The sequence below is a fragment of the Grus americana genome, chromosome 20, assembly GCF_028858705.1.
Source record: "Grus americana isolate bGruAme1 chromosome 20, bGruAme1.mat, whole genome shotgun sequence".
Classification (NCBI taxonomy): Eukaryota; Metazoa; Chordata; class Aves; order Gruiformes; family Gruidae; genus Grus; species Grus americana.
In genome coordinates, this window is record NC_072871.1 from 7,456,639 (window position 1) to 7,722,500 (window position 265,862).

Here is a 265,862-nt window from a genome sequence, read left to right on the forward strand (position 1 = left end):
CATGTTGTTTTCTGATGTTTGAACAAGAGCCAGGCTTCCCTGTATTTTCTTTGATGTGTTAGAGCTTTGATACCCACATCAACATGAAATCAAATTACAAGAAAAAATTTAGAGATTCATATCAGCTTATTATGGCAGCTATTCATAAAAATCTCTGATAGAAAGGACTGCATATGTGATGCTTATATACATTCTTAGAAGCAGAAGCCAGGGGACAAAGGTCTGATGCAAAATTGAGGTGCTAATGACAAAAAACAAAGCACTGCCATACTTGGAAGTAGGAATGCTAGAAACCATGACACTTGCGAATCCCTGTTCCAGACCAGACTGCTGGTCTGGGAGTTGCCATGTCCTTTACTTGCCACCACAGATGACAACGTGAGTCTTTTTAACAAAGAGGCAAGAAATGCCAGCTGGTTTCCTGACAGAGCATCAGCAGCATTGATTGTGAGCTTGGGACCTGTTCAATAATGGCTGCTGATTCCTTAGAGAAGGACGAGATCTTTGGTACAGATTTACTTCCTGAGTGTAGGTATGCTGAGGGAACACTCAAGTCCAAACTCTTTGGTTTCTTCATAATACTGAGAAGAGGCAAGAATTACTGTCTGAAATTACCAGCAAAAAGCATTTGCCTGAGTTTGAGTTTTCCAGCATCAGTAAGGATGACAGAGCCATTAGGCCAAGAACTGCAGACTGCAACGGAGCAGAAGAGCAGGTCAGTAATACCCCCTTCTCCCAGGAGACGCATAGAAGGAAAGCTCAAGACTAGTGTGAGAGGGAAGGGGAAAGAGCCACTGAAAAAGGCAAAGGATGTTTGCAGGCTAAAAAGAGTAACACTAGAAGTCACCACATGAAAGTCCAGCAGTGGGGTCTCTAGTACCAACCTGGCTCTCCAAATTTTGTTTTCCATGTTGAACAAAACCTTTCCTACAAATTCACCCATCATTTCACCTCCTGTGGTTACTTTGGTAAGTGGGTCTTGACTGGTGGGACCATGCTTGCTGGAGACGGACCCTGCTTGCTGCCATGAATAATCTTTCTTACTCCTGCATCAGGAAGCAAAGGACTTGCCCTGAGTTCTTCCAAGCTAGTTATCTGGAGAATAAACTCACACAAAAGCCAAGCCATGCAAGAACAGGAACGTGCCAATGATTTTTACTTTGCAGGACCGAAGTGCTGGAGAGAAGGCTGCCCCATGGAACAGAGTCCTGCCTTACATCAGCACCCGTAGGATTGACCGCAGGGTCATTGAAGGCATTTTCCATAACTGGAGGGCAAGATTTTCCTTTTGCTGGCCACAGTGTTTGTACAAGAAAGACCTGCACGTCTGATTGGGAAGAAAAGAATATTTGTACCTCATATATTGGAGAAATTGTTCAAGAACAGTTAATCCTTGTGAAAATCTTGCTCTGAAATGCTGCCGAGAGCAGCGGCTGTGGTGTTATCTGCCATGTCAATGCCAATCTGTGAGCAACAGCTTCTTGCCATATCGTGTGTAACTTGGGCATCTGACAAAAATAGTAGGAAGTTTTTCTCCCAGAGAGACACAGTAAATTTTGTTGTTAATGCTGCCGGCCTTTCCTCCACCACAGGCATTTTCTCCTATGTGCTGCATAACTGTGGAAATGCTGGTTTCGTGATGTCCTACAGGTGGAGCACATGGGGCACTTTTTGCAAGTATGCCTCACCTGGAAAATCGCTTCACACTCTATGAACATGTGCATACACTGTGCATCTATTTTATCGCACTCATCTTTTCATTGATCGCAGTGTGTACCCTAAATTCCTAATCGACTATATTCTGCATTGTCTGGAGCCAGGTTCTTCTCAGCATGCTGCCGTCGGACGGGATGTGCTAGTAAACTCTGCACACCAGTGACGATGCTCGTCACTTAATATAACCTTGTGCTTTCCTTCATGTTTCATTTTTCTTGCTGTTAGCCACCATAACAAGTCTGAAGGGTAAATGACGTGAAGACTCAAGTATAGAGGGGAAGATTGATTGATTCTCCTGCAAAATTGGAAAAGAAATGCCACAAACATGTTTTGATTTTCACATCTATGACGCTGTTCGTGTTACAGCCATGCCAGGCTCAGAAAGATAAAACATGCCGTTTTCTTTTTAAATTGGCGCTTCCATTTTTTTCTCCTCCTAGCCACCCATACAGTCCTTACATATAAACTTCTTTTCAACAGAAGATTATTTTTAATTCATTAAACATTTCCCTGCTCTTTCTATCTGATTGGAATAACCATCTATGCTCCTTGGCAGCCTTTCTGAAAATAAATGCTGTTCCCTGAATCGCAGTGCCTGTAAATGCTTTCTCTGATGGGAACCCATCATGCGGTGGGCAGACTCTCTGAAAGTTGCTGCAGGACTTAACTCCTTACAGAATCTTTAGGGGAATGTATTAAAGGTATTTTTCTCTAATTCTTTCTATACCTAATATACAATGGCACTCTAAATACGTGCATGTTACTCTCAGATTGGTGTGTAGTGTTCATAGCTCCTGTTTTTAGGGCCCGTTTGAGGGTGCTGTCCTGTTTGCTTGGGGCTCTGTCACTCTGCTCCACTCCTCTCCCAGTCCTGGGCTGGCTTTGACTCCAGGACGGGCACAGGGAGGGTGCCCCCCCCCGCCCCAACCCCGCGCTCTGCTCTGCTCCCACCGCACCTGGGTGTCACTGTCTAAACCACCCGGGACCGTGCGCCTGGCGCCAAGGGGACGCCCGGGTACGGATGCCACCGGGGCATCACGTTAGAGACCATCGCCACGGTACCAGCGTGTCACAAGCGGGGCCTGAACAGCCAAACGGATGGGGGAATCTGCCTCTTCCCATTTCCTGGGAAGCTCCAGCCTCTGTTCTGCCCAAGATAAGGATCTAGGTCAGACTTTGATTTGGCAAAATAAGAGATGGATATCTTTTATTTTGGAGGAAATAAAGTGTAAGAAATCCTCAGGTTGTCAGAGTGAAACAAGGAGACTGCTTTTTATATGGCTGCGAGGCAGAAAAGAGACAGGAAAATCAGGACAGGTATCTGGAACATACCGTAGTTTCGCGAGAGTAGTTTTGGGGAAAAAGTGAACATATTCAGATATTCTTAATTATATTTCAGAAATAATAATAATGATTACATAGAAATGTCAAGTCAAGTAAACTTTTTATTTATTTTTTCAATTATATTAAAATATTAATGTTACCATTATATTTTCATTAGTAAAAGCTTTAATCACGCACATATGCATTTGGTTCAAAACTAACCATTTAAGACTTCTTTCCCAACCTTTGGAAAGTTAGCTTTTCATTCCAGTCTGTCAGATTTTTCACTAGAATAAAAAAAAGTCCATTTTTTCCTCCAGTGTCATAAGGTAAAGTTTGGCAAAGCAAAATAATGATGATTGATAAAATATTATTCCATTGCTTTGATTAAACCTGTTCATTTTTATCTACTTAGTCTGTGGAGGTTTGTTTTTCTTCCTGTGGTGTAATTGTTGTTTTTGGTACAGAAACACAAATATTCCAGACTTGCAGATACCAGCTCCAGCTTTCAGAAACTCCTATCTGACAGCTAATTGAGGCGTTGCTTCATTAGTAGTACTAGGAGGAGCAGCAGAGTCTTCCTTACCCCTGTGAAATGGTTCCTTTTGGGGCGGGTAAGTAGAATAATGTAAGGAAAAGCAGTATCTGGTAAAAGCAAGGACTGGCGAAACTGGATGGGTTTGTCGCAGGGCATAACAGTTCCGAACTGTTAAGTCCTGGCTGTCTGGAGGTGGGTTTTGATGGCCTGGCTCTTCAGGGTGCCCCTTCAAACATCTGAATGCTGCTGCACGTTTTGAGCAGATTAGAAAAGAAAAAGGTACAGCATTCTTTAATGGAAGCTGAAAATTGCCGAAAGCGGTAATAGGTTTGGTGCGCAAGTTTGAATAATAGTTTGAACATGTGAATTAAGGTCCAGAAATTTACTGTGATGCCCTCAGGGGCATGTCTTTGCAGTAGTTCTATGTAGAGATAAGCAAGGTACCATGAGAATGAATTCGTGCTTTTTGTAGGTACAGTAATTTGGGCTAATTAGGGCAGGCTCAGCACCACCCTGGTGCAGAACAGAGAGCTGTACAGAAATTCAAAGCAACTAAGCTGTCAACTTCAGCGAGTTCCTCATCCAAAAGACCTCACTCGCAATCACCCATGGAAAAAAAAAGATACTTGCACAGGCAGGCCATCCCGAAAGCATCCAGATCCACGAAAAAGTGTTTCAGTTCTGAAGAAGATGAGATGTTTAGAGCTTCCTGCCAAAACTCCCTAGTGATGCTTCCAGGGTACGTAGGCTGCTGACGAGCCCGGCTGTAGAGAACTGCTGCCCAGTGGACAACCAAGAGCCTTGCGAACCCTGGGATGGCTGTCGTGTCTCTGTGGAGGCAGAGACAAACCGAGTTCACTTCTCATCTCTTCTGCCCAGCACCCAAGCCCAGCAGTGCTTGGCCATGCTTCCAGCAGTATGAGGGAGATGAAAGGCTGAGATCTGCCCTTGGTTACGACACTTTCCTCCAACCCAGCCCAGCACAGACATCAGTAATGCCCCCTGGGGCTGCCTGAATCATCGCTGCAGCACCAGTATCTGACACTTTGCTTTGCAAAGCATTCGCTGTTTAAAGCCTGTCTCTGCTCCAGTTCCCACTTTGTTGAAATGATGAAACCCTGCACAACATCAGCCTGACACTGCTCCTTTCTCCTGGATTCATTTGCTGTATTGACAAAGTTGCCAGGTATGTGGAAGGGGAAGGGCTAGGGCTGTGCTCACATGCTCCAAAAGCAGTTGAGAAATCTGAAAACACAGCACAATCTGATGTAAACAAACAAGTTCTGCATATTCTCCTTTCCCAAATATTCAGAAGTCTTAAAAGAATTGGGCGTGTAATTGAAAGTAGCCAAAGGCAGCTTTATCCTGTGCTACCAGCACTTACACAGCCGATCACCCAAAGTTTCACTTGGCAGGTTGACAGGGTTATGCATTTTCACATGGGTGAACAGTTCTCTAACAAAGCATTGCAGCCCGAACAACACAAAACCCCACATCATTTTGTTCCACTGATTCTTATTTCAACAGGCTGGAAGAGAAATTTTCATTCTTTCTTTGCCCCGGTCTTACCGTCAAGCCCCTTGCCTGATATAACAGCTTTCCAGCACCAGAAGCCTATTTTCTTTTACCTCGTGAATCTCGTTTACAGTTGCTTTGAGAGGCGATAGGAATGATCTTTCCCGTGTAAAGTCCCTTGTGCTCTTCTCCGTGTTCTCAGTAAGCACTTTTGAAGACGTCGTTCTTGATGTCATGGGATCCCACTGTCAGGAAGGGATCCTGGACCAGCAGCACTTTGGAGTGTCAGAAAATTTGGCACTCGGAGGCGATGCAATGGTTCTGAGAAATGAGGAGCATTTCCCTGTAAACCCGAGCGCTCTCAGAGCTACTGCTCCAGGGAATGGTGCTGGCGCTGGTGCCAGAATACCAGGTCGGCTTCCTTGCATGCTAAGACCTGCACTTTTTTCTCTTATGGGCCAGAGAAGAAAATCATTCCATGAAAGGAAAACTCGGTAGGCAACACATTGCTGAACAAACCATTGAAGAAGGGGGGGAAGATAAGCCTCTTATGGTTCTGCATTTGAGGGAACAGAGCAACTTGTCCTGTCTACCACAGAAATTCAATTGCTCTCTTAAAAATACTGAATTTCCCATCTTTTTAGAAAAATTCTCACTTCTGATGACTTTGTTCCTGGCTAAAAATAGTTTGGGGTTTTTTTTTTACTGAAATAAGACAAGATGAACAGAAAACCTCATAACATGGGCAGAAACTACACAATACTAAAACCTGACGCTTTTTTCCACCAGTATCACCATTTAATTCATGTATTTGCTGTGTCCTTCCTACTCTGCCCAACTTAGAAATACATGAGAGCAGAAGAGTTCCATCCTAGAGAAACCATGTGAGGTGCTGAGCTCAGACAGAAAGACTGATTCTCCTGGCTGAATTCATAACGAGCAATCATTTAAAAAAAAAAAAACAAGGAAAAAAAGAAGGAAAAAAGAAAAAGGCTCTTCACAGGATTGATTTCTGTTATTTAGGCACACAGCTGTTTTCTGGTATTTAGGAAAAAGAAATGCTTTTCTCAGTCGTGGCACTTGTGAGAGACAGAAAAGTCTACCTACAATACAAATCGTATCATTTACCAAAACCACAAATGAGTGCATTTCTGGTTCCTTCTGCGGCAAGCTTTGACGTCGAGTGGCATTCCCAGCATGGAGACAAATTTATTTATTCATTAATTTAATATATTCAATAAACCAACCAGCACACAGACTTATTCTTTACAAGTAATTAGAATGTATTACAAGCATACAAATGTGCCTAAGATTGAGAACTTGGGTTATAATCTAATGAAAATATTGTCGCTGAATTAATTTCCTATGTGGTGCCAGAGCCATGGAATAAAAAGTGTATTGAAAGTCTTCAGAGACCTACTGTCAACAGCCTAGCACTACCTCTATTTTAAGCTGGAGAAGATTAGATTTCAAAAGCCTGTTCTTTTTCATGCATGTCCTAGTTGTCTTACAGGAATCTTCCGTGCTTGAAAGGCCTCGCAAAAGTTTCAGAGATTAAGAAAGTGAAGAAACAGGCAATTTCTGCTACAAATGCCATTAAAATGCATTAATCTCGCAGAAATGCAGTGCAAATGCAGATTTACCAGGGACTTGAGGCAGTCGGTCCTCTCTGTGCCAAGTTGCAGTCTCACGAGCTGCTGATTGCATCATTGCCGCGATTGAAAATTACGCTGCGTCTGGCTGTTCTTGGCTGCAGATGCGGTCTCTTTCTGTCAGAACTGCAGCAGCAGAGTGTCCCAGCAGCATACGGGAGGTCACCGCTGCTCCAGTCCTTCTAAAAATGATCAGATTTCATACTTGCCTAGCATTTTCATTTCCTAGGCATTTTGCAAACTAATGATGTATCAGCGAGAAAAGGAATATTTTTAAGAATGGGACACGTAATTGCGATGACTCAACACATACAAAAACGTTTGAAGTGAACCGGGACCCAGACATGGGCTATGCTTGCTGGTGTTCTCAGGAGAATAGTTGCAAACTGAAGGAAGAAGCGTTCATGAAGTACAGCTGTTGAGACTCATTCTTTGACCTGCCATTGGAAGTTAGACAGGCGGATGAACTACGACTGGGATATTGGTTCCAGCTTTCTGTTCCAATCAGCGAGAGAACCAAGCAGAAACGGCCCTGGTTCAGGGGTTTCAGGCTGCACCACGGTGTGAAGCTGCATCTCGGGTGCATCCCTGGAGCTGCCAGCCTATTAGCAACCTGCCTTCGAACACACTTCTGTTTCTTTCTACCTAGAGTACGGATCATGGGGCTTTTCCCTCTGTACAGTAATGAAAAAAAGAGATGAGGTTATGCAGGTCTTTGTGATTAATTTTTTTTTTTTAGTCACATATTTTTTGCCTGCTTCAGTAATCAGCAGGTTCCCATTACTGTGTCCTGCATGAAAGACTATTGCCACTGGGAGTATAATTAACCGGTTCCTCCCCTCAGTCCTAAAGCAAAAGGTTTTCGCACAGTGCTGAGGTGTAAAGAAAGATCAAGGGAATGCAGGCAGTTCACTGGGAGCACTTCTGTGCAATGCTTATCAGCAGCTCCTTATCGACGTTAATCTGACAACACAGGTGTGAGGGAATGCCGCAGCTGGGACGGACCACTGGTAATCTGATCAGGAGCCACTCATTGTGTTCTGCTGGACACCAGTTTACTTGTTACCAGTTGAACAAAGGAACAAATTAAGCAAGCCTGATTAAGTTGTGTTGGTAACGAGGGAGGTGTGGTGGTGAGAGCAGCATGTCTTGGCTGTCTGTGGGTGTGCAGCTAATAACCATTACACAACACCCACAGACACGCTCCCTCGGGGGGAGAGGGCATGGTAATTATAGAATGGGTGTTTAGAAGGAAAAGGCATTTCATATCCCATGTTCCTCATTTTAATAATACAGACTGCTGCGTTGTGAAACACCTTCCTTAGAAAAGCATTAAGTGCTGTGACCCATGGCCTCACGGAGCCAGCGCAGCAGCGTGCATGCTCACACCGTACCTGGGGAATGGGCCCCGTCCCACCTGGTGAGCAGGGCTCGTCCTCACGGCTGGGTCAGGGACGTTCATGGCTAAAAGGGTCAGTAGCTGCCTGGAGCAGAGGGGTGTTCTTCCCAAGGCACTCCCCGAAAAGCCTTGTACGGAGACAGACATCAATGTGGTGTAGAGTCTGCTCCTCTGCAGGCCCTGTCTCCATCACCCTCCTCGTCCTCATCCCACCTCCCACGGGGGTCCTGCACGTGCACCCGGGCCCCACCGCCTGAGAGGAGGAGGCAGAACACTGGGCCTGCAAGAGGTGCAAGCTCTGTCCTCCTCCTGCCCTGGTCCTGCCTTCTGCGGGCAGCTGCCCGGGCTCTCCTCCATCCGCTGCTTTTCTCCAGAGCGGCCACTGCCAGCACGTCTGGGTCTCTGCTGGAGCCTGGAGGAATGCTGCTGCTGCACCAAGACCTGGCTGGATGCAGAAAGGGGTGAACGGACTGCACGCACGGTCTCTCCAGCAATTGCACAAAGCTAATGTGCATTTCTGACTGTGGGGAGGAGGCAGCACAAGGTCCCTGAAGCCACTCTCTCCTCAGTCTTGTCTCAAAGGACCAGAAGGCATCCCCATTGCGTGAGGAAAATAACTTCAGATCTCCGTCGTCCTGGGCACCGTCATCTTCCTTATGACTCCATGTCTTTCATCCACTACCATTACCTCGTTTCTCAACTTCATTTTGTCACCTCTGCCTCTTCACGGTTCCCAAAACAAAGTCTTCAGCACTGAACTGAAGAGGCAGCAGAGCAAAAGTATTTTTAGAAAGGACCATAGCCCTGCTACTCCAAAAGGAGGTTGATTGTTTATGCAGGAAGTAATATTTCAGGTAGAAAGCTGTAAGAAATCCTTCAGCACTTTCCCTTTTCTACAGTAATTTGTATGGAAAAATGGCTCAACTCTGACAAAACCACTTGAATTCTGAATAAGCCTTTTTAGAAGTAACATATCGCAGCATACGGAAAGATTTTTTTTGGAAGAGGAGGAACACACAAGCACAAGACAATGAGAAAAATCTGTGTGTCGTTGACAGACGACGTGAGTGGTTTGAGCACTGGAGCCAGGCTTCTGGGCTCTGCTTGCAGCTCCAGCCTCTCACTCGTGGTGTCAGCTATCAAATGCTTGTCATAAAAGCATCGCTTGTATCTGCCTGTCTTCCAAAATCCCTTTTCCTTCGGACATCATCTGACTATGCCAGGGTCTAATCAAACCCTCATTATCTGCTGCTGCTTGGAATGGATCTCGTGGTCGCAACCAGTTAATCGGTGACTAGCTGGCAGAAGTGGTGAGCAGGAAGATTTCTGAGCGAGATGTTGTGTTAGTCCCCTGCGTAGTTCGTCGTGGACACACCATCCCAAAGGCATACAAAAATATCACTCCATTTCCTCTTTTTGGCTAAAGAAGAGAAAATGCGATGCCCTCTTATTAACTAAAGGCCACAAGATTATCAGTTAATGTAAATCTAGAGGGTAGAGAAGAGCAAAAGGGTAAATCCAGAGGGTAGAGAAGAACAAATACTCTATCTATGTGCATTGCTCTACTTCATGTTGTGTTTTACGTAATTCTCCGCTCAGTATTATTTTCTTTTCTCTGCAGTTTGGGGCGCAACTCTGGTCATGTCTAATATCATGTCTTGCGCACCGTGTGATATCCAAAGAGCCTGTGATCTGCAGAAGCCAAAACCTGGGGCTCTGCGCAGAGTGCTGACGAGCTGGCGATGACGAGCGAGTCCAAGCCCAGCCACCATCGGTGGGAGCCGTCAGACCCAAGTGAGGACCTGCGGGGCCACGGAGATGGGTATGTGCAGATCATTTCTGAATTTAAGGTCTTCCACAGGCACAACCGATGGTGTGCTTTCACTTCATCCGAGTAATTCATACTTAGTTCTCAAAGGACGAGAAAAAGCAGTTTGAGAATGCAAATGGTGGCTGTTGCTTTGATAAATACTACAAGCCAAATTCATTAGTGGGCTTTCAAAGAGAATTGTTTTGTTTTCCCATCACAAGTAAACACAGGAATAGCATTCTCTATCATCACTCTCATTTCAGAATGTACCTGCTGGTTCTAGCGCTAATTACCATGGTCCTTCTATGATGGAAAATAGCCCCACAGCATCTTAACTGCAAAATTTTGTTTTCAGGAAAGAATGGTTTTCTGAGAATGTAAAAATGTGTTTCATTTTTACTGAGGAGTAATTGGTATATATTTGAATATAAATAAATGAGAAGCAAGTATGCTCTTTATTTAATAGCATTTAATGTACAATCATTTTATACAGTGGGGCTATACTCATAATGTTTCTTTTATGTTATTGAAAATATTGATAAAACACTAGATATTCATTAATTGCACCATTTCCAAGTGCACAGAAGGATGAACAAATGTGTTTTCATTATAAGAGGTAATAATAATTAAGAGTGACAGCACCTTATCCTCAGGATCTGCCTCCCAGCAGCAGTTTGGCTGATAAAAAAACAGAAGTTAAGATAAGGCAGCAATTATTAAGACAAATCTTTTGAAGGGCTGTTTGAACTCCTGTGTCCAGCAGATAATCTGATTTTACAAGGTGCTCCAAGGAGGGGTAGACTGCATGGGAAGCAGTACCCAGGTGCAGGCCTTTAGCCCTTTGCACTGGCATTTTTACCTCTAGCCATTTCCCCGGCCGCTTCTTCTTTTGTTTGCTACAGCTGTGGCATATAAATCAGTCTTCATTCTGTCTCACTGACACCAAAGAGAAACACAGCACAAACAATGCAGAACACCAAGCCCCAAATGTATTAATCATCTTTTTTTTTTTTTTTCTTTTTTGCTGGTCCCTTTCACCTATCTTTTTTGGGAGATTCAGAAATGGCTATGGGCAACTCAGTAATTCTTCCTTCATAAATATTAGATGCACGCAGAGCATGAATATTTGAGTAGCTAACTCTGACTTAGCTGAAACCGATTGCTAATGGCAATTCATTTTTCCTTAGTGACATTCCACCAATAATAAGCGTGAGGGGGACAGGATGATGCAATTTGGAACTGAACAGCAAAAGGGAAGGAAGGTGCTGACTGGGAACAAAGATGCTTTATTGATCAGGCCTCCAGGTCGAACTCAGGGCTATGTATCCTCCCTTACCTTGGAGAGAGTTTTAGCAGAGACACTTGTGCTCAGCACTCATGTGTGTATCCTTAGGAACTAAATATTGAAAAAAAAAAGTTTTGAACACTTATGACTGATTTTTATCATGTCATTGAGCCACCGCCTCTTGACGCGTTGTGCCCTGCACGATGCTGCACACACGATGTGCAAACTGCAGTGGGAAAGACCCGGCAGTTCTCTGACATCCTCCACCTGGGGTGCACCACATCCCCACTGGGAAAACTGTGGCTTGTCGTTGGGGGGGTGTCCTTCAGCCCAGCCCCGGTTCCCCGGTGCGTTCCCTTTCTCTCACTGACTCTTGCAGCCCCGTGCTTATAGTGCAAGTCAGATTAAGCAGCTGTTCCAGCGGAAAGCGCTGTCATTTTGGTCCTTAATGGACTGTTTTCCAAGCCAGATGGACTCACCCTGCTGCACAAGGGCTGCAAAGGACGTGCTGAGATGGTGTGACTGGCAGCGGGGGTGGAAACGGGGCTGCCCCTTTTGGTGATATCAGGTTAGCTGTAAACCTGTATGTTTTGATTTTTTAATAAAAAATCGAAATTGTGACTTTATGCCTGAGGCACAGAGAAGAAATGTAGTGTCTCTGGACCTGGGGAATGACAATGAGTAATCAGATGTGACCAGATCAAACCTCAGCTGAAGTTCATGTTCATGTTTACATGGCCCAAGAGACACTAGCATGTATCTATCATTTTATATTGGTCTCAAATTTGCCATTACTAGATGAATACTTTATAATCCATTGGTAATACTTACACACATTAGTCTATTTTAGCGTGAGGCTCCCCTTGCACGCATTTTGCCCGGGGATAAGATCCTGTTCGGTCTCTCTGAAATCACCATCGCCACCACATGCCATTTTGCCAGGGCTTCTGCCACCTCAGCTGTGCCAGGGCAGCACTGGTGGTGGTTCGGGCAGAGCAGATGCTCTGGGGTGGCACCAGGGCCCAACAGCCGTCTGTACCCTACGGATGGTGTCCCGCACGCGGCTGGGCTGTCCTGCCTGCGTCTGCCGCCCACAACCCTCGCCTGGCCGGACAGGCAGACGAGCCAGCCATCTCCGCTCCGGCACAGGGCCCTGCTTCTCACTCCAGACGGATCTGCTGTGGTTCAGTCGCTGGAAATACCAAATGCATCTTCAGCAGGAGCCTGCACAGCAGCATGTGAAGAGAGGCTGATTTCTGAGGCGTGCAAATACAACGTGCCTCTTTGGGCAACGGAAACGACTCTTGGGGGCTGCTGGCTGCGCTCCTGCCGTCCGTCCTGGCGAGCCCCCCGACCACACAGACCTGCCGCCCATGCAGGGCAACCCGGGACGCTCGGGGACCCGCAAGGACGTGGTCCTTGGACAGGGCTGTAACGTCAGCTTGGTCCCTGAGTGCTGCCTGTGCGTACCAGAGGCAGCAGAGAGGACTTCCCGAGCCCAAACACCGAGGATACTAGCACTCTGTTTGTGAACCCTCTGCGGCCGGCACCAGCAGAGCAGCGCGGTTCCTCTGCCAAGGCAGGCTGTTTGGGTTGGCTCCCTGTCCCCGGCACCGCCAGCCTGAGGAGCAGCCCCTGCTCAGGAGAGGCAGCAGCGAGATGGACAGTCGGGCTTTCCTCGTTCCCCGGCAGCTCTGCATCTCTCTTGTGCTGCTCTCCAAGTCAGCAATGCCACTGGCTTTTCAGTTAAGGATAAATGGCATTGGTTAAAAAAAAATAATAACCGTACGGCCACTTCTGTGTCACTTAAGCAGAGAAGAAGTTAAAAACCTTGGCCCAGCTTATCTGGCTGCCTAGTTCTGGAGCTGGTTCACTTCCCACACCTGCATTTGCTCTGCTTTGCTTCCCTTTAAAGAATATCTCTTTCAGACAATGTTCTTTTCTCACAGTGTCTGTTGAAAACCTAGCAGGTTTTGGTCAGAAATTTTCCATTTGGGACATTTTATTTCTACAGAAGAATCAAAATTTTCTCTGGAATACTAAGCATATGCTTTCTGTAGGTGAAAAACACCTTTTAGCTGGAAATCGTGATTCTCAGCTTAAAAATAGTTTCAGTGGCAAACTTTCAAGGCAGCCTATTAACAGTGTCTGACTTGCCTCACAACGGAACCGGACCGACAGGACCAGACCACGTCTCACCGGGTGAGGACCCCATCGCTGGCTGTCGCCGAGCCAGCCGTTCCTCGCCAGACCACCGAGCCCTGGCAAAGAGCGGGACGCTGGCAGCTGCACGCAGAGCACTGCTGTTATGTCTGGAAAGAGCCCTGACCTCCGCAAGCTCATCTGGCTCTTGGACATCGCCACAGCAGACGGTGGCAGCGAGTACTGACGTCTTCCCCTGAAGCAGTTCACGCACCATCCGAAGCACTGCTCATCCTCCAGACCGGCACGGATGAAGCGGAGCGCCAGTGACTTGCTGTGATCGTGGGGTGAGCTGTTTGCTGTAACGAATAGATATTTCCCCGGTTTCTTCTATAGCTGTGCCTGTGGCCAGTGGCAGAGGAGTGGTGCACCCAGGCTTGTGATAACACCGGGTACGCCCACAATGCTACTGGGCTTCTTCCAGTTGACTCGTCCTATCCATGTGCTCAGAGTAAGCCGTCCTGGCGCTGCCAGGAGCAAGAACTGCCTGCCCCCCACATATCTGGGTCCTGACAGAGCTCCGTCTGAGTGGCTGGTCTGGTCACACCATCTTTAACTGCTACGGACTTCTCCTGCCCTAAACTAGTCCACGGCAAAAAGGCCGAGGGCCGCGACGATGTGTGAAAGACCATCCCCATCCCTGCAGAGGAGCTGTCAACGTGCAGAGGCCAAAGAACAGCGTGAGAGGAGACGCTGCCGTTGCCCTTGCCGTGTCTCCCCCTGGAAGAAAGAAGGGCACCCGCTGAGCAGCCACTGTTCCAACCACGACAAATATTAATGCAGTGCTCAGCTATCACAGCCCCTGGTTTTCCTGCCTGAGAGAACAGCGGTGCCATCCCCAGTACAGAGCCCACGCTTTCAGTCTGCGAAAGCGAAGAAAGAACTGCACACTGAAAGAAAATCCTGCTTTGTTTACAGGTTGCTTTTATTTACAAATATACTGAAGTGTAATCTCTCTCTTTTTTTTTTTTTTCTGGTTTTGTTTTGTGTGTGTGTGTGTGTGCGTGCACGTGCACGCATGTGCACATGGTTAGGAGCATAATGTATGAGAAACTCATCTATCTTAGCTGCCAGGCAATGGTGGCAGGAAAAAAAATGCAGTGAAATGAAATTTAAAAACACTAATAAATAATTTAACAATGACAAGTAATTAAATTAAAAAAAAAAAAATCCGATCTACATACATTATGGTGGTTTGTTACCAACACAGAGGGAAAGGAGCAGAGAATCTACGGTGAGAGGCAGCTGGTTAGGTATGAGAGAGCATAGTCATATTTTTTACAAGTTAAACAAATTGTAACAGACAGCTACAAAATACTACATTTCGATAACATAAATACAGAATATATAAATATACAAGTAATACAGCCATACACAGCTAAAAAATAGGGTGTTCACTTAAAAACAGAGTTCCCAATGCAAAGTATCTGGCAGTCCCTTCACAGTCACTGCTGAGCAGAAACAGGGTGTGCAGCACCAAGGGGACCCGGGCTGCAGCCTTGAGGCGAGCAAGGGGTTGTCCGTTTAGTCAGATAGGCCTCGAATGAGCAAGACCGTGCTTAAATCCCACCAAAGCCAAAAGACTTTAGGTACCTGCCAAGAGGTAAGCAAGTACCCAAGCACCCTCCTAACAGGAGAGAACAGACGCCTGAAGCCCTGGCCATGCCGCTGTGGGTGCAGCGGTCGGCCGTCCCGTGCCACCGGGGCGAGGAGGGTGGGCTGGAGATGGACCCAGGCAGCATCTGCTGGTCAGAAATGCCTGCCGTGGTTTGGGCATGGGACTGTGTAAAGCACCACCCTGAGCACTTGAGACTTTGGGTGCTGCGGCTCCAGCTCCCATGGCTTTGATGTGCTTCAGTCGCCTCTCTGTCCTTTCACTGCTGTGACCAAGCTCTGGGCTTGTGAGAACCCTTCCCTTCCTCCCGGATTCTGCTGTTAATTTCTTGTGACTTTTGGGGACAACCAGAATTATTACGAAACGGTTCAAAGAGGTGCTCTCGCAAACCCCAGCTTGCAGCATCCCTAGCAGCATCACAGAGCCGGGTTCCCTGGGGCACTGGGGCGGTGGCTTGGGACATACTTCTGATCCTTAAGGGAAATGGAAGGGAGTCCTGAGCACAGTAGGAAGAGGTAAGTGGGTTCACATCATCCCTGGAAGGTTTGCCGGCATGAAGGACCTTCCCCATGCAATGATGGCGCAGCGGGGTGGCTGAGTTGCTGCTGACAGAGCGGCAATGACCCCTCCGAAGGACCTGGTAGTATTCATCCGACATGTGCGGGGTGGGTCTGGAAAATCCACTCAGCAGCCGTCGTGAGACTAACGTGAGTCACATCTCAGGCATGGTTAGCAGCAACTGAGCCAAGTGATCTGGATGTTTTTGATGGCAGAGTTTAAAGAAGAAAAAGAGAACAAAATGCCTAGGATGGTGTTTCAGTCTTAGTGATTGCAACCACCACACTTAGAAGCAACATAATTGTCTTCCATGTCACGACTGTGAAACACATTTACCCCCAGCCCCTAACTGCTTACGATACAGGGGTTAATCCATAGTGCCGTGGTAAACGGGGACTGAGAACAGCAGTGCATGGCAGGCATTGTCCCCTCAATGGTCAACCATGCAAGGGAAACGTGCTGCTGCCCGGCAGTGGGATCGAGGGCCACACTGCTCAGTAACCATTTCTGAATGCCAGGGAATCTCTACGTGCCACCACTGCAGACCTGGTAGCTGCACAATAAAGACCTCTGAGGAAGCTAGTACTGAGCATGCTCGTTCTGATCTCACAATCATCTTTTTTAAACATTATTGAGCAAACACTGAAACCTAATCAATCATCTTTTACTTAATTGCATCTTGTCACCACTTTAGCTTAACACGTATTCCTTGCTTAGCCAAAACAACATGATTGAAACACCACGAAGAGCTCACTTGATGCATTTATGTTAGAGAGGGGTTAATTTCCTAGGGAAAATGATCACTGTAAGGTGCATGTAATAAACTGCTGTCATGACCTCTAGCCTTCAAGCTCCCATATGTGCAATCATTGTTTGTGGTTTCCGTGGAAGTGCCAGATGCTAAGAATTTTTGGCAAGAGTTTATCAATTTGACTCAGTGTAAGATATTACTGTGATACGGCCCATTAAACATTTTACTTTCACCTGATCGGTGACATTTCCCTTGACAATAGAAGAGCAAAGCAGAAATCAAAAAGGTCAGAGGTTGCTATATAATCTTTTACTGCAGGTCCCAGGTTAAAACCACAATGATCACACTCCAGTAGGATAATTCATTCCACAAAAAAAAAAAGTGACATTTATTTTTCTTTAATGAACTTTGGCCTTTGCCAGATATAACGGGTTCGCTGGAAATCATTGGCTATGCATTCCTTCCCTTGACCAGCAGCAACCCACAGTGGCACGAGAAACGTTACGCGTGCCAGAGGGCTCGACTGCGTCGTGCCCATGGCACCAGAGGTGGTGGAATATGGGGGAACAAACAGCTAAGGCATCATCATACAACACACCACGGGAAGAGGAGATGGTATGTACAAGCAATGAAAAGGAAGGAAGGAAGGAAGGAAGGAAGGAAGGAAGGAAGGAAGGAAGGAAGGAAGGAAGGAAGGAAGGAAGGAAAAGAAAAGAAAAGGGTGGCAAACAGTCATCCAAAAAATCGGCAAAAGATTATGGTTACTTCAGATATAAAATGGGATATCTGATACTTTCCTTGGAAATGGATTGTTTTTTCAACATCCAGCCCAGAAGCAGAGGTAGAGTTGGGACAAGGCAGTTCTCCAACCTGTAGGTCACATTATAGTTCTCATATAAGTCCCTGTAAACACTAAAAATGCCATTTTGATCCTGCCAGTAATGAGGGATGAAGCAAGGTTGTGCCTCTCTGTAGAGGCTATAAAGCTGGTATGTTTGAGATGGTTTTCTATGACTCTAAAGTAGCACAGCAGAAGGGTGGGGAGGAAAACTTGATGAATCCATTGAGATTGGAGGTGACAAATGTTTATAATGTGCCATATGAAATCTGCTTGCCTTCTGCCCTGCAAGCAGTGAGGATCACCTGAGTTCTTTATAGATGTTTGCTATCATGCAGAGAGAAAGGAAATTGTTATTTATTTTGATACACAAGGAAAGGGAAAAATAATTGAAGGGGATGGATAAGAAAAGAAAATTCTTCCAGGGGCTCACAACCTTCAACTGAAAATCCACATCCCTGTCAGAAAGCAAGAGAATGGTCGCTAGCAAAAGCGTATGGGACCCATCGCCCTGGGCATGGCAGCCTGCAGTTCGGGCTGCCGCCGCCGCGGAGGGAGGAGATGGGAACCTGCAGGGAGGGGAGCGTCACCGGGCATCCTCGCAGAGACATCGTCGGAGGGCTGTGTGTGCGGCAGACGGCGGGTCTGCCACCGCGCCGCAGCGGGAAGGGTTTGCCTTGGGTCTGCGCTTTGCTCTCCTGCACTGCACACACAGTCTTCTCCCCCCGTGCTTTCCTCGCCTCCACAGAGCGAAAATGCACGCGCTTATCTTGCAGATAAAACTCTGCTTTCTCAAGAAACTTCTAACACATGTGGTCCACATTTCCACACTGGGGAGGAATATGATCTTATTTTTTCCCTTGGACCTATCATCTGATCCTTGCCATCCACCCCTCCGGGACACAGGGAGGACCTTTCTTGGTCAGCGAAGGGGTGGGCAGCTGTCCGCGGGTCTCCCCAGCGGGACCCCCCTCTGCCGAGGCCGTGGTGCCCTCGGTGCTCGACGGGGCTGCTCCCTCCCCAGCGCTGAGGCCGCGGGCACCCCGCTCTGGCCTCCCCCCACCGCGATGGGAGTCCCGCACTTGTGCTGAGCCCCACGGGAGCCTCTGCAGCGCTGGCCTGGTACCAGTCCTCAGCCTGGAGGAGTCAGATTAACCAACGCTTTGGACTTGTTTTCGGCTATTATGGTCAATATATTAAAGGTATTTATTTAAGAAAGTGCCTATCCTGCCAATCTTTCCCCATGAGCTCTATTTTGAACACACCCTATAATTACTGATATTACCCTGGCAAATTTTCCCCATGAAGTTTTCTCCACTAAGAGCCATGACCGTACTTGTCTGCCTCTCCACATTATAATTATCACCAGGCAATATTTATAACTATACTATTATTATTTATGATATTTTATGCCCTACGAAAACCTATATGACATATGCTCAAACTTCAGCATCTCAGACATTCAGACTTCAGCTGGGACATTCCCTTCAATTTGTGTACTTGTTCTTCTTACATTTGCACTAATAGGTTAGTTGGAGAATTTATTGCAAGTACAGGAGTCCCGTCCACGTGAAACCCGCAGGACTTGGGTTAGACTCTTGCTAAACATATCTAAACCTCCCATTGTGATCTCTCTCATACTTTTTTCCCTCCAGTTGGTGCACATTTCAGGACTTCTGATAGTTCAGGCTAGAACTGTCTATCATAGATTCTTGCTGAGGCAAGATAATTAACTAAAGGAGTGCTTAATTATTCCAGATGGACAATGGAGCATAGCACATTTATGCCTCATGCAAAACATAAACAAACAGAACAGAATGAACAACACATGTTTGCCAATCATGGTCTAGACTTGAAATTTGGCACTGCAATACTTACAAATGTAAATGTTTTATTCTCACACTTCAAAAAAATTAAATAAAACTCTGTCTTGTAAGCACCTTTAGTTTTAATTATTTAAGATCAATACTAACCTAAATGCCTCTGTCCCTAACATGCATCTCCTCTCCAGGGTCATAGACCTTTCTTCTTATGAAATCACTGTCTTTCTCCACAAATATTACTGTTAACCAGTTTCCTCAGTATCATATGCATAAGGGCTATAAACTAATGAGCAGATCTAGGTTATGTAGAAAAAGTGTAGAAAGGAAACAAATGTTGAACGTCACATTTACATTAACTTCTCACAGTTCAAATGGCAATTTATCCACAACATAGTATGACTCATGCAGTAAGAAAAGGGAGGAATCTCCAGTTTCTTTGATTTATTTGTCATATGGTCGACTGATGTCAGTATCAGTGGCTTTAAAAAAAAAAAAAAAAAGTTTAAACATCCAAAAGAAAGGAAGAGAGAAAGGAGGAAAAGGTCTAGCTTTCCGCAAAATCCATTTCCTTTACGACAATGAGCTCAAACCAAACCAAACCAAAGGCTGCTGAAGAGCAGGGTCTTCTGTTCCTTCCGCGCTTGTCTCGTGGTCTGGTGCAAGCTGGGGATCAAGGGTATGGGACTGGTGGATGTGTTTTGTTTATATATGTATGTATGTATGTAGGTAGGTATTAATATGCGTATACATACATACACATATATGCACACAGATACAGTCTTCCTAAAAATGCTCTTTGCAGTCCAGAGGCAGCAGGAGTCACTGTGAAGGAAGAGCTGGGCAACATATGGCTGTAGAGTCTGCACTGGAAAAAGTCACTGGCTAAATATACGCCGGCTGTTTGTTTTCTTTTATTTTCATGAGGCGAAATACGAGCTCTGCATAGAGTACAGCCTGTCAATGGGGTTTCCTACTCTAGCCTGCATGGAGTTAACTTCGGAAGAGGCAAGAAAACAGTCGCTCAAGCTAGTTAAAGAGGTATCACTGTCGATATCATGAAAAATGGAGTCGTTTCCTGCAAATGAAACGCATATGTTAAGCTGGATTCTGTGCAGCCAGAGGACACAGTACACATGGATGCTCATATGTTGCACACTGCAGCAAAAGGGAATGCTCCTGGTTTTGTTTTTACATGTTAACATAATTTCGCTCTAAGGGTCTGACCTACAAAGAGGAAGGCTAGCAACCAATTTGCAGAGTTCAACTGGCAGCAGTGCCACTCAAATCTGCCAGGATTTAATTTATACTTCAGTCAGCAGCACAAAAGAGAGTCTTGGCTGACGATGAGAGCAAATGGTGCCAGGAAGGAGCAGATCCCCGGCTCTCCGTGAGCTGGGATCTGGCATTCGCGGGGCCACCGGGGCCACCGAGGAAGGTGGGACCAGACACCCGGGGAAAAGCGGTCTGAGAGGCGTACCCAGTAATGGTCTTCATTTACATGCAAGGTAAAAGACAGAGCTACAAATGCAATGGGACCCAAGAGACTCAGCTTCCCTGGCCTCAAGTGAGCTACAGTTGTAAACATGCTTTCATTTCAGAAAATTCCACTCTTTTGGGGTTGGTTTGGAACTGCACCTTTTATTTCCCTTAGCAACTAAGGTTTCAGCTTACTTCAACTCTTACGGTACCAGAAAGAGCTCTAGCTCAAGTCCTGTGAGCACTAAGAAAGTGGCAGTCCATCTGTTTTTCTTTATGCACTCATTTGAGACGGCTTTGTGCCATCTCCTGCGCTGGTTTTGGGGCACAGAACCTGCCTCTCGAGCAGTTTTGCTTAGAAAGCCAAGCAACAAAATCACAAGCCATCTAATGCTCATTTGCACTTCAGATGTCCTCAGGTCCCTACAGGATTTACCAAATTGCCTGGGGTGTACCGTGGACTTGTCTCAGTGGGAAAAGTAATAACAGAGACCCAAAGCGGATTTCTTGTTGGCCTGTGCCTGCCATGCTCATGAAAGTGAAATGCACGGGGACCTCTACAATGAAGTGCTCCTGGTCAGCAAAAACGAGTCTGACATAACAGGCCCCTGTGGGCTACAGCAAGGCCAATAATCACAGTCTGAGAAATCCTCTTAAATTTTATTTAAATGCCACACTGCAATTGTCCAGAGTCCATTATTAGGCATTTGATGCTTGTGATGCGTTTGGTGTACCTATCCACATGATGGCGTGTGGTCAGGAAATCGTGAAAGCAAACCATCATCTTGATTTTGGGCAGAGAATAAAATTATGCAGGAGAAATGTCCTGTGGTGACACATCTCTTAGTAGCTCAAGAACTGTTCTTTAGCAAATTCAGGCATCCAATCTGAGGGATCTTAGAGGGGTGCTTATTCATTTTGGAATGAATAGCTTACTTTCCTTTATTGGACCACTTTTCAAGGCACTTTTTTCCCCAAGCTTCTAAGAAAAACAAAAAACTTGTGAGGGAGCTAGAATTTGGTACTGTTTATTTTTCAATGTCTTGGACAGTGGTTTAAAAAAGTGGAGCTGGAGAGGTGATGTTGCTTGGTTTATCATTTATCAGAATTATACTGTGAAATAGTTCTGAAAGGTGTCCAGAGCCTGGGATGAGCTCTCTTCTACCCCCTTACGTGTACATGAAAATATACACATAAAACTGACTGCTACAAATTCCCTGGTACAGATCCCAGAAAAAATATTATAAAAGCAAGTAACTCTACTGAACCTGTGGCGTGTGAACCAGCATACGAACCCTGCTATTTCTGATGCGGCAGAATGAGGCATGCCTTACCATAAGGGTTCATGTGGTCGCCTGGCATTTGTGGAGGGGTAAGACCCTGCTGAAACGGGTCTGTGCCATAACTGCTTTGATCCATTGCTACAATCTGCTGCTGTGGTGGTGCAAGTGGTGTGTAAGACGTCATCATCCCTTCCATTCGGTTGGACATTACTTCTGCAAAGCAAACAGGAGGGCACAGTCACCGCTCAGGAACAAAGAGGCAGCAGACACTAGCATCAGTGACAATCCTGAACCCGAGCACAGAGCGAACACGGCTAGGTGTGTCCTGTCATTCAGAGGAGCCTTCCAAATTTTGTCTGAGAGTACGGCCCTGAGCGATAAGTTGGAAGACTTGTAATTTCTGACTATATCATTTCTGGAGCTCCTGGGTGCTGGACCATATCTTCCCAAAGTCTGTCCTGTGCGTGACACAGCCCTTTTATTCTCTAACTTCTGTCGGTACCAGTTTTTCTGGCTGTGCTTAAAGAGGAAGATTTGAGGCTGCAAGGCCTTGGGAGTTGGAGAACCTCAAAAGGATCCACAAAGCAGCAGGGCAAGCCCTGGTGCCTCTGTGCAGCTCCTGCCCCAGGGTCCAGCCAGCGGCCGGGGCACAGGAGGGGTTCCCTGTGCTCAGCTGTGGCAGCGATGCAGCAGCCTGCAGATGCCCAGCTGAGCACGGTCCCCCTTTCTTCAGGAGAAAACAAGCTGGAGGATCTACCTGGAGTGAGCCTCATGGAGATTTCCTCCAGTCAAAGTGCCTCTGTACTGCGCATTTCTTCTAAAAGGGAGGTAACAGCTTCTGTGTAAGCACCTCCAGGGTTTGGCCCCATGGGAGAACTGTGGGATAACCTGGGGTGGCCGCTCAGACACAGCTCCTCTGTGTGTTTCCACTGGTGATGGCACACATTATCCACGGACTTGTGCATGCCCTGTACGGCTGTACTTCAGACATTATATGGGAATGGCACTTCAAGAAATCTTGCAGATTTTTTTCCCCTTGCTTTGCCTTCATCATAAATCCCCTACCTTGCCCTAGTCGCTGTGAGTTTTGTTGCTCTTGCTGCTGCTGATGCCTTCGTGCTAGTTTTTTCATCTGAATAAAAGAGGAAGAACAGAACAATCTCATGGTTCTGAATGCAACAATTTTGTTTCCTTACAAAACTCTCTGCAAACATCAAATCAATTAATACAGACCATTTATGTTCACGCACACACCACTGTGGGCTCAGTTTTATTTCTAACACTTCCGTTTCCAGTTTGTATTTGCATGCAAAATTTACTTCCAACCTCATGTTGCTTTGAGCACACAAACTTAATGTCTGTGTTTGAAAGCTGCCTTTCTTGTATGGATGTAGACAGCAGCACATGCAAAATATGTACAGTTCAGTCCCTCGGATCTCTGTGGTACGTACTACATCTAGGGAGAAATCTGTGTTGGAGGACAATTTGTGTTTTACTTTTGAGAACTTGACAAACAACCTACCTTTGCTCTTTGGTTTTGAAACCAGACCTGGACAACTCGCACACTGAGTCCTGTTTCAGCTGCTAGTGTTTCTCTGACCTACAGGAGAAAATGTTTAATCATGTAATTTTTAATATTTAAAAAAAAAACCAAACCAACCTAATCAGTTATGTTAGGAGGAATATGCCTGAACTTACAATAAAAACTGCATGTACAGAATTCCTTTTAAAAATTCCTCATATTTTTGCATAGTTCGTTCAAGTTCTGCCCTTCGTGTTGCTACCAGTTTCATACGTGCTGAACAAAAAGTCTGAGCTGTGCAAAATGACATTAAGTCATCTGATGACTTTTACCCATAAAACAGTTCCATGCAAAAAGATACAAATTTGGTTATCAACTTTTTTTGTATTGTTGAGGTACAACTTCGTATTTTAAAACGGCAAAAAGGCACAGCGCACCGTCCCAAAAGACATACTTTGTATGTCAGCAGAAGAATGTCACTTTTTGCAAAAATGCCGGCTTTCAGGATGCACCTCCATTTTTTTCCAATCAAACTTAGGAGGAAACAGTTACCTGGGTTGCTTTTGGCAAAGATTTGATTTTCACCAGCTTCATCAGTGAAGCAATACGTTATACCTTGCCCTAGCTGCTATACACAAGATCAACAGCAGGGTTAAGTTTCATAAAAAAAATCAAGACTGGATGAACAAGTAGTGGGACCAAAGCCGAGCACCTGTCTCACTAGATAGTGACTCCCTCTGTGGTGGGAAGGAGAAGGGCAAAAGCCACTTGTTTACCTGGGCTCTGATAGTCAAGGATACTTCATGGCTTTTAAGAACCAAATATTGTTGTTCAGCAGGAATCAGTCACGCAGCTGCTCTGCATACTGGGTGAATATCCAGAAATAACAACGAGCTGGTCCTAAGCTGCTGATCGCTCCAGGCTGAAATGGTATTTGGGTGAGCATCGCCACACACTGGCCTGGTCTCTGCGTTCACCCCAAGACACCTGGTGCTGTCCCGGGAAGGGGCAGGGGGCTATCTGGAGCTGTGGCCTGACGCCACCAACCCCACGGCCTGGTGCCAGAACTGACCTCAGATCCCTGAGGAAGCACCTACCTTCCTACAGGGCTTGGAAGACACTTCGAAGGACGCTTTGAATGCTCGTCTCTGCTGCGTAGTAAGTATTGTCCTTGGTCGTTTAGGTCGTCTTGGGTCCTTCCCATCATCGCTTCCTTTTCCTTGGGTTACTTGTCCTTTGGTGGGCTTCACATCTCCATCTTCATCATCACTTTTAACTGGTGAAAAATAAACAGGATATAAAATTGTCCTTGTTCCACCAAGGGTGTTTGGAAACTGCTCTTCAGCTGCCAATCTCGTCAACAGGTTCAACTATTAACCCACGTTCATCTGAATACCTAAAGCAACTGCGAGCAGGAAGAGACTATCTTAGATTTGTGTGCGCTGCCTAAATCAAATACCACAAACATAAAAACGTGTTGAATTTTTAATTGAGAGCATGGGACTGATCGGGGATGAAAATTCAGAATATGCTTCAATATTTCCAGGAACTGGGCACAGAGAGACTTTGTGCCCTTCCAGCATCGCTTGGTCCCCTGCGTGCTCACCTGCTGCAGCCACACCAACTGACACACACCGTTCCTTTCACAGCAGAGCCGCATCTTCTCCCGAAGCATTAGCTGCAGACAGGTAGTGCTGCCTGCACCGCTATGGCAGCAAAACAACGTAAATGCAAATATCACAAAAATATGTCAAAGTCTGTTTAGCTAAATATAGCGTAGATTCCAGTTACTGGTCTGAGTATTTTGAAGCTCTAGAGATAATATTAAATATAATCTTTGCCAGCTCACTTCTGCATCCCACAGAAAACATCAGTATTCTTTCTCTGTGTATTTTGATGCGTCTACATGTGCATACACAACTTTTTCTTGGTAAATACATACAAATATCTATGTGCTTCTGTAGACCAAATAGATTATTTGCATTTTTTATAGTTAAATTCTAAATATTTGTACAATCTGGTGATATTACGTGTGTCAGTATATTGTACTTGGAAATCTCAATCGCAGTGGCAAAGGTTGAAGAGTAAGTACGAATCTTGTTGTGAAAAACAACTTTTCAACTCAGCATATTTTATTTGACCAGACTACTGATTTTTACTTCCAGAAAACATTAATACACTGTTATAGGGACTTCAAGATGAAGAAACACACTGCAATTTTTATATACTCAAAGATTACGTTTGGGGAATTAACAAATTAGACTTTAATTCATTTTAGGGTCTGATTATTATGCACCTAGCAATCTAATCACCTTTTACTTTAATAAGCATCTTTTGCCTAATGATTAAAGAGAAGTTCAGTCATTTTAATAACCATGACATTATTAACTTTCCAGCATGCCATTTCTAAGGAAAGGTTTGTGAGGATTGATATTGCTCATTGGAGAGTTACTTTTGTGTCCAGTGGATAAATATTTGATTGGAGAAGGACACATACTCAGCCAGGGCTATGTGAAATCATTTGCTCTCACACAGGCATCTGGGAGCTCTGTGTTTTCAATGTATTAGACAATGGGAGACAAAACATCCCGTTTAATTTGTCAACTTGTTTTTCAGGTTTGGGTTTGGCTGAGAGAGAATAACGAGGGCAAAAAAAACGCATCTCCAGGAGTAAGAAACTACCCCTCGTGCCAAAGGGAAATGAAATTGAAACTAAAGTTGGTTTGTGCTGCTGCGGTACCTTACTGCTGATCACAAAATACAAAATCTGGTCCTGCAGGAGAGCCCACTGGTGCCTAAAGCAGAGCTCAAACGCAGCCAGCTGGCAAACAGCAGCCACCCGTGCCCGCACGGCGAGTGAGGACGGCAGGGGAGGAGGATCCCCGTGCCCGTCGCTGCAGCGTGGGGACAGCCCCGCACACACAGCTTTTGCACGGGGGTTTGTCTGGGCACTGACAGACGGACAGCGGGATGCTGAAGTTGGTGATGGGAATGACGCGCTGAAGGGCGAGTAGGAAAGTCACATGCCTCGGGCAAATTCACAAAGAGCCCAAACCCTGTGACGTGAGATTTACAGAGCAGAGCACTCAGGGTCCTGCAAATACAGTATGGCAATAAATAACCTGCTGCTGCAAGAAAGGCCCCGGTCCCGCATGTCCTGCTGAGTCAGCAGTGACCTTTGTCTTGCAGCATTCCTGACATGAAAATATAAATTTCAGCAATGTGGAGAATATGGCTCTCAGATTAGAGATTAAAGATAATTACTGCTCCTAGCTAAATTGGAATAATGCATTTTCTCATAAACCAGAGGCAAACATTCATGTCATTTGTACGCTTAATGGAACGGTAATTGTTCATTTTCTTAGACAATTTTGGGAAACAAGTGCGCGATTTTGATGGCTGGCAGCAATTTGTGCACACGCTGTCTCCAGTCGGGATCAGCCAGGCCACACCAGCAGCAGGAGGTTTCCAGTCTCCCCGAGCGCACAGGGCACAGGCAGGAGGCATCCGTCTCGCCCAGAACTGCCCGCGAGCCTGAAAGCCAGTCCTCACTGTCACCACAAAGTACCTGGGCCTGAAAGCATCCGGAGACAGACTCCCCAAAACTCCTCATTCAAGTTACTGCTTTTTCTTTTTGCGTGAGCCCCCTTGCCTGCCTTAGCAGGAGTGGATAAGCAGGCAGCCTCGCCGAGCGGGCGGCTGCCCTGGCTTCCCGCACCCCAATTGCTGCAGCACAGACACATTTCTCAGCTTCTTTCAGATTCTCCTCAGCACTTCTGCGTTGTACTTGTAGTTTTTCTTACAGTTACCATTTCTGATTGGCAGAGAGAATACTCTTGAAAATTGTAATTACCACTTTGTCCGTTTTCCTAGCTCAGTGCTGAAAATGTACGTGCAGAAGATCCCCTGAAAAATATGTTAAGTGGATGGAAGAATGTCTATGGAAAATGGCACACTTTGAATGAGGCCGCTGAATAAGGTAACTGAAGTCAGTCTGATTCATGTTTTGTGATCTTATAGAAAAATACTTTGACAAAAACAAAACGTTTTTGTCCTTTACTAAGCAGCAAGTTAAGGAAGGGAATCAGGGAGAACAAACTGCAAGTAGGGATTTTTTTAGCTGGGCCTGCTAATTTGCATGGGTGGCATGTGCGTATGAATAAAGTGGATGTGTAAATGGATATACTTTTCTATAAGAAAGCTCTACAAACCATTGCGGCTTTTCCAGTTGGAGCAGGTGTGGGAAAAGCTCACCTGAGTCTGAGTCGTCTGGGCTGACCGAGCTCAACAAGTCTTTCTCTTTTTCATAGTCACTTTTGCAGAGCAATTGCCCTTCCTTAAGAACAAACTCGTCCCCTTTCCTCAGCTGTCGTTCGCAAACGCAGCAGCAGAAACAGCTTAAGTGGTAAACGCACTCCAGGGCTCTCATCACGAATTCTGTTGGGGCGATCTTTTCCATGCAGCCACTGCACTTAGCAGCAAATAGCCTGAAAGAGAGAGAGGCAGTAAAGTCAAAGGGAATGTCAGAACATACAGTGCATGAATTTAAATACAGCAAATTCTTTAATTTAACTACAGATCAGCTTGGCTCATACTTTTGCACACTGGGAGACTTGCATCCTTAGTCTTGGAAACGTCACAGGCATGCGATTTATTCAAATCTCAATCCCTTTGGTCTAGAGAGTCCCAAATCACCTTTGCTGGATAAAAACCACTAAGATTTGTCCTTATCTCACTGTTTTGTTCCTCTTCAGAAAGAGAAACAAAAAGGAGCTCTCAGAGTTTGGATAACTTGTTTGAAACCAAATTTATTTTAAGTCACCTTTTAGAGGAAGGGCCAGTTTATGCTTTGTTTTATACAGGCGCTCTGGTTCCAGCACTTAAACCCTATTCTGAATATATTTCATGACTTTCCATTTTTGGTATTGTCTGTCTGTGAGGAGGCTGATAAATGAACACAGAAACAAGCATGAAAACTTAGTGCTACTGCTGAGAAGACGACACACATGCACACACAATCGCACACATGCAATTGATAAAGAGAGGAGTGAAATAACACGGCTTTTCTTTGGATGTTGAGTTATTCCAGAACAACCTGTCTCTGAAGGGAGTACTGTGCATTTTAAATGGTGTGAAACATCCTTTGGCAGAGATAGGCAGTGATACAATCTGCTAAATTACCACTATAATCACAGGCTCTAGAATATACACTGTATTCCAGACTAGTTTTTATTAAACCTTTATAAACCCCCTCTTTCATCCATCATTAATTTTCCAAGATAAAGTTAGAATGATTTAGATTAATTTTATTTTGCTTTTCTAATGGCAACTGGGAATCTCCCTGAGCGAGCTTTTAGGAAGAGGGCTGCTTCAAATAAAGACGAATAGCTAAGTTACATCCCTGTATCACACAGTGGGCTTGGTGATTTGAAATTCAGTGTCTTTTACAGCAATACATCAAAGTGCAAGGTGCATTAAAATTTACATTTCGGCAACAAAATTAACACAACTGCACCCATACGTTCACAGGAAAAAAAAGAGATTCTGCCTCTTAGGATGGGGTACGCTGATTATTTTTTTCATCCTCAAAATTATCTCCTTTTTTAGAAAAGGCAGTCTTCGATTTTAGAAGAGACAGGCTGTGGTAGTTACTGATTCCTCCAAAGCCTCCATTTTGTCTGAGCTGAGAAGTACAGCAAAATGGCAGTCATAGCTCCTCAGCAAAATGATGGAGCCACAGAAAGGGCAGGAGAGAAAGAAAACGTAAATACACATGCATACGGCATCCAAAGAAAGGCTGAGTGCCCAAGAACTTGTGCATTTTCCCCATCTGTATCTTTTGCTCTAATAAAAGAGATCTACACTATTAACCTCGCTGGCTCGGTGCGTACCTTTGCACGACCACGGCCACAAGGTGCACTGTACAAGCCAGGCAAGGCAGACTGAGTGGCTCTTTCTTGGGTACGTAATGAATTAAATCTACTAAAGGGAAACTGATGCCACGCAGGACCCACGGGCTCTGCTAGTAAATAGGCCATCTGATTTCATACAGTCTATTGGGTTTGTCTGCAAGGTTTTTCTTCTGTTAGATGCAAACTTTAACAGAACGAGAGAAATGTGATTTTATGTTCTGACTAGTAAACATCACAAAAATCTGTCAATGCTTTAGCTAGCAAATTCCTAAGCAGGAAATATTTTTATTTATACACAATAACATATCTGAAAGGATTAAAACACAAAAGGGAAAAAAGAGCAAACAGATTTTAAGCACTTAAAAAAGTTGTTGCTATTTAACTGCTTAAACCTATTTGACTCAGTTTAATTAAGCTTGTAGCTTTTGTCTGAAGACTGTTGTTATGATGGAGCACGCTTAAAGACTCCGAAGATTAGCAAATCTGGTGTGAAGGCATCCGGCTCCCCTAACTGGCATCAGTTCATTTGTACCACTGTGACAGTTAACCTGTGTACGCTTCAGTAAAATTCAATCGATGGCTATCAGGAGGGATGGGACGGACCCTACGCCTGGTACCCGCTCTGACGGCTGCAGAGGTAACAGCCAGACCGGGAAACGCGGCTGCTGTTGCTGTTTCTGCAGTCTCCAGGTTCCTGGCTTCGATGCCTTTCAAATCAGTGCTGCTGGTCTGAGAAATTTGAAAAAAAGAAACTCCAGAAAGCGACCACAAGCGTGCCAGTGCAGGCACTGCCATCTGTCTAAAAACCTTTGCAATGCTGCTGTGATAACGATGATAAAAGCCCAGCACCGCGGCCGTGCTGTTAATAAAAGTAACGCTGAGCGATCAGCGTACTTGGCATTGAGGTTTTCCTCAGAAAGAGCTAAGGAGATGCCTGCTCCACCAGCGCCCTCGGAGGCAGACCACAGAAGCCGGGCTCTGACAGACGCCGAGAGCATTAGGACTCCTCTCTCCCTGAAAAAAAGAAACCGGCGGAGCTGCTGGCTCCAGCACACCGCGCAGCAGGGCGCTGAACCCCGCCAGCCCCGCTGCCGCCGGCGGAACCTGCGCGCAGCTCCGCGCAGGCAACGCGGAGCGGGAATGGCCAGGCAGCAGGCAGGCAGCAGGCAGGCAGCAGGCAGGCAGCTTCCCGCCTCCCGCCCCAGCGAGGAGAGACCGCGGAGCCTTCCCGGGGGGCAGCTGCAGCGGGGAGCCGGAGCGCGGTGCGGGGCCCGGCGGTGCCGCCTCCCGTTTTCTTCCAAGCAAACGGCAGAAAACCGTCCAGTGAAAGTGAAACCCCAAACCTAATACGGTTTACAAATAATTTTACGCAGGAAAAGCGTTTACCCCCCTTCATGTTTCTTCTAACTGGGACATAATCTACTGTCTTCTCAGCCTTGTGCTGTGGAGTGTATTGTCTACCTGAGTAGCACCTTCTCTGTCATACTCTTTTGCCGAGTGTTTGGTTTTGGGATTTTTTTTTTGCTTCAAAATAAAAGATGCCCAACATATCAACAGAAAATATTTCGTATTATTTATTGGCAATTGACTATTGCCAGAAAGATGGTGCTTTCACAGCCATATTTCCAAAGGCAGTCTTTTAGTTATAACGAATCACATTGTCATCAATGTAGCATTAACTCATTCAAATTAACATTAAATTGGCCTGACAATACTGCTTGGACTCCGTATCTTTAGTCTGTTGCCAATGTAAGAAAATTTCATACTCTTTACTGGGGTGCTCTCTGCATTGTAACAGGCACTCACACATACACACACACGTACTGCACCGTGTTGGATTTAATTCGGAGATTATAAAATCTTCATTAAAGCTATCTTATAAAGTGTTTATAGGTATTTTTTTCAGCTTCCAGAGAGTAACCCAAGGTTATGCACTTTTTTTTTGCACAAGGCAATCTCACAACAGGAAACTAATCTTGACAAATGACCAGACTTTGATATCTGTGATCTAAAACACTGCTCATTAGACTGTTCATTTTATAAACGAATGGTAATAAACCTGTTGAGAAGTGTAGGATAGCAGGAATACTTTACAGATCACCCCTTTACAGGTTTCAATCAAAGCCATAAATTTGAAGGGGAGCATGCAGATATTCTGTGCCGAGACAAAAACTTTGTCCCACACCAACCACAGACGTATTTCTTTTGCTTTCTACACATTTTACAAATAATTTGCATAACTCTGACTTTTTACCCCCATGGCTGATTATCTCCAGCTCTCTTAAGTTAATGTCAAACCTCGAAATCCTTGGACTTGTTAAAGTATGTGGAGAGTGGAAATCAAATGCCTTTATTAGAAGCCCCAGGAAATCTCCGACTCCTAAGCACAACGAAAACATTCCAAAGAAAATTGTTCAAAGAGGACAAAGGAGAAAAGCAGAACAAGAAAACCTTGTTTTGAATCAACGATTGCAAGAGTTTTATAAATAAATTCTGTTGCCTGGACAATTTTGAAAGACAACTCAATAGGTTTAGGAGTTTTTAAGTGTGTTTGCCTCTATGCCTGAAACACTTGGGGGATTCAGCTGAGCTAAAGCTTGGAACAATGGCCTGTCTGTCCATCTGTGTATTTGTAATAATCACTGTGAAGCAACTTTACAGTACTAGATAGTAAAAATATCTGCACCAGCTAAAACTGGGTGAACTTAACAAATTAATTTTGCATATATATTAGGGGCAATGAAAACACTGAGACATGTGGTCCTGCCTTTAAACAGTAGATGAAAATGTTCACCAGCGGAAGAGGCCATAAAGATTTTATTTGTTAGGATATCCCTGTGAAGTCAGGCTGAATCAGTAATCCTCAGAAACAACCACAGTTACATGATCCATTGTGCCTTCCTGCATGGGCACAACCATCTGGTGTTTAATACGTACTACTGATTTATTATCTCTCGCGTAGTTATCTTGCAGTAAGTTTGACCCTGCTATGCTCCTGAGAATCACGGTTCTGCTGTTTACTCTTCTGATGTCCTGACAACCCACCCTTTACCTTTCGATTGCTCACCCAGGTCCTTCATTTCCTCCTGTCTGTGGGCAAATAGATTTTAATTGTTTTATTATAACTAATTTAATCTGTGCTGAGAGATCTCCATGTGCAGTGCGAAATTTGCTGTTCATATTAAGTGTGGTTCAAGAGGTTTGTTATACAGGACAGAGGTATAAAAATAGACTAATTCAGTCAGGTTGTTTATTTACTGGACCTCTGCCGTGAAGCAGTAAATAGGAAGTTATTAAGCCATGTTTGATATACGCAAGAGGACAGATGCTGCTGTCTACACATCAGAGGCATTAAATCATTTTCCTTTCTGTGTTATTCTGACATTGTGTGTTGCGAGAAACCACAGCAGATACCTGGCTTTTCTTTATTTAATAAATATGCAAAAATGGTGGTCACAAGCTTTTGTAAATATTGTAAGTACAGTCTCTAGCTCTGACGCTTTTCTTTCTGATAATAGCCTGTATATGACATCCCTATGGTGCCTATATAGCCAGCTGGGAGTTCGCTTGGCACTCGAGTAGTACGAAATATGTTAGAGCTGAAGTAAAATATATTATGTTTTTCACACAACTGAGTTTTATTAAGAGAAGAAATTAAATTACTAATGAATGACATCTGTTACTTGTTCTTTGGGAGAAATGTTGATACTTCTGTCTTCTTTAGATGACACAGAATGGGGAAAACACTATGCATGGGGTTTTTTTCCAGCATAAGACTTGAACGTTTTTGTAGCATCTTACAGCTCATGGGTGCTTATAAAAAAGAAAAACTGTTGCTTGGTTACACTAAATTCTGAACATCCAAAACATCTCAAATGCACTAAAGCAAAACAGAAATATTATAATTTTATGATTTGAAAAAAAAAATCCTAAAAAAAGAAACAATCCACTTTAAATATTTTCCCTGCAGAAAAAATAATTACGTAGTTTATTAAAGCTAATTTCACAGCTGAAACTTCAGTAAAAGAAAGCTAATTCCCTTTCACCGAGTAGTAATAAAACATACGCAAAAATTAAAAGTTTCTAGAAAAAACTGTAATATTTAGAGAGAAACTAAAACAAAGAAACCTTTTTCTTCTTCAGGGAGAACTGAAGAAAATATTTATTAACCCTCTATCCACAGGTGCTGTACTAAGAACACGAACTACTGGTGAAAGCCTGTGTTTAGAACTGTGCTTCACAACGTGGATCTGGATTCACAGATTAAAACGCAGCGTATCTTGGTACTGAGTTACTTTTTCTTCCCGTGAACATTTTACCTGTATTTTCATGAGAAGTGCTGTACTGCCATGCAAAGGCAACCTAATGGATAAAATAACGATAGAGACCACGTGTTATCCCGTGCTAAGCGAAGCTGGTGGCAGTTTGACCATGGGCACCGCCAGAGCCACAAGCTCACCTCACCTAACCGCTCTGTCCACCCAACACGGGCCCCAGGCAGCGTCACAGCCAGCCATACCCAGCCAATGGCTCGTGTCACAACCACATCCACAAAAACATTTCCCTTCATTTGATTTCCTTCCCACTGGAACAAGAGGAAAAAGTCCCATTTGCCTCGACAGGAGCAGGGTTTGGTTCATTTTTAGACTCTGCTTCCCAGTAGCGGCAGGGACGGCGGCGCTGTACGTACCTCTGTGCCATGGGGCAGTCCCGGCCAGACCTCCATCGCCGGCCTCTACCGCAACAGAAATGACAACTGCTGAAGAAGAGTCTCCTGCCCCATGTTAATTTTCTCTCTATGTGTAGTTTCAACAAAGCAAAAAAAGTCGCCTGTGGACAGCGAGCTGACGTCCCCTCTGAACAGAACTCAGGACCCCGCAGCCGCTCCACCGGCGAGGGCCGGTCAGAGGGACCTTCGTGCAGACCAGCTGTTCCCAGCTCCCTCCCAACACGCCAAGCCAGGTCTTTGCTGCCGCCTGCTCTGATGGGGTGGGTTTTTGGCAGGGGAACGGACTGGGACCAGCCCCCTCACATGGTGACAGGTGACTGCTCATCACCCTCTCAAGAGGTCCCCAGGCCACCGGGCACAGGACTCCCCAGCCAGCCGGTACCCAACGCCTGCAGCTGAGGCATCCCAAAATCCCTTCCGTGGGCATTCACTGACCACGCCAAAGCTCTGTGCACTGGCGGTTCCGGGGTCAGAACCGTGAGGCTGAGACAAATGGGAAAGACCCAACAAATGGATTCACTAAAATGCATAAAGACACACAGAATTCAAAGCCGCCACACTAATGTAACTTGCTCAAGTGGGGCCAGAATGACCTAAAAAGTTACATCTTCCTTAACTATAAAGTAAAACATAAAATGTAAAGTGCAGAGGAGTTTCTCGCTTCAAGCAGAATGTGACAGAATGAATTCTTCTCTTCGCTTAATTTTCATCCCCTAATTGACCACTTTGTTCAACTGTCTTCCATCACTGCCATGCAGTTCTATTTTATAGCATTTTTCCTTACAACACTTTGATGGAAAAATTTATGAAGAATCGAATTATTGCTGTTAGAAGGGAATTAAAACAATTTTTCATTTACAAAGTCCCTGATATTGCTCTACTGTGCTCCACCTTTGGGAATCCAATTGCTCTTCTCAGCTACTCCCATTCCTCTTTATAGCACGGCAATTGCACTGTACAGATTATGGCTGCAATTTTCTCCTAATCTGTTCTGTAGAATAGAAACTGTTATAAAAGTTAAGGGCGCCAATTGAATTGATAAAGCCAGGGCTGCAATTAAGAAGCCTAATGGATTAACAAAATATGATTATTTTGTTAGAATTATATTTTTAGGCAGTGCAAACATTTGGGAAATAATGTTATTTTTGTCTACGAGTTTAAAAAAGGCTAAATGGGCTTCTGCTGTTGTGCTTTTTGTATTGCTTCACATTATACCAAAGCACTATAAAAGCAGAGTACGTGTTGGGGAGTTTGTACTTCTGATGCAACTCTGCTGAGCTAGGTCATTACTGAAACCCAACATTTTTTTCATTTTTCTTCCTTTGGATTTTTATTTAGTTATTTGCACATATTAAACTCAATCCATCTTTATTTCCTACCTGTACAACCTCACTGCTTTCCAGTGGGCGAAGCGGCTCACGCTCGGCGTGGAGCGGGGCCTTATTTCATGGTGCAGCTCTGTGCGAGGACCGCCTGTCTCCAGCGTGCTGAATATTCACTGGTCTGATGAGACATCTTATCCTTCTTGTTCGCTAAGTGGCATACTGAATTTACAGTTGCCTTTGAATTTACATCGCCAACAACACAGGGAAATTCTTCTAATATAATTTTTATATGAAAATTCACCCTAAAGGCCCTATAAGCAGGGAAATTGTACTGTTGGTGATTCACTGCCCTGGCCTTCACTTTTACAGAAAAAAAGAATCGTGTGTCAAAGCAATTCAAATGTAATTTCTAAGTTATTTCTTGGCTGGCAAGAATGACTTAGGGAAAGAATTTACACAGGGCCTTTCCTCTCAACTAAGACCATTAAGAGGAAGAAGCATTATTTGCCAGTATAAAACAAAATAACTTCCTGTGCCTGCTGCACTGACGCTGTACAAGAGCTCGTGCCCAAACCCATCAGCACAGCCAATTTAGCAACTGATTTGCAAGGGAAAGATACCTTAGTCCTGTGGTGTTAATGTCTTTACAGTGGGGGGTCTATTGCCAGCTTCTCCAAACTCATCAACACAATCTATTATTAATACCCAGAAAGGCTTTATAGTATCTTTATAGCACAAGGCAATGAAAGCTCTGTGGTGTAATCTGTTATCTATATTGCAAAAACATGTGAAATAAAACAAAACATAGACACTTCATAAACAAAATGTTTCATCTGTTACATCTCTCTGCCTCTCCTATATATAAAGCAGTAGGGTGCAGGAAAGGCATTCAGAGAGATTTGCTGTTAGATGTGGGACTGGCTTCTTTTTAAATTTTACTTGTAATGTGACGAACTTTAAACTGAAGGAAAATTTCTGCTTCTTTCACTGAGATGAAAGTGTTCGGATGTTTGCAAAATTAGGCTGCATTTGATTTGTAGAGCAAAGGGGTTTAGGAGCAAAATGCAGCAGCTAAAAATCCTGAAGGTAAGCCCTCTATGATACAGCGATGAGCTGGTCAATACGTCAGGACACAACTGTGGTGCGGTGAGGAGGGAGGCGCAGTCTCGGCTCCCGCAGCGGCTGAGCGGTGCCCGGGCAGGGGCAGGACCAGGTTCTTATGTCAGGGGCATTGCCATGGTAAGAGCTGAAGAATTTGTCTCCAGCAAGCAGCAGCAAAACCAAGTGCCCACTGGCATTTTCCCGGAGGCAGTTATTGCTTTGGAAAGCATTCAAGAACAGAATTTGAGCAGAGTTGGATCTTTTCTTCTGCTATTGATCTACATGTCAATATTTTATATGAAAAGCCCAGAATTACCCTACGATTAGTCCCTTGGAACAGACACAATTAGAAATATCATTTAACAGCAAGTAAGTAAACATACAGTTTAAAACCCAGGAAGATTTTGTTTTGAATAAACATTGTGGCAAAGGTGGAAGTGAGAAGGGGGTATGGAAAAAGTTTTGTATACTTGGTGCGTACATGTTTGTAATACAGTAAGAACCAAAGCAAAAAAAAAACCCCTCAACACAGGCCTGTGTCTTATTTCCCAGATGCCCTTTTATTTTCTTTGCCTCTTGAAAATAAATTGTTCTTTTGTAGTGTTTCTCTTTTCAGTCCGACTGTCAGCTATTATTTTTCTATTTCCTCTTTTTGTCACTTTGCATTATTTTTGGTGCTGTAATTCCCATTTGTTCCCACTCCTATCTTCCTGTCTCCCATTGTTCCATTTTTTAATCCCCAGTTTTACTCTTCTTCGGCTCTTTTTTGGCCCATTCTCAGTAGGGTTTGAGAGAATACCCAGGCGTGACTCCCTGCTATAGCAACCACACCTCCCCAGGAAAGCCACAACAATCTCTTCGGGAGGAGGAAAGTCTTTCACAAGCTGGCAGCAAAAGTAAATCCTTCTTCAAGGAACAAGAAGGATTAGCAGAGAGCAGTGGGCTGCAGACTTAACCCTACCCCTCATTTCTTTAGAGCACCAGTCACTCAGAACCCTGCTGTGATGTACAATTAAACAGAACCCAAAAAAATCCTGAATGACACAAGAGCCGGATTGTGTAAAGGTTTAATTCCACTTTAATACCTTTCCAAGTTCAGAACTCAAAGATAGCAATTTAACCCAAGAATCCCCATCTGAGCATGAAAAGTTGCTGTTTGTCTTACAAAAGTCCCCGCTATATTCTGCTCCAAATCATGCTCTATTAGCCTGAGCTTTAATGGATGAAAGTTTTCCCCCTATCATCTCACATAGTTTCTCTTCACTGTCCTTTCGCAAACTTTGTTCTTCTGATAAGACAGAAGAGTCTTATCAGAGGCACAGAGCTTTGGGAGAAACTCTAAAAAGGACCACTGAAAAAAGAAAAAGGAGCACTAAAAAAACCCAAACCAAAACTCAAACACTCTGGCAACTAAAGGTGTGTCCTGCAACGTTTAGGAATGGTAATTTATTCCTGTAATGTGGAGTCACTCCTATTAACATCATGTCAACCATGTATTATTAATATTATGATGTAAAATAAATAGATCTCAATACAGGCTTTTCTGAGGACTTCAAACATCTGATTCATTTTTTCATGTTAATGAACAGACTAGCTTAGTTATTCTAGTATGGAAGATTACTACAGTTGCTCTGTAAACTGAATTTTTAGATTAACATGGAACTACCAAACTCTCCTAGCTTCTCTAAGGCCAAATATGTTTGATAGAGTCCTAAAGACTTAGCTATCAGCATCTGTGTTTGTATTCAGGCTTTGGTAAACTAGACTCTCTAAACCCATACAAAAAGATTTATCAAGCAGCAAGACCCTATAGCATGCCCAGATCCTCCTTTTGCCTGGAAGAGTAGCACAGGTTTTAAGTTATTCCAGCAGTTAAACATATATCACACAGGACACTTCCACATGTGTGAAAATGAAATCCCATTAGACACCAACAACATTATTAGGCATGCAAAGAGGATTATTCCCTTAAGCTCACAAGACTGAAAGGTTTGTCTAAACATTTTATTAACTTTTTCTGAATTTTTTTTTTTAATTAAATGAAAACTTGTAAGTAGGTCAAAGCTTGGAAAATACTACTTAACTTTTGGTTATGTGTATGTATATATATTATACACATACACGCACACAGAGAGAAAAAATAGAGATGCCTGTTAGAGAGAAAGTGTACAAAATCCCCACCGCATCATATCAGTATAGCATTCCTTTCTTTGGCGAGAAAATTTGCACAGCCTGGAATTGTCCTATAAAAGCACAGAAATATCCCATGGTATTCCTGAGGGTTCTGTAAATGTTTCAAAAAATTAGGTGCTTTGTTGAATATTTGGCTGAAAAAAAAATCCTGCTCTGACTGTACTGTCCTTTCTACAAAGTAGACAAAGCACTTTTTTTTTTTTAACAGAATATTTGCTGAAATAGAATGAAGTTTGCTCACCAGTACTTCCGAGGTTCTTAAGATCATCTGCTAAAGATAAACAAAGGAGGAGAAGCTGTGTTAGTTTTTGCTTCAAGTGAAATGCAGAACTCCTTTGGCACCATCAGGAACAGGATCGGGTCCTCATTCACAAGTAAGAAGACTTTAAAGACGCTTAGCTCCATTGAGAGTTCGGTCCTAAATCTATTTTCTCCTATTCCCTCACAGAATCCCCATCTTTGATATTAAAATGTTAACACTGTCTTGATTTCCTGTTGGAAGGAAAATTATTCCTTTTTTGGCTCTCATATCAACACATGCCACAATTCACAAAACAGCTCGCACGGGATATTTTGTGAATGCCATAGGCAAACTGCAGCACACACTTGTACGTGGTACCTGGTCGTGAAGGACATGTCGGATGGTCACGTAAAGGGCACGGCTGATCTGCACATTTCTCTTGTTCTCATTCCACTGACAATAGGCATTAAAATATTTAAAATTTACTTCTAGCACTGCACCAAGCAGGCAGGAAATGTAGAAGCTTGGGTGTACAAGTTAATGAAATATGGTTGGGTGAACATAAGCTCTTCATTTAGACAATAACAGTTACCGCTGCAGTTTCTTTGTACCCGCTTTATGAAAGTCATAAACTCTCCAAAGAAAAGCATAAGCTATTTTACCCTGATGGTCTTTGACTCCCTCTCACTACCTGCTGGCGCAGTTAGAAAGTATGAACTGCCTTTGAACAGATTAGGACCAAGTTAAAGTGTGACAACATCTTAAGCTTTCTCCACATGTTGCCAATGATTTCCAACTAAAGATGTTACCCTCATCACTTCTGCCACAATGATAAGAATCTATAGCCTACTCACTTGAGGAGATAAAAGCATTTTAGCTGGAAGTATAAAGTACTCTGACTTGCTAAGCTGAGTGGCTGGCTGTCCCAACCTAGCTGATTTTTCCTCTACAAAGCACAAAATCCTTATCATTAGGGACTTAAGCTGCTTTTTATTTTGAGACAAAAAGAATACTGTTTATTGGCATCCAACTCAAACCAGCTGTAAACAGTTGCTTTGATGAAGAAGCAGCTACAACTTCAGTGTGCCCGAAGGCACATACCCACTGAGTGTCAATCATTAAAGGAAGAATGTAAGGTGTATACAGGGTCAAAAGAAGGCCAAGGGACATTTAAGACCTCGGGGATCCTGGATAGCCCGGTTTGCCTTTAGAACCAAAAGGATTTTAAACTATTCTGCTGTATGACCTTTATCTCAAGAAGCAGTTCTGTGGCTAGGCTCAGCCCTGAGTTTACCCACAGGAACAGTAGACTTGCAGCGTTAGGCTTTTCTCCCCAACGTGACTGTGGAAGCAACACGGTGAACTTTGATTTGACAGAGCCTAAACGGCTCGCAACAAACTCGGGATCCACGCAGAAGACTTTGACAGCAGAAGTCCTTGTATTGACCCTTCTCCTAACTTATTTCTTTCATCAAGAATCGCTTTACTGGCTGCAACACCTATTTAAGTCAGAGATACCCCACCAAACATTTTGGTGTGAGAAGTATAAAGTCGTTATGGAATTAAAGATGAAATGGCAGGAAGATCAACAATTTAATTAAAAATAAGTTTGAGAACCAACGGCAATAGCTCTGTCATGAAACACGTCTCTACAGTTATAAATCCTCCTGTAATCAGATACATACCAGCAAAAAGCCGAGACCTCAGGACACGAGTCTCCAGAGTGCCTAGGCAATTCACGGATTCTGTCTGGAAAATAGTCGCTCTTGGAGGCAGACTTGGAAGGGGTTCATAGCAAAATAGTCCCATTTTTGTCATACAGTTCACCCTGAAAGTGCCAGTTCGTTTCTGTTTCCTGGATTGGGCTAGTCCAGTTCCTACTGTCAGCAGTTAGGTTAGCTCTCGAGCAAATAAATGCACAAATGGCCTGGGTTTCTTACATATCCCTGCTTCTTCACAATACACTGTAATATCTTTATCTGGACAGTAGTACCTACTAAACACTTTCTAAACACAGAGAAAATAAACAAATCCTGGCCCCAGAAATGTGAATTTAAGAGAGGAATGGTCATGGTTTGCAAGACGGAATGGCTCAGTTGTTGATGGGCCACAGATTTCTCAGTTGCAAAGTTCAATGCAAGTGGGGAAAAAAAAGCCCACTTCTTACCGATTCCCCATCAGGAAGTTCACACTGTCTCCATTCACACCACTCCCTGACAGACAAATAAAAAAGGCAGTTTAGGGGGCAGTAAAGAGGTATGGTGCTGCCTGCCACCGGCTGGCTCTGGGTGCTGGCCTGGCCCCCTGCACCCCCTGCGCAGGGGTGAGCGTGGGGACGGAGGCTCCTGCAGGACCCCACCTCGTGGCTGCAGCAGCTGAGCTGGGTGCTCCCTCCAGGCTTCCTCCAGCCGTGTCCTGCACGTCACCAACCCCCAGCAGCAACAGCAACACCCATCTGATGCACAGCCGCCTGCCTGGCCCCACGTATTAACACAACCTCACAGCAGTAGCATTTACCCCAAAGATGCTGGTCTGAAACGTGCAGCAATGCAGAGTGGAAATGTGTTCACTGCTCCCCAGGACTCAGGGAACTGGCACTCCCCAGCGACAGCCAGTGCCCAGAGAGGGGACGCAGCACCCGCAGCCCCACTGCTGGCTTCAGGGTAACTTGGGCTGAGCCTCGCACACCTCATGTCACTGTCTGGGAGTCAGCTGGGTAATTCCACTGTATGTGGAATTAAATACTGAGGCCAGCCTGAGGCCCTCTTTATGGAAAACTCCCTCTTATACTCCCTAACGACCCTTTTACAATGTTTAAGTGGAAAGAGACAGTTCTCTGCCACCCCATCCCCAGTGCAATGCTGAAACTATCTGCAAACCCGTGTCACGTTCCAAGCTCAACCCTCCTCAGCAAGGCAGCACGTAGAAGAAGCACACCCCATTCCAGCAGGGAATAAAGGGCTGAAGAAATGTGCAGGTGAGGCTGAGGAAGGGCATAAGAGAGCATCACTGACAGTGCGGACACCTGAGGAGGGATCTGCAGAGCAAGGACAGCCCCAGGGGTTGGTCTGCTGTGGGACTCCAAACCTGCGGGAACTCTGGAGCACGGACAAATCCAGCACACTCAGCACAGGGCTGCTGCTCATCTCTGTACTCTTGGCACCGTGGTGGGGCATAGCTGGGACAGGCAGCTCTTCATGCAGTTTGGTGCCTCACTTCTGCATCCCTGCAACACTCTCCAAATGCCCAGATGTGGCTCTATTTGCAACCCTGCTTGTCTTGTGTGGCTGCCTGCAACCTCCCAGTGCTCATGCAGCTCCTTCTTGCGGGAGCTACAAACATTTGCAGCCCGCACAGTTGTAAGAGACCCAGCCCGTGGCCCACACCTGCACACACGCCAGTCTCATGGCCAACACTGGGCTCCCATAGCCAAGAAATACAGAGGCCCCAGGCCAGTCTCCTGCGGGTGGAAGGAAAGCAGAGCGCCTGTTCCATGGCATGCTGGAGAGAACAGGCTTTCTAAAGATCAGACGCATGGATGCAGATGTTCCCTCATCATGGGAGCAAAGACACTCTGGGGATGCTTGGCCACCCGTGCCTAGAGCTTCATGCTGCAGCCAGACTGACACAGACCCTTACAGATGTTAAACGCCAGCTGCTCTGGCCAGCTTTCCTCCTCATCAGACCCTCTGCCTGGTGGATGCTGATGTCCGACAGTTGGTCTAGGCTTCCTCCCACTCCCCATCCCCAGCACAACAAGAGAGCTTTCCCAAAACGAGCAGCAGTACAAAGGGTTTCAGCACTGAACGGCAGTGCCCGTCTTTGGGTCACGGAGTTTACGCTCCTTTAGACCAGAGCGACTGTTTCAGTGTGAATTCAAATGCTAAGTTAACTTAGCTGCTGGGTGGGCCAGGCACGACCTGGACTAGCTATATATTTTATAGGAAAGCGTTATTTCTGTAGAAGGCCCTGGTGCCACCAGAGATGTGGCTCCTCCAGGCACGGGCTCAGCACCTCCTCCTCCTCCCATGGCTGGGAAGATACACACCAGTTCTACCAGTTCCTCTGGCAGGTACTGGGTGCATCTCCCTGCCCACATCCTCATCGAGACCACAAACCCCCTTTTGGGGATTCAGTTCAAAATTGCTACCTGGGCTTGGAACCCTCTCCTGGGCTCTTGCCAACCTCGCAGCCTCTCCCTGGCCATATCTGCACCCACAGCACCATCGTCCCACTGCCCGCCAAACCAAGAGCCAGCCTTTCCTGCCGCCGCCGCTGCTCTCCACCCTTTCACAGACCGCACAGGAACATCTCTAGCCCTTGCTGTGCTGGTACCTGCCTGCGTTCAGCTTCTCAACGTCCATTCGATGCAGCCGCTCCTCCCAGGTACACCTCACACCACTAGAATTGCACGTATTATTTTGGGCTTGCATGACAGGCAAAAGACAGTAGAAAGTTTGTGGCGCTGTTAGATTATAGAACATTACATACGTAGTATAAAAAAATAAGTCTTTGCAATTTATTCTGTTAAGAAATTTTCCTGCATAAAACCTCATAAAATCTTTTTTAAAAGAGACAGTAGTTCATCTTTATTGTCACGTTGATATCTTTATAAACTTACTCTAGTGATCTATAGGAAAAGCAAACCAGACAGCTCTGTATTTATGGGCATATTTAAAAAGCCTCTTATATTTAACAACTGCATTTAGCTGCGTTAACTGCAAGTTGCAGTAATAAAGGCTCTGCACACTTCGATGCTAAATTAAAAAAAGTTCTGCTGTTCAATAATACATAGATGCTGGTTTTTTCATTACTCTTTAATATCATTTCCATTTAGTTTATAAATAATTGTAGCTAGCTAATGAAACGAAATAAAACCTGCCTCCAACCCATTCCCTAGAGCAAACTAAACTCCTCTTTTTAAAGCTTCTTAATCACCGCCCAGTTCTTACAAAATTAGCATAGTAATGGGCTTTAAATTGAGCCTCTTTGTTTTTTAATTAAGCTCCCAGCAGGTAAAAATAAAACAGATTATTGAAGAATATGCCAACACTAATAGCCTGAAACTCTTTTGACAATTAAAAAGATCCCATGTTAACCCTTTTGAGGACTCCTGCATGCTAATTAATCACTCTGAGGCCCAAATCCATCAATATTCCATCTAGACACCTTGTAAAGTTGAGATGGTGAAACCGATCTCCGTCAATACCCGCTATCATTTCCAACAGAAAGGTGAGGCACAAACTCTCTCTGGCAGCAGGACTGTGCGGGATGGCAGTTTCGGACCCGCAAGCCGTCGCCTCGTAGGCACTAACACAGCGGTTTGTGCTGGACACGCATGGGGCAGCATCCACACAGCCCGGGCTCGGGAAGCCGTCGGATGATGCATGCTTTGATGCCATCCGCTAGATTCCCACGGCTGGCTGGGCTCGCCGACTCGCAGCAGCAGGGCAGAGCCGTGAAGAACCGCGCGGCAGCTGCAGTCGAGGGGAGGATGGCACAGGTATCGCCGCAGCTGCTCCTCGCGGCGGAGGCCGCCCTGTGCTGGCCGGTGCCCGCTGAGCCCGCAGCCCGGGCAGGGCCGCAGCTCTGGGGTCCACTCTGTCTCCCAGCCCTGCACCGGCAGCGTCCCAGTCCCAGGACCTCTGCTTCAAGCTCCTGGCTCGCTTACAGCTCGCTCTGGTGCTCAGACAAAGAGCCCCTCTCGCTCTTTTAACTCCAGCGTTCACTGTTTGGCGATGCCTCCTTGGAGCCTCTGATGCATTTTGTACAAAAAAAATTAACTGGATGCCAGAGGTAGCAGCCCTGGTCGGCATTTCAGCCCCCGAGGCTTATTTGAAGTGTCTGCCTAGCAGCGCGAGTGCCCCAAACATGCCGGAGACACAACTACTCTTTTTTGCTTAGCAACATCAAACTGCCCCAGAGGCAAAGGTAAATCTTGAGCAGAACAAGGGGGTTAAGAAAGAGCAATGTCGAAGCCACGTCGTGGACAGCAGCGATTCTCTGGGAAAATTTACTAGATATTGCTGGCAGCCTAGAAATAGGAATAGCACCGAGTTTCACTGGTAGTTCTCTGTCAAATATTTGGAAACCACTTTCCAGGTCCCACACTTTATTTTCAGTGTCTGTTTCAAGCGTCAGAGCGTGAAGTGCTGGCTGCACTCTGCTCGCATCCAGCCAGGACTATTAATCCCTCGCTTTCGGGAGTGCTGTGTCCATCCCCAGAAATGAAATCAGCAACATGAAAAGACCATTCATTTCCAAGAACACTGATCACTCTGCATCCTTCAGAGACTCGCAATAAATGATACCGAATGCTCTTGTGTACTCAGTAAAACCCTGTCAGGTCTCAGGCAGCTGCAGTAACTACTGTCAGTTGCTGCTTTATAGTACACCTTATACCGCGAGGGTCACAGTGATGGAATTAGGGGCCAGCAGAGAATGTGATCAGATTTAAGGGCAGGCTCCATCCATGAATATATGCTGCCTTCTTTCACGGAAGCATTTGGGAACCTGTGACACACATCCTAACGTTTCATTTTCAAAGATAAATAGCATTTGTTGTGTCTCAACTGATACCAGATAATTTGGAGAAAGAAGGTGCACTTTGCTTATAATGGAATATAAATTCATTAGGCAAAGACCTTCGTTTACCCTCTGTGCAGGGACAAGCATTACAAACTTCACTGGCCATCTCTGGACCGTGCCCTGTCACAAATAAATATCACCAGCAGAATCATTCAAAACAACGTAAATCCAATACAACCGAATTAACTTCCCCTGAACTACCCCCTGGAGTAGATCACATATCATTTATAGAAGAATCAGAGAGGCTGAACTGCAAGATGGTGAAGATGTCTTGGAGCTTCTTAGATGGGATCCTTGGTCCCACGACCCCTCTCCTCATCGCCTCTGCTGGGCCTGATGGAGAGTCAGCTTATGTGTACAGAAATGCTAATTCCTCTGGGGACCATTTCAATTATAGGGACCTCTCCAGGCATATATTTTCTTTAAAGTAAAAAGCCGCAATGTTGAGAATAAGCTTGCAACATTTTCAGCACATCTGGCTGAGAACAGCTGGAGAGGCAGTATCCAGTACACGCTTCTCTATCCTTCGGCTTGAGGTTTGTCAGCTCTTGGTGGGGCTCCAGGGGGCTGGAGAAGAGAGCAGCAGCTCGTGAGGGAGGTGTTTCTCAAATTCCCACAGAACTGCCTTTAGAGAGCACAGAATCCACTGCAGCAAACAACTGAACTCCAACCATTTCACACTGAAAACTTCCCAGCAAACTGAGGATAACAATACCCTATGCCTATGAGATTTATCCTACAGATGTCAAGCTGCAAAGCGTGCATACATACATTTTGCATTACATACCTTGTGCCATGTCACATTAAACAAGCTATTCCACGAAACTGTGCTGACATAACCATTTTGAAGACGTGCATTCATCCCAACGCATCTCAAGAACATAGAAATACAAGAGGAGCTCAGCACAACGGTGCATTTAAAAATACTTCTGCCTTTTTTTGACAGTTTTTACCAGGCTCAGAGACATTCCTTACTATATGAATAATCCCTCTCCCACCACAGAATCAGTCAAAATGGAAGAAACTTTTTTCCATGTCTAGTCCTGACTGGTTTTCAGCTGTGCATGCAGATGGAACTACAATGAACCACCAACTTTTGCTCTGTGTGCACAGGCTGTTATCTCCACCAGCGTCTGACCTTTTGCAAATGTGATCCAAGGTGACCTTTTACTATTATTGCAGCAGTAAATGCAGTTTTTCAAGGAATTCTCACTGGAGCTTGTTTTACATTAGTAGTTGGTATGCATCCGAAAATCCAACTTCTCTGCTGTGTAGGGTTTATTAACACAGCTATCTCTATAGAGATGTACAATTTTATATGAACCTTGTATGAAACTAGCATTATTACCACCAAGCCACTGTCAAGCAGCACCTTTCAATGGGCAATACAGCTGTCCAAACAGCGCCTGTTGTACCTGGGTGGCATATAGGTACTTGTTTACTCTTTTCCAGCAGAATACACAGAGGTAATTCTTCTGGATTTCATCACTGTCCCTTGTTTTATGCTTTATATTCAACCTCTCAGGAAATCAGAGAAAGGTATTATTTCCTAACAAAAATATCTGTCATCTGATCGCGGCTGGCAGCTTCAACCTCCCCCCGCCCCCCCAAACGACTGCTTTTGTTTAATGTCTCCTTGGCAGGCGTGTGTTTTATACTGGCAAAGTGTAATACAGTTTCTTTTAGATAAAGAACATCCAACCATTGCTTGTTGAAAGCTCACACCATCCTTTGTCTCATAATGAAGCTGGACTTACTGGTTGCTCAATAGAAAAAACATATAATAAAAGGCTACAAATGGATTTTTTTTTTTTTAAATTAGACTCTCAACAGATCAAAATGTCAGTCCAGAACCAACTCTGCTGACCCTGGCAAGGGGCTCTCTCATAACTTGGAAGCACATTCTGAAGTTACCAAACCCAAATAACAACAATAACATGAAAAGTTCAGTTATTGGGAAAAGCTGATCTGCAAAAGACCAAGATCAGAAATCAGACCATAGTGCCACAGACTTCGATTTTTCACCACATCATCCTTCCTGCACTCATCTGGTTCACTAAAAAAAATTGCACAGCCTTGTCCATGCTAATCCACATATTCAAAAATGGATATAGAATTTATTTCTTCACGGCACACTTTTTTAATCACTTCCAGACAGCACCTGTGGAGCCTCGTGAGACCCCAGAAGTCCTCGCACAGCTTCGCTTCACTCCAACTCCACAAACCACTCTGATGCGAGCTGCCAGTGACAAAAACTGTTTCAGCCACCACTTGGGGACACTCGTATTTCCCAGGGGTCTGGAGGGGCTTTGAAGAGCAGTTTCCAGGCGTGTTCACTGCTGCATACAGCAGGTGACAGAGATCCTACACCTTCAGCAACTCCAGCTCATGTTTCCTTACCAAAAAATAAATGCAACTTAACAGCAGGAAGGAAACAGGTCAGGGCTGGCTTTGCGCTGGCTGCATTTGTTCCTGCTGGTCTCCTCCAGTGAGAGCTCGGTGTACTGCCACCGGTTCTCCCCTCACCTGGAGGGCAGCACCCTTAATGCCTCTGAGCGGGCGGTGATCTAGCACATCTCCTGTTCTATGCACCATCTGTGCTCAACAGGGGAGGGAGATAAAACTCAGAGAAAGGCTTAAAAATTTCTGCTGGGGATGACCCCAGCATCCCCGGTATAAGAGCCACGTCTTATAGGTGGTAGATACAAAAAGCAGTGAAGACGACGCAGAAGGCAGTGAAGATCAGAGAGAGACCTGGGAGACAGTTGTCACCTTGTGAGGGACTGAGGTGGGGCTAGGCAAGAAAGCAGTTATTGGCAACTTGGAGATTATCTGCGTGAGGACAAGTGAGGCTAAGCGAGGCTGATGATTTAAAGATCCCTGAGCATTTACTTCGCTTGAAGCCAGAGCAGCTGCTGATGGCAAAGCTTCCCGCTTTGAACGCTTGAACACGTTGAAGGAACCTCCTTCCAGCTCCTCATTGTGAGGACATTTCACAGTAAAACATGGACATTTCCAAGAAACATTTGCATTTTCTGAAAAGGTGCAAATTCTTTTGGCCAGGAAGACATTGTCTCACAGTTGTACGCTATGAAAGCCTGTGTTTGCTAATGCAAACAACTAAATTTTACCATTGACTAAATTTATGAGCTTTAATGAAATCCGTAGCTTTCATATGAGTAAAGCGATACAATTAAAATAATTTGGCATGAAAATGCTAAGAACAAACCTAATCAGCCACTCTTCCACACTCTTTCAGACATGTATCTAAGGGAGATGACGGACCTGTTGAACAGCTAGAGTTGCAATCTCATTTGGACAATATACATGCATTTTTATTTCCAAATCCTGTTAGGACTGGGAGAAAGACTGTGCAGGTTTGGTAGTTTATAGCACAGGAGAAATCAGCATTTTCCCGGCACAAGGCTCTGGAAAGAAGTTGAAATACCAAGATTGTGTGTGATTGGTCAAGAAAAGTTCACACCTTTGTCATAAGTACAGGATGAACACATTAATGAGGCATCTTTCAAAATGAGCCCTTATTGACAAACATTACTGAATTTAGGAGAAGAGTATCATGAAAGCTACCAACGATCCCATCAGCAGTCACACATACAGAGAAGTCTTGGGATGACATTGGCAGAAAACATAAAACACAAAGGGGAGCACCTGAATCAGATATCATGAAAGTCCAAGCAGCGCAGTACAAGTCTGTGCATTTGCACTATAAAGCTGGTGCACACCAGATAACAATATGCCTTAAGTTTCTATCACTTGTCGGTTCATGAAAAATTAGTAAAAGTTTGTCAGTAACTTTCAACAAAAGCCCTAGCCTTTCTTGATAAGGCTCTGCTGCTGGTTCTGTTAAATCATCTTACAGTAAAGACTAGGATTAACCTGTAAATACAAAAAGATGTGAAGCAATTAGAGCGCTTCTGTAGTGACACAGGGATGCAGAAGTGAATCTCACATGGCTGACATTGTTCTGCTTCCAAGCATTAAATACGTGCTCTGGAGCAGGAAGATGGCCCCAGTGCTGAACTGCACAGCTTCTATGCACATGTAAACCGGAACATTTCTGCCATGCTGTGGGGACATGACAAAGCAGAGGAAAGAAGGGTTGGTTTGGGGGTTTTGTTTGTTTGTTTGGGGTGTGCGTGTTTTTCTTCTGTTTTGCCCCTTTGGGAGACAGCAGAGACTTGATGTGCTGCTATTCTGTTCATTTAGAATGAAATTATGCCCTTACTGTCAGTATTTGCTGAAGGGAGGTAGATAGGAGGAGGAAGGGGATTGGTTCTAGTTTTCTGCGTCAGAGGACACCAACACAGATGAGATACTGCAGGAAAACCCTTCAGAGCGCCCTGCCAAGGGTGGTGATAGCTGCCATTAAAGTCAAGCTGCATGGGGACAGAGAGAGAGAGCGCATGCACCTATACAGCAGTGACTTATACTCCCACGTTATGAAGGGGCAGGGACTCAGCCTAGAAATATTAAGAGGGAATAAATAGAGAAGTGAAATTTTGGTTCAGGAGGAGAAACAAGAGACAGACCTTTGTATTATATCAAATGTTACATTATCTATATAGGTTTCAGAGATACACATCCATAGTATGTTTAATTGTGCACTTTTGCAGACTGCACAGATCTATAAACTTTGAGGCATTTATGTCTGTTTGCATATCTAAATTGCAATGCACTCCCTTCCGAGTCCTGTGACGGTAACTGTACAGAGCAGTGTAGAACTGCCAGGTCCCCAGCACCCTGCAAAACCTCAGGCCACTCTGCAGCGGTGCCTGTGGGCTCACCAGGGCAAGTCTGTTGCTAGCGAGCAGGGATCATCCTAATCCTGCAGCTCTGTCATTAATTGCTCACAGAAGATGTTTCTTTACTGCCCTTTATTTAAGGATCATCTGCCACACCCCAGGCAGGTGTGACTTTTCCAATTTCTGCTGTTTAACTCCATTCAGAAGAAATCTTTAACTCCTCATCACCGCATCATACTTTCTCATCCCACCACTGTGTCCCCTCTCCTTTTCCTCTCTCGTTGTGCTCCACCTCATCAGGCACTGTGATGCTATTGCAGTATTTACCTCTTGTGCACTGCACACTCTTTGCCTTTGCCCGGCTTTTCCATGGGTACTCTAAGTTCTTCATGACAGTAACTTTCTGCTTTCCTGGGCTGTATGGTGCCGAGCCCAGCAAGCTAGGACAACTTTTGCAATAGCCACCACTAGCAGTACTGATCTAACCCAGCAGTGACCATGCAAAAACCAAGGCTGAGGAAGCAGGACTGCTGCCGTGGTGTTTTAGAGCTGGGGAAGGGCTGGCGAAGCGGCCGTGCAGGAGCCTGCCCCGCTGGCTTCCTGGCGCACGAGGGCCAGCTTTGCTTCTCCCGACGATCTGCAGTTGTGCCCCGCTGACAGTTACACAGAGAGCAGGATTACGGCTCCTGTATTTTTCTTGCTTATTATATAAGCTGACTTTGGTCGTCAGCTGCCAAATGGCAGAAACAGAATAGGATAAGCGTACATGGAGCTGAATGCCAAGCCCCAAAGTGTCATTTAGCCCTGTGGTTTCTTTCGCTCCCACGCACGCTTCAGTATTTGACATTTCACAGAATGTATTGGTCAAAACTATCACCTAATTGCAGTAACGATCTCTTGGTTAAGAGCAAACTCTTGGCAAAGCTTCAAGCTCTAATAATTTCGACTGAATCCAACTGCAAGAAAACAACTACCTTTAAAGCTGTCATTTCTTATAGCATGACTGTTACTGCCACCCCATGAAGCATACATGCCACATCCTCTAAGTCCATCCTCCAGCTGACCCACATCAGCCCTTGGAATTCCAGTGGGTTTGTGATTCCCATTAAAAAGACCAAACTCTGGACAGTTTTGTGCATAAGGCAGGCTTTTACCTGGCAGTAACTCAGCAAACAATTTTGTAAATCTGAAAGAGATAACTAAATAAAAAGTAGCAAAATACGTCTCCTGCTCTCAAGACATTGTCTTCAATTTTTCTCTCATATTTTTGAAGCAATATTTTCCAATTCAATTTTTGTCTGTCTTAAATTATCTGAAAGTGAGATAAGCTACCATGAATATTTTATTAGATATGGCATTATGCAAATTAGAGAAGTTTGGACTCTACCATAAATTAACTCTCAGCCCCCCAGAGGACGGCTCACATGATTTCCCACCTACTAAACACTGACCCTCAGCATTCTTCTGCTCTGGAGGAGCTGAATGCAATTCCTGCCTTGACCCTGCACAGATAGAGAGAGATAGGTTAGGGTTTTAAAAGCCAGCCTGGAAAGCAGACCTCCTTCAGCTGTGATGGAAGCATAATTATTTTTAAAAACCTTTCAAGGTAAGTGACATACAGAAAAAGACGTATGAACACTATCTATATGATTTCAACACTCTGAAACAGTGATTTTGATTGGACTTACAACACTGTAGCGATTTACTTGAGGAATTCTGCATACTCATGTCACAAAATAATAGGGAAATTCATAATTAAAGGCAGATTGAAATGCTGAACTCAAAGTCTTCTGACTTGTCTGTTCCTCCCCTGCAATGTAAGAACACGAATTAGAGCACCTAAGTGCAAGTACAGCCCTGTGGTAACCACCTAAATACGCCTCTGGATCCAAAAGTGAAAGAAACGAGAAGGTATTTCTTAGGGAACTCTTAAAATTATTAATACTTATAGCACAGTTTATTTTCAACTACCAAACACTACAGGCTGGAGGAATCTCCAAGCTCTTCTTTTTGTTACCCACCAGAATTAGAAGTATGATATGCTTAATTTAAACCATATTTCTCAAACCTTTAAGTAGTTTAACAGAGCCAAAAAGCTCATCACCCTGTAGAAAACAATTTAATGTCATTTTTCTATCAAAAATTCAAAAGCTCTAATAAGAAAACTGAAAAATTAAATTATGAATGTGTTCTTCCCAACCCATACATTTTTCCTTTAACACATATTTTCTTGAGCCATTGGCAGACTTTCTATACAGCATGTTACAGCATAGCAAGATGCATTTGCTACAGGTATGTAACTTAAAACTGTTTGTAAGAAACATCCTAAACATGTCCCATGCTGTAAATGTGACATCTTTACAGCACATGCTTAGTAAATGAAAGCCCTGGGAAAAGGAGGAAAGTCAGGATACCTCCCATATAACTGATTGTAAATTCTTGGGCACCAGGTTTATATTCTTAATAACCTACTAGTTAGACTTAGTGTGTCTGTTCCATCTAAGTCAATTTAAATGAGGTGTACCAGATACAGTACATAAAGTGTTTCATACTTGTGGAGATATGTTTAACTATTGTTTCTTTAGGAAAATCTAATAGCTAGCTCCATTTAATCACTGTCAGATGTTCTACATGTTGCAAGTGGTAACTTCCTTGACACAAACTGCTTTTAATCAGGAATCTCTAACATATCTTACATACATCTCAGTCTGAGTTTTGTGATACATTAAAAAGTTTTTATAGTATTTATTTTTTGGTCATGTTACCCTGATTTACTTTTTGCTTTACTGGGTACTTAGGAACAATCCTACAAGGTAACTTGTTCTTTCTCTGGAAAAGGCCATGAATTCCACGGGGTTTCATAAAAATTAAAACACAAATGCAACACCCCCCGCCTCCCCCTCCCACACGCTCTCACCACACTTACTCGGAGTCTGGGTTAACACAATCTTTTCTGCCAAACTGGTGCAAAACCCAACCTTGGGCCCAGCACAGTGTTACTGTTCTCCCTGATCTCAGTGGTTGTTTGTAAACACATCTTGGCTGACAGCACGCGGACAGGGCACTGATAATAAGAGCCTTCAAACTATGTTCTTTAACTTCTCTGACTCTAAAAAGGCAATCAAAGCCACCCCCCAATGTGTGATTAAATACACGCAGAGGATAATCTCGCCTCCGAAAAGCTGGAGAAAAGGTGGTGTCGAGACTGGTTTGAAGTGGCCTCCTTAATAGAAAAGGACGGTCCCTTTCTGTGTACATCATGATTTGCTTTGGGATTTCTGTTGTGCCCCGTAAGCCTACAGGATATTACAGCAGCTTTTGTGTCGCTGGTGACCCAGCTGTTCATTATTGAAAAATTCCACTGCTTGATGCTGAGGGCAGGAAGGCTGACCCCTCATCTTATGGACGTTACTATCTTTCAAAAGATACAGGATTAAAGGGCCGAGCAAAATCTGGAGGAAAGCTATGTCTGGTTTTCTGTGTTTTCGTTGTCTTTCGCTATATTGGCCCAGAGAGGGATGTTTGTACAGGATTTAATTAGTTGGAATCAGGCTGAGATTATTGTTGAGACTATTTACTCAGCAAATCTCCAGTCTGAGCCGGAGCTCGAAATGAGTCTGAATAAGAAAATCTAGGAGTGCTCAGTCTTACTGCTTATATTCTGTAACGAGCAGTGAGGCACGGATGTGAAGGGTCTGATCATGCGAGGTGCTGAATGCCCTTCATTCCCACTGGGATCAATATAGCATGTGGGGAACTATCATTATATCACATGATTGGGCCTTAATCAGCTATAAATAGCAAGTGAGAAGATCACAAAACCCCCTGAGGTTTAAGAACTTTTACTGCATTCTCTTGGGGAGCATGGCTGTAACACTAGTGCACGATACAGCACAAGAAGCAACAAAAGGCACGTTGTTATCACTACTACAGCTGTGGGGATCCAGTCATTCCAAATAGATCAACTTTTTATAATAACAAAGGTTAGGAAAATAATATCCTTTTTTACATATTTATTTTTTAAATTAAAGCATCAAGATTTGGACATGAGATTCTGGACCCATCAACTTCAGTGGAAAAGAGCACATTGCATCTTCTAGATACAAGGTAGCTGGAAGCAGAAGCTGGAGGGGCAATTAATGTGGGAGAAAGCAAGGAATACAGTTCTGCAGTAGGACACGAGCATCCCAGAGAACACAATGCGTTTGCTGTCAGGCCTCCCCTGGCTCGGGGAGGGAGGAGAATCTGGCAGGAGATTCCCTTGGATTCATATCTTAAACTTCTCAATAATTCAAGGCTCTGAGCTCTGCATTTCAGGAGGAGGGTAGTCACTATTAGGAAAGGTTTGTAAACGTCAATAAGCTGCTGTTCATACATTGTAGAATAACACAGGTGCTTCAGTCACCATGTACAAACGCAGAGATATCAATGTACTTTCTGGGGCTCTGGAGGGAGCAGAAGCAGTCCGTCCATCCACCCTTCCATCGGTGCTCCTCTGTGCAAGCATTCAGGTGGAAAGCCACTGCAATACACATAGTCATTGGACAGCATTTCCTTGTAGGAGAACTTCTACTGAAATTATGAATAGCTGCTTGCAGTCGCAGGTGGTCATTGTTCAGTGTATTAGAGGAGGCACTAAGATTGCTAGAGAGGAGAAAAACGTGCGGGGTCAGCTCTCCTTAGTCAGGCACAATCCTCATCAAAAAGTTACTCCCTGTGATTTATCAGGCTTGAAATCTTGACGATGACCCAGAGCTAGCCACCAGGACCTCATATCTAGAACCTAAACAAGCCCAACAGCATTTATTACTGCAGCAACATCTCATCACTAGATGACAGTGCACAGAAACCAAAAGATTTCTGCAATGTAGAAGGATGTTTAAGGTGAGGCGGCTGTTGCTTTGGTTGCGCTGGTTACTATGGCATGAACCTGGCCGTGCCTGCGAGGGGACAGGGAGCTCTGCAGGCATGTTGGTCTGCAGATGTTACCATTCATGAAGCTGCTCTCTGCAGAGAGAGAAGGGCCCTTCTCAGAGGCAGAAGGCCCCTTGTTGCCTGGCTGCACTATTTCAGTCCAAATAATATTGTTTTAAAGTCACACTTGCCAGACTGAAGAGTAACAGATACAGAGAAAGTAAACACACAAACTCCAGCGGATCCTCACCAGTCAGACACTGGTGACCGCCCGTTTCAAAAGACAAAAGCACACTCTGACCCATGCCTCAAAGCAAAAGGCAGCAGGCATACTGAACATCTCCTCAACTACTGGAAAATTAAAAGAAAGCAAGGAAGTAGAGGAAAATTCAGTGCCGTTCTCGGATCTCAGCTCTGACTTTTTACCAGTTTTGAGCAAACTCTTGGCATGGACTCAAAAGGCTTTTTGTGAGCAAGCATGTTGTCAGCATTTTTCCTTTAAAGACATATAACCTAAAGTTAAAGAATAAAGCTAGATGGAGATTTATGCTGCAGCTTTCTTTCACTCCCCTCCCTCCCCCCCGTTTTGGTAAATTACTGATGTTGATGTATTAGTCAGCTCTGCAAGCTGTGGGCATATGACTTCAAAGGCAGAGGTTTACCCTGCCAGGAAAGACGGCAGGATGGACCTCTCCAGCGCCGGGGGTGTGGGTCCTGCAGCTGAGCAAGGCAGAAAGGCATCTTATCTGTAGCTGCTGTGTAGCACCGGGAACTTCCCCAGACCTTTGCCAACTGTTCTCAACATGCCTGATGGATCACAGGGCCTAAGGAAATTATTGCCATGTTTATACTACATTATATTATCTGCTTGCAGAAACCATAGCCCTCCTTGGGCACTCAGACTCTTCTCCCTAAAGAAAGGAAGAGAATTTGAATAGAATAGAGTCTGAATAGCAGCGAGATGCAGCAGACAACGAACAGAAAAACCTCTTTCAAATATTTTGCCAGTGATCTTGTACAATAATGGCAAGTATGCATTCTTCCCTGAAATGCACAATAACCTTTTGTAAATAAATATTTTTCTGAACGTTATGATTTTGTACAATTCAGAGTATGGAGGAAGAGCTGCATGGCTCAGCTCACAGAGAGAAATCCCTGAGCACTGTGCACTGATCCAGCTCTGCGGTTGGAGGGGGCCAGCCTGCCAGCTCCAGCAGGCTCAGGCTTCGGGAGAGAGATGGCTTAACTGAATGGCTTCGTGCACTGCTCAACAAGTACTGAACATGTAACGTATCTTGTAGAAGTGGGTAAACTGTTTATCTCCTCCAAGAGGAAATTTGTATATATTCACTGAATTATTAGTTAAGAAATTAACCATGAATGTTTCTTTTTTCTTTAAGTAGTGGAAAAAACCTGATAATTTTAAACAAGGTAAAGCTCTGTGAGGACCGGCTCATCTAAAATAACTATGCCACAGAGGTTTACCTATGTCCAAGCTGCAGTGAAACTCAAACCCTTCTCTTTTAAAACTCTGAAGCACAAAGGAGCACTGCAGTAACACAGCACAGACTGTGAGCACGTCTGCAGCTGATGCTGGACTGCCAGCACAGGCACTCACCAGACACAGTACCACCACAAAGTGAATTGAGAGCGAGTTTGGGGCTGGAATGTACGTGGGACATTGGGTTTCAGTGTGCTTTGGCAGACAGAGATAGGTCATGGATGCACAGCAGTACCCCAAGGGCAAATAATCTGAATCCATGTAAACAAAGTGAAGCACTACAGCTACATCTCCAGCTCCAGGCCAGCAGAGCATCAGACCTTCACAGCCTCTCCGGCAGGCAAATCACCTCACGGCACAGGCAGCATCAGGACCCTTGGCAGCTTTGGGACCTCTTGCCCTGGCCAGGCAGGTTCCCTGCGCGCACTCCAATGCCAAGGAAAGGGGCTCTGTGGGGGGGGAAGAAGGGCAGTGTGGGCACCTGAGGCGCAGGGGGACCCTGCACAGCGCCAACGCCCACGTCTGGCACAGCGTCCTCCCAGGACTGCAGTGCTGCAGCAGTGCGGATGCAGCAGCCTCAGCTCAGAGGAAAGCGCGGGCTGCAAATTCAGCGCTGTGGCTGTGTGGTTATTCATCAGATGACCAGAAAACACTGCAGGAAACACTCATTTGTTTGGCTTTGCAGCCACACTTGCTCCTTTGTTGAGCCGACACGCACAGGAACAGGGCATAAAGTGACAGCTGAAGGCGCCCAGGCTGCAAGCGCCACGCTCAGCCCCTCGCGAGCCCTGCCGCACTGCACCGCCGGGCAGCCACACACGGCGCGCTCTGTTCACCAGGACCTAATGAAAGCCCTTCCCCCTCTTTTTCTCTCCCTCTCTCTTTCTCCTTCTTTTGACAAAGAGCGAATGGATGGTTAAAAAGCCCTGATCTGATAACGTCGTCCAAGCTGTGTTGCACCTTGAGAGAATCTACATCCAAGCTGTTGACAGCGTGATTTCCCTATCGGCTCATCCTCCCATGGAGAGCGACTAGGGCCAACATTTTTGGTGATTTATAATGAAAACTGTTTTCACAGACAGAACATGAAAGACACAAGCTCTAGATTACCACTAAGATTAGCATGCAAAAATGTATTTGAATTTCTGATCAGCAGGAGGCTTCAAAGGAACCAAGTGCAGATTAGCAGGTGTTACGTGAAAAAAGAGAGAGAGCTTTTGTGCTACAAAGTTGCACGAGCAAAACAAATATGTCTTTCACTTTGAAGAGCTGGGGAGGAATTTGTGGCCATTGCCATGGAAACTCAACAGGCCTTACGCTGTAAAGCCAGATTTTGGAGACAGAACTGCTGTTATGTCTGTATGCTGCTGAATACAACGTGTCTTTATCAGAAGACTGGTGGGGAAAGTTAAATGACAATGTGACACCATTACAACACCTTTGTTTGTTTCAGCTGAATTTCCATTATCTGAAAAAGGAAAGAGCACAGCAGGCACTTGCTTTCAGTAACAAATCCCCTAAAATTACATTAATTTGGAGAAAAATTTTAAGGTTCCAGAGGACCTTGATTATCATTAACATCTAGCTAAATTTTCTAGGCTAGTATGGTCCAAACCAAAAATTGTATAGGGTCAGTCCTTGGCTATACGTTTTATTTTTCCACTTCTTTTTTCAGTCATCTCATCTATGCTTTGTAACTGAACAGCGCGCACGTGAATCACGGGGCCCTGATTAGTTTGCAATGATCTTCAACCAAACCAAAGGAGCTGTTTGGAGAGCACGCTAGAGCTGTTCTCAATACCCATGGTGACCAGGCTCGAGCCCTTACAGCTCCACATCTTCCGCCCCTCCAAACGGTGCTTTGCTCTGGCACTGGCAGCAGACACAGGTAGCGGCTGCGGCCCCTCGGGGTATCCCCACACACCCACCCCAGGGGCTACGAGCAGCAGAAACATCCCGGTAAAGGACGGGAGAGGAGTTGTCCTCCGGGGCAGGAGGGAACAGAAGAGAAAGGCAGCGCAGCCACAGCAAGGGGTGGCGAGGACAGCCCTCTCCAAGGGACAGCGACAGCAGGACAACAGGCTCAGGCTGGGAGCTGCTCCTGCCGACGCCTGCCTGCCTTTGCCTGCCCAGCGTACCCGGCCCTGGTTACAGGTATTGTTTTATAAACAGAACACGTCCACAATTAACCCAGTTAGTCCACCGCTAACTCATCACCATCAGCACACTTAAAATACACAATTAATTAACTGATGCCAAGATATTATTCTTAAAGGTCACAGTATCTCACAGCTTGCTCTATATCATTTAGCCTTTGCTCACCAAGCAGCCCAGCAGGACTGATCGCAGATTTTATGCCTGGGGAGCCTGCTTGCACCTGCTGCTGTTGGGGGCAAGACCAATTCCGAGTCCACAGACCTGCGCCGCCATGATCCCCCACGCGACGAGCCGCCCCAGACAGAGGCCGTGGCCAGGCAAGGTCTCCTGCTGGCTCCAAGCCGAGGCCCAGCAGGACATCGCTCCCCCAGAGGAGCGGCCAGCGGGGCACAACAGCAGCGGGGCACTTGGGGCACCTCTCTGGCGAGGGCTGGGGGCAGCCGGTGCTGCCGCGCACAGGCCGTGCAGGAGCGGGAGGGAGATGCGGGCAGAGGGAGATGGCTGGCATCAGGCCAGCGCCCAGGAGAAAGGTGCTGTGTCTCCTGCCAGGGACACCGTGCCAAGGAGGCCAGTGCTCTGCTGCAGACTATGAAAAACAAAAAACAAAAACCCCCACAAAACTATTTTTCCTGTTAAAATGTATCCCCCTCAGCGTGGCTGAGGTCTGTGGCAGACAACAGCCATAGGGCCTTCTCTCCCAGAGGGCATGCAGCTAAGGCCCTGCAACCACAGAGGTCACTTCACACATGTTGGAAAATGAGGCGGCAGTAAAGGCAAGGCAAGGCAGCTCATTTTCCACTGGTTTGGATTCCTCCACCGGGATGGCATGGCTGCCGAAACTGCTACCTATGGCTGCCCCTATGGCCAGCGAGAAGCGAGTACTTGGGGCGCCCGGGAGTGCCTCACATGGGGTGCAACATATAGCGGAAACAAAGTTTATGGAAGACTTGAAAAGGCAGACTTCAGAAACCCCTCAAGGGCGGGGGGGTCAGCAGGGGACCAACGCAGCGCTCTGCTATGCTTGTGTTTCCAGAGGCAGAGGATCCTGCCTCCAGGCACCTCTCTGAAGTCTGTCCAAGATTTTGTGCAATCCTCCCGGAGGAAATTTTACTTCATAGGTTCCTTGGGGACTTTCTGGTTTTAGGGGGCTTGGGAGGTTTGTTGAGGGCAATAATTATTAATTTTGGCCCACTTAAAACTAGCCTTCCTAGAAAGCCCTGCACAGAGGGATCCTGGCACCAGGTCAGACACGAGGCCAGTTCAGAGCACTCTGCTAACACTGAGCAAAGCTGGTTTCCTAGTTCTCAGACAGGAGCGTCAGAAGACGCTAACCAAATCTCTGGGTTTTGGTTAGTTTCTTCCTCTCGAAAATCTGAATTGTTCTTTAAAAAAAAACCCCTACTGGTGCTTAAGTGAGAGCAAGCCTTATGTAACACCTTAAAACACTCCATTAAATTGAGACATATTCTGTAGGAGGTAGGAGCACTGTCCAGACATTAGATACCAACTACTTGTGAAAAGAAATGAGTGTAACAATAGTGACTGGGAGCACTTGAAACCCAGTATACTTGCTAGAACATGTATTCCTTGCCTTAGATCTCATTTTTAACTTCCACAACTACTTGTATAAGAATACTGACTTCCTTTCCAGCTTGACTTACCTTAGCCTACTTCATTCATATTTGCAAGTATGCATTTTGCCCCCAAGAAATCTGGCAGAAAACGAAAGTGCTGTCCTTTTCTACTTGTTGGCTACTTATGAAAAGACTTACAGTATTAAAAGCTAAAGAACTGGTTCCACAGAATTCCACAGAGATAAAGCATACAATTTGTTGCAGATACTGACTGAATTTCAGTATCATTTGCATTCAGCTAAGGAGGAGCAAAGACTTTTGTTTTTAATCACTAACTAGTCACATGCCTGTATAGACAAACTAAAAGGCAAATAACACTTGCATGTGAAAAAACACCCCCATGCCTTAAAATAATAATCCTTGAAGCACATTTCATATGGGCCAAGCACTTTTAAACTAATTAGTTACATCCAGATATTTTTGGAAAGCTTAGGAAGGGAGTATTTAGATCTTTCTCCATGCCACGGGTTTCTGTAAAACTACTCCTTCAAGTGTAAGCATACAAGAAATATGCAAACACATCAGTTATCTAAGTGAAATAAAAAATGTAGTCCTTATAGCCTGTTTACATTTCTAGTAAAAAATATTTAAATTCATGTTTAATTTTAAGATAGATATGACACAATAAAGATAATTTCAAAACAAATTAATATAGTTTTAAAGTATGTGTTGGAAATGCCCAAAGATTATTCTGAACAAATGAAGAAAAAAAAGACATTTTATTATATAGATCTAGAAGCTGAGAGAATAACTTACAATCAAATGCCAAGGTTTTACACTGTCAGTTATGTAAAACAGCATAAGACAAGGCAGCTGAATTTGTAACTCACAAAACCCTGACAAGTGTGGTCAACCTCCTGAAAGCAATAATTTATTATCAGAAATGTCACGCCTACACAATAGCCTTATTGTTGATTCATTAGGTAATTTCCCTTGAAGACCAGCTGTTTCTAGTGTGGTAGGATGAATAATGAGGAAGATATTCAATGTTCAGGGTACAAATGACAGACATAAGGAGGTTCTAACACCACCAGCGTCCCACCGCCTACGGCACCAGCTCTATGCTAGAGGGTAAAGGTCCTACACCTCCCACTTGCACAGAAAACCTCCCAGGTGTCAGATTTGCTCAGAGGGCAGGTTGCTGTGCAATACCTTCAATAGAATCAGGAGACCCATGTGATATGGCCAAGCAGGCCTTGGGCTCATTGTCACCTTCTATTTCCATTGACGTGCCCCGAGGGTAGATACTTTCTCCTCCCAGCAGACTCAATTTATTCCCAGGTGCTCTAGTGAATGTCTCGCCACCAGTATAGCTTGCAAAAGACAGTCCTGATGGCTGTGCTCCAGGCAAGCTCTTATCCTATTTTCCAGAAGTGCCTCTTTTTTAACCTTAAGCCAACTACTATCTAGATAATAATTATTAAACTATAATTTACTACAGCTAGTAGTACTATCTGCTAGTGGTTTGAGTTTGGTGTTTTGGGTTGTTTGTTTGTTTTAATTTTACACAAATACATTATTCCTCCCTCAAATGATCCCTCTGAGGGCTGCATCTCCATCACATAAGTAACACTGCAATTAAAGTGAGTTAAATTCACCAATAAGCAGACAAGCACCATGTGCTGTATGGTTGGTGTTCATTATGCTCAGTACATTAATGCTAACAGTTTGTCAAGTCTTTTCATGCTACAGCCACCTAAACTGCATTAAGCAGAAAAAAAAAAGAAAATTTGTCTAAAGACTGCTGTTTGATCAGCCCTTTAAAGTGAATCTGGAATGCAAAAATCAGGTGGAACCATTTCTTTGCCTCTCAGAATGTATTTATTTGGAAACACAGTGCTACAGGCAGAAGCATGAACACAAGGCTGCACAGAGCAGGATCTGATTAGAATTGCCACTGCTTTTGTTGTGTTCCTAAAGGCTGCAGCAGGATGGAAGTCTGCACGGTGACAGTCACCTCCATAGCAGATTCAATGAACATAACTAGCATGATGATACTCACAGGCTGACAGAAGCCATGAAATTTTCACTGGAATTTAAAAAAAGGAAAATAAACCCCTTTACCGTGTCTAGTGATGGCTTAAACTTTGAGATGATGGAAGAAAAATTCAAGTTCTAAAGGCTTGTCATTTGCAAGTGTCCCTATTCCTGCTACATTTTCCTTTATGTTGCAATTATATTAACATTTTCAATTAAACATGGCTTTATGAAAACCAAAAGGAACCTCTAACAGTATATATTCCTTAAGTATTTTTTTCTGTAATAAGATGCACCTACATGTTACTCTGCTACTGGTACATAAAACACAATCCTTTTTCAGTAAAAGCGCTGTACAAGATAAATAATTTAGTAAATATCTTTGGCTGAAATCTTACTTGTGCTGCAGCCCAGATCAAAATCAAGCTATTGTGCTTACCTATCTAGGGGGGTGGGGGGAAAGCAGTGTAATAAAAACCCGGATTTACAGTTAATCAGATCTGCTGACTTTGTGACTTCTGTGTGCATTTCAGTGCTGCACCATTGCATCCTCAGACACCAGAATAGGTGTTCTTCGCCACAAACACTGCAGTAGTTGTTGCTTCTAAAACTATACCATTTTACACTTCAGTTGAATACAAAACAGACTATCTTTAGTATCAGAAGAAAAGATGTGTGAAGACTTTTTTTCCCCCTAACAAGGAAGAACGCTAGTTCTTAATGCAAGCTCCCAGCTCTCCATCTCACGCCATGGAAAGACAGCCCATTGCTTGACAAGCTTGAAGAAACCTTCCTCCACATGTGAAGTCTCCAAATTTAAGAGTGGTTTCCAATGGTCATTAAAATATTTGCATAATTCATGGCCTGATCCTGTTCACCATAGCAGGATTTCAAATTTAAAGTCACTCCTTGTCTAAATGTAAGTAGAGCTGAGAGAGTTGTTTGGGATTTACATAACCTCACCCTTATATTCCCTTTAGTCAGCCTCTTTAAAACACAAATTTAAATCCTGGTTCACTGAAGTCACAGGGAAAAATCACAGCTGCTCAGTGGCACTGCAGCTCCTGTATGCTCTCTGGGCTTGCACCCTCCACCACCTCCACTCCAGGGAGGACGGGAATGTGGTCCTCCAGAAACGTACTGCGGCGAGAGCTGCAGACATCGGTCACTCTCTGAAGCTGTTGTCGCACTAAAATCTCACTGCAATTAGGATTTAATCAGGTACTTCTTTCTATCAGAGAAAGCACAGCACTGGCATTAGTGATTACCGAAAATCCAACCTTAGGAACCTGCACTGCTGAGAAGCCTCCCACAGGGCTAGCATCTCTTCTACGTTGTTGCGAGACTCCTTGCCATGAATTACGGAGTATATTGCATTAAGATTGGTAGACTTTAAGAACAACCAAGAGCTGAAGAACTCCCTGGTCACTTGGCTCAGCGGTCCTGCAGGGACCGAGCAGACTGACTGACTGCCGAGAGACTTCACAGTGCTTTGGAAGAAGGGGGCCCCCTTCTCTATTTTTTGGCCTATTAGACCTTCAAGTCCAAATGTGGAGATAGGCTTGCTGCAATTCCTCCATAAGGAAATTTATAAACTGTGCTCTACTACAGAGTTCTGTCTGCAGAAGTGGTTTTGCAATTAACAAAATCCTGTCCATGGTTCAGTTTTAGAATCTGATTATTATTCTACATTTATCTTAAGCAAAATGGCTGACAAATAACTGCAAAATAATGTGATAAAAACCATTTATAATGCCAGCTTATTCCAGGTCTTTCTCCCTAACTAGTTATGACAAGGTAATAATGCTGGTTATGCATTTGTCTGACTTTAAATTGGTTACTTATAGCCATGATGGATGAGGGGAAAGATCGCCTTATTCTGAAAAGCAGCTCTTGATTTCTGATCTCATTTTTGCAGGTAATGAATTATATCTAATTAGTAGGTTCCAAATCTAATCAAGAGGTTGAGATGTTGACCCAGAGACAGCAAAAGAGGGTGAGGAGGCCTCCTTTTATGTTTTTTGCTTATCTTAAACACAGAATGCTTCATAAATACAGTCTTCAGGAGAGCACTGACTACACTGGCTAAAGATGGAATCAATTTTAAAAGTCACTGTTTCAGTTAACAGTTTAATGAAACTCATCTCCACAGATGTATTCTTTCCATTGGGAATGTAAACTCCTTATTCACCATTACGGTCTACTTATTTTATTATTTAGGAAAAGTACGAGATATTGTTGTTGTAAGCAAATCAGGCTCCAAGTGAAAGAAATTACTTTGATGAAATGAAAGAATTCTGTGAGTTAAGAAAATTCTCCACCAGAATTCTTGAGAAATAAACAATTATTAAAAAAATTCAAGGAGCTGCAGTGGAAAAAATAGCACAAGGGATGGATAGATAAAAAAATGTCTTTCAGTTTTACAACACAGTAGCTGCAAAACAAAGCTGCATTTCTAATCACATTTTGCTCTTATAAGTGCAATTTTCCCCACAAGAGCCAGCAAAGTAATGTGAATAGATGAGTACAAAATCTACCCCAAAAGTCAGTCAATTCACTAGTCATGTCTTTAGCTTTCACACTAGACCCAAACCCATTGTTTTACACCTATAAAGATTCAAACATATCTTTGCAATGTTAATACATGTGCTACAGTCAATCGTCTCCCTGTAATCTGCACAGCCCTGCGTCTCCCAGTGATTAGACTGCAGGAGGTTTGATGACCACCGTATTAAGCACTGAAACGTCAGTGTACCGGCACGTAGAATTACATTCTTTCACAACTTCTTTCTTACTTTCCCTTTATGATTATTTTTAAAATCTAAAATCTTTTAAGGAGCATTAGTTATTTTAATAAAACAGGCATTTGAAAGACAAATATCTTCTGCATTAGTAATGAGGATCTATGACACATGGTTTATGTTCATAAAAAATGACAATATATTATACAAGTTCTTGGGGTGCTGTAGCTAAATCTAGACTAAATCCCTTTTTTAACTGAAGTCCTAAATAGACCTAAAATTTTCTTAAGTATATCTAAAATATTGATCCAGTCTGTCTGTCTAAAACTTACACAACTCTGAAGTCTAGCAAAACAGCATAGTCTAAAAAGGACAAAATGCTAATCTCTTATTTACAATTTGTGGATCTATCCCCATCCACAGAAGGCTCCAGCTGAAGATAATTACAGAGCACCAAGCCCAGCAAACAAGAATTCTGCCCTGACCAGCCCACCGAGCATGCAGGCAAAAGCACATTTGGCAATGAAGTCTGCAAGGGGGAAAGCCAACGAAGCCAAGGTGGAAGGTAATTTCCAGAAAGTCAAAAGGCATCAGGAAACCCCCATTGAGTGTTCAGCCCAGCCTGATGCTTTACCCTGAGCTGGTGCACCTGCATCCGCCTGCTCTGGAGGGAAGGTGCTTTCATCTGAACCAAGCCCGCCGTGCAGCAGCCCACCCCACCTGCCATGCTTGTGTTCAGGCTGTTTGATCCTTCGTCCTGCTCGGAGGGCATGCCTGTACCAGGTCCTCCTGCAGGCAGGGAGCAGCAGAAGCTGCGTGCACACGGGCAGCTTTGGGTCTTTCACTGGGATTCACAGCTTCTGCTGTGCATCCCAGAGACGGCTTGACTTTGCTCGGCCAAGGCTTTCTCACTTCTCCAAGGGTCTTTTGCTGTATGGATAAAATGATTCCCCAGAGAAGGATTTTGAGTGCAACACCCAAGCCTGAGGCAAGGTGAGAGAGATAAAAGGGCTAAACAAATTGCAGCTCAAACACACGACAGGGGTTGTGCTGTACCTGCAGTGAATGCTTTGGGGTAATAAGCCATCAGCCTGCAGGGATCAGAGGATGTGAGACTAGAAAGCCAAGGCAATACGCTTCTGATTCATTACAGCAAAACTTTTCTGCAGCAAACCAAAGATGTACTTGGAGGCCTTAAAGCATACTGGGGTGATCCAAATTCCTGCTTTTGTTTGGTGACACTGTGGGCACACAGAAACTCAGAGGACAAGAACTCCCTGCATGACCCGTGCAGACTGCATGCACCACTCTGAAAACTGCTGACCCATCTTTGCTTTCCCAGGAGCAAGCAGAATTTTACAAGATCTATTAAAAGTGCAATAATCATCAGTCTTCTGGTATTCTTACCTGCCAGAGTCACTACATAACTCTTACTTTCTGTTTTGATCTTAATTTGAGAGTCTCTTCAGCCCTCGGCACGCAGCATTCAGACCACTGCCCTTTCCAAGGATGTTCTGTCAAGCCACAAACCAGCTTTGTGCAGTGAAACTCAATGCAACAAGACACTAAAAAACCCTAATGACTGCAGAGGGAGCGCTGGACTGAATAAACTGGAGCCATCCAGTGTCCTGCTTATGCTTAACCTTGCTAAGACAATGCTACCTCTTGATTAGCGTGCTACTGAAAGGAATAGTACTTTATTTTTTTTATATTGGAGCACCCTGAAAACTCTTGGTACTTTGCTTGGATTTGCCAAGTGTAAAAAGAGAGAGGAACATGGGGGTTTTTTTAAATATATTGGTAAGGCATCTGGATCAGGAGGTCCCCGGGCCACATATTTACCGAAAGGCAGACATTATTCCATATTGTACTCACTTCATTACGTGCCTGCCCTGCTCTTACACTCTTCCTGATCCTGCTGTCAAGCACTTTAGATCCTACAGTAGAAAAATGTAATGAAAGAACATCGTTACAATTTATAAGCACATACTGTACAGCAGTAGCAGCTAAGGTGTTGTTTACTATAATTCCTTAACTAAAGGAACAGCTTAACAGACCATTGCAGTGTTACAGATAAGGCAATGGCAGCTCTCCTGTTATGAACCTTAATTTTATATGATTTATAACTGGGCTGCAAAAACTATTATTGGCTTAAATCCATCTATACAAAGTCTCAGCATGGAAACTTTCTCAAGCTTCTGAGAAATATGGCGAGATAGCCATAACAAGCTCTGTTAGGTTAAACTGGACATTTTAAAAAGAAAGAAAAACCTGTAGTGAAATCTCTGGCAGATAATGATGTTCCATCCTTTGCCTTTTACAGTTACTTTGAGAATGGTGAAATAAAATGAATATTCCCAAAAAAGAGGATTCAGACATCCTTTCAGCTCTGTTTCTAACACCAAGTTTATTTTGTTTCTAAAGAAAAAATTCTTTCTAAGCAAGTCTACTTCCTTCTCCTGTCTTAATGTGTTAAACTGTACTTAATGGTCCTGTGCAAGAACAGCATTTCGATTCTCAAAGCTTCTGCAGGTAGGCAGATTTCACCTCCTCGTGCTCTAAGCAGCTGGCTATCCAGAGGTGTCCTGCGCAGCCTGTGATGCGCACACTCATCTATCCGACAAAAATCTCCTAATCCTTAGATGTTTTGTTGCCTGAAGTCAGTTCTAAGTGAAGTATTTGATCTGCTGAAGCGAGTGCATGAGTGAAGAACAATCTCAGGGGATGCACCGCTCTTTCCTGACTCACCGCCCCACCACAGGCTGTCCAGACCCTACAGGGCTGCTTCAGTGTCGGCAAAGGCACGGCACGTCCCTGGACCCCCGGTCAGCAATGTGCCTGGCCCTCAATCCAGATACTGCTGCTTCAAAGAAACCGGCTCATCTCTGAGCACATCCACTTACAGTGAAAAATCTGCTCTACCTACCACTGTTTGGTGATCGCCAAGGATAGGCTTGTAAACCACGTGGGTAAGAGTAGTGGAGTCTTTAGGCAGGGACAAGGAAGACTCTGAACTCCTTGACATTAAGTGGATAAACAAATGTGTGTAAAAGGCATCGAGCACTGTCACTATGAAAGGTTTTAGAGGAATTAAAAATGAAGAAGTGCCAGGACAAAGGAATTCCAACTATGTTGTTGGGAACACTAGGGTTTTTTTCTTTTAAATGAAGAGGTATGCTTTAAAAATCTGTCAAGTTATTAATACTTATTTTCTCGAAATTTCCCAATATTTAACTTCTGGAACCCAACCACCATGGAATGGCTGGCCCTGTGCTTCCAGGTATTAAGTTTGCACAGCTCACCTCGTTACAGGGCACCGCAAACATGTGCAATACCTGTTTAGGAAAAGTAGCATTTGTTTGCCAGGCAGACTAGTTCTATGAATCCACCATTTTACTATGTCTTTCATCTAAAGAGGTTAAATGACCAGTTCCAACTATGCCTGTTTCTCAGGCAATACCAGTTTTAAGAACTCATTTTTAAAGCCAGACAACTCTATTTTGTGTATTTATCTATTTATTTATGCATTTCCAAAGATCACCGCAATATTTACTCTGTTATTAAACTCCATGTGTCAGGCACTAATGGCCTGTAATTATCTTTGAAACTGGATTTGATGTTGCAAAGTTACACAGCGTAGACAAGTGTCTCATGAGGAACGCCAGTGTCAGGGCTGCTGTTTGAGTTTCACCATGAGAAGCACAGTTCTGCCTCTGCCATTACGTAGAACACACGCCTGCCATGCAGAGCCTTTGGAAACACATCAACAACAAGCCTTACTTGAACTAAACCAAACCAAACCCCAACCCCCTCAAACCTGTGTAAATAGATTTCAAAATGCCCTAGAAGAATAACGTAGAAAAAACCTACAGTTAGCAGTGCTCCTATTCTGCAGCTCGTACTCAACTGCACAGGCCTACAAGGACATCAATCTGCTTTTTCTTATTCAACAAAATAGCTCACAACATAATTCCACAACATTAGCATAAAATCAAATGTTTTTGAGCGGTATTTCCTTTGTTGCCCTCAAGTTTGGCCAAACCAGCACATTCTATGTCATTCTTTTTGTGAGCAAATGGCTGAGAGCTATCACTGCCAATTCCCCATTACGTCCCTTTGCCCTCACTCATTCTGTCTTCATAGGGAACAGAAACCCCCCAGCAGCACGAACATGCTGCCATTAATTCAGTTACCCAGGGAATTTCACACCTTTGCCAGGCCCTTTACAGTTCTCATTTTAGTGCAACCTAATCTCAAATGGATGCAGAAAGCTGTGAAGAAGGGCAGCTCAAGCTGAAGGCAGCAATTAAATGATAATTAGGGCTTTACTTCATCTTGTGATTGATAGAGGCTTACTGGGCCCAAACTGCATCTTGTCATCTACTAATAGGCTAGGCAAGATACTCCACTCGAGTCTGAAGGATTTTGTCTTATCTCAAGAGAGATAATCTACTCAACAAGTAATCTCCTGCCTGTGGTAAAGTGCCGCTGTGTATTTACCAGGCCAGTATTCTTCATGGTTCAGCTCTGAACAAGCCCTAGGACTTCCTGAAGAGCAAGGATGCTTTTCTTCCCCATTTTCAGGCTTTCAGGTGTCTCTCCCGGTTTCAACCGCCAAGTGGGAATCGGCTGCTTCGCCTCCCCTATGCACAGTTCCTCCCAGTGCAGACCCTTCCAAGAGCCACCACCTTGGAATCTCAGCAACGGAAAACTTTTGACCTGTTTTTAATCTTTACTATTCCTGAGAAAGTTAACTGTATTACAAAGATCAGCCCCAGCATCAGATCCAAGCCAAACACAGTCTGGGCAGAGGCATCACAGCTGGGAAGCAGGAGCTAACACACATGATCCAGGGCTGCGGCTCCGGTGCCTCCAAGCTCATGTACTCGTCTGTGTCATTTGGGCCTTTGCAGACCCAATTACTTATTATAAACAATTCAGTTTATCTTTATCAGAATCATTATCTAAATTGGCTACATGACACATACTGTTTTCCTAACTGCACTCTTGGGAAAATCTGCTATAAAATCTGTGATTTTGTACTTTGTAATTATCCCTCTATGGGCTATAAAACATTACACTTGTGTTTAAAATAGGTATAGCTAGCATTTTCCACTGCTCAAAATGGAACGTTTATTCTACCTCAGAAAATAAAATGCAGCAAAATATTTGATGCAATCAACACAAAGAGTTTTTGCAGCAGCCATGTTGTGGCTGCTGATCCAATTCCAAACGCAAAGGAGTTTCTCATGATGTGCTCCATTTTTATTATAGAGCTTCGATCTCTTGCTTGATGTTTCTTTTTCTCTGGGCAAGGCAAAGATGACCTAAGTTAGTGTCAAGTGAAACATGGCCTTAACTGGCATGTTAATCTGGAAATGATGAGGTGTCAATAATAACAGCTAACAGGATCGTACTCCCAGTGTCATTAATTTTCTCTTTTCAGTATCCTCCACATTTCCTGTTGTAAAAATGCTGGCCAACTCTTCCCTGTTGCTGACTGTTGTTTTCCTTACTGTTTTGAGAAATTCCTCCTTCCTCAGGATTTCTAAATCTATTTCACACAGTGCCAAGCCAGCAGCTCTCCCCATGATTAAAACAAAACACTTTAGTTCTAAAGAGCAAAGACCTAACCTCCCATCTCGCACAACATGAGGTGTCCCTGGCCTCCCTTTTTAGCTGATTCTGCTCGCTTGACGTACTTTCAGAAGTTCAGTAACTAGCAGTGGAGGGGTCATGTTTGCCCTCAAGTTGCTGCTTTTCATGCTTGACATGTTTTTCTACTGTCCGGTCCCTTAGCTGCAGCAGGGTCACGAGGATGGAGAAAAGGGTGGGGGTTACAGAGAGGGTATTGTATTACACAAACCCCAAAAGGTTTCGGTTACAGAATGTATATTGTCCATGCCTATTGGGCTTGTGGAGAAGTATCAAGTTCACCACATTCTCATTTGGGGACTTTGATCCTTTCAGTTAAAAAGAAGCTGCTTAGAATTACTCTGCAGAGCAAAGAAATGAATCAGTTGTACTCACTCACCCAGCACTGAGGAATGCCAATATTTCTGTTAGCCAGCCCAATCCTAGGGAGATTTACCCAGCTGCAGAGAGGCTGGAAGGGGCTTAAGTCTATCAACACAACCACAGGCTCCCCCCTCCTTTCAGAAAGGCCCAAGCACCTTTTATGCTGCCTGACTTTCAATGATGTGGAGCCCCTTTACACTACGCTAGAAACACTGGGTTTGAGTATTTTTATGCTCCTTTCAAACGAGTATTTTTACACTCCTTCTGTAGCTAAAGCAGCAACAGGAACCGCAGCCGTGCATCTTATCTCCTCTCCCTCATCTCTATTTCTCTAGGTTATCCATGATCACCCAGGTATTACTGCTTAGGTAGTTTATCAGACAGATAAAAATATACATGGAATCACCATATCAGGTTTTTTCTGCTGCTCTAACTTTCCTGTCCCCCTGAGAAAGGCTGATATGTCTCAATAAACTTTTATTCTCCAAAAAAGTATGAAATTCTGTAATTGTCTTTTCCTATAGAAGTCCCTATATTTTTTGCCTGGAACACATTCATGCACATACTGGCTATGTTTTTTGGTTTTGTTTGGTTTGGGTTTTGTTTTGGGGTTTTTTTGCATTTACATATATAGCTTCTTTACTCAGTAATCTAACCTAATTTTTATAGCCTGATGAGCTATGTGATGTGCATACTATCATATTCTTTCTCAGCGCTAAATCAGGGAGGTTTTTGTCTGCCTTCTACTAGAAATAATAAACAGACTCAGAACCATCAGGTGTTTAAGGGGCCATGCTTAAGCTTTTCTCATCAGGACAGCACCTAACCATGATCTAGACAGGGCCCTCAGAAACTGCCATAATACGAATAGGAGGAGTGATAGAAACTGGCTTTCTTTTTGTACCTAATATGTACTTTACCACTTAATGACTGGGAGCCTGGCTCCCAGTTAGCATGATACTGCGGGTCAGCACCCAATCCAAAGGACAGTGTTTTTGCCAACCCAACATAAAACTACATCATCTACCATCTGGTGAAGTGTATTACTCCTTCAGCTACAGATTCTTCTCTTACTGCTGTAGCTCAGGTGACTCCCTTAGCACTGACTAAATGGCCAAATAATGCCTGCACAGAGAACATGCTGATGCCAGCATCTGTTGATGACTCTCTCTCAACCTCCACGCGTTCCTCCTTCAGTAGCAGCAGCCCCTGCAGAACAGCAGGCAAGAGGAACAAAAGGAACATCGAAGATCCCTCGGTCTTTCTCCTCTGAGTTCCCCTGACCACAACACTAGACTGAGCTTTGCTGGAGAGTTGCAATCCCCGACACAGCGTGGTGTTGAGTGACTGTAAGAGAAGCCTTTTAGCATTCCTGCCTGCTGCAGAAGCACACAATACCAGGGAGGGTCTGGGGAGACAGCCACAGCAGACATCCAAGCAGCGCCTCTGAGCTGCAACTGTTCTGCGGGAAGCGATGCTCTTGTGAACGGGGTCAAAAGGGACCCAGGAAGGCATAATGAAGCGTTAGCTGATTTTTCAAGGGGCTCTGTTTTGTTGCATTAGCAATTTTCTACAGCATTAAGCAGTTTCATGGTACATTGTACTGCGTTGCCTGAAATGGCATACAGACTATTTTCAGCCCAGAAAGCTGAAGGATTTGAGTATTGAAACATTGTGCTAGGCAGAGAGACTAGGAACAGAACAGCAGCAACCCACCATAAGCTTTCTAGTGCAACAAAACAAATCCTTCTTCCCATGACTGCAGCCTCATCAGGAGTCCTGCTCCAGCCTTTCAGCGAGCTGCTGCATCAGTGCCCAAGTCTACATCTTTGTTAATCACTACCTATGCCTACCTAACCTGTACTCTCTCCTTCCTCCAACCCTCCATCCTTGCCCATCTTTCTTCCTTCTTTCCTTTTCTCTTTAAGAGTCTTCCTTCCTATTCTTTTTCTCAGTGAAATTGTCCAGAAATAATAAATAGAACAGCTTAAATAACTATGAGCTCAAGAACTGCCTTGTTTTATAACAAATGCAATATATGTATTTCAATCACTATTTTCAGTTAAATTGTCCCTTCCAGTTACACAAGGAAAACATCAAGTTATTGGCACATCCGCAGTGAGAGGAGCTGTACAACAGGTGCCTAAGGACGGTCACACTAATTTTCAGAAAAAAATTAGGATACAGAGAAAAAGTTACAAAAGGGCTAGATGATGTATCAGCTGTACACCATAAGCAGCACTCTTGGCTTTCAAGAAACAAACTGGGCTACATCAGTCACATCATTTTAAAAACACAGCTCTCAAGAGTAGCAAGTGACATGACGCAGTATGCACAACACATCGGGCGCCATTAAGTGGTGTATCACGAAGGGTCGTGTCAATGTGTAGGAACTGCACTGCACCTGGCTGAGCCTCTTCACACAGGGCACGGAGGAGAATTTGGGAGTATCTGCAGCTTAAAGGGAGATGAGGAATGCTGTGTGGCTATTGGGGTCTTTATTCTTTAAGATCTTGCCTTTTAGAATCGGATAACCTTTCTAATAGTAACAACAGTAATAATAATTTTTACTGCTGTTTCATTTCCAGTATTTGAATCAGGTTGGAATCAATGTCTTTGGCAAGGAAGAATTCCATAAAATGTTCTGCAATCTCTCATTTTTATTTACGACTGTAATCCTAAAATCACAGCCAGCTCACATTGGGAGACTAAAGGAGCAAAATGCTGTAAAGACAGCTTGAAAAAAGGAGAGGTCTCATCTATTACAGGGAGTTCTGTCTCACTTGAAATTTCATGAATATTATTAGAAATTATGGTCATATTTGTCACTGGAATATTTCTCAACTATTATATTAAACTTCATAGATCAAAGTACAAAAGATCAAAATAAAGCCCAACCATGGTGCTCAGCACCCTTTGCACATGCTGCTGAGGGATCTGCCCTGTGCCCTCCGTGGCAGCTGAACTCTGACTTGAGCTACGGGGGGACCTGCCCAGTAACCACAGGATACGTCCCTTTGGACCTACAGCAAGAGAGAGACGGATCTCTTTGCTGAGCATGCAACGGTCACCGCCAACGCAGCTGCTGTGTGGGCAGCCACCTCACAAACATGCAGACACCCCTGGGGTGTCCAGGACCCTGCCCTGCCCGACACCCATGCTGAGAGGCTCCTTAGTACAAAAGGAGACTCTGCAATTTTGTGGGTAACATCTATTCTGATGCTACCCCCGCCACCAATGGGGAGCCATGAAACAGGAGTGACCTGGAGGTTTGGATCTGTTTCCAAGACTCCTCACTGACCTTGTGCCACCCATTCGCTACCTCCTCCCAGGGCTGTGCTGCTGCCGCCGCCGCCGCCTCCTCCTCCTCCTCCCTGTGGCTCCCAGCACTCACGTGGAGCAATGTTTGTGGGAGAAGGTCAAAGCTTCAGTCTGACAGCACAGAATACAGGCCGAGGGGAGGCTGGGAAGAGAGCGGAGCAGGACTTTTGTGACTCATGCCTGTTTTCCCCAGATGTACACTCTAAAAAAGCAACCAGACACAAAAGAGGAGATGCAGCCCGGTTGCTCCAGGTGGGGCAATGCAGCAAGGGTGCAGCAGTACTCTGTACCCAGGGATATGCTCCTGCACGTGTAGAGAGCTTCTCCACAGTGTCCCACAAAGTCTCCATGGAGTAACCAAGCACGGAGCTGCCCTGCCACCATCAAGTTACCAAGGGTATGTTCTGGTCAGGACTGAGCTCTACGAACATTTCTACTTCAGCGTGTTTTCTGCTGAAGCATTGAGTGAATCCTCTAGGTGCACTTCTTCCAGCCTCAACATCCATCCTGCAAACCTCTGTTACAATGCTGAGGAAGTCAAGGTGCTTACACAGCTGATTGCCTTCTCACAGCTAACTGCTGTGCATTCAATTGCATCTGCTAATATCCTCTGTAATCCAAACTATGTGGGTGAAAGCAATCAGGAAGGCTCAGATTAAACAGCAACAAAGCTTGATGTTGTTTCTGGGCTGTCCTGTCCTGGATATTTACTCAATACTGCACTTAACATTCATAATGTTGTTTTTAATCTCAAATTCTCCCTAAGAAGTAGAACTTTTCTGCACCTAAAGACAGCAAATTCTCCATTTCTTGTCACCTCCTAGAGAACAACTTGACTAAATGGAATTAACCAAAACCAAACTTCCATTGCAGAGAACTAGAAAACTGCCTTTTTTGCTAATGTACGTCAATTCTTACTAAAGAGACATTTTTAATAGGCAGCTTACCCTTCTCAGTGAGATAGATTTTGAATAAAAGAACACATTAAAAGGAATATAAAAGTACATGTATGAATAAAGAGCCTTTCACTGGAAACAGCCACAGATAAAAACCCCTGGAAATGTCATCATGCACTGTTTGTAGATACAGCTGTACCCATATCTCTAAATTACAAATGATAATGAGGTGTAAAGATTTTATCAGATACCTAGCCTGCTTGAAAGGCCTTTGTGTGTTGGCTGGTGTAGTCTCATATTAGGTGGTAGGAATTTTGTTTTCTTTTCTAAGTGGAACATCAGATTACACAGGTCTTATTTCACTGCTGATTGCAGTCGTCCACTTAACATCTTGACAGATATTCAAGAATGGAGCAAGGCTGGTGGCGCTGCCGAGTGAGGTGCACATTCATCCATCATCTGCTAACAGATCACTTGGAGGGCCAGGCCTTATGTCATTAGCCTGCCGCACTCCTCAACTTGGTGGCTTTTTTTTTTTTTTAATTCCTGCTAACTAGGTTTCTCAACAATTTTGTGACAGCCTGTTAGCTTTCGTTCCTACGAACAAAAACAACTGAAAACATTGTAGGCCAGAGCTTGAATGATACAGTAGGTTTTTTGATATGTTTGCTGGAGATAACAGAGTTGGGCGATGTTTTAGCCTATTTCCAATGAACATTGCCACTGCACAGTCTGTGTATTGCCAAGTATTCTTCACATGCTTTCTTTTTCACAGCAGCAGGACCCTGATCGCCCGTTGTGCCATCTCCTGTGCCCCCGTCCCAGTCCTCCGCTCTGGCCCCTCCTGCGGCACTGGGCTCCCATCGTCCTGTGATCCTGCTGCCTGAGGGTCAGGCTGGCAGTCAAAGTAAGGAGGGTCACTTTGGGGCCCAAACGGACAACGGGCATCGGCTCAGACACAGGAATAACAAAGCAGGACACAAGTGCACCACCGAGCCCCGGGCAGCACCGTGAGCTCAGCACTCCCGACTCCAGCACCCTGCTGAGGTCCTGCCGCTGCGCTCACCTCGGCTTTGGCTCAGCTGAAGGTGAAGATGCCCAAAGAGTAATTGCTGCCCGTGATCCAATCCCACCCGATCCCTGACCGGTCTTCCCGAAAAGCAGTTTTCCAGAAGGGTCTGGCAGAGAATTTCCCTGACGCCAGGTGACCTCCATACCACCTCTGCTGGCACTGGCAAACCAAGTGCCCAACCTTGCTGTGACCCAACAGCGCTGCGCACCGGGTATGGGACAAAACGAGAGAAAAATATTTTTCTTCTTTTTTTTTTAAGAAAAAATTTAGGGGGGAAAGAATCGAGATGAGTTACAAACGTAACTGATGTTTGTTGCTGCTGCCAGGCACAGTGCAAGCAGCAGGAGCATCCATACCACCACACTGTGGACAGGCACTGAGAATCTGAGGGTCGGCATGAATCTCATCCAAAAACCAAACTGGTCCATCGGTCCAACACAACTGCTGAAATGTTTTGTGAAACACAAAGCTGATTGTTCTATATCCATTCATTACTGCTTTTGGCGCCTCGTTCAGTCCTCCTTTATGACTTCTTATTTTTGTCGGCTTTTCTACTTGGTTACATTAAAAGAGGAACTCTCTTGAACCTCTTTAATGTTCTTAAACTCATAAACCGCAAAGTATGTTCTATTTCTGGCAGCCTGTAAGATTTATTACACTGACTGGCCTTGTGTTCACACCTCTGTTGAAAGACAGAAACAAACTCTTCAGCATTCAAGAAAGAGAATTGTTGCTTGTGAACATGCCACTGCATAGTTTGACTTCACTGGACGTACGAGGAGAGTAAGGTTTCTCTCTAACACTGTTGTCTGCGAAATAGTCCTTAATAAGCAGCAATGAATGCAGAAACTTGAAACTACCTGTATATGTGAAATAGTTATCATACTGCCTGCTTTCATGTAACAGTGGAAAAATGCATTTGCTTCTATTTGGGAAACACTCAGTAAAATCATTAAAAGCCATGGATGAAGCCATATAAAATAGATTTGTGTTTCCTTGTCCCAGTATACTCGACATAACAAAGGGCATATACTTCTTAATGTAAATAGATCACGCTTGCACAACACTATTCTAAATAAATCTGGGGCTAATGTAGTTTATGAGATATACTGAGGAGGTTAAATTGTTTCTGACTAGGTGGTTAATTAAAGGATTTATTTTGCAATTGCAGAGGACCCATAACTCATGAGTTACTGCACAATAAAAGTGTTGTAGATGTGTAAAATAACACCACGATTAACTCCCCCAAGCCACCTAGCCCCATGCAGTTCTGTGTGCCCCTTCTTTGTGCCAACGGCCCCAATCCAAAATTCAAGAACTTCTACCAAACTGTGGCTTGGGGGTTTTTTTGTTGTTGGTTTTAGGTTTGGGGTTTTGTTTCGGGTTTGGTTTTTTTTTTTTTTTTAGTGAAATAGATGCATCTGATGAAGTGGTTGGCTCAGGGCTTCTGCCAGCTACATCAGAGAGGAAAAAAAATACATGAGGATTAATTATCAAGCAAAAGTGGTCTGGAATAGGAGAGAGAAACAGCCCGGTAAGACTTTTTAATAGATGGTTCTCATTCTGTGTCTCTCTCAAAAGACTCCTGAGGATCTTTGAGCTCTACAGTAAAGCCTCCATCAGAAGACATATTGCATTTGTATTTTGTTTGGCAGGGTCTAGCATTTGTTTTACTATTTCCTCAAAGTATTCTTAATGTTTAATGAAAAGTGACAAAGAGGAAGTGTGAAAAAAATAGAACATGGTTTTCCTTTTAGTTAAAACTCTGATTGTTTTGGTCCATATTAAAAAATGATTTTCCTATATATTTAGCCCTCTAAAATCCATGCCATTCGGCTACCAGCATTAATGATGTTAGGGTGAATTATAAAGAGAAATCAAATTTTCCATAGCATTTGAACGCCATTAAAATGCCAAACAATAAACTACCAGACTGCAAATTAGATCAGTGGAAATATCAAACACATTGCGGTATAAAATCCATAATTGCATTTAGCGCTTTGGCTCCCAGGGGACAGGCTGCTAAAGATCATCACCGTGCCACATATGAGAAGCTATTGACAGAACGATAAAAATCGACAGGCTAACCAAATAAACACTGCAGGCTTCATTAAATATTCAGCAACTGAAATTTGACTATCATGCGCCTTTTTTCCCACTAGATGTGTCCTGCTGCAGCGCTCAGAATTTTTACTGTGACAGCAATATGGGACGCCGTGCCCTGCAGGCCTGCGCAGCAAGCGAGCAGCGGCAGGACACGGTCAGTGCCGTCAGGTACCGGCGCCATCAATAAACATGCTGCAGCTCAGACAGGGTTATTATTCTTCTGAATACATTATTAGCCTTGGCCCCAGGAATATCTGGCTCCAAAGACTTTAATTAGAGGAAGTGTAATATCTACAAAAGTTTAACACTTCTCCTATGAGGACATGGACCTCTTGTCCCTAACAAGGTGCTCTTTTAAGGAGCCGAGCACTAAGTTCCCTCCTTCTCCTGGGCGTGGGGATGCAGGACTGCACCCTGAGAAAGGAGAGGGTCAAGCTGTTCCGAGACAGCCAAGGCTTAAATGGCCACCTGTATTTAAAGAGCTGCAGAGCACGCTCTTCAGTTAAACGGCTCTCAGCCAAGGCCAGAAGTGCCTGCTGGCTCAGCGCTGGGATGCTCAGCTCTGCACGGCCCTGACCTGGGGAAGAGCAGTTTGCTTTATGTAGCGCTGGCTTTTACTCTGCAAAAAGGACGCAAACGGAATGAGTGTCCCTGGCAGAAAACAGGATGGTGCTAATTTTGAATTTTATTAACCACCTATTTCTTGTTACTCTCTTGGATCACCTACTGCCAGGAAGAGCGTGCCTGCGGCTTACGCAGCCATTCTTTCTGGCCATGGTGACACAAATGGAGCTACAGGAGAGCCTGGTACAGGCAGAGGGCACAGAGCCATGCTGTGCGCTTGTGGAAGAAAAAGAAACCTAAGAAAAGCCAGTATGTCCCAGGGAGTTCTGCAAGCAGGACAATACTTGCTGCTCATGGACGCAGCCTGACCAAAAGGGCGAGAGACTGAGACTTGGGACAGAGTTTGGGTACCAAACTGTTTAAAATATTTAAAATATACTGGCATATTTCTTAAAATTACATTGAACATTTCAAATCCTGGAAGTGGTTCCCAATATCCTATCAAGATACATTTTAGCCTGCTTGCACAATTGTGCATGCAGAGTGGCACACTTAATGCTGCAATAGAAAAAACGACAACAACAAAAAGACTGCACGTTTCCTCTCTCTGTTCCTACAGGCCTCGAGTCTGAAATTAGAACAAATAAAATGTATAATGCATGCTCTGGAAGCACCCAATAGGGTTATAAGCAGCCATTCCCTCTTCATGGAGAAAAAGTTTATGTAAATGACTGATGACAGTGTTATTGTGTGAGGAATATCAATGGAGTAATTACAGTTACATAGCTTGCTGCTGCACTGCTGCTCTAAGCCTGTGTTAATTTTTCACACCACTCCCTTGGGAAAGATCGCAGTGTGCTCCTAAGAGCAGAGCTAATAATCGGAGCTCTGAGCCACTGCCGCTGAAACTAGCCCCAAGGTCTTTCTGAGCAGACTGCTAAACACTGACTGTCTCCCCAGAGAGAAGAGAACAGAGATAAAATGATTAAAAACTGCCAAATTGGACTGGCAATCACTTGGCTATACTGTCAGCCCAAGACAAGACAAATCTCAGTTATTTTTTTCTTTTGTGAGCTGGAGAACTAGAAGAGCACAAAGCAGCGTGGCTGCAAACAGAGCAGCAGACTACCCACATTTCGGGTCTTCACAAGTACTGTGTCAACATCTGCAGACACAAATGATGTGTCAGTGATTGTATTTAACACCAACACAAATCAAGAATCTGAGAAAACCAATTTCTATTTAGGCCTACTGGGACCCTTATTATTATGAGTCAATTCCACTTGTTTGATCCCAGGAATAATTTCAGGACTGAGCAGATCACAGACTCAATAACTACATCTTACTCTATATGAGCAGTTCCCTGAGGTTACACACAGCTGATACTGTTTGTCCTAAAATTTTAGACAAATGACACACTCTGCTCAGTTCCGTATAGTGAAAGGCAGCACAAGGATTAAGTGACAGAGCACATCTTAAATTCTGTCCAATAAATGTGCTTTTAAAAAGTCAGCCGAGGTATCTCTGCACCTCAGCTGTGTGAGCACTGAGAGGATCCCAAGGCACATCTGATGAGCAGTAAACCAAGGTACTGCTTCCCACTGGGTTGGAAGAAATGCTCCATATCAAAGGAGAAAAGCGTGCCACAATTAGGCTACCAGCTAGAAAACAGCAGCCCACAAAGCAAGCGTGCAATACTGCCATAAACCACTTCAAAAAGGTACATCCACCTTTCCTGGTGAGGGGATGCAGAACAACAGCCCGAAATGGCTGTGGACAATCCCACTGACCTAACGCATCACTGGTCCGCAGCCTGCATGAGTTGCATTCCCTGTGTGTATCCTGCCAAAAGCGGTCCACATAGCTCCATCCCTGTAAAGGGGCAAAAGGGTGACAGCCACAGACCTCTTCTACCTTCCAATGACAGTATTTTTAGCTTGCATTAATTGCATGAAATCAAAAGTGCAGGTGTGAGCATTCATGTAACCACCTATCCAGGCCCTTTATTGGTGTCTAATTGTCAAGTGGCTCACGCATATCAATGGCAAAAATGTTATCCCAGTCAAACTAGGGCTCTTGGACTCCATCCTATCTATCCACACAAAGAGAGATGACATGGGGGTTTTCTCCCCCGCCCTGTAAATTTCTCAAACATTTGTTTGCAATTAAAGATACTTCTAGCCTGTTCCTTTCTGAAGCAAGAGGAAGAAATCTGGCAAGACCGAACACTGGCAGCTAGCTGGAATAAAGTTGGGCTACAGGAGGCAACTTGCTTTGATAAATCCTCCAACATTTCCAGTTTTCACCAGAACATCCATTGCCACGTTTACTCCCCAAATATCTCATTTACAGGACAACTAGTGGAAGCCACTGCTAGAGTTTCACAGAGATTAAGATGATATCTCAGCTCTGACTTTTTCTTTATAGGACCATACCAGTCTTCCCTGCACAGGGTTGCCTGGGGACTGCAGCCTCCTACCACCTACGCAGTGCCCACGTCTCGTGCAATAAGGGAGCGTACCCCGCACGTGGTGCTCTGCCCGCCCTGAAAACCCTGCCTGGAACCCTGCACAAACCCGGCTTCTTGTGTGAGCAATGGGCGAGAGACAACAGGTTTGGTCCTCCTGATCCAAACAGAGATCTGCATTTTGGAAACGGGATACTTTTGAAAACCTGCACGTGAAAGAGGGAGAGAAGAAACGCAGCCCCAACATAGAAATTATTTTACTTTCTGTCTCAGATCAGCCCTGTTTCAATGTTTTTGCTCTCAGCTCTATCACGTATGGGGTGAGTAGAAGGGGGATTTGCAACAAACCAAGGGATTTGCAAGGGGAGGGTCTGCAGCAAGTCCTCCTCTCCATCCCAGAGAGGGAAGCTGAAAGAAGCCCAGTGAGAGCCGTGTCCCAAGGGCTGCCCTGAGGTGAGGGGCACACAGGGACGCTTTGGGGCCTCAGGATGAGACACCTCCCCGCAGGACATCAGCATGCACTGCTCAACTGCCAAGTGCCGCCTCCTTCAGGAAAGCTGCGTGCTGGGACTGGACTCTGGATCACTGAAATAAAACCATGTCTAAGGCAGATTATCCTGCAGTTATTAAATAAGTTTTAGTTTATTTCACTGATAGCTCATTTCAGCTGATTCTTTCTGATGCGTCTCAGTGCCTTGTCTGACATGTCCTGCAGGTCCACCCCAGCTCACTCAGGCTGTGTTGAAAAGCACCATCCCTGCCTTTAAACCCTATGACTTTTGCTTTTCATCAGAATAAGACAAGCAGAATCCTTTCCACCTACTCCAAAATGGAACTTGCAGAGAAACAGCAGAACCATGACACAGAGCTCTGCAAAGTCCCATTTACTACCTCCCCATTATCTCCCAGTTACAGCTAATGTTTCCTGCCTGTAAAAGTAGCTGTTAGGGTAAGTGTCTAAACAAAATTCAGGAATGATATGGACATATCCACAACCCCTTTCCACTCAACTACACACACTGATATAGTCACACACAAACTACTCAATTAAGAGAGTCTAAACAGGCACGCAGTTGCAGGCCAGGACAGTTTAAGTTACTGGAGCCCTCTCTCCAGGGCATTTGTAGAGTGGAAACACTTGAGGCTGCTGCAGCTTGGATTCAGCAAGTCGGGTCTGCATGGATGTGACCCAGCCGTGCCAGACAGCCCCCATCTCCTGTCTTCAACACAGTCATCTTGCCAGCTGACAGACCTTTGGCAGTAGAAAGAACACGGGTTTGTTTACTGTGTTTGCTTTCTCATTTGCAATCTTAAAAAATCCAATGGAATCTTCACTGTCATACACAAAAATGTACCTTTTTCACACACTAAATATATAGTCTACACACACAAGACGCGCACTTACCCCTCAAAGAGCATTATTATGAGCAGAGGGTCATATTGTAAACAGAAAAACAACTTTCTACTTCAGCTGCTATAGATCCAGATGCTTTCTCTGTTCTGCAACACTCCAGACACATATGATTAAAAAGAACATACCAGGTATTACAACTATTAAACTGTTAGATACAATTTACAATGGCAATAACCCACTTGTCGTTGGTCTTTGCTAAAGTTAACCAGAAGTTTGTCAGATATTTAACAGCCCGTGGAGCGAACAGAGTTTGTGCCTTGTTTCACAGAAGTTTGTTCAGTTATTTCTTACAATCACTAGCTTTTGTTTTAACTGGGTTTGCTCAAGTTAAGAAAGATATGAGGCTAACTGGTACGGGGCTTTTTATTTTTGTTCCATTTATTCAAAACGCTCATTTCATTTGTATTCAGAGAAGCTCATACCCGATTCCTGCTCTGCACTTGCAGAGTTGGGGACTGAACACCTCCTGGTGCAAGCTGACAAACCACACCGGAGCAACGCTGGAGCCAGGCGAACGCCTCAAGGACTTGACTCTAGACAAAACCTCCCCCGAGCCTTCAGGGCAGAAGCTGCTGACACCATCTGGGCACTGGGGTGCCCATGGCAGGGCCATCAGCCTGACCCCGAGGGCCACCCAGCCCCACACACAGACAGGGTGCAGCCTGGCCATGTGTCCCACCATGTGAACGGGGCTGGGGAAGGTTGGCCTCGGTGGCCCTCCTGGGAGCGCTTTGAAAGTGTCCCAAGGGATCAGTTCAGAGGCAGAGGGACATCTGGTGGACCGTTCTCTGGAGCGAAGGCAGGAGATGGCACCAGGCTGGCCTGTCCAATGCACTTCCCTGGCCCTCCAACAGCACCAGGAGATGCAGTGTGTCAGCTCTGGCATGGACTTAAGCAAACAAGGGTGGTACAATTGGCCAAAAGATAGGAGCGGAATGAGCATCCAGCAGTGCCCTCATTTTACAGGACATTTTATTAACTTTGGTAGAGATGTATGAACCAGGAAAGCAGCTGGTGCTCATTCACTAAAAGTAATGAGGTTTGATGAATTTTCCTCAAGGATTACAGGATATAGGCTCCCCTACTCATCCAAAGCAAGATGCTGTCTGGGTGGATGTCTATCTTTCCCACAAAATCTGAACAATTTAAACCTGTGAGAGCATGTACAAGTCACCACAAAGTTCTCTGTTATTTGTGTCCCCACTGGGATGAGCACTGCAAGCACAAACCAGCCCAGCCTCAGAGCACCCACCAGCAAGACGCAGCACTGGAAAGGATCAGTAAGAGCTGAAGATGAGACAATGCCTGAATGAACATTGTCTCACTACAAGTCCCTAAGCTCAGCTTGTTGCCTGCCACCTCTGGCTAAATTCACAGAGGATTTAGCCCCAAACTTCCCTGGATTTTTAGCTTAACAAAGGATCGCTGGGCTTAGCAATTCTACCAGATGAGACGACCAGTTTACAAAATGTCTTAACTTTCTAAATTTATTTCTGGAGAGCTGATAATTTAGGGCCTGACACCACGTGCAAGTCTTGCCTGAGCAGGAACCCTGCGTGGTGTAATCGTTTCCTGCTGCGAGGGCACGGTGTCTGGATCAAGGCTCACAGCCGACACGCTTCTGCCTGACATCAGGCTGGATCAGCTGCTTCTCCATGCCATCAGCACAATCCTTCAACCTTTCCTCATCAGCCAACTTTCTCTTTCAGTGGCACAAGTGTTGTCAGTGTATGAGCTGCCTTTTTTTTTTTTTCCCCCTTTTGCTTCAGTTCTCAGGGGAATTAACTGGGAGGTGCAGATTTTATTATGCTAATGAAATAAGAACACAACAGCCCTCTGAAGCATGCAAGCCAGAGTCCAGGGGCAGTGCTAAAAACTTCTCCCACAGGAAAAACAGATACAAGGCTGGCTTTGAAAGTGGGCGTCTTCTACACTAACCACCGCATTGTCAGAAAACCACAGCTGTCCACCACATGAGCGAGCTCAAACATAATTGTGTTGGGGCGTGCTGACAGTACAGTGCCCACAATGCAGCGCGCCCAGGGTGCTCCCCTGCAACAAGGGGCAGCTCCTCGGGCTTCTCCTTGCTCCGTGCCAACGGCCTCGCAGACCAGCACTCGTGAGGAGAAATAACAGGGCACGGCACATACTGGGCACCAAGTCAAGCTGTGCCAGAGCAAGCTTTCCTGTTTGTCTTCCTAAAGGTGAGGTGTAGAAGGGCCTCCCTGGGTGTTCCTAACATAGGAACTTCTTCCCCCCCACACTTTGACTCTTCTATATGCAACAGTTTTTATTGGTGCATATCTTGCAGCACAGCATTAATATTAGCCTGCAGTGTAAGTCTTCAGCTCAGCCTGCATGATTCCTGCTGGATGTCTGATCTTTTGAGATGCTGCGCATAACCCCTCTCTAGATCAGCTGTTTGCCCTGTCATGCTCTTACAGTATATGCAGAACAGCCTGGGTCTTCCAGAAGAAAAAAAACCAGGCCATTATTAAAATGAGTTTAGTAAACAATAATCATAGGAATAGTTAATAAGCACAGCCTTTCTGTGTTAAGTAGGAAATTAGATCCACTGCCCCATTACTATTTTGAGTGAGAAAGCAATGATGCCTTTAATTATGCATAGTCTGCTTTATTTGAACTGTGTTGGCTGTTGTGAGGGAAATAATCAATGTAAACGCCTCCTGAGGTCGCTCCTGAGGCAGACGTGAAATGAACTAAGTGAGCTGAGCAGTGCGTATAATCATATCAAGCAAATCCCCAGGTACTAGCCCGAGAATCACACATACATATGATTTATGCACTCTCAACAACTCAACACTGACACCCCGAGCCATTTTAACAGCAGAGCTTGCATATTGCTTTGAATTCTTATCTCAAATGACAAGTCAAATTTTTGAAGTTGGAAGTAATTCTGTGTTTTAAAATGAATATAGCCTACACTGAATTCAGTGGAAATCCTGCTTGATTACAGATCATGGAACTCAACTCCTTTTTAAAAGCAATTTGTATTCTAGGGTTTTTAAGAACTCCCCAAAGAATTTCCTCAGACTAAAGATCATCTTCAGTAGAAGTTCAACACAGAAAGTTTAGAACCAAACCCTACTTTAGTGAGAGATGCAAGAGTGAGTATTATCTTTTAATGTCTATATTGCTATAGTATTTATCCAATAACAAACTTTGATCTGAATTTGTTTACAAAGCTATCCAGCTTTTGTTATTTTTCAAGTTTTGGAGTTCAAGCAAGTATTTTAAGTAAGAGTGCCTATTTTTAGTGTGAATTGGGAGCACACGTCTTAAAACTGAAGGCAAGAATACAACACCTGAAAGACAACTTTTGGGTCAGATTCTTTTACTAATCATCTTTTAGTAACTCAGATATTGTGGCAGTGTCACAGCTCACCTTTATATGCACATTTTACTGCTGGAGGAAGTCTTCTCCAAGAAGTTAAAAAAAAAGAGGAGTTGTGTTGTGATTCAAAGAATCTATTTGGCTGCTACAGCTTGTAGGAAAATTGCAGCGTGCAAAATCCAGTCCTGGAATAACCGCTGAAGTTTCTTCCAGCTCTGCTGGGAAGGAATTTGCTCCAGAATTCCTCAAAACCTGACAGAGCCTCTCCAGCGGCTCAGTCACCAGCAGTGAGAGGGGCCGCTCAGCCAGATGCCCCCGCCGACCCCCCGGGCCCGGCCGAGCACAGACCAGGGCCACGGCTCAGGGCTGTGGGGCCGTGCTCCCCCTCAGGCCGCTGCCGCCTGGGCTGGGCCGGGCCGGGGGGGCCCAGGGCCAGCAGCCCCCGGCTCTCTCACAGCCTCAGCCCAAACACGCTCACCACCAGCCCTAACCGCCGAGGAAAGTCAGCGATGGATCAGAGAAGGACAAATCCTGACTGATTTACATCCATGTGAACCTAATTGCTTCGGTTTGCACCCTGTAAATCATACCTGCCAGTGAAATAATCCTGCCACTCCCTTGCACGCAGCCCAAGTCTGTGATGGATTTGGCAACAAGACTCAGGTATCACAAGTCCCAGGTCAACACATCCATCATTTATTGGGGATGGCACAGAAGTCCTACACGAAACCATTTTTTACAGCTGCTTACTGCAAGAACTCTTTTCAGTTAACCCTGATGAGCTTGTTTTCTCCCAGCCCATCTGCTGCAGCAGTGAGAACACGATGTTGCACCTGTGACATCACCTTCATTGCCATGGAGACAGACTATGTCCTCAGCTACACACAGAGCCTTCTTGAAATGCAAATTTCTGTAAAGCAGAAAGTACACGATGCTGCTCCACGCATGCAGAGGTTGGACATGGCTGACTGGGAACAGAGCTGGGAACCATGGCCCTGGACATGTTCTCCTGGACAGGAAAAGGCTGTTTTAGAGAAAGTTGGGGCAGTCCAACCCACTGTGGGTTGCCAGACTGTGGCATACCCAGGAGGTCTGCACCGTATCACCTGTGAACGGCACCACATGCCCGCTGCTCGCACTGCCTATGCTGGACTCACCAGCGGGTCTGCAAAGCAAGATGCTTTCTGCCCTGTTAAATGTTTTCCTTCTGTGACAACTGCATCCTCACACAGTTCAGAGACTGTGCTGAACTGTGAAATTGTGTCTTCCCCCTCTCCCCCCCCCCCAAATAAAGTTTTAAGCTATCTCATGCAAGGCCTTCTGCTCCAAAAAGCACAGTGGAAAGATTTTTTTTGCTCCCAGCTGAACTACCATAGCGTTTGCTCAGCAGTTTTCTGAGATCTCGTCACTGCTGGTGAAGGAACCATATCATAGTTATAAAGAAGTGCACATTTGGGTGTTTGTAGAGACATCTGCTCTCCACTCAAATGCAAGATCTCTGCAGGTCCCTCATCCACGTGTTAAAGGGAGTTTGATCTTTCACAGAGACATGCACTGGCGTGAACTTCACCCTAAGGAGTTAAATCAGCTTTTGCTATGGAAACTCTCATGATAAAAATAGATCCTCCTGCTTTAAAGGATTTGTACTGTGTATGATTTAAGGGGGCTTATTGAACTATCCTGTGCAGTTTGTTTTGTTGCATGGAAATCGTATTTGTCAGAAATTTCTTTCTTTCACCAAGATTCATTTGAATAGGTTCTGCTGTACTGGCCATATTATGGGAAAATGACTAGCATATCCTTTTCAAATGGAAAAGGCAAACTTTTATTTCTAGCCAAAATGCTAAGAAGCATAAGTTTTACAGAGTAAGAGCATATGGTGGTCTATAATTATTATACATAATCCTCCAACCCATCCCTAAACATGTTACCATAAATCTTTATCCAGGATCATGAAGAAGTAGTGTTCTGTGTGAATTCAGACTTTTCAAGTCTACAAGCAAAACAGCTCTCAAACACACTAAAATCCAACAAGAGACTACAGGCTATTATTTGTGTTCTTTGCTGGATTTGGCTATTTAATGCTCTTAAAATTGAAATGCTCTAATGGTGATTCTAGAAAAATATATTCAGCCCCATATTTTCTGAGAGTTGGGTAGACACAGAGTTGGTATCAGGAGCTTATTTCATTTGAATGCAGAAATATTGTTGATTGATTTTAGTTTTAATTTTTAAGATGGTTGTTCGGTCACCTGAAAATAAATTGCAAGTGCAAAGGCACACCCAGTCACCATCAGCTTGGCAGGCCTGGAAAAAAGTGACTGGCATGAATTCTGAATGAGGTTCAAGGCAACGATCAGATGAACTATCACCTTACTACCTGCCTAGGTAGCGCACCAAGGATATGATCTTTTTGAATAAGAGGTATAGTATTTCTAATCGCAGCTTCTCACTTTACCCCTATATAACATGTACAAGACATAAAAGTGCTTTCTCAACAGTTTATGAACTGTGAGCACCAGTGAAACGATGCATCCCAGCACTGCAATGCTTCAGCACGTCTGCCAGAAGAACTGTAACAACGGGCTTTGTCAGTGCGCGCAACCACAAAACGTGGAGATGCTCCAGGAGCACTGAATAGGCTCCTATGCCACACACACAGCTGGAATGACCTGAAATTCCTGTCCCCTCTCTTGAAATAATATGGGCAGAGGTGAACAAGGTTTCCAGACGGGGGTACAATCAAGAAGCCAGCCCGTCTGCGGGACAGCGCGTCACAGGCAGCAGCAGCCCTCCTCCACCTGTGGGTCTGCACTGCCCAACTGCAGAGCAGGCATTCCCATGGGCTTATCCTTCAGGCAGAACTTGGGGGATCACACAGCCGTACACACATGTGCACACAAACACATCTGCACACACTCACATTTTCCAGCCCCTTAAAGAAAATAAATTGCACGAACGTCATGCATATTTTAAGCTGATACCCCGGGGGATTTTCAGACCAAAAATGCCTTAACCAGAAAACTCTGTATTTTCCTTGCTCTCAAAAACTCAGAAGAATTCATATACAAACGATGACAAATACTTCATTCAAAGAGACAGTTACTCCCAGAGCAGAGGGAATAGGGCCAGCTCAAGTAGTTAGAATGGCTGCATGCAGCTAGCCCCTTTGCTTCAAGACCACAGGAATTGTTTATCACTGAGACTCTCCCAGGCTAATTGAAACCAGCCCTGACTTTTGAACCTGCCAGCACTAAAGAAACTTTAAGTGTTTTCTCCTACTGAGATTTGGCCTATGGGGACTGCTCATTGCTCACCCCTCAGTCATTTTCAGTTCATTTTATTTCCACCTTGAATGAATCCTTAGTCTAAAAGATGCTTAAGCAATTCTCTGGTAAAACACTTCATTTACAGGACAATGAAGTTTTGAGACCACGTTGCTCATGTTGCATCCTTCTAAGGACGCTGATACTAAGTAAGTTTGAATCCATACATTAAGGATCCCTATTATAAGACAGTTTCAATAGTATCTTTGTGGTTCACATTTTACAAATGTAACTTACTGACATTTGCAGTGTACAGCACGCTCTCACTTAGGATTTTCACAAGTGCTTGGAGGAAGAAATTTGTGCAGGGAATTGGAAAGAGAGTCCAGTCAACCTGAAGCTGGTTTAACATTTGCTAAAACCAATCTGAAAAACATTACCATCTAAAGGCAAACTTCCCTAGTGCTATGTGCTGTACTACACAGATATGCTGGCCTGCTCTACACACAAATGGGGAATGATTTTTTTTCCGGTACATATCTTCATTTGGGGATGCTGCAATAACAGAACACCAATGTATAATGCCTCCCTACAAAAAAAACACGTTGGAAAACATTGCAACCATGCTGCTCTACTGCCAACATGCAATCCACAGCCTTATCATTGATGGAGAAACTGATACAGGTCACAGCACCAGGTCCTGGCAGCCTGACATCCCGAGCTCTCTTCCAGCTCTCCTAATCCCCCCAGGACACTGCTCAGTGCATCACAGATTAAGTCAGGACAAGCAGGCAGGCAGCAGCACATTTATCTTCTCTGCAAACATCAGTTCCAAGAGAGATTCCACAGATAAGACAAGTTCATTCGAATTCATTCATCTGAGAATAGAAACCTGAGCCAAAGCTAACATGCATTTTATGCTTATTTACAGACCACCAGAGACTAAAGGATTCACCAAGAAATTCACGGGTACCTTCTCTGCAATGGTAGTGAAACGCCACAGACTCCTTCTCCTGGGAGGTTTCAAGGCACACCAGCCCAAAGTTCAGCTCCTTCCCAGGGCTCTTGTTCTCTGGTCCTGCTCACATCCGCAGTTGTGCTGTGGAAGCAACCTTTGCCCACACAGCAGTAAGGAGGACACGCTATGCCTGCTGCTGTCTGGACAGACGATCCACCTCGTTACCACAGTAGCCAAACAGCTACAAGCCCACAGGCCCTAAGAAATGCTTGCAACTTGGTCACAAAAATAACTTCTCTGTACTTTTAAGAACTGAGCATGTTCATCTGCCCAGAAGCCTAGGGCACTGTGAAGAGCAGCCCCACTCTCATGCCTACAGCCAGCCCTGCAGCCCAGCACATCAACCAGCAAACAGTCCCCAGGACAAGTTGCCATTTTTAAACTTGTGGAGAGCTCAGCAGCATGTGAAGCTCGTAACGGGGAGCTACAGGCCTCACCTGTGCCACCTGGGAGAAAGGGGGCAGAGGCTCAGGGAAGAGTAATAAAATGGTTTAGATCTTTGTCTCTGGGTGATTCCAAGATGCAGTGATGACACACTGCTAGATCCCTTGCTTAAAGTCCCTGCAAAGATCAGCTCCTTCTCTGACATCTTCTGTACATGGTACATGCAGCTATTAGTTGCCTCTGTGTATGGAATACAATTAATGGCTTGGAAAAAAGAGGCCAGTTAAGTTAAAAACTGTGTGTTGTGTCTGGAGGAACCCAGTGTTCACATGTTGTCAGTTCATAGACAGTCAGTAGCCAGGTCGTGTCATACGTGAATAAGATAGTGGCGATGTCAATGAACAAGAGAGAGGGAAGAGGAAAGAACTTTCTCAGTGAAACTATGTCATGATCTCCTGTAGAAAAAAGGACCAACCCAACCCTCTTTTGCTCATTATACGCCTTTCCCCAACCTTGCCTCTTTTGAACGTGTAGCCGGCAGTCTGAGAACCTCATCAAAAGAGGACAGAGAGCGGCCATGCCTCTCCTTGTGGGAAGGACACGGGAGAGCAAACAGCATGTGACAGATGTTAGTCATAGTGCTTACACACAGCTAGATGATGTTTGGGTCTGGAGACTCTAAATGTTGAGACATTTAACTATGACAATCAGGAGAGAGAGAGGACCGCGTGCCTTAGAGCTCCATGTGCCCTGAGCCTCAGTCCGTGCAGCAGTGAGTGCTGGAGCAGGAGAGAGAAAACTGTCCGGGGATGTAGCGGGGCTCCGGTGAGAAGGGGCACAACCAGCTGTACTGTGTGGATGCAGAGACACGGCTGAACTGATACAACTCCTGTGTCCACAGCCGGGGTCCTGCTTGCTGCTCTCACAGACACCAGCACACACATTCAAACCATGAGGCTGATGGCTGTCCACCGGTCACCTCACCAGGACCTCTCTCTCCTAACAGGCTGCCAGCGATGCTGGCGTGCATCAGCAGGAGCAGCAACTTCCAGGAGCTCTGCAAGCCACAGCACCAGTATTTTCCACACATGCCAATACTTTCAAACTGTGGGTACTCCCTCTTGACAGGATGCAGGAATGCTTGGGGGCTTTGGATTAGCTCCTGGAGCTGGAACAGCCATGTCAGCACGGCACTGTGCCCAGGCTGAGAAAAGTGGGGGCGTAAGAGTCAAGTTCACCTGGAAGTGGGGCAGGGGGTAAAACAGCTTGGGAAACGCTGACAGAGGCTGGTTGACACTCAGCCTGTCCTGAGGAAGCCTCAGGAATGCCTTCATGCTCACTATCATGCAGGGATCAGCCTGGCAAGCTCACACGTGCACACCAGTTGGTTCCCCTGGGACCGAGGCAGAAGCAGCAGCAGCAACATCCCATCACCCCACGTGTGGGAGCAGTCCCAGTGCAAGTGTCGATGCAAGTGGACAGTCACCCCGGTTGCTCCAGGCCAGCCTGCCTCATCACCTCCTCACTGCCTCATGTCCTCAGCCCTCGTGAAGGGTAGAGCTTCACACCGTGCTACTGCTCCTTCTCCACTGCGAGCATCCGTGCCCAAGCATGTGGGCATGTGCATATGCCATGCAGCAAATTAACACTTCCTCCACCAAGATGATGTTGCCTGTCTACAAAGTGCTGACAGTTCCACCACAGACCTGAGAAGCAAACCATGAAAACGGACTGCTCGTGCTCTCTCTGTCCTCTCAGTTGCCACAGACAGCTGAGATGCCCAGAATAAAACATGCAGAGCAACTTTGCCGGCAGAGCGTGAAGATGCCCTTGCAGGTGCTCGGGCTGTACAGGACATCACTGCTTCCTTTGTGGGACACACACTAATGTGTGTTATCCTACAACAATGCAAAAAGTAATTAGGACTCAACTGTAAACTGAGATTGTGGGCTGCAACTTTGTGGGAGATGTCAGTTCAACTCTCCCCTCCCCTTGAAGGGGTTCACACCTTTCACCACCCTGGAGAACACCCTCGCCTGTGAGCTATGAGGTGTCTGGGGCAGGTCCCATTTCCACCCTCTGCAGATCCGCTCCACCATGCAGAGAAGGAGTCACCGGGTGAGCGTCCGGGGGACGGTGTGATCTGCGCAGACAAGCAGTGACGGCACTCGCCAGGCCAAGGCCAGCAGGTGCCGGTGCCCACCCAGGGCTGCCCACCGCTGCTTCCCGGGTGCTCCCGTGAGCACTCCAGGCTGCTGCAGGATGGGGGAGAGGGAGAAGCACAACCAGCTCCTCCTCTGGCACTGCTTTAAGAGAATGTTTTGGCTGCCGCTGCATTTTGTGCGAAACTTGATCTTGTCAGCGTGCGCGGTGCGCTCTCAGCATGCCTACCACGTCGAGCCCCGCAGGGCCCGGGCGGAGGAGCACCTCCTTGCTGGAGCGCAGTCAGCTGGGCGCGAGCCAGAGCCTCTGGAGAGGACAGGCAGCCCCAGCGCCTGCGCAGCACTGCCCGGACCCGGCGGGCAGCGGGGCCGGGTGCGAGGGGAGGCAGCCCCTCACCTCGCACACGAATGCCGCAGAGCACGCTACCTCCGAGACCTACCTTACGCCTTTGGGTTGGCGATGAATCGGGCCAAACTATCCACCTCCGCCGGAGGTGGTGTAGCTGCTCTGCTGGGTTCTCCCCTCCGTAAGCAGCAAACAGGATGACAAGACTTATTGCCCCGACCTCCCCGCCACCTCCGAATAAACCGCGTCCTAGGTGTCTGCAGAAAAAGGACCAGGAACCGCAGTCCGCCCCAGGACTGGTCAGCACAGAGCCACCAACACAGCTCACATCTCCAAAACCACCCCGGCCCCTCAGTGCTGTGCTAGAGCAACAAAATAACATCCAGGGATGTAAGCTCAGTTTCTTCACGTTATTTATGTCAATAACAGACTTACCCTATTGCCTGCATGCACATTCTTCACAAGAATGAGATAGAAAAAGGATTTGAATCCAACCTTCAGAATAAATACTTAAATATTGAAACGGTACAGGGCAAAGTTTCTCAAGACTCGCTCCCCTGCCCTGGAAGTCCCCACGTCACAAATCCCCTAAGGCTGGAGAGGTCGAGGGGCTGCATCCCCCCGCACGCCCTGTCGCACCGACTCCTCCCGAGCACCGTGCCTCGGCGCTGTCAGGGCACCTGCCCTCATCTGACCCTCACAGCCACTCACCCTCCTTAAGTTCTTCACGTGAATCAAGTAAATCCCCTGCCTTCAAAGTGGAAACATAAACCCAGTTGCTATTCATTTAAAACAACCGCACACATTAATTATAGCTATTAAAAGCTACTCTGTATTTATACTTAATAACAGCATCTTTACTGGGGGCTTGAGAGTTCACACTCATCTGACAGCCCTTTTCTGGAAGGTCTGAGCTAGATAATGTTGCATAAACTTCACATTGGCTTTGCCCTGCTTCAGTGAAAGTACTGGAGATTTACACTGCTGTGAGACAAAAATTTGGCTGTAAAAATGTGAAATTATGAACCTAACCTCTACAAAATCCCAGCATAACACATACTGAATTCAAATACCAGGCACAAAATATTTTCTTTTAAAAATTCTTGCGTTTTTAAGCATGAATTCATTCCAGCCCATGTGACTCAAGCTGGCAGCCAGCTTAGTACTGCTCCCTACTGTCAGTACTAAAACAAACAGAAATTTACAGCCTTTCCTCCATTCAAAATTGACGCAGAGCAAATTACTAAAACTAAGTGGCATATCTGTTGATTAGACCCCTTCTGCAGGTCAAAGGCTTCTCTATTTATTCATTATGGGTAAGCAGAGTAAACATCCCTCTTTGTAACCTCTCTTCCTTATCAGAAATACTCACTATCTTTTTTTGCACATTTTCCATATTCTAACCCCACCATTTGTACTCTCTTTATTATCTACCATAAGTCACAGCATGCTGCATCCACGCATTGCTTTGGACAGCTTCTGTTCCCAACCATCATGGCATTACTAAATGCACACTGTGGGATTCATCTTGAAAATTAAACAAGAGTTTATTTGTTTTGTTTTTCACAAACACGTGCACAAGTAAAGCTTAATCGCCAGACCATTTCAGAAAGGCTACGCAAAAACTTATTGAAAACATCAGCTTTAAGCTGCAGGAGGGGAGATGGAGATGAGACCTGAGGCAGAAATCCTTCCCTGTGAGGGTGCTGAGGCCCTGGCACAGGGTGCCCAGAGAAGCTGTGGCTGCCCCTGGCTCCCTGGCAGTGTTGAAGGCCAGGCTGGATGGGGCTTTGGGCAACCTGGGCTGGTGGAGGGTGTCCCTGCCCATGGCAGGGGGGTGGAACTAGATGGCCCTTCAGGTCCCTTCCAACCCAAACCCACCTGTGATGATACTAAAGTAAAGAGCCAAGTGAAATGTTTCTCACCCTTCCCTGCCCAGAAGACATGGTGAGTGCTGCTCTAACATCCCTCGGGGAGGGAGCCAGGATAATGACCCTGCCTCTGGTCGCTTGCTTTCTTAAGCTCAAGTCTTTGACTTGTCTTGAAGAACAGAGACTGAGAGGAGAAAGAGAGAGAAAACTGCAGCGAAGGTGATGCGCTGCAGCGGAATGGCCAAAGAAGTATGCTCACATCTGCCTGCAGAGTCTCAATAATACAAAGTATGGACACAGATTCGCTCTGAGAGGAAGATTCATTATTTCCCACTTCTTGGTACGGTAACTGGCTGAAAGTGGCGTTGTTCTGTACCTACATAATTTCTGCCTATCAGCTAATAGGAATGATGCACCCTTTAGGCAGAAAATGTAGGATCAGGATTGTCCTTCCTCCCCCGCTCCCCCCAACACCATAGTTCGGGTGTTTTAGCAGCACCCCAGCCCCCATTCCCCTATCCGGTCATCTTGGCAGGAATGCTAGCGTGGATAAAGACAAGACAGCACTGATCCTGAGCCGTGACTGACCCCTACTTGATAGTCCCATTTTTTTCATGGGGTATTAGTTCATAAAAGATTCTGCAGATCCACCTAAAGCTCCTTCCTCTCTGAATTTCCTCATGATGCAATCCATTGAAGTTTCAGGATGGCCTTTATTACAGCATATGCTGAGGCTTCAAATGTAGAGCAACATTTTCAAAAGGCAGCATCTGTCTCTGCAGGCAGGAAAACCCTTTTGTTACCATATTGAACTGTTACACATAGCAAGAGATGCAGTTCAGGCAGCAAACTCTTGATCTTCACTCGAAAGTCTCTACTTTCACTTATCAGCCTGACATCTCACAGTGGGGCCACCTGACCAGACTACGGGGCTGGCTCCAGGGCTCGCAGACTGGAACCAGACCTCTGAGGGAACAGGGGCGGACGGAGGTGGCCAGCTCCCTGGGACCCTCCAACACAGTTCAAAGTGACATGTTTCAAACAGTCCTTTCCTCCGTACCCCATTGCCTTCAAAGCACAAACAGCTTTATAGCCCGGAGCATGTAAAGTATTCGTTCAGGGATGCACGGCAGTTGCTCTTAGCGGAGGAAGGAGCGCGGCTCTGCAGACGTTCGCGTCCTGTGCGCTTCCGAGGCTTTTTCTAAGGGAGCTTAAAGCCGATTCCCTTGCTCTAGTACATTCTTTGATTTCTGCCATCCCATTTCTGCCAGATCCTCGCAGTTCTCTGTCAGAGCTCCCGCACAAGAATTTTAAGCAGAAATACAGTAACCCAAAAAAATTTAAGGAAAAAAAAAAAAAAGAAAGAAAAGCTCCCCAGCAATTGGACTCCGAAGCTCAAGACAAAACTTCTCTGAAGTAGAAAATGAGTTAACACATAATTAGGGGTTTTCCCAAAGAGACTGAATAATTTATGGAAAGTTACTGACATGTTCCTGACATGTTTAGTCCAGTTACGCCTTTGTACAATATTAGGCTGTGACATCACAGCACTAAAAGACAATGTTTTCAAAAGAAAAATCAGTTATTGTGAAGCCAGCAGAGTAGAAGCTCCAGAAACTGCTAAACTTAGACCATTTTCCTAAATCACTACTTTATAAAAGGAAAAGGAAAACATTCCTGGCTGTGTGCAATGTGTGCTGAAGTCACAGGATCCCACTTGTAACAACTTTCCTTCCCCTTGTCACAGCTTAAATTAACTGCACTCACAAGGAGGCAAATGAACAGAACCAGAGCGCTCTGCCTGAGTCATTTAGCAATTTGTTACCAAAATTGTTCCCGGAGCAAAGACTCGCTCACCACTGCTCAAAAAGAGTCACTCTAAATCCGAATGGGCAAGTTTTCCGCATTGATAAATGGACTAACGGAGTACGTATTTTGCAGAGAGCTGCAGGAAAACAACTGTCCTTAAACAAAGAGAGGGTGCTGCTTTGGATGTGAAGATACAGACACTGTTTATCTAATGGTTGGAAAGTTTACAAGAAAACAGCAAACTTCGTGCTGTGGTTGTTGAACTGAAGTAGTACTTTACTAGAACCAGGTTTTTTCGGTAATTTTGCGGTTGTAACAACTATTTTCTTTACATACTGCTATAGAAAAGGGACTCTTTTTAACTTAATTGAAGACACTATCAAGAGTAAATATACTGGGGCTTTTAATAAAAACAGTATGAGGAGAACATTCAAAGCTAAATAATCAGAAGCAATTTGTGTTCATGAGCAGAATGATGTGTCATTTTTTTCCCTTGCAACGCTCTGTACTGGATCAGTTTTGAGACTGTGGCAAACTTTAAACCTATCTTAAAATAATGAACAGCAGTGAGGGTTGAAGATAGTTTGAAAAATACGCTGGAAAGAGAAAACATATGCCACAGAGTGTGGTGCAAAAGTCATATTTCATGCATGACTTTAGAGAATGTTAATAAGGATTAGAACCATACTTCAGCAGAATAACAATCAGTCAAAGAAGTGTAATTAATTTTTCTTTAGATCTCTGTTAGACAAAAATACAGGAGATAGCATTGTTGCCTATAGATTTCGCTCCAGCTAAGAAATATAGCCCTTAAATATACGTCGTAATTGTACGCTATAACTGGAGTGTAGTACATGACTCATTTGCTTTATAGTTGTTGGTTTTATAATATTATGAATCCAAAAATATTTTAAACTTCAATTTTTTTTGCGTTGGCCAATAAATATGATTAAGATAATACATCCAAAAACATATGTAAGCTGTGTATGTGGGACATATGGAAAGCAGATGTGTTCTTCATTTACATATGACCTAAAAAAATCAGCTGATTACCAGAGATGGTACTTTGTGAAGCTGTTTTGGACTCAGAAGCATTGTTGCTAGCTCAGCACCATTTTAAAGTAGGCAGTTTGCTTCTCTTGTGTCTGAAACCCCAAACTCAATGCTGCAGCAAGACGGTATCCCTGGAGCAGCGATCATTTGGCTTCACACAGAACAGCCCAGAAATGGAAAACCAAGATCATTTGTTTCTAAACACAATTGTTATTGAAAACTCTTCTTTAATGTTTTAAGTGTATGTTCCAGCATATGCTTACAAAACTTCAGTTGTGCCCTTAATAATGCTCTTTCAACCGTAATGATAATAAAGGCCGTGCTCAGTTTCCATTATAAGCCCAAGTGAATGCCAAAATCAAAAGGCAAAGCTGTAGCCGTCTCACTGGTGAGAAATCGTGCCGAGGTGGCAGTCACTTTCTTCAAAATCACAAAGTCACTTTTTTCAAAATCACAACAAATCAGGGAAGCGGTTTCTTAATTATAACCTCTCGTGATAGAGGTTCTCTGGGGACCATGTTCTGGTTTTAATTTTTTTTAGCTATACCCAATAAGAAACCAGTAACTTACCATCAGATATAAAAGGCAATGAAAAGCTTCGCTTATGAGGCACTCTCGGTAGCACATACAGCAAGAAGGAAAGTTCCCGTGTCAGCGTCAGAAGAAGTCAAAGTTGGGCTGCAAAGTGGGGCACCAGACATAGGGGGGTTCTTAAATCTTTTTAAAGCAAAACATTTTCTAGCCTTTTTCTGAGAAGATGTGGTTCGAATCGCAGGGGAGACTGTCAGAGGGACAAGATAGCTTTTCCAAAACATAGGCTAATTGAACGCACCACTGGTAAATAAAGACACATTTTTTCAGGCAGGCATTTGTCACAGTTAGGAAATTCTCACTCTTCTGCCAGGCTCCGGCTTGGCAGCATCCACGGGAATCGCTCCAGCCAGAGTCCCCCTCGCAGAGGTGCCAAGATGCAAACCCACACTGCCGCCCCTCCCTGGTGCTCGCGGCGCTCCGCAGCCGTGTCCGGAGCCACGGTGAGGGGCTGGGCAGGGTCCGACGCTCGGGCCTTGCGCTGAGGGCGGCAGCAGGAGGCTCCGGCCAACTCTGCTGCAGCCCCTTCTTCGCCCCTCCTGCAGCACGCAGCAGACCTGGGAGCCATCCTCCTCCCAGCGACACAGATGCCGGCAAGACCCTGCACGGCCTCTGCACTCCCTCAAGCCAACAGACAATAATTTTTTTTTTTAAGCAAATGGTATTTTAAAATCTGTCTCCTCTCTCCTCCCTGCTGACATGTAATTTGGGATTTGCTGGTGCAGCAGTGGCCGCAGTGGACCTGGTGAAGCAAGCGTACGCCCAGCCCCGCTGCTCATCCTGCTCCGGCAGCGGTGCGGGACGGGGCTTTCCTCCACGACCTCGGGGAGTCCCCCCTGGGAAAGGGTGCCCACCGCCGCTTCCAGTCACGCTGCGGACTGCCCGGCAAGGACGCGAGGTGCTTGCTCAGCCCGCACCCGCCTCGGTGCTGCAGGGCGGTCTGCTGCACATCTTCCCGCTGTGCTTCCCGCCTGGGGCTGAGGCCATGGCCCCCGTGGGATGACGGCCGGGAGCCGTCCTTGAGCCCCGCAGGGCCCCGGGGCGCTGGGGACCAGAGCCCTGCACTGGGGCCTGGGCATGGACAGGGTCTCCCTCCAGCAGAGACCCCAGCACGCACCCGAGCACAGCAGGATTGCTGTCTGCTGTTCCCTGTGTATTAAGCTTTAAACTAGATACAATCGGGGGCTGTTTCCCCAACTTGGGCTCCGCAGTCTACGCTGTTCTCCCGTTGCTCATATATACATTGTGTATGTAATGCTGGTACATTTTTACACAGCAGAGCCGAGGTGTAAAATCCATACGACTCTCTGGCCCAGGAGCCGTGACACTGAGAGATGCTTTGCCCCGGCTGTAACATGGGTTCAAATCCACGTGCCAGGGCTCGGTCTCAGAGCTCCCATCCGCAGGGTCTGGTGCTGCCCCAGGGTTTCTCTCCACTCCTCCCAAGTGCAGGGATGCCGAGATCGACAGGCAGGCACCGGGCAGAGCGAGCTGCTGTAGTGAGCGCTCAGTGTCCTAGGCACTCGGCAGACCTACTGCTGAATTAGGATCCTGAACGATTTCTCCTCCTTCTCCCCTCCACCAGTATTTTTCTTTCCTTGTCCCAGAATCTGTCCTCCTTCCAGGAAATCTCTGTTTATATCAGCCAAGGCAATGGGACATGCAGTTATTGTTGGACTCTAGTCCAAAAACTGTTGCTCCTCTGGCTCTGCTCCTCTGCAGACAACCCTCCTCCGTGAGCCACTGCCAGGGCTTGCAGCACACCCAGCCCAGCCCCGCCACCGCCACGCCGGGTCCCCCCTGCCACTGCCGACACACACGGGGCAGAGCTTGTAACAGGCTCCCCAGTGAGAAATTAAAGTCCCACCCTACTTGTCAGAGCGACCTACTACAATAAGCTCAGAGATTCTTCCATGATAAATCCTAAAAACTTAATCCTGTGAGATGCAGCATCACTACACCAAGGAAAAGAAAAAAGGGCTTTAGAGAAGAACCCAACCCACAGGCTGTTGGGTGTATTTTCTCATCATCATCAGAGACCTCATGATCTGAAACATCTGCATTGTCTTACACTGGTCATCAAGACCCACTGTCCCTCTGAACTCCAAATGTTTCCCTTCTCCGCTGTTCGATGCCTCCCTGGGTCACAGGCCCTCGCACACAAATCATTTCAGGCCTCGGAGGGGGCTGAGAGGAAGGCAGGGAGGCTCTGAAATTCAATCCCCAAAGGTTTTTTCTTTTTTTTCTTTTTTTTTTTTTGGTCCAAACAAAAGTTATTTTTCTTTCAATGCGAAGACTTTAGCATCAAGTGCTGCTAACATGGAAACACCACCCCGGACTCGCTGTGGGTGGATGCTGTTTCCCCCGTTTACTGACCCTCTTGCTCAGAGAAGGGCAGGACATGTCAAGAGGAGCTGAGGAGCTGTTGTGTAAAGCTCCAGGGCACACTGCGGGGACAGGGTTTGGTTCCCTCTGGAAGGTGCAGAGATGCTGCATTGCCTGCATCCTTCTGGAACAGACCCGTTCGTTGTTCCTGCAGGACTCCACAGGCACCATGGGCTGACGGAGCTACTGCCTCGTACGCACCAACTGCGGCGGCGAAGAGCCCCGAAGTTTAAACCCAGGAGATGAATGGGATCCCAGACTGCTTTCTAAAGTTGCCTTTTCTGAAATACACGCAGCCTCATACCACATTGCTTTGGTTTGCATTTAACATTTCCAATAATGTTAAAATACTCCTGTTCTTGGCATTTCAGTGAGGCTTTCTGAAAGTCTGATGTTCTGACGGCTGCTTACAGTTTCACCGAACCTCGTCCCCAAGCCCACATCACACCATCTGCCACAATTCACCTATTAGTTAACTGACCTGAAATTTTACAGATGTTGTATGGACTCCTTCACCAGCCTCACCGATTAGCTGGGTCTTTAACAGTTTTCAGCCCTCTACCTCCAGCCCTGTCCTTGCTGCAGAGACTGCTGCCAAACCGACACCTGAGAACTGCTTCTGAGCTTCGAGCAGAGCTGTGTGTTTAAAGCAAACATGCTCTGCTAAAGGAAAGCTGCTACCTTGTAGGATCCTTCACTTGATGGGTTTTTTAAGGCAGTGTGTATGTTCCCTTGTTTGCACTCTATATCGGCAGCCGCTGGTGCTTAAGGTGGAAAAACAAATCCAGGCGAAGCGGCAGCAAACTGCTCTGCACACCCCAGACATGAGAACTTTCCCATCCCGACTCCCAGTGCATCCCGGTCCTCAGAAGACATGAGAAGAATCGGTGTGTCCCAGGAATAAGCGTGCCCGGGACAGGCCCCAGCCTGCAGGAACCCTGGGCAGGTCGCTTTGCGAAGGACTTTGATATCTGCTGGAGGAAAGTGCCACGAGAGATGCAAGCATCTCCCGAAGATGAGATGTGTGCTCAAACTGGGGAGCACGAGGTCGCCAGAAGACTGGGTGGGGGGACAGGGAGGAGAAAGGGGAATTCCTGAAAGATAATTTCTTAAAACGTTTAATTAGCACTGACTTTTAATATCTAAAATTGCTTTAAAAATGTGCATAGAGATGAAAAACACAGAGGAGCCGGACACGCCTTCTAAAACTAGGACTGGTGAGCAGTGCCGACTGAACCAGCTTGTAGCAGATTAGTTGAAGGAAGTTTTACGCAGTATCTCTACCAGTAGTGCCAGGCTGGATGAAAGGAAAAAAAATCTTAAAACTTCCCCATTCCCTTGCTTTTGATTACAGCTTGAAAAAATACTTAAAGCAAGAAGAAAATAATTAGTCTATCCCCCGGAACGCAGCATTCTTTTAAAATTTCCCAGACTTCTGTTTCAAAAATTACAGCAACCAGAATAAACTTCACAAATCCACCAAGGAGGCAACTCTTCAAATACCTGTGGTTTCCCACATTTTCCAAGGAAAACAAAAAGATTTATAGTTTCTCATGTTAAATCTGAGAGGCTAAACTTTGAGAGACATACTTGCCCACCTGCTGCATGTGTATTAGTTCTAGCTGAAGAGAAGTCAATAAAAATGGAGAAAGAAGAATTTGCAGGGCTGGTTAAAGTAATAAGATTTGTTTCAGAGCATCTGATCTTTAGACTAACAGACTTCCAAACAGTTGGACAAGTAAATAAAGCACCACAGGGAACCGCTAGCTGAAATAGGTTACCGCAGGGATACGCACAAAGGAATTCCTACAACTAAGAAAGGGCCGGAGCTATGAAACTTATAATACCAGCGATTGGGATGAATTGCTGACTTCTACGACACTTAGGAGAGAATTCTATAGGTGCCCACGCTTTGAGGAGAACATAAAACTCTGTTCTGAGCTTCAGGAAGTATTACGCCCGATAACAATTACCACCGAGCAACAACAATATTTTGCACTTCATGTCGACCCTGGGCTTCTGAAAAGATAGGAGTTTTTTAGTTCCGCTTACTCTTTTTTCTGGATGGAAGGTTTGAAGAAGCTTAGCGATACATTTCACTATGTGGTCTTATATACACCACGCAAAAGGAAGTATTTCCTTTAAAGGCCTTACTTTCTTTAGAGACATAAAAAGAAAATCCAAACCAAAAAAGTTAGCCTGTGAATCCTCCTACCATCTCCTTGGGATTTTTCTGCACCACGTACGCAGCTTCCCCTGGGTGGGAGCAGGGCAGCAGACGCACGGCGTGCAGGGCAGCGCAGGATGCCATACGTGAAACCCTCGCACGAGTCCCAGCTCCCAGCAGTCGGGGCAGCAGCCCTGCTCCGACAGAGCAAAGCGCAGGCAGCGAACAAAGCAGGAGACGTCCCACGTCCATCCAGCGACGAGGGGGTGGAGGTGACACTGTTGTAAGGTGCCATCTGATCAGGACTTCTTTTCTGTGCTTGACATGAATAAGGGGATTAGGATGGCAAGTTTCCGTGAGCTCACTCTATCGGACAAAAGGCCCTGAGGTTTAGTGTCACACTCCCTGATAAAAGTACAGGAGGCTGTCAATCAAGGGCTCCTAGGTACTTGTGTCGGTGACATAATCTTATTAGAAGATAAACCAGTGAAATCCTTTTCATGATGAAAAGTTACATTTAATTGCTCCTTTTCTTTTCTTCTCTTTCTCTTGTTCATTTGTCCATTTAACTTTGTTAACGTTAGCTATTACAAGAATATAACAGCACAAAGATGCAAGCCATCTACACTAGAGCCATGCTCATAATAAACGAACAGCTAAGGATCCTGAAGGATGGCAGTGTCCCTGCAGAAACAGCATCAGTTGTGATCTTTTAAACAGAAGGTCAAAAGAGTTACTGAATTAATTAGCAGGAGTGCTCATGCACAAGGATAAAGTTAAATGTTATGTCAGTTGCTTTAATACCAAAGCAAGCTGACAAAAAGACTAAAAAATGGTAAAGCTCAGTCTCTGTGCAACAAACAAAGGGAGACTTTTAATATCCTCTTACAGGAGCAAATCCATATTAGCCTTAGTAATGCGACTGTTTCACTTTCAGCCAATTTCAGGTTGTTTCTTTTCGGTTTCACAAACAGGCAGCTGATGCTGATGGCATGAATCACTGCACACCGCCGGGAATGAATCAGGAGAAACTCCACCAGAGCCCAGAGGGACGAGTCGGGGAGCGTCAGTGTCTGCATCCCAAGTGCCCACCGCAGTGCCCGGGACCTGCCGCGCTACGCCATGGGCTTGGCCGCGAGCAGATCCGGATCCAGCCCATGTCACACAGGCCAGGCTGACCGGAGGAGCCCTGGCAGCACGGAAGCTCTCCCGTGCCCGAGAGGAAGGCTTGAGAGGGCACATGTGAGGCTTGCACAGTACTGTCTTCTGGGGAAAAAGGAGAAGGACAGGATACTCTGCCTGATCAGAAGACCCCGAAACCTGGTGTAGAGGAGGTGGCTCCGATGCCGCTGTCCCTGGACACCCTGCAGCTGGCCACACCTGCGTGGCTGCGCAGCTGCGGCGTGAGCAGTCCACACGCGTGCATCTGCCCTGGACACACCAGGCAAACACAGGACTCGCGTCCTCATCCGCAGTCCCTCAACCTTCCCAAGACACCCCAGCCATCACTCTGAGCCAAAGGAGGCCGTGGTGCTCGCAGCTGGGAAACGGACTAGGAAGGGCAAGTCATCATCCTTGCAGGCGGTATGGCATTGCACGCTGCGTGTGCCGCCCGCCGTCACGTTACACGTGTTCGCCGTACGGCACGGGCGCTCCCTTGCATGTGCACGTCTGTGCACCGCGCTGCTCTGTGTGCACGTCTGCAGTCCAGCACTCAAAAATGTCAAGGCCGGGAAGGAGAGGATGGGCTGCCCTCGCTGCCGTTACCGCAGGGCAGGCAGGCTCTCTGCACGCCCGGGCAGCCGCAGGCAGCTCTGCCCGCAGCAGGGGACCGGGGGTCAGTCACCGCCGAGCGGCAGCGGGACTATTTGGTCTGGCTCGAGCTCCCCAGCAGCAGCAGAATAGCAGGAAGCCATGCAAAGTTTTAAAGCTATTTTCCAGATATTTTCAGTTTGGGAAAGAGAGCTTGGATGTGATCTTGGTTTAACAGGACTGATCCAACAAAGGCTAAACTGAAGGTCAAGAAGTCTGTCCTGCAAAAATCAAAATGGACACAAAGATTAACCAAGCCTTTGCCAGTACAGAAGAGGAGAGTTGCTCAGGTTATTGTGGTGCAGATTGCCCCAGAAAATGCCTCTGGGAAGTAAATGAGCATTAGCCATGCAGTTTTGTCACCCTAAGGCCCCCAGTTCTTCACCTAGTTGTGCATGCAAGTTTACCTTGTAAATAGCTACTGAAGAGACTGAGTAAAATTAACCACCCTATTAATGCAGGGCCAAAGCCCCAGCTAGAAGCAACACTTCTCAAAATATATATATTTAAAGCATCATGTAATTGTCACAATTAATAAACTGCAAACATATTCTCAGTAAACGACTAGTGCCACTTAGTGACATGGAGTCTCACTAAACTGAGTTTTACACAAAGTACCTGAGTATGCATATTATCCAAATAATTTAGCTCCACAAATGTGAAACGTTTGAAGAAAAAAATGAATTCCATTCATTTTACACATACTCTTCCTTATTTTATCCAAGTGCCTGTCTGACTGAGAACAAACTAGTACTTTAAGCTGAAATGCTTTGAGAAATTAAACGGGTGATTCTCTCCCATAACTCAGATGATCTTAAAGGAAATAAGTCCTCTAGAGTTCTTGAAGAAAACCACATTTTCATTTAAGGACTAACAAAAAAATTCTGACAAATGTCTTAATACTTTGCTTTTTTTAGTAAAAGTATGCATGAAAAATCACAAGAGAGATGGATCAGAGGGGTTGATAGCAGAACAAAAGCAGCTGAAAAATGTGATTTAACTTTGGTTAAATCAGTGGTAGTTGGTGATTTAGTGAAAAGACAATTGTTACATTACTGGGCTGCTGATCACATGTCACTGGCATTCCACAAACGCTTTGCCAATGGAAATCTAACTCCAGCTTTTGGGAAGGCAATTTCAAAGCAGTGCAACGTATTATAATTTAATTACCTGACTTACTATTTTCTCTCAAAACAACAGTTTCTATATAACGCGTATTTACAAAATCCTTTATTACGTTTTCAAATATTTAACCACATGTATTTCATGCCTGCCAGTTCTGTGTTAGACTCTAGGAACTCCAATTACTAAATTGAGAAAGCCTGTCAAAAATATTTGCACACAAGTTATTTGCTCTGCACCCATATTTCTCTCATATTTTTTCTGAAATCAACAGAACATCAACATTCTGAGATGTGGAACGAGACCACCTCCCCGCTCAGCTCCGTAAGGGAGTTGTCCTGGCCATCCCCATTTGACATGCTGCACCGGGCCGGCTAATCAACAAAACCGAACTCCTACAAATGAATGTTTAAAAGCTTTCAAAGCAGCAACGAGGAAAGAACAATGGGTGAGCTAAGCGCAGAAATTTATTTTTACTGATCGAACTTAAGCAAATCCAAGGAACCATTAGGAAGTGCTGTCAACTAAAGCTTGAAATCTAAGAAAGTAGCCATTCAAAGCACAGTAGGCCCTTATAAACAGTTAATCCACGCAGCTGCAGTAGTTAAAGCAAACACACTACCCTTCACTGCGCCATCAATTACACCTTCCCAGAAAAAATTACACAAACTTTGTAGGATTTTTCAGAGAGAAGATGGATTCTTTTGGAGACTTGAGGTCAAGACTGGGCTGTTTAAAGTATATTATTAACAAATAAACATTTATTGCAAAAAAACCCTATAGGCCTTTGGGGAGGAAAATTGTGTTATTTTTGGCATCAAATGACACAAGCCATTTATGACATGAATGGCTATCACCAACAGACTGATGAAATGGCAAATGTCTCCCACTTAACTTCCCCTGGCTTCCTGAATAAACTTTTTCAAACACTTTTTTCCTTCTGAAATGGCAATAAACTCCATGTAATTTTGGTTTTCTCTCTGTTCTAGCTATTTCAAGATCCGTAGCTGGAAAGGGTTGAAGGTACTTCCAGATGGAAGCTGAAGACTCCCTGAAGACTGGTAAGGCGATGAAAATCACATTGTTAGGATCCAGGGCTATGCACTGCCCTTGTTTGTATGGATTCTTGCTTGAGTGACAACTCGCAATTGGCTTTCAGATGGCTGGGTGAAAAAGCTGAGGTTTAATTGTGGCATCCAACAAATTGAATGTTATAGCTCTTGTCATTGAATGTATCCGCTACGCGCTCAGACAAACCCCTGCCAAAATATGAGCTGAATTTTTAAGTAAGAAAAAAGCCACAAATGGAACAGGCTTCAATTATGCTAGACAACCAATATTCATAGGACATGTATGAAATGAAGACAGCTTGCTTGCCTTGGGCTTGTTTTCCAACCTTTCTGAAAGACACGGACCAGCACAGCGAGCTCTGCTACTGCCCGGCACTCAGTCCCACCGCCCTGGGCCAGCCGTGGAGCGCGGTCGCTCGCGGGACCATGGAACACCCCGCTCCGGCCTCTGCCACGAGGGATGCTGCGGGTGGGCGGGCAGCCGCAGGGAGCGGGCACCGCCAGAGTGCCGGCGCTGCTCCGCCGAGTCCTCCCGTCTCCTCCGTGGGGAGCAGTGGCTGGATGGGGAGGACGTGGCGCTGGGCAAGGCTGCTCTCCCTGTAATTGCCCTGGAATCTCTGGGGATTCTCCCACATAAAATTAATGCAGGCGCCATCAAGGCTAATTTATTCCACACCCACAAAACCATGCTGGGGAACTGGCCCGGGCATGGGTAGCGAGGCCGAGGCAGCCCGACTCTGAGGACCAAGCTAGCAGGAGCTGCATACCCCTAGAGCACCCCTGCTCCCCCGGCTCAGGACACCCACCCAGGAGCTGAGGGACCCCGTGGAGGCCACACGTGCCCCCGCACCCCCCAGCACTGGACACGATAGAAACCCGCCACTGAAACGCAACCTGCCTGCTCCATGCAACCTTCTCCCACGGCGGCTCCTGCCAGGGCTGTGACAGGCAGGAGCAACCCGGGCGCAGCGGCTGCAGCGGGGGATCCCCCAGCAGTGGGATTCCGCCTGTTCCTCCATTAACAAAGTGGCTGTCGGTTGTAACGCTTTCTACTCCCATCCGCTGAATCACTTGTTTGTTGCAGCTCCAACCACCAAGCCTGCCAGGTTCAAACCAACGATACCAAGTAGAGATAGTATCGCTGCAACATTTCACATGCCATTTATTCCCTCAAATAGTTTTACTCCATTTGTACTTTTGCAACATTTCATAAATTGCTCTTAACAATAACCTGTCTTTCGTACTACAAGCCCTCCCATTGCCGTGTCTCATCTTTTACGTACACACAAGCCAAAAGGCACACGCAGGACGTTGTAGTATCTGCTGCAAACATCAGCGCTCGTGCAAATGCTGCAACAAGCACAAAAAGCACGTGGCTACAACACTGCCACTGTCACCTGCTCACGACTTTCACAGGAGAATGTGCAGACAGCATCCTTGCAGCCTGGGAAAATGTTGGTAAATGAAGTAATGAAGTAAATAATTTCTCGTGTGTGTGTGTGTAAATAAATAAAAGTGAGAAAATATCCAGATATTGCAAAGCTTCGGCATGTTTGGCTGACAAGAAAGGGAATCCTTAGCAGAGCAGCATCACCCCCGGGGCAAAGCGATGCCCAGAACACAGGAGCTCTTCCTCCCTGGACCTCATGGAGAAACAGGCTATGAAAATCCAGGCGGCTGAGGCTGTCTCGGCTCTGGTGGGCAATGGCACCAGAGCCCATGCTCGTTGGCTGCGCACCTCTGACCGCAGGGCAGACCCTTGCCGAGCAGGATCCGCCCGATGCTGGGCAGCACGACGTGAGCCTCCAGCAGATGCACACACCGGCCTGCGGCGACGGCAGAGCGGGTGCTGCCACCCATGCTCCCACCCTCTCCTTTTCGCAAGGGCAGAGCTAGAAACGACGTCAGGACGTCCAGCCTGAGCTCCACAGGGGCACGCAGGGTCACTCCAGTTCCTCTGATGGCAGCGTGTGCTGGGGATGGCTAACAGCAGCCACCGCCGAGCTCCAGCAGCGTGAGATGGCACCGGGCTCCCTGCTGCCCGCCACAGCAGGGTCTGCACCCTCACCTGCAGGGCTGACAGCAGTCCTGGAGCCTCTGCACTTCTCCCTGCTCAGGTGCAAATGCAAATTCTACTGGCAGGATAGATTTTGAGGGGGGCTTTCTCTGTACGGCTTCGGTGCCCTAAATTTCACCGAGCTTTCCTTAGTCACCTCCGTCACTGTTACAAAGTAGAGATGCTGAGCCTGGGTGATTGTTTGCATGTAATAAAAACCAGACTGACGTATAATAAAATTAGTATCCACAGAATCACTTCAGAAAAATGTTTTAAGATTTCAAGAGAGCGGCACACAGTATGCAAAACTCGTTCACTGGGACTTAGCGCAGACTGGCTTTGCCTTGACCTCTGCAGAGGTGGTCTTGCTCACTGCTCCTTTCTTTCTCTCTCTTCCCTCTTCCTTTCTCACTCTGGACTCTAATTATTAATGACCAGAAGGTGAGTGGGAAGCACTCGAAATACAGCGTGTGCCTTTCCCCAGCGCAGTCACAAGCACAGAGAAGCCAACTGGCTTGCAGAGGACCACAGAGCCACCAGCGGAGTGAAGAGCACGTGCTTGGCTTTGTCAGAATGCTTAATGAAGGAAAGGGATTTCTAGAGCCTCACCACTGGTACTAACGCTCATACGGGGCCCCACCACACTTTCCTCATCAACTCTAGTGTGAGTGGGAGCTGACCCATAGGGTCATGCTCCACATGTGAAACTTTTCTTGTCATCAGATGAAGCCCATGCCAAGATCCAACTGTGAAGACAACTCACAATGTTAAACTGCGATTTCTATTTAGGGCGGGTTTTGCCTATGAAGAGCCCCATCCCCAAAAACTTCAGCAAGCGGCTCCGCCGAGCTCTCCCTAGACACTTGCTGTCAGGTAAGTAAACTGACCTTGCATGACACCGCAAGCCACTGCACGCCAGGGAAATTGGCCTCAATGGCATTACTCACGGGAGCCCTGGGAGCGGGGATTTGCCGGCTCAAGCCCCCGCCAGGGCCCATCAACTGGCAGCATCAGTCCCTCCGCGCAGGGAGTGTTCCCGGCGCTGGTGACTGCTGCAGGAGGAATGCGCTGCCAACCTCCGCGAGCACTCGCAGCCCGCTGCGCGCACCAGTAATCTGAAGATTGCTCTCAAAATTATAACAGATAGGTCCTGACTCAAGCTTGCATGTACATACAAACCTTCGTGGAGTGGATATTCAGTCTGCAAACCACGATTCTTAAGGGGGGCGGGGGGGAGGAGGATCAGCTCTTTCTCTCCTGAAAAGCCAGAAATGCCAACCTCCTGATGCCCAGGCAGAGCCACTTGAACGGGTAACCTGTGTGACCCCCATCACACACACGCAGGGAACCCCAGCTCACCCCCCAACACCAGCTCCTGCTCAGCCACCACAGCCACGAAGAGCCAGCCCTTGGCTTTTGACCCATGTGAGCTCACCAGCAGCGCCGGCACAGCTCCAACATCCTGAACACGTCACGCAACTGGTAGGACAGACCAGGTAACCCAGATCCCCAGCTGCTGGAAGAAGTAACCGAGGGAGAAACGGGGCTGTGTGCCTGGCCAGCTCCAGCCTGCGTGGCCACGGGGGCACCATAGGAGCTGGGTCAACGTTCGCCCCCCCTGCTCACCACCTTCCCACAGCTCCCCCCAGCACCTGGTACCCCTCCCGTGGCTCCTCACCATCTGAAAAGCTCACGACGAGGCTCACGAGCTGGGCAGGTTGGCCTGCTCCTGGCCAAGATCTACCACAGCACCGAGGGCACAGCACCGCTAAAATAAACAGCCGAGGTGCTGCTGCACTAGCGATGGCTTAGCACAGATCATCAACTACAAAGAAATGCCTGCAGATGATCCCGGGTACTTATGAATAGTGCTGGGGCTACCAGACTGTCATGTACAGCTGGACCTTATTGTACCAAAGCTTCCCCCTAACCGAAGGTAGTTTGCCTCTGCTGCAGTCATTTCAGTGTTTTGTTTTGCGTTTTTTTGTCTTAGTTTCATGATTTTCTACAATGCTTTATTGTGATTTGCTAACAAACCTCTTCGTACGATACAGAATTAAATACTTGTCTCATTTCACATGAATTATCAAAAGAAACCTCAGCAAGCACACCCCCCACGCCCCCTCCCATGAAACCGGATTAAAGTTGTGACATGAGATTTAAAATTAGAAACCAGAGAAGCTGCTTCCATTGGGAAGCTGCATGAATAGCTCTATCGGGTGATAGAAAAATGCTAGCTGTAGGCAAGCTGATTATGTCAAAGGATAGGATCCCACAGGTTGAAAACAACTGTTCTGTGGAGCGGATGTTAATGAGAACTGTAACCTTTCTCACTAATGAGTTTTGGCAGGTATCCTGCTGCAGCCCAAGGGTCCGGTCCCAGCGAGCTCCCAGGGACCCCAGCTCCAGCTGTGGCAGGCAGCAGTGCCCAGCGCTCTGCCGAGCCCCACCTCCGGAGAGCAACTGCTGTCCCCAGGCATGCCGTCCACAGCCACGTTCTGTAACAAATGTGCTTTCTCACTAATACACGAGGAATGCGCCAGCGCTCAATTTGTAAGGAGAAACTACTGTAAGAAGTAATGATGTTTCTGTCAGTCTGAGAGAACGACGAGTAACCACTGGCTGTAATTAGAAATGCTTTAAAACAAGATTAATAATTTCTTCTGCAAATTCAAATTTGCTTGCTTCCTATCACAATAATAACCTATAATAAATGTGACAACTGCAAAAAAATATTATTGATGTAGACCATTATTCTTTTTTTTGTTTTTGTAATCAGTGAATGGTGATTCAGGTTACACGAAGAACAAATACATGAAAGTAAACTTCCTAACAGCTACCAGGAGGATTTGGTCCTCAGCATGTGCACATAAATTCCATTAGCTCTTACTGGGCGGGTGCACGTGCACTCTTGTACATTATAAATAATACACTGATTGCAGTAAAATCAAGAGCCAAATTGTATCCTTTGATGAGCGAAGATGGCTCTCATTGAAGTCAATAGGAATTGCATGTTCACAAGTTCACGTCAACATTTGCAAAGGAAAATTCTGTGCATATTAAAAAAATATTATGTTTTGGAAGCAAAGCAAATGACCTTCACGACAAGTGTTCTCTGTAAATGTATTGACTTGTTACAGCAGCATCAGAGTATAAACCCTTATAAAGTTCCCAGGAAATGAGTTATTCCTTGTTTATGTTGATATTAAGGGCATCTAATCAATTTGTGCCGTAGCAGTTCTGCTGTATCTATAAAGAAGATCACTGTAAACTTTCAAACCCAACAAAATAACCAACTGGAATTAATCATATTAACGATTCCTTTACTGTAGTACAATCTTGCAAATGTCTACTCGTTCAGTTGCCCACGGGCAAATAGTTTTTGAGAGGTGAGTAAAACACCCCAGTTCTGTATGAGCATCGCGATGAGAAGCACGCAGGTGGGTTTGGCTGGGCTGCTCGATTTCCACCTCAGTCGCAAAAGTTGGTGTAACAGATCCCGGGTTCCTCTGGTAATACTGATCGGAATGTTCCACCTTCTCGAGACAGCGGATACTTAATGTTGCATACAAGATACTTCATTTTCAGCGTTTTGCTTCTACATAATCTGCATTAAAATTGCATAATATGCCACACATGGTGCTTTCTACTTAGAAGGTATATTTAGCATCCAATAAAGGGCAATGGCAACACATATAGTCCGTGTTACGTGTTGGTCACATAAAAGGAGAAAATATTTGTTATCAGTAATGTGTTTGGTAACAACCAGAGCCTATTTTGCAAAATGGCTGTTTTGAGAACAGTCTGTTCAGGTCCAGGGAACAGAAGTCCCCGTCCACTCCTCAATAACTTCCCTTACTTTTCGTAGCACCCGCTGATGCCAGGGGCTGGCCCTGGGCTCGGTGACTGCGTCAGTCATAGCGATTGGACAAGTTTGTCAAGATGTGCTCAAAGCACTTGCAGACATACCAAAAGGTAAAACAAAAGGAAGACAATATTTCATTTGAGGAATATCACTCTAGCCAAAGCAAGTCCAGGAACTTCAAGTAAATGTAAGGTTAGTATTAAAAAAAAAAAGTCAAAGATCTGCCTCAATTTTATGTTGAATTTAAAGAGGCGGCTAGAAACAGTGAATAATTTGCCTGAACAAGGCAGGCAAGATTTAGATCTATATTAGCATGCATGTTACAAACACCAAAGAGCATTACATTTGAAACCAAAAGTCAGCTCCTTTTACCTTACAAGTATTGTCATCTTTTCTCTCTATTCTCAAACTCAGAACTCTAGCTTTACTTTCAACATTTATTTTAAATTAGATATGAAGTCGTTCACATATATTTTTTTTACTTAGTTACTATATGGAGAAAAGTGTGTCTCCTTCCCTAAATGCTACCAGCGCTGTTAAAGCTCCCACTGCTGCAAAATAATCTTATCTCCCTGTTACATTTTAAAAAATATCTTAACTCAGAAAACACCTCTGCTTTCTAAAAAAAATTCTAATACTTTTTTATCAAACAAAAATAAGTTTTAATTCATAGCTTTGGATATAGCATACCACAATTACATAGTCCGCAAGGTGTATATTCGATAATCATTCCCTGCCCACTTGATATAATTATTCCAATTCACTTAAAGAAAGGAAATTTCTATTCTTAATTGCACCCATCTAAATCCAAAGTAACTCCTCTAATTTCATTATTTGGCTGCTAGAGGCTCAGCTGTCAAGGTTCACGTCACATTGTTACTTATAACTAGCCTTATTCTTTGTTTCAGAACAAACGTGGAGTTTTTATATTTTGAAACAAACAAGAAACCGTCATTTCATTTTGAGTCAATCTTTGCCTCCTGAGTAATGCAATCATCCCCAAATCATGCCAAAAAAACCTTTCTACCACACTAAACCATCCAAGAGCAATACCTGGTTTGTTTAACTTTACTGGAGATTACTGTACCATTCACTTCACAGTTTTATTTATTTACTTGCTTGCTTTCTTACCTCACTTGAGCAATAACACGACATATCATGCAGGCAAGATAATGTAGGCAAAGAGAAGCATTTATCCCTGTCTTTTCTGCAAGCGTGTTGTTTGACCTAGTACACCCTTGCTAGAGGATGCTGTAATGGTCTTTCTCCATCTCACCGGGGTTTAAAATTCACAGCCTGTTTGTGAATTTGCGTTTTATGCAACTTGTGGCACGGTCCGAGCCAGCCCAAGCAGTAGAAAATCCCTTTCTAATAACGCCATGAAATATTATTGTCACATTTACACACCGCATTCTTCAAAAACTGCCACGAGAACTGAACAGAGTTGAGGAGCATTGTGCAAACCAAACAGACAGAAAACGTACTTGCCTGCTCTTAGCCTAGCAGTGGTAAGAAAAATGAAGGATTTTACTAATCCCTCTCTTTTCCCCCAAATTACTCCTGAGCACGTCAGCAGACGTCCGTGGGCTTCTCTGTGTACGTGTGCCGGGGTGGGAGGTGTACACGCGCGTGTCCGCACGCCCGAACGCCCTCAGCCCTCGCTCCCCGGCGCAGGGCAGGCAGCGCGGTGGCTTTCAGCGGGATTTTCATCACGTCCAGGGAGGGCCCCGTCCCCTTTTCTTGTGCACAGAAACCTCCCACTGACTTGCACACCGAGTACGCGGGGAACTCAAGCTCTCCTCTAATAGTTTACTGTATCTGCTGCACTGTTCGTTCCAGGAGAAGGAGGTATTAAATAAAATGAAATCGATTCCTGTTACAAGAAGAAGTAGCAGATTTAGTATAAATTTGAACTTTGTCTGGAATGAAAAATAAAAATCACAGCTGCATTATGAAAAGCATACTCCTTTTTCTCCTGAATATTTCTTCCCAACTATCTGGCTAAATTAAGCAGCCTCTAGTTGTTACTAAATATGCGCCCAACTTTCAAGTTCACCAGAGTAGTAAGCATTTTAAGATGTACCACGCTTTATGGGTTGCTCCACAACGGAGGCAAGCAAGAGGGATATGTATTTACAACTGAAACACGCTAATCACATAATTAGTCTAAGAACAGGCATTATACTGCAGCTATTTTATCACGATATCTTATTGATAGCTGAAAAGGGGTGATGTATGCCTTTGAACTAGTTCAAAAGTTTAGGCCAAAAAATAACAGACCTGATTTCTAAACAGAATACAAAATGTTCCCATTTGTTGTATATTTCAGTGAAGACATTTTTGCAGCGCATTTCATACTTATTGGCAATTTTTTCTCAGGTTAATAGTTAAGCATTATAAATTATCCTCTTATTAATTTAATTGCATATTGCCTACATTGCAAAAAGATCCTCCCTATCATTTTCTACCACGGATTAGTGCAAATTACGTATTACCATTGCAATTATTTTGTCCAATAAGGTTACCATGATTGTAGCAGAAAACCAAAATGTCTCCCCAAATTCTCAGCACACGTTCCATTCCAGATCCCCGCTCGGATTTCCTCAGCCTAACTCCTAACCAGCTCAGGGCTGGTGGCTGGCCCTGCCGGGCCGGTGCCGCTCCAACGCCGGTGCCATTATCTGCCCCGCAGCCCCCCGCGCGCCGCAGAGATGAATTCCTGCTGACACGGGGGGGACCTGCGGGGGCTCTGCCCGATCGCGGCTACTCTGCTGACGTCATCGGCAGAAATAACAGCTACATTTCCTCAGCACTCCCGCTTTTGGAATTGTTTCGAGGTGCTGCGGAAGCCTGATCGTACAGAGAATTTTTAATCGGGCTGATGGGTCTAATAGTGCAGGGCTGGCTGGATTTTCAGTAAAAATGCCAGAGTATTTCAGTGACTTTTAAAAGCATTTTTAGTGGATGACATAACTTTAATCATTACTCCATGTCCTGGGCATGTGCTCAGGCTAATCATCATCTCTAAGTTTCAATCAGTTTTTATGCTATTTCCTAATGACACACGCACAAGGACTAGTGCCAGGGTGACACGAGAAGCAAATGAAACGGAGGGGACACCGCTGCTCTACACAATTTTGCCGAGTTCACATGATAAACGATCGCACTGATGAGCATAACGACATGTCTGGTGCTCCTCAGTTTAAAAAAAAAAAGAAAAGAAAAGAAAACCTGAAAACAAATAAAATCTTCCTGTTAGCAAATAGTTACTAGCCATTCTGCATGTAGCAGAATCTGGGAGCTCAAGTCACCTCTTGTACCACGGATCCTGCCTACATTCCACAGCCTGCGCTCACGACAGACATGCGCTCGCTCTCTCTGGAAGAAAAACAACATTCACAAAAATAAGAGACATTTACTAATAGAAAGCTTTTGTCTTATTTCGAATATAAAACGCAACTGAACTGAGAAACATCAGCCTCGGAGTCATACTCATGTGAAAGAATTTTCAGAATCTGGAGAGGGTAACGTTTCCCTACAGCACCGAGGCTTCGCAGCGTTTTCTTTCCTTCCTGCGAGGTACATGCTGCTCCGCGCTGATTGTACGTAAAACATAAGCCCAGACACTGACAAGAAAGGACTCACAGATGAAGAACAGTATAAAGATATACCAGAAACATACAGTAAGGCTTCTCTAATAGCATCCAATAACGATGCTAAAACACTGCCTGACATATCTTGAAGAATCTAAGAAAAATCTAAATATTTCTTTCTCATCCTAAGCAAAACTTAGAATACATTAAAGAAAAATTCTGAAATAGCAGCTGTGATTGTTTGCTATCCTATCCCTTGAATAAATGACCTCTTTAACAGCCTTTATTTTCAAAGCTAGAATAGGAATATGGATCTTTCTAGAAATCATATGTATTTCTTACATATGAAATATGTAACCCGAAACATGGCATATTTTTTTTTAATATCAGCCATAACTAGGGCAAATTGTTACGAAACACTGACTAGTGAGATAAAAACAGATCAGAAAAGCACAATCTCAAAAAAATGAAAATATACAAATGGGAAGGAAATGTAATATTTATAATTACTAATGTTTTATAGCAGGAAGCACAGTTATGACTGGTACAATAAATAAATTCATTTAAGCAAAGAACCAGAATATAACTACCACAAACCCTCTATTTTTGATAAATATTCATTCTGAAGGTTTCAGTTTGTCAGAAAGAAAACTTCTTTTAAAGAAAAAAAAGTGTAAGTGTAAGGTTCCAAATGTGCAACAATCTTGCAATTTGGCAAACCTCTCATTAAAATCAAAGAGATTCTGTTTGACTTGGGTTTGCGAGAGTCAGTCTCCCTGGTGCCATTGTACATTTTTTTCCCCTTAAAAACCTTGCAATCATGTGTACCTGTGACTCTCAAAATCTTAAATTTTAGCAAAATAAGTACTTCGCATTATATCAAAAGATCAGGATGTACTCGTGCAAAAATGTGTTGAACCTCCTGTGTAAAAAGAGTCTGAAATACATGCATAGCTTGTCCCACTGATGTACCGATGATATTTTTGTGATAAATTACACTTATCGGGCACCTCTGACTACTTCAAACTGTGCTTGGACCACTAATCCATCTCCCCCAGGATTTATTCTAACATTCCAAGCATAGGGGTAGCTTCAAACAGCCAACATTTTTATTAAAAAAAAAAAAAAAATAGAAAAATGTTTTCACCCTTCCCCCTAATGTGAAATGCCCTCATCCAAGGATGGGCAGCAATCATTCCTGACCCAGTGAAAGGTTTAAGGTCTGATATCTGACCCATCAGAAGCTTGCTTTCATTAGAAAGACGAGACACCAGTTTTCCAAAGATATACACACAGCACTTGATTATAGTCCTGGGAGTTCTGGAGAAATCTGACCTTTAAATTACATTACTATGTACAGAAAAATCTATTTAAAGCAAATTTCAGTAATCATGATATTTAAGTAATCTTTATTCTCTTTTTTTTTTTTTTCCCCTTCCTCCAGAGAAAATAGGACTCAGGATAACAAAAAGCATCTGATTTTACTGATACTGGTCGTCCTCTGTACTGATACCATTCCACCTCACTACTCCAAAGCACGCTTAGCATACAGGCATTTTACATCCCGGTATGTTACAGCACAGGATGATGGCTGTACCAACACGCTGGAGATGACTCGCACAACTTGCTCATGGCTTCACTCCTCCCTCCACACTCTTACTGATAAAACTGATCATCTGCATTGCACAGCCCATGAGAACCGCTTGCATGTATGAATAGCTATTTTTATCCTTTAGCCATCATAAAAGAATATTTCTCCGAGTCTAAAAGGCAGCAGACAGGGAAAGCACACAAACAAGGTCAGCGTAGTTTCACATGTTTGCTCTTTCAGGCTAATAAAATTTCAGAGAAAACAAATTTTGATTTACCGTGTCTCCCCTCCCCTTTCCATGAGCTGCTGCTGCTGTCAGTCCTCAGGGGCACACACAGCAGGTTACCATGTAATGTCACACTAGGTGCTGGGATTCAACAAAGGCTAACATGTTGATATCTTTTTATTGCTCGTCAGCCTGGTTACCCCATTTCCCCCCTATACAATTGGACACCTTTGATAATACGGAAAGTTCTGAAGCTGTGACATTTCTATTTTCAGTCAGAAAAGTATTTTTGTTTTTACAAAGCAATAGCCTACGATCTTGCTTTTTAAGTCGCAAAGCGTGATCCTTTATTTTACAGAAACTAAAGATGGGACTTAGAAGGTACATTTGTTTGTAATTAACGTAAATATTTACATTGCCAAACAATGCTTTTTTAGGTAGCCTAAAGACTATTCCAAGTTCTTGCCTAATTAACAAAAAATATCTAAGGTAGGATTACCTACAGAGGCAGAACTTTAACTGATCTACAACTATAGCTACCACAAGGTGTTTTATTTTGTGCAGAAGTAAAAGACAAAGTCCGTGGATGTGCTCCCTACAGAGGGGTATGAGAAAATAGAGATAATGCTGAAGCCCCGGCCCCCGTGAGGGCAGGATCACGGCGGCCCAGCGGAGGCAAGCTCCGGGTTATTTTCATGTGAAGCGCCCGGGCCCGTGGCAGACTCTCTGGTAGCGTGCTGGTGAGGGCTGCAGTATGAAATAACACGTTTTGTTGTAATTCCTAAACAGGGGGACATTTATCTGGGCCATTTATACAAGAGTTATGACCCTAACAATATTTATACTCAGCATGTCATGTTAGCATTTACTACCAGTTTCCATGGAGATGGATTTTCATGCTGTAGCTATGAAATGCACATTGTTGCCACTAAGCCACTTCAGGCCTTTCTGGAAGCCTGCTGAATGCCTGACAAAAGTTGATGCAAACCAATAGTTGTTGTTCTTTGTTTGTTGCCAGACTTCTAGCAGAGCCATATTATGTCCTAGTGATTGAAGTGCCCATGTTCGCCCCCCTCCCGGCACAAAAAGGATCCTCAATTTCGGTGACAAGCATGAAGTGGGCTTCTGCAGGGGAGGACAAACACGGCGCGGGGCAGGGGCTCTGTCTCCGCGCAGGGACGCGGCGCGGCGGGGGGCCGCCTCCCGACAAAGCCTGACATTTGGGGATAAAGCCTAAGCGAAATAAAGCGCGGGCAGCGCCCGGGCCGGGAGGGACGGAGCCAGCGCCGGGTTCCTCCTGCCGCGGCCGGCCGCGGAGGCACGGCCGGCGCCAGTCCCTGCGGCTGGGCCCCGCGGGCACCGCCGCGGCCGCCCGCGCCCCCTCCGCGCCCGGCAGCGGCTCGGCGGGACGGCGGCGGCCCCGCGCCCGGGCTCGCTCCGCCGGGCTGGCCTGCAGGAGCGCACCGACGGCCCCGCCGAGCCCCGCTCGGGCGCCCCGGCCCCGCCGCCGAGCATCCCGCATCGGCCGCCCCGCTCCGCGGGGCTGCGGGACGGGGCTGGCCCCGGGCAGAAGAGCCCCGCAGGGCGGCTCGGAGCGCGGCGCTGCCTGCGCTGCCCGGGCCGCGACAGTCGCGGCGGGCCGGGCCGGGCCGAGCGGGACAGAGCCGGGCCGGGCCGAGCCGAGCCGAAACGGGCCGCCCCGCCGCCGCCCCACTCCGACGGGCGCGCCGCAGGGTCCCGGACCGCGGCGGGTCCGAGGGCTGCAGAGCCCGGGGCGGGGGGGGGGGGCGGGGGGCAGCTCCCTGCTTGGGACGGGCGCTGCGGCTCAAAGTTTCTCCAGTCCCGCCCGCTGCCGCCCGTCTCCTGCTCGCCGCCGGGGTCCCCGCTCTCCGGGGCCGCCAACCCGCGCAGCTGCGGGCCCGGGCTTGGCGTTTCACCGCTCCGCCAGGGTCCGGGCGGCGGCCCGCTCGGAAACACGCTCCGAGCCCGCAGCGCGCCGCCGGGCCGGGCCGGGCAGCCCCGCCAGGGCTCCCCCGCCGGCGGCGGCACCGCGCCGGGCCCCGCCGAGCCCCGCCGGCCGCGGCGCGCCCTTACTGTTGGTAGTCCTGCTTGCAGTAGAGCTTTCGGTCCCGGAAGTAGCAGCTGGTGGTGAGGGCTTGCTGACACGCCGCGCACTGCAGGCACTCCTCGTGCCAGGAGGACTCGTTCACCCGCATCAGAAACCGGTCCGAGATGGGCCGCTGGCAGCCCTCGCACACGGCCTGGTGCTGGCAGTCCGACCCTGCGAACGGCAGACAGCGGCGTGAAGCGCCTGCCCCGGCCCCGCTCCCCCGACCCGACCCGACCCCGGCCCCGTTCCCCCGGCCGCGGCGCAGCGCAGCCCGGCCGGCCCCGCGGCTCGGCGTCATCGAGCTTGACGGCCGCCGCCGAGCCCGCGCCCCGCAAACGTCGGTGAGAAAGTTCCGCGCCCGCCGGCAGCCCGGGGCGAGGCGGCCGCAGCCCGCAGCAGCCCGGCCGGGCCCCGCCGGAGCGCAGCCCCGGGCACCGAGCGGAGCACGGGGGTCGCTTTTGGCGCAGCCGAGAAGCGAGCAGCAACTCACCCAGCAGCACTCCTAACGTCGCCGGACCCGAGCGCAGAGGGTGGTCTTCCATTTTAATACCGTCCAGCATCTTTGAGCAGTCCGACTGGCCCCGCGTAAAACACCTTTCCAAGGACTCGGGACCTGTTGCGATATCCATAGGGCGGGCGGCGGCGCTGCCCGGCGCTCCGGGGCGGCGGGGGAGAGGCGCTGCCGGGCGGCGGGGCCGGCTCAGCCCCGCGTCTGGCCGAGCTCGGGGACACTCTGCGGCCGGGAGGAGGGAGTCGCTTTTATTTTTATCTGGGAGACATGAGGAGCGTTTCCTGCCCGGACTTCCAGAGACGGGGGGCAGAGGAAAGAGCCGGCGCCGCTGCCCATGGGGGCAGCCCGCGCTACACGGGCGCGCACATGCCGCGCACACGGCGCAGGGCAGCCCGCGGTGTCACCTGCTCGCCGGCAGCGCCGGAGCCCCACGCCCTCCGCGGAGGGCCCTCCCGGGGCCGGGCCGGGCGGAGCGGCGGGGCCGGGCGGGGCGGCGGGGCTTCCCCGGCGCTCCGCAGCCCATGTGCCATGCGGCGTCCCGAGGAGCCGCGCCGTTTAGAGCAGGGGCCGCGGCGGAGGAACACACCCCCCGGCGCCTCACCCCTCCTCAAACTTGCTGACATTTGAACTCCATTGGTGCGCGCCGTATCGCTGCGCCGCGGTGATCCGTCTCCTCGACGTCAAATAGTGCCCTGGCCCCGCCGGGCCCCCGCGGCCCCCGAAGCGCGGCGGCGCCCGAGGCGCAGGGCGGGCGGGCTCCGCGCAACCCCGGGGCGGCCGGCGCGGCCGAGCGGCAAAGCGGGCGCGGGCAGCGCGGGCGCGGGGCGCGCCCCTGCGGGCCGGGGCCGGGGGGTAGAGCGAGCGCGGCCGCCGAGGATCGCGGCGGAGCGGGGCCCCGGCCGCTCCGCTCCCGGCCCGACGGCGGCTCCTGGCTCCTGCCCTGCCCGGGGTAGGTAGCAGCGCGCGTCCCCCGCCGGGCCGCGGGCAGGTGGCGGCGGGACCGTCCCTCGGGGCAGCCGACGCCGGCGGGGGACGCGGGTCCGTCCCGCGGGCTGTCGGCGGCGCGGCCGGCCCCGGCGGGGACGCGGGACGGGGCGCGGGGGTCGCGCCGCGCCCGCCCTTCGCTGCCGGGCGGCTCCGCACCGTCGCGGCGGGGCTGCCCGCGGGAGGGCCCGGCGGCGCTTGGCGGGCCGCGGCCCCGGCCGGTCGCGGGGTCGGCGGCCCTGGGGGAGCGGCTGAACGGCGGCCCGAGGGCTGCGGGACCCTTCCGCGGCGGCGGCCCGGGACCGATCGGCGGCGGCCCCGCGCCCGCTTCCTAAATAGCGCTTCCCGCGAGTGCCTCGGAGCCCCGGGCGTGCTGCGCTTTAGCGCGCTTAATCGCTCCAGCGTTCGAACGCGTAGAGGAGGCTCCGTTCGTGTGTGCAGTGCGTGTATTTGCACACAACGTGCGCGTGCAGACACAGCCGTGTTTGAACACACTGCGCTCTTTTATTCCGTCTTAGGAAACCAAACAAAATGAGAAAAGCGATACCCACCGATCTCCCCGTGCTAGAGGGAGAGCGCCTGAAATCCCGCGTCTCGGGCTTTCCTTTCGTTTTTGTTTTTCTGCCGATACCGTTAAAAATCTAAATCTGAGGAAATAAAAATCCGGAAAGGATTCCGTGCGGAGTTTCTTAATGTGACCCATGGTATGCCGTGACCCTGCCGAAGGAAGGGAGTTTATTTTGTAATGCTCCCAAAATATTGATATTTAATAAGCAGGACAAGTGTTAACTTGAATTACTTAATGCTTCTTTTTCTGGGTCTTAAGATAAAGCCGCCTTTTTACGCCGTTTTCGTGCAGAAACATCTCGAAAGAAATTTGTGATTATGTTTTAGTTAAATATTTTGGAAAGGGTTTTCAGTAATAGAGCTTATTTGGTTTTTGTTCTGGACAGTACAAATCTGAAAACCTTTGTAGCTAATGCTGAAAAAATATTATATGATTATTTAATTCTGAGATCAAGATAAAAGCTGCTTAGATTTCAGAGTTCAATCAGTGGAGAAAAAGCTTCTCGTTTACATTAATTTTTTATGTTCCTTCCTACTTTCGCGTAAGGATGGATTCAGTGTTCTTCATCACACAGGGCTTCCGTCAAATTATCTTCTACAATTGCGAGCAAAATTAGAGCCGCTCTTTCCGCAGTAGTTTTCGTAACTTCTCATTTAAAAAATAAGAAAAAAAAAAAGAAAGGAAAAACAAAAAGAAAAAAAAGCAACGCTCTACAGCGGGACAGTTGAGATCGGAGCGGGAACCCTCCCAAACTCACACCCGCAGCAATAATTCAATCTTTGTTCGTGGGCTTTTACTCACAAATATCACACCAAAGATTTGTTGCTTCTTGCCATGTGTGTGTACGAACACTGCACCGGGTAATTATTATCCCTGCCTCTTACCCCGAGAACAATTCGATGAGGTGTTATACTCGGTTTATATAGTGCTTTTAACGAAAAACAAAATACAATTAAAACACCCACGCGCAAAACCATCACAGAAATAAAACCAAACCAAGACTAACGCAACCCCACCTCCCCGTGGCTTGGTTCTAATTCTCTATTTATTTGCAAGACAAATCTTTTTGTTTTGAGGTGTTTTGTTTTAATTTTGAGAGTCGAGCAAGAAATGCAGCCAGTCACAATTCTGCATTTCCTAAACAAGGCAGGGAAGAATGAAGCACCGGAATAAATAACAGAGGGCAGAGCCCGCCTGAGGAGCCTCCGCGGCCGCTGCAGCCGGGCTGTGTGCTCGCACAAACCCTCCCGCTGCGGGCGGCAGTGCCGCTCCGTTCGGACGAGGCGCCCCGGTCCCGTTTCCTCGTCCGTCTGTCCTGCCCGGTGCACACGCACGCGTGTGCCAGGCGCTCCGGGGAGCGCTGCGGGGGCTTAGCTGAGGGTGCGCGGCGAGACTTCCCTCCTCCGTGGGTCTGCAGATGTGTGCGTGACAGAACCGCCTTGCTCGGTGATCGCGCGTGTGCCTGCTCGGGACAGCCGGGGGCCCCGGGCTGCTCGACAGCGAGAATAGAGGAACTCCCCGCTTTCTCTGCGTAAGCATGCTGGCCCCGGTCGGGGTGCGTGGATATCTGTGTATCCTGGCTGCCTGCATGCGTGTGCAGCCCCGTTTCTGCCCGCGCGCGTGCACTCCCCGCTGCCTGCATGCGGGCAGCCCCGCCGGGCGCCGTGCGGGCGCCCCGCGATACCGACGTATATCGGCCGCTGGTATACGATACCGACGTATACCGGCCGCTCCACCGGCCGCGGCGGGCGCGTCCCCGCGGGGTGCCGGGGTTGCTGCCCTGGGCGCCGTGCCCGCACCCCGCGGGGTGCGGTGTTTGCTGCGCCGGTGCAGGGCGCGCGGTGCAGCCGTGCAGTAAGAGCAGCCCCGCGGGGTGCGCTGCCGGATCCGCGGGCGCGGGGATGCACCTCGGCCGAGGGAGGCGGTGACCGCGCAGCGCGCACGGCCCGGCCCGGCCCGGCTCGGCTCAGCTGGGTCCGGCCCGGCCCGGCCCGGCCCGGCTGCCCGGTGCGGCGGGGCCTCGGGCGCAGCCTGCCCCCTGCCGGCGCGCGGCGGCACGGCCGGGGCTCCCGCGGGCGCGGCGGGGCCGGGCCGGGAGCGGGGCCGGGAGCGGGGCCGGGAGCGGGGCCGGGAGCGGGGCCGGGAGCGGGGCCGGGAGCGGGCCGGGGTCAGCCGGGGCGAGCAGCGCTCGCGGGGCCGGGCGGCCCGGGGCCGGTGCCGCGGCTCAGGGCGGGCGGGAGCGGAGCCGTCCGTCCCGGGTGCTGCCCCGCGTGGAGCCGGCGGCGCTGCCCGCCCCTAGACGGGGCGGACCGGCCTCCCGCCTCGCCGTGCGCGGCCGCCGGCCCCCGGCTCCGTCTGCGGCGCCCCGGCGGCGGGGCGCGGGGGGGAGCCCCGCGGGGCAGCCACGGGGGCACCAGCTCACTTTGTCCTGTTTTTCTCCACCCACAGCTGGACTCTGCGCCTCGCTGCCCCGCGGAACCCCGGCCTTCCCCGCCCGCCGGCGACCGACGCACGAAGCATCGCTGCCCGGGAACCTGCCCGCGGCGGGCGGCGCTCGGGGAGCGCGGGGGCACCAGCCCGACTGCACCGCGCACAGGGGCCGAGCTTGGCGGGTGCAGCCACCGGGAGGGAGACCAGCGGGCGCCCCGCGGGCGGCCTCGCTGCCGGCGACATGCGTATCTCCCCTCCGTGTACCGGGCGCTCCTCAGAACGGCTCTGCAGCCGCCTCCGCCGGCGCCCGCCGCGCAGTGCTTTCCCGCCGACGGCCCCCGGCCCCGGGCCGCCCCCGCTGCAGTGCCTAGCTGCGGGGCAGTCACACCGCCCGGCCCTGCCGGACCGGGAGCCTCGGCGGAGCGGCCCCCAGCACGGGAAGAGCCGCCGCCGGGTGCGCTCGGCGATGACTGATTCAGCCCGCTCTCCCTCCCTCCGAAGGATAAATGTAAGCGAGCTGCAAAGTGTAGTTACTAATAACAATAACAATAAATTATCGGGCTGTTGCTCAGTGGCGCAAACAAACGCTTGCCGTGAACCACGCGGAGCTTCCCCGCGTCTCGCAGCCGCCCCCCGGGGACCAGCTTGTCCGCCGGACCGGCAGCGCCCCGGCCCCAGCCCCGGGGAGGGTCCCTGCTCGCCCGGCAGCCTCATGGAGCGGGTGACCGGGCCGCGCCAGGGGCCGGGGCCGACCGCACCGCAGCGACACCGCCGTGGGGCTCGGCTCGGCGCGGCCGGTGGGTGGGTGGGCTGGAGCCGGCGGGGTCTGCGCTCCGGGCTCGCCGCGTTCGGTGCCGGCGCGGCCCTTCAAAGGGCCCGACCCCCGCCCCGGGAGCCGGGGAACCCCCGCGCTGTCCCGGGGGGAGCGGGCCGGCAGACCGCGGTCGGAGGCCGCGCCGCGTGGAAGGCGGCGAACACCGAGCCGGTATTTTAATTAAGCAGGGTCTCTTTGATATAGGCAGCCTGATGCTATCTCTGCGCGCTGTTCCCTTCACGGCAGCTTTTGGGTAGGAAAATTGCTGAGAAAGCTGGATCACACGGAGTGCCGGAGCCGCTCCGAGCAGCGCCAGAAAGCCCCGGGGAAGGCGGCGGGTGCGTGTGCGAGTGCGCGGCGCGCTGGGAGTTCCAGCTCTGCTGTGGTGCGGTGCGCGCTGTGTGCATTTTCGGGGGGCCTGGAGGAACTAGAGTCAATTTACCATGATTAAAGGCACAAGCAAGGAGGCGCCACACATTTGCATGCGCCTTCATCTTTCCTAAGTGGATTTTTGAGGGCAGCGCAGCAGACAGACTTGGGCTCCGCGTCCCCCTCCGCCGGCGGAGCGCCTGGCCGTGCGGCCTCGGGGACTGGAGGTCTGGGACCCCTCACCGGCCAGAGGGCCGAGGGAGCCGCGGGACGGGCCTCGGCACCAGGGCCCCGTCGGGGCCGCGCTGCCCCGGAGCGGTGCCGCTCCGCCGCCCGGTCCGTCCTGCGGCGACAGAGGCGGCTCCGCGCTCTCCTCCCTCTCGCCGCGGGCCAGCGGCTCGCCCGGCGCCGGGCACGACGCGCAAGGGCCGCGCCCGCGGAGAGGGCTGCGCTGGCGGCGCGCACCGGGAGCCCCGTCCCCGCTGCCGGGTCGCCCGGCGCAGCCCTAGGCGCTCCGGCCCTCCTCCACCCACCTCCCCCGGCCCCGCGTCCGGGCACGGCCCGTGTTACCGGCGCAGCCCCGTCCCCCGTCCGGGCCGAGGGCAGACGCGGGTGCCCCCGCCCCGACCTCCTGCTCTGAGCCGCACGGCCCGACTCGGCCCGGCACCAGCCGCGCTGCGGAGCGGCCATCGCGCCCGGCCCAGCGGCCTCGGGCAGGCGGCCGCGGCCCAGGGGCAGCAGTGGCGGACGCCAGAGGCGGGTCTCCCGCCTCCCGGTCCAGTTCGGACCGAACCGAAGCGCTCTCGGTCCCGACCAGCTCGTCTCCCCTACCGAACCGGCTCGCCCTCCCGGGGCTCCCTGCGCGCCAGGCGCGGGCAGGGACCCGACGGGGCGGCCGGGGCAGGCCGAGCCCCCGGCTGGCAGCGGCGTGGCGCGCACATGTGTCCCCGCGGCGGCCGGTGCCAGGTGCAGGGCTGGGGGCAGAGTTTACCGCCAGGCTCTGACGGCTCCGCGGGTTTCCCAGCCTGGGGGGGGGGGGGGGGGGTCTTCTCCCAGTTCAGGGCAAATACCTTCGTTTCACTGGGAAATTTAACCTCTCCTTGGAGTTGGATCCATTATACGGGTTTAATATCCGCTCTTTTACAGCTCAGTGTTGTAAAGGCAGCAGCCAGGTCTGTGAACTCTGACATGTGCACCCGCGGGGGGGGGGACGGGGGGGACGGGGGGGAGAACGGGGACGGGACCTGCCGGCGCGGGGCGCGCCTGTGAGCGCAGCCTTTCATCTGCGGGGCCGCCGCACCGGCTGCCGCACCGGGCCCGCCGGCCGGCAGCGGGAGGGGGCGGCGGCGCTCCCCACCCGTCCTGCCCGGCCGGGCCCGAAGCGCCCGCGCCCTCGGCCGGTCCCTCGGGGCCCCCGCCGCGTCCCCGGGGTTCCGCAGCGCTGGCGGGGCCCCACCGGGAGCGGGCTGAGCCGGCGCGGAGGAGGCCGTGCCCGGGTCGGTGGCCTCCCCCGCGCCGCGACACGGCAGGTGCCCCGGGGACGCTGGCGGAGGCCGGGACCCGCAGCTAGCCGGGACAGGAGCGGCAGGCGCTGCTTGTCCCGAGGGCTGTCCCTGCCCGCGGAGACCCGCTTCGGCGAGCCGCCTCTCCCGCACAGGCGTGCACGGGGCGGTGCGTCGGAGGGACGGGAAGGGACGAGGCGAGCCCGAACCTTCCGCTTTTTCTCCCGCCAACTGGCAGGTGCGTGGGGCGGCCAGGGCAGGGGCACCGGGCCAGCGCTGACCGCGGGGCCGGGCCCGGCCCTCGCCCCTCGCTCCTCGTCAGCCGGGAAGGAGCGATCGGCGGTAGCGGCCCGGCCCGGCCCCACGGGCACGGCGAGCGCTCTGCGCCGGCACTGCCGCCGGGCGGGCGGAGCTGCGGAGCGGCGCCGGGAACCGCACCGGGAGCCCGTTCCGCCGGTGTGGACGGCCGCGCCAGGCCGCCCGGCAGGATCCCGGCAGGATCCCGGCACCCGCGGGGGCAGCCGACGGGGACCGCGGATCCCGCCGCACCCCGAGCAGCATCCCTGGCTGCCGGAGCGGGCGGGCTGCCCGTGCCGAGCGGCGCTGGGGACAGTCGGGCCGGGGCGGCCGCGAGAGAGGCTGTACGGCTGCCGAGGGCGGCGCGGCTGCTCGCCGGGCGGGGAGCGGGTGCCCGTCGGAGGAGGGCCGCTCCTCTGCTTTTCCGACGCGCTGCAGGATCATTTCCATACGTTTAATCGAGGAATCTAAATAAAACTCGATTTTCAGGAGAAAAAAAAAAACAAACCCGAAAATTCCAACAACGACAAATCGTTTCCTCCGGGGGCTGCGCAACCTCTCGGCTACGACTAACATTTCCCTCCGCCGTGCCGTTCCGAGCCGCAATCCTTCCTCCTCCGGCGGAGCGCGGGCAAGACGGCGCCGGGCCCCATCGAAACCGGCTCCATCGGCCGCCCGCGGTTCCGCGCACCCCGCGCTCCCAGGCTGCGCGGAGGGAGCCCCGCCTGTGCCCGCGGCCCTTCCGCGCCTCTCGCGGCTGAGCCCGCTCTGCGCCCAGCTCTCCGCCGGGGCCGCGGGGACAGCGCGGCAGCCGGGGCCGGGCCCGCCGAGCCCGCCGCCGCAGGATGCTTCTCGCCTCCCAGAACGGCCCCGATCGCCCAGAGCCCCGCGTGGGGCCGGTACAGGTGCGTGGGCCAGGTGGGGCCGCGGCCCGGCCCGTGGAAAGCAGCCGGCCCTGCCCCGGGGCCGCGCAGACACCAGTCCGCCGGCGCGCCCTTTGCGCGCCCGCGCAGCGCCGCGCTGCCCGCGGGCAGGTTTCGGCCGGGAGCCTCCACCGGGGCAGGGTCCTCCGGATGGGCGCTGCCCCCGCTCCCCTGTCCTGCCGTCCCGGGGAGACCCGGCCGGTCCCTTCGCGTTCCACCCCTCCCGGGACATCCCTTCCCGCGGGAGCCCGGGCCCTGTCTGGTCCCGTCCTGGAGGAGCGCCCACTCCCGAGACGTCCGGCGGGCGGGGGGACGCCGGCGCAGAGCCCTGTACCCGGACAGGACTGCTCTGCAGCCCCCAGAGCCCCGGGCCCAGCGGGCCGCCGGTGGTTAGAGTCCGTCCCCGGTGCGGTGCCGGGATGGACCGAGTCCCGCTCCCCCCCGGCGCGGCTGCTCTGCCCGGTGCTTCTTGAAGGGAGAAATTAAAAACAAAGAGTTTGGAGAGAAAGAGGAGAGGGCTTTGCCTACAAGACGGTATCGCTTTTTATGTAAAGATATTAATAGTTAGCAGAAAATGCAGTCGGTAGGTAATTGTGTTACATTATCTGATTGGGCTTTTCTGCTGTGGCTCTGCTGAACTGCCTTTGTAAATAGAAAACGATCACGTAAAACGGGGAAATATCAGAAGCCGTGCAAATAAATAGTGCTGCTAACCTCGCCGGTCTGAGCACTCCCTTGAAGAGCGGAGCGGAGAGCTCCTTTCTGGTTTGTATTACTGATTATTGCACTGTCATTAAGGAATGCAGGGGTGGAAATATTTGCTTCGGGACTCTAAGCACACGCGGTACAAGAAGAGGGAAGCAAAACGCTGAAGCGTGCGTGCTGCACAGAGAGCGGAATAACGCTCAACAAACCCTGAGAATATCCAAAGGCAGGAGAACCTGGGCGGGGAGGACCCTGCTCCGCCGAGAGACCCCAGCCCTGCGGAGCTGCTCCTGCCTCTCCCCGCTCTCGATCCATCTTGCTTACAGGCTTCTGCTTCCCAGCTCCGTGACACACATGCCTGGCAGCTTGTCATGCAGAGTGGTTGCGTGATGTAATTCTCCAGCATGACATGTTCTCACCTGATGCCAACTGATCACTCTGAAGATGCACACGAAGCTGCAGGCTCTTCTGGGAGCATTTTCTTGTCCTCTTTCTTTCTCTTGCATGCCTGCGTTTTTATCTGACACGCTGGGTGCTGGCAAGACGAGACCTTGGAGGTCTCAGAGACGCGAGGGCTCCGATCGCCCAGCACCGGGGCTGCGCTCGGCTGGCACCGGCTGCCCTCGCCGTGTCCCCTCAGCTGCCCGCTCTGCCTGCAACCCTGTCCCGTTCCGGGACACCGGCAGGCACGGACGAGCACGGATATTTTTTCTCCCGTTATCAATAAATACAAAGCTTACTATTTCTAGTTATTTCGGAATGTAAGTTTATATAAACTCAGCTGTGGCATCGGATTGAAGAGGAATCCCTCCTAAAGGTGTTTTCCTAAAAGAAATCCTCTAAACCCGGGGCTCAAAGGTTATCACGAACAATAAACACTTTCACCCTCAGCCTCATTTAGACAATGATAGATGAGCCAATTTGACACTCCTTCCCGCACTACAGATTTGCTCCTCTAGTTATTTTAGCTTTTTTTTTTTTTTTTTTTTTTTTTTTGGTCAGAATGAGGGATCTGCAGCATTTTCGCTCTGCCCGATTTTGCCTCTATCACACGTTTCGGTGTTTTGCAGCATGAGGAAAACGGGGGGGAACAGTCAGAAGGCGATGGAGCTGACTCGCCCGCTTCTAGCCCAAGCCTCGGTTTTGCTTTTCCCGTAGAGATTCCCTGGGTATTTCTGAAGTTGAATATTTGCGTAATACACGGGGAAAGGTGTTCCCCAAGAACAGTCAAGTTATCCGATAAACGTGTACCGAAACGGTCACATTTACCACAGATTTGGAGCACCGTTTCAAGCTGGGTGAAAAGGGACTAAAAAGCAGATAACTGGAACAGTGGATGGAGAACTTCCAAGCCTGATTTTCAATGGGATCCCTGCAGACGTGAACGCATTTGGTTGCAGTCTCGGTCACCTGAAAGTTTGGGGGACAGCGTGTCATCCCCCACCCCCAGATGATGATCTTATACTTTTGAAGCAGCGAGTTTCATAGCATAAATTCTGATTTGTTCCGTCACTTGTCCACACAGAGCGAGAGTTAAACTCTTCTTCAACCAGTAGCATTAAGTCCGATTTAAAAAAACAAAAAAACAAAACAACGAAAAAAAACCCAAACCCATTCACAACCCCAAGAAGCTCGTCATATAAACTAATCGATTAATGCATTTACATTTCTGATTTTGGCTGCAACAGTACGGGTAGAGTGACCGCGTTGTTACACCAGAGCTCCACAGCCGTAGGCGAGCACTGCACCTTTAAAAGCCCCCGCTCAGGACCCCCGGCACCGCTCGGCGTTTCAGCCTGGCTCAGAGCTGCGCTGAACACGGCAGCCTTAAAGGAAAAAAAAGAAAGAAGGCGAGGCCAGGCCAGGGAGAGCCGGCCTCCCCTCCCCGCTCGCTCCCTGTGCGGGCTCTGCGCGTTTGCCCAGCGGAGGTTCCCGGCCCGAACAGCCCCGGGCCGGCGGTGCGGACCCCGCAGCCCCCGCGGACCCCACGGACCGCCCCTGCCCGCGGCACCAGGCGCAGCCTCTCACCGGCTGCGGAGCCGGGATCTGCGGGGACAGACACCTAGGCTCAGATTCTTAAATACCAACAGCACACGAGCGCCTGGGTCTTAATTTTTACTAGTGTCAAGGAATAAACCCATTGCTCATAAAAGTGGGGGAAGACCGCGTATGTTGATGTGTTGTTATACCGGTTTTTTATATGACAGGTTATAAGATTACTCAGGAGGCCAATACAGCACGTTAAAGGGGCTCTCACGTCCTGTTTTCCTCAGCTGTGAAAGTTGGTGAAGTGATAGGATTAGGGGTCATACATATTTAGACTCCCTTTATCACATGGAGGAATTTCACAGCAGAACACAAGGAAAGCATGAAACCTCAATTAGTTGATTTCAAGCTATCATGATACACTGGACAGTGTGCAGTGTTTTTAAAATTTTGTTTCTGACACCTTTTATGCTAGAGATTCTTTTCCCTGCCTTTGTGTGGGAAGAAGGAGTTGCAATCAAAGATGCTAAGAAAAAATATGGTTAATTAGTAAAAGATGATATTAAAATAGATATATTAATATAAATCATTAATATGATATTAAAATGATGCTGTTAAAATGGGAAAAGACAGCTGCGAAGCCTGTAAGACTTTGAATTTTCAAGCTCAATTCGCCAAAGAAAATGGAGAAATGTTGCACAACGTTAACATTTTGTTGTGAAACCCTGAAGCATCTCTGTGGCCACAGCAGCCACTGCTCGCTGAAGCAACTGCTGTTACTTTCAAATATCTCCGGCTCCATCACCTGAGGGCAGATATGGTGACCCCGGGACCCCATCGCTCCTGGCAGGGAAGATGTCTGTCTGCCATAGGCATGGATGGGCCAGCCCCCGCCGAGGACTGGGCTCTGTGCGAGGAGGCAGAGAGGACGGCAGGACAAAGATGGGCTGGAACGGCCTGAATTTAAATGCTGAAAAGGCTGGGAAGAGGAAGATGAGGGGATGTACGAAGGGCAAAACATGGTAAAGGTGAAGAGGAGTTTTCAGGGTAACATTTTGTTTCCTTCTGGCAGGTGAAAGACATACAAAACAGTTGTTAGTGGTGGCTAAACAGAGTTTTCAGCGCTCTGAGATACACAGCTGAAAACATCGTATGTCCACCAGCAAGAATGTATGCTTCTAAAATATAATTACCTTGGAAAAAATAGAATTTTAATTTAAATTACAATTGTTCTATGAGACACAGATGTGAACCACTAAAATGTTTATAACGTGGCTTAACAGTAAAAAAACAAATATTAATGAAATGTGTTTCACTGATGGGATTTGATTGGCATGCTGTATTAATTACAGGCCTTTCACCTCTGAAACTGCTATTCTAATCCTGTCAGTGCCCAGGGAAAACAATTTAAAGCTTGTTTATATATTCTAAAATGATATAGAATCATATAGGCGTCTTAAAAAAAAAAAAAAGCCTGAATTTCAGCCTTGGTTTCACTACAGTGAAATACTTAAAAAGGAGCATCTGCCAACATATACACTCTGGTCACCATCCTACAACCCCAATACACCTAGAAAGTTTACAGACGCTACTACGTGCAAATAATATCTGTCAGATCTGTAATTTGGAATGAAAATTAAAATGGTAACCGAATTTCTCTAGCATGACACAGCCGAGACCTGTAGGTCTCCAGCAGGTGGAGACAGGAACTGGTGTCCTTTATTTAAATAATAATAATAATAATATAATCAACGAAGGGTAGCCGATTTCAGTATCACTAAGCCAAGGTGTTCAAAATCCATCATTTAGCTTTAAAAATATCATTAAGAGTAGTTTATAAGCCTAGGATCTTAAACCATCCTTTATTTTTATTCCTAGTGGCTAAAGCAGAGGGTACCTTCTGATCACGTTTGTAAGTTTTTCTTTGCGGCCAGAAGAACAACGAACTTTCTTAACCTCAGAGGTAAAGCATTCCTTGGGAAGTGCGTGGACCCAGGGAGAAGCCAAACTTCTCTCCACTCGGCATCCCATGTGGATTCAGTACAGATCGAGAGAGGAGGCAGACACCCCCGACCACAGAGCCAGAACCAACGTTAACACCTGCAGTCATGGGGCAGCCTCTGCCAGAGCACTCCTGGCTTTAGCAGAGACACTCTGTCGCCTTCCAGCCTTGGGCACCTCACGTCCCTGCGCGCCCACAGGCAGGGAGACACCAGGGCCCTCTCCTTCCTGCACCGGGTAAGAGCACACGCTGCTCTGCCAGACTCCGTATGGCACCCGCATCTGGCAGAGCACACGAGAGGACAGCTGAAGGAGGCTCTACTAAGGGAAGAGTGTTTTAACCTTTTCCATAAGTAGGCAATGGAAATAAAGAGAGAATAAGCCATTTAGTTAGAGCCCAGAGACCTTAAGTGCAAAGCAGCTCTTTGGCCCTTAAGCTTCCACCAAGCTAACGTTGGGGTGCCCTATGCACAAGAACACAGCAGAATGAACCGGCGCTGCTAACCAGCAATACTAACGCGCAGAGAGGGAAGGCAGCGCAAGCAGCCTGTAGCCTGCAGTAACCCGCTCCTCAAGACCTCAGCCCCCTCTCTGCTTGTACTGGGGATGTATCCCGTGTAACGGAGACCCTCACAGGTCACATCAAGAGAGCAAATGGTCCATCAGCTGTCTGTTGAGAAATCCTGTGTGGGACCTAAAGTGATCAGCACAACCTGTGGGCTGGTTTGGGTAAGCAAAGTTAATTAGTTTGTAAATAATAAGGATGTGTTTTTCTCTGTAGTAGAAACACTAACAGTTAAAGCACCATAAGGTAGTAAGCGACTTAGGCCCGGTGTCAAAATGGAAGTGGGAAAAAACCCCAAAATGTAATAGGATAATATTTTGAACTGTAAACCCAATTTTAGTCTATTCTACATGTTCTATGGCAGGGCATTTTATGTGATTTGGATACAACTCCACTAGCACATTAAAGTTTATTGGCCTTGAAAAAATGGATGCATCACTGATGATAGAAGACTTGGTGTTACACTGTCAATGCATATTTTATTTGATCTCTGTCTTAAATACAACTCAGACCTTTGGACTCCATACAGAGTTGGACTTTAGCCTTTTCCTGTAATTATTTGGTGTCTTGTTAACATTTTATGAGCATGTCTGTTTAAATAAACTTATTTGATGTGCATTTATTTTGGCTGTAGCCTGCTGTATAGGATGGATGTGCTTTTCTCTTTGTCTTTTAAAAAGAAATCAAAATAAAGCTGAACAATGGAACTGCAAGGGGAATAAATTTAAATACAGTGTTTGTTTCATTTAACAACAATACAATACAGTTGAAATCAAATAGACCTGACAACATTATTTATGAGGATTTAATATTTATATGCTATGTGTAGAACATTTGGATAATTACAACTGTAAAGCATCCGTTTGTTTGCCAGTTGCGTTGAATGACTTCTATTTGAGCACTACAGGCATAATTTGTGTGCAGTAATGGACTGTAAAAGAGGCTGGAGTTTTAGAGGGCTTTTTAGAACCACCATTCTACTCTTTTTATTTGTCTTCTGAATACTTTTAGAGAAATAGAATATCTTGAGAATTGTTTCTTGTTTGCATGAAAAGGTCTTACTTACTCATTCCTGTCTCTGCCACGGTCTCAGCACGTGGAGAAGAAGCACTGAGAAGAGCGAGGCATGGCCAGCCCTTCTCAAACACCTGCGCGGGGGCCTCGGCCCTTCCCAGGGCATCTGTGATGACAGAGCACGTGTGCATCCTCCCTCCGCCGTACTCCTCCTCCCCCAGAATGCCTGCAACCGAAGGGCCCGATATATCCACCCAAATGCTGCTTTAATAATTCATTAAGCTGTATAGATCATGCTCTCTCTATACTTCCTTAAAACATCTGATTCATCTCTTTTAGATCTGTTGGTACCATTGGTCGTATACTAAAGGTGTAAAGTGTGTTGTGTGAGAATTAAGACATGCCTGCCAACCTCTGCCCGCGACCGGCCATCCCGTGGAGTGATGCTGGCCTTGTCACACCCAATGCAGTCTCAGGAAGGGAGGAAGACAGGTAAGAGCAGAGGAAGCTTGGAATAACGTTAAGCTGTTTTTCTTTCTCTATTCTTTACGTGCATTCCTGGTGAAGTTTTAAACTTCGCATGCTGGAAATAAAACAAATGAAGAAACAGAAAGAACCAGACATTCAAGAGAACTTGCAAACACGCAGAGATATGTTTGCTGACCACTAGGATGCAGCAACTTCCAAAACAAACAGCATCTGCATAGAGCAACACTCGGCAAGAGCTAAGAATAATTAAAGATGTTAAACAAAGAAATATTCTCAGTTTCTTTGAATTGCAGGGAGGGTTCAGTACTATCTCCTTTGTCCTGTAGTATTGCAGCTCCAAAACCAGTACCTCAAACAAACTGCCATGAGTTGCTCAGAGGCACGTAGGTGCTGATGGTTCTTTGCTCTGCTCCCCAGCAGAGCTCTGCTCTGTTCTGCCATCCTCCCGTTCCCGGGGCTGAGACAAGTCCTGCCTGGCACAAGGGCATCGGGGCGGTGGGGGCAAATGCTGCTGTTGGTTTTGCTGAGCTCTCACCCGGGGAATTCACCTGCCCCAGTCCCCCGAGCTCAGGGGTGGGCTGAGCGGGCAGCGCAGATTGCTGGTGCGAGGCAGGGCAGCCCTGGGCTGGGAGGGGAAGAGCACTGCCTCCTCGGCGAGGTGCAGCTGAGGCCCGAGCAGCAGAACTCTGTGAAACCATCAATTCATTAACTGTCCTGCACCGAAAACAGAGCCTTTGGAGAGTGCTTGAGGTTTTTTCCACAGGTTTTCCACTTCTCCTTGTAAGTAAAGTTTGTTTTTCACAAACATGGAGATGCTTTGGTGTAAGCAAAATTGCACATATTCTAAAATATGCCTTGGGCAAAATATTACCGTTCCAACGTCTTTCTTAATGAAGTAGGCTGATCGTAAGTGTGGACATGACCTTTCATTTTGATGTAACAGGTACTGATGTACAGTTTACTCAGCATGCAGAAAGCAAATTTCCTCTGTTTTCCTAGCAATTATAATCCTTTTTCCTCACAGACTACTGTTGTATTGTAGCAGTAAGAAGCAAAAGAATAGGCTTCACAATTCCTGGAGCTCAGTCATACTTCTCCTGCTTTTTAGTCTTTGTGTTCTCTATATTGTGCCTTGCACAGTCATATCATGGGCTTCTCCTGGGTTCCTGTCCGATGTTTTCATATGGTCAATACGTTAAAACAACAGTGCTGTTGAGAAGGTACAGGCAAATAAAATCACCGTTGTGAGTTTGGAAAAGATTATCAGCCATCACAAAATATGACAAAAATGATGGATGACTTTGGAGTATAAGCTTGCACGTGAGCATCTTTACTAATGCCAGCAGTATTAAGAGTTTTCAGGTTCATGGGCCTCCACCCTAAGCCTTTTGCAACAGGGGTTTGCTGAGCACACCGCCTGCACTCCACAGCCTGGAGAATCGCCAGTCCATGGTTAGATAATGCTGTATTACCATTCATCCACCTCAGTTTGTTCAGACTGGAGGTCCCCATTGCAAGTTTAAGCAAGCCCACTACTGAGGATGAATTTCACCTTCCATGTACCTCCTGCTATCGCTGTCGAGAAGACAACTTCTCCGGGGAAGCTGCGTGACGGTGGCTGCTGGCACTGACGCTGCACCTACTCTCTGAATCTGCTTCCTAGGCTTGTCGCATCAAGAGTGCGTCCTCTGAGATGCTGAGGATAATTAATGCCCAGCTGAGTAACTTCCCAGGGATTGCTGAAGAGGAATGAATATTTCAGTGCTCAAAACCCTATTGCCACCCTCACACATTACTCTCCTCAGCTCTCACTTCCCAGAGAAATAGTACAACTATCCTCTTTCCTTTCCCCTGCATACTTCATCCTGCAGGCTAAACTGCCTCCTAGTCTTTACTTTTCCAGAAGTCACTGTTTTCCACTGGGTATCATGCTGGCAGAGCTACATGTAACTATTCCCTATATTGCTTTCAAAGCATCAGGAACTAAATGAGAGATTTTTTCCTAATTGGGTCAAATCAAGAGCTAAACCTGCACCGTGGGAGAAACGCTCAAACACTCAAATCTTTCTTTTCTCACTTAGCTCCATCTACTGATATTACAGTAGATTGCATATAGTTGCAGGGCTGTGCTACACATACCAGACATGCTCTGTCTTCCATCAATAATAATTTTAAGGTTAATTCTTCCAAGAGATTAGAAAAAAGCTGCTATCAAGCAAAAGACAACGGCTTGTGTACGTTTACCCCACGGGGTTTTTAGATCAGAAGTGTGAAGTGAATTACAGGGTACGATAATCCAGAGGAAAGTTAGCTGCTTGTCGGTGAAAAGCATTTTGGAGCCAGTTCAATAACCCACCACGAGACCACACATCAGAATTGTATTTATTTAGGGAGCTAATTGAAATGGAGCCTGTAAGGAGGAGCCAACATCAGAGGCAAGATGCAGTTAAGATCTGAGAAAAGGCGGTGTTTGTGGGCAGAAATAGCGAAGAGTGTATATGGGGCCAAACCTGGTAGCCCTCACCCAGGCGGAGTTCCCGCTGAATGGGATGGGTTGAAGTCACGAGGTGGTTTTGCCAGGGAAAGGCTTGTTAGCTCAAGCCTCTGGGTAATTTTCCCGGGCTGTGATGCAGGTCTGCTTTCACAAGTGCTGGCACTCTGTCTGCCTCTTGGCTCTTCTGAATCCCTTCTCCATTTTGCTAAGAATCCAACCGCCGAGCCACACTGTGCCCGCCTCCCAGCGCTCACTGATCAGACGGGCGATAGCATTTCACGTTTGGTCTAGTGGTATTGTTTGATTATTGTTTTGTTGGTCTGTGCTGCAGGATGTTCTAAGCTTGTTTTTACCAAAGGGAAAAAAAAAAGGAACGTCAGATTGGAAAAGCCTGTTGTCATTTAAACTCGAAGAAGCATTTTGGGGCAAAATGCTGAAATCCTTATTCAGAAAAAAGCTTCAAAATCAGACTCTTAGAATCCACTCAGGTGGCTTAAAATCATTAAGAGCAATAAATCACGGTTGAGTTTGCCTCCTGCTCTCGGAGTATCACGAGTCACCCTGTCAGCTCTTAGCTGTGAGCGCAGGGACCAGAACCTCACATTTTAAAGTAAGCGCTAGGAGTCCCACGTAGCCCAAGGGCTCCTGGAGCGGGGCCTTTAAAGGCAATATTGAACCCCATGACAGCTATGGTAAACCCCCAATATTGTATATAGGGGGGTCATAGTCACTCATTTAAGAAAAGGCTGAATAAAAGTGTGGTGGGATCACAAACAGCTGCATTTTACCTTTTATTTTCACTTTGGAACAGCACTTTGAGGGCTCATATTTTGCAGAATTTAGTTAGAGAACCCGTGGTTGTTGTGGGGGAAACAGCTTCAAGGAGAGGCAGACATCGTCAACCATTTCCCTCCGCTGTGGTCCGCTCCTAGCACTGGGCATATACTCCAAGGTAAAACTCTCTCTACTTATGTTAAACTGATAGTGTAAGTAGTAAAGTCTTTTCCCTTTTGGTTTAAATGAATCCTTGCCACTTAAGTTCATGTTTATTTTTATAATATGGACTCTCTGTCGTTTATTGCTCCCAAAGGGACTCCAAATACCATGATGGTTATGAGTGAACCTGGGAATATACTTCTGAATTGCTTGTGATTTATCCGGTTTCTGATGCACATAATAACACAGCTCTTCCAAAGCCTGTTCAAGGCTTTTAATTATTAATTTCTGTACTTTGTGTGGCACCATGTGACAGTTATTGCTGCTGTGGGTGGGAATTACTGTGTCTGTGCTTTCTGGTAACAGCATTGTCATTGGGAATTTCATATTTCAGGCTAACTGCGGAATGGCTTTGGAACAGCTTGAACCTGTCCCCAGCAGTGGAACAAAAGTCATTTAAAACTAGGCCCTTCGCAGCATCAGGATGCTGAGGAGTGCCGAGCTCAAGGGGAAAGATGAGACCAACAGGAGCCGTGAAGATAGATGCTGGGAGCAGAAGTAAACATGCAGCACACCTTCCGAGTTGCCCCAGGCTGTGCTATACCTCTTACTAAAGATAATACAAGAATGGGATGACTCTACATATAAGCAATTTTATATTCCTTGGTGCCAGTTGCCAACAGCTCTAACCCCACATAACTCTTTGAAAAAGCCAACAGATCCAACCAGGTAACAGTGTGACGATTTCAGTGCGCCCAGGCCTCCCGTACCATTCCCGGACACTTTGCAGCACTGTGTAAGCAGCGCATGCTGGTAAGCATTCGTCCTCCGGAGCAGCACAGGACACGTTCTGTTGCAAAGTCTGTGTTGCCCTGTGCTGTAAAACAGGTCCGTGGCTTTGTCCTGCTCCATGGTCCCCTTTCTGCCTCGTGCACCCAGCTTTTCTCAGGAGAGAGAGAGGTTTTACCACCCCAGACACGCATCTCGCCAGGTGCTGAGTGCAGGGCTGGACCCTTACACTGAGGACGCCGCAGAACTGGGTCCGTGCGGAGGACCTTCAGCAGCGACCAGAGGAGAAGCCCTCCCTCCCCCCTTCCTCCTCAGTTACTAAATCTGTTTAAACCAGGGGAGAGGGGTGAGGAAGTGAGACCTTTTGGAGAAGCCACATAGATGTTTGTTTTCCTTGGGGGTTTATATCAACATTGGTCTTGACATTTTGCCTCTTATTATGTGTGGCTCTTTAAAGGGTGAAATAATATTTTCTTTTGCTTGAGAAAAGGACAAAGTTCAGACAAAGCGCTCAACCCAAAATCATTTTCTTCTTTCCCAACAGTTTACACATTGTCTACACTATGGCTCTGTGTAAAGCGCCACTCTGCAAACAAAAGGAGACTGGCAGGGAGATGCTGCTCCTCCGGGTCCACCCAGCACACGTGGACCCGGTGCTCTGCGCCGCGCCGGCCCTGCCCGCTCCACGGGCAGAGGGCACACCACAAACCCACCCTGGTATGCTTCCTAGCGACGGACTTTAATAGGTTTCATAATTGGCAAAATGTGCTTTGAAGTTTGAAAACACAATTTTTCTCTCTGCCAACCTCTTCTCCCTTCGTCTGGCAAAAGCCCGTTTCCAGCACAGGCTGTTTATTTGTGTGCCCACAGCGCTGACGCAGGCCCCCATCGAAGCATTTAGGAGCAACCAGGGCGGCATCTTATTTGCACGCTGCCCAGAAGGAGCTTCCTCTGCCTTTTCCCACTGTGGCCTCGAGCTATGCAGGTCTGGAGGGGAAGCAGCAGCAGGGACAGGGAAGGGTCAGGCATGAAGTTATGCCTTGGGCAGAAGCTGCAGGACCAGGAGGAAGCCTACCGTAGCCCATACTGATGTTTAATTAGGGTCAATCTAACTCATATGACTCTTCACCTGTATCCTCAAGGGAGTAAAAGGAAAAGCTTAGTTAAAATGCAGGCTTTAAAATTATTTCTATGCTGTCCCTCACAAAGGGGAGTCATCTGAGCGGGAAACCCCGGCAAAACATGTTAGTAATTGCAGAGGCTCAGATACGATTGAGAAGTAAACTGAGTAACATGGGAAAAAAATAAATATATATATATGGAAGACAAAGATGTGGGAAAGCTGCTTGCTTCAGAAAGTTGCCAGAGTTTTCAGATAACTTCTGGTGGTTGTAAGCGAACAGTCGATAACGCATCCTGTCACAGCTCCACAACCCACCCCGACCCCCAGCCTGGGAGCCCCGTCCCTCCCTGCGGACGCGGGAGCTGACAGAGCAGGGTGGCAAGTCAGCACAGAAGGAGGGTCGGTCGCTCCCTCTGCACCGTGCAAGTGTGGAGGGAAGGAAATGGGGCATTGAAGTGAATTTGGTGGGGAATTCATAAGACAAAGATGCAAAAGGCCTAAGCCAGAAGAAAGCGACTCTGGGAAGAAGGATGCTGCTGGGCTCAGTGCTGCTGGTCGTAGTAGGGACAAAAAGACCAGTGGCTAACCCTTACACTTAAGTGTCAGAGCTGTAAGCTGATGGACCAGCTCTCCTCCCTGCTTTGCTGAATGTGCTGTTGCAAAGCAAAGGGGTCCTGACACAATCAGGAATGAGGGTGAAATATTTTCCTAGCTGGCACTGAAAGGCGCTGATGGCAGTGAGAGCTGAGGCCAAACAGACACATCACAGCGTGTGAGAAAAATCTCGCTGCAGCTTCAGCTGGAGATCAGGTGGGCGAATGGTTCATGGCAAAGGACCTCGGGTATCGCCACGGGTCAGTGGGATGGGGTCAGAGTGGGAGATGCAGGAGGGATGTGGGGAGGAGACTGGGCCAGGGTGAGATGGTCTGTGATTGACGATGCAGATGGGAAATCAAAAGACGAAAGCCCATCCTTGCCATATCTGCCTCTGAACACGCATCGCCTCGCACGCAGCACACGTGTCTCAGGGCACAGTGCCTCTCGCATGCTCGAAATCTAAACAAAGCCCTTTTGTTACGCACCTTCCTAGGTGTTTAGTGGCATCGCGTCTTCTAATCCTATCTGAAGCTCAGAAGTGCTAATGCTTGGGTAAATATTTTCTACTTTGAAAAGCTGGGGTTGTTTCTTGTTAGTGTAAAGTTGTAGTTCATTTTTGAATCAGATAAGGGTAGCCGCTTCTATTGCCCTTTGTAGACAGATTTTATTTTGTGAAAGATGCTGGAATTTGGGTTTGATTACATTCAGTAGAGAGCTAAATATAATACTTAAATCATAACATACTAATTGCTATAGATACAGAGCATTGTATTATAAAAACAGTACATCACTCATCTGCAGAATTATTTTACCCCAATATTTAATTGTAACCTACTAAATCTGCATAGTGTGAAATCAAGTGAAAACAGACCCAAATAATAATCTGCAAACCTCTGGTAGTAAAATGGGATTTTTCTGTAACTCATGCACTTCTATTTCAAACATATTTTTTTTATTCAGTGTTCTCTTTAGGAATGTATTGCATAGACAGACGGTCTTCAAGCAATACAAGCCCATAAAACATATATCAACAGAAAGTTAGCAAGAGTCACATAACTAGTTGTGATAAGAAATAAACACAGAGGCTACACCGTGCTCTCTAGGTGGGATGGAAGGGGTCGCCCTGCCAAGTTTGCTCACTATGATGTAACCTACCCAAGCGACTCCGAAGTACGCGACACATTACCATTACCTCAAAACAGCTGTTCAAATGCTGTAGGACATGCAGCAGACCTCTGACCCGCAGGTGAAGAGGGAATGAATGCAAATCATAATTCCCCAATTATTTGGGGGTGAAATGTGACACTGGAGTTAGTGCTCGCCAATCAGGTTAACAAGTTAGCTGAAACTTTATCTTTCTGTACTTAAATTACTGGGAAATCATCTTGGTGCCCTGATCGAAGAGATATCGATCATCCCTTGTTTACAGAAGGGCTGCAGGGGTCGGATGCTGTCCCCGACTGGGCACTGCAGCGTCCCCCGCCCCGTGGCACTGCTGGGCTGCAGCCGTCCCGGGCACAGCCCCGGCTGTCCCACGGCCCCGGCTGCCCTCGCCCTCCCATCCCTGCCGCACGGCTCTGTCGCTGCAGCCCGCACTCTGCAACCGGGAAGCGTCGTGCGGTTTCTGTCTCACACATGGGGGAGCTGGAGCGAGCACAGCAACACAACTCTGGTCTTGAAGACTTCTAAGCGGTCATGTTTGTTAGGCATTTATCTACAGACACCAAAAGTACCTTGCTGCAAAATGTGAAGCTAACGAGAAGCTCAGGAGCTCTCCACGTGTCCAACATCTCCACGCCATCGGCGCAGGGTCACCAGCTTTGCTGAGGAAGGGGCGGGCGAGACCAGGAGCGCTGCTCCAGAGCACCCAGCGGCAGCCGCAGCTCTGCTGGGGAGCTGGAGGCCGACACACACGGACCCCTGCCCAGCCCACCGCCCCGGCGGGCGCAGCTGTGCTCCCGTGCCGCAGCACCTGGACGGAGCAGCACCGTGCAAACAAGGACTGCAGGCACACCCCATCATCCGCAGAGCAAACCTCTCCTCCCCTGATAACTGCACAGTAATTTAAGGGCCCCGTTACAGCAGTAATGGTATTCTGGGTGAAGGCTGATGCTTCTTTAACAGCTCATGGTAAATATGGTGTATGTTGTCAGGGTAAGATTTATCCTTTCCTTTCATTCTACCAGCTGTCAAATGTGTTTGATTTTTCTCAAGCTTTGAGTGTAGCAGGAATTTAGCCAATAAATACAACTGATGATGATTTTCACTTCGGTTTCAAGCATCTGCCATTCATAACGAAGCCTGATTAAAAATGTAAGAAGATTATTTTTAGTTTTAGAATGTGGCAGAGCCTTGCTGCAAAACATGGTGTGAGGCATGAATAATTAACTTAAAAAAACCCAAGGTATATCAAGCTCCATAAAGCAAATGAGTGAATCCTCCGCGGACGCTGCTTTTGCTGTGACGTATCCTGTGTGCAGAGCACAGTGTAGCAGGCGTGCCTCCTGTGCGACAGCCAACTCCAGCTCTCGTTGAAATTTCTGTGCTTTTTTTGTGCCTTACTGGCAGTGAGTTGCAAGTTAGGGACTCCCCACGCCGTGAACAACTTCAGCATGGTTTTAGAGCCTGTGAATCCTTCAGAAAGCGATGGAGGAAATGCAGGAGCGGCTCTCCAGGTGGTGGCAGGAGCAGACAGGACTGCTGAAATTCAGTTTTTCTTCTCTCCGTAGGGCTTCATGGCTCTGTGCGCAGAGAGAGGCTCCCCTCCCTGCTGAGCTGGGTCTATGGAGATGTAGCTTTTGCACTGCATAAAGCCCTGCCAGCAGCAGCACGCACACAAACCAGTGTCTCCCCAGTGGGAACCTGCCCCCCGAGCCCTGCCAGCATCTCCCTGCAGCGGTGCCGGGGCCCATGGATGCGCCTCCAGCTCACTGCTGCTGAACCTGCTGCTGGAGCCTCTCTGCCTCTTTCTCCATTTTCACAGGGTGGATGTTAAAAAGAGCTTTTCCTAGAAACTGTGCAGCAGGTGGGAAGCTGTGGCGCAGAGCGGGGACTCGCTCTGTTACTCCTCATCTGTGCCAGGAGCCGGCAGGCAATCGCCGTGGCGGGACGCGGGCAGCGCTGGAGCAGACGAAGGAAGGTGATACGGCTGCGGGCCCCAACTCCGGCAGTGGTTGATCTCATGCCCGTTGTACTGTTAACTCCTGAATATTTAGTATATGAAGATGTAAACAATGAGGATTGGTTGTTTTAGGGATTCACTTACTTTTACTCACGTTACAAAACCACCTCTAGTTTCTTGGAAGGAATTGAAATTGACAGGACCGAATTGTCTGATAATAAATTTATCAAGATGTTAATGATCATCAGCTTCTCTGTGTACTACTTGGCAAAATCACTACAGGTCTTCCTATTAGCTGGAACTGCTACCCATTTAGGGCTTGCTTTGAAATTTTATCTTTCCATCTTGTTTTCTGTTTCCTCCTTTTTTTTTTTCTTTTTCTTCTTTTCAGAGACCTCATCTGTTTGCCAGCATTCTCTGATCAACATCTCTCATGTGTTTCCTATTAAGGCTATGATGTGTCTAGCCATTTTACTTCTCCTGCCCTTTTAAGTGGTGTCAGTCTTTTTGCTTTGCTACTAGTTGCCTTTTATCTCTGCAGTCTCCAATTCTCAGCGCACATCATTACCTAACTCTTGAACTATCTTTTTCTTACTCACTATGACAAATCTCAGAGGCCTGTGGCAAGCCCTTGCCAGGATGTAGCTAACGATGCCTGACTGGCCGTCAGGAGAAGTGGCTTTCTGTGAAAAAACAGAAACTCCCTGCTTTTGTGACCTCAGTTGTGGATGTGGGCATCTGCCAGGCGTCTCTGGCATTGGGCATCCTCTGAGCACAATATGCTCTGCCAAACCCAAGCAGATTTCTGTTGGGACCACAGCACAGAAACCAGCGTTCCTCCTGCCGGCGCAAGACCCTGGCAGACATTGCGCCCAGGACGATGGCTGTGCCCATCCACGGGTGCCCGATCCTGTCCTCGGTTCCCCGAACTCTGGGGGGTCGGAGTCTGCTTCGTCGCACTGTGGAGCAGCACACACGGCTAGCTGGGGAGCCTGAGACACACCTGAAGGCTGGTGCTGGAGCCTTCAAATATTTGAAGACCTCGCTTAAAAAGGGAAAAACCCATCAAATGTTATCCGGTATTAATTCCTTATGGGCCCATGAGCTCTCTTTGAGTGTGAAAATTTGTTTGAGGTGTCTATTTTGGCTAGTCTCTGTGCTTTCATGATTGCTTTTCTTCCAGGCTTTTCTCTTTCTAGCTGTTTTCCTGCATGGTGTACTGTGTATGGTCACCTTAATGTCTGGCTTCTTTATTTGTAGTTTATGCTGCATATAATTCAAAAGTGGATGTCACTAATGATCCACAGACAACACCACAGAGCACCACATAACCTCAATCTGTAACTAACTATGGATAGTGGCATCCTACACCGTTACTAAGAATAGCTTCTAAATATATAACCAAACCCAGGGCTCCAGGGGCTCCCTCATGTCGAATGACTGGTAATCTTTCCGTCCCAGCTGTCACAGCCCTTCTAGTGGCATTAGGCTCTGACGCTCTGCCAGGGACTGTCCCCGAGCTTGCGGAGGTCTGATCTGGGGGTAATGGATGCTATCTGGTATCTGGACAGACAAAATTATTACAGGGCTCATTTGCGGGCAGTGGACATACGTTACCCAGCCGCTGTCTCTGCAAGTCCATGGGACAGACTTGCCGGAGAAATCAGACACTGGCATCGCCCACCTCCCAAAGCAATGCGAGGCTGGCTAGCCGGGCACTCATCGGGGCTGGCTGGTAGCACACAGCAGTAGAGTGGGCAAGAGGCCGCACGACAGCCCTCCTGGGGCTGCTGGCGATGCACACGAGGTCACCTTTCAGCCAGCTGGCAGAAGCGGGCGGAATGCTCAAAATCACAACTCAGTGTTAACATAGCAGCTTTTCCCGTGCCCTTCGCAGCAGGCGCTGCGGGACGAGCAGCGTGCTCTCCCAAGCAGGGCAGTATGGTGCCAGGGTACGGCCACCCCGGTGTGACACCGCTCCCCTCCGCGCCACTCTCAGCGGGTGCACCCAGTGAAGCGCTGGGTTTGCCCCATGCCGACCCTCCCAACACCCATCCCCGCGGGGATCCCCGCTTCCCCTCCTGCTGGGGAGCGCGCCCGCGGCGCAGGGAAGGCATCACGCCCGCACTGACCAGGCGCTGGTGTTCCCTCGCTCCCGCTCGCTCTCACTCGATGCGGCGCTGCTGGGGGGCTGGCAGCAAAGACAAGCGGCCAAATAAGAAAATGAAATTAAATGTGGTGCAGCCAATTCAATGAAATGCATACAGTGTGGTTCCCTGTCCAAGTAAAACTCCTCAGGATCGGAAGAAATCAAATCTCTACTTCTCCCTGTGTCCAACTTTCCCTATGAAAAACATGAATAAATGAAAAATCCCCCTGTGAAAGTTCCTCTAAAGGTGTATAAAATAAAACTCGGATTACATATGATCTATATGACTCGCCTGTAAAGTCTTAATCTATTCTGGGCTGTTTTATAGGAAAGGTCCCGGATAGCACTTAGAATCAGCTAGAATTCAGACAAAATTTTCAATTCAAAAAGATTATCTTCATTAGGGTAATTTCAGCATAAACCCATTATTTTTTCTCACACTAAATTATGAATTAAAATACATTTTAAATCCAAATACACCCACATCAGAAATTTCAGAACATTTTCCTAAAGGAAATCATAAGAATCCAATCAGAACTGACACTTTCCATAATGAAACTGGTTTAAAAAGTCTTTTGCAAAAACCCCATTTTTGACGTTACTTATTTCTAAGAGCTCTGTTACAAACGTGATGTCCAATTACAGAAAATGAAGAGAAAACATTCTGTAAACAAGTCTCGTTCCGTGCTTGTACTTGCCTCCCTTGACGAGAGCCAGCGCTTTCTGCAGCGCCTGAGCAGCCCCGTGCAAACGACAAGCGATGGAGCTCCTGCTGCAGCTCCCACCGGGGAGGCACGCCGCTGCTTCACGCGCTCGGAGCTGCTTACTGCTGCTGCAGGGAACCTGCATGAGAGCCCGGAGGGTAGCTAACTGACAGCAGCAAAAAGCTTGCATCGCTCTGGGTTGGTAACAGTTTATTTGCACACTTCATTCTGAAAGTAAGGACTTTCCCCTCTGTCTGTAGCTATATGGGAATTCTGCCCCTGTAAATTGGTCACCCGTGAGGCTGTCACCACTTGCCCCCGCAGCAGCTCCACGCCATGCTGCACCCAGGGGAGCCATTGCAGCAGTGTTAGCACTCGTAACTCTCAGCAATACCCAGCTGCTCCCGGGAAGGGCTGCTTCCAGGGCTTCTGTCCCCTGCGCAGTGACACCTGCAAGAGGACAAGCCTGCAAAGCCCCATCGCTCATGGCCAGGGCTGACACGGCCACCCCATTCAGCGGAGTGCTTTGAGAAACCGAAAGCCTCACCGCTGTCAGCACCAGCACCCCTGCCTGCTGTGGGGAGCCAGGTCTGAGCCATCTCTGCCCAACGCGCCGGCAGCACGCCTGGCCAGCTGCTCGGGCTGGTCTCCGCTCTCTGCGCACCCCCGCAGAGGGGGCTCCTGGACAGGTCTGTAATTACGCCTCCCACACAGTCCCCGTTGGCACTGGCATTCCCAGCTTCAGGAGCCGCCCAGAAGCCCCCTTTGAAAATACCTGGAGCACCACAACAACGCGCCATTTCACCCGGCACCCCGCGCTACCTGCACCCTTCTCGTGAACTTGCCAAGCTTGTGCTTAAGGATTCACAGATACTAAAGTGGTAATCGGAGTAAAAGCACAGAGCTGCTTTGGCTCTAGCTGGAAGAAAATCTACTCATTACTCCTTGAAAAAAAAACCAACAAACCAAATCTTTATTTTTGTAAGAATAAGAGTAAGTGAAGCAGAAGGCAGTGGATAGTCTCTTGCACGGCTCTGTCTTTAGTGGACAAGTGCTCTTGGTTTCACCATGCACCTGGGCGTGCAAAGCCTCTGGCATTTCTCACAAAATGCCACAGGAAGGGCTGCACACCGACACCAACAACGCTGAGAAATCACAAGACAGTCCTCATTTTTCAAGTGCAAATTGAGTGATAACTGTTTAGGAATTCAGCCCCATAGGTTGAACCAAAAAGGTGTTCCAGCTCAGTTTTCCAGAGGGTATGAAAAGGATTTCCTGCAGTGTGGTTCGTTCAACTCACTTTTCATAAGCGAGTTTTCAACAACATCATCCAAAAGCCATTAGTTTCATTGTATGTATCATGCCGGGTTATTTAGTAGGTCAGAAGGAAAATTTAAATGGACAGGTGCTTTAAATTACAAGATGGTGGAGGTGGTTAATAAAAAAATACTAGAAAACATCGGTAACCTTATTTTGGGCTTGAAGTGGGTTCTGTAACTGATGGGCAAATGGCTTGGAGAAACACAGAGATCTGTCAGAAGCAGTAGGTTCAAAATGCATTCAGGAAATCAAGCTGCTCCCCAGAGATCAGAGCACAGAGCATGCTTCCCAGACGTTATGCACCTTTAAAACTATTTATTTCCTCTTGGATATTTGCACTGTGGGGGCAATTAATTACATGACGCAAATGTCTTATATGCGTGACACAGAGAGAAACCTCAAAAAGCTTTTGTATTTCTTGTCACAACCTGAAAGGTGCGAGAACCATGATGGGCTGCCTCCAGGTACGCTGCAGCTGACCTGGGCAGAGACTGAACCCGCCTCCATACTTCTGTGTTGTGGGCTGCACGGATGTGAGGAAGGAAGAGGAGGCTGTCCAGAGCTTGGGGTGCTTCAGCCGTAACCCACCTCCACCCTGCTTGGAGTACACGGACTGTGTAACAGGTCCCACTGTCTAACAGGAACCAAGCAAGAGGCTTCTTGCAGCTGAGCATCTGTGATGTGTGCTGGCCACCAGCATTATCCAGAACCTGGCAAATGACCTCAACAACAGCTTAGCAGCCTCCTGCCACAGCCTCACAGACTGGTGCAGCACACAGATATAGCACCCAGCGCACAGTCCTGAGGTCTTTTTGAGCACCCAGGGACTCCTGGGGTCGCAGCTCGTACCGCCACCTCTTGGTCCCTTGCCCAGAGTTAGCCAGCACCTATGCAAAGGCAGAGCAGGGCCATGACACAGGGACGCAGAGGAAATGTCACGTGTGTGCTGCCAAGCCCACCATGCATGCACAAGAGACTGCAATCGCTCAGAAATCCTACCAGTGTCAGCAAGACAGCTCAGGAAGAGAGGTACTAGCACAAAGGACAAAAATACAGGAAGGATTTAACAGGGAGATGAAGAGGATTTAATTATTTCTTACATCAGAGGCTACTTATTGAGATGTCTACTGAAAGATCGGTGCTTGTAATGCATTCATGTATACAGCATGCAAGAAGGGCGAGTCTGGTTTGTATAAGCATTCCCCAACATCACCACATCTTATCTGATTCCTTTGGCTCAGAGATCAGACTGGAAATCTAATGGGAGTCAACTGCTTTCCAAGATGCTTGATATTTCCTAATTATTCCAGGTTGGAAACATGTCAACAGCCAGAGCAGAGATGCTTTAGCATCTATTAATTCCTGGCCAAATTCAGACTGTTCCTCTGCTCACGCAGCTCAGGGCACAGGAGGAAGGACAGAGGTAATTAAGTTGTAGGAAAAAGCTACTCTGTACAGCAGGCAGTAACAGGGAACAGGCAAATGACTGAGGGCATGACTGGTGGCCAGGACAGCAAAAGCTTTGGGCTGCCCCTCTGCTGCTTTCCACCCTGCCTGGGACAGCTCAGGACCACAGGGGTCCCTCCGGCAGGGGTGGGAGGCTTGCAAAACACAGCCTCCTGCCACACACGTGCCTGCAGGATGTTCTCAGGCTTCAAATGCGATTCCCTTCTGAGGCTTGAGAGAAAGATTGTCTTTATTTCCCTACAGTTTGTCTTGCCAGACTGCAGAGAGGTTAGCATCTTTAACTAGTTTGGTTGATGTTGCCCCAACCTGACTGAACTGTGCCCTTTAGCCACCCTAGACCTCGTTAGGATCTGACCTTGAGGCTGGGGAGAGAGGAAATGCACAAAGTCACAGGGAACAACAGGAAATAAAAGAGCAAACCCCCCCCATTTTTTTCTGCCTTGGACACCCTGATGATGCAGCCTCAGATGATGATGTGCAGCCAATGTTTGGGTAAGAGGACAGGGTTAGTGTCTGAGCCCCAGAAAGCAAAGCTGCGTGCTCTGTGCTTCATTAGACCACTCATCCTGTGAGATGTGCTCTGGGCGGCATGGCTTGCAGTCACTGGAAATTCCAGCTTTTTTCTTTTTCCTCTGCATCTTCCCTGTGTGCATAGTTTGCATGCCAGGGGATGAGCTTCTCTGCCCACATGCTTTTGTGATTGTTTGAACAACTTGTGCCAATGCAGCATGAAATCTAATGAACTAATTGCTGCAGGAGCAGGTGATGGTTTGGACTTTGGAAAATATACATATGTATATGTTTTGCTATGGTATAGCATGCCTCATGTCATCTCCTTCCTAGCAAGAAATGACAGAAGAACCTATAGGATGCCTTTGTTTCATGCAGTGTAGTATGCATGCCATTATGCAGACAACGCATACTTTAGAAATGGATATTACATGCTATCAAAATAACAGACACATTTTGTATCCAAGAAAGAAATATTTTAGTCTGTTTTGGTGGGCCAAATCCCTCTGCTGCCTGGCCATTTGGGTTCTGATGGCATCGGTGGATCTGTTTGAAATCTGAACATACAGTCTAGTTGTGGGATGCTAAACTCAGATTGTAAGATGCATTGCAATAAGATGAGAGGGAAATTACTATGCCATTGAGGATTGTATGGTTTTGTGTAGTAAACACAACTATGCTTATTTTATCCATACTAGAAAAATATTGGAAAAAAGGGATATTAAATAGTTGAGACAGGTAGAATTTGGCCTGGAATCTAGATTTCACATCGGAGGTTTTTAAAATCAAAGAAACAGATACAGTAAAATAAAAGCAGCCTTTTTAAATGAAGAAATAAAACATGAAAAAAATTTCTATTGGGTTCCTTCTAATACTGATTCGGGCTTCCACTCTTATCACAGGAAAAATTGACATAGTGTTGTCAGTAACAAACTGCAGTCTAGCCTAGAACCACATTTGCTCATAACAAAGCTTGAAAGTAACACTTCCTTCCTAACTACTTAACTCCATGGCAGTACGCTGTCGTTTTAATACTACTTTGCAGCATCAGGTGTAACCTGAAGGGCCAATTCCTCTCCATGAGGGCTCCCACACCTGATTTCAGCACAGGCCCAGATTCACACTCTGCCTCCAGGGATGCTCTGCAGCCCAGCCAGGGCTGTGCAGGCAGCGACCCGCTGCCCACTCCCGCCTGCCCCACGACCCCGGGGAACACCCTGTCCCAGGCTGGCAGCCCCCAGAAAGTCGGGGACACCGGCAGCAGCCCTATGGCTCGGCCGCCGCCTCGCCAACCTCCATGCATGCACCCCAGAGCGCCACCTTTGCTGCCTGGCCTGGGGCTGCAGCCCCTTTTTCCCCTCGGTTTTACTCAGTCACACCAGACGCCCCCACTCTGATCAAAGAGCTCTAGCAGCTCTCATGATAGTGGCAAATGAGGCATCGTTACCACAGAATTGGCAACATCGTTTGGGCAAACTCCAGCACCCGCAGCTAGGGTTGGCCTGCGCCCGTCCCCAGCGCTGATGAACGAGGGAAAATGGAGTGAAAAACGAAAGCCCAGATGCCCACAGGGTTGTTCCCCACCGTGGGTGCCCTTATGGTGCAGGGGGGGAAGCGTGTGGCCCCCAAGGACAAACCCAGTGCTGGGGTTTGCAGCCAGACCTCACCCTGGTCACGCCACGGCAGGAGCAGCCGGGCCCTTCCCGTGGGCCTGCCCCGGCTCACCACCCCAACCCCGCGCACCGCACCGAGCGGGTTCTGAGGAGGCGCAGTGACCGCCCTGCATCCAAGACCGACACCCACTGCTCCCCACAGCAGTGACAGGCCGGGCTTGGTGAGGAGAAACCCGAGGGGGTACGTCCCCCGGCCGCGAGCCCGTCTGCCTGACCCTCCGGGTCTTCAGGAGGTTTTCATTAAACTTCATGTGCAGGAGTAAACCTCAAGAAGATTACACACAGGTCCAGATACTGCCCTGAGCAGCATCCTGACGTGTTTCAAACTGAGCCTAAACCAACACGGGATCATACATGTGTTTTGAATGTTTTTGGCATTTCTTTAGCGTGCTCGCAGCATTTGCACTACTAAACCGCAGCTTCCTTCTTTGGGGAAAATAAGAAAGGTCAGAGGAATATCTAATAAACACAAGCAGGAAAAAGCGAGATGCATTTCGCATACCACTTTATGTACCTGAAATGCTTAAGCGACCAGGAAAACGCAGTTCTGGTGTTTGCTCCGGTAGCTGCAGGGCTGCCCTCACAGAGGCCGAACGCTCCCCCAGGCCGCCCCGCTGCCGTCCCCAGCTCGCTGCAACCGCCCGGCTCCACTTGGCAGCTGGAAACGGACCTTTGCTCCTGCCCTCTGCGCCGAGCGGGGCCACACCACGGCCTGGCAGCAGCAGGGCAGCTTCTGCAAGCCCAGAGACAGCATCAGAAACCATCCCGGCTTACAGGAGAGTGGATTTTTTGAAGCTATTTCAGCTGGAGTTCAAACATGAACAGTGAAGCTAACTCTATGAAGGTTCATATGTTAAAACCTGACACAGGAATTTTTAGTGTGCAGAAAAGAAAAAAAACCCAGCCTCTACATTTTCCTATGTTTTTTCCTCAGGAAAAAAAAACCCCAACAATTTAGACAATCTAGCTTGAGCTTTCACTGTTGCTGAGCTCTGCATTGATCTGGATAAGTAATGCTTGCGTTACGGTGAACCTGTGCCTCATCTGGACTTAAAACCTCCACAGAAGGCAGCGTCTGCCCTGTCTTTGGTTATCTGCAGAAAACCTTAATTGCCCTTATTACTAAAGATGAATGCTTTGTTCCAGCTTTGTCTTAGTTCAGTGCATTTGGCATGTTTGGTCTCCTAGCTCTGTATGCCAGGTAGAAGTTGTTGAAACTTTGGATACTAGTTTGTTTGGGTATTTTCTTTGTTGTTAAAACACTATCATGAAAGTTACTGAAAGAAAACATACAGTAATGTTTTGTTAAAATCTGAAAGTGAAATAAACAACTAGCATTGCTTAAAATGCTGCAGTCATTTATGGTTTGCATTTTTATGCATCCAGGCTCACTTTTACAGTTCTCCCTTTCCACTCTAGTGAAATAGCCTTAAATAAGAGCAAATAGATGCAAGAGTAGCTGCTATTTCTCTAATTTTTAAAAGCAAGCAAACAACAGAAAAATGATTTTCCCCCCACCCAGTTTTCTTCAGGGGAAAAGGAAAGAGATGAGACAGAATCCTCCTTCCACTTCTTTTTCCTAAGTTTCTCTTCCCCTACTAAGAATTCAAAAAGAATAAACCAAATAAAAACACAGTGGAAAATGATTTTTTTCTACTTATTTTAAAATGAAAGATTAATTCTTAATACAAATTTTATAGTAATAAAGCTCTATGAAAAAAATCATATTTCTACACAAAATTACTTGAATGTAACATGATGCTCTTAAAACCAACAACTTTGTTTATTACAGCAAATGGTTAGACAGGGTCTTTTGGCCGAACAAAGATCTGAAGTGGTTTTATTCTAAGCACAGAGCATCCTCTGCTCTGGAGCACCCTCTCCCGTCTGGGTGCTACAAACAGAGAGGGTGGCAGGGCTCAGAGACCACTACACACACCAGTGTGGTCCTTCGAGTCCTTGGCAGTGGATGGCAATCCCACGCCTGTCAATGTCACGGGATAGAAAGAGGCTGAAAAGCTGATTTAGAAATAGGGAAGCCAGCACATCAAGCCCTTGCTGGGTGTCTCCCAGCCGGCGCACGGGGTCTGCCCTGGAGCCAGCCGGCTGCCTCGTGTGGGAACCACCTGCCCCCCAAAACCTCCTCTGCTGCCACCACCCTGCTCTGGCAGCCAGGCGCTCTCCTCCCTATTCCGGACATCCTCCGGCTCTCTGGGGGCATAGCCGAGCTCTGCGCGCGTGCGGAGGGAGCTCCACCGACATCGGGGCAGGGTGCGGGGCCCCCCCATGCCCTGGGGAAGGGTTCTTCTGCATGGGGTGCAGGGAAGGTGCCTCTCCAGAAAGGAGGGGGAAGGGGCAGCAGCCTGGCCAGCCCAGACAAGGAGTACAGACACCTATCCTGCTGAGATAGCACTAGATGGGCACCTTCATTGCACAAGAAAGCAGCTTTTGTACAAGATAACTTGCCTCTCTTATTCCAGTAGTATTGCAACTGTAAAAATCACGTCTATGAAATTTTATACTAGATGGATTAAGAGGAATTCACTTCAGTAAAGCTTCATGAGAGCAAATCTTGCAGTTTTATGGTGTGAATTTTGCATTCTCTTGATGACCTTTTCCTTGTTTGCAACCAGAGCTCAAGCTTGCGCTGAGCTGGCACATGACAGCGAAGAAATACATCACCAGCCTGGCCTGTCATGACTTAGTGCAGAAGCCAGCCCCACGTCAGCTCAAGCCAGCAGAGAACATCACAGATCCTCCAGGAAAGACTGGCCCAATCCTCAAATGACCAGTTTTCAATCTGCCTCATTCAAAAAGGCCCCCAAACAGGGAAATGCAGAGCCCTTAGATTTGGTTTTGTGTATCAAGCTAAAAATAAACCCCAAAATTTAAAAGAAGGATCAGGTGAAATCAGTGAATTTTGCCTGGTTTCCATCCAAAACCTCAAAGCCGCTCAGGTTGTACCAAGACTCACACAGGTTCACCAAGAGCTCACCTGGTTTCCAGTTTCATTGCCAAAGTTCTGCATAGCTTTACAGGCATCCCAATTAAATCCAGAGTGAATCCCCTGTGAAGCCCCAGGTATAATACTTCTATATTCTGCTTTTTTTTTATGCCTATACCCAAATCACTGCCAAATCGAGGCATCTATAAGTATTGGAAACACTTCAATTATTTAAGAGTATATGCACAGTGGAGAGTCAATTAAAATCACTGATGTGCTTTTTTTTGTGTTTTAAGTGTTTCCATTTGGAAGCAATTCAACTCAAATTCTAGCAAAGCCCTTCAGAGCATATTGAACTGATTTAAGGAGTTTGCATCCAAAAAATTTGAAATTTAAACAATGAAAAAAGAGGTTAAAAGGCGCATTAATGGTTGTTTATAAATCATGCCCTCAAATGTTAAGAAAACACACTGCCTTCCTTGTTGGCAGGAGGGGGAAAAAAAAAAAGAACATACAGTAGATGCACAGATGTGGGCAGAGGATTAGGTGAGGTTTCCCCGGTGCCGTGGCAAAGCAGCCCAGGCCAGAGGCTGCCGAGGCGGGAGGGTGGGCGAGGGGCCGCGGCCCCAACCAGGCTGCAGCTCCGGGTGAAGCGGAGCCACGCAGCGGCTCTCCGTCAGAGGTGCTGGACCCTGCACAGCCTGGTGCTGTGTCCTCACCTCGCCCTGCCGGGACAGCGGAAAGCCTTGCTGTGCCGTCAACCTGCTGGGGCCCGTTTTCAGGGGATACTGTTTTAAAAACAAAATGCTTCTGCTATTCTTTAACATCTTATTTTAGACTAGTTGAGAGCAAACTCCACCAAGACAGAGCCTGGATCCAAGGGGACAATATTAGCACACCTGAACAGCACTTTTTTTCATCCCCTTGCGTGCACTTACAAAAAATGAAAGGGATCTGCTTTCATCTGTCTGAAAACAACAATTTCCTATGAAAGATCTTCAGCCCTGAGGGTGCTGTGGGTATCTCTGCCCCTCCCCATCAATATTCTTTTGCCTGCACAAATGGAAAAAATTGGGGCAGCCCCTAGGCTATTAATACTTCTCCAAAGGTTTCTTTCAAAACAAAACACAAAAGCATAAAAAAACTCCCCTAGTGACCGCTGCAGATTGTGTATGGAAAATCCAGAGACTTCCCAGAATTGCTCCAAATTCAAAATCCCCTGGGGAAACGGGCCTTGTTTTATAACTAGCACAGGAGCTGGTGACTCCAAAAGGGGTGGAGGCACACGCACAAAAAGACACAGGAAGAGACGTGGGATTGAGGGAATTCACCCGCAGGCTGCGAAGGGGAGGGAGAAAAGCAGGGATACAGGGAACGATCACAGACCTGCTCTAGAGCACATGGCAAGCGATGCCTGCGCCTTCACTCGCATGTCTTCCCCGCGGGCCCGCACCCTCCACGCAAGCACCATCCCTGCGGCCCCCGGGGGCTGCACCAGCACGCTGCCAGAGGGGCTGCACTGCGGCCAGGGGAGCTGGGCAGGCACGGGGCCAGCGTCCGTCCTGAGAGCCAGAGACCCACTGCTGCAGGAGAGAGGTGGACATCGAGAGCTGCCCTTGCTCTTTGGAAACAGCAAACGCCCCTGAGTCCAACAGCTGTCTCAGCACTCTTGCACAATGGCTGTGGTGCTGCTAGCATCATTGGGAATTAGGGTCCAAGAAGATCATTTGGACTCCCAAAATGCTACGTGCCAAAATTAGATGTAGCTTGGAAAATGTGCCTGCAGTTAAATAAGTCAGTCCCCTGGCAAGCACGGCAAAGCCTCCATCTCCCACCTGTGCCCTTCATGCGCGCAGTTTGCTTGCACGTGTCTAGGCTGCTGCTAGGTGTTCTGCTGACATATTTGTCTTTATTTGTGCATCCTGCAGAGCTGCGTAATTACCTTTCAAACAAAAAGCACTGATGGAAACTTGAGGCTAACTCAATGCTTGTTTTGTGGGTTCAGTTCTCTCTCCATTTGTGCAACTACATTTCATTATACATGAGGATGGATGCACAGGGAATCATCCCTGCATTAAAAAAAAAAAAAAAAAAAAAAAAGAGAGCTCTGTTCATCCAGCTGCCCCCCCTCCATTAGGCAGCCCTGCCTTGCTCCTGCCCTGGCGCTGCAGCAGGCAGCACAGGCAGGCAGGCTACTGCCTTGGTGCTAATGGTTAGAGCACGGATCTAGAGCAGACATTCACAGCGCAGCATCTCCCTGCAAAGCTCGCACAGGTACCACCGCAGCCCCCACTCAGTCTGCTGGGGACTGCTGCGTGCACCCCGTGTCGCTGAGGGGTCTGTGCCACTGCCTCCCTCCCGCAGAGCCCCATAGGCTGTGATGCCCCTGGCCCCGCTCCCCTCACTTGCCTGCAACTTTGAGACAAGCAAGAGTTTCTGGCAAAGGATTTATCAGCCCATCAAGTGCTTTCCTGCCTGGAAGTGGGGTTTTGCGTGACAAGTGCAGCAGGCACAGGCTTTAGAGGGGTACACTTCCTCATGGCACACCTAGCTGCATTCAGAGACAGCTGCTCTCCCCAAACCCCTCGCATCGGTAAGGGCTGCAGTACCTCCACAGACGGGTGCTCCTAGTGTTAATGAAACAGCTGCCAAGATCTCCAAATCTCTCCTGCATGGAGAATGCCATTACCACAACAGTCAGGAGGCAGCTCGGCTCAGTCTAGCTGGCTACGGCCCTCCTCTTCCTCTCCATCGTGCTTCTTCACTGTTTCTGTGCTTTTCTCACAGCTCGAGCAGTGGAGGAGCGAGCCCTCCCTCCATCTCTTCCCCCTGCAAGGGCACAAGGTCGCTCCCAGCACGTGTGCTCGGGACAAAGCCTGCTGCCACCACTTGTGGTTTTCCCTGAATGCTGCAGCCTGCCCTGCAGTGGCACTCACGGTGCTTTTAGCTTTTTGAATCATTTACAGTATTATTGAGACTGGGCACAGCCAGAGAGAATTTAACCCCTTGCATTGCTGTCCCGGATTCTGCAGGCAGGGAGTGCCGTGGCAGCAGAGCTTGCCGGGACGTGTGTGCATTTGCTCCGGATGGGAGAAGCCTGGTTCAGAGACAGGCTGGTGGCTCCCAGCACCATCGAGGTGTGTGCTCGCTGGTGAGAATGCTGCGCGCTCTGCCAAGCCGCAGGGAAAGAACCAGATTTCAGCTGGAGGTCTGCCTGGCAGGCCAGGGTCATACGCAGAGGAAAGCTGTATAAAGCTGAAGTGGTTCCTTGGCGCAGTTTAATGGCAAAAGGAAAGCACGTAGGGAAGAAACAAAATAGACGCAGATTAAGACCAAAGCAGCATTAGACACTTCATGCTCCCGTGACATTTTTGAGAGTGTATCTCTATAGCCATCCTGCCAGCAGGAAGGGGGGTCCAAGTCTAACCTCTCAGCAGCATAAACGTTGCTAAAGAAAACTGAGTCAAACCGATACAAAACCGATGACAGAAGCATCTGGGTTGTGTCCACACAGACCTTCCTCGAGGATATCCTCAACAGACCGAACCTGCATACCAAGCGGGTGTAACTTTCTCACACTGTTTCTTCACTCCCATTTTCTCCCATCCCTTCCCTTTCTCTCTACTTACCAGCAAAAGAAGCAGTAACAAATAATAAAACAGCAATTTGCAAGCAGTACAGACGATGTAGCAGGCTACAAGCATGTGTATCCCACAGCAGAGCCTCAGAGCTCCAGGGGTCTCGACAGCGGGACGCTCTGCCTTGGGGTGTCACAAACTGGGCACATAAGAGTTCCCCATGGTTTCACTACTTCAGGTGAGTGTTTACTTTTGCAGGCCAGGCTAACAATCTGGGGGTCAGACGCTTACTAACAGCTCTGTTTACAAAGCAATTGTGTCATACCCGGGATCAGCAAACCACAGAAAATTCTGCAAGGGAGCTCACTTTGTGGTGGATTTGCAGGGAAAATCCCAGAGCCTCTGAACATCAGATGCCTAAGCCGAGCCCTGCAGCTCTCTGATTCAGTGTGACGAACAGGGACGGCTACACAGCTGGCATCATCCCCCTGCACCGGGGTGATGCTTCTGCCTGTGCACAACCCTGCCGAGACGCCGGGGCCATCTTGCTGTGCAAGAGCAGGGAGCAAACATCGTGGCTGTGCCTAGTCTAGCGCAGCACAGACCTCAGCACTCAGCTCTTTAATCTGTTCCTCTCCTCCTTGCTGTTATTTATAACTATTTAAAGCACCTATTGAGTCCTGTCTGTAAAAGGCCTGGGTGCTTTTTGATCGTGCCATGAATCTTTTCCTCACAGACTTCTCCTGGACCTACGCAGTTTTCCTGAAGAGCTGCACACACTTCTGTTCTTTTCAGAGGAGGAGTCCCAAGCGAGGATTACGGAGCTATAAAAGCGGAAGCGGACTGCTTGGCAGAGCATTCCTTGAGATTTGCCAGCCTAAGCACACAGATGTTTCTCAGATGGGTGAATTTGGAAATGAAGATCTACGTGGCATCTGTCAAAGGGCTAGTGTTTCTGATCTGTGACAAACACTGCGCAGGATCCTGTCTTTCCCGCCAGGCTAACGCTGCACACAGCAGATCTACCCATCACTGAAGCTAATCCCGAGTAATTTATTAATCTTCTTGTGCACACTCGTTTGTACCTCATAATTCTCTTGTCCATAATGAAAAATTATCTCATTGCAGTTGTCCTTCCAGAGCCAAGGAGAGCTGCAGCAAAGGCACACAAATGCTGTTTGGATGATGGACCACCCCTTAACTACATTCACCATAGCAGCCCTCAGAAATGTGCCTGCAAACCCCCTCGGAGGGAGGTGTTCCTGAATCGTAACTGCAGTAACTTTCTTGCCAATAATCTTCAAGGAGCTGATCAGAGCAGAAGCGAGCAGCTGCTCCGTCAGACACTGGGGGGGCAGGATGCTGGCAGCACGCCCCAGCGCAGGCTGCTGCGGGAGAGGGACCTTTTCAGTCTCCAACCAGTCCCCAAATGTGTTCTTCCCAATGGCCTGCACCTCAGTGAGAACAAGACTTTTACCTTAAGGGACTCACGTGGTGGCCACACTCGAGGCTCACATCCACCACTGCTCGGGGCTGATCTGGTGTTCGGGGGTCCAGCTCAGGGGCAAAACGCGTACAACTGAAAAACCCAGTGCTGGACCCATCGTAGCGCTTCCCTTTCGTCCCAGCACTGCGGAGGGGTCCCAACCTGCCTGCTTGCTGGGGCGTGCACGGAGCCTTGCTCTGGGCAGAGGGCAACAACTCCTGCTGCAGATGGGCCTGTGGTGTTTCACCTCTCACAAGCGCAATGGCAAAGCTGCTTCGGCAGTGCTCGCTCCTACAGACAGCAGAAGTTCCCTGCTCTGAGCAGGGGCAAGCTATAGATGGGGGCAGAGAAGATGAAAAGGATGTACAAACACCAGAACACATTTGCTCATCATGAATCCCAAATCATAATTCTTCACTTTGGAGTATGCAATAAAAATCCAACTGCAAAGTGCTTACAGTTGTTGTAATATTCTGTAAATCACAAAAGAAAGAGAAAAGAATTAGGCTACAGGTTTCTGAGGAGTTATGAATAATGGATTGTCAGCCTCAGTTCAGACCCATGCTAAAAATCTTTTTAACTAATGCATTAACTCTTTCACTGCTACTGCAGATGAAAGCGTTAGGGTCACAAGATGTTACAATTTCAACATCCTGCTCCAATTCATCCAGATATATTGTAGGTGCCTGTTGGACCCAGCTCCCCTTTCTACAGAGTGAGATTTCACATTCAAAGCTGCTGAGAGTGTTAATTAATTATTAGAGTATTGCAGAAAACATAGGGAACTCGCATGCCTACATAAAAAAAGTCTGCCAAAAGTCATCAAATGAAGAAACCATGAAAGAGGGAAAAGGATTACTGGTAATCCCTCACAATGATACTCATAGCATAGCAACATGCAATGCTTGCAGAGAGGCTAAAAAATATATAATCATCTATCATCGTCATTCAATGCTTTTTCCTCAAACAGTGCTGCCACAGGACTCCTTAGGTTCCTGCGGTACACTCCAAGTTATCTTTACATCTGCTGCTGAGATAAATGCCCACAAGCAAGAGAATCCCAGTCCTGCCTGCCGCTCCCTGCTGGGACGAGCTCTGGCACAGCTCCGTGCGACGCGGCCGCACCGGCAGTGGGCACGTCTCTGCGCTTGCTGGGCTAAAGCTGGAGCAGATCCCCTGCCCCGAGCGCTCAGTTCTGTGCCCCTGGCTGGAGTGGGACAGAGTGCATTTTATTTAATGCCTCAAAATCCTTCCTCTGCTTTGCCGCTTGGATTCACTTCACAGGGGCTTCTGGGATTTCACCTCCACCCTTCAGAGTGCAATGTTCCTCACTACTTTGTGGTGAGGACAGAGGTGTCTGGCACAAAAAGGGATGCGGCTTGCTGCTCCGAGTAGCTGCGTGGAGAACGCAGTTGGTTTAGGCACAAGGTTTATAACACAGAGGCTCTACAGAGGAGGAGAAGTGACATGAAACATCACGCTCATTCAGCTACCTTGCACTTGTCCTTGGGGTTGCTACTCCCTTGCTGCCTCCTACTCCACCTTCGTACCACTGACCTCTGTGGTCAGGGCACCCCCGCCACCCCCCTCTTCTTGCTGTGGAGAGCGCGGTATCTGGCTGTAAGCGAGCAAGAGGCTCAGGAAACAGGTAACTCCCAGCAGCAGGACAGCAGATGAGTGCTTTCTAAGGTGACCTTGCCTGGCTGCTCATTTCTCTGTTGGAAACATCAGGCTCCTGGAGTCATGGAGTGCTGGTGTCCTGCACTGGAGAACTCGCCTGTTCCCTCCTGGAAGCCAACAGGCAGTAGAGCAGCCGTGCAAGCAAGGGGGAGCGGGCAGGCCCGCTGCCAGGCAAGCATACCAGACAGCATGTCTGACCTCAGGAATATTGATTAATATGAGGACATGACTGTCTGCAGAATGTCTAGCAAAGTGCAGCACTGAATTTCATTCATAAACATTAAAAAAAGGCATAAATCCATCTGTGAGCCTACCAAGCCTCATGCTGTGTTCGTTCCCTCCCCTTCAGCAGCAAGCCAGAGCCCTGGGCAGGCACCGGGCAGCAGAGAGGTGCTGTCTGCTGGTAGCGACTTCCCTCCTAGCACCGAGCACTCCAGCGGGGCCAGCTCTCCAGCATGTGTATTCAGCTGTGCCAGTAAATACACTAAATATTAAACCCGCATAATGGCAACAGTAAATAACAATGTTTTGACCTCATACACTCTTTGATCTGGGGATAACAAACATTTACAAACAGAATTTAGTGAGGAACAGACCCTTGGGTGCCAACTGCCTCTGCTCTAGACCACGCTGCCTTCCAGCTGAAGAAAGCAAGCAACCCTGCCACAGTATTTATTTTTTATTTCTATCTCTGACTTGCTAGAGTTCATTCTGCAAGTATTACAATGGACTACAATTAAACTTTGCAGGATAGACATGGCTGGCGAGGAGGGATGCTCACAGACCAGTGCATGGAAGACAGATAGCTTGGGAAGGCTGTCCCAGGACATTCATTTGCCCTCTCCAGCTGCAGGGAGAGCTGCACGAGGAAGCAATGATTCAAGCTGAATGTCTGTCCCTGGTGCTAATTATAAAATAATTTCTGGTTTTGAAGAGTACTTGCACTGCCATTGTAAAGGCAGCTTTAGAAGCAACTGCTTGGGCTGTCAATAAGGGCTTGACCACTATGGCTTGGTACCTCTCACCTGTATCCTCCAGCTGACAGCATCATCTGTCCTGGCACAACTCACAGCAGTTTGGAAAGGGAGCAAAATTACGCAGTCTCTTTCTCATTGCCTGAAATAGGGATCCCAGCACATGGATAAAGTCATTAACTGGGCAGGGTGACAAAACCTGACTTGTGCTGCAATTGCTTTCAGATGGTTTGCATCATAGCGGCATCAGCAACACAACTCTCTCTCTTGTTCCCCATGCCAGACAAGCTCCTTAGAGTAATAAAGCAGTTCACACCAAAGTACTGAAAGGGAAAAACATCTTCAAACTTCTGCAGAAATTACGGAGAGCACATTGTAGAAGAACTTGTGGATGCCAGATCACCAGGGGGATCTGCTCTCGTCACGGCCGGGGTGCACTGCATTCATTACAGCAGGCTATCGCGACAGCGCTGGCTGCTGCCCCGCACTGGCAGCCTGGCTGCAGGGGTTCCTCTAGCCGGCCGCGGGGCGATTCTCCAGGCGCCGGGCAGAAAGCGCCAGCGGCCCCGCCTGCCCCCGCGGGGCACACGCTCTGGGTGCGCCGGGCCGGCGAGAGGACGTTTCGGGCCAGACCGCGGGCAGAGCCGGGCTGCCTTTCCACTGCCACCCGATGCCGAAGTGCCGCGGCGCGCAGGCAGTGCCCACGCCGGAGGGGGCTGTCTCTCTGCGGGTTCATAGCCGGGTTCCGAGGGCAGCTCCCTGCGGCGGCAGAGCCCGGCTCCCCCCCCCCCCCCCCCCCGCGTCTCCCGGCGCTGGGCCCCCGCCAGGCCCGACCGGCCCGCAGCTCAGCGCAGCGAGCGGCTCCTCCTCCCGGCGCAGAGCCGCCCCCCCGCCCCGGAGCCCCCCCCCGCCGCTGCCGCTCCGCCGTCCCGCCCCTGACACCTAGCGGCCGTTCCCGGGCGGGCCCGCTCCGACACGCGTGGGGGCCGGGGCAGAGGAGGGCACGGCGAGGACGGCACCGGCCTCCCCGGAGCCAGCGCCGCGCCCACGGCCCGCGCAGCCCCAGAGGGTGGCACCGCTCCCCGGACGTGGGGACGGGGTGGGCGCAGGGTTCCCCACGGACACAACAACACCCCCCCCCCCCCGGCAACTGCACACCACCACCCGCACAAATTCATGATAAAGCACAGCAGGAAAACTTCTGCCCCTGCCTTGAGTTCTTACACGAAGGCAAAATAAAGTTACCATTTCTTTACCCAAATTTTCCCTTCACACACCTGCCACTCATGCAGGCATTCCTCCGGGCGGACTGAGCCCCAGGACAGACGATGAAACGGGATCGTGACTGAGTTACGAGCAGCACAAAATAATTCTCCAGAATAAAAAGTAAAACTAATGGCAAATCAAATACAAAACTAAGACCACCCAAAATAAAGATGTACAGAATGTTTACAGGTTGCAATACATGACCAGCATATAGGGAGATGTATGCATGTTCAAATTTTGCCTCTCTCCTTCTCCCTTCATTGCTTTAGCAGGTTTCCTCTGTGGCTGCAAAAGAACTGTAGGATGTATGCTATCACGCAGAGCATCACCCTATATAATGTTAGGAATCAGCAGACAATGTATAGGAGGGCTTTAGGCTCTCACAGGTTCCACACAGGCCCAGCTGTGGTCAGTGCTGGATAACTGGCTGGATGCAGGAGGTCCATTGATGCACCGAGCAGCACAGAGGTCCTGGCCCGCTGGGGTCAGTAGGGATGGATGCCCCGTGCAGGAGCTCACACTCTGCCAGCACTGCGGAGCAGAAACGCCCCTGTGAGTAAACGAGGTCTGCCCCGCTTTGCCACACGGCAGGGCTGGCTGGAGTGTCGAGCTCACACACTGCTGGGTTACGGAGCCCGCACCCAAGTAGCTCTTAGTAGGAAACATGTTGTGCTGGATTAGTTAGCCCCAGATCACTTCTCACCACAAGTGAAAATATTTGTCTCTCTTGGGATGGACAAAGGAATGAGAAAAATAAAATACCCTTCCATTTATTTTGTATTTAGCACAGCTGGCAAGACCTCAATCCCTGGGCATGAGGCTTCCTGGAAGTGGGTGAACACCAGCATGCAGCTCTTGAGGTTCATTATATTTCTTGATGCCACATTTCCTGCCCTCTCCTGCTCTGCACAGGTCTTCCACCAGCCATAATTCACTATGCTTGGCATTCAGGCACTCGCCTGTCTCGGAAGAGCTATTTGGTGCAACAACGGATGGACAGAGGTTGGCAAGCACTAAACAGAGGACTCAAGGGGCCTTGGCACATGTTTTTCTGATCTCTGCTCTGCCACACTGGCCTTTAGCTATCATGAAGAAAGTCAGATAGGAACAAAGTCTCCTCCTCTCCTCGTCCACCAAAGCACAAGTGCTGCATCCTTCCCTTGTGCATCAGTCCTAGATGATACCTTGCACATGTCCCAGTGCTGTCTGAACACTGGGCCATTTTGGGGCAGTTCACACTGTCTCTCCTTTTGGGCAGCTGCTGTCCTGTGAAGCCCTGCCCGACCCAGGGCAGCTCAGCCCCGAGCCTGGCACAGCATCACCAAGGCTTATGAAGGTTTCCCTCTTCCTCTTGGGAGGGAGACTATTGCATAGCCAAAGAGCACTTCTGCTTTGAGAAGGAGCCTTGTGCTGCCTGACACAGGGCAGTGATACACAGGGTCAGATGAACCTTGAGAAAGCTTAACGCCCCTCGGGCTGTGGGCTAACACGATGTCTGTCCAGCCAGAGTTCACCTCCAGCCTGCACAGCCCCAGCTGCAGGTGCCAAGCTGAACCTGCGAAGCACCGCAGTGACCAGGCAGAACCTGGCAGCAGCTGCCAGCAGCAGCACTTGGGACCAGGTACTGCATAAAGCAATCTAATAGGCAACATACATTAATATTTATACAGGTGTCAGAGGTGCACATGCCACTTTACAGATTAATAAAAGGAAACTCCTTACCACTGTGGTTTGCAAATGTAGAGATTCTGCAGCGGGAATCAGTAGAAATTCATACAGTTGATACAGGAGAAAGTAGAAACATGTTATCTCTGCAGCATACTGTACTCCCACTAAAGTTATGTTCCTGTCTCTAGGTACAGAAGTGTTCTAAGCCATTATTCCCTGCAAATACATCTGTTAGTAAGCATCTATGAACACTCCTCCCTGCGGCCGTTTGAGTTCAGCGGCACTGTGATCCTCCCTGAGCAGGACTGGGGCTAGTCCGGTGTCTCATAATGGGCACTACAACGCCTGCTGTTTGTACGGGGCAGAGGTGGTATTTCAGGCTGGAACCCAGCCGCTAACACAGAACTCCTAGGAACATCAGACATGCAAACCTAAACTGATAAAATATTCCAAACTAAATCCTGCAAGTGTCAGCAGCTGACGGTGCGGAGTCTAATCCAGTCTGGCTGTTAATTTCCGAGTGACACATTGGTCGTTCTTATTCATTGTGATGTTCATTGGTACCTGGGGAATTCGTTACTAAACACATACAGGTTACCTGCATTGTAGCTACTGCAAGAAACAGGCATTTCTGTCCTCAGTTATATTTTACAGCTGTAATGACATCAGTAAAAAGCATTTTTGGATCGGATTTAAAACTGAAAAGTCAAGGCAAAGCTTAGATGCCGCAGTTGTGAGGAACTGCCACAAATACCTTCAGCAGAGCTGGATATTAAAACCCGTGAGCTTGTTTGGTCAGAGTAAAGTAATAAACCACTATGTTCAATCACATTGGAATGCAAGGGCTGCAGCGAGTGTGGTGATGCCTCCGTGCTGCCGTGCCCCTTCCAATGGCTGCTTCATGCAAACTTTTCAGCACAAAATCTGAAGGAAAAGTAAATTCCGATGCAAAGAATACACAAAACAACATTGCAGAGAATAGCAATGACCAAAAACTAATCATCATGACACTTCAGCATGTATGACCAAAGAACAAGAGACCTGTTGCTGAGAGGCAAAGAGCAGCTGGGCTAAATTAGCTGAGCAAGTTTGAGTCTGGATAGTGTCATTAGGAGAAAAGCAGAACTATGCCATAAACTCTAATGAATGCATTAATGGATGGCTTGTGCCTCTCAAAAGGGGAAAAAACGGTTTAAATAAAGTTATTAACACAGCCCACCTGTGTTTGGCTCTTGGACTATGTTGTTTAAATAGCCCATTAACTCTTGGAGTAACTAATCTTGAAAGTGAATATAGCCTTTCTGAAGTAGACATTTAACTACATTCATATAATTCAATTAGATTGAGCATTCTTAGTCCAAAGCCAGTATTCTATGCTTTCATCTCTAATAATGGTGCACAGACAAACCTGGTTAATATGGTGTTAAAAAAAGAATTTGCATTTGTAATGGTAACCAGAAATAAATTGCTGGACTGAACCCTAAGATATAACATGTGATTTAAGTGGTATGAGTTAGCATTATTGTTATAATACAGAATTTTAAGGTTATATTTAATTCTGAAACCTGTATTACAAGAGTGAGCTGAGTTTTACAGCTCTGCCTTAAACTCACAAGGGAAAATTAATTATTTTTTAAAAACTGATATTGAGATAAAGTTTCTTTTCTGGGTACCAGAGCTCACATCAGTAAACAGACAATACCCTGGACTGCTCCTGCTTGGGGTTTGGGGGGAAGCAGGGGAGCAAGGAAGAAAAACAAATCGTGGCCTGAACAAGTTCATCCTGTTAATAAATAGTTAAAGCAAATTCATTAGGAAACAGGAATTTTATAGATTTAGTTAAAGGTTTCTTCCTATTTATGTCACTGAGAAATGATAAAATTCCTTTTATCACTCTACAACTTGTTAATGTTTTACCCCAGGACCACTTCATCTGTAATAAACATCTTAACAAAATATGCATCCCTAGGGAGGAACCGTTAATTTCCTTAAGGCCTCACACATGTAATAGGTTTTTATTGCATGCAGGTGCTTTGTGAAATTGCATTGACTTGTAATAAACATCCAGTAAAGAGCAGGTAGCACCTAAAAGGGGGAAGTGTTTGTGCACCTGTCTGAAGAGAGACTTAACACACCCTAATCCTCCACGGGCTTCTCCTCGGCTGCACATAGACACATCACCGAGCCTCACCTTCTAGGGCGTCTGCTGCCTCTAATCACAGCAAGGTAAATGCTTGGATTTTTACAGTTGTGTTTGACCAGCTTAACAAATAATGCTAGGTGAATTTAGTATATTCAAATATGTTTATTGCTGCTTTGACTAAAATTGCAGCATAAATTACAATCACTTAAACACGCTCTAAAGGATAGGGAAAATAATGCATGGCAGATTTTCCTTTTCTTTTGTAGAAAGTTATCTGTATAAGACTCTTCATAGAATTAATATATTAATCTGTTTAGAATTAAGTATAAAGAAAGTTTAACATAATTCTTACCAGTAATAACATACCTTATGTATTTCAATGAGGATAGCTTTGCCTTAAGTGTTTACTTTTGAAAGTTTATTATTTTTTAAAGCCATTTGAACAAAGATGTATCTATAGTTTTCCATGGACACTTATTGAGGAGGGCTTTTTTTGCTCATCACAGTAATTAACAGGAATGAAAACTCTGCATTTCAAGAGAATCCCCATCTAGCAGCAGTGTTGCGTACATATGTTGAAGCTCTTTGGTTTTGGGTTTTTATTTTCTTTGCTGATTCTCTGTGTTCTGTCAGAACACTTGCAATACCTGCGAGCAAAGAATTGCTCCCCCTGCTAGGGGAACGCAGTGGGTACATCTAAAGGACGACATACGCAGAAAACCAGGGAGTTAATGTTCTGTGTCACCATTTGAGGCGATACTACAGAGTCTGTAACTAAGAAATTCTTCAAAGGTACAAAATCCACAACTTACAAAAAGCTCTTCAGTAAAACATCTGCGTATTTCCTTCCTCTTTCTAAATACAATTTCCCAGTGAAGGAATAAAGGCAAAATTGCAGCTAGAAGCCAAATAAATGCTTCTGGAGATCTCCAGTAGCTCAGATGAGAAGTCTTTGAGATGAGACCGGATCAAACGCCTTGGGCTGAAACTGCCAAAGTTTCACTTGCCACAGGGTACCAGAAGCGGCTTGCGAAGGGCGGCAGCGGGGCGGGCAGTCACGCACCCCTTGGTGAAACATGGGGCAAGCTTTCAAGAGCTCCAACGCTTATAAATACAAGCTTACTTAAAAATTTTACCCAAGTGCGTAGGATAGCCTTTTGACCTTTAATGGAACTATCGCTGAAACGCCTATGATGATTTTTAATTTCAAATTTGGGCATTTTTGAAAACTATAACCGCATGCAAGATTATTAAGAACTTAAATGTTTTCACTAGCCCAAACAGAAGGACATTTGCTTCATAGTACAAAGCATCACCTGAAATATTTATTAATGACTGAAGTGTTTAAGTTCAGCAAAAATCTGTAAGAATCTGAGAACTATTTTAGGGGTGTGTTTAATTAAAAAAATTATTTACTTTTCACCAGCCCCTTCCTGAACCAGGTACATAATGTAAAAACTCAGCTGTGATGTTATTGAAGTCAAGAACAACAAAAAATATACCAAAATGAATCCTGACTTCTTGGGGGGGAAGGTAAATTTACTCATTACTGAGTTATAAGAAAACTATTTCTGTCAAAGTGAGTGAAAGACAAATTTAGAGTTTTATGTGGAAAAAATAGAAGAAAAAAAGAACTGAATGAAAAAAATTAAGAGCAAAGACTAGGATAGTGAATTCTGAAGGAAATCTCCCCAAATTTAAGAGGCAGAGGAAAAAGAAACAATAAGTAACCTCACACCTGAGCTAAGATGGCAAAGAGAAATAGCACTGCAAAAATCAGGAAAGCATTTAAACACATAAGTCACTCGTGCGCAGCCCCATTAAGCCCGAAGGGGCTGTGCGCACACAGAGGGCTCTGCCGGAGCCAGGCCCTCGGCTCTGACCCCTGCGAAACACCACATGCCCGGGGAGGCTGATGAATTATACGCACGGCATCTACGAGGGCTCATTAGAAAATATTGCACCGGGCTGCGGAGGCAGGAGGTGGTCCCGGCGTGCAGGGGGTGTTGTGGGAGAGCAGACGGGGGACACCATGGGTCTCCTGCAGCGGGTGATGCTGGGGACGGGGATGCGGGTACAAGGGCTGCTCCCGACACGTGCGGGGCACCGCTGCCATCCCAGTGCTGCCTGTCTCGGGCTCACCAGGCCAAGCGGGAAGAGCCACTGAGAGAGCTTTGGGGGGGCTTTTAGCCAGGAGAGCCCACCAGTGTTGGGGAGCAGGGTGGCGATGGGGCTGGGGAAGGAGCAGCCGTGACCTGCATCCCTGTGCCAGTGGTCCCAGCACATCCTGGGAGAGGATGGGTGGCAGGGGGTGCTGGGGGGACCCTGCTGTCCCCAACCTGCTCGGGAGAGGGGCAACAAAGACTCCCAGGACCGCAGTCATGCTCAGTGGGCACTTGGTCTAGGCACAGCAAGAGCCAGGGACCCCCGCCACCCTCGGCCAGGAGCTGGAGGAGAGTATGGTGAGCAGCAGAGCTCGCAGCCCTCCTCTTCCTCACAGGCTTCGAGCGAGCCCTGCTCAGTGTGAGGCACAGCGTGGTGCGTTGAACCACAAGTAGTCTGGTAGGGCTTAACAGTAAAAGGAAAAAAACAACTTATACTTGTCAGTCAGCAGCATTTGAGCAGTTGTTCCCCCTGAAACAGCCACACAGGTATTTCCTTCCACCCAAGCAGCTCCTGGAGGTGCCCCCAGGCTGCACCGCACTGGGGGCCGTTCCCCATGGGCGAGCATCCCCAGCGGGCTCCGTGCATCCCCGTCCTGCAGGAACACCCGCTCCTGCATGGAGCCCCGGCCAGAGGAGCGGGCAGGCAGCAGCTCTCCGGGAGCATCGCACGGTGCAGGCGGGGGGGTGCCAGCGCCGCCGGCCCCTCTGGAAAACCCCCAACCCCAGCTCTGCACGGAGCGAACGAAGGGCAGAGGCACCGGGGTCGGCGGTGGCAGCTGCGCCGTGTGGGACAGGGCCCAGAGCAGCAACTCGTGTTTCCTGCAGCTCTGAGCCGCTTTTTAAAGGGGTCAAATAGTAGGAACGATCATCTTCAAAGAGAGAGGATTTATAGATGCTGCCAGGTCCCAGGCTTTGCCCGTCAGAGCTCGAAGCAGACGGGCGCGCTTCCTTCACTTGTTATCTCAGCCATGCATCTCACGGGCTGCCCCAAGAGCTGCGATTTCTGAATCCCGGTGGCTGCCATTTTAAATATTCCCTCAGAAAAGCTTGATGGAGCATCTTGATTTTTTTCAAAGAAAAAAAAAAACCAAGAAAAACAATCAGCCCCCTCAGTACTAAGGAAAAAAAAAATAGAGACAGGAGTCGTAGAGGCAAATGTAATTAGGAAACATATGAGAAGATTCAAAAAAGTTCAAAAGAATATGAGAAAGGAAATGTATAAAAAGTAAATAAAACACATTGTTTAAAAATGTTTCATATTAGACTTCCCCTATAAACGTTTTACTTTTTATTTTATAGATTTCATGCTATTCTAATCAACTTTATTTTTGTAACTTCACAACTGAAACTGCAAACCTTACAGCCTGTTTTCACATTTCTGGTGTGTCCTGTCAGTCTTTTATATCTCTCTAGATGGGGGGAAAATAAAGTCAATGAAGTGAGCCAAAAAATTCTAATTTCAAAACTTTTATAGAAATTTCTCCTGAAGAAACTCAGGCACCACATCATGGAAAGATCATAAAGGTTTGGTGAAAACAGCTCCAACTCCCAGACAAATCAAAGACTAAATAGTTTACTATTGCTTACGAAGAGTATGTAAACTTGTAAAGGATATTAATGAAGGTGTAAACTCTTACTGAGGAAAAACAAATCTTTGCTGTAGAGGACTGGGGTATTAAAATAAAGCAAACACAACACCTCATCTGCCGTGCCTTAAACTGCGCCAGAACGTTGGAATTAGAGAAGCCAGGTAATCTAAAAAACAATTTAGAGATGCAAGGCTTTTGCTGGCCTGCAGTCATCTGGATGAAGGTCCCATCTCATCTTTACAATCAAAGAGTTAACTCTGATGTCCCAGCACACAAATAAGTAAATGTGGGATAATTAGGAAACAAATTCTGCAAACATCTTGAAAGGGGCTGGAGACCTTTGATCTTTATAGAAAAGAAAACATTACAATACAGTCTAGCTTTTGGGGTCTGCACACATTTTATACCAAGGCAGAGGATGGTATCTTTCTTAAAAATCAAGTAACACCTAATTCCATCATACCCTAATTATCTTAACTGATTTCATATGTCTAAAGGTATTTCACCAAAAGATTAGAGTAGAAAGAGGGACTGACAAAATAATTAAATATGCAATTTGCCAAGCTTGGGCAATATGGCTTTGAAATCACCTTTTCAGGAAGTTTTACAGCTTGTTCATTGACATATATATTGCAGCCTTCAGATTCTTATTTAAGCTCTTTTGATTACTTTAATGGATTAATACCCGAGTACCATCAATGTAAAGTCTAATACTCAAGCCTGTTTCTAATTTGCCAAAAGTTGCACTAGTTTCCTTTTGGTGTTATGATAAGAAAAAAATAATCTGTGTCTTGATACATATATATTTTCTTTTAAATCATAAAATTCCTTCTTCCAAGGAATTCTGTGAATACAGAAATAGGCATGTATCTAATGTCCTTTTTGGTTACTTTGCTTTTGTGTTTTCTAAGGTTTTGGTGACTTAACCAAAATACACACAACCGTAACAGCATGCGGGGTGGTGTGTTTTACCAGAAGAGCACAGAATTGCCCCTTTAATCCTTTCAGGTTTATTTTGGCAAAAAAAAAAGCACCTTGTAATGAATTCATGTCCGGAACCTTCACCACCACACCATTTTGAGGGGCACGCAAACCTGGGCTGGCGTGGCAGCACCTGCCCTGGTGCCTGACAGAGGTGTCCAGCTCCGCTGGCATTGCCCGCTCTCCCCTCCGGAGCTGCCACGGCTGCATGACAGCTTTAACCACGCATCCACGGCACGGACAACACCGAGGTGGGAAGACAGCCTCGCCACCTTTCCACGTCTGTCTTCTGGCCAGTCACAGGGAGGACATTTCTATACCTGCAGCAGTAACAATATTCCTACTTCTCTCTCCTGCTCTGCACCTTTAGTGATGCAAAATTTGCAGGAAAACTTTCCACGTAAGATCTGTGACCAGCTGCTGGAAACCATGAAAGCAAACCTGAGACATAAAAGCAAGAGTTGTCCAACCAAGACTGACACTGGCCAGCAGCAAATACCCGAAGCAGAGCTATGCATCCCATAGATGCTCTTCTGACACCCCACAGCCAAGGAGTTTAACCAAGACATGGGTGGTTTCTGTGTCCATCAGCCCTCAATGAACTCCTTCCCTCCCAGTTCTCATCACAGCCTGCATTAACACATTTCATGGTATAGTGACAGGCTACACAAAGAACCACTGTCCTCAGCTTGTTTTGCATGACACAACAGAAATGGCCATCTTGTGCTACACAAACACATACACACACGGCTCGTCTGGCCGGGTACAGCTCTCTCACCAAAATGAAATACAGGAGGAACACTGCTGAAGTTGAAAGACATTTTAAAAATAAAATGAAAATACACATCTGAAGAGTTAAATGATTTGGCTATGGATACCCAGAAGCATCACTACTCAAATGCAACTCAAGCATGAGCCAAACGAATAATTGCGTAGCCGGGAAAAGGCAGCCAGCTTCCCAAACACAGTAAGCAGTAAAGCTCACTTTACCTTTCCTAACCCATCTACTGAGTTTTCTTGCTCTGCCCTGTGCAGAGATGAACAACCCTCCAGAATTCCTTGGGAAAACATCCTTCTCCTTCTAGCACTTGTTTGACAAACCTTCCTGGGCTACTCAGGTCATGCACACCATAAGTGTCCGTATGGCCAATGCCCACACAGCCAGGGCCAACCTGGCTTCTGTTCCACAGCCTGTGGCATGTGCCATCTCTCCAGTTCAGTTCAAGTTTTATGAAACCAAAAGGAAAGGCAAGCTTTAAATATTTAAACAGAAAAGAAATTCAGCTTTAGACACACACAAGACTCTGGATACCAGAAAGGGGAAAGGTCTTCAGCCATTTCTCCAGAAGCCAACTCACATCCTTTAAAGAAGAACAGTTTTTCTTGAGATTTAACAAAACAATCTAACCCAAACCAGCACAGCCTTTGCCTCTTCCTGAAGAATTCCAACCTAATCATAAACTTCATCTGAAAGATTAGAGAATATAACTGATACTCACAGTTTGGAAGAAGATGCAGCCAGCAGCAACTCTAACACAGCCATTCTGCAAATGGCTGCTAATTGGCTCCACACCTGCAAGAGATGATAGAAAAAAGCCTTCCTGCCGGAGGAGAGCTCTGGGCAGGTCCCTCCTTTTATTGTTCGTCAGAGAGCCTGGCTCTGCCGGCTTGCACCTGGTTAACTTTCTTTGCGTGTGGTCACACTGGCTTCTGTGGGACTCCTGGGTGTGTTGTGTGTCAGTGCCCTTCATCCTCCTCCATAAACAGACCCAGCTCGAGATTGTTGGGGTTGTTTTCCTACTGATGTTTTTCAGGTTTATTAATTCTCTGTTACACATTATCATTTGAAGACATCAGAAATGACCCAGGGTAGAGAAAGGGCACTTGCTGACCACAAACATGTGTGCAATGCTCTTGGTTAGAAAGGTTGTCTGTGGGTTATTTGAAGGTCTCAGAGCAGGGGACGGAGAAATGCTGGTGGACTCCGGTCTTTGCTGCCCACAGGACGCTGCTCTCCCGGCTGAGGAAGCAGCGGATCCCCGTGGTGAGCGCTGACCTTCCAGGGCAGAGGAGCGGGTCTGCTGGCTGAGCTGGGGAGCCTTGCCCGAGGACTTCTGCCAGGGCTGGTCCTCCAGCTCCTGCTGCGCGCAGCCAGGGGGAGGCTGGCTGGGGCACCGCCGGGGATGCCACCAGCGCAGGAGCTCCGGGCCGTTCACCTGCGCCTCTCGCATCCCCATCACGGGGCAGCCTGGATCTGGACGGGCAGGAACGGCGCTGCCGCCGTGTGCTGCCTGCTGCAAAGCCCACCATCACTGCGTGTTGGTGGTGCAGGGAGCACGGGCTGCCAACAGATCCCTGCCTTCGCCAGCGGGAGGGGAAGGTGCAGAGGGCTGGGAAAGCAGGGAAAGAATAGTGCTGCTTTGATGCCAAGACATAGTTCAGGGCCTGTTTGCTTATTAGTGTCCATAAAGTTTCACCAAGTGACACACGGTAGGATTAAAAATATAGGTAATGTCAGAAATGTTCCCTGGAAGCCACAGTTCAGCAGACGCCTTTAACTAATTGAACCACAACAGAGAGACACCAAACTGACCCAATCCTTTCTGTCTTTAAAATCATGTACATACCCTATATTTCAGGGTCAATTTATCACAACATGCCCCTTCCTCACTGGTGCATAGCAAAAGGGAGTGCACAGACATATTTATAGCAGTCACTGCTTATCAGATGGTATAAATATGTCTGTGCTGAAATAAATCAAGACATGGATGTGAAGCTCAGAGACCCGTAGCAAGAAGGAAGTGTCGATGAGCATCTGGACCACGGAGCCTCTCCTGTGGGCACGGGGCAGGCTGCCCGCCCTCCGTGCGGAGGCAGATCGGGACTGATGAATACTGGGCACTTCGGTGGGGATTGGCCTTTTTTTTTTTTTTTTTTTTCTTTCATGCTTGCACCAAGGAGCCTTCTCTGTATTCTCTTTTTCTGATCGTTGCTCTGTAGCCGTTTACCTAATTGCATTTTGGATATAATGAAGCTCCACAGGACAAGGGTTTGTCTCAGCTTATCTGAGTCAGGTTTTGGACCTGCCTCCTGTGATATTAGTTGTAAGGCACCATTAAGGCATGTCATGCTCCTCTGCTGAACTACAGAAATAATAAGTGGTTTTCCTAAACTTTTAGCTGTTACCAATTTACTCTAATCTCATTAGCACTGTTGTCCAAATTCTAAACATCCCTGCAGCTGAAAAACCCCAAGGAAACTTCAGATACTATGGGATTAAGACAAAAAAGCCAACAAAGTGGGTTCCCCATCAGCCATTGCTTTTAGGAGAGCAATATCTAGTGCATCGCCAGATACAGAAATAGGCTCAGAGGGAGTTAGTGCACAGGAGAGGTGCAGGGACACTTTCGATTCAGGGTCATTTCTTGCTCACTTGTGCATCTTGTGTCTCCTGCAGCCTTGGGAAACAGCTGAGATTTAAGGCTTGCCAAACTGAGAATACAAATGCATTGATAGGAAAATCAATTTAACTTTCAGACAGCAAAACATAATAATTCACAAATCAGCAGAAGTCTTGGGACAGAGCTGCTGGCAGTGATGCAAAAAATATTCACAAAAGAATTACAGAAACTGCACGGAACTGGCTTGTTAGGAAGACTACTTAGCAAGCAAAAATGCCAGCAAACACTACCAAAATGGAGCTGCTAGGTTTCCTTACGGGGACCATTTAAGATAACGCCCACTCCTGTGCCTGGACAGTTAGGGCCTTCTAAGAATAAACTGATTAAAGAACATTTTGCAACCTATAAACTTGGTGCAGTTTAAAAGAAGTCTTTTAACCTTGGAGGTCTTATTTTCATTAATAAGAAGTTGGGAAACCCCTTGCTTTCCCCAGTTTGATCAGCTCATTAACGGACTGACAATATCTCAGGAGCTGCTGATGCTCAATGCTTTAATAATAACATCTGCTGACTTCCTCAGGGCCCTTTTCAGAAGAAATTAGGTACAGGTTTGCATGCCAAAGAAAGCAGGGATGTCATGAATCTGCATCCAGCTGGGAAAAGCAGACAGGCTGCAGAATCGCTGCTGCCGCACGGTCACCGCCCAAGCAAAGCCCGGCCGGAGGAGGCAGGTTTTGTTCCCTCTCCCTCCCCTTTTACGAAGAGCATAAACCCGGACTGCCGTGCCTGCTCCACGGCCCCCCGCCCCGAGCATCGCTCTGCGCGAGACCGAGGGGGTGGGGTGCCACCGAAAGGGCTGGTAACTGCTGTGGGATTTTTTTAATCTAGTTTCCTATGAAAACAAGGTTCCTGTGATCGCTGTATGCTTGTCTGTCTGCCTGTCCTGACCAATAACTTTGAACTCTTTTCTTTACTGATTTAAACCAGATTTCACAGAGAGGTAGAAGTCTCAAGGATAATTAAGTTCCTAAAAGTTTCATATAAGTAGGCATTTGGGCAGAAAAAGGAATTTAGAGTTAGAACAGGCAAAAAGTTTGCATTAAGGGCTTTGAGTCCATCAACTGGCTTCTGCTGACTGCGACAGGTCACTGCCGGGAGACTGTGGGAAAAGTTTTGGGTGTAGCTGGGAAGAGCAGAAAATCTTTGTGTCATTCAGATAAAAGTCAGTTGCAGGAAACCACCTCCGTTACCTCCAGTGCTCGTGAAACAAATCGATTCTCATGCATCCCCAAGTTTGTACTTCTTGGTTTTCGCCAGGCAGGGCACTTCGCAGCGGCGTCCCACCGCAGGGGTTGCCGTCGGGCAGCCGTGCCACCGCACCACACAGCGCCGGCTGCCAGCCCGGGGCTGCCTCCGGCACCCATCCTGCCCGGTGCTGCTGTTGGAGGAAACAGGGGTTACGGTGCCGTGGGTTCTGTGCCGTGGGTTACTGTGCCGTGGGTTCTGTGCCATGTGGCCGTGGGCGAATCAGGCTGTTTGTGGTCTGGGGGTGGAGGCGAATTGTGCATGTGGGCTTTTATACAGGTAAGAAAGGTGGTGTTCCAGAAAGGAGGCCAATTTAGTAGCAAGTTTTGGTGTGCTGTCGTTAGGTCCTTAGGCAGTACATCTTGCCGTGGCATTCACGCTACACCCCGTGCCCGGACCACCCCCACCCCCCCAGTTTGGGCTGGGCAGGCAGCTCGGGAGAAGGGCTGTCCCGGTCGCAGCTGCTGTGCCCCTCTCCTCCCCTTGCTCCCCTCATGCCCTCTGCTTGTTGCCTGACGCCTCCTGACCGAGCCCTCAGGTGCTCCTGCAGGACACGCTACAGGGAATAGCAGTAACGGGCTTCTTGCCTACTTTTTGAAGAATGACTATTTTCAGACACTCCTGCTGGGAGCATTTCCCTGGCAGGGAAATGACCTAAAATGACCTTACAGCACGTCGGCTTCTGGGGCTCCATGTTTTCTTGACACTTCAGTGACTTTATAGGCACCGTCCCCCAGCTTCCAGCAAACCCAAACAACCCAAATCCCAAACCTTCGCCATGACCGTGGGAACAGCCCACTGGTGTGCTCCCAGAGGAAGGGCAGTGCCGAGGGAGGGAGGGAGGGACGTGGAGTCGGGCACCGCTGCACTCCCCTCCCAAAAGAGCCTCAGCTTTACCTCTGCTGCTCCCAGCAAGTGTTTAGCAAAGATTTAATGATGGAAACTACGTGGCCCTCCCAGGCCTCGCCTGTTTCCCCTTTAGGGAGTTTTCTTAATATCCGCTATGAATTTTCCTTGTTACCATTTAAACCCACCACACTTCTGGTGCTCTCTGTCACAGGAGAGGAGACCCACAGAGGCTCGTGGGTCCATCACCGAGGAAGCGCATCCCTCCCCAGCCTCTTCTGCTGATGCCCCAACAGCTCAGCTGGCCGTGGCGCGTCCAGCACCGTCCCCTGGGTGACCAGTGGTAAACCTGCCACAAAACCACCCAAACTTGGCCGAATCTAAGACACGACCCTGCTCTTGTCTCTTTGCCCAGCTGACGGTGCACTTCAATTTGGTCAAAAATCTGTTCTGGACAATCAGTATCTTTATTGTTCCATGCCAGATTAGTTTAAATTATAAAACTATAAACTATAAGCAAACCAGTGGGCAGACTCACCTGTGTGACGTAGGTGTGAAAACCCTCCTGAGAGCAGAGCACAGCCTCCTCCTGCCTGCTTCTAGTCTTCGCTGCAGCAGGGACCTGGCAGCCGCAGGCAACGCCGGGGAGCGCGAACCCCAGACCAGGCAGGGCTGCCGCTGCCGGGGAGCTCTGCCGACTCGGAGAGCACCGGGATCTGGGGCAAAGTCCTCTCCGTCTCTCTCCTCCCTCCTCCATTTTCCAAATGGCTGGAGAAACAACTGGTTTGCTATTTTTTTTCATTGAAGATCAACAGTGAATTTCTGCTTATGATTTAATGTATTTATTTTTTTTAACTATCCTCTAAAATAAAAAAAAAAAAATCACAGGGAAAAAATGTCCCAGTGAAAATGTTTCAGCATGGGCCATGAGGCACGGGGGGGGTCCCCTGTGCAGGTCTCCAAGCCCCCTTTGCTCAGGTGACAGCGGGGTTTCTCTGAGGAGCTGCAAGGGCAGCACAGGAGCCGATCTCCGGGCACTGCCAGCAGCTCTGACTGGGGCTAGCCCTTCCTAGAAAGGCCTTTTTCCCATTACAAAAAGCAAGATTTTAGTTATAACTGCAAAAAAAGAAAGAAATGAAGGAAGCTGTGGTTTTGTCCAACGCACGGCTGCAGTTACCGGAGGACAGAGGGAAGACACGGGGGTTCAGAGCAACATTTTGTTTACGGGTCAGTTTACGATCACCGCGTGAATCACTGACGTAATCCCCAGGGCTTCACATTGCACTCCCCAAAACCGATTGCTTCTCCTGCCCGCTGGGGCTCGCACACTCGAAGCCTCACCTGGGTGCCAACCGGCACAAGTGCCGCCGGCGGCAGCTGACGCAGGGCAGCTCGGAGCCGCGGGCAGCGTGGGGCAGCGGTGGCGGCAGCGCGGCTGGCGGGTCCCCGCTCTGCCTGCATGGGAAACCACCTGGCATTGGTTTTCCCTCCCCGGGATAATCCTGCTCCGAAGCGCCAGGAGCTCTGGGCTTTGGGTGGGGACGTGCGTCATTTCATGTCAGGTTTCTTCACTCACTCGCGTGCATTTTGGAGGAACCCCTGAGGATGCGCTTGGGCCCCGTTGAACGATGGATGTCAGATTGGGCCCTTAGGATCTATAACTATAGCTAACCTTTTGGGGACACGCTCAGCTGAGCAGATAGCATTTAAAGGGCTATTCCCGTAAAAGCCCCTCAAAGAGGATTACCTGGAGTTTGCTTTGGACTTTTTTTTATCAGCAGCCCATATTGCTTGCCATATTGCCATATTGGCAAGCGAGCGGCAGAGCACTCCTTTATGTGTATGGGTATATTTTGGAAAGCTACGATACGGCACGGTCTCCATCGTATGAGTTGGTGGGAAGGCTGTAAAATAATATCTGGCAGAGCAGCTGGATGAATACTCGGTTTAATTTAAGACCCAACACTCACAAGTCAAACTACAAAGTGGTCCCACTTGGGGCATTCTCGCAGTTTTTGGTTTAATCGAGCAAAATTCTAGAGGTCAAATTTCACCCTCAGTAGAAGTATGTCACGAGACTTCCAGCTTTTCTGGTGGAAAAAACCCAACCTAGAACCTGTTTCCTCCGGAGAATTGCACTACGTTTTGATCGGGCTTTTTCTCCTTGACACGTCGCCCATTTTATTAACTTCTGCTTTGCTTTAAAAAGAGGCATCTACCGTTTTGCTTCCCTGAAGAAGCTCATAATGTTATAATTCAAGTGTCAGGACAGATTAGGTTAAATGTACTGTGTGATTCCCAAAGGAAAACAAACTTCCAAACATACTCTATTTGCCTTGTTACATGTCATGGATTGCATTAGAGCTGAACATGTAATTCTGTCGCCTAATGTGTTAAAGTTGGCATGAATTTTATTCTCTGTGCAAGGTGAGAAATTACTTAGCTAACAAAACATTTCGTTTCCCCCTCTTTGCGTTCTTTCTTTATGAGATTCTGAATGTGACATTTTCACAAAAAATCCCTGCACTTATTTGTGAAAAATGTATATTAAAACCAAAACACATCAAATGGAAAGAAATCACAGATGGTTTTATTCACAAGCAGTAGAATTAATGGCCTTCCCTACTCTTTATAAATATTGGAAGCAGATGAGTTCATTACTATTTCACTCTAATAAAGAAAACCTGCTTTATTTTGACAAGACATCTACTTATCTAGTGTTTCTACTGAATAATAAATCTATTTTCTTTGAAAAATAAAATAAAGGTTATCAATAAACAAAAACCTGCCTGGAAAATTTGTCAATCAAAAAAACCCCAAACATCTTTGTTTCTGATAATGCAGCAATGGAATTCAAGGGATTTTGAAAATGTCACTAATTTTCAGAATAGAAAGTTTTGAAATGTTTACTTTGTGGTTGTCTTAAATTTTTACATCTTTCAACAAAGCAAGCAGAAAAGTGGAAACATCTGAAAAGGCTTTTGAAAAGAAAAGAGTCAGCACAAGCTGGATAAAGCTGTGGGCTCCTTTATCTTCGAGAAATCTGCACACATGGAGCGGAGTTTAGGACTTTTTTTTTAACTATGCATTCAAACACTTCCCAGTTCACAATCCAGGCTACGTCGACTTTGCCAGACCTTCAAAGTGCTGCTGGCAGCCTTTCCTGCGCTGGGATAAAACATCTTCCCCTAGGGAAGCAAAAGCTGAGTCATTTTTAACCCCAAACAACATTCACTGATGTGGTCATCTTGTTAGTCATGGAAATCCTGTGTTATTTCTATTTATGCTTCTTTCAACACTTATTAACCAAGGAGTGAGGAGGTTTGATTTTAAACTGCAGAAGATGTTTATCCTCTCCAGGGCCATGACAATCAGTTACATGGCTTATCCATCATTTCAGAGAAAGGAAAAGATTTTGAGAAACTCCCCAGGCAAGTTAATTTTTAAAGCTGTAGGAGGGAGAGGAGAAAAGAAAACAAACACCACCACCAAAGCCACAGGCGCACAAAGCCTGACACAACGTCTAACGCCACAGGGACCGCAGCCGGCTCCTTCCAGCCCTTGCGCCTGCTGCTTCCCCTTTGACAAAAGGAGGATTTCCTTGGGGCAGGAATGGCCAGGAGACACCTCGCCGGAGACAAACGGCTGCTCCCGGTGCCGGGAGCACTAAGCAGAGCAGAAGAAATAAGAAATTTTCCTTAGAAAACAAATTCCATGAATGACGGACAATGTAAAGCAGCTCCGGTCTCACCCTACGCCCGCGCCTAGGGACCCTCCTGGGCAGGCGTGTCGGTCCCTGAGGTACCTGGGACCGTTGGTGCAACGCGGAGGGGCCGCACTGAGCCAACGCCGAGTGCCTGGACAAGCTGATGGCCGGGGGGGCCGGTGCTGTCACCCTCCCAGGCCTCCGCACCAGCTGAGACCCTGCGCAGGGCTCGTGGCGATGCCCCTCTCGGCACAGCTGAGCTCTCCGCTTGCATCAAAAAACCCTTTGCAGACAAATTTAAGTTTAGTTTGTCCAACAAGGGACAAACGCAGGAGAAGGAACTGAAATATCGGAGAATATTGTTCTAGCTGAGAGGGAAAAGATGGTTCAATGGATGGAGATTTATGTTTTCATAACAAAAGGAAATTCTGTTCAGGCACTGGCCTGGGATGGCACTGAGGGATGCGGCAGGTGAGGCTCTGGGTTTTCTTTCTCTCTGTTTTTATCATCTCCGCCAAGCTGTGCTTTTGAACACAGCGTCCACGCTCCAGCTTTGGTCAGTGAGCACAACACCCCCGGCCAAAGTGCCACACGATGCCTAGAGGGGCAGACAGGGATGTCTCCTTGCAGCAGGCAGGGAAGAGGAAGGAGGATGCCTTCACTTCCCCAGGCTTTGAGCATCGCTGTCGCTCCAAGAATGGAGACCCCCTTCCAGCCCATCACCACCAGTAACAGCAACTCTTTAGATTACGGCTGTATCAGAAGAAATGCTGCAGAAATGACAGAGAGATTTGGTGAAGAATTAATCTATTGTTTTTAACATTCAATAATTACCCCAAAATTCTGAGCAGCTGAATTAGGAAATGCGAAGATCAGAGGCTGAGCAGAAATCCTGGGATTTTGGTAAAGTCTGGAGTATTTCAACAGCAGAGCGATCCCAGAGGCCTCACGGGGGAGGAGTGCCGCTCACCACCAGCGGGAGGAAGGGCAGCTCACGCCGTATGAGAGTGGTCCTGGGTCCCACCACAAACAACAACAAGGGTTGGAGGACGAGGGTCCTCCCCGGCAGACGTGCCTGGAAGCTCGGCCGTATTTCCAGGCAGCGGGTGCGCAGCTCCACGCGCTTCCCGTGCCACAGAACAGAGCCCACGTCCAGTGGCAACAGCTAATTAGGCAGAAGTGGCTTTGATGTTCGCAGGCATCACCCGCTCAGCGATGGCTCCGAGGCAGCTCACGTGCCTGCCCGCCACACTCCGGCACGGGAAGACGTGAGCCGGCATGTGGGACGGGCCCGCTCTGGTTTACGTCCCCCCCGCGCCGCCTTCTCCCCGGCCGGGATATTCAATCAGGTGCCGGTGACGGCTCCCACAGCAGCTCCAAGATGCAGTTTCTTAGGTTTTGGTGGAACAAGTGGTACTCACTTTCAAAAGGAGGTTATAAAAACATGTGCCTGAAGAGAATGTCGGGAACTTGGGTATTAATCTCCTTTAATTCAAAGACCACTCAAAATAAGCGAGACAGAAATATTGGCTGGGGTGAGAGAAGATGCCAGAGGTCATATTGTGCACCACCAGCTTGGGTCAAGTTCAGAAGAGTAATTTAGCACAAAGAATAACAATTTTCAGTTTCAGTGGTGTGGTATTATCCTCTCCCTAGTTGAGAAGCCCACTTCCCCCACGGGGGCTCGCTGCCACCGGCCGCACAGGTACCAGCCTGCCCGCAGCGATGCCGGCCCACCGCAGCTCGGACCCCTGTAGCCGCCTGCCCGAGCCCGACGGGAACGGCTCTGCCTCTATCCCCAGTGCGTCAGCTCTGAGCTGAAACGCTGCACCAGAGAGCGGCTGCCCGGGCGGCCACCGGGCGAGAAAGCCCTCCCTGAAAGCCCTGCCTGCGGCCAGGTCACTGTGCGGTGGAGCAGGCAGCAGCCGGGGACCCGGGGGCCCAGGGAGGTATCGTGCAGCTCCATGCAAGTGGCACGCTGCTGTCACACTGCACGCTGCTGTCACCTGCTGCACGCTGCTGTCACACTGCACGCTGCTGTCACCTGCTGCACGTGACTGCAGCAGTCCCTTGCTGCTGCGGCTGCAATGCCAGGAGCTGCTGGCCAGAGCCGTCGCCGCCCCGAGCTGCGGCAGCACTGCCATCCCCGGCACGGGGAAGCACGTCGGTACAGAAAGGCCTGGGGAAGCACTGGCCACGCACAAGTGCATGCACGTTAAAAACAGTTAATTTAAAGAAAGCCTGTGCTGACGAGTCAAGCCTGTGCTCGTGCTTCCAAGCTTTGAGGCCGATTCCATGACTTTAACTTGACCTCCTCATAATTACACACAACGCAAATTTTGCAGTTGATAATTGTGGGTGACTAAAGTTGTTAATCTCTATAGAGGAGAAACAAGTTGTTTCACCGATGTTGCCATCATTTACTGTAGTGACACACTTATTGCCACATGTATTTGGGACATGGCCTGCGTGGCAGCGTAGATGTCACGTGTGGTCCCTTATGCTCCAGAAAACACTTATGTTGAGCTATTTTGACTTCTGTGTTTTGACTTTGCAGCACACCTTTCGAGAGAGACATTTTGGACAGATTTTCCAAGGCTTTCTATATCTAATTTCCAAGGACAAAAAACCCACAAACAAAAGCAAATTACCTGCAGGGGGATCATGCTGTCACCTCTGAAGCTGCCCCTTCAGATCCATGAGCAGGCTGTAGCTGCTCCAGTCAGCCCAGAGACCGGCCAGCACCGCAGCAGCCACCGTTTGCTCCTCCTCCTCGGAGGCTTCGCAGCCCCTGGTCCGGACTCCAAGGATGCCTCTGCTCCTGTTTCGTTATTCCTCCTGTGCCTGAAACCAGGTCCCATCTTTTGCAGTGTCCTTCGCCTTCCTGGGCAGCTTGAGAGCAGAGGAAAAGGCGTCTCTGGTCTCGGCCCTCACGTCTGCTCCAAAAGTCCCCGTCAGCCCCAAGCAGAAGCAAACGGCAATCTGCTCAGCTCTGGCAGAGGAAGAAGCACCTTTCCAAGCGAGTCTCTCACGTTAAAGCTTGCAATCCCTGTTCTTTACTGAGACTCTCAAATCCGAGGACTGTCATTAGTAACGATTTGATATTTTCTTCCAAAAACAGATTGGAGATGTGAAGGCAGAACCCCACCTCTGCAGGACACCACCGGGAACATCCACGGGGCGACAAACCCGGCTTTGTGCCCTCGTGGTGTGTAAGGCTGACCCCGCGCCATTCTCCTTCCTTAACGGACGCCGTCAGGGTGCAAGGCCCGAGGCCGCTGTAGGCGGCATTACCTGTACCAGGAGAACTTGGGATCACGTCAGGAAGCAGAAGCGGTTCCAGGTGCCACAGCTACAACTGCTACCCAGCGGCTCGGTTCAGAATAAGCACTGACTCATGTTTCATTCCTCCTGATGTTTTTAACTACTTTCAAAATATCCAGGTTTGGGACCTGGAGAAGTCAATGCAACGGTGACACAGAGGGACAAGAGCGGCTGGTCCCAAGGGACACCCCTTTCCGCTCCCGCCCGTCAGAGCTGTGCTGTTTTAAGCTGCTTAAACTCCAAATTTAAAACACAAAGCACAGAGAATAAACTGGTTAAAACAAGTTTTATTTAACAAATTATATTAAGAATACAGACTAAGTTATCACACAATGAAACTTCCCTTTGTAAAATACAGGAGGGTCATCTAAAATAAATATAAAACGTAGTAACATTCATAAGATTAATGCACAGTAAATTCACTTTCAATAACCCAACAAAATGCATAGCATCTTAAAAAACCACTTTGCAACTGCATAAAAGGTTGCTCTCTTCCATTTGCATTATGACATTTAAAACTGTTGCTGTTAGGAAACAATTTCACAATAAACGACCAGAATATCCAAACTGTTTGGTTTCCCTGTACTGAATGAATTGAGCAGCACCTTACTGAGCTTTTTCACGAGCAGAGGAGCACCCTCCCTACTGCAACGCTGCCAGAGTTTTATGGCTCAGGATAACTCACGCCGACACCGCTCGGCTGCCCCGCTGCCGGGAGAGGTTCCCGTCTGTTTGCAAGGCTCGAAGGCTGAGGTAATTATTTGAACGCGGTGAGACGCGCGTGCCCTTCAGGAGTGGGAACGGCTCTCCGGTGAGCTGCTCTGCCGGCACCCACAGGACATGCCCGCTGCCAGCCCGGCCAGGCCCTGGGGCTGCTCTGGGAGAGCGGCCAGCGGGCAGATCGGGGCAGACGGACCCCGTGTCGCCTGAGGGCAGTGGGGAGGTGAAGGCCAGCGTCGGACCGGCCAGCTCCAAAGGCGCCGCATCCCATTTTCCCTCCCCCAGGGAGATTTTTAGGGCCCCTGTGCAGAGGAGGTGCGCAGACCTGCGGACGCACGCCAGCATGGGACGTGCCGTGCCCTTGCCGGGATGCTCTCCAGGCTCTGTGGTGTGCGGGTTTGGTTGGAAGAGCTCAGGAAACCGGTGGGGGCAGGGGTGGGTGTGAAACCAAACAAGTCCAAAGCTACAGACTACCAACAACCTCGTACTACACAGGAGGCTCACGGGGATCCTCTCCTACGAACACCGCGGGCAAACTCAGTGACAGTCCAAGGAAAAGTTTGACAAAGTTTATTCCTATGTAACTACAGCTACGAGATGCTCCCACAGGGAAGGCACCTGCTACGACTGTCCACACCTGAATTTTATCACAAAGTTCACACTCTACATTACTCTCTGGACTAATTTCTTGCCTTTCCATCGTTAACACATTAGACAGCACAGCCTGGCCTGGACGGCCCACGAGTCATCTCGGCACACTACCTGCTCTTTGCCGTGAGAAATCCAGGAGGCAGTGCGTCACTACTAATTCACATCAGAAGGTGTATTTTACAGTAAGCAAACCCCTCACTGCCGCTTTTCTGTCTCTGTCGCAGACATACGATAATTTGGCAAACTAATTTCTCCTTCAGCCACAAGATTAAGCTACCTAGAGACTAGTTTTGTTCTTGAAATAGAGGCAAGTAGCCAAGCACATCTGGTAAAGCTCTGCAAATTCACTTCTGATGCTTTCCACTGACTCATCCCCTCCCTTTATGCTCCCGGCTTCTCCACAGTCAGACAACATCAACATCAGGCTCCCTGAAGGTTTATTGCCTGGGCCAATGCTACCACAGTTGCCTTTTGATCAGGGAGGGAGGAAGATGCAGAGGGATGCTGGTACTGGCTATGGCACATGCCAACGGGGAGGACTTGCTGCGAGGATGCAAGGACCAGCCTTGCAATGAGTTGCTGTCAGTACAAAAGGTACGGAACAGCAAATAAAACCTGCCTGTGGAAATGCTGACCTGCTGCCCAAGATCTTGGGAATTCAGAGGTGCAATAAAAAAGCTTCCTATAATCGGTGGACTGAAAAGACGACACGTACAGTCAACCACCCTGTACCGTGTGTCTCGCTGTGCTTCCAAGCGCTGGCTCTGAGCCCTCTCCCCTTCAGCAATGCCCAGTTTTCCAGCCTTCGGTTAGCAGGTCTGAGAGCTCAGCTGGCTCTCAGCAGCTGTGGCTCTTTGTTCAAAACACCTCTTTTGCATTTGTAGCACAAGAACTGCATTTGCACTCTTCATGCTTTCAGTAGAGGGTATCCTTGCAGTGCCACAGTGCAGAAACACGCTGTGAAGATCAAACTAGTCTCTCAAGTTTCTTCGCAGATGCAGCCCTGAAGCAGCTTTGCTAGCCCAGTGTAAGAGAGGGAAGAACGAGAACCAACTATACAAATATATCCTGAAGATTTCTTAGACGTCTGTCCCAGCTGCATGTCCTGTCAGCGTTTTGAGCCATCCAGTGTTTCTTGTAGGTCACTGAAGAGAAAGCTGAGCTCGCTATCTCTACGGCAGCTGAGCAAATGTAACTGTTGCTATAAATACTATGGCACCAATTTTACCTACTGATGCTCTCTAAGCTAAATCTCACAGGAAGGGACTCGGAGCTATGTGCCCATTTTTCCGAGACACGCCAAGAAGTGCCCCACCGAATGCGAGGCTCGGCAGCGATCCAAACCTGCTCCTCACCGAGCGCTCCAGCTGCTGCAGAGTTGGCCCTGCCCTCGGCATGAGAAGATGGGGCTCCTGGCAGCTGTCTCCCCATCTCCCGGCGGCAGGAACGGCCCCTGGAGCTGTGCAGACTTTGCGCTGGCTGCCCTGCACCAGCCCGCAGCCCTCACTCTACCCAGGTAAGAGGGAAGGTCAGCTCTCTGCAGCTCCCTCATCCCAAAGCTATGAGCGCCGCACCGCTGCAGACAGCTTCTACCTACCTGCAGTGTCCACTAAGCCACAGGAGAAGCTATGAACAGATGCCACAGAAAACTACAGAACAAATTACAAGCAGAAAAATAGAAAGACAAAAGATAGATGAGATGGGCATAGTACTACAGCATGGAGTGGATTTGAACTTCAAGTGAACCTGAGCCGAATGACCAGGCTGCCATGGTATGTTCATTTGTCGATGTCGGCATCATCAATCTAGCCTTTGTGAAGCTTGGCAGTGAGGTCTGGCTTTGCTTTCCTGCAGGATAAATAAGAACTAAAAATGGTACTGCAACCTCCAAGTAAAGAAGCACTTCCAGGGGGTCACCCAAACCTCCAGAGCTGGTGCAAGTGGCATAGCTTTAATTCTTTTGCCCAAATACGACACATCTGCAACCGAATCGGCCTTTGCTTCCCAATCGCACAGCCTTGCTTTATAGAGGCAGTTTTAGAAAATGATTTACCTGATTGGAAGAAGTTGAAGCAAAGACTTGGAATCAGTCTGTCCTGAATGTTATGGTATTTTGTGCTCATTATCCCAGCAATACGGTATGGTGCCTTAAAACCAGAAATGAATCTTTGGACAAGAAATATTTTACATATGTACAAATAAAAAATACAAGCTGACAGTACAAAACCTACTGTTAGTCACCATTCTGTCCAACTAGAAAATGCAAGATCAATCAAAAGCAGTGCAAAGCAGGTCAGGGCATACGTATGACCCAGACTGAGAGCGGCAATACTGTTATTTGTTACTATGGCAATTGCATTTCAATAGGGTTAGGTAATCAGTATTTTACAATATAAAAAGTTGTACGTTTTAACACTTACTTAAAAATTGCCATTTTGCTGCCATGATGTAGTTTTTGTTCTACAGCAGAGACTTGAAAAAGCAGCACGGAGTCAGATGGGCACTTCTAAATAACTTATTACAGCAACAGACTTCTCCAAGACATGCATTTGACTCGGGAGCGAGCTAAGGTCAGCGATCACAAGGAGGCTGAGGTCAGGGTTTAATGCATCCCACTCTCATCCTGCACTACGTCAGAGTTCAGTGCTTCCCCGCGAGTGCACAAGGGAACAGGCACATCTCTTGTTTTAGCAGCTAGTGGGGCAAATATGAGAAAAGTGTCCGAAGTGATGGGCAGGCAACAGCATCCACGTTGTCAGCAGGGCCCCAGCTCCATGGGCAGCTCGGCCAGGGGTCAGCGGGAGCTGCTGGGCTCTGCCTGGGCTGCGGCCAGCGTCCAGCCCGGAAAGAAATACAGGACGTTTGTCACTCTGGGTCCTGACAGACACACAGACACCCTGTGCAAAGCGGAGGTGCTTCACCTTGGTAACTGCAGTGCAGCTTGTGCTTTCTGTGCCCCCCCGCCTTGCCAGTGTCAGCGGAGAGGGCCCAAGGCAGCTCTGAGCACGCGACCCCGGCTCCGCCAGCCGACAGCAAAAACAAGTGATCACAGTCTGGGGTTCATCCCGGCCGCAGCGGAGCTGCTGCGTGCCCGGACCTCGGCAGAGGCAGACAGGGCGTCCGCCGCAGCTCGGTGCTGCCCGCCGGACTGAGCACCGCAGGGGCCTCCTGCCGCGAGGTGTTGAGAGCCCATCAGCAGCTCCAAGCCAGCTCAGGCAGGATGCCCAGGGGCTTGTGGATTAACCAGCCATATCTTTTACTCTTCCTTACTTTTAGGGCTTGCTGCTGAGCATTTCTTGATGGTCTGCAAGCTCATGGCTTGTTGTTTGCAGCAGTTTGTGACTGTCCTGCAGCAGGGGTTACAAATTGGGGACCACCAAGGGGCTGCCGTCAGGCTCCCGGTCACGTACTCACGTGCAGAGGCGTCCGCAGCAGTGTGGGGCGGGGGGGGAAGGCAGCTGCCAAAGGGTTGCGCAGTCCCAACGCGTGGAGCAGCGTGCGCAAGAAGAGGTGGTGCAGTGCAGGGCGGGCGGCGATGGCCGGATGAGCGGAGGTCTGCCGGGACGGCCCCGGCGCCACGTCCCGCTCAGTAGTACGCACGCACACGCCTGCTCCAGCGCCGGCGGCCCCTCTCAGGACTGCGGGACGGGCGGGCACCTGGTGGGGCTGGGCGGCAGGCGGGCCGCCGCGCTCTGCTCCGTCCGGAAGCTGTAGTCATACTGCAGGGCAAAGCGAGACAGAGGGAACCGTGGGGCACTGCTCGACGGCAGCCTGGGCCAGGGCGTGTGGCCATGCAGCCACGTAGCCACGCTCCCTGGCCCGTGCCTGGGGCGGGATGTTACAACAAGCAGAAGAACGAGATAAGAACTGGGCCTGGCAGCACCCTGAGCCGTGACCTCGTCCCCCCTGCCCCAGGCAGGGCCATGCCGGGGAGCCGGCTGGCACCGCCTGACCCCACATCGGTAACCGTCCCGGATAGGTTCGCCCCCCTCCCCTAAACCCCAGCTTTAACACAACATGACCACACTCATCCTGCGCATAAAGCAGCTAGTCAGAGAGGTTCCCCTTTGCAGGCCTCGTTTACACAAGATAGTATCATCATAATTAACATTTTTGGATTGCCAAGGTGGGTGAAAATTCCTACATACAAGACCCTGCACCTGACAGATATCCCTGCAGCTGGCCAGAGGCTGCTGCAGCCCAAGGGACGTGCCTGCAGCCGATGGACATCCCTACAGCTGAGGAACGTCCCTACCGCCGGCTGGACGCAGCTGAGCGGGCCTGGGCACCGCAGCGTGCGTGGAGCGTGCCGTAGCAGTGCCATCTCGTGGCACGCTGTGGGCCGCACCCTGACAGCCCCAGGCCGCTCTGGACGGTGCTGTGGCCCCTCGCCGTGCCATGGCACCCCCAGGAGAGGCCGGGGCTGGGGTAGCTCTCCCATTGCGAGTGGTGTGACTGGAGTGATACGCTGGGGCTGCCGGGGGCTGCTTGGGCAGGAGCGGCACACCACCCTGGCACACCCATTGTAACGGCTCCACGTATGGACTGTCCTCCTCACATCTCCCAGTGTCCCGTTCGTGGCTCCTGGGATGTCACCAAGATGTTCCCTCGTTCCTTTGGGCCGGGCTCATTTGTCACCACTCCTCTCAGCCAGCCTGGGGCACGGGTCACGCTGACGACGAGATGTCACTGGGAACTCAGCGCCTTTGCTGGTGCCTGACCCCAGCCACGTGTGTGGGGATGGAATCACGATGCCGGATGGGCTGGCTGTGCCAGGGCTGCCGTGGGCTTGTCCACGGTGCCGAGACGCCTCGGAGCTGTGTGAGGGCCGCGTGCTTCTTGTGGAGAGACGAGCTGACCTGCTCCTCCAGCCAGTTCCCAGCAGACGTAGGCTTGGCCTTCTCTGCTCCAACGCCAAAACCTCCTCTCCATCCCGGCGTGCCCAGCAGCCGTGCGAGCGAGGCCACCGACGCTCCGGCAGCTACCAGCCCGGAGGCGCCAGCTTCTCCCAAAAACACCCTCTGTCCCACAGAGCAGCGCAGCCCTCCCCGGGCTGAGAGGGGAAACTGAGGCAGGGGGGCCGAGCCGGGAGCGGGGGGCACGGGAGGAGCCGGGGGGGGGGGGGCGGCGGGAGCTGAGAGGGGAGCGGGAGGGGAGCGGGAGGGGAACGGGAGGGGAACGGGGGGCTGCGGGGGGGGTGGGGTGGTGGTGCGGGCTCTGCGGGGAGGCGCGCGGCCGGCAGAGGGCGCGCGGGGACCGCGGCGCGTGCCCCCGCTGCCACCAGCGCTTTGCGGCCGCCGCCGCCGCCGCCGCGAGAACCGGGCCGGGCTCCGGGAAACGCCGCGGAACTTGCAGCTCCCTCCACACGACGCTGGAGAGCCCCGTGCAGCGCACACTTCGCTCGCATCGCGGGGAAACTGTGCGAGGGGATGTGTCAAGGAGTCGTCTTTCTCAAGACTGCCTTTTAATTGGCAAACATGTCTTCATTAATTTTACCTCAATGTCATGATGTCACAGCTAGCGGTACCAGCCCCGAGCTAAATAAGCAATAAGCCTCATTTTTCAACACACAAACACATAAAGATGTCAGCTCAAACTGTTTACTAATTAACACTTAAAAAGACACAAATTAGATATGCGTGGCTAAGAGCAATTATAATCAAGACGAATTTCTCTAGTCATTTGGGAACTGAAAAAAATGCCTAATTGCTGGAACCAATGTTTTAAAAACTGAAATCATGCCAGTTAGCAAATATGTTCATTTAAAGAACATTTCATGTGACTACGCTCTGGAGAATTGACTACAAACATGAGAACAAGGAAAAATATTTCTGTATAAAATTAAAATTTTAAGCTCTTTTAGATTTACAACTTCTTCATTAAATATATTTGCAAAGAGCAGCCCATCAAAACTTGTAGCAATTAAGTGGTTAAATGAACTGCCTTCCTTGTCAGTTTAAAAGGAATGATTAATATTAGATGCTCACTTTACTAATTAGACTCTCTCCAGACTTTTTCTCAACGCCAAGCTAAAACAAAGATGGGGTGCACTCTGCCAGCACCCCGCGAGTGCAGCAGGCCCACGGCAGCCCGACGGCTGACCACGCTGCTGACAGCCACGTGGCGCAGCTGCACCCGCTGCCGCCGGAGCCACCAACAGTCCCGGTGCCTTCGCTGCCGCCTGCACCGCTCTGCACCGTACAGAGCCGCCTCGCCTGCCGAGACGCCCGCTTGGTGACGTTCGCCTGCCCCGGACAGGCAGGGCCAGCGAGGACAAACCCCTGCAGCCCCGCAGGGAGAGCCAGCAGCGGCCCTGCTGGGGCTCTGCTCCCTTCCACCCCAACGTCCACCAAAACAGCCGTGGGCGAACAGCACCCTCAGCTTAAACCCGCCTTCGCTGGGCTTCACCCTCTTCATGCACCACTTCTTCGCATGCTCCTTGGGGCACGGCGGTGCAGTCCTGCTGCAATGACATGCTGACCTAAGGTGCAGCCTGAGCGTGCAGTACAGGATTTGTGCCTACTTTCATCACTTTTCCTGAAAGGGTGGAGTCCTTTCATTCGGCTCGCCTCGCAGCTTGGAGGATGGGTGCGTACGTCTGCAAATGTGGCGACAGAGAACAATAACTCTTGGAATTCTTTGGGAATATTTTTTGCAAGGCATCTAGCTCCAGGGAAAATGTTCTCGCTGCTTTGGAAATCCAGATTTGCTGTAATAGTGCTATTGCTTGCAAGGGAAATAAAGCCATGCAGAAATTCACAATATTTATATGCGTAGCTATCTATGTGCAGACAAGATGCTTCATCAAGGAATATGGGCTGCATAATTATACTTTTCATTACTCTGTAATGTACACAGCCTGTAACGGAACAGGAGGGTGTGGGGAGAGCCGACAGGTATCAACCTTTAATCCAAGGCCGCACAAATGACTCCGGTGCCGGTGTCTCCGCATTCCGCAGCCCTGCAAGGGGCACGGGGGAGGGGTGCACAGCCCACCCCTCCAGGCAGCACCCCAAGCTGCCAAGACCTCTCCCGGACCAGGCAACACGCAGAGGGCTGCAGAAGCAAATCCACCGCGTGGGGCCCTCTGACAGATGCAGGCAGTCCCAAACAGAGGCACCGCACGCGTGCCATGCTGCAGGACCGCAGCGCCCGAGGCAGTGAGTGCTTCTGCCAGCGATTGCCCGTGTCGGGCAGCATCTTCAGAGTCGCCGTCACTGCTCCCCTGGCCTGCCAGGTGCTTGGAGAGCCCTGGCAACAGACCACCTTCTTTTCATACTCAGTCAAAGCTTCTGGGCAGGAGAAGAGGATGGATTTAGGAAACTGGACTCACAACTCAAAAAGTAGAGAAGCCATGAGGAGTTTGGAAGTTTTGCTATGCCATCTTCTTACTCTCTGCCTTTAACCCAGCTGGTCGGCACAAGAGATGACGTTTGTGACCGATGGTGCCCAAAGAAGCACATGCTGCTGAGACAGTTTTCTGAGACTTCAGCTGAGCGGCAGCCCTTGCAGACCGGCGGCTCCTCGGCATCATGCAGCCCAAGTCACGCATGTGCCAAAATGCTCCTTTGGGAACACGAGACCACCCTCAGTTTGATGGCTGTCTCTGCCCTGAGCTCCTGGAAGACGCACACTCGCAGAAAGTGCAGCCCGGTTTTCCTAGTAACAAGTTGCCAGCGCCATTAAACTGAAAAATGATGAAGTAGTTTACCTGACATTGCTCAGTCAAGTTCATTTGCTTCCTTGAGATGCAAGAGGCAACCTAACACAAACAGTGTGCTGCTTGTAACATGTTTTGTTAATAAATGAAAAAGAAAGGTTAAGACAGACAGACATCTGGAATTAAACAGAGGGCAGCAGACTTTGCCATTAGATTCAACACCTAAAGCATCTTCACCCGGCACAGATCACAGAGGACATCCCTAATTCTGAGCTTCCTGTTTGACCTCATGTTGACTTTATCCACCAGCAGTGACTCAGGAAAGACAAGAGGCCTTTTCCATAAGGGAAGGGATCTTACAACAAAGTGAACACCGCTCTTGTGACGCTTTTGCTTAGTGCCTGAATGGCTACCTACCTCCTTTTCGATTTCTGCAAGGGTTTTGATTGTGATGCCCAAGAGATCAACTGGCTGCATCTGGCAAGAAAAATAAAAAAAAAGAAACAGAAATGTAGGGGTTTTTTGTTTTGGTTTTGTTTTGTTTAAAGTCAGCAAATACTCTATCGCCAGAGATTTAGAGGCACCATCTGTAAACACATGCATAATCCTGTTCCTCAGCGCACCACAAGAGTGAAGAAGGCGGCGGCGGGTTGGGGATAACAGCTCTAAGGCCTTTCTCCCTAAGCAGGGACAGCTGACACTCGTCTCGGTGTTGCTTTGCACAGGTAGATCTTTAGCCATCTCCCTGCCGCAGGACGGCTGCTACTGAACGCATTTTGTAACACCCTATGGATTTCGTACGTCCGCAGCACGTAGGTGTGAGCGGCACCGGCTGTGGGAAGCCCCGACCAAACTGACCATATGGTGGCAATGGTGTCTAAAGGATCTGAGGGGAGGATTAGCATGACCTAATCTCTCTGCATTTGTCCTCGCAGCAGGGACTCCAGCTTTCTGGGAATAACGGCCCATAAACAACCCTTTCAGAAAGCAATGGTTGTGAAAAACCGCGTCCGGCTGCACACACAGGTTGTGTCAGCAGGAAGAAGAAAGCACAAAGCGGGAGCATGACATGAAAAATCAGATACAGCTGATGGCTTGGTGTTTGCCTTAACAGCTTCTTGTAAATTGATTTTTAAAGAGATATTGGTTTAGGATTGGATGAATTAGGGAACTGGTAATGGGATGCTGAGCCTTTGAGCTCTGGATCACCAACTTAAACTAGCACTGACCCAGTGATGCTCAAAAGTCCTTCTGAATTGGTACTGGGGTTTCCATTTCAGCCGAGCAAACCTGCCCTGCCCAGGCTGTCGGCAGCACTCTCCACCGGCACCGCAGTGCTATACATTTGCAGCTTTCTTTACAATCTATGCTAAGAAATTAGAAAAGCTTCCAGCACCAAAGAGTCCAGTTGCCATTCCTATTTCTGATGGTGATAAACCTTCAACTCCTGGGACAATTCAGTTTTAGAAATGATCTGGCAAAAGCCATTCCCACCCTACGGAAAGTATCGTGAAGCACAGCCTTGGGTTGCATCTCAAGCACCGGGTATGTATTAGGCCCCACAATAGGAAAGCTCCCAGAAGCAGGGAATTTGTGTTGATGCTTTGTGATCACTCTCCACGAAAAGATGAATTTCAGACACTGGGAGAACAACGAAGGCAACTCACCCCTTCAGGAGCGCAGGCAAACTTCTCCGAAATCATAAAAGGCACTCCATCCATTGCTGAAAGGGACAAAACGGGCAGACATGTCACATTTCCAGCTGACTTCTGACATGCAACTTCACACATTCCCAGTGACAGATCAAGTATTCACGGCATTGACACATGATTGATAGCTCATAGAAGTTATTGCCAGGCTTGTCCTCCCTCTAACTCGCCAGTGGTTTCTCTCTGTTCAAGACTCAGCTGGGTTAGTCCCTACCAGATCAGGAATTCAATGAACCCTCCCTGCTCTACCCATATACAATTTCATGGTCTCAACTTTCCGTCTTCCAATTTGGTTCAGCTGCCAAAACAGGACAGTATTTGAAACTGAAAACAAATACGGCTTAGGAGGACAGACATCTCTTTACTACTTCCACAGAGAACCATCTGGGCAAACTCGGTGGTGTCTGAGCAAGAGGATAAGGACCATACCTGGCTCAGGTGGCTCCCCAGAGCAGTAAGTACTCCTGCCTGGGGCCAAGCACCCTCCCTGGCCTGGCTGCTGCCAGTGCAAACTCAGCAGTGAGCAACGGAGCTCAAACACTTGCAAACCACATCTGGAGGATGGAAACCAGTGGAGGATGGGGACAGGCACAAGGACACGACAGCACGTGGCACAGCCTTGTGTCACCTGGCCAACCTCAATGATACCAAGAGGATTGTTTGCCTTTATATTCTCTCGTGTATTCTTCTTAGGTAGTGCGGTGACGTTCAGTGGTTTTGTCTTGCTATTGCCACCTCAGAAACGTCACAGAAGCCTCCCACAAGATGTGTCAGTGCAAGGGAGACATTTTTAAAACATGTAACTCAGCAATTTCCACACAAGACTGAAAAGGGCACATTTCTAAGGCAGAGCGCAGCCCCAAATACACCCGTTTTATTTCAGTTACACCTTTAATGTTTTCAGTCTTTAAATTTCAGCTCTGAAAGAAATAAAAACCTCAAACTAGAGCAAATTTAAGCCCTGAAATGCCCTCAAATAAGCCTCAGATAGGGTTTTCTTTCACAAAGCATCTACACCCACGAACCTGGTGTTTCTCTGCTTGCTGTTTGTAACTTCCATCAGCGCCAGTGAGTTACCACGTTAGTGATTGAACAAGCGTTATTTAGGAATACTTAGCATTTTATATTTGCTTTGGATATTTTTGACTTTAAAAAAACCCTCCTCTGGAGTAATTTCATTATCAAAGGTGCTATGTGGCAGCCACAGCACTACATGAAACAAAAGGAAACAGATGAAAAGCAGCATCACCAAATCCAGGAAGTTTTGAACCTGAAAGACCATCTGCATTTGTTATCCCGACAGAAACCTGCTTTGATCAGTCACACGCCGGCTTTTGTAAAGTAATTTAAAGAATAAGTCACGATGAGCGCGCACGCTCCCCCGGCAGCCCCCGCTGGACTGCCTCCATCCGTCCTTCGGTCCTTGCGTGCTCCAGCCCTCCCGGAGCTCAAAACTGCAGAGCAAAGCAGCAGATGAAAGCAGGGTGTGCCAAAGGCTCAGCAGCGCAATTAGCACTCTCCTAAACAAACGAGCTTCAACAGAGCTGTAATTAAGCAGGCCTGTAATTAAGTATATGCCCTTTATCATAACGATCATGCTTAAAAATGGCATGATGCATGGAAGTGTGTTATTAATGCTGCACTCCCAAAGCGCAGGAGCGTGCACTGGAGCCAGCGTGTCAGGCCCGTCACTAGGCTGCTGGTAAAATACTACGTTAAAAGGAGAAATTGGAAAACAACACACTCATTCAACGGCTCTTTTCACAGCCAGGCACCAGGAGTCACGAGGATTTAAATACCCACCAATTCAGGAAACTTTACGCTGTCGTGGCCGGCCACCTCCTGCAGCCTCCCCCAGCCTGCCGGCAGGAGCTATTTGGGCACGCGGGGGCTGCAGGCAGACGGTGGGGACCCACCTGAGACGCGTGGGGAGCGGCCGCTCGACCCCTCGCCTCGGCTTCCAGGCTGAACGATGGCCCCGGCCAAAGTAAATGCTTCAGAGGAAGGAGATCCCCGTGCCCCCCACCTCGCCCCAGAGGTACTGCCCGCCGTCCCGCAGCACTGGCCGCAGGTTGATTCAAAGCTACTGTTGCCTAAGGAGGGTTTTTTCATGTTCACGAGGACTTCATGGGTGAGACACCCAACTTGCTTTTTAAGAGTGTAAATCCAAATCCAAGAAGATTAACAAACGCGGTAACAATTTGTTCCAGCACAACACTGAACCATCTCACGTTAATGTTGGCTTTTATATCTTGTGGACAAGGCTGTGTCACACAACGTGTGCTTCGCGGGGTCCCACGCACCACGCTGCTTTGAACAAAACCCCAGCTGCAGCAATACATGTTTGCACTCATTTTACCGGGGAGGCTCAGCACTGCAAACCCCTGCTGATGCCCTCTCCCCGCACAGGGCCATCTCTCCATGTTTCCCAGGTGGAGCATGGCTGTGCGGCACAAGCAGCGGTGCTGCCGTGATGGGGCTGCACACGCGCAAGCTCACGCTTGGAGCTTGTGTGGGTTGAGCCCTTAAAAGCACTCCCCACCGCACACCAGCTCACCGAGACTCGCAGAAGAGGGAAGGAGGTAACTGCAGGAAGCGATCTCCAGGGCCCAGCATCTCCAGCAACAGGCAGGAAAGAGCTCCCACCGCTGTGCCACAGTGTCCAGCACCGGGGTCTGGGTGCAGGTGCCATCGCTGCTGCCCTGCACTGTGAGACAGTACACAACTGCCATTTACAGCAGCCAGTTAATTTCATAATAAAATTAAATGAAACCAGAACTGTAGGAGGCTTTTAATTCCATGTCCCTTGTTTTGATGTTGTGCTGTAAATAAACATCAGCAGCAGCCTCTGATTCCTCCTTTTTTCTCTTTTTTCTCCCTGTTGCTTTTGAAGCATTCCTGGCAGTCTCTGATGAGCAGAGATTCTGCCCAGTGTTACCACTTCCCTGAGCAGTGTCAAAACTTACCAGCCAGGCTTTGGCCTGGAGCTGCAGTTCTTGTTTTAGCCTGGCCAAGAGCTATTCAATGCTCCTTGATGTCAATTTGTGCCATGTTCGAGACCAGCAGACAGTAACATAAAAGGATAAAAGGAACTGGTGCTGGTGAATGATAAAATAGAGCTCTCTTTCCAAAGGCAACGTGTACCGGTTCAGAACAAAACAGGTGGGCAAGGTCCCATTTTTACAGCACTGCCACCAGTAGCATTACTCACACCACCACGAGTAAGCTCACGCATTGACCCACGTAGGTTTTGACATCTTCAAAAGGCTGTAACTTTAAAATATTTTTAAAGACCTATAAAACATTTGCACCTCGCACGTTTCACTTCCTCGCACATGTAGGCAAAGCTGCTCTTGCCCTGCACTGCTCCAAGCAGAAACATCACCTCCGCCGGCGCCTTCCTGAGGCAGCCCCAGCCCTCGGGCGGTTGCGGTGCCCAGCCCCGCGTGGGGAATCACCACTTGCCCGCAGAGCCTCCCGCCCTGGGAGGACACCCGCAGCCCCAGGGCAAGGCACTGAAGGGCTGAATCCAGAAGGCAGCAGGTTCTCCCCGTGCAACTACACCCACAGCATCTGCAACAGATGAGAGAGGTGCCTGTGCTCTCCTCCCTCAAAATGGAACAAAATAAAAAGGGATTTCAGGAAAAAAAATATTTTCAATGGCTGTTTGGTGTCTTCCAGGAGCAACTCCTTCCTGGGGGTCACATCCAATTAGCTCAGTATCTGCAGTTAGATAAAAAGAGTCATAGAATCATAGAATGGTTTGGGCTGGATGAGACCTTGAGGACCATCTAGTTCCACCCCTGCCATGGGCAGGGACACCTTCCACCAGCCCAGGTTGCCCAAAGCCCCATCCAGCCTGGCCTTGAACACTGCCAGGGAGCCAGGGGCAGCCACAACTTCTCTCAGCACCCTCACAGGGAAGGATTTCTGCCTCAGATCTCATCTCCATCTCCCCTCCTTCAACTTCAGGCCATTCCCCTTGTCGTGGCACTCCATGCCCCGGTAACCAGTCCCTCCCCAGCTTTCCTGGAGCCTCTTTAGGTGCTGGCGTTGAAAGGAGCCAGCGGCCAGAACTGCACCCTAAAACCAAACCCCGAAGGACCGCGTCTCCATCAATCCCTGACGGCAGCCGGGAGGAGGCTGGACCCTCCGGTGAGGGGCACCCAAAAGACCCCCGGAGCCACCCCCTTGGTGCAGGACCAGCTTTTAACTGGTGGCGGCTACTTCATTATAATTTACTAAGACTTACTCTCAGCCTTTAAAGGGCAGGCCACAAAACTGCGCTCTATAAATACAACTTGTTAGCTTGCTTAGAAATTCTCTCTTTAATCTGAAAAAGTACTGTCACCCTCCTCTAAGCACACGATAGATGCTGCCTTCTGTGCTGTAGACTCCAACTAAATCTCAGTTGTCAAATTAGTAATTCATCTTTCTTGAATAATTATATTTTTAGCAAAGCTACCAGATTTAAATAATCAGACCTGCCAATGCTACCCTAATTTAAACATGCTGACGAACTTTCACAGGCAGCATCAGCTAACATAATGAGTTTCTGGGTGACAAAGAACTTCAGACTGTAGTTCTCTACACTACCCAGCGTAATAAGCACTTGTTCTTTTCTACAATGCGCACATAAAAGAGGAATCTAAATAATAATTGCTGTAATTATCTTGAAAAATATGTGGTGATTAATGGTGATTATGAAAATCTGTATAATTGTTCATTGAAATCTCCAATGATCAGATGCTTTCTTGAAACAGCCATTAATGAAGAACTTGGGAACACAAAAAGCATCAAAACTCAAGCCAAGCTCCTGACCGTTTGAAGCACGTGAGGATGCGATTGCACACACGCCTGGCTGAGCTTCCACCCCTCTTATGAACTCTCTGCAAGAGGTTCTAAGATGTCCATGATGTGACGCATATGTCATTGCGGTTCAAAGCACGAAGTTCAACCTGTTATTTATGCAAATAATTAATTACTCTTGTATCCAACTAGCAGTTTGTCATGACACATTAATGACTTGATAGACTTCTATGAACTAGTGAACACAGGACAGCAGAGCGCTTTTATCGTCATTTAATTTAAAAACGATCCTGTGTGAAATTATCTAGTCGTGAGTGATGGAAGCATAAAGAACAGACTCAGCAAAGCTTCTTTTGGATCATTGCTTTATTAATGGTAACGTCAGGGAAATGAAAAATGCTAACATTGTCATATTTAGCTCCTGGGTATAGATGAATAGCTGCCTCAGTGCTTGGCGGGTTCAGTTTGCACACTGCAGTGAGCGCTAATTCTTCACACCACTATTGTGGGGATACACAGCCATGGAAGGGTTTATATACCTCAGCTCCCAAGGAAATAACAGCTGTTTCTGCATTTAAATTCTCACCATAAGCTTTTATAGCTTTGGATTTCTTTATTGCTACTTTTGCATGGCCTTTTACACTTGAATTTTCAACTGCTGATATTAAAAATACTTAAATAAATAAATCCCTTGCAAAACATTTTCCTGCGTGACTTTGAAAATTAAGCATTGCTAATCCAAACCAACAAAAAAACCCCAATGCTGAATGTACCATCGCCACCTTTAAAATTTAAATGATCTTAGATTTTAGAAACGGCTTTCTGTAATACTGCAAAAGTCTTCAGATTTTCCCCAGACCTGAAATGCTAGCAGAGTGTTTATGTTTTACCAAGATGAATATCTCATAAACCAGCCTACAGCAATACCATAAAACCAGCAAAGCTCACCTGTTTAGAGAAAACTTTATTTTCAGCTAAATGACACCAGAGGAAATAATGTCTCCACATTTCCATCAGGAACTTGGAAGCGGGTAAGAACCAGGGGGCTGGCACAGAACGCGGGCACGGCAGCGCTTCGAGTGGGTCGATGCACACACCCGCCAAGGGAAACCACAGTTAGACTGGAGGGATGTGCAACGTGCAAGCCCCCGTCATGCGTGGACACCGAGGGAGCCCGCCAGAAGAGCTCGCTGCCCCCAGCACACAGCCCAGCTCAGGCGGGCTGGAGGACCCTTCCAACTCCACCTCCACGTCAGGGAGAAAGCGCAGCCCATGTGCAGTCCCATCCCCCAGGCCGAGGAGGGCGACAGACAGCTCTTGCCATCAGAGGTGGTGCCCTGTGTGGGGAGAGTCACCTGCAGCTGATGGAACACCTAGAACACCTACTCTCTGGAACCGAGGCTGTTAATGGGGTGTGACGGCGCTAGGCTGACGGCTTCCCAAGGAACAGGACAGGGACTTCCAAAGCCCTGGCAGGGCACGCGGGCAGCCAGGTCCACTGCTGCCCGCCCAGTGGGGCTGCTCCGGCCAACAGCATGGCCCTTCCCGGCCAGCCGGCACGCCAGGACTCACGCCAGTGCTGGTGGGACGGTGCCGCGCCAGCTGGGCCCTGCTCTCCAGCACTGCAGGCGTTGTGCGTGGAGGAGTCCCTGGGCAGGGACCAGGACATCCCTGCCCGTGCCCCCTCCAGCCCCTGCCTGCACCACAGCCACCCCAACACGCCGCGTGCTCAGCACGCGCACAGCTCTGGCTCCCGTTCGCACCTCTCTGCTCCCCACCAAGTGCCCCAGCGTGAGCTCTGCACACCTGAACCTTTACACCTGTGTGTGGAGGATGACACAGGACACCTGTGTGAACCCAGGCATGTTATGCGATCTCACTACAGGGGGAAGTCATTCAAAAGTATGGAAAAAATGTTTTACAGCAGTCTGCAACGCATCAAAAGAAGGATGCAAGCTTTTCAAAATAAACCACGCTCTCCATAATGTACAGCTAAGCCTCCTACTTCTGTATTTCTGTACACAGTAATTTAAATAGCAGCCTGAATAGTAAACATGTGTGTGTGCTCTCTGTGCTACCGTGCACTGAGCCCCAGATGGAACACCACCATTCTGCATTTCCAAATCACTAATGATAGCAAAACCTCAGGGGGAAAACAAAAGCAAACTCTCCCGTGAGCTCCTGCCAAGCCGGCTGCAATCGGGAATGCTGAGACTGCCCCAGGCTGCGCTCTCTGGCTGCAGACACCACCCCCCAGACACACACTTCTTTATTTAATAAAGTACCCAAATATGAAGACATTGACCCCATTTCTTCTGGCTCATCACCAGTGCCTTTTCAGCCTACCCAGAGCAACCCTACAGTAAGGGACCCCTCGGACGAGGGGTGGGGGAACGCAGAGCTGCCCCCAGCCCAGCAGACCACCATGACGCAACGAACCAGCCGCAGCCCGACCGCGTCTCTAAGACATATTGCAGTTTACGTTGTCGCTCGGGCTCACCATCTGTGCCACTCCCACAGAGGCCGCCGGTGCCGGCTGTGCTGAGGGGATCAGTGGGTTGCTGGCCCTACGCAGCCCCTCGTTAGTCGAACGTACTGATGAGAGGAGACCAGAGCGGCCAGGATGGCCCTGTGCTCTGCTCAAGCGATGGACGCCACGGGCCTGGCTGGCCATGCTGCGTGGGCTCTGCCCGCACGCCCGGCGCTGGAAGTGCCCCCAGCAGCCCCCGGCTGGCCTGTGGGCAGGGGCGCAGGGCTCAGCTCGTTCAGCTCCACCGGACCCAAGGCACAAGCCCCAGCTCACCAGATGGCCCCGGAGCACCGCACCCAGCTCCGGGGGCAGCTGCGCTGCTGGTTCTGCAACTCCCAGGGGAGCAGGAGCTCGCACCAGGGAGCTGTCTGTCGCAGGGGAGCGAGGGAGTGGGAGCGCAGCCTGGCTGGGAACGCCTCGGCCCCAAATGCCCCGGCCGCGTGCCCAGGATCCAGGCCTGGGCCAGGCAGCGGGATGGCGGCAGCACCGAACCGCACGACGCTTGGTGTGGTGAGCGGGAGAGCAGGGGCCTCCTGGGCTGTGGAAGGAAACCTCCGCGATGGGAAAGGTTTACAGCTTTCCTGTTCGTCTTGAAACGACTTTGATTAAAAAACCAGACCTGGACTAAATTTTCATTTTTGCTAATTTGATTGTCAGCCTTGATTTTCTCTGTTTCCTGCATAGCTCACGACACAGCACAATTAGTTCTTTACTGCTAGATCAAGCCACGAAAACACTTGAGAAAATACTCCTGGTTTTGATTATTTTCTTTTTTAAATAAAGTGAAGGTTAAGTACTGCATGGTGATGGCTAAGTAGTACCTCAGTGCTGCGGCTGTATCAGCACCAGAGAACATGGAGAGACTTCAAACAAGCTCTTCAAATTGCAAGTGTTTAGGAGCTCTTGATTTTATTATTTTTTAATAAAATGTCCCCTTTGAAGTCTCCGCACCACACTAAACTTCAAAGATCACACCTAAGCATGTGCTACTTCCAAGCAACAACCCTTAATTAATTAGATCAGAGCAGATACAAAACAGGGCACTCGCGCGGGGCTGCGGCAGAGCCGGGGCAGGTCCCACTCGAGGACCGGGAGGCGAAGTGGAGGCACTCACTCCTCCAGCCTCCGCGCACGGGCCGCCGCGCTGAAGAGAAACACAGACGCGTTTCAATTACTTTCAGCTCTAGCCGTAATGATAGACAGACTCCTTGGAAGTCATTAAACATGTAATGCCTGTCTGCTGCAGAGAGGCAGGGAGGCGCAGGCAAGCAGGACTCGGGCTGGAGCAAGCAGTTGCAAAAAGCATCTCGGGAAGCACCCACAATAGCTGCAGTGTTCCCCGGCCGGCGGCTGTAAATTTCTCCCTCTTGATGAGAGAAACATCCTGTTGGGTAACAGCTGCTTCCTTCCAGCACTGGTATTTTTTGCATTTCAGTCATTTCAACACTGCAGGTTAGAAGCAGGGTATATTAAAGAAACACACTGCATTTTGTCACAGTATCTGGCCCTGGGAGCTTTGATTTTCCTTTGCTGAGACACCTACGGAGGCGCGATTTCGTACAACAGGGACAGGGAGGTGACCACTGCGAGGGTACTGGGCTCCCCAACTCCAAAACCTCTCTGAACGGGGGCCAGGTCACCGGCAGACGCTCACACTTGCAACAACGGCTATGATCCTGCCCAGCACCAGCACTGTGCAATCTCCAGCTGTGCACTGGGCGACCAACATCTGTCCCACAGGGCTCCCTGGGGAGGTAAGGGTGCACAGCACCCTCTCTTAACATGGCTTTGTTTTAAAGGACATTAGTTTTTTTTAAACACACAGGCAGCTTTTTGCTTCCAATAAAAGCTGGGGAAAGGAGACAGACCAGCTGTCCTGAAAGCACCGTGCTCTCCATACCACAGGCACCCCTAAACGGGAACGGAAAGCAGAAACTCATCACAAGCATGGCTGCAAAGGACGTGGGGCTGCCACCTCCTGCCCAGGAGCTCCCTGATGCACAGAAGATGTGCTCCCACCGTCCAGCAATGTAACACTTACCTAGCCAGAAGAGCCTGTACAAGGACCCAAAGCTGAGGTCTTCAGCATAGGAGAGGACGGCAGCGCGGCAAGGGCGATGGCCGTGCCGCACACCATACTGCCCGGCTGCAGGAGGCTGTACCCAACGCTGAGGTCTGGGGAGCCAAAAAGTCGGGGGGAGGTCTCCCCATCCTCCCGGCAGCCAGGCCACAGAGCCACGGCCTGCAGAGCCAAAAGCTCTTCCGCAGGAGGAGATCCACTGTGCCACTGCACAGCAAGACAGGATCCAGATCTCCTAATGTAATTTAATTTTTAAGTGCTCAGAGTCATTAGCAGAGCCACATATTTCTATCAGGTAAATTTCATTTGCATATGCAAATTATATCTAAATACACTGCACCATTAATATGATCACTAATTACATAATAATAGTCACCAATCTCCACACAGATCAAACTTACAGTTTTGTAGCTATTAAGGAAATTGTGCTTTGTAATTAAGATAATCCTCATTTCCAGATGCTAATTAACTATATAATAATTAGCTTCTTTTGCTAATGCAAATTAAGTATTTTCATCCTTATTGGTAAGAGAGTTGCTTATCACTTAAAAAAGAGACAACCTAGAAATAATCCCTCCTCCCCCTTAAAGGTGAAACGGTAACTCCATTTTTATCAGTCTCATTTGCGAATGCAAATTAGCCCTGATTAATCAAGTCACAGATAAATGCGCCCATCTCGTGGCACGGACGGCTGCCTGGAGCTTCTCTCCCACCCTCGCAGGACAAGGACCGGCCGGGCCCACGGGAGCACCCGCCCGGGCACAGCTCCTGTCCCACGGGCCCGAGCGTGGCGGGGAGCAGCGGCGAGCCCGGCTGCGGGACGCGCAGCCTGGCCGGGCAGAGCAGGGGCCGAGAGCCGCCGTGCGGGGCCGTGGCACCGCGTGGCTCCATCCACGGAGCCTCCCGAGCTGCGGGGGGCTGGCTGGCGGTGGGTGCGGGGGAGCCCTACCTGGCGAGGAGCCGGCAGCCAGCCAGCCCGCCTCGGCAGGACACGGCCCTGGCTGCAGCGCATCCATCATCCGCTAAACCAATCCACCCGCTCTGCACCGCCATTTGTCATTAATTATGCTAATCAGCAAGCCATTACTCTCTGATGACACCGCAGCACTTATTAGCTAGTTATGGCTTTTCAAAAGCACAGCTTATTGTGTATGCAAGTGCCGCGCATACATTAGCCTACAGGGAAGAAATGTCCAATTATGAAAAGAAGAAATTTGCTATTATCTCCTTCTAACAAACCAATTTAGTAATTATAAAAGTCTCTGAACTCAGAAGGATTTTTTAAGAAGAGCTGAGTGATGAAACCGGAGAATTTTGTTTGCAATAACTTTCTGAGCTGGAACTAAAGTGACAATGGGGGAATGAACAGTTTTTATTATCATAATTACAATTCTTGCATCTTAACTTTAGATGATCGAAAAGCAGACTTTATCTAAAAGCACAACTGTATTTGGCTCTCTCCTTAAAGTATATGATTTATTTTAGTAGATACACAACTAAATTTGCGTAACACGATACAGATATTTACACAGGTCTAGCCTATTCTCAGCCTGCGGTTTTTACCAACTGCACGGTTACGCGAGCAGCAGCAGCCCTCACCAAGCCCTCGCACGCCAGGAGACAACGCGCGATGAAGTCTGAACGACCTTGCCGGGGTGCAGGCAGCAGCCGAGTGGGGACGCGACTGACGCTTACGGAGCTAACCGGATCGGAAGGTGTCTGAAGAACAGCCTTGTTGTAGCATCCAATCCATTTATGATTCCTAAGTTGTTTTGCTCACTGCGAGAGGAATACCACTAGTTTTAGAAGCTTAATATGTGTTAAGAGCTCATTAATATCATCAGAGTAAATGGGCCTATTAAAACATCTTTAAGCAATATCTGAACATAAATCTCCCTAAACTATATTTAATGACTGTACTTAAGATACATTATATGCAAGTCTTAATGAGACATTAGATAGCATTTTGAAGATTAAAATTAGAGAATCCATATAAAGTCTGTCCACTTAATGTAGCCTTAAGCTACACTGATGAAAAGCATTACTACCAAATTATTACTTCATTAGAACAAATATTTTCTAATCATTTCTGATTTATGCCATTAGTCGTCTCCATATATATTATTCGTATATATATTAGAGTATACACAAAACAATTTTCTAGTTCCACAGGAGATGGGAGAAATTTTGAGCTTTCTAATGGCTGAGTTAATTACTTGTCTTTTTTCCTATTGAGTTAAAAATAAGCACTCTTTATAAAAGTCCATTTACTGTATCCCCACTTTTCTAATTTAATTGGAGATTTTAATTCCATTAACCACAAGGTCATTTTTCAAACATTCGCTGTTTTGCTTTGCAAAGATTAGCAAGACACCTCGAACTCAGCCCCTCCTCGGAGGTCGAAGTGTGGCAGCAGAGGCCAGGATGAAGCCCGGCCCGGGAACGAGCAGGACCCTCGCACCGCGAGGCCACCGGCTGCTCCTTGGCGAAGGCACCACACCCTGGGGCTGACCGGGTGAGGAAAATCGAGCAACTCAAAGCCTCTGTCTGGAGGAAGGCGGCAGCGCTGCCCAAGCAGAGTGACTCATGCCTGCCCGTGGCATGACACAAGGGACGGGACGCAACGCCAAAATTAACAGAGGCCTGGTTACTCCTGGACAAACCCACGGCAGCCCACAAACGCCCACTGCGGCGTGCCGCCTGCTCCAGCGGGACCGAGGGCAGCTGCGGCAGCCCCTGGCCACGGCGCGCCCGCGGGACCGGCACCCACCGTGGCACGGCTGGGACAGCGAGGCAGCGGGACACCACCGCCACCAACTGAGTCACCGCCGAAACGAATCGCAATAACCTTATTAGCAAGAGGGCTTTATGTGTGGTTTATTTTGTATAAACAGCTTTTCATTAGATAAATGAAGCCCAACAACCTTTATAAATGTTTTCAATTATGAAATTATGCCATTGAGATATCCGGATGATGATAATCAGGGAAAACACCAGTGACACCTCTTGACAGGAGTCAGAGCGTGCTGCCTGGATGACTGCTCCTCCCAATAAAATACAGCCTAGCCACACCAGTCATTTAAAGAAATCCCTCTTTATTAGATGAAATCTGTAGCAACAAGACTATTTTCATTTGTTCTGCCCAAGTCTTCTATCCAAAAGAGAGAACATCTCATTGTAACAATTTTGCATTTTTAACTGTGCGAATTAAGCATTCTTCATAAATAACAGCCTGGTTTTCTGCACTAGAACTCCTTTTTATTAGCAGCACAGTAACGAACAATGAGCAATGTGTTCTATTATTCTTTGTCAAATCACAGAATGCTACATTAGAATAACTCTGCTGGTCAATGTAATATAGTAGATTAAATTCAACTTCTGTGCAAAAACCACTGTAAAACAGCATGATAAGAAGGCTATAAAAAATTTAATTTTACTCCAAACTCCATCAGAAAAAAAAATGGTGTGAAAAGTAATTTTGCATAATCAGTACACGCCATCTGGAACAATTAACCGATTTCTATAGAACTATGAGGATCAGTCATATCTGCTTATTAAAGATCAGAAATTATACAAGTAATAAATCCTTGAAAAAACTAAGCGTACTCCCGCCTGTCAACGCTATTTTAACTTCAAATACTGAAGAACGCCTGATAAGGCTGAAAAGAAGAGATTAATATATGCAAATTACATCCAGCATTTAAAATCCCCAACAACTGTCTCCGGTTTTCTGTCCCTTATTGCTGCCTTTATGTTTTATTCATACACCAACTCACCTGTCACTTCATAAGCTATAATATTATGGGGGTATTATTAAACAGCATAAAGCCGTGCTTTAATTGGAAAGCTTCATTGCATTTTCCAATTATTTGGAGTAAATTAAAAGCAGATGCACATAGTTTAATAAGGAGTCTAATATCAGTTCCGGGAAATCAAAATTCATTGTCATTACTATGCCGTGATAGTTTTGCAAACTGTACTCAATTTCAGAGGTTTTGAAAAGAAAATCTGTCTATGCAATCTGTTAATTGTCATTCGGTTAATAACTGTTTAAATATCCAAACCACAGAGCGGCTTCCTATTTAAAAAAAATTAAACTATGGCACTCAGAAAAGCAAAACAAATACAGTGCAGCCCGCCTCAGAGGTTGTGCTCCACAAGCAACCGGTGCGAGTCCCGCCAGCTCGTCCTCCTGCAGCAGCCGAGCTCCTGTGACAACTGCTGCTGGGCGTGCGGAGCAGGGGCAGAGCAGCACCGCGCACTGGCGGGGTTCCACGCCACCGGCGGGGTCCTCTCTGGCGTCACCCTCCCCCTCGGCACAGCCCTGCTCCAGCCGCCGCTTGCTTTCGGATGCACCCTGCGCGCCCCGCCAGCGTCAATGCCTTCGCCACCGCCCACGCCACGGGGCTGGGGAACGGGGAACGTCCCTGCTGGGGCACCTGCTCATACATAATTCAAAGCTTCGGGGGCAGCAGCCAGATAATCCTCTCGGCAGAGATCAACAAGCAGCTTCGTTGGAGGGAGACGCGTGATGTGAGAAAAACGGGTGAAGCCTGTACGTCTGGTACGTTACAGCAGGAGAAGGCGAGACTTCCCACGCCAGCCTGAGCTTCGCGGGACAGCTGAGACTGAACGCAAGAGAAAGAGCAGCACCGCAGCCAGAGCTGTCACGCTCTTGTACGAGTACGCAAGAGTGAGATGATGAAGATAAAGAATGCCACTTCGGACGACAGCAGGTTAATCAGAAAATCACATCTGAAAAATTATACAGGCGGCAGAACTTGTGGCTTCATCTTTCACTGTTTGGGCCAAGCCTGCCCGAGCGCAGCACTAGTAACGCGGGGCGGTATGCTGCAGCAGCAAGCACGCAAAGAATCTGTACACCATGGATGAGCTAATTTAATAAGAAATACACTTTGTTTGAATCTTATTAAATATAGTATTAAGTAACACTTACATTTCCCTTTCTGAAATACGCAGCTGCAGCATTTTACATGAGACTTCAGTCTCCCTGAACTGCTGGATATTAATAGAGCCCTTTATATTTTGAAGATTATCCGGGTCTCAGTCCAAAGACTGGAAATTGCAACAGGGCAAAGAACAGGCTGACTTTAATCTCAGCCTCAGTAAAGAGGTTTCAATGCAGAATAAAGCTTGTATCACAACTTGTCTGCTTTTTGGACCATCCCGATTAAAATTCAGTGTCACAAAAAATAAGTTTAGTTCCGCTTCTATTCTTAAGAAGCGCAAAGAACGTACACATGGGAATCGGAATCCACAGTAAGATGTAGCACAGGGCCTCTCCCTCTGGAGAGCGGCGTGTACTAACACACTTGAACATAGGAGGGTATCTCAAAACCACCAGAAACTATGCTGGAAGATGAAGATAAAGGCAATTCTTGTGCAGTGATCCAAAAAACAGCATCTTCCTTTTTTTCAAAATTACCTGTTTTAATAAAGCAGACACACTGTGCCAAGTGAACCATTTAATTATCTGCAAAAATGATGAAGCAAAACAATAGTTTGCAAAAATAAATGACTAACCTCTGATTAAAATGTCTGTCCTCATTACAGACAGATAAAAGATACAGTATCTTTTAAAAGAAAATGTACATTGAAGAGAAGTAAGTGGCAGTTGTGGCATAGATAACCTGACATTTTGCAACAAGAAAGAAGTTGACATATGGGCACTGAAATGTAACGAAATTTTTATTTTTTCTTCTATTTCTTAATCTAGAAAGACCTCTGAAAGATTTATTTTGTAATTAAAAAAAGAAAAAGGAAAAAAAAAAGGGGGCACATGCAACAAGGCATTCCTGAGTGCATCGCTGAGCAGTGGAAAGCAAAGCTGCCAGCACCCAGCCTGGCCGTCGCAGGGCTCCAGCCAGCCTCCATGGCCACACGCTGGCGTTTCGGTGCAAAACTCACGGCCACGCCGAGTCAATCGACTGAGCTCCAGAAAGGAAGGAGGAATCTGGAAGCAAACTGCTGCCATAAGACCAGTGTGTGAATAAATGCTTCCAACAAAGCTACCCAGACAAATTACAACTCCCCCCTGCCAAGCTCTGCATTATCCCATACAGAAAAGCAACTTGGTTTCCTTTTCAGGAATCCACCGGCTTTGATGTTTTTCCAGATCATTAACATCAGTTTCCACTCTCTCTGCTGCCTCCAGAGATCTGAATGATAATGCAGTATGGAACGAACACCAAACCTCACTGTGTTTCCTACAGGAGCTGAAGAGCATCCCCCTCTCCCCACGGCCGCGCTGCCGATGGACCCCGGCTCCCCTTGGCAGCCCAGCCGGGCTCCACGGGACCGAGCCCCTCCGCCCCCTCCCCAAGGGGGGACCTGCCCCATGGGACTCTCTGGATACTTCAAAAGTCATCTCCTGCTGGGAGAGTTCACCTGGGCGACCCAGCAGATCGAGCTCGGACTGGAACCTGCATTTGCGGATGTCTCCCTCTACAACTGCAGCCCAACTGTCCCGCTTCAGGACAGCAACTGCTTCGACCGCTTCCCGGCCCCAAGTCACTACCTATGGCCCACCAGACGCGGCAACAAAACCATCCTGCTACCCAACCAGATCACAAAGTTTGTCCTGACCTTCCTATAAAGTGTCTTAGAGATGTAAATAAACATTTTTATACAATAAAGAAATATTTATATATAAAATACAATAATAAACATCCACTAAAATAAATATTTACTTCTTTAAGGTAAATTTACTTAAGGTAAATATTATGGTAGCAAATATTGGTGCACAGTTCCAAAATAAACAAATTAGAGATGTGGAGGAAGTGCCACCTGTAAGAGCTGCCCGCAAAAACATCCTTCTTCACAGCAAGCTGCCAAACACGCATCAGCCAACACCGAGCTGGCGACTGGCCCCGATTCCCTTCCTTGGTGCTCAGTCCAGTCTCTCTGGGAATGATACTTGACACAAGTAACTGTGTTGATAATGGGATTAAAGACAATTACAAAATAATATTTTTTTTATGATAAGAAATATACGCAAAGGCATTGCTACATCAAATAACTGCTTTGAAAACCCGCCGCTCCTAAACAAATGAATGGCAAATATTGCAGCCTTGTTCACAATCGCAAATGTTGCTTTATCAGTAGATAAAGCGTGTGACATGTTTCAGAATGTGACATTTAAGCTTCAACCTAGAGGACATGGCATTTTTCCTTCAAAAGAGAGTGAAAACCTTCACCTTCAGTTCAGCATCAGCAAAACTGAAGAATGCTGGCATTTTCAGAAAACAGACGCGATCATGGATAGAGTCTGACCGTTAAGAAAGGATTTAAGGAAGGCGAGAAGCAGCGTTTGGGTGGCGCATGGCTCCACGCAGGAGCAGCAAGGCTGCAGGCAGGTGGCACAAACGGCTCGAGCAGAGGCTGTGGCAACAGGCACAGGGCGACACGCTGGTCCCTGCGGGGCCAGGAGCTCTGGCAGGCACGACTGCTGCTCCGCAACCACTTCTGCAGGATCTCTAACTGAACAGAGAGCTCTTCAAATGGTATGAGATTCTTAAGTGTATTTTAAAAAAGAATTCAGTTAACTTTTATACAGTGCGAATAATGTATGCCTCTGGATCTTGTTTTAGTTCTGTGGATTAACACAACTTGAGGTACCGAACTTACGGATGGCGTATCAGTATGTCAAGCTAACATCAACTATCTCTAAGTACTTGCATAAATGTTTTAATTGTTTTGGGCTGACAGCTGGCAAGCATTACTTGAAAAATACTATCAACAAAAATACATCAAAGTATGTTCTGCTTTTGTTCTGTTGCTTTTTCAGCAGTTTCCATATTTGTGTTCAAAAAAATGAAACTCAGTCCTATCCAAGGGTAACTGTGATCATCCTGTTATCTCCAGCTTTCTGCTAGAACAAAAATCCTTGGAGACAGGGTTATACAACTGAAGTAAGGTTCTGGCTGAGATGACAGCTGTAGCAGTATCTGTAAGTTCACACACTTCGTTCCTACACAAAATTGGTACAGAGAGGCTCTAATTACTTTGTGCACACATTCTGATGGGGCTGTGCAGAAGTATCTGATACATTACATATAACGCGATTTCTGCCTTGACAGGCTCAGAGCAGATCAAGAGAAGGTAGGAGTATTGACTGTCCTATATTCAAATTACGTAAGTTTGTATGCTACAACTGACAAACATGCTTATCTGCAACATGACTCAGAAGTTGGCTACAGTAAAATTTCAGGGCAAAAAAAGAACAACTCTACCCAGCAGCGTGCAGGGTCACACACCAAAGCCAGCAATAGCTTTGCCCAGCTGAGAAAAGCCACGCTACGGGGGAGCACACAGCTTGGACCAGCTCGTGATTTCCCAGAAACCACAGCTGAGACCGTAAAAAATCTCATTTTGCAAACTCAGTCACTAGTTTCCAACGCAACATCCTGCCACGTGCTCTGCAAGGTGTGTTAAGATTTTTTTTTCCATCTCTAATCCTTTTCCTGAGACGAGTCAGTTGAGCACGTCTCAAACTGGCAGGGTGAAGCGATTCTGAAAGTGAAATCAAAGGCTGGAGCCGGCACGGGGAGGCTCTGCCAGCTCCGAGGGCAGAGCGCTGTGCCCCCCGCGGAGGAGGTCGTGCATGGCTGGCTGTGCAACCTCTCCGCTGCCGGCCTCGTCCCCAGGCAGGAGACAGCTTTCGCCTGGAATCAGAATTTGAAGGGGGCTTTCAACGGAAGATTTTGTAATTCGAAAGGCTTACGTTTCAGCGGCCCTTACACAGCAGAAAACTTATTGGAGGCAAGATCCCCAAGAGGCATCAGCATACTGGTCTGAAACACACTGTTTATTAACTTCAGAGAGCACTACAGTGGTATTAGAGCCCATCCAATTAGTGAGGCCTGCAGGAGTATTTGCACTCCTAAACCCCTTGGTTTCTGAAAGGGTTAAAGCTTATTATTAGCATATAATTTACAGGTCCTTTCTCCCAGGAAAGAAATAATGCACAGTAAATGCCACATTTGTTTTAATAATACATGTTACAGTCTGTGCCCAACATCTGCACAAAGGTAAAGCAGACAGATTTTTTTGACATGTCCCACTCTGCCATCCAAACACAGGCTTTTTGTTTCTTAAGTGACGGAAGGTTTAATCAAGAAAGCAGGCAATTCATCAATCGAAACAAGGCTGCTCACGCCGCCCTGACAGCACACACATGGTTTTATACAGAAGAAACCTCGCCACCTGTCAGCAGCACCTTTTACATCAGGATATACAAATACACCGAGTGATCAATCCTCCAGCTCTTCCCATTCATTTCTTCGTTTTCTTATTATATTTTTCTTTATGCTAGATGTTGCCCTCATTCTCTGTAGGGATAGATGGGAGACAAGGCAAGCTATGGCTGTTTATACACTATCATAAAAATTTATATACCCTTAGAGTGACTTATTTCCCTTCTATTTGAGTACCATTATTATAAATAATTTTTCACTTCATTCAGGAATTTTCCCTGTACGTTATTATCTGTGGCTGCCTGAGAGGGCTCCCTCTCTCCCTCACTGTCCTTGTGGCTCTGATAAGCCAAAGCAATATGCAGCCAGGAGATGGTGAAGTCTGAAATGAAGGCAGTATGTAGTCACAACAACATCTTAATTAAGCTGAAGGCCATGAAGAAAGACTACGCTGTGAAATACTGAGCAGTGTCTGTCGACAGGTCTGTCTGGAGCAAGGCATTCTTCTTCCAGCAGCTGCCCGTTTGAACATGCATATTAAGCCTGTCAGCTCCTCAGCACCACACTCCCAGCAGCACCCGGAGACCTTTTGCAGATCAACTTAGAAGTAATTCGGGCGCATGGCACAGGGTAGGACCAGGGAGCCTGCGGGCATGGAGCCAGCAGCGCCAGCGCAAGCGCAGACAGCAGTGCCGTGCCGCAGCGGCATGTGGCGTGCTCCCTGCGTGGGGCTGCGAGGTCCGGGCAGTAGTTTCCTATATGCACCCTGTCAAAGACCGATTCGTTAGTTTGCTGTGCGGAGAGGAGTCTCCCCAACTTTCTGCTCACCCAATGTTTCATTGCCAAGACTGGAAATGACAAAAGGCTGGTTAAAAGCTGTAACTACTGCTTTTGGGACCATTTTTCCCTCAGCTCCAGCTTTGTGATAACAATTACGTTACATACCCCAAGGAGTAATGGGACAGTTCCAGTGGGGATCCAGCAATTTCTGCCAAAATGTATTTTGAGATAGGTAGTAGGCTCAACAGCCAAAATTCATTGCGCCTTTCACAAATAGGCCAAACCCCAGATGGAAGCGTCTGTTTCATTGACTACTGAGAAAATCTTGGGTGTCTACAGAGCCGTGCTGCAACTCTTAATTCCGCCCTCCCTAAATAGCCCATCCTGTCCCCACCACAAGAATTCAGACTGAGGCGATACCGAAATTAGAAGATAACAGACCGCTCACAACGGCTTTTGTCTCCCTATGCCAGCACCAGGAGACCTCCCATTTTGCTGAGAGCCAAGAGAGGGAGCCCGCAGGCTGGTCCACGCGTGGCCACCCCATGGAACCGGAGAGCAGTCCTGTACCCCCCGGAGCACCGGTCGCCTCGCCGGCCGCTCGCCGCCATGGCCCGCATGTCTCCCACACGCCCACGTCTCCCCTGGCACCGCAGGCCCCGCAGCACGCTGCAGCCAGGACCCCACGGCAGCAAATCACATCCCAGCAGAGCAATTAGGGACGACAGTGGAAGCGCGTTAATAAATTTCCCGTTGCCATGGCACTGCAGCGAGGCACTCACATTGCAGCACAGATAAAATGGACTGGCTGCAAACTACACCAACGTAACAGGAAACTTCAGAATGGTTTCCACAGCGCGTCTGGGGGCTAATCTACCTCGGCAACGTTTAAGCACGCAAAGGGAATTGTCCCAGCACCTCATCACAGCCGCTGAAAAGGCAGCAGTGGTCAGGAGTTACGCATGAAGATCCCTGCCAATGCACAGGATGTTTCATATGACAAGACCCTTTCTTCAGAAACGATTCACAGCTGCAATAACCATTACAGTACATGTATGCACAACAACTTGTATAACACCGTGTCTGGAGGAGAATGTGCAGTTGGGGGGGTGGGGGGAAGAGTTATATACTTTGACTGAGCAAACGTGGAGGACTAATGCCATGCCCAGTTTTGCAGACCCATTTTGTGCTTTGCCTATAATTATCTGGTAAAGTATTCAGGTTCTTTGCAAAATAGGTCATCTTTCCCAGCTGCACTGCAAGCAGAGGCAGTCCAGGGGAAGTCCTAGAGCAGGGTTGTTCTAAGTAACTTTCATGCAGAGTCGCTGCCTCGCTGTTTGCGCATTTGATGCTTTCTCAGGAGAGAAAGTGCAGCTTTCAGTCCTCCGTGCAGGACTGTTTCATGTGAGCACAAGAACACGCCTTCCCTTACATTTCTAAATCTATTAGGGCAGGAGAGTAACAAGAAAAACGAGTACTGACAAGAATTATGCAATTGTTATATTCCATCTATTTAGGAACCCGAAGCTGCAGTTTCAGGCAGAGATTACCTTTTAAATAACCCTTTGATTATGGTACATGAATTAATGCCATGTTCCCATGTTAGAAGTGTCACTCACTATTAATAGCAAGAATCTGTGAATGGCACATTTTTGCCATCTTCTCTTCCCTGATTATGCACAAGCACTACCTATTGTACAGCCCACTGAATCCACTGCTGCTGCTTCTGGGTTTCCAAACGGTTCTGAAAATCTCCTTCAGTCAGATGAACGGACTGTACCTTTCATTAGGTTTTGACAGAGTCAGGTTTAAAGCCAGTATTTTTCTCCTCTTGCAAAAAAATGACATAACAAAGAGAAAACTGTGGCTAAGTGGGATTCTACCATGCCTGTCACCATCAGGTGTAATACTACCTTGTATCCCAGCGCTACTCAGCTGAAGTACAGAATATGAGCTAGCCTCTAAGAGAAGAGGCAGGTGAAACGCACTGTTGTGCCACAGCTGCACCTACCATTTTTCTTTAGTTTGCAGAACCAAGAGTCCTTTTGCTGTGGTTTGTGAATAGCTTCCAGACCACACAGCTCTCGGCACGTTCAGGAGTGCTGGTGACAGACTCCGTGAGGTACAACCCTGTCTCTCATTCCTAGCAGCATTTCTTCCTGGGCTCCGAGAACCAGGCTACGTTCCTTTTTCGCTCACTCCTCCTTCAGGAAAGCAAGCACTTAAAGGCAGGACCTGCTCCAGAGGAGCAGAGCTGTCAGGGACAGCTCACAGGGACCCCAGCTCCAAACTGAACCCACCATGTGGTCCTGAAGCACAGTAACAGGTACCTGTACCTGCACAGGTGAAGCAATGGGCTTGATCCTCACCACTCTAAATACACATTTTCCCTGCAGACTACTACTAGTTAAAAATAAAAAACAGCTAAAATATTCATTGGCAGGTTTTTTCCACACTAACATCTGGAAACTGTCACTAGCTCTAGCACTTGTGTACTAGCCTAGAATGGTGAACAGAGAGAAAGCTACAGCTAGAGAGACAAAGCGTGCAAGTGCATGCTTCTTAAAAATAATGCAGACCTCCCCATATCCTAACATCTAATTTCAAATTTACCCTAATACTGAGAAAACAAATCTATGCAGTGCCAGTATTCAGAATATAGAAATAGGAAAGAGTAAAGATCTCATCTGTTTTTGATGTGTATGTTGAGTGTAGCAAAGAACAGTGTGTACCAAACTCATCCTTGCTAGGCAAGACAAAGCTTCCTGAGAAACGGGCAGAGGTGTCATCTCTTACGACTCACCTGGGAAGATCATGAAAAAGACGAGGAACAAAGTTCGTGTTGGTGTTGCTTTCCATCAGAGCTCTGATCTAGCACCTCCGTGGGCAGCAGCATCCTTCCCCGAGGGCTGCGATCTCCCCAGTGATCAGTAACGTTTGTGGCCAGTGACACGTGCGCCTGGGTATTTTCTGGGGTCTCTGCGCCCCTTCTGCTCTCAACATTTAAACGGCACTGAGGCAAAGCTGGACATTTGTTTCATGGGTCCCACACACCTGGCTGTTTGCGCAAGCAGGGCTGCTTTACTTGGTTACACCACGGATTACACAGAAGAGCAGAGAAACCATCGCGTGCGCCAGCTTACCTGATATGGCATACAAATTTGAGTGCTGGTGCTCCAAGTCCAGGCGAGTGCTGTGACTTTTCCCTCGAAAGCTGGCAGGGAGCGTCAGCGAGATATGCCTGAGGAAGGGAGATGGGTAATGGAGAGGACGTTACTAAAGAGCGGAAGACGTTGCTGCTGTCAGCTCGCTCTTGCCCGACGATTCCAGTCACATTAAGCAACAAACATCAATTTTAACACTGCTTCCAAAAGCCAGAGCAGGCCCCAAATACCAGGGGGAGGCCAAGGTGGCGATCCAGCCATTACAGCCAAGGGTGGTTCAGCTGCTTTACCTGCTCCTCAGTCCAGCTGTGAGCAAGACCAGCTACACCCTGGCACAAGCCCCCACCGAACCCCGACTCGGCCGACAACCAAAGCGCTACAGAGGCAGCCATCCACCCTCCAGCAGGACATGGCAGCTCCTCACGAGCCAGCACCCAGGGACAGCCTGCACGGTGGCCGGCGAGCACGGTCCCCTCTGCAAACGCAAGTCTCAACATAAGGCACCAAGAGAGTGCCCGAACACCCTGCGGGACTCAACTGCGTTTCCTTCAAGGCAGAAAGCGCTAACAGCACGTGCTTTGGATTTTTCCATGCCAAAAACTTCCGAGTATATTCACAAATAAGATCTTTGAAACTCTCCTGATGACTAAGGCCTGCTCCAAACCTACTCAGAGCCCGCTGCACGCTCCCACGCTCCCCGAGGCAGGGGTGATGCACACACTGAGCTCCCCCACCCCAGTCCCCGAGAAAAGGGAAGCCAAACTTCACTCGTCACCTCTCTAGCTGCAGCAGCGTGTGACGCCCTCCCTCCCTCTCAACAATGCTCTGCCCGGCAGTCCTGCAGTACAGAGATATTTTTAAATCGTCCATTAAACCTTCCTATAAATAGGAAAAAACAGACCTCATGGAAGTGAAGTTGAAACTATTTTCAGTGGCTCACAACTTATTAAAAGGAAAATCCAGCACAAGGCAGGTCTGGACACAGGCTAGAGGATGAGGTAGGAGACCTTCCCGGGAACACGCGGTGTGGGACTGTGGGACGCAACGCCCAGCAAGCCCTGATCTCATCGGGCCCCAGGGCCGGAGAGGGGGCTGTGCATGAAGCTGCTGGAGCCCAGAGCTGCTCTGCACCTGCCTCCAGCATGAGGACGGACCAACAGCCCTTCGGGTGCAAACAGCCCGTGCTGGCTGCCCCAGCCCAGCGGGACACAGCCCAGAAAAGGCACGGGCTGCCCGGGCACAGGAGAGCGTGAGCAAGGCTGCTCGCCGCACAGACACGGCTCTGCCTCTACCATCCCGCTGGACCTCCCGCCTGGCTCAGCCACGGAGCTCCACTGAGAAGCCTGCCCTGAGAAAAGAGTTTCTGCTAGTAACCGTTATCGATAGCCCAGATTTCTATGTTTTCTATGCTTTGCTGAGAGATTCAGGCTTTTCCCTTTTAATTCCAATCTGTTTTTCTAATGCTGATCCCAGTTCTGTGTGAATTTTTATAAAATCATTAATCTTCTGGACCCTGTTGCCATGTGTACAGAAGATGCTCCCACTTCATAGAGAGGATAAGTGCAGGACGAGAGCGGAGGCACCATTTCACACCAGCGAGAGTTACTGGACACGGAGACACCCTCGGCATCGCTCTCCTGCCAGAAAAACCAGGCAGCCTTTGTGTCCTCTCACAAACTCCCCATCTGTGAGAAAGGGCCCTGTATGTTCTCCAGCAGAGAATCAAATCCATGTTTTAGCTAGCAGGTTTCATCTATTGAGCAAATCATCTGGAAATTATCTGCCTTTAAAAACAGGACACATTTTGTGAAGAACTATGTATTTTTAGACCTTGATGCAGCTGATGGTGAACAGCATGGATAAAATAAGAAAAAGCAAACATCAGCTTGAGTTTGCTTGTGCTTCCCAAAGCTATTTCTAACCAAAAAAAGATGGTGTGAAAATATTTTCAAATTTGGCTAACAGTTTGCTGTTTAAAACACAATCCATATGAGACTCTTTGCGAGCAGAGGCAGGTTTGTCATGAACACACTTTAAAACAGAAGACCACTGCCTGTAGGCATTACACGCTTTTCATTTGTTTTTTAATAGCAGTATCCAAAAATACTTTCCGAGGCACCAAAACAGCTAACAGAAAAACTTTGCAATTTCTCTTGCTTGCACGGGGGACTGCTTTCTTCACCCCAAACAAAACAGCAAGAATTGTTTTAGAAGTAAACAAAGCATATCTACTTAAAAGGCCCACTTCTGAGCAGAGTATTTTAAAAGCTTCTACCAGCTTCTGCCGCCAGAGAGGCTGACCCTCCTCCACCCGGACAGCCCCCCTCCACACCCCACCACAAGCCGGCTGGACCACGGCAGGCTGCGAGGGAGGTGCCGAGCATCCCTTCAGCCAGGGGACTGCAGCATCCCACAGCAGACACTGCACAAGCCCCACGGGGGAGCCCCCAGCCCCACAGACACACGTGGCTGCCCTCCAGGAAAGCTCTGAATCCTTAGTTTGCAAAAGACTTTCTGAACCAGGTCCCCAGTCGCTACCAGTGTGCCTGGCAGCTCACACAACACCAGCTTTCACGACCGCCATATGCTGAAGCGGTGTGCACGTTCCACGTGTGTAATTAAAATGAATTGCTCGCCATCCGAGGGACTGTGACCATGCACGCACGAATATGGCGGCGGAAGATGACGCACCCAGACCTCGCTGCCTGACTCCTCAGGGCATCCCGTTTGCTCTCCACGTCAGACGTATCGACGTTAAGAGACACACCGAGATATTCCCTCGTGGCAGCGGGAATTACAAAGGCTACACACCTTCAGACCTGCTCTCAGCAGGCAGGAGCTCCCGTGACTGCTCCTGGGGCCCGCAAGCCAGAAGTGCCAGTTCGGCTGCTGCCGAGAACGGCCTGCCAGCACCCGGGCTGTTATTTCCAAATGCCGTCATGACAGCCTGTGTCCCCCCCATGGCCCCTTTCCATCTCTGAGGTAGGACTAATGGGCACTTCATCACTCCCACCGAGCCGCACCGAGGAGAGCCAGCTCTCTCCAAGGAGAACATTTAGCTGCAAGACCACAAGACAGAGGGCAGCCACTGCTAGAAGGAGTCCAGCTCTCCCCTTCCCCCTTTCCCCTTTTAAAAGCATGACATTGTAGGGAAAAAACAGGAAACAAAGTCCAATTTATTTTAAATTAATGCAAACTTTGGCCAGGATCAATATAACTTATACCTACTAAGTTGATTGCATAATGCATTTTCCTTATGCGATGTGAAAGCCAAATCATTTTGCATTGTAGAAGACAAAAAAAAGTAAAAAAAAAAAGAGGCTGCCATTGAAAAGCAAGAAAATCCCAATTACAAAGTCCCCAAGTTCCTAAACACATATCGTGAAAGTATGTGCAGCTCTGCGGCATATGGCAAATCAATTACTAGTTTAAATTTTAAAACAAAAACATGGTAAATGTGTTGCAGAAATAATCAAGAACAACGGTTTGGTTTAGATTACAGCGGCCACTAGAGTTTTGAATACAATTAATCATCATTCCAGGCAATGGGAAGCCATATTGACACTTATTCCTAATTTGAATATTTAATTAGGGTGAAGTTCTTCATCAAATTATCACAGAACTGGGAGGAAAGCCTAAAAGATTTAAACAATTACTACTTTAACCCTTCACCGACTGCTCACCTGCGCGCACAAGAATCTTTTCCCCGTTCTGCAAAGCAAGAACACACTCAGGCAATACGAAAAGATAGCGTTCAAAAGACACGACAACTACCCTGGGAAAGGCACATGGACACGTGGCATCCTGCAGGGCTTTGGAGATGCCAGACTGACACAGCCTTCTGACTACTTATGCTCCTCGACCTTTACTGGAGCAAAGTTTTCACGCCAGATCTCTTTTTTAGCATCAAGTGCAATTCCTAGGGCTTTTGTGTTTGGGGTTGTTTGGGTTTTTTTCATTCGTTTGCTTTGTTTAAACTGAAGAGCCTGTCCAGAATCATCTGCCAGGTTCACATGCCGAGGGACAAAACCCTCTTTGAGGGATAGCAAAGCGGCTGCCCAGTCCTTCCCAGGTTTCCCAGCCCCTGCCCTGCAGCCCACAGATGGGGCTGGACCCCGGCGCTGCTCCAGACCCACTGCGCCTCCACCACATCATGGGCATCCTCCCTCCGCACAGCTCTGCCTCAGATCGCTCAAACATCCCTTTATGAGCTGTATTAATCCATATAAGAAAATCTTTTTTAATGAGGAGTGATATAGTTATGAACTCTCTAGAGCCATAATTAGAGCAAACTAATTGAAGTTGTGTTTTGACACACTTTCCAAATTCACGGGTACTGCATGACATATTCACAACACTACTGCTGCACAGCCATGGCGACAGCAAAATCATTAGGCTAATAACGCTTATTTGCATTCTTATCATGCCAGCAGCATGCCGTTAAATACTGCTTCAACTAGTGCTCGTTTACTCTGAAAGTTTCCACTGAAAGATATTAACAGTAATTATTAGTACTTTAGTGGAATCTCTAATGTTAAGGAATGGCAACTCACATTAACTATCCCCATGCCAATTATTTTCCTTTTGAACCGTCACAAAAAGCAGCTTTCTTCCCCCTGCCAAATGAAAGCAGCGAGGCGGATTTGGTGCTGCTGGGGAGGAGGGCAGGATGGACGGACGCCTGCCCACGCGAGGCCAGCCACCGTGACTCCAACCCGCTCTCTGCGGCGCTGAAGTGGAACCCACACTGCTCCAGCATGGGTTAAATACAAAAAATATTTTTCCCCAGCATACAATAATTTCCAGGCAATTTAGGATGAAACAACTGCAACAGCACAGTTCAGGACAGGGTAGATTTAATTACTCTCTTAACTTCAGTTTTTCTTTTAGTCATTAAATCCACAGAACAAGTCTACATACGACAGGAACAGAAGCAGCACATGAGAGAGAGCACCTTCACATGCTAGCTAGCAAAGGTGGTTTGAGGTCTGCGCACATTATGGCCACTTTTTGAATGTTTTTGGAGAGAAACTTGCATAAAACAGGCCCAGGAATGCCCAACAGTTCCAAATCAGTTATTAATAACTGTCTGCAGGAAGGTGATGAACTGCTTTTGAAGTTAGGGGGCAAGTACTCATAAAAAAATAACAGAGGATCATAAGGGGAAATGCCAGATATCAAAGGATGCTCCATAATTCATATAAAAATATCAACAATGCACAGCAAAAGAACAATGGTACATTTTTGCTTTCCAACTAGACTGGATGAGCGTGGTAGAAAAATAGGGCAAAACTCTGAAGAACTGCCCCACATTATCAAATATATTAGAAACCATACCGCATGTTGCCGACTGGAATTGTCCTGTGCTTTGATGTACCACTGTCATGACTGCAATTTATTTTAAATGAACTTAAGAACAGTGCTGCAAAAACTGCGGTCTCATAGCAATACCTTCAAGTAAGACGACCTGTATCTTCCATAATCAATGGATTATGCAAAGATCGTGCCTCATGAAAAAATGAGGACAGAACACTTAAATTCCAAGCTGTAGAAAGCTGAAAACACACCTATAAGAAGTTACTATCAGGCTGCAGCTCTCAAGAAAGGTAATCCACCTGGAAAGCTTTGCCCATGGAGGGAAGAAAATGCCCATTTTGAAGCAGACAAGCTGCTGGAGTTTCCCTGACCAGAAGACCTCTCGGCAACTGCTCGCTCCACCAGAATGCATTTTCCCCAGCTGCAGCTTCCAGCCAAGGCCACAGCAGATATCTACGGCTCCAGTGGTGTCCAGAATCCCATCTACAGTATTTATTCACAGTCCTTAACTTTTACTGTGCTCAGGCACTGCGATGCCAGAACACCTACCTCATACTCCAAAGAACTGCAATGAAAAACAACACTGTGAGGCAAGAATCACCTCGGGTAATGGACTTCATTCCAGACAATCTATTCTAATCGTGTAAACCAAATATTTAAATACTTTCTAAAACCTTCCTGACCCTTTGCCTAAAACAAGCAACATATGGGCTTTGCAAGCATTTCATCTCATTCCAAGCTACTAAAATATCCTGTTTCCCAAAAATCAATGAGAGCTGGTGGTGCCAGATTCAGATTCTATAAAAGCCCAAATGCATGAGAGAATGAAAAAGGGAGTGAGTGATTCTTTCCACTTTTAGATTTACCCATTTAATTTTCACAGCTGTAGAAAGGGAAAAAGGCCTGTCTGCAGCATGCAGACTCAATGCACTACATACAGCATGCCTCTGCATCCCCCTCCCCGACCGACCGCGCCTCGAAGACAGGGGAAAATGATGTTGCGCTATTCTGTCAAACTAAAGCAATCACCAGCTGAAGGGAACAAACCCCGATGATGCTAACAAGGGAGCATGATCTACTGCAGACCAACAACCCAAAGTGTAAGCCTTAATGCAGGATGAAGTTCCTGCAGCTTTCTCTATACAGGGATTAATTTAGATCAGAGAACTTAAGTAACCCGGATAGAACAGCTGCCAAACAATAGAAAAAACCCAACAAGTTTAATTTACACTGCTTGAAAGTCTGAGCTGTAGCCCATTAAATTGTTATAGGCAGAGGACTGCATCAAAGAACTAAGACCTCATAGTGTAAGCATGAAGTGCTTATGAAGTGGTTGTCTTAGATGAGCAGCGCGGTGTCTCTGGAGGCTGCAGCGGGAAGAGCGCAGCTTTCCACATCCTTCACGAGCTACTCTCCAGAGTCAGGAGTTTTCAGATAATGAAGCAGTAGGGAAAAATTGCCAAACAGCAGAAATACTCCAAAAAGATAAATTACACATGGTGTAAGCTTCCTCGGTTAGGATTTTAAATTCTGTCAAATTAATCAGCACAACAAAGCCTGGGCTCACGCGTCCGACGAGGAGCATCTCTCCGAGCGAGCCCCTTGCCGGGGGCTGGTGCAGAGGGGGGCTGCTGCCCAGCCAGACCCTGGGGTGCTGCAGGCACAGCCCAGCCTGCGGGGAGCAGCGACACCTCCCCTGCAAAACTGTTAAGCAAATATTCCACATAAAGACTCATTTGGGAAGAGCACGTTGTCAGCACTTTGCCAGTAATAAATAATGACAGTCCAAACACTTTACTAAAAGCAATAAACTCAAGAAGTGTTTTGGAAAATGGTGAAAGTGATTGATTTAAAGAAGGAAATATCTGAACACAACCACATGCGCTTCAGGGTGAAAGCACAGATTACAAATCAACAGTGGCAGAGATCATATTAAATAGCAGACAACACAGAAGTTTTAGGGAAAAAACGCTCAATTCCCCCTGCAGGGCTTATTTAACAACTGAGCGTATAGCTTCTTTCAATGAATACCTTTAGTTTGTACTTAATGACCCTACACTATACCCTAAAGAAAACATGCCTCCAGGAATATTACTATACCAGGAACAGGGCTCTATAAAGAAAAATTACTCTAAGGATATCGAAGCCTCTTCGCTCAGAGCACTCCCCAAATTTTTCAATGCATCCTCAAAATCAGCTAAATCAAACTTCTTTAAACTACAGTTAATGTGTGTGTCTCAGCTGCTGCAAGGGATTCTTGTGCCTGGAAACCACTCATATTGTTTAAACATTTTTTCCTAATCATCATTTTCTACCACTAAAACATACTGGACTGTGACCAATTTTTGCACGTCTTCATCCAGCTGAGTTGGACGCAAGCCATACGGTCAGTGCAGTTTCATAACAAATTCCTTATGGGAAACAGACTCTGGATAAATGTATGCCAGCACCCCTTACCCACTCAAACCACCATGTTCAGATTTGCACAGCCTACACGCATCACGGACATTTCATCCCTAAATTTCATTCCTTACTGTACCCACTGGAATGGGTCTATGGAAACACTTCCTCCAAGCTTTAACTTACTGTTTCAATGTCATCGGCTTTTTTTAATCCATAGCTACTGTGATGCAAACCCAGCCCTTGGACCGTCCTTGGCCTCTTGTAGGGTACCTAATTTAAAAACTAGGAATATTGTGCTGTATTTCACAATACAAGTGATTTGAGCATTCAAACTAAAGAATATGTTTTATTAGTTGTAAATCAGAAGGTAGTTTTAGTTTAGTAAGAGCTCTTTTGATGAAAGAGATTAGAAAATGCAACTCCAAGAAGGAAGCGTTCTGTAAAAAGGATCAGACTGTCAGAGATCCCCCTGGCAACATTTCTCAGAGCAGTTTCCAGTCAAACCAGGAACATCCATCCCAAAGTACTCCTTAGTTGGTAGCATCTGGTTCAGATGAGGGATTTTAAGGTAGATCCCCACCACTGTGAGAAAGCATCCTGGCCATTGGGCTACCAGCGGTGTCTGCCTCCAGTCAGGGCAGCTTTCTGAAGTCTGGCTTTGTTCCCCCTAGAGCAGAAAAGCATTGAAACCCTGGAACCTTTTCCTCTACAGACTCTCCATAAAATCTATTTTAAATGTCTTAAAGAAAAAAATTAAGATAGTTATTTACAAATAACATCATTACTACTTAAAAAATAGGGAAAGTAAAAGGCTTCCCACTTCCCTTCAATTAACCCACTGCACAGAGCAAGACTGGCTTATCATCAGACGAGTTCAGGTCTCCACCACACAGGCTCGTTGGTGCTGCTTTATTAGCTGCCACCTATTGCACATCATCAGCCCCCAGCAGAAAGCCACACACTGATCACTTTCCAAGCTTACACGACAAAGTTCAAACACCATTAATAAATCAGTTTGAAAAATCAGACTTCTCTGCCTAGAAAGGAAATTCTTACATTCCTTAACATTAAACTCCACTGGGAGCAGAGAAACAGGAGCAAATCATTTCCCTTTCTAAGAAGGGGGAGCTTAACTATTTAAAAGGTAATTAGGAGCATGGGAGGAAAAATTACACATCCTGCTCTTATTTCGGGGGTTTAAGTAGGGCAATTGCTATCTTCTTATCAAAAGCAGAGCAGCACTTCCCTGGTGCAGTACTCCTTCCAGATCAGTATTTCAATACCTGAGCGCTTGGTGGCACAGACCGACTGTGCTCAGAGCACAGAGAGGGCGCACGGGGAGGGAGGGCTGCCAGCCACGCTGCAGACCCACAGCTGCAAGGGGTGTGAGCTGCAGCACAAATGAGCTGTTTCTGTAGCTTATTAGCCATGCGGATCAGGCAGGAGTTACAAGCACAGCAGACCTGTGCTGGGGCCCCAGGTCTGGTACAGCACGCAGCCCCTCTCTGCAGGGGCCAGGACCCCTGGGGAGGAGCCAGGCAGCAGGGAGAGGTGCACACGCTGCTCTTTCCCCAGGCATTGCTCCTGGGCTGGGGCAGAGCCCCCGCAGGCAGAATCCAGAGGGACCACCACCTCCCCAGGACAGGCCAGCACGGGGCCCTGTGGCCACACCGGTGCTGCCGTCGCGACCAGCACCCCGCCTGTGGCCCCCTCCAGCTGGGACGGTACAGAGCACCCACTGCCTTTTCCAGTGGGGCCCCACCTCCAGCACCAGCAGCTCGGTCCCATGCCTGCCCATGGTGGGCATTTCATACTGCCCGGCTGGACACAGACCCCCTGCACCCAGGGAGGCTCTGCCTGGCTCCCCCCGACCGCGACAGGCTGCCACACTCCAGCTCATCCCATACTCGCTGCCTCTCAGGCCAACCTGGCCGCTTCGCCTTGCTAACCCGAAGAAAACCGTGATCTTTCCATCCGGATGGCTTGTGCCAGCTTCAGCTGTCCCCATCGCTGCGCACATAGGAGAGGGCCGCTGCGCTGTACCAGCAGCGTGCAGCTCTCAGGGAAGCAGCTACCGCTCTCCCGATCCTCTTTCCACCCGGCTCTGTGAACTGGTGCCTCCTTCTGCTGGTGCCCACGATGACTTGCGCCTGGCTGCACCAGGAGCCCAGGTGCAAGAAACTCGACTGAGCCACTCGGCATTCCTGACTGCCACCCCGCCAGGATGGCAACGCCCTCCCGAAGCAGCGCTCCTGTGCCACTGGCCTCTCCTGGCCAGGTCAGGTGTCCCGCCAGCTCTGCCACCTCTCCTGATCACCGGGCACGTTTGGAGGTGCGGCACTTGGGGCTGACACCGTTTTGGTCACCCGTGTGCCTTTCTGGTCATCCCAGAGCATGAACAACTGACTCGCAGCTCTGCCTCCCGGATGGCAGCGAGCACTATGAGCCTCACCAAGACCTGCAGGTCAGGCTTACCCCTGCCCCAGGACTGGCGGGCCCTCTCCTCGCCCTCCCTCTGTGGTCCTCTCTTAGGACAGCCACGAGACATGCCACAGGCAGCCCAGGAAGGCAGCCGGAGTTGTTCTGCCCTTCTGAACCTGAATACCAAGCACCCAGCCATGCTAACACACAATATGAATACGAGTGGATTGCAGCAAGATCTTCCTTCTCCCTGGTAAGCCATTAACCTTTCAGATGACAGCCTTGCAAACTAAATGACTGAACGATTCCCAGGGTCAGCGCGAATCTACATTTTCAAAACCTGACATCAACAAGTAAAAGTTGTGACTGAATCCCAGTCTCTCCGAGAGGAAGATTAAACGCCTGTGACACATCATCTGCAATCAGAGTGCTCCATTTCCCAAAGTATCTGTCACAGATTGATAACATCCACGCAAAAAGTTAAGTGCAATTATGTCTGTCACTGTAAAACACACTTCAGCAGCACTGACTGACATCTTGCTTGCAGCTGACAAATTGAGAGAGGGCTGTTTGAACAAGGGTGGTAGGAACTCCTGCAGCACCTTGGGAAGGGATGCAAAAGGCACTCCTGAACCACAGGAGCCGCACAGGCTCACAAAGCACCACAGCTGTGACAGGAACCATCGCGTAGGCAGCTGCAAGACAAAACGGTTTGAGGTTGGCCCTGCGTGCATTCACGGAAGTCAGGGACTTGCTCCCAAAAGGCTGGAACTGGACTCAAAGAGGAGAACATCACACAGAAATCCTGCTCTAGCCTACTCCAACAGAGCTTGAGGCACGGAGGGGCTGAGCCCCAAGACACTGCTCAAATGCTCGTGTACTTTTCTCCAAGTTCCCAGCCCACGCACTGGCAATTGCTGATCCACAGGCCGGGTGAAGCAGAAGTGTGCAAAAGGCCAGATTACCTGTAACCAGCACCTCTTTTGGGGGAGTATTACCTTCTTGTTCCCCAAAGCGATGTCACCATGCAGCACTGGAGAGTGCAAGCCTTGCACACAGAGCAGAGATAACCGAGGAAAGCCACATTAAACTCCCGCTGGTGACTCAAGTCAACAAAAGACAGTTCTTTAGTAGCAGCCTTCTAGGATGGGAAACTGCAAGTGCATTTCTCCAGGCTGCCATTAGTGCCAAGAAGCTCTCGCAGAATTTGGAGAGAGAAGACAGTAAAGCAGCTTGATGCCTCACACAATGGCACGGTTGTGCTCCACAGCACAGCATGCCATCCTCACTGGGATGCGTGAGGGCTGCCGTTAGAGACCATTAAGCCAGATGCCTGCAGTAGGAAACACCAAGGAGAAGAAATGGCTGAAAAATAACATATGCAGTCCAGCACGAATATCAAACAAAGCCTCCCCTTGTGCAGTTCTGACTGCAAGCCGTAACCCCGCGACACAAGCGGCGGAAGCAGCATTGCCGACGCACAGCAAGCTGCGGAGGTCAAACCTCTGACACATGACAAAAGTCTGATGTGCTGCCACCCACTGCCATCAGTAACTTACATCGTGGATCAGAGGAGGAAGCATGGCTGGTGCAGAAATAAACATCTCTCACAGTAAAAAATCCTTCCATTTAGGAAGGTTTTCCTGTGCAGAAGCTCACTGGTGTGTTTTACTGGTTTAGTATCCAGTGCTAGCAAGTGCTCTGAAGCACCCAAGCATACCCTCTTGATTTAAAATTATTTTATAATACTAGACAGCAACTGAAAAGAATAGCTTAAATATCTGGCCAGCCTAACGGCAGAATCTCCACAGTGCTCTCTATTCGGCACTGCTCACCAATTTTCTCTTACCACTCACAGCAGCAGCAGAGTAACTCACTGCTGTTCCTATCAGGATATATCCAACATGGAATAAAACAGCAAACTGGCTACCAGTGTAATCTCATCTCTCTTTTTGGTGATGTAAAAATAAGAGGTTACTTGTGACTACAATCTTCCACAAACATTAAGCGTTGAGTAACTTACCACACTGCTGATAAAGTATTAGAAAAGGCTTTCAAGTAGTATGCGTTCGCCGTAATAATGAAATATTTGCAGGATGCACCTTTATATACATTTCTATTTCTTAAAAAATATATTGGATAATAAATAATCAGAGTAAAAAACCAGACATGAAAGATGCTTTGAATGATCAGGCTGGCGGTGTAAAAGTTACCTGTAAATCACGCACAGGGCATGAGAGTGGAGCTGGCTACAGACAGGTGGTTTTTACTAGGAGGCATTAATGTAACATTCAATTATTCCACTGCATACTGGCTGTTTTAACTCAGCCAAATTAGAATACATTTTATATTGACTATTTTGACATTTGCTTTATTTGGCAAGTAAAACAAAACTGATCCAATTTCCTTGCAGCCATTGTAAACCATAAACTGTACAACAAGAGGTTATAAAATATATAAGCCTTGTAAACACTTCTTTTCAGACTGTCGCTGATGCTCTGAGCTCTAATTTTGGCCCTGTTCCCAATAGCTCTGACGCTGCTCTGCAGCCTTCCCTGCTCGGCCATAAAGTGACCCTTCCACACTTAGTGATTAAAGACCGCCATTGACATTCTCTTGCTATGATAATTTTTTCTCTTTATTGTGGAAATCTGCCCAGGCAGGAATTTCTTGCTGACAGAAAATGAAGATCTGTGCTCTAAAATCAAGACATCTTCCCCTATGATCTCCCATGGCCTGCGCTAGCATGTAGCTTATGTCCAGTGGAGCTTCAAAACAACGTATCAGCTCCAGTGGGACAGGCTGAAATCTCCAGAAGGCTGCTGGCTTTTCATCTCTGTTTGAGAAGCAAGACAGCATCTCTGCCTGCAGCACACCTGACAGTACAGGACAGCAAGCAGCGTGCCACGGCACGGCAGGCAACTGAGCAAAACTCTCAGTGAAAGAAACGCCCAAATGCTTTGGAGAGCTCGAAGAGCCACTGCAAGACAGTAGATTTAAGCCTGGGTCATGGGTGAAGGCTCAAATGTACACGCCTGCCTAAAAGATACCCAATAGCTTCTTCGGGAACAGTTTACAAGCGTCACTCTCTGACACGATCTGTAAATCAAGACTCCAAAGGACACGAGCATTTTCCATCCATGATACAATGACCTTTGTATACAAGCCAATCCCCCTGGAATTCCCCTCCGTTGTCTCCTTCGAAATTCTAGCTCTCAACAGTTATTGTAATACTGTAAACATATCTGCAGTATACCAAATGCCTAGTGCAAAAATATGTGTTCAGTTAAGTAAGCAAAAGCCCAAAGGGACCCGTAGAGAACGTACTGTCCCCCCCAACAAAAGCCCGGTCCAGAGCTCAGCGATGAGCCCGTCTCACACTGGATGCTGTGCTTTCATAGCAAACACCAGAAGTATAAAGTGCTCGGTTTAACCTCTGTCTGGGTGGTCTGTTGCTTAACAACACTCTGTTTTGTCCAGAGGAATCCAGCAAGTAAGCTGTCAATACAGGACTGCTGTTATATGCAAGTATACACACAAATGCATATATTTATACACACACGCAAATATTGTCTGTAAGACAGGGAAAACAACCTGGACAGACACTATGCCAGTGTCTGCCCAAAAGTGCTGCTCCTGTCAGTCTCTGCAGGATGAGCAGCCTGCTCTGAATGCTCAATGTAGCTGCAAGACTGGAGCACAGTAGTCGGGTCCAAGAAAAGGAAAAATAGAACCAGTACCTGAAACCATGAGTGGACTGATTCTGGAGAATGAGCAAAACTTGTCTCCCTATGCATTAAAATCTGTATGAATGTTTCTCCCTGACTTTGGTCAAGGACAGAAATCAGCTTGGCTACAGTGCTAGCCCGCCCACCCACCCTCCAGGGGTGACTCACACGCACTTGGAAACTACAACATCTTGCACAGTTTAAAGCAAAGCAAAGATGTAGTTTGCTGTTTCCCTTCCTCTGCAGGCTGCTTCTTTCTTCTGACTTCTTCACCCATATGTCTTCATACAACAACAGACAAAGGAACATCCACTAGACAAACACCTGAAAGAATGTTCCCTCATTATCAGATCATGCCACGTAATCATTCGTACTGCTGTGGTACCCTGGACTTGATTCTGCCAGGAAGGGTTAGTAACAATACACCATGCAGCATCAGGCAGAAGGGGCTGGAAAGCAGAAAACTTACTTCGGCAGGTTAGGAGCTGGTGTTGAAGACGGTACTTGGGAAGGAGGAGTCGCAGGCTGTGAAGATTCATGGTTGCGTGGAACTCTGCCCATCCGGTACCAAATGCCCATGTTGTTCAACTCCCTGTGTAATCAACACAGAAGACATTAATGCTACAAACAAATGCTGCACACACACACAAGTACCAAGCACTGATGTGTTTCACAAACAGCTTGGTTGATGAGAACCAGTCTAATTGGGGGGGGGGGGGGAGGTGTTAGCTAATTCCTACATCAAACTCAGTAATGCTTGTACTTACGTAGACTCTTCTAATGACAAGGTTCAGCTCTTACAAACTACTACTTAGTAATTATAGGAAAACAAGGTGCTTAGCCTTGGTACAACCGAATTCATTACAACAGCTTCTGGAGTGAGGGGTACTTACCCTATGAACGTGTACTGAGGAGGAGCTTGTTTAGATCTACCCAGGATTCGGATATCACAGATTGCTGCCTCTGTAGAATCTCGAGGGATGAATTTAATGCACAGCCTCTTCTTTCTGAAAGCTATTTCTTCTGCAAAAACAACCCAGGACACAGGGTGGGTTTTATGCAAGATTAGGGTATAAATGTTATTTATTGTCTCTCCAGATATTAGGCAGATAATTATGGAAGGAACTGGAGCCAAAGAACAGATATATGTCAGCAAACTAGACAGTGCAGTGCCATTCTGTGACTGGAGAAATCTTCTATCAGGAGCTCTCTGTACGCTGTGTGAGATTTGTTATTAGGCACCGCGATAAACCAATACTCCCTGCTACCCTTTGCAGAGAAGATAAGACATCATGTACACCACAGAGTACTGCACCACAGAACAGAAATGGCAGGTGATTTTTCCACTTCCACATACTTCTCACATTCACTTCCTCTTTCCAAAGTAACATTTGCTTTACCAGCCTGGATGGTTGTATCTAAATATTCCTCCCACAAGCATCACCTTTAAGAACATACCTGGAAGCTGCTGACACAACTGGTCAGTTTATTCTGCCAAGTGCTTCCAAGCAGCCAACCAAACCGAGAGGAGGGGCAGGCAGAAAACCAGACTGTCATGCAGAGGGGCTAACAGTAAAAGCTGTCTGCCCAAACCTCACGCATCTTAGGTGTTACTGACCTCTCCTGACTCAGTCAACATCACTGAAATGATACTCCCATCATGTCTGCCCTGGTATCTTTGTAGGGATAAACCAGATTTACAAAGCAGTAATTGCTAGGACCTCCTATGGGGCAATGGGCTGCACTGACCCATGTTCAGGGCATGGGTGAATCTGCTGCACGGCTCCTTCCTGCTACGCATCACACAGCAACTTCACTTGTTCCCATGTTATCCATCAAGAAAAACTTAAGCCCATCTGAGCGAAGGCTTATCTGTATAATGAATTCATGTATATGCATGCCGTGCGTCTGCACGCAGATACAATCCACATCCAGCCACGGGCCAGTCGCATGACAACGGCTGGTACCGGCACACGGATATGGATTTGCGGTGCTTGGAAACCATTGCTCTATCTCACCCTAAAGAGTCCATGAGAGTCTCAATGGGAGCAAGGTGAGGTTTTATTTGTGAATGCAGGCACTTGAAAGACATGACTGAAATCTATTGATAAACTGAAAATCTAAAGCGCAGACACTGAATGAAAATCTGGAAACAACCAACAACTACACACAAGTGCCTGCAAAATAAAAACCCTTCAGTTTAATATGAATAAATATCCTCCAGCTTAAAAATATGCTCTCACTTCAACAGATGGCAAGCAGCCCTGTCTCTATAGGCTCCTCCTGTTTTGTAATCTGCACCTTGGAGAAAGCAATCCATCCCAGCCTCTGAAATTTGCTGTCACACCAGCACCAATAAATGTACAGGCAGCGCGAGGTGTGTCACAACACAGCATCTGTGCATGCAGCTTTGCTGTTACAGTGCTGCTTTTTAGAGATGTTAAATACCCGTATACCTGAAGTCTAGTCTTCTCCTGCTTTGGAAAACTAGGGCTTTTATTTCAAGTGCCTAAAACTGATTTTAGGAGCCCAGGGTTTAAGGCTTCCACATTTGAAAATTTTCTCAGAACCTAGTAAGGAGTACTATATTTAATATATTTCCTACAAGTCAACTGTTAGAGAAGCGCACAGAAACGTGTATAACCACAGATTTAACTCTGAACAAAATCAGTGCCTCTTATTTGACTTTCACAGTAAGTACAAAGCTGACTATTTGTTTTTGTCTTTGGTCTCTTTCACACTTGGCTAGAGTCTGCAGTCTGCAGCAAACTTGGTTTAGGAGCTGGATTCATTAATTACACATGCTTAACCAGAGTTAATTTTAAGTAAACATATTACAAACAGTCAATCGAAATGTGTTCATTCATGCTAATGGAAGCTGAGATATGCACCACTTCATTAATACAGACAGTGCCTCTGCTTTAAAGATTGTATGGGTTGCAATCCAATGCATTTTAAATTAATTACTAAGTTCCCTTCCACCAGGACTTTCACAAAAATTACGGCAGCACATGGTAACTTTCCAGCACTCCCGGGGTGAGCAGGATAGCCAACAGCTCTCCCCTGCACCACATGTGCCCAGGAATTCTCCAGGGAAAGGGGGTGACCCAGGGGAACGGGAAATGGGCTGCAGACCTTTCACTTCTAGGTCAGGGGCTCAAATTAGAACCAGGTCAGTAGTGACTGAAAAGCCATCCTCATCTGCTGCACCCATGAATGAATTATTCCCTGCAAAGTGGGCTCAGGTAACTCCTTTCTACTCCTAACTAGGCTGGATTTCATTACTGATGAGCACTGGTACCAGCCCTGCTCGAGCAGTAGCTGTACACTCCGTACCAGGGCATGGTGTCCTGCCACCCTTCCACACTCAGCTCCCGCGGGACTCGTCCCCAGTCTCCTCTGCACCGTGAGTCCAAAGCGCTTGATACCCGCTGCAGAGCAGAGAGCTGCAACCAGACGTGGCTCCAGCTGCTGCTGCCATGAGTCTCAGGGGGATCCAAATACACCGTTTGGGAACTGCTGGCTTAAATGTTGCAGCAAAGCCATTTTGGCCTTGCAGAAGGATGAGGATGGTTATTGTCCCTGGACTTTCCACTTGTGCCTTCTCTCAGCAAGCACAAACATACTCCACCATCCTCTGCACTGCCTGCCAGGACATGGGCCTTCATTTGTTCACGCAGGGAGGTGTAAATCCAGCATGCATGAACCCAGCACCACAAGCACGCACCCTTCCTTTCGGGATCCATTTGCGAACATCCCTCAGCACAGCAGCTCTGCTCCAGTCAGGCCTAGTCCACCCTTGCAAAACGAAAGAACAAACTATTCCTTCCCTCCTCAGATCTGTGCTTCTAGCAGGCAAGCTGGTGACAGTCAGGCGCAGTATTAAAAAGCCTGAAGAGCACCGGAAAACCAAAGCCTGTTTCCTTGCAGTGCAGAGCTGCCCCCAAACATGCACGCGTAGCCCCAGAGAGTGGCAGCACTGAGAGCGTGCCCCTGTCTGGGACGCAGCCCTCCACCGCCCAACCACACAGGCACCGGTGGAGGTCCTCCCCAGGCACGGGACTGAAGAACAGACACCAACTTACGTGTATCAATGGTCTCCTGGATGGGGATGAAGCCCACGGGTAAAGTGTCCTTGATATCAATGAGCTTCATATCAACCAAGACATTGCCTAAATGACTCTTTGGAGAGAAAAAAGAAAAAGTTGACTATGACAACGTCACCAAATTCAAACCCAGCTTTTCTCACCTACTGAGCCCCAAGATGCTTTGTCATGGTATCTGACCACCAGCTTTAAAAACAGTAAGGAGGTACCAAGCCAGCACTTGCAACTGTCCCCTCTGCAGAAACTACATGGTAATTGACTGGGAAACACCAGACAACTTCTGGCATTTACAGGTTCTTACACCTCATCCACTGCCATACTTCTGGGTCCTCAGAAGCACAACCGAATTCTTCCCTTTGGAAACATGGCAGTTCAAGTATTAACTCCACCAACTCATCCACTAAGCAGGTCACCTAAGTTCTCACACACTCTACATTTACAACAGCAACATGACATTTCCGTGACAGTCAGAAAGCATTACGGGAAGATGGTTCATGCAGACACAGCCAAAGTTATTACATGCATTAGCTAATTAGTACTGAATAGACATGGTTCTAGCTCCAAACACAGGCACACTCCAGAAGAGCAGGCCATTTGGAACGAAGAACTTCATTTGGAGTCCATATGAATTCTGAACTGATGCCTCGTCCTATTAATCAAGGCTTGAAGAGCTCAAAATGCAATTCAGAATGACAGCCTCCACAATTGTTTAGAGACCAGATTTTCTTTGCAGTTCTCGTTAAAGCCAACATTGCTGCCAATAATCTGGATTCATGTATGGAAGAAAAACACACTTTAGTTACTGCACAGCCTTTACAAACAGAAATGCAATACAGAACAATTAAAATTTCATCCTAAGCCATCAAACCATGTCAGTGTGTTTTAATGTTACTGGTTGCTAAGTACCTCCTTTAGTTTTTATCTGGCAGAGTATTTCAGGCAAACCTCTACTCTCTGATTATTACGCTGAACTATTTTAAAACACAGCCTCTGAAATAAGGGGAGATCAGGTCTGAGTTTATTTTTTGGAGGTTCTGCATTTCATGGTCAACTCCTCACCAGGAGGGCCACCACGCCTGCAGCCCTGTCCCACCGCACAAGCATGGCACACATCCTTTGCTTGTACAAAGTGACTGAGGCTGGGCAGCCCCCACGTGCCTCTGTCCCCTCTTTGACCAGGGCATCTCAGACCAAGCAATGCTGGATGCTGCAGAGCCTGAATGTATCAGTTAACGTGGTCCTGGCACAGCAAATGGTAGATGAAGCGGTCGCTGCCGATTCATCTTTCATGTTTTATTTATCCAAACTGTCTGGCTGTGTTACATCAGCGTGCAACTTTCAGCTGAACCAACGATCATTCCTCCATCAACAGCAGACAGGTAGGAGAGATGCCTCTGATAAGTTCATTAGCTGCTGAAACACCGGGAGTCAGCACTGATGCTCTGCCGTTCGCACAGGAGAAAAGGGCACAAAGCCTCCCCATTTGAGAGGTGCACCATTCAGGGCCTCCTCACCATGGCACTCAAATACCAGCAATGTCCTCATAAACTGTCAAATATTGTAAGCTGTTGAGAATGATGATTCTGATAAAGAGACACTACAGACTGTCTCCGTTATAAAGCAGGTATCTGAGGCGCATTAACTCTGCTAACTACAACATGTTCTTCAGGACAAATAATTCCCAGTGTTTTGTTAGAAACAGAAAACCCCTGAGTGGTAGAACTTCCACCACAAAGCTCTGCAACACATCCACATCCAGGTGAGAGGAGCCTCTCCGTCCTGGATGAGAGCTCTAGGTCCCTGCTACCCAGGAGGACTGAGGCCTTTTAACCCTCGGAGGTCCCCAGCTGGGCAGCACATCGTACCCCTATGTGGCCAGGGAGGGCTGAGAAGGGAGGGAAAGCTCTTGCTGGGCCAGCCGGGGACAAGGGTGCTGCTCCTTGCACAAGGGGAGAAGGCTGTTCCCCACCAGTCCAGTCCCCAACTCCTCCCAGCCCATCAGCCCACTTCCAGCCTTCCTGCAGCCAGAGGACCAGGAACGCTGGTCAGCTCTGTGTGCTTCCCAGGGGCTGGCAGACGGGCACCGGCATCCACCGCTCTGGTCTCTGCCCCACAAAAGGCCCCCTCGCACACACGAAGCCCATGGCCTCAAGCAGCACAGCGCACATTCTGTCTAGTGCGGGCAGAGGGGTGTCCTCAGAGGGAGCCTGCTCTGCTGGCTGGCCGAGGCCAACCAGCCTTGGGAAACCCACCCTCCAAGAAGAGAGAGTGCTCCCACCACCCACTGGGTATGGCCGTGGTGAACCACAGCAGCACCGGCTCCACGCCAGCGCCAAACACAGGCAGCACTACAGGCAGGCTGCTGCCCAGGAGCTCTGCCAGGGGTGCCCACGGGTCCAACATGCCACTGACACAGGGCTCGAGACAACCCGTGTGCGGGACGCAGTGACTCGCACCACACCTCACACACCAGGCTGCTGCGTGGCTGGGACCAGCAGTCCTCCCCACGCTGCCTTTAACGCACTCCTCATCAATATGAGGAACGTATTCCCAAACTGTGCCGAGCAGAGGATTCATGCCAAAAGCCCAACAGGCACTGACTGAGGGTATTTACACTGTCTCTGGTAGCCAGCAGTTGCTACTATCCTGTAATTACTTCTGACAACCCCGCATTTAAGGTAGCCACAGATAAACATAATACTCAAATCATCACAGATCTTCCTGTTTAATACCCTCCCTGCCTATTCTGGGGCTATTATTCCTGCTACTGCAGGTACTCCAGGATGAAAAGCACAATTATTGTCCATCCACCCCAGGAAGTGATATTTCCCATAGCTCTGGAGCTTTATTTTAATCTAGAGGCAGGCAGGGAAGCGGATGGAATAAAGGTCAAATACTGGAAATTGGCAGCCTCCAGCTTTCCTGTCAGGACCCACAATCAGCCTCAGAAGTCGCAGTTGCTTTTCTGTTCCCATCATTGGTGAAAGCACAAGTACAAAAATGCTGTCTCTGTACCCTGATGGCTGAATCCCTGTGAATATCCAAAACACGACAAAAAGCAGGATTACCCACTAGATGGAGTGCATTCATTGTAGAATTAAATAGTTCCTCCAGAAAAGAGGAAGTTTTCACACTAGCCGCAACCAAAAAACACAGTAGAAGGCATCAGGCTCTCGCTGCACATAGTCTCCTCTCCTCCACCGAAGATGTGGGCAGACAACTGCCACTAACCAGAAATTAACTTATGCTTAAAGCCATACTGGTACAAGATTACAAGAACATGGTAGCGTATGCACAACATGGGATAATTTTCAAGAATCAGCACCAAAAACAACAAAAAGAAAATCTAATCCTGCAAGAATGTATCTATGATGCCCCTGGATTCAGAAACTAACATTTCCTTCATCAAAACTACCTGCAGCATTTGCTTCTCAAGCTAATTAGAGTTAGAAGTTCATCAGGATCATGAGCACGCAGCGCCCGTTGCTACAGCAGGAAATGCTAGCGTGAGGGAGCTGCTGACATGCAAGAATTCCCTCTTCTGCAGCTTTTATTGCAAATTTGGCCAGCAATTTCTTTCCATGAAGACCACAGACAAAATGCAAGTATCTAGCTGTTGCAGTTTGCCTCCTGACTCACCCAAACTCAATGAAATGCCTCCTTGAATTATAATTGGTTCCATAAAATGAATCATCTTATGGGTAAGAGCATACCAGGCACAGATGCAAATCATGCAGACACTCAAACGGACTTACATTTTCTTTTGAAAATGATCTTGTGAAGCACAGGTATCGTGTGACCTTGGATTTAAATAAGCCATCTTTCCAGAGGTCAGCATCCAAGCCATCTGCTGTTTGTGCAACCTGGAAGGAAGAGACAGAGGGAGAGAGGAGACATGTGAGCCAAGATAAAGTTAATATATGTGCAGTACTTCTTCCTCAGACCTCTTCTAATTAACGGTAGCCCGAACTCTCACAGCATCTCATTAGTTTCTTCACGAGGTGCAGTGTAAAGAACTTCCAAGAGGAGGTATAAAAAGAAGTTCTAAAAATGCTGCCTCTTGGGAGTCTGTTGATTAAAGATGCTCTGACAAAGGCTATTCTAATGAGGAAACAGCAACTTTGGCTACAGTCTCCAAACAATAGTTTGGAAAAGTCAGCATATCGAGGCTCTCATTACCACCCTACATGCAAGGGCGCACTGGGGCAAGCTGTGAGGAGGGGTCTGTGTAGACAAAGCATAGAAACCATCCAATCTCAGTATTATTTTCACAGAAAAGTCATCGAGGAATTCTTGCTCCCAGGCCAAAAAAAAAAATCGCTTCCAGCAGCTGAGGAAAGCCCTGGTCACTCGCAGACTGTAGCAGCTGTGCCACATCTGAGGACGCACCCTGCAAACATCCCTCTCCAATGCAACCCTGTGTCCAGTCAAAGCAATGGCGCACACCGCACAGAGGGCAAAGGAAACGACCCCAAGCCCTCCACCAAAGAGAGGCATGTGCACGAAGAGGAAGGCAGAAGATCTCACCTTTGAACCGATTCAAGGAACGGGCACGAGGCAGCACCAGCCCAGGGAATGGGCTCTGTTCTATTGGCAGCTGGGCACTCGCCCTGCACGGTGCAAGCTGGCAAGAGCCCCTGCCCCAAAAGGTTTGTTGTCGAATAAGAGAGGAGACAAGGCAGCAAACAAGGGCAGCAGAAATAAGATCACCCCACCAGACTAACACCCAACTGATGGCTCCCAACAGGAGACTCTAGCATGGTCTGAAGCTATGCAGTGCAGCTGAACTTCTGCCTAATGCCTCTCAGATGGGGGCAAACCACTCCACTGCAGCTCTTCCAAGTCTAATCTTATTGAATTGAGCAAGACCTTGGCCCCAGAGCAGCCCGATAACAAAGAGCTGACATTTGTTGATACTGTTTGCACCCACGTTTTGTCAAGAGAGACTCTGCGCAGGGCACAGGAAGCAAGAGATGTGTGCTGACAAGACCCTCCAATTATCCAAAGTGTGGGAGAGAAAAGTGTGTTTATTGTCTGATCAGCAACGGGAGCAAAGTGCATTGGCTGCTCTTCACATTTCGGCAACTGCTGTTCACAAGCCCCTACTCTCCCCAAGCCTTTGTATGGCACACACAGCTTTTGCAGTCAGGCTTCTGCAAAGAAACATGCATCATTTTTAAATAGTAAAACTTTAAAATAGGATTTTGCTGGAATTTTCTGTTTGTTTATTATTCCTCGAATTCAACTCTTTCCTAAAGTGCTAGTTGAGGAGTACAGAAAATTCATGTGCATCTCCCTCCCCTATGGGTAAGTCACTTCTGGTGAAAAGCTCTTGAGAAAACACACTGCTTAGCAAAACTGCTGGCATATAGAGACACTTAGCTTGAACTCCAGCCCCTGTCAGACATAGTTTGAGGGACTACAACCAGATTTGTTAATTAATATGGTTTGAGTTCTATGTTTCAGTTTTTCTTGTGTTAGCCAGTTTTGTTTTCTTTGTTCCCACACATTAAAGATGCTCAAAACTCAACAGAGAGCAACAGACCCAGTCTGCAGCTGTAAAATTGGTGCTGTACAAGTTTCTGTCAAATGAACTTTCTGTCTAACCTCTGTAAGCTTTAGGAACTTTACATTACTTACAACAATGCCAAATAATTTTTGAGGTATAAGTACATCACTTCAGTTGACATCATCTCCTCTACAACTCACTGCCCAGGGCACAGCTGGATCACAGCTGGCTGAGATGTCTGAAGGGCCCCCACACTGGCAGGCTGGCACTGCCACCCCTCCGGAGGAAGGGAGGCCTGGCACTCTTACACCCTAATGGTGAAAAACCCCCAAAACCTCCAACCCAAACGACACCCCCTTTTAGGAACAACCCTGCCATTCTACCCCATCAAATATCTAGCAGAAAGACCCAAGGTGGATCTGTGAGGAGCCACATGGCAAGACACTCGACCCATGTCCAGGGAGGCACAGCAGTCCAGGCTGACGCCACACTCCTGCCCCACGGCCGGCCCAGGCAGCACGGGAGCCGGGCAGAGTGGGAGCTGCTGGCAGCTGATGGCAGGACGCAGGAGCCAGCAGTGCCAGGCCTGGCCCACAGCACTGCGCCCCAGGGACAGGGTCCCTGCTGAGCAGCCACTCGGCCCCTCCAATGCTCCCCCACCCAGCTGAGCTGCCAGCTGCTGCCCAGCTGCCTGCCCCAGCAGCACCAGGCAGGCCACACCGTGCCACCCGCAGAGCCTTGCAGAACAGGAACAGCAGAGCAAGAAACAGCAGAGGGTAAGAGCTCACCAGCCCCGCACCCTGCAGGAATGCCAGCAAACCATTCCTGCTTTTGCTGAAATGCAACAGTCACAGGCGACATCCCCAGCAATTAACCCTGGGTGCTCTGCCTCTGCATCATCCTGCTGAAGACTTTTTCCAAGCCTGGAGAATGTAAGCATGCATTAACTTGTCAGAAAACTCATGGGGAAAGAAAACAGAGCAATATAAACAGGAAACTTCTTACATCATCTGCTGGGCTCCTGCAGGCAAGGAGGATCCCCACCACCTCCCAAAGCAGAGCTGTGCCTGAGCAGCGCTGCTTCACAATGGCAGCACGCCCTCGGGGTGGGGGGGCAATGTGGGAAGGGAGCCCACCCGGAGAGACCGAGGCAGACCCGTCCAGCAGGATGGGCACTGTGCAAGGCACCTTGGCTAAGAGGCAAGGAACGCATGGGACAGAGGACACGGCACCCCAGGCACAAGGAGTGGTCCTTCTCCTCATGGAGCTGGGGGAAGACGCTCCTCAAGCATGTACTGTGAACAAATGGCCTTGGAGTGACACCCAGTAAGGGCAGTGTTCCCCAGCCCACCCCTCCAAGTGTGGGGTGATCTACCTGCTGCCCAGCAGTCAGTATGCTGTTACTGCTGCCACAGGACAGGAGTTTGGCAAACAGGCCCACTAAACTGCCTGCCCCACCAGAGGTGTGCAAGGCTGCCCCTACTCCAGCACAGCCCTGGGTGAGCAGCATGCTCAGGTTCTCGCCCCAGAGCAAACCCCACCATGGAGCTGGCGTTCAGCCTGCAGCAAGGAACGCGGCTGCACGGGAACCACACCTCTCTCCTACCCCAGGCTCCCTGCCTCCCACCTCTCCTCCATTTCCTCCCCACCCATATGCTCAGTCTTGCCAGTTTGGGCAGATATTCAGGAATCTAAGTTCAGACACACTCTGTACATTTTGGCAAAATCAAGTCTGTGGTGCTTCAGCTGTTAAAAGACCTGGCTAGTCATTACAAGCATCAGTAGCTGTTTTCTAAGCAGACACAAAGGCAATGAAGATTTCCAAGTAATTAAAAAACTACCAAGGGAAAAAGATCTCTGACCCATTCGCCAAGATTCCCCCGGGTCTGGTACCCTGGGCTCTGCCACATCACCACCTCCAGCCAGGCAGTACACTGAACCCTGGAGCTCCATGCAAACCTGGGAAACAGACCGAGACATCCCCTGGGCATTTAACTTACACCTGAAAGCACCCATGTCTTTGCTTGTTTGTTTTAAAGAGGAGCAAAGGGAAAAGGAAGGAAAAGAATACGGCAATGGTTGTATATTGGAGAAAGGACATGAATAAAAGGGAAACTGGGTAAAGCCTATAAATAACATAGCTGTCTTAAAGAGAGAACTGGGTACTTCATCACAAAACTCAAAACAGTCAGTGAAACTACACTATGTCAAATTCATCACTAATAGGAGGAAATACTTTCCCACGCAACTCTGAATGCACCTGTGGAACTGAATGCTGCAGGATGCTGTAGCAAAAAGCAAAGTGTTCAGATCCCTAAGGCAACTACGACAACATCCCAAGATGTTAACTGCTGTTAACGCTTCCAAAGAGATGAGAGTGGGTTCTCCTTTTCAGGGTGCAGTTTGAACCTCCAACTACTAGGGCTTTAGGGAGCAAGCACACTCCTAGGATGGAGCTGCCACAGTTGCCTTCGTCAAGGCTGTACTCCCTGAAGCAACAACTGTCAGTGCCTCATTAGGGAAATTGTGTATCTGGAGAAACACAGAGCCCGAGACCTCTCGAGTCTGCGTGTCACCTGCGTCTCAGAACATGACTTCCTCCACTGCGGTGAGAAGCACACTTTGCATACCCCATGCCTTCAGATAGGACAGACTGGGTTCCAGAGAGGTCACAGGGAAGGGCAGCCCCGCATACCACGCACTGCTCCAGAGCCCTAGCTCACACAGAGGAGCCACCTTCCCAGACATCCAGACAAGAAAAGCACGGCCCCGTGTGCCACCGTCCCATGGTTTGGGCACCAGGACATCCTGTTCACATCAGGGCAGCACCTACAGCGGGTGCTGTATGGTGGAAAGGACACTGCTGTGGCTCACAGCACCCAGGCAGAGAGCTGGACTGCTGATTTGCCATACACGAGGCTGAAGGAGTAAGCCTGTGGAAGTCATGCTTTGGGTAAGACAACTGCAGGCAGCCTGCAGCAGGGACTGCTGGCCCAGGGTCGGAGAACAGCTCCTTGTAAACAGAGAAGGCAGAAGAACCAGAGGAAAGGCGGCCTCTTCTCTGTGCCCCCTAGGAGAGAGCGACCCACATTCACAAGCATTATTACAACACCACCGTAATTGGATTAAGCCACAGGAAGACTCTTTTATCTTGTTTAGTTTAAACTGTGTTAGCACTGAAGCTCCCTATTAAACCTCAGACAGGCTATCTGGGGTGAGCGCTCTCTCTGCCCAGTCATTTAGGCAGAATGCAATTCTGTTATCACAACTCTCACATTGTCCCGTGCTCCTTTATCAGGGCAAGCAGCTAATTACACAGCCTGGCTCACACAGGTAATCAGCACTCAGAAAAATGCAGTAAATGCAAAAACCTTCCAGGTCTTTAAGGAGCCTTTTCACGATTCCCTCCCTTTTGCCTACATCAGCCTGATCCATTTTCTTCCCTCTCACACTGAACAGGATATGCAACGATCTAGAGCTGAAAAAGGTGTAAGCAAAGCCTCAAGTCAAATGGTTTCCACTCCTGACCATGCAAGCTGTGCGAGTCCAGAAACCCAAGGTGTGATGTAGCACAGTCGGAGCAGGATACATAGAAAGTGAGCAGATGTACCACAGGCCAAATCTTTCCATATAAAGCTCTGCAAGGTCAGTATTTTATGATATTTCACTGTTTGGGACACTGAACTATGGGGAGAAAAATCATGCTGTTGATTACACAGCAACTAATCCAAGGAACAAGCAGCTGTTAAAGTGACCTACCTTTATCCATTCCCATATTCATCTCTGTTGTATCCAGCTGCCTTTTCCTACTGCCTAGCCTCCTGCCAAAGCTTAGTTTACAGGTTTGCATTCTGTCCCTCAAAATCATCCTTGCAATTTCAGCTGGATGCAAAAAACTCTTTGCTTCCCATTCTGGAGCTTCTCATAATCATTGTGAAGTGCTGATATGAGGGATTAAACAGCTGATGCGGGATCCATTTATTCAGAGATATAATTTGTGCAATACTTAGGACTCCTTCAGGATGAATGTTACTAGGATTATTAAATTTGCATGCCACAGTGGCCAGCTGTTTCTGAAAATCCCTCCTCCAGGTAATTATGCTCCTCTGGAGTGGCACAGATGAAGCAGCACAATTGCGCCCACAAACCTCCACTGAGGGCAAGCACTAAGTGCTGTGGGCTGAGAGGTGGGCAGCTGGATATCAAATTACTTCTTAAAAGCACACCTCTGAAGGCAAGCCCTCTCTGGAAGAGATGCCGTTCCCAGCAAAGTAACTAGTTCCCAGCACTAGTGCAGAGCCAAAGCATTAGCAACGGCAGCTGAAATAGCTCTACTTACTACGTCATAACCTGTCGGTGCTCGGTTCCGGGATGCAACCACACCAACACCCGTGATGGGATCCATCGGCAAGTCGGGCAAGGCATCTGAGAGGTCTCGCACTTCAGGCATTATGGACTGATCCTGAAAGAAAGGAGCAGAGTTAAAGGGCTGCTCGGCAGCACGCCCCAGTAGAAGACAGAGAGCACCAAGAGCCTGCATGCATGCCACAGCGCCTGTGCTGACACACCACAGACTGCCAAGTTAAACACAGGATTAGGCCAGACACACCTTCTGCACTTTCATTTGCTTTTGATAAGAGGGTACATTTGTGCAATGCCCAATAGGTTTGGAATTTGGGCCAGCAGCCTCCTCTGAGGTTAATTTTGTTGTTTCCAGGATACTCAGCATGGGCTGGTCTCCATCTAGTGATGATGGGAAAACCCAAGTTCATTGCCTTCCCTCCCAGAGAGCAAATTTCATCCCTGAGTCAGGCTGGCTGAAGCAGCTCTGACATTTTTTAGCAGCAAGAAATCTGTTCCTAATAGCTTCACTAGGAGGTTCCCCATCCACTATGGGTATTAAACACGCTGGGGGTTCCCCTGTGAGGCTTCAGTCCCATCGCGCCCTCCTGAACCAGACTATTTTCGTGTAACAGCACAGATGTATCTGGCGCTGTATGCAAATTCGCACTTGCTGCAGAGCCTCAACACGAGGGGAGCACAGATGAAGCAGCACAGGACGGTCTGATGCAAAGCAGATAGAGGCCTTGAAGAGGCCTGAGCATCTTCCAGGAGAAGGGAGACATCACAGAGTACTTCAGGGGAGGGAGATACACAGAGGGGAATAGAAGCAGGTAAGACCAACCAATTTCAGAGAGATGCTGTTGCAAGAAGCAGGAGAGGACAAGAGGGCTGCTGAAACAACTTGCTGAGGAGGATGGGGAAAGGTGCCACTGCCTCAGCATGTGGTCTCCTGCAGAGGCAGCTGGTTAGGGCAAGTCTTCTCCAGCTTTCAGGCAGGAATGCCCCAGGAAACCGTCCCCCACGCACCCCGAGATAAAAGGGCAGTGCTTGATGTAAACAAGCATTACTGCTGCGCAGCCAGACAAGCTGTGAACCAGAGCTACCTAATTCAATCCCCTCCTCAGAGCAATTAAACCCCAGCATTTCTAGGCCATGTAGATGGCTGGTTACTTACTGCTTCTAGAAAAGGCAGAGGTGAGTGCTGGTGCCAGTGGGACCTGGATTTACACTTCACAATGCCCAGTCTGAACAAACATCGTGCTGCAGGCAATAAAAGAGAGCAAATCTGGGCCCTATGTAAATAATAATAATGTCACACGAACAGCCAGACTACCTGAGGAGTCCAGAACAACAGAAGCTGGTGATCAGTAATGGTGAAAACACTATTGCTGACAAACCAAACCCAGGAGAGCGCTCTGCTTCGGTACCTAGACAAACACCCAGCACGCACAGAGCAATGCGGACCCACTTTGCTGCCTACACAGCTTACGCCTCCAAAGCACAAGCAGAAGTTCACACCCCTGAGCCATAGGGGCTCGCCCTCCCCTCCCGATGAGCTCCCTGTCCTCAGGGCGGGCAAGAGCAGAGGATCTGCCACAGGAACACTGGTGGCACCGGGCACAGCCCGGACAAACCCTGCACCGCTGCCCGCGCTGCTCACCGGCTCATCCAGCTGCCTCACAAATAATCCAGAATCCATTGCCTAAAACGCACAGTATCGAGCAAACATAATGTGAATTTAACAAAGAACTTACAATCTGTTCGTCATACAGACTCACATTTTCTGAAACTTTTCCAAGTCACTCTCAATAATGTGATGACTTGTTATTACACAGCGGGAGGAGCTGGGAGATAACAAATGCTCATACAAGCTTCTCTTAGGCCATTTGGAACTGAAATCCAGGTAAGTGAAGATATTCCCCAGCACACTAAGAACACCGCACGGGAGGTTCCAGCACAGCAGCAGCTGCACCCAGGGAAACAAATCTGCTCCCCAGTGTCTCTGGCCTCCACCAAACCCACCCTGATGAAGGGCTGGCTCACTCCGCAGAGGTGGGAGGAGCAGGGGCAGCTGGGATGGCACCGACACCTCACCTCGGGGTGGGGGAAGCAGAGAGGCTGTGGCCCCTCTCAGAACCTGGGAGAACCCAGGCAGGCAGGGAGCCCCTGGCACTCCCTCCTCTTCTGCAGCGGTGACGGCAGGGATGGGGGTAATGCTGCCCCGGGCCCGGCTCAGCACGTTAGGGCCTGCTGCAGGGAGGCCCAGCTGCGCCAGCAGGAACCCGAGCAGCAGCAGGGTCAGCCTGGGGCCCTGGGGTGCGGGGACCACCACGGGAAGGGAGCGGGTGCCTCTACCTGCAGCGCAGTGCTGCTGGGCAGAGCCCCTCAGCCTAACAGCACCCCATCCTCAGCAGGAAGAAGAAGGGCACCTTTGTTGGAGCCGTTTGCGGCCCCGCTCGGTGCGGCAGGGGGAGGGGAAACTGCATCAATCCTCACTTTGTGCCGGCTCACACAAAGCCGCTCTATGGCGGCAGCAGCAGCAGCTAAGCACGGAGAACAGGGTTTCCGCCTCGAGAGGGTGGGAGGCGGAAGCTGTGGGGTGAGCCGCGATGCAGCACCGGTGCAGGGCCCGGAGCAGCACCCAGTGACAGTGAGGGCCCTGCGCCAAGCTCCCTGTGCTCACCATCACTGTGCAGCGTCCGGCGAGCCCGGTGCCTTCCTCTGTCTGGGGCTCAGGCCCATGGCCCCATGTCTGGTGGGGACAGACAGGCTGAGCATCTGCCCAGAAAATGAACGTTCGCGTCTCTGGGCAGTGTGGCATGCCCTGCTCCGCAATAGGACAGCTGGGGCAGCAGTGCTCGAAGGCAGCTGGGCCCATGCCCGGCCACCACAACACGGCAAGCGCTATGGGCAAGGGGTGCCAGTCAGGCTCTGCCACACCAGGCCAGCCACAGTTTCCCACTGTGCGGGTGGCATCAAGGATGCATCTGGAACAGATATGGAGCAGCAGCAATCGGTTTGCACGCTCGGATAAATGTTTTTGTGAACTCTGCACAGGTCAGAGGGGAGTCTCTGGCTGGGCAATCACACAGATGATTAGTTACATTGCACTTCTCCCCCAGGGCATCTGCAAAGTTTGGTTTCTTTTCTATCACACCTTTGAACTTAAAAATAAAAAACAAACGGTGAAAGAACAGATTAGATTAAGGAGCATGATTCTATAAATACTCTTATTAGACAGCTTGTTATTTTAAATTTCTCTTTAAACAATGCAAGTTTGACCTATATGCCTGCCTAACATCACGGTGACCAAGAACTCAAACCAGCTGACCAGGAGATGGCCTTTCACCATCCTGCGCTAAGCTGCGTTTGCTCAGCTCTGCCGATGGGCCTCTGCTGCTCCGCCTGCTGCAGGGTTAGTCTGGGAACAGCCCAAAACAATTAGAAGAACATTTTTCCCATTAGTTGGGAGCATGCTTCCTGGAGGTCGTTCTCAACTGCAGGGCCACATCCAGCCCCCAACACGCCCAGGCAGCAAAGGGAAGCTGAATGCAAGCCCTGGGGCAGGAAGAAGTTTCAAAACACCACGGGGGCCACTCAGACAAAGCCAGCGGGGAAAGGATGTGCCTCCACCAGAGAACATCACTGTGCATCCTGCCAGCACTGGGCACAAACAGCATGCAGCAGAGAGGGGCAGGACGGCCGCAGGACAAGATGCGGGGAACAGGCTCTTGGCACACAGCCGCCTCGCTGTCAGCTTCATCCCGAACGCTTTCTGCCCCCTCGAACTGGCCATGCTGCAGGGCAGGAGGTGCAGGGGCCCTGAGGATGTTGATGCCCAGCTGCAAGAGAGGCCTTCAGGGCCTCTGCCAGCCTCTGCCACAGCTGCCTCCCCTCTGCCCTCGGCCAAGGCCCTGCTTTATCTTCTTTGCCTCCACCTGCCCACGGTTTGGGGCACCACTTGCTCCACGTGGCACCAACCCAGACCCAGCACAGACGGATCCAGACTGGCTGCAGTGGGCACCTCTGCAGGCACGTGGCACAGACCCCATCCTGCTCCCTCAGCAGTGCAGCCAGGCCCCCTGCTTCAGCCCAGCGGAGGTGGCTCTACGGGCCGCAGCACATGAAGGGAGTAGCGGAGATCAGCGCCGGGGTGCTCTGCAGAGCCACCAACCAGGCTTCCACTGGGAGTGTGAGGCCAGGGGCTAATGGCCTTTCATGCAAACCAGAGCAAGCAGCGCTCTGTCCTGTCCTGCCACCCCAAGTCCAGAGGCTGCCAGCCTACAGGGCAAGCCACCAGGTACAGGCAGGGGAGAAAAGCAGAGAAAGTACGGGCAGCAGGCAGTGACATTTAGTCAGAAAGCTACACACGTACAGTCCAGCCAGGGTCTTGGTTTGATCCATCACCACACAACGCTCACCAGTGCTCCGTCTGGGTCCTCCTGCTGCAAAGTACCTACTTCCAACACGCACACCAGGTCTCCTTCCTGGAAGATGTGTAACATGGGCCTGTGCTGCCCTGGCAGCGCGGAGCCCTCTACTCTCCAGGCAGCCGCCCCAGTACCCCAAGCCTCTCACCCTGCAGAGAAGGCAAAGCTGAGGGCAGCTCATCACCCCAGAAGAGGCTGCCTTGCAGCCCACGCCCACAGTCACATACACCTCACCTTCTCCCAGTACCCCCAAGATTGTCCATTCACATCCTTTTCACTTGCTTTCACCCATTTTCTTGCTAGCTCATCTTGGCTTTTATTAGTTTATGCTAGGCATGCTTTTCTGCTGGCTTCACTGGCTATTTCAAGTGTTCCACAGAGGTGACTGACCCCATACACTGCCAGGCTTTGGCTCGGACATATATATAGCAATGGAATACATGAATGTATAACTGTGAGTTTACAGACCATTTTCCCTCTCGGTGTTCCTTTTCAACTAGTTAGGCAAGTTCAAGAGCTGGTGGTTGCATGATCAGATCAGGCCTTGATGATGTATTTGCCACAGAAGCATCATGCTGCCAGCAAAGCAGGTCAAGTTCTGAAGTGAAATAGCAAGGGACTTGTAGTTGAAGGAAGAAACAATAAGACCATTCTCTCTCCAAGCCCTGCACTTTGACACTGACTTGCTCTTCCCACAGGCAGAAGAGTATGAGCTAAGGCAAAACTGGAAAAAAATTATCAACTACCCCACTGAGTTCCTGCACCCTGTGGGAAAATTATCCCATCAAACCAAAGCAGATGCGCTGCTAAAACCCTCGTTCACATGCTTGGGATATAGCTCCATCATTCTGAAAGGCAGTAGGTACTGCTAGCACAATGCAGGTCACTTAGAAGTTACACTGACGTACTCCTCCGCATGCCCGGTCCTCCCACCGCGTCCGGGAACAGGACATAGTCCCAGCCAATTTTCTATTTCTGTTCAGGGAATAGGACATAGTTTCAATCAGAAAAACTGGAGACCGCAGCAGGACGCAGGGTCAGGGCACCAGCAGCCTCCATGACAAGCAGGCAGAATTTCAGTTTCACTTTTTGCCCCAACGAAAGTATGTCTGGAATCACCCCTGCACCCAGGCTCCCATCTTTGAGACAGCTGACCGTATCAGTTGCAAAATCTCTACAGTTTGTGACTGAACTGGATGGAAACAGGAACTTAAGTCACAGAATGAACAAAATTGAGATCTTGTATTGCTTCACAGCAGTTCTAACTATGGACGCTCATTTGTGAGGAGTGTCCTATTTCAAACCAAAATAAGTTTCCATACACAAATGGCCTTGCACCAGGGCAGCAAAATTTAAATGACATTCAGTTCAGTTATTTCTATCCTGGCACATGTATGACCAACTCCCTGGGGGCTACAGGAACCCTGGAGCCTGGGATTCACTTTATCAGAGCAGCACGCACTACAAGACTGAAACGTTGCGTCTTTTATTTCACATCTCCAGAAGCTCAAACTAAGCCTTCATCCCAGTATGCTGAGAAAGCCTAGAAACCCGCTAGTTTCTTCTCAGCTAAAAATTACAGGGATGACACTGCCAACCTGCCACACAACACACAGGCTCCACTAAGGTACATGTTAGCATGTTCTCACTCCGTTAAAACAAAATGCAAGACAGAGAAACCTTAGTTTTAGCCCAACCAGCTGAACACCTGCTGAAGCTCAGCCTGTCTCGTGTCAGCCAAAGGACCCTGCCTGTGTTACCACGGCCAAGCCGTGAATGCCCGAGCTCAGAGAAAGCCTGGAAAATCCTGAAACTTGGTGGATGTTTGAGAACCTCTCCAGAAACCACAGTGAAAGCTCACAAGCCTCAGTAATGCAGGAGGTGAGTACGTAAAATGCAGACTGCTCTGGCCAGTACTGTAGAGAGAGCCCACATTATCACCTCCAGATACAAAGAAACTTGAGACAGGTGAGAAAAACGGGCAGTCAACTAAACCCACACTGTAAACACTAGCAGCAAAAGATCAAAAAAACACAGGTTTTTCTGTCATTTTCTCTAACCAGTCACTAATAAAATTTGCAGTAAACTCTTGAGCAGGTCAAGGTCACCAGGGCTTCGCCCCACCACTAATCACCGAAGCTGCTCCAGCAACTGGCCGCCAGCAGAGCCTCGGATCTCCCTCGGGGCACAGCAGGGAGCTCAGGACCAGACCTGCGCTCGGCCGGGCTGGCAGCGCTGCGAAGGCGCGGTCTCCCCGCGACGCACGGCACCGGCAGGCCCGAGCCCGGCGTGCCCCCGCCGGCCCCTCCACCGCAGGCAGCCGGGCACTCCGGGGGGCCCAGGAGGGCTCTGCCCCAGCCCGCTGACCGGGACCCCGGGGCCGCCCCACCGGGGGGGGGGGGGGGGGGGGGGGGCGGGGGGAGTGTCCGGGGCCGCCCGCCCCGGCCGTGTGAGCTCCCCCCGGTGCCGGACCCCGCGGGGCCGGGAGAGACAGCCGGGCAGGGCCCCGCTCTCGGACGCGCCGCCCCCGCCGGGCCGTCCCGCAGGAGCCCCGAGCACCCGCCGGGCCCGGCCCCTCTCCCGGGAGCGCGGCGGCCGCACCGGGCCGGGTCGCGCCGAGGGACCGCGGCGGGTCTGGGGACACTTAACTGTTGCCCGTGCGGCGGGCGGCGGGTCGCGGCTCCCCCGTCGCAGGCAGAAGCAGCTCCTCATCGCCCGGCGGGGCCGGCGCGGCGCGGCCCGGCGGGAGGAGCGGCGGCGGCGGGGGAGCGGCCTGCGGGCCCGGGCGGAGCGGAGCGGGGAGCGGCGGGCAGGCCGCGGCCCTGCCCCGCGCGGAGCCTTACCCGGCGGAGCGCGCTGTGCCGGGCCCCGGGGAGCGGGGGGCCGGAGCCGCAGCAGCGCAGCACAGCACAGCTCGGGCTCCCCCCGCCGCCGCGCAGGCCCCCGCCCCCGCCGCTCCGCGCCCACCCGCGGCCGGACCGCGGCGCGCAGGGCCCAGAGCCCGCCCCGCACCGGCCTCCGCACCGCCCCGCACCGGCAGCACCGCGACCCCAGCCGCTCCGACACCCCTCCCCGGCCCCCTCCGTCCCTCCCCCGGGGCACTCACCTCGGCGGCCGCGCAGCGCTCCCTCCCGCCGCCCGGGCACGGCCCGAAGCGAAACCGGCCCCGCAGGCCGGCACGGCACGCGGCTGCCCTGCCCCTGCCCCACCCACGGCGGACGCGCCCCGGGGCCCCGCCACCCCCAGGGCCCCGCCACCCCCGGGGCTCTGCCCCCCAGCGTCCCAACACAAGGCCCAGAGGCCAGCTGCTGCTAGCCCCGCGCCACCAAAAATTCAAACTGTTCCAGAGAAAAGGGTTCTGCTGCTGACCGCCACTTGGGTGGAAACACCTCGACAGCTTCTCCCGGCTGGTGGCCTGCCCCAGCCCTGAGCTACGGTCCTTGAGCCTCTGGAAGATGGGTGATGCCAGGTGGGAAAAGGGCTGAATAATTGTAATTCAGTCAATATAACCTCAGTCTTCCTCTGAAAGCTATAGCTAGCAGATAGGCAGCAGGTGCTGCAGGCTGATGAACAGCAAACTGTGTCAAACCAAGCTAGTGTTCTGCTCCTTGAGAAGACAGTCCCTGGGGTTAGGGGATAGGCAGCTCTGGGAGCTACCTTGACTTCAGTAAGATGCTCTCTCTCACCATGGCCTGAAAAACTAAGCAAATACAGCCCAGAGAGGTCGGCATTCGCCAGGCTGGTTGGGTAACCAGAAACATTAGAGGTCCACTCGCAGCACAGAAGACACCCTGACCTGAGGTTCTGCAGGGGTCTGGTTCTGCTCAATATTATCATGTGCCAGTGATGAAATTGAGAACACACTTATTAAATTAGCAGATGATGCAAATCATAGCATAACCTGGAACAGTAGTGGGGCCTGTAGCCATAATCACATGAATTAATCCTGCAGCTGTCCTGCATTTGGTTTTGAGCAACTTACCTCAAGGAAGGTCATAGACAATAATCTAGAGAGCAGCAGGATTGGTGTAAGGGTTGACATCAATGGCCTTTGATGCAAGACTGAGTCAGAGCTGCTAATCTAAAGGAAAAAGAAAAAAGTGCCTGCAGAGCTGGGTGCAGCTGAGGACCAGGGGAGTTCTTGGGTTTTATCCTCAGGGTTGTTCCAGCTCCTTGCTCTTCATCCTGGTGGTGTCAGACTTACTACCAAGAGAAGTGAACTTTGATTAGTTAGTGTTTGAGATGCTTGTCTGAAAAGCAACATATACATTAGTGGTTTTGTATTCCTGTCCATAAAGCAAAGTGTTCTGCAACAGCAGAATCCTGGTGTCCCATTTTCTCCTGGATACAACCCTGGACTGGGAGCAAACCTTCCTCCTGTTCTGGCTGGTGCTTCTCTCCAGAAAATCATGTTAGACTGGTGCTTGCTGAACTGTGGTAATAACTGGGTATTCTTAACCACAGCCCTATTCCCTCACTGTTCACCCAAGGCTTTCTGGCTTCTACCGCATACAGCCCTGATGGCTGGTAGTGGCTTCTGGGTCCAAAGATTAAAAAAAATATATATATATATTGAGCGATAAGGAATACAATGCATTTTTTTTTTTTTTGATTTGGAGAGTAATTTAGAGAGAAGAAAAGATGATGCCTGGTGGAAATGAGAAATATATGTCCCATACATAATGTATGCCCCAAATGCCCTATTACAAATACAACAAGATTTCCTGAACTGGAGAAGTTGTTACACATTACAGTGTGCTAATGCTCCCCCATGGAGATGCTGATACTGAGAGAGTCTTTAGTGTAATAATATTAAAAATCCTAGAGTTTCAATAAGATCCTCCCTGCTACCACTGCGGTAGGAAATGAATTGATTCCAAAGGAAGACTCTAATTGCTGCTTAGTATCCACAAAATATTCTAAGATTCACTGCAAACATATATCCCAACGTGTCTGTGGCATGATCTGCAATAACACTTTTTTCCAGAGAGACAGTCACTTTCCAGCACGGTTTAGCTCAGCTCGGAGAAGCTGCCCGGGGAGAGCACTGCGCTGCCCAGGGAGCCAACGCCTCTGCTGCAGCTGGGCAGGACGCACAGCGCACGGTGAGCTCTCGGTGCTTCTGCCCGTGGAGACCCTTAGACCCTGGCAGAGGTTTGAGGCTGGGGAAAGGCACCCTTGTGCTCTTTCACAGGCTCTGAATCAGCAGATACTTGCACGCTCGGTATTAGGGACATGAATAACTTTACTGGAGTTGGTTAATCTACCAGTGTAAAGTTACTCAAAAGCATAAGTATTTGCAAGTATAATGTTTTCCTCTGAATATTTTACATAAATCTTTTTCAAAATGCATTTATTTACGTCTGTTTATTCAGAGCATGTCTTTTCTCACGAGTTCTGCAGTCACGTACATGCTGTCCAGTTCATACCAGTGTCTTGTTTTCAGGACGCTGAATAGGAGGAATTTAAGTCAGTCTTGGCTACGATGCTGGAGCTGTGGCTGAACAAACACGGCTCGCTCATCCTTGAGTGGATGGACGCCAAAATTTGCATCCTCCAAAACATTGTTCCAAATAAAAATGCATGTTAGCCAGGTCTGTTAGCTGTGCACGACTTGCTTTGTTTGTGTTACCCCTATCCGTTCAACCGCGGCAGCACGACTTTGCTGTAAGTGTGTGCTGGTGCCAGGATGGGGATGTGCAGCACTGCGGGCCCACGCAGGGAGCACTGGCCCAGCTCTGCTTCACACGCACAGTCCCTCACTCCCAAGGGGGAGCAGAAATTCCTGGCAACTGCTGGTCAGGCTTCACTATCAAAAAAGATCCCAGTTTGCAGGGGGAAACACTATGACAAACCGTAAAGGATTCTGCATCCTCATCCTGACTGTAAGCTCAAGCCCTTGTTTGTTTAAAATCCGTTATGCTGCAGGAATTCATCTCTCTCTGTAGCCACATTTAGTGTAGCAGTGAAATACTGCTGCATGTACCATTTTTTCCATGCCTGCCTTCAGAGAAAAATCAGCCCGGAGTTTAGTTTCGTGCTGGAACAGCTGCAGGTTGAGGCTCAGCTGCTGCCTGGTTTTAAGGATTCTTGAAGGTAGGTTTAACCTGCTGCCTCTAACCTAGTGCACCAAGATGTCTCTTTGCAGCTACAACTTCCCTTCTATATTTCTATTTTAAAACTTGATTATTCTAAAAGGAACGAAAAGGTCCTGCTATCTCCTGCACATGTTTTAATGCAGGCACCTCTGTAAGTGGGAAGGGTGCGGCTGTCCACATACATCCAGCCCGTCACCAATGCATCTTGAAGGACAGCGACCGATGGGGAGGAGGGAAGTGTGCAGCTGACAGCTTTTACATCAGCGGCAAGTTTTTAACTAAAGCAAACAAGCCACTCCAAAGGTTTTTAAAGACCTGCAAACTCTGCAGTAGGCACCTGCTTTCTATTGGGACAGGTGGGGGGTTGCTTTTTAATGAAGAGATGATTTCAGGTAGCGACATGATTCTGAGAAGAGATGCAGGGATATTTCAGGAGCTCAGTACTCAGAAACTCCCAGACCACCCACCAGGTTTCACAGCATTTTTGCATTTTGTTTTACTTTGAGTTTAATCTTTTGTTCTTGTTCAACAAGGCTGTGTAATATTTCCTGCAGGGAAAATAGCTCACTATTTTACTGCTGCAGTCCTCCTCATTTTTGGCTGTCTGTCTGATGCTCCTTGGTGTGCGTTACCACTGGCAGGCCAGGCTGCAGCCCAAGCAGAGCTCCTCACTGGCTGGACCAGGCACGCCACGGCCAGGCAGATACTGTGCTGAAAGTGTGGCAGTCCTCGCCTCTGAGCTGCACTTTTGGTTCCCTGCCACATCTGCACTGACACTTCCTTCTGTCCCTTCCGATCTGGTCTGGCCATGACGCCGAGGAAGCGTGTGACTTGAGCCAAGGTTAAAAGGCATCATTTCTGAATTTAAGCTGAAGAGTGAAGTGGCACACAGCATCACCGCATCTTCGGTTTTGGGGCAGTGCATGTAAAACTCAAGTGGCAGCCTGGACGCCTGAGCCCACGGCTGGCAGCACGGCTCCTCAGTCTGCTGCCCACCCCAAGCCTCTCCCCACCTTCCCCTCCGGCCGCAGCTGAGGCAGCCTGGTGACCTGCAGCTTAATTACGAGTGTGCTGTGTGACCCCACGGTGGGGTGGAAAGTGATTTTTGCAAGTGCCAAGTGTCTATGTGAGTACGTGGCTTGCAGAAACCTTCAGCCGGTGCAGGATTGCAGCATGCACAGGGCTCTTTACAGCACAAAGCAGCAGCAGCGCTCAGCCCACTATTTATATATTATGGATCATAATATTTAAGTGGCCTGGCTATAACCCTGTAACTAGTTTTCCTTGACAGAATGAGTATTGCTCAGCACATACTAACAGCTGTCTGTAAAACACATTTATGAATTGTTCATAAATTTCCCGACAGTGGCAAACCCTGCGATGAGGCCCCCGCGCTGCTCCCGGAGCCCCCACGCAGGTGGGTGCCACCCATCCCCGCCGCCACCGAGGGCAATGCTGGCGCTGGCTGCACCCTGGCAGCGAGGAGCCCAGACTGGGCCCTGGGGACCAGGAGTGGTGGGTGGGTGTTGGGGGAGCCTGGGCAGGGTCCCTCCTGCCAGGTGCTGAGCACGCTCGGGCAGAGCCCTGCCCAGGGAAGGCTGGGAGCCAGCCTGCTCCAGAGAGGGCTCATCCAGCTGGGATATCAGCACGGAGAATGAACAGCCCTGCTCGTCGAGTGAGGTGTCCTCATCAGTGTTTCTGTTCTGACTTCTGTCCTACCTGGCGGGCAAGGTGCCCCCGGGGCAGGACACCACCTTGGACCTCGAGGGTGGGCGGACCTCCAGCAGAATGGGAATAGCGGGCGGCTGGTTCCCATGCTCCGTGCCTCGTGCTTGCGTTGCAGCCAAGTCCCTAGGAGATGCTGCAGCTCACGCAGGAGCCTGCATGCAAAAGGAAAACACTGCATTTACTGTTATCAGCTCCTCACTTAGCCCCAGGTCAGCAAAGCACTAAAACCAAGAGTTCAGTCCCAAGCATGTGCTTAACCAGCTCCTGAATTAGAAGGACGGCTGGGGGTCAGTGACTCAGTGGCAGCCCCAAAGGAACCAGCCTGCGAGTCTGCTTGTTGCAGTCAGACAGCCCCAACAGCAGCCATGAAGCCATGGCCGCATCCTGCTTTGGCAGGATCCTGCGGGGAGGGCGGGTCCCTCCTGGGGGACGTGCACGGCCGTGGGGCACGCAGCTGTGGGGCTGGATGCTGCCTGCGCCCTTGCTGCAGGCGGGTGGGTTCAGAGCCTGGCAGGCATCAGGCAGAGGTGAGCAGGGGATCACCAGACACCCCAGAACACATTTGCTGTGGGGCCGTGGAGCTTACGCGCCTGCACGCAGGTCAGTGTCCTGCTGGTGCCTGCAAGCACATTTCCAGGACCTTGCACAGGAACCGGCTCTGTCGGGCAGCCAACTTCTCCATTCCCACCACAGACGTTCAGGAAAATATTATTTGCTAGTGTATTCACTACCTGGAGCATCACACTCACAGGACATGAGTGAGCAATGCCTGGTAAGTTACTGAAATAGCCTTTGCAGAAGATTGCTCTGAACTGTTGTTTCAGGCATCCATTCTGGAACAGACAAAGTGATCTGGAAAAGGCACTATTTCTTGATTTATTTCCTGTTTACCTTCCTATCCCATAGCTGTTACTAAATAGCACTGATGCTGTATAGGTAAGCCCTCACGTTTGTCTTACAGTCCCCATTTCAGTGATGATATGCAGAACAGCAATAAACAACACCATCACTAGTAATAATTGTGATTTACATGGCACCCAGTGACTGCCCACCCAGGGCATGCGTCCAGCCGTGCCCCTGTGAAGGGGCTCAAGGGAATCCTCACCCGGAGGGATGGTCCAGGAGGAGGGACTTTCACCGGCTCCCTCCCAGGACGGGGAAACCGGGGCCCAAAGCATCCTGTACCTGCCTGGGTCGCAGGGAGCCGCTGGCACCTTTTAACGGCACAAGGCTGAAATCCAGATTCGTGAGCCCCGTTTTGAGGCCCCGCAGCCAGGACCAGCCCTGTTTGTTCTGCAGAGACACCCCAGGACTGAGGTACAACTGCTGTTCCACCCAAAGGGAGGGCAGAAAAAACTCCATGCGGCTTAATTACCAAGGAGAGCCGCACTTCCAGATTCTCAGATTATGAATAATAGCCACAGCGAGATGAAAACCTTTGCTTGAATAATTTTGAATGATGAACACATTTGGGGAAATAATGTTTTCTTTGCAGACCTCCTCTGATGAAGTGCTACTGCTTGCCTTGCTTTCTTGCTCGGGGTGGGCACTGTCCCACGGCGCGGCCCCAGGCGTGAGCCATCCCCGGCTGCCGGCAGGATGGAGGGAGCTGGGCTGGGCAGCGCACCGCTTACTGCTTTGCCAAGGTCTTCCCTGCGGATAATGCAGGGAAAATCCACAGATGTCGGCTATCAGGGATGCGAAGCTGCTGTCCCAGGAACACGCTGGCAGCAAACAGCGTTCAGATGACCGGGTGTTTGCACGAAGGAATGCTGGTGAGTAAGTTAATAGGTGACCATTTGGCAGGCGGCGCTGGGAAGTCGCTCACGGTTCAGCTGCCTTTGCAAGACTTTTTCTAGTTGCAGCCCTTTCTCCATTTAGCCATGCAGGACCCCAAAAATACAGCTTCAGTCTTCAGACTCTCCAAAGCAGGGCCACAGCCGGCACCCTTTACTGCTCTTAAACCTAAAGAAGTCATTCATGTATTGGTTAAACTGCTGCAGCCAGAGAACGAATGCCCCCAGTTGCAGCCCCAAGCCTTCATCCCTGTCTCGCTTCCCGCCATTGCGGAGCGCAGCAGCACCGGGTAATGCCAAGGGCCCTGTCCCCTCCTGCAAGAGCACGTCGGCTCCCTCCATTGCAATTCCCAGGCCAGCTGGCAGCATTAGACGCTGCTGCTTGGCTCCTTGGCTACTGCAGCTTGTGCATATTAGCACCCCAGCGAGTTTCTCATCCGTCTGACAGGACTCAGTGTGGATAACGATGCCAAAGTCGGTCGTAACTGGACAATTACAGTATCACTGGGAGATCAGAAAAATTGCAATCCAAATATCCTTAATGAAGAGCCAGTGAGAACAGCGAGAGCCTCCCCAGCCTCTCCTGGCTGTCCCCAAATGCAAGGTCCCCGGCCCCAGGGCATCACAGCACCCTCGGGTAAGGGCAGGATCTGACCGGATGAATTATGCAGCTGCGGCTCAGGACCAGAAATGGGGGTACGAGCTCAGAAATGAGGTCTCCATGGAAAAACCTAAACCCACCATGGCCAGCGGTTGAAGCAGAAGCCCTGACTCTGCCAAGCGGTTCTGAGCCCCACCGTGGTGAGACTGCAGGCAGAACCTCCTGTGCAGGCAGCTACAGCGATGGCAGGGAAGAGGCTGCACACTCAGCACCTGCTTTAATGTCCTCTCAGCTTTACCGATACTTGAAACATCATGTCTGTAGGATCCCTTTAGGAAAACACTCCTAACAATCCTTACAAGGAGGGAGATAAAACCAAAATGAAGCGCATCAGCCAGTTCCCTCAGAAAGATTTCTGCATCGCTGGGAAGTACAAGAGGATGGGTATCATGTGATGGGAGAATCTACAGATCACCCAGCATCACTAATGAGAAGCCATTCTTTGAATACATAATTTGACATCCCATTTTATTTTCCTTCCAGCTTTGAGTTTACTCCTACGTAAGTTTTAAGGTTTTTGTTCCACAATTACAGGCCTGCGGTTCCCTCAAAGCACATCCTGAGAGGCAGACACTTCTGAAGCCGGACTGCTCCCCTGCTGCCAAAATCATCAATTTCTTGCTAACCAAAGGGAGATTCAACACAGAGGAGAACGACTTTCCTTTCAGGGTATATAATATGCCTCAACAACGCGATAATGAGCTGACATTAGAAAGAGAAGGGCTCTTCCAGCTCCTTTCTAGCCCAGAGGATGCTTGTGCCAAGCATAGCTTTCATATGGAAAGTGGTGCATTTTTTCAATGTAAATATTTTAAGAACAGTGTTTTATAAGAGAAAATAACTCACTTGAGTTTAACAGGAAAGCCTATTCACAGAGTTTCTTCTTTTTCTGTCAAAGACCTTGCTGCAGGACACTCTGCTCCCTCTGTCTCTTGGGTAATCGTGGGATTTCCTACGCTAACTTGTCCCATGTTTAATTTCTTGGCTGTTCGTTTCTCCTGTCGGTGCTACCCTGCCCTCCAAGCAGGGCAGGAATTGGCGCATCAGCCGCCGCACGGTGCCAGCCCCGATGCCCACGACAGGCACCAACAAGCACCTTCCCAGGGCCCAGCTGGGTGGGGAGCGGGTCCCTCTGCCCCGGGCGGGGGGGGCAGCGGCAGAGCTCCCAGCTGCAGCAGCACAGCAAGTGCTTGTGCAAGCTTGTGCACACGTGCGCAAGCATAGCACAGGTGGAGGTGCTGGGGTCTGCTGAGGCAGCAGGGCAGGGACACCCCCCCCACCCACCAGCAGCCCCTCACAGGACCTGAGCGAGGCGAGCAGGGCTGGCCATGGCCGGGTTCAACCCCCCACCCAGACCAGCCGGCAAGTCCATGGGATGAGACGGGTGCCAAGCTGGGAAGCCGACCCACAGGTTAGGTCAGGTCCAGTGGCTGCTGGCAGGTCCCTGGGGACAAGGCAGGACCAAAGCGAAGCCAGTCTGCCGGTCAGGGGCTGGACCCACAGGGTCTGTGGGGGATAGGCCTGAGCCCCCTGCGGCACGGCAGCCGTGCAGCATGTCCCAGCGCTCAGCGGGGCACCCTCCTCCCTCCCGCACAGCTCGCACACCCGGACAGCAGGAAAAAGGGCTGAGAAACGCCTCGTTCTGTCCCGCCCCACGTATCGCTGTTTTCATCTTAAAAGCAACAGTAAAACAGCATCCATATTACGGTGACATTAGCAGAATAGCTGCCACAGGGTTGCCTCCTGCTTTATGCTTTTCAGGCAGAGTCCAGCAGCAAGAGATCAAAAACTGTTTTTATGTCGCTTCAGAGCTGTGTCGGCTCAATGAGCCAACAAACCCTGCAGTGCCGGCGTGCGTCCTGCTAGCGCTGCTTAGCACTCGGAGCATTAAATTATTGACAGGATGCTGCTTGTGAACCTGCAGCACTCCTGACCCAGATACTCGTCGTCACTAAACCTGGAAGACAGAAGTCTCCAAAATGTCAAATTTGCTGAAATATTCATGTTGTAAATACAGATGGTATAAAATCTCCAGCGAGGTTACAGCCTGCGTATTTACTTATGTCAGCTCCACTACCGAGAGCGAATGAGTCACCGCCACTTTATTAAATTCACACGCAATAGCAAGGAAGGCAACGCACGATGTTGAATGGGCTTTAGGTGACACAAGCTCCTTGCATACATTACTGCTTCCAAGAAAAAACACTCCTCTCTCCTCTCCGCTCTGACACAATATTAACTCTGCTTTCTCCATTGCCCTGCTGGAAGCAAGTCAAAGCTGCAGCATTATTTCCGCAACAGAAGGTGCAACAAGCAAATGGGCATTAATCCTGAATAATGGATCCAGCAGTGTCAGGGATGAGCCTCTCCCGCTCGTGGGGAATGCAAAATCCCGGAGAAGGCAGGCGCTCCTGGCCCAGCCCAGCAGGGTCCCTTGGCTGAGGCAAGCTTTCGGAGCAGCGCAGCAGAGCTGTCCTTCGGCAGGGGATACATTCAGCTCCGTTGCGGCTGAAGAGCGTCTGTCCCAGCAGGACCGGTGGGAGGGAAGCTCTCCGTGAAAGGCCAGCTGGGACCTTGCCCTCTGCTGCTCTCTGAACCAGCTTGGCGAAGAGCACCTGCAGTCACCTCCCGGTCTCGAGCTGGCTCAGCAGTGCAGAGGGTGGCACTAGGTAGATCTCCAACCCCAAACGAAAGAGATGCATCTCCCTCAGTGACCTGACTCCCACCTCCCATTTAGGTGGAAGCACAATTGACCCTAAACTCCATCATCAGCTGACAAAATGGGCGAGGAGATTTCAAATGTTCTTGTTTAGAGCTGAGCCTGAAGCTTCCCTCGCTGCTGCCTGAGTATTTGGGCAGGAGAAACATCAACTCAGATCAAGAGCTGTTGCCGTGATATGGAGTTGGGCAGTTCCCAGTTAGCACAGGAGGTAGCACTGGAGTCACAGGAGCAAACTCCTTCTTCCTACAGACAAAAATGCCTTCAGCTCCTGCCCCACGGTGACTTAATTCTTTTTAAGGACTCCGTAGCATGGCCATAGCAAGGATGAACCTCCACAGCCTGGTGCACGCTGTGCAGAGAGGCTCACGCCTTCCCACCACGGGGTCCCCTGGCCAACGGTAGCATCACGATGCTGTCCACGCTCGCTCGAGAAAAAGTCAGGTTCATTCCCTCCCCCAACACCATGGGGACCTGAAAAGAGTCCCCATTTCCTGGGAGACAGCTTTGATGGAAACGACGATGAGCAGCAAACTAGAGACTGCTCCTACCAAACGGTTCCCCAGGCGTAACGAGGGTGGGCTCGTGCAAGGTGGGGGCACGTGTTAGCAAAGGATGCGTGCACCCACCAAGAGGGACCTCCTTGCACGTGGGCCGTCCCCTTCGCCCCCCGCAAACACCCCGCAGGGGTGTTTGCGGGGGGCGAAGGGGACGGCCCACGTGCAGAAATGTGCATGGGTGCTCTGCACAACTAGGACCCCGGTCCAAGGGTGCACAGGGAGGGGTGGTGCCCAGCAGCCGGGCAGTGGTCCCATGCAAGGAACGGTGTGAAACCTTCCCTCGCCTGCAAGCGGAGGGTACAAAACGAAGCGCTCCAGCTGCCTGTGCCTCGCTGCCCTTGTGCAGTTGTCTGCCAGTTGTGTGTGCCGATTGCTATGAATGCCACCATCTGGTGTGCCACGTGGACATCATAATCTTTTCTTAATTACATTAGCAGTGCAATCAGTTACTGCATTACAAGGCCGGCGATGAGCTTTTAAATCTTGGTGGAAATCATAAATAATTGCACTAAGTACCAGGCGCCAGATGTGAGTGCCAACTTCAGTTGCTCTAGATAAATAGTAACCTTACAACAGTGTTAGATAACGGTCCAGTCACTGCTTTTCATGGCTTAACAGTGGCTGCACTCTCATTTTTTTCCAGGCAGGCTCTATCCCCGGTGGTAGATTAAAAAAAAACCCCAAAACCACAAACCACAAACAGGATTTTTCAAAATGTTAAAAATAACAGCAACATGGAAGAAAAATATGTTCCGGTTTAACACGGCAGAGTGGGTGGGTTCCAGGCAGCCCCTCTTCATGCCGCTGAGGGGGCGGGATGGGGGTCAGCCAAAATC

General features: G+C 48.3%; 2 protein-coding genes across 11 annotated transcripts; both read right to left on the minus strand.

Moving 5' to 3' along the window:
• Positions 1-14,488: 14,488 nt before the first annotated feature.
• Positions 14,489-121,886, minus strand: LMX1B (LIM homeobox transcription factor 1 beta). The gene is made up of 8 exons (XM_054848696.1): positions 121,283-121,886; positions 120,777-120,963; positions 27,561-27,793; positions 24,404-24,582; positions 23,307-23,384; positions 22,850-22,916; positions 21,836-21,997; positions 14,489-20,100 (listed from the first exon to the last, which is right to left on the minus strand). The coding sequence occupies exons 1-8, from the start codon at positions 121,419-121,421 to the stop codon at positions 19,943-19,945; spliced, it is 1,203 nt and encodes a 400-aa protein (XP_054704671.1). The 5' UTR covers positions 121,422-121,886; the 3' UTR covers positions 14,489-19,942.
• A 64,270-nt stretch (positions 121,887-186,156) lies between these two features.
• MVB12B (multivesicular body subunit 12B) lies at positions 186,157-254,667 on the minus strand. 10 transcript variants are annotated; one of them, XM_054848552.1, is made up of 11 exons: positions 254,571-254,665; positions 248,209-248,294; positions 247,030-247,152; positions 240,937-241,044; positions 237,161-237,257; positions 233,969-234,098; positions 233,545-233,667; positions 219,187-219,284; positions 196,588-196,643; positions 195,338-195,397; positions 186,157-190,979 (listed from the first exon to the last, which is right to left on the minus strand). In XM_054848552.1, exons 3-11 carry the CDS (start codon positions 247,138-247,140, stop codon positions 190,893-190,895), a joined length of 870 nt encoding a protein of 289 aa, XP_054704527.1. In that variant the 5' UTR covers positions 247,141-247,152; positions 248,209-248,294; positions 254,571-254,665; the 3' UTR covers positions 186,157-190,892. The 10 variants fall into 10 exon arrangements, with proteins under 10 accessions (XP_054704527.1, XP_054704528.1, XP_054704519.1 ...); XM_054848549.1 differs by lacking the exon at positions 186,157-190,979 and adding an exon at positions 192,847-194,947 and having other exon boundaries at positions 254,571-254,667; XM_054848548.1 differs by lacking the exons at positions 186,157-190,979; positions 254,571-254,665 and adding exons at positions 192,847-194,947; positions 254,308-254,480.
• Positions 254,668-265,862: the final 11,195 nt, after the last annotated feature.

What these genes read in the sequence shown, in the direction of transcription:
- LMX1B (XM_054848696.1), bottom strand. Translation starts at nt 121,421, where the DNA reads ATGGATATCGCAACAGGTCCCGAGTCCTTGGAAAGGTGTTTTACGCGG. An exon ending in CTTCCAAGCCCTGTAGGAAG is followed by an intron (nt 23,385 to 24,403) that starts GTAGGTGCTTCC and finishes TTTCTCCTGTAG; the next exon opens with GTCAGAGAAACACTAGCAGC. An exon ending in CTCACAGCGACTAGGGCAAG is followed by an intron (nt 21,998 to 22,849) that starts GTAGGGGATTTA and finishes TTTGCTTTGCAG; the next exon opens with AAGTAATGTCCAACCGAATG.
- MVB12B (XM_054848543.1), bottom strand. Translation starts at nt 254,176, where the DNA reads ATGAGGAGCTGCTTCTGCCTGCGACGGGGGAGCCGCGACCCGCCGCCC. An exon ending in CGCCCGCCGCACGGGCAACA is followed by an intron (nt 247,153 to 254,113) that starts GTTAAGTGTCCC and finishes CCTTTCTTTCAG; the next exon opens with GATCAGTCCATAATGCCTGA. An exon ending in AAATTTGTATGCCATATCAG is followed by an intron (nt 196,644 to 219,186) that starts GTAAGCTGGCGC and finishes TGTCCCTTTCAG; the next exon opens with CAATGGATGGAGTGCCTTTT.